The 233,825-nt window shown below is 44.3% G+C and overlaps 1 protein-coding gene across 6 annotated transcripts; it reads right to left on the reverse strand.

Moving 5' to 3' along the window:
• Positions 1–21,513: 21,513 nt before the first annotated feature.
• TIAM1 (TIAM Rac1 associated GEF 1) lies at positions 21,514–178,084 on the reverse strand. Of its 6 annotated transcripts, none has more exons than XM_069871003.1 (28): positions 177,769–178,084; positions 157,022–157,081; positions 111,411–111,589; positions 105,205–106,184; positions 89,661–90,108; positions 87,074–87,246; positions 82,794–83,018; positions 81,176–81,361; positions 78,583–78,729; positions 76,462–76,536; positions 75,294–75,464; positions 69,461–69,565; positions 64,979–65,060; positions 59,739–59,825; positions 55,289–55,513; positions 45,255–45,358; positions 37,328–37,432; positions 36,827–36,895; positions 36,388–36,513; positions 34,869–34,977; positions 32,560–32,739; positions 32,313–32,431; positions 30,905–31,013; positions 29,301–29,359; positions 27,584–27,686; positions 26,862–26,949; positions 25,915–26,087; positions 21,514–23,938 (listed from the first exon to the last, which is right to left on the reverse strand). In XM_069871003.1, exons 4-28 carry the CDS (start codon positions 106,171–106,173, stop codon positions 23,454–23,456), a joined length of 4,722 nt encoding a protein of 1,573 aa, XP_069727104.1. In that variant the 5' UTR covers positions 106,174–106,184; positions 111,411–111,589; positions 157,022–157,081; positions 177,769–178,084; the 3' UTR covers positions 21,514–23,453. The 6 variants fall into 6 exon arrangements, with proteins under 6 accessions (XP_069727104.1, XP_069727088.1, XP_069727097.1 ...); XM_069870987.1 differs by having other exon boundaries at positions 37,328–37,507; XM_069870996.1 differs by having other exon boundaries at positions 45,255–45,361.
• Positions 178,085–233,825: the final 55,741 nt, after the last annotated feature.

Raw genomic sequence — 233,825 nt, forward strand, 5'->3', positions numbered from 1 at the left:
GCACATCTTCTTCAGAAGGACAGATTAGTAAATGGGTTCTCTTCACTTCCGACACTTTCTTCCCCAGGGGGACAGTGCAAGTGAGTCCAACTGGAAAAGAAAGGAAACACCATTCACACATGTATGGTTTATTTGGAAAGAAATTTTCAGGAAGAAAAGATAGTCAATATAGAGAGAAAGAAGTAGGAGTTTCCATCACTCACTTTTGGCTGTAAAATGTGGTTTGCTCCTGCAGGTACCCAGTGTGCTATTCTGTGGTATATTTTCAAATTAACAAAGCATTGTGTTGTGGAAAAATAAATTGGACAGCAAAGATAAGAGTCTTCCCAGCAAACATTTGGGTAACACAAGTCAGTCTGTAGTCAACCTTGGCTGTCTGCCTGGCAGCTGACTCAACTACTGCAGGATTGGAGCACTACTGCTGTAGTCAGATACCCTGTCCTTCTGAAAGAAAAGCTTCTCCATTTCAAATAATTTCTGGAGATCTCATCTTTCAATGCGTTGAAATATGAATGCTCCTTTTGGCCAATATTATTTCCTTGTCATCTACCCACACAAATCTTTTCTTCTCTAGCTCCATCACACCTTCATTATGTCTCAAATTCATTACTTCTTCTGGGCAAAAGGTGACTCTGTAATTTGAATGTGCTGCTTCTGAGACAATACACTTACCGAACAGCATTTGGTTGCTTTGATGCAACACCCTCTCCAGCAGTGATACTGTTCCTCAATGTCTGGTCTATGCTGGTTAAGGAACCAGTGGCAGCAGACCAGCTGGCTTTGTACATGTGCCTCTACTGATGTTGTATACACACAAGGTGGTTGGGGGCCACAGGAAAACTATTCTGCTCTACCTAGTCTCCTTCAAAGGAAGACAAGTTCTAACTGGTTTTAAGCACAAAGAAAAGCAGCAAACACATCTTCTTAATATTTCAAGACTTTAACTTAGATTTGGAAAAAGAAATCAGACAATGACTTTCTCTCTGCTTTCTTTTCTTTTTTTTCATCGTCATTTTTTCTTTCTCTCATCTTTACCTCCCTCTCTTTTACTAATAATTTCATCTCTTTTGTGCTCTTCTCTTGCCTTGTGCTCGTTGGTCCTTGCATTTCACCAACTCCTCCCTCCACCCTGCTCCCAATCAGAGCCCAGGGCTGACAGAAGTGCAGAACTGTGGCAGGAGAGTTCAGTGCAGGGTGAGGTTGACATGGACAGGCTGTGCCCTACATTGCTTAGCACATGTACACAACTCATTGTCTCTTGGACACAAGTGCAAAAGTGTGATGGTTCTTCCTAAACATAAAGCTCCCAGTTTAGTCTGAGGAATGTTGTCTAGAAGGCTACATCCTGGTGAAGAAGGAGCACAACCTGTTTTCATTTCTTGATGCAGATAGAAGTAGCTTGCAGAGAGAGACAAAATAATTGGCTGACTTCTGTATTAGCACGTTTCGTGTGCTGACTCCATAGAAATCCTCTGTATTGCATACATTGTGCTTCTCAGCTGGGTTTTGCAGGTTGTTGTCTACCCTCAGCATTCACTGTTCTCTGCTCCAGCTCCTTGCTTTGCTCTCAGGGCAGCAGCAGTGGCAGAGCAGACTATGGCTGGTATTGGCCGGGGCTGAACGCTTTCCCTACTCACAAACCCTGATTGTAGGCAGATCTGACATGTTTCTGGGTAGATGGCTTCCACCTTTGCAAGCAGGGATCTATGGGAGCACACAGTCTGTGTGGCTAGAACCTTGCTCATCACAAAAAGCCACAGAAACTGTAAAACTTAATGTATTCTTTGTGTACTTCTTTTGAGGACTAATGCCTCTGGGCTATAGACTCTTCATTTTCCTTCATGTTCTCTTTTGCACTCATGGCATTTTATCAGGCTGATAATTCAACTATATAAAAGTCCCCTGATATCAGCATTAGTTTTTGTCAAATCCCTTATCCACTGCGTGAAAACAGACAGGCATTTTGTTGAAACAATAAATCCATTATGTCAACACAATTAATTCTGTTCACTGACTAAAACATTCTGTCAAGGAACAAAAGGCATTAAACTAATATCTTTATCTAGTCGTCAGAAAAAAACAAATTAGTTCAGTGTCTTTGATGTCATTGTGGTTTACGTCTAGGAAAATCCCTCCTATTGAAATAACGTTTTATCATCATTTCATGGAGAGTCAGGACACATGGGCTTTACCAGGGCTCTGCCAAGTGACACAGGGGAAGTTACTGCATTTGCTTGTCCCTGTGTTTCCCTCTGTCTGTCTGGACCAGGACTTCTGCAGAGAACCATCTCTACTTTTGTTCTTGTACCATGACAGTCTGTTCCCTGTGTCAGGGGCCATCATTTCTCTGTAAGTTTATTTTTACAACAGAAAAGGAAAGTACTGGGTTCCCTGTCTGAAGGGAATTATTTCATACAAGGAGACCTCAGGTTTCACTGAAGCCGCTAACAGAAGCACAGAAAAAGGAAGTTCTGCACTGGGGTAATGTTCTTTTCCCCCCCACCTTTCTCCTCAAAAGAGGTGAAGTACATTACGAGATGAGTTTTTAAATCAGTGAAGTAGTCAGTCCTGCCTCTCTGGAGGCTAAAGCATAGTGGTGGTTTCCCTCAGCTCCTCCTGCCACTGTAGCAAATCCTTTACCACCCACAGGTGAGTATGTCAGGACAGCAGCCCTTCTGACCACGGGTACAACCCTTATGCAGAAGTTCAAATTTGTTTCCCCACAGGCTCTGAGCAGCACCTCCAGCACCTCATTTGGCCATGCTGCAATAAAGTCGGAGATTCCTCTGTTCATCCTCAAAGGAAGGCCCTCCTTTAAAGGCGCCTGTTTCACTTTGTGCTAACAGCACTGGACACAAGCATGCAGACCAGCATTGTCTTATTGCTAAATGGAAAGGCTCCTATGGAAAGGATTCTGAATGAGGTCTATCAAATCTGAGATTTATAAAATCAAAGCTAAATCTCTGATCTGCTAGAGAAAACCTATGCATGTCCTGAGTTTCCTTTTCTTCAGTGTTCATCTGGAAATGACCATAGCAGCACTTCTTTTCCTCACAGTGAGAATAAAGATATCTCTTGAGGGCAAAGAGGGTTGTGAAGTGGGTTGTGAAGTGCTATTGCGTGCAGTATTCTGAGTTAGAACTAATCATAAATATAATTTTGGAAGGTAGATACTTCACAGCAGTCACTTGGCAGTCCATTCCAGCTTCCTTATCTACCCTGAAAGTAGCATGACACCATGAGTCTCTCAAGTACTGTAGGTCACACACACAAGACTTCAAACACAGGGCATGGGGTCATATGAGATTCTTCTTAGATACTTGCTTGCTAGGAAGCTATCCTTGCCTTATCTACGGGATTAACACTTACTAGTATATTTAAGAAGTTAATTTTAAAGGAAAAGATAGAATTGAAAAGATGCTTACAATAACTCTTCAAGGAAAATTCTCAAATTACACTTCATCGTATCTAAACCTTCTTCATAATGTATGCCTACCTTCCTTCTTCAATCTTCCTGTAGCTATGTTTTTCTCCTTACACTGTCTAAAAGGCAACAGTGTAGCTCAATGCAATGCAGACAAAATTATGATTAATTTTGTGGTTATCAATAGATTTCTAATTTTTTCCTTCCACTCATGCCTGCCATGATTAAGAAATACCCAGTTTCTTAATTATTTATTAAGAAAACCTTTTTTTTGCCTATTCTGATGGAAGATCATCTGTTTTGTCGATCTGTGATTTGGTCCTCTGCTGGTGTCACACATTTTTTTAGAGTAGCTTGTGAATCACAGTTGTGAGCTGAATTTCTAATGTACTTATGCATATGCTTACCTTTAAGCTGTCAAGTGATCCTTGCAAGATCAATAATGCTGTATGTAAGTACGTGCTTAGGAGCTTTGTTGGACTGAGACCAAAGCTTTAAGAACCTACAAAGCTGAATTCCTGGTAGGTAGGTGCTGCAATCTTTAGATTTGTTATAGTTTTGATTTAACAGCCGAGGCTTTCTCATTTATTAGGTAGCTGCTGCCCCCTGAGCATATTTGTTATGACATTTTTTGAGTAATTATCTCAACATTCCCACAGACCTCACCTGTTGCATCAGCTAAGGTAGTCCACACTCTCAACTTTAAAGGTAATACAGAAGTTATCAGCAGGATCAAATTATGTGATAGCTATTTTGCTAATTTGGGTAAAAATGAGATGCTTTTTCAGTGTGAGACAGATGTTGCCTATACAAACAGGCACAGATACAAATCTAGATCTCTGTAAACAAAACTACTGCCTTTGGGAAATGTTCTGCTCAACATACTTACAAATGCTCATGGGAAGCCATCCTGTTTTACCTCACTGAACTGAGATAATTGGCTAGGGAGTTTCTATCTCCAGTTTCAAACTTTCCTGATATTATCTGGAATGCTTCAATACTCAGTCTCTGAGGTTTTGCTGTGTTTCATAAGCTATGGTTACTGAAATCAGCTGCAAATTCTTATTAAAACATTGCTTGAAATCATTTCACGGTCAAAGCCAATCTGTCTAATGTACTGTCATAATATTTTAGACAGCATCTGTACAGAGGCCTCTTAAAATTAAATAGTCTTAATTGTGTATTTTTCCTCTGTTATGTTTTTCCACTTAGTTGCCCAGTGTGTTAAATCTGCTGTACACAAACTATTTGGTTTTCCTACACAGAAAAATTAAGTTAAAATTTCAAAACAAAACAGTTCCTTTCCAGGCACAGAAACACCTCTTGCTCTGTAGCAAATGAAATATTAGAACATAACACAAAAATGTGCAAATACTTATGGTCTGGTAGGACAGGATGAAAAGGTAACAACACCACATTGTGTTGCTATTAATGTGTGGTACTGAGAGAAGAAATACAGACTCATTAAATCACAGGAGAATTTGGAGGCTGGAAGGGACCTCTGGAGACTGCCTAGTAGACTGCCTAGTCCAAGATGCTGCTCAGAGGAGGGTCATACACAGCAGGTTGTTGAGGGCTGTGTCCAGCTGAATTTTGAATATCTCCAAGGATGGAGAGTCCACAACTTCTCTGCGCAACTAGTTCCAGTGTTGATCAACCTCAAAGTAAAAAAAAAAAAAGATTTTTCCTATTTTCTGAACAGAATACTGTACAGTGGATAAATAGGCAGCTGCAGGCTTTCAGAGAGGGCATCAGAATTGCCCTCAGGCCACCACCAAGTCAGCAAAGTCGTGGCAGTCCCAAGTGCAGTGTCACAAAAGTGCATTGTAGTGAGAGACAACTGAAATTTTAGTGAAGTAAGATGGTGTCAATGTCTTCTTTGACACAGACAAACATAATCACAGTTATTGCCACATTAGTGGATGGCCCTGCCTCAGATTCCCCAGAGCTTTGGCAGATCAGTTCTGGCAAATCTCTTGTCAGTAGCTTAAGGTATTCCCACACCAGTCATCCCCTGCTGTGGGACATCTGCCCCAGAGCAGACAGCCGTGTGTGCTGTCCCACTGCCATACAAGAGGAGAGGCTTAGGAAACCCTCTTTCTTCTGTAGCTTACACTAAGATGGATGGAGGAAGGGGCTGCAGATGAATACTCCTCACTGCTGAATCTGCAGTCGCAAATGCCACTGTGCCCAGGCAGACAGACCAAAGGGGTGACAGCAGTAACATTTTAAAGCCATTTAGCAAATACGACCAGGGATTGCCTGTCAAATTCCATATTTTAAAAGGCATCAGAGATGGAAGACTACATAATGCAGTCTCTGTAAGCCACATGCAGGATAAGAAGGGACAGTGCATTTGTGAAGGGATGTAAGTGAAATAAAACTGAGTCTGAGCTTCATAAGAGGTGCTCAGTTCCTCAATACAAATGTGCAATGTGGGGGCTGAAAAGGAAGGTAGACCAATTGCTTTCTCTGGTTTCTCGTGCTGCCCCTGGTAGTCAGAGGGTCTGGGCATGGAAATATGTTTGGACTCCATAGCCTGGGGATGTGGATGGTGATATGTCAAGCGTGGAGGGGCACAAACAAGGCACCACCAGATGGTATTTTGAGAGGCTATACTTGCATTCATGAAGGCAGTCATTGCTCACTGAAAACTTGTGATTTCCCTACACCCACCAGGCAGTGGGTAAGCATTTTGGGATGGCACATCCGACATGCGTTTGACACAGGACTCCACAGCCTTCCTTCGAACTTTCTAACTTGGACCAAGTGACTAGCAAGTGACAAAAAAATCATCTAAGCCTCCACTTTCCAGGGGTTCCAAAATGCAAATCAGCTGTGATTATGCAGGCCACGTACATAGCAGTTGTCCCACCAGTCTTATGGCAGGTGTTAGGTGGAGCTTGCCACCAGCGCCTCTTACTGAGGACACAGTGAAGGACTGGAAAGAGTACTGCAGACAGTGTTCTGTGCACCTCCTATGAGCCTTTCCGTCATGACCAGAGCAACAAAGACCTTTTTTTTTTGCTCTCCATCCCCACAGCGCGTAGTCAGGCCATCCACACCCTGGCTGCCACCAAAGGGGAGCACATGGTGCTGGGTGCACAGGGAGGGATGGGTCGTGTGAGGACACAAAATCCTCTGCAGGGTGGCAAATGTCTGAAGATGAATGGAAAGCACCAGATGGTTTATCTTTTCACTCTCTTCTCTTGCTCTCCAGCAGCATTTGATCACAACATCTTCTGTGCTAGCACATTTCCTTTGATTACATATCTCCAGGTCCTCTCTGCCCCCTCCTGAACACCACGATGTGCCCACAGGGCATGATGGAACAGAGGTTCAGGAGTTGCTTTCTCCCCATTTCCCAGAGTGAAGGCAGGGGATCTGGGGCTGTGAGTGAGGGAAGGTGGATGAGCAGCTCAGGATCAGTGAGCAAGCCACAGTTACAGGGAAACAAACATGCAAAGCACAACAAAACCATACTCCCCAGGACAGTCAACGTGGTTTCTAAGTATTAGGGAGACAAGCAGGGCTTGTGGGGAGGACCAAGACATTTTGGGGCAGGACAAAACCGGTCTGGAAAGCAGGCATGGAGGAGAAAGAGAAACCCAGGGCAGCAGCACCGGCGTCACTCAGTGGATCAACACATCCCAGCAGGGACTAGCACTGGTTAACTCTGGCAGAAAGCACGGTGCCTCATCATTGAAAAAAGGCTCCAACCATTCTTCTGTGGGCAGAGCCTGAAGGTGATGTGGACACCTAGGGTCCATTACTGAGTCCCAGGAATGCCACACAGTCATGGGAGGAAGGAAGGAAGGAAGGAAGGAAGGAAGGAAGGAAGGAAGGAAGGAAGGAAGGAAGGAAGGAAGGAAGGAAGGAAGGAAGGAAGGAAGGAAGGGAAAGAAAGAAAGGAAGAAAGGAAGAAAGGAAGAAAGGAAGGAAGAAAGGAAGGAAGAAAGGAAGGAAGAAAGGAAGGAAGAAAGGAAGGAAGGAAGAAAGAAAGGAAGGAAGAAAGAAAGGAAGAAAGGAAGAAAGGAAGAAAGGAAGGAAGAAAGGAAGGAAGGAAGGAAGGAAGGAAGGAAGGAAGAAAGAAAGGAAGAAAGGAAGGAAGAAAGGAAGGAAGAAAGGAAGGAAGAAAGGAAGGAAGAAAGGAAGGAAGAAAGGAAGGAAGAAAGGAAGGAAGAAAGGAAGGAAGAAAGAAAGGAAGAAAGGAAGAAAGAAAGGAAGAAAGAAAGGAAGAAAGAAAGGAAGAAAGAAAGGAAGAAAGGAAGGAAGAAAGGAAGAAAGGAAGGAAGGAAGAAAGGAAGAAAGGAAGAAAGGAAGAAAGGAAGAAAGAAAGGAAGAAAGAAAGGAAGAAAGAAAGAAAGAAAGAAAGAAAGAAAGAAAGAAAGAAAGAAAGAAAGAAAGAAAGAAAGAAAGAAAGAAAGAAAGAAAGAAAGAAAGAAAGAAAGAAAGAAAGAAAGAAAGAAAGAAAGAAAGAAAGAAAGAAAGAAAGAAAGAAAGAAAGAAAGAAAGAAAGAAAGAAAGAAAGAAAGAAAGAAAGAAAGAAAGAAAGAAAGAAAGAAAGAAAGAAAGAAAGAAAGAAAGAAAGAAAGAAAGAAAGAGGGTTTTTTTTAACAACTTGTTCATGTTTATCATTTGAAGGCAAGCTTTTCAGAGACAGATGCCTGACATTTGACTATGAAATCTATTGTCACACACCACAGCCGGCAATCAGCAATTGTTCTCTTGAAAATTTTGTAAATGAAAACGGCAAGACTCATTATCCAAACTTAATACTCAGCACAATGTCACAGTGTAGCGAATAGAGTTAGCATTAGAAAATGCTAAAACCAACTAATTTAACACGACAAGCCACATGGAAGTGTAGCATCATGCGCCATAAGCTGTTGGGCTTTGTGCTCAGTATTCCATAGCTCATACAGTGGCACCATTGTAATATTAAGACGTTTTCTCCTTTGTTCCTGTTGTATTAGTAACCCACAGAGCCACGGTGCCACCAGGAGAACTGATGTGGCATCACATCCATTAGCAGGAGAGAGAGATATACAAAGGGTGCAGAACTTACTGTCAAGTAGGTTCATCTGTGCCTCTTTAATAAGCAATTATAGGAAAAAAGTCCAATCCATGTCCCATTTTATCTGAATGTACAATAAGGCTTCACCAGAACTTCAGTCTATTCCTCTCTTGTGAAGCCTCATCTGGAGTACTGTGTCCAGTTCTGGAATCCTCAACATAACAAGGATATGGAGCTGTTGGAAAGGGTTCAGAGGAGGGCTACAAGGATGATACAAGGGCTGGAGCACCTTCCCTATGAAGACAGGCTGAGAGAGTTGGGCTTGTTCAGCCTGGAGAAGAGAGGGCTATGAGGTGACCTTACAGTGACCTTCCAGTACCTGAAAGAGGGTACAGGAAAGCTGGGGAGGGACTGTTTGTAAAGCCTTGTGGTGATAGGATGAGGGGGAACAGGTATAAATTGGAGAGGGGCAGATTTAGATTAGACATTAGGAAGAATTTCTTCACCATGAGGGTGGTGAGACACTGGCACAGGTCACCAAGGGAGGTTGTGGCTGCCCCATCCCTGGAGGTTTTTAAGGCCAGGTTGGACGGGGCCTTGGGTAAACTTAGTTAGTGGGATATCCCTGCCCATGGCATGGGGGTTGGAACTAGGTGATCTTTAAGGTCCATTCCAACCCTAACTATTCTATGATTCTATGATTCTACATCACTGTGGAATGAGCCACATTCATTCAGCAATGCAACTGAGCCGTAGCTGTTTCCTATGTGTCCACCAATAGTTCTTTGCAAGATAGGAAAGTAAAACTAGGATAAGGTAAGACAAATTTAAATTAGTAATTTCCATAAGTACCAAACCAGACAAAATAATCAAATCCCCTTCCACATTGAAAAAAGTTGTGTTTGTTGGAAATATAATCTCACGCCAACTATAATGCATCTCATTTTGTCTTTAAAGGAGAAAAGTAAGTCTGTTTTCTCTCTGCATTGAAGAGACCTGCACACATTTGCTCCCAGAACAGTCCCATGCAGATGAATACCTTCTCACTTAAACAAGATAAATTTATTTATGCTTTCTGTGAAGAAGTTACAGTGGGAAGAACTCTCTATGAGTTGTGAATAGGTCTGAGGAGACTGAGCTACCAGTGTGATTTGATTTTGATTTACTTATTTTTAAATTGAGGCTGACAGGGACATATTGAGCCTGCTCACTTTTAATGGTGTTTTCCAGCTCCTGCCACGATGATGTGACAGCAGTTTTCACAGTGCAATAGGCTAGAGTGTCCCCATCAACAGGATCACCCTTGAGCCACACGGGAATAGCAGCCACCAAGAGAGTGTGAGAACTGGGGAACTGGGCTTAGCTTCAGAGACTCAACTGAAAGCAACTAGTGTAAAACTTCCTCACCACCTTAACCCTCATCACTGCTCCTGGAATGGTTCTTCTGCTGTCACCAAAATAACAGGGAGCCACCAATGGAAATGGCTGTAATGGGTTTTTACTATCCAGCGCCTGAGCACGACAGGTGTTTACATATGCACAAGATTGTTTTGACAGCATTTCTGTTTTGCCCTTACACTGTGCTGTATTAACAGTCCCTTCAGGCTCAAATTCAGTTATATTTGATTATATTAGTGAAGCGACTTTGTCCCTTTTCATGACTAACATTGGTATTTTTCAGAAACACATATTGCATACAACGTCTCAAGGACATTCAGTTAATGGCTTGCAAGTGAGGCTGGCTGTAGTTGCTCAGACAGTGATGAAGGGATTGTAGTAAAAAATTGGTCCCTAAACCCAGATATCGCTAATATATCCTCAAATTCGTGTAACCATTGTTTTTACCTCCAAACAACTCCAGTTCTTTATGAAACCAGAGAGAGGCCAGCTGTAAAAAAAAAATAGATTGTTAAATTTTGGGATGAACCTTCCTCCTTTTTTCCTGATTTCATTGTTTTCAGGACTAGAAAGAAAGAATTGAAGAGAAAGTACAGTCAGTATACTATACCTCCCACAAACAGATCTCTTTTGCCACACCGGTTGTTACTTCGATTAAGGATAACTCAAGGAAATTTGGGAGATGGCAGGACCAGTCAGAGATCAGTATTGCACACTGATGCTGCAGATTTTACACACGGCTGTTGGGGTTACTTGTCCATGTTACGATACTACTCTAAACTTTGGCATAGTTGAGATCAAAGATTTATTATCCTGCAAGTTTCTTCCTCATTCTCCAGTATTAGTCTCTCCATGGATGGGACAACTTTGTGGACTGATGAAGTACTTGGGATAATAGTTTTGTAAAGTGTTAATACCTTTTATTCATGCTAAGCACACTGTTTGCCTACTGCTGCTGTATGTTTTATATCTATTTGTTACTCCAGAGCCATAAGGCAGAATTTCAAACTGTGCAGAGTTTTAAAAAGCAGATATAGGTGTAGAGGTAGGAAACTGCTACCCAGCTGGTACCACAATATGCTATGTTTTTACAGCCCAGTAATAAAACCAACCAGGTGAAAGCAGTAGTTCCCTGCAGATTTTCAGTATCAGAACAAGCAGAGATCTCGCCCTAATACTGCAGACCTCAGCCTAATGCAGGGCTAAAATGTGTGAGAACCTGGCACAGAAAGCAAGAAAATGGATAGCCCTTCTGGAGCAGGTGAGACCCCTTGTCCGCGCAGTTCAGCTCTGTATGGGAGGGGTGTGCATGCTGCCATGCCCCACAGACCTCACTGCAAATCAGAGCAGCACCCCGCAGGTTCAAGCTATTCAGCCTAAATAAAGTTATCCTCCCATGTGCTATCCCACAGCTGGAATTGTAGATTGCAGTATTTTTGTTCCTTTCTCCTGAAATTCTCTCTTCAGTTCCTGATGACACTGTCTCACTGCCCCCCTTCAATCCGTGATTTTGTCTCCACACTGATGTTTATGACCTTCCAACTCCAGCTCTTGCCCCAACATACTGAAACTTCTTGTTGTACCATCTACAGAAATAATGTCATTGCATCTCGCTGCCAAGTGCCCTTCTCTGCATCAGCTCTTGCAGATCCCAGTGGAAATGCACAGACCTGAGACCCACAACTTCAACTTCTCTGTACCACAGTGGGGTCAATCTACTCAAACCCACCTACTGTTTTCAAAACACATTTCCTGTTTAAATATGCAATTTTTATGCTGGCACTCTCAGTTTTATTTTACTTTTAACAACAGCTCTTTCTTTACTTTTTTAAATGGCAAGCAGAGAAGAAGGGTCATGTAAAAATCCTTTAATTACCAATTGCTTGTTTTCTCACATTTTGTGTGGCTTTGAGGGGGCAGAGGATTGGATTTTCTTATCTTTTAAAGTTGCTTTTTTTTACTATCTTTATCTCCTTTTCCTGGAGTATTCTGATGTATAATTCAACTAATCGCCTGCAATTGCAGAGACCTCAAAGAAAGCTGATACTCTTCCTCTAGTCGAGTCTTTTAGTTTCTTACTGGAGATCAAAAGGGCTTTTTTTTTAATGCTGTATTGGGAATCTGTGGGAGACAATGAAGAAGATCCTTCTGAACTGCATTTCTACCAACGCTTCCTTCCACATCACTCTGTCTTCTCCAAGAGTAGGGTTTTTCATTTTTCTCAAAACACTCTAGTATCATGGAGAGCTCTTGAATGCTCTTCATCTGTCATTTTTAAACACAGTGTGGCACTTCTCAAAGCGAACTTCAGTGATGCTAGGCTCTTGCCTTGACCTATCCAGCCACTGCCCACGCTAGGAGGACTCTCAGTACAAATCTATAAAAAGCCTCAGCGTTCGTTCCCATGGAGCCTTACAGATCCTGCAAAAGCAGGAGGTGCAGGGAGGTGGGACATAGATGCTACTTTCAAGATTTACAGGTACAAAATCTGATTTTCTTTTATGAAATATTTGCCTCTCATCTAAAGCATCAACACAGGCCTCATGTTGGTGCTGAGCAGCTGGCCATCTTTGTCAATTTTGCCTGTTAGGAAGAGTTATCTTCAACCTGTCCCTCCTTTCTAAATCCTAGATGTAATCCCTTTGGATAGTTAGTAGAAGACAGTAGACAAGATTGAGGGAGAATCTGCCCTCCTTCACCACGGGAGATGCTTACTGATCAGGAGCATCAGTTCCAGTGTCAGTAGTGATTGAAAAACTACAAAGATACTAAAGCCTCTAATACGTCTTGAGGAGTTAATTACAGGGGTTTAATCTCTGCTGAGAGGAAGTGAATCTGAATCTATCCCCAGAAATTACTTTCTCTACTAGAATGATGTACAACCCAGCTAGTGCCCTGCACTAGGTCGACGGCCACACTGCAACAGTGTGGGACGCCTTGGGTAGTGCAAGCAAAGAATTACAGAATCACAGCATGGTTTGGGTTGGAAGGGACCTTAAAGATCATCCAGTTCCAACCTCCCTGTTATGGGCAGGGACACCTCTCTCTGGATCAACCTGGCCTTGAACACCTCCAGGGATGGGGCATCCACAGCTTCTTCGCCTAACCTGTGCCAGTACCTTACCACCCTCATTGTGAAGAATTTCTTCCTAATGTCTAGTCTAAATCTCCTCTCTTTCAACTTAAAACTGTTACCCCTTGTCCTATCCCTTCACTCACTGATAAAGAGCCCCTCTCCAGCTTTCCTGTAGGCTCCCTTGAGGTACTGGAAGGTCGATATAAGGTCTCCCCGGAGCCTTCTGTTCTCCAGGCTGAACAACAACAACTCTCAGCCCGTCCTCAAATAGGAGGTGCTCCAGCCCTCTGATCATCTTCGTGGCCTCCTCTGGACTTGCTCTAACAGATCCGTGTCCTTCCCATGCTGTGGATTCCCGAACCGGACACAGCACTCCAGATGAGGTCTCACAAGAGAGGAACAGAGGGGCAGAATCGCCTCCCTCAGCCTGCTGGCCACGATGCTTTTGATGCAGCCCAGGACACATTTTGCCTTCTGGGCTGCAGAAGCACGGCCCCAGCTCATGTTCAGCCTCTCATAGAATCATAGAATCATAGAATAACCAGGTTGGAAGGGACCCACCGGATCATCGAGTCCAACCATTCCTATCAAACACTAAACCATGCCCCTCAGCACCTCGTCCACCCGTGCCTTAAACACCTCCAGGGAAGGTGACTCAACCACCTCCCTGGGCAGCCTCTACCAGTGCCCAATGACCCTTTCTGTGAAGAAACACATCCACAAACAAACCCAAGTCCTTCTCTTCAGGATGCTGCCTGACTGCTGCCAGAGCACGAATGCCTTTAGTTTATTTTCATAGACTCGTACAATCATGGAATAGTTTGGGTTGGAAGGGACCTTAAAGATCACCCGGTTCCAACCCCGCTGCCATGGCCAGGGACACCTCCCACCGGACCAGGCTGCTGTTTATTTCTTTTACTGAAGCAGAAATTGTTTTCCAAGGAGCCGGGCAGCCGGGGCTGCTGTGCAGCCAAACGCTGCGCTATTTGCGGGGGAAGAGTGACCCCCGCTGGCCACGGCCCGGAAAGGATCCGGCCTGGGGGGAGGCCAGCACTGAGCTCTGGGGCCCTCCCTGCCCCCTGCCCTGCTCCCCTGCAGAAAAGCCTCCGGCGCCGCTGCTTTTTTGTGCCTCTGTGCGGCCACAGCATCGCCCTGCAGGCCGGCCGGGGCCTGGGGCAGCCGGGGACCCCAGGTTTTACCTCGGTGGGTTAGCGCCAGTCTGCAGAAACATCTCTTTGGCCTCCACGCTTACCTGTAGAGAGTGAGGAGCCCGGCCGCTTGCTAGCAGGGATGCTGCGCTGCCTGAAGGCGCAGACACAGCTGGGGCTCTGGTTCCACCCTGAAGCTGATATTGGAGCCAGACAGTCAGCCTTGATCGCCAGCAGCACACAAGGATGATGTCAAGGGTGATGGAAGACTGGATGTCATCCAGAGGGACCTCCTGGACAAGTTGGAGAAATGGGGCTGTGTGAACCTCATGAGGTTCAACAAGGCCAAGTGCGAGGTCTGACACCTGGGTTGGGACAATTCGCAGTTTCAGTGCAGGATGGGAGACGATGTGATTGAGAGCTGCCCTGCAGAGAAGGACTTGGGGGTGCTGGTCGATGAGAAGCTCGACATGAGCTGGCAGTGTGCGCTCGCAGCCCAGAAGGCCAAACGTGTCCTGGGCTGCATCAAAAGAAGCACAGCCAGCAGGGCGAGGGAGGGGATTCTGTCCCTCTGCTCCTCTTGTGTGAGACCTCATCTGGAGTGCTGTGTCCAGTTCTGGAATCCTCAACATCTGAAGGATATGGAACTGTTGGAATGGATCCAGAGGAGGGCTACGAAGATCATCCGAGGGCTGGAGCACCTCTTCTATGAGAACAGGCTGGGAGAATTGGGATTGTTCAGCCTGGAGAACAGAAGACTCTGGGAAGACCTTAAAGCAACCTTCCAGTGCCTGAAGGGGGGCTACAAGAAAGCTGGAGTGGGACTTTTTACAAAGGCTTGTAGTGACAGGGCAAGGGGGAATGGCTTTAAATTGGACAGGGGAAGATTTAGACTACACATTAGAAAGAAATTCTTCACAATGAGGGCAGTGAGGCACTGGCACAGGTTGCCCAGGGAAGCTGTGGCTGCCCCATCCCTGGGGATGTTCAAGGCCAAGCTGGATGGGGCCTTGAGCAGCCTGGGCTGGTAGGAGGTGTCCCTGTCCCTGGCAGGGGGGTTGGAACTGGATGATCTTTATGGTCCCTTCCAACCCAAACCATTCTATGATTATTTCCTTCTGTAAGCAGGCCCTGGGCTCCTGCTCAGCTTCTCACAAGCTGTCCATCATAGAACACTCATAGCACATTAGGGATACTGAAGGTTTCTAAGCTGAAGTACCAGCCTGGAGGCCCAGGCAGGTGTGCCGCACTGCATGTTGCCTTGGCTGAGCAGGGCAAAGCCGTCAGCATGCCTGGGGGAACCATGCAGAGCTGGCCCTTGCAGCTGAAGGAGAGCCTCGAGGCACACTGAATTTCCATGGATAAAAACCAAGGAGCAATGACTCACACTAGACCGACCCAGCAACTATGCAAAGCAATAGGTGTTTTCTCTAGGAACTGAAAGAAAAGCTGCAGGAACTAGGGCTGTGTGATTAGATTTAAAATGTAATGCCAGAGATTGCTCTGACACTGGCAACAGCTGATCCAGAACACCCCGAGTCTGTGCTGTAGAGCACCTTTAGTCTCCCCTGACTATGTGCTGCCCCATAAAATAGCATGGGGGATCCTAGGGGCCCACAAAGGAGAAGAGCATCTAGTACAAGATAGTATCTACAGCAATTCTTGTAGGTGCAGTAACTCCAAGTGTCTGTCTAGTACTTTTTTAGAAGTGCCACATAACACAGAGCTCTGTGTTGGCCCTCAGGCATGGAGGAGCACTTGGCTTTTTCCTTGCCATGCTTTAAGCACACCAGTCAGGCGCTGAATGGGAGTGCACTCTCCTTTCGGAAACAGTGTAGCACATACTTAGTATTCCACTCATGCCTCTCTGCAGCTTTATGAGTCTCAGTTTCTGGCTTTCATCTGGTTCCTGCAACATTAATTAATATCAGGCCCTCTTGCTCCCTCTTTTTTTTTTTATATGCTATTTCTAATTATTTCTTATTACCTCAGGTTACCTATTTCATTTTAAACAATTTTTCCCCAAGAGCAGATTACTTGGCTGTTGTAACAACGTGCGATTGTGTACAGGTCATCAGCTAATTGCATAGATGTGACATAGGGACTCGGCACACCTCTCCGGCACAGTCTGCTAGAGTCTTTTCTAGCACCCAAAAAGAGTGTTAATATTCGCCTCTCCAAACCATGCAGGAGGAACTGCAGAAATAAGTTTCCCTCTGTCTTCCTCTGTTTCACACAGAGACTGTTGGCTCATGATGGCACGGAATTTTAAAGCCAAAGCAGTGGCGAGGGTTTCAGATCTGGTGCAGTGAAATGCCCAGCAAGCTGGCATACACAAGCCACTTGTCACTTCTTCCATGCATGCTCTTCTAGTTGTGTGCTGCTTTCTGCTTGATGCCCTGACTCTCTTTCTTCATTTCATTTCATTACTTCAAAGACTTCCTGAAGGTTTTGGATTAGTCTGGTAGTATTACAAGTTGAAAATAATCCTACCTTAAGTAGCAAACCTTAATGTCCTGCAAGATACGCCACTGCTATAGGAACAGCTGCATACACCATGCCCTATTTTCATGCCATTTCCTTGCCGTGCCTTTTATAGTCATTCCCTAGAGACACAGAATTCTGCAACATTTAATCACACTAAAAATCCTTGTCAGACTTGCTGGCAATGTATTCAAGATGTTTAATTTCTACTTCCTTTCACAGTCATACCTTTTTATATTTTATTATCTTTTGTTGGGGTAAAAATATCCAGTGGCATTTATGAGTAGGTTTAATGGCTCTTTGAGTACCAGAAAGGGCTCAGTCTGGAAAAAGAGATGACTAATGAAAAATATGACACAGATTTCCAAAGTTATGGATGATGTAGAGAAGTTTAGTAGAGATTGACACTTCAGAGTTTCCTCCAATGTAAAAAGTTAGTGGATGTCCAATGAAACCAGTGGGATCAAAATTTAGAATGAGCAAAAGAATCGGCACATCCCTGCCTGGGTACCAGATCTCTAAAACTCCTTAGCAAAGGATGTCTGGATGCAAAAATCTTACCTAGATTCAAGGACACACTGGACAGCCTCCTGGACCAGAAGTCATCGAAGAGCTACTAAACCCACAGGGTAGGATTCAGCTGCCTTTAGTACCATGTGAGCTGCCCCAGGACTCCCCATCATACTTCAGCTGCCTCTCCAAAAGAGCATAGCTCACCTGAAATGCCTGTGTCCTCCTGCACTCCCAGGCAGGTAGATGTCTTGGATCTCTTAGACGTCTGAAGGAAGCATTACTACTGACTACATGTGTGCAGCTGAAATGACCTTGGGGCCTTCTGATGTACCTTAAGATACTACACGGTGAAACAGCACAATGTGCCTGTGTTTAGGAGCTGGGGTCGTAGTGGACAAAGTATCACAAATGCTTGATTTGTTCTTCTTCTCTGTGACATGTCTATGGGTGCCATTTCGAGGCAGGACATTGGGCATGTCTGTAGGGGAGCCTAGAGGCACACCCTAGCCTCCACCACGCTTCGCAGTCAACTTTTCCCCAGAGAAGCCTCCTTCCAAATGGTTGTGTTTTAGATAGGATGCTGACCCAAACACTTAGCAGGCTGGAGGAGGAGGAGGAGTAGTACCTTTAACTGTGATGTGCGAAAACAGGGTTAAGAGGAGATTTTCTGATTTCAGGTATTTTGTTTCATCTGGGAGAAGACAGGGGAGTAGAAAATATAATTTTGTGTAGCCAAACACAGTTTAGATAAAAGTCCAGTGACATCTTTCATAGCAAGGCCTCAAGGACTAGTGGTGAACAGTCACTTCTGCCATTTACTGTGTCTAATAGACCTGGGGGATCCCAGGAGATGTATCTACATCTGCACCGAACACTTCACACTGAGGGTGAGGAGATCAGGATAAAGTAACTTCTGGCCTCTTCAGTTGTCCCACCCCCACAGTAAATCTGTGCTCCTGACTTGCCTGTGGAAGATTGTCATAAAGCTTTATCTCCTGAGAGTGTGCCTTTTCAGCTTCATTGCAGTATTGATATAAAATTCAAGATAATGTTTTGCAGTTTGTTTCTTACTGGAAAAAAATAACAAAGAAACTGAAACTTCTCCTGTGTGACTGGGTGTGGGGGGGTGTGGAGAAGGAATCATGACATTGTAAGACAATGCAGGTGGGAAGGGCTCTCAGTAAGGTGCCTGGTCCAACCCCCTGCCCTAAGCAGTGCCAGCTCCGAGATCAGACCACGTTGCTCAGGGCTTTCTCCACACAATTCCTGAAACCCCCAAGGATGGAGACTGCACAAGCTCTACAGACAACCTGTTCTTCTTTTAAGTCCACTGAGACGTGCTCCCCCAAGGATGCAGACAGTCAGCATCACCTGTAACATCAATGCCTGGAGGTGACCAGCCACAGAAACCATGGCTTCATTTTGAAGGCCACGTGGCAACTGCTTGTTGCTTACAATTATTCCCTAACTCATCATTAACAGGACGAGAGGGAATGGCCTCAAGCTCTGCCAGGGGAGGTTCAGGCTTGACATCAGTAAAAAAAATTTTCATGGAAAGGGTCATTGGGCACTGGCAGAGGCTGCCCAGGGAGGTGGTTGAGTCACCTTCCCTGGAGGTGTTTAAGGCACGGGTGGACGAGGTGCTGAGGGTCATGGTTTAGTGATTGATAGGAATGGTTGGACTCGATGACCCAGTGGGTCCTTTACAACCTAGTGATTCTATGATTCTATGATCATCATCTCTCCCCCAGTTAGTAAATTGATTGGAAACACAGAATTGAAAGAGGAAAGCAAACTCAATACCATAGCTGTACGTTATGGATGAACAAATTATTCCTGCTGCCCGGGCAGTCCATGTGACTTTTCCGATCACTTCATTACTCTGCCACAAGAAAAGATTCCTTACTACAGCTAATTACTTCTTCACATTAACAAAAGGGAAACATCACACAGATTACTAGCTAAACAGCCTTCTGCTAGCCTGTTGCTGGTACCACAAGCCTGCTGCATGACCTTGTGTATATTTCTCCACCTGCCTCCATCTGTCAAGCTTAAAATGGGAACAATTTATCCAGGCCCTAAGGCTGCTTTAAGGTTTCATTATTGCAAAAAGCCACTTGAGCTCAGGCCCATGTACGATGCAGAAGTACTATGTATTATTGACAGGATGTGGCCAAAGGAAAGAAGAAACAGAAGGAGCAATTTTTCAAAGGATCTCTTTCCCCAAAATAAGGCAGAGCCACAGCAGGCTTCCAAAAATGCCAGACTAGATTAATTCAGTAACACTGACACAGTGACACTCTTCAATCATTGTGCACAATAGCTCCTGCAATTGAAAGGATTTAAAAAGTGAAGTCCACTGTTCAGCAGAAGTATTTCAGCAACTGTTCAAAATAAAATTAAAAGAAAAGGAAAAGAAGTTGCAGAGAACCTGAAGACATCAGGAGGAGGAACACAAGCTGTGGGAAGAGGCAGTGCTTTTGTTGTTTCTATGATTATCAGGCCACATTTAAAATAGCCGTATACAAGGAGCGAGGTAACATACTTGCCGTGTGATCTGCAGAGACGGTAGCCTCAGAAACAGAATATTTCCTGTGTTGTCGTGAAGCTGGTGCAAGCAAAGCAGGTCTGCTAGAGAAGACAACCAAAAAATATCTGACTGGTAAAATTGGGGTTAAAAAGTGCACTTCCTAAATCTCGGTGCCTGTGGGCTCCCTATGTAAGACCACTGCTGTTCTGTTGCAGATAAACCCGCAGGGCTGTGCAAGGCTCTTCTTGCACCACTCGGGAGAACACCTTGCTTTCTAACAAACCAGTTCCCTGCTGTCCCCAAGCCCATCTTTTAAGGCAAATCTGCCAGGATTCATGCATATAACCAAACTGCCTATACATGAGTAATCCTAGTTCCTCTAAAGAAAGGTGGTGGGACTCAGCAAACAAAAAAGCAACACGCACTGTGCTACTTACATTTGGACTAAAACCCAGCACCCCAAAGGCTGGCCCAACTGGCCACAGTGAAACTGGAGAGCTCTTCCAATTCCAGAATTTGCAGCTTCCTCCTTCTCTCTTAAAATATGCACTTAATGTTTCTTGTGACCAGCACAGAAAAAGAAACAGGTATGACTAGTTACGGGTGCAATAAGGAAAACGGCAACTCTCAATTCTCAAAATATGTGCCGAGCCTTACTTGAGGTCTCTTTCCTAAGCTACAGTGCGTGGTAAGTGAGAATACAAGAACTACTCCATAGTATTGCACTTTCCCCCTACCACACCTTCTGTGTAAGGTTCAATATTTGATGGGTGAGCTGCATAATACAAATTTTTAACGCAAGGTGTGTTATTACAGGCTTTGTAAGCAGCTTCCTATACAACCTGAAAGCTGAAGTCAGTTGCCAGAAACATCGCCGTAGCTAATAAGGACTAAACCGTGCAAGAGACGAACACATAAACACATCTAAAGAAAGTTCGTGATGTTTAAAATAGAAGTCCATGCTTGTTCACATTTGTTCTCAGCTGAGCACACAAGCAAGCATTAGCCTGCTTTGCACTCGTGTTTCAGTAAAGGTTGATGCAGTTTCAGGGATTTGGGGAACAGTGTTGCTAGTTACAGACTTGATTATGCTGTTTTCAAGTTAGCAGTCCCACTAACTGGGAAAGCTGTATTTTGTGCCAAGGTGCATGTCAAATGAGGCACACTGGGGGCAGACGCTTGCATCTAGCATTTGATCTTCCTGCCTTTTTCCATCCTCTAACAGCAATGCTCCAGGCTTAGTCCTTCCATTGGGAAAATAAATAAAAACAAGGTTTCAATTGGAGAGAAGGGAAGCCAACAAACTCACCCTAGCCTTTCACACTGAAGCTCAGCACACACTGGCCAAAGTAAACATTATTTACTCCAGAGCTCAGACACCACCCAAAGGGACTGATCTGACAGCAAAGAAGCAAAGAAAAGAGTAACAAAACTGGTGGAGGGGCTGGAAAACAAGTCTTATGAGGAGCAACTGAAGAACTGGGGTCGTTTAGCCTTGAGGAGGCTGAGGGGAGACCTTATTGCTCTCTATAACTACCTGAAAGGAGATTGCAGAGGGTTGGTCTCTTCTGCTAAGAGGTGACACATGATAGGACAAGGGGGAATGGCCTGAAGCTGCATCAGGGGTAGTTTAGATTGGACATTAAGAAAAATTTCTTCACAGAAGGGGGGATCAAGCACTGGCGGAGGCTGCCCAGAGAGGTGGCTAAGTCCCTATCCCTGGGGATGTTTAAAAGGTGGGGAGATAAGGTGCTTGGGGACATGATTTAGTAATGGACAGGTAAGGTTGGAGTAGATGATCTCAAAGGTCTTTTCCAACCTATTGATTCTATGATTCAGCAATCTACTGCAGGATTTGCTTCCTCCTTGCCTCTGCTGAGAAAGGCACCTGTCTTGGAGCACACACAGACGCATACCAGTCTCTTGCATTTTTTCCAGTATTTTATTTCTGACAGGCATTTACAACGTTCCATTCATAGAACTAAAAACATAAAAATAGACCTTCTTTCAGCTTATAAAAGAAATATATAAGAACCTTTGACATAGACATGTCATGACATTATGTACAAGAACAACGGTACCTTCCCAGTACCAGCCTTCCAGTATTTCAGCGCTGACAGTATTCCGCTGGCTACAGCATAGGACAGCTAAAACTTCCGCTTCTCTAATACGCTGGGACACAACTGACAGGTAGATGATATAAAACAATGATGTGATAATACAAAGGGTATAGAAACCTTTCTAAAGCTTTTACGAAAAGAAACCAGGAGATAGCAAAAAGTTAATAGAGAAAGCTTTCATAAGATCAAGTATAGTGCACCAGAAACCAGAAAGGAGGAGGAATGAGGGGGGAATGCTAGCTAGGACACAAAGACAGTGATGTATTTGAGGGGGGAATAATTTTTGTTATGTTTTAAAATATAGTCAGAGTGGATTTTATAAAATATAGTCCTAAAGCTATTATAAAATTTCAGGTTTTCAAAGTACCTACTAATGTGTCAAACATCAATAGATACCCCCAAAAGAAAAAAAAACCATATAATTTTTCTTTTTTCCTATAGGTGAAACTGAAATGGGCAAAACTCTATAAATTTTTTTTTTAAAAAAAAAGTGCTATTTTGTGTTTTGTATTTGGAAGCCTACTTAAAAACCACAATATTTTAGTTACATTTTACCCTGTTATAATGTTTAAATAAAATATTTTAAATGTTGAAGAGGTTTGTTTGTGTAGAATTTGTTCATACTCTATTGCAGTGGAAAAGCTTCTATAAAGGAATTAAAATACACTAGTTTCACCCACAGCAGGAGAGTGGATGAGGTCAGTTATTTGGCCATGAATTCCCTGTCCCATAAGCCCAAACTCTGCCAGAGAGAGTGGACCAAACAGATCTGTGATGTTGCCACGCTGGCTCCAGCGAGGTTACACAATAGATGAGTTTGGTCCGCTACAATTCAGTCATGTAGTTTTATTTTATTATTTTTATTATCTAACTAAACTCCAGTCTTAAACATATATAATAATCCTTTTCCTGAAGAAAGTTATACCTAAATAAGAGTTTCCAGTTCATATTTTAATATAAAATCACCATTCCTAACCCTCGGCAAAAAGCTAGCTTCGTATCCTAGACGTGGAGCTATGCTAATGCTGTAAAACTCCTATCCCTTTGTGCCCTTGCATCTCTGGTAAAATACAAAAAAATATTTCTTCAAGTGTTAAATTTGGATCTCTTAAGAGAGTTTGGCATCTTTAGAATATTATGTAAAACTAGAGCTTCCAACACTGACATTAAATTAGACCAGCCACAGACCAAGAGAACTTAACACAACATAAATCCCAAACCTTTCCTCACGCATTCCTAAAATACATGTATATTCTCTTACATTTAAAGAGGAAAAAGTAATAAGAATACTGCAACTGTACACATTAAAAAGGCAGTTTCCTCATTAAGGAGATGAACCTACAACTGATGTTCAACGGCTATAAAACCTTCTGTTTGTTGTGCTATTGTTTAAGCTAGTTTGCTGCACATAGGTTAAGACATCCAGAGTAATTTGTTTTCCAGTGATGATATTCTCCCCATACTTATTTTCAGCCCCTGATTATTTTAGAATAAATAAAATAGTGTGAAAGCCCTTTGTAACGAAAGACAGGACCTTAAGCTTATTCCGTTCCAGGCTTTGAGCGTTTTACAGTTGCCTAAAGTGTGGCCACATGGCTTCGGATCAATTCAGCTGCCAAAATGGTGTGTGCAAGTGTGCAATCTATCGGGGGGATCTGCCCACCACAGTGTGCGGAGGCGGGAGGGAGGGATGGAGGGTGGGACAGGGAGACCTAACGCATCCAGGCGGGGAAGGGGACCAGTTTAGAGCTCTGTGTTCAGTTTCCTGTTGGGGACAAAGTCTTCACGCCTAACCCAGATGACCTCTTCACCGTGGCCCTCCACGTCACCATTGATGCCGGACAAGGCTGCCTGCTTCTTCAGCTGGGTCATCCTGGAAGCGTGCGTGTCCATGGCCGGGCGCGAGCGGTCTCCCCGGCACGGCTGGCTGCTAGTGATGGAGGCTGCCTGCAGCCGCTCCCGAAGCTCTTGGTCAGCCATGGCGCCTCTCACGGCCTCGCAGTACTCATCATCATCGCTGAGGATGTCTGTTTCCTTGATGTCCTCCTGCTCCTCATACTGAGCAAGGTCAAACTGTTCCTCTACCCAGCGGTCAGTGTCCCCACTGTGCGTGGGCTGCTGAGGCTCTTTTTCAGGGCTGCTCATGTAGACGGCATCTGAGTCAATGGTAAATCTGTTTCGGGCCAGCCGCCGCCTCCTCCTCCCAAGAGACTTGCTTGGGGCTGACACTGCGCACACACAAAGATAAAACCCCATAGGCTTTTTACACACGGTACAACTCTCTTTAAAAAGTTAGTCTTCCAGAGGCCCTTTATTTAACACCGCTAGGCACAAAGCAGACGGACTCCCACAAATGACCTAGTCATTCAGCATCCTCCCTGCAGGCAAGTCACACTTCACTCAGCTCCTCAGCACAGGTTTCTCTCCAGCTGAAAAAGGAGTTTCTGCTACTCAGATCCACAGTTGGGATAATGGCCCACAATTACTGTTCCTCCTAAGTGGTAGGCAAGCAGCCAGCCAGTACAAAGTGCATCTGTTCAGCTCAGCTTCTCACACGCAGTGCCCTCCTGTCAGCACATTGTACAAACCAACTAGCCTTACACCTCCGTAAAGGAAATTGCTTTGTCTGGGTTAGGGGCAATGCTGCAGGTTTCCAAGTAGCTACCTTAGGGCTGAAGATGCTGCAATTGTTGCAATATTTATGTGGAAGCAAGTTACCTGTCCAGGGCTCTGCTACTCCCTTTCCCGCTCCCTCCCTACTGGGGGAAAAAAAAACCACCACTTTGAAACCAGAAAAGCTTTCAGAAGCTCCTTACTCAACATTAGCTGGTCTACAAGCTTCTGCAATTTATTGACCCTAGTACAGAACCACATCTTCCAAGCTGTGGCACCTTCATAAGAGTCTTGTGGCACAAAGCAGGAGATGAATCCTGCAGCTGAAGGACCTGCAGACATTCCAGTGCTTTACGTGCACACACACATAGCTCCATCGCAAGCAGGAGAACTCTGAGATTATAGTTTGTCCCCCTCCACTAAAAAGGACCTTAGCACTTTCGGTGAGTATTTACTAAACCCTAGCAGTTTGGGGGCAGGGATTACATCTTAATATCCCTGAGCCTAGAAACAAGCATTAAAGTACAACAGCTCAGCAGCTGCAAATGTTAACTGTAGCGAGAGGTCTGGACTCTTAAGAGGAGATTTCAATCTCTGTAAAATTCATCACGCAAGCGCACCAATGAGCCAAACTGGAAGAAGGTTTGGCATCTACAGCAGATCAGCCCCCCAGGCTGATTGAAGAAGCACTGTGGCAAAACAGTTGCATTTTGGCCTTCCTTTGACTCCTCTTCCTTACTATTTAAAGTGCCTCTGAGGCAGATGGCTAGCAACGCCCCGAGTGAGAAGCCATGCTGCGAATGCTATTGGTCTGGCCTGCCCATTACAGAAGAGGAACAGAAAGCCTGGTTGTCTACATTGCTGGATCTAATGAGCAGAAAAAAAAAGTAAATAACAGACCAGAACAAAACACGCAGTGGTGCCGTGTACTTTTCAGTTGGAAGCAAGTGTTTCTTCCCTCCATCATCTAGTGTTCTGAAAATGAAAACCTGCTTTTCCCTGGAATTTTCTCATTGCTTTTGCCTGAAGTCAACTGAAAAGGAAAATCCATGGTTTAGGACAGACCATTAGAAAAATTACAGTATCAAGTGCATGCCTCTCAAAATCTGAGAAGTAGAAGCACGTGCCCTCTAGCAAAATAGCTGAAAAGCCTAAGATGGAGGACATCCAAAGCTATCTCTTCAAACTAAGCCACTCACATAGGGGAGCCAATTTTTCTTGTACATTTTAGTTTCAAAGTGCCAGGGTTAGATCAAAAATCTATACATGCTTTTAAGATGTATGCAGTGGGCTTCTGCTTTGTTCAGCTAAAACCCATTTCCAGATTAAAGTGCACAGCCAATCGGTTTTGACAGGAATCCCATGTCTTCCTTCCATGCCAGAAAGACTGCCCTGAAGCTCAGCCTCAAGTGCAAAGCAAGGTAAATAGAGGCAATTTAAGTCTCTCAAGGAGCTGAAGCATGGAAAAACAGCAGCTTTTACATACACAGGAGAGAATGCTAATACTAATATACAAGTAACAGATACCACCACATGCCCTACAACAGTGCTGGGGTTACTGGGATCTTGAAAGTCTGTAGCCCTACAGTACCTGCCCTGTTCATGGCTGGCCTTGCACCTTTTAGAGCACACAATCTTTTTCCACCAAAAGGAACATATTGCTGGGATGAGGGCAAACTTTCGGTTTTAAGAAGCTGTCTTCTGTGTTTATCCCGCAGAATCGAGTGCACTGCCTTCAGAAAGTCCTTCCTGTGTTCTGGTGAACTGAAAAACAGGTGAGAATACAAAAGGCAGTGTTATCTCTTGGGAACTGCTAAAAGCTTGCTGTAAATGCAATAAATAATGACCAGTTCTATAATTTAAGTCAGTGCAAACCAACTGGCACGTGCTTTCCCCAGAGAAGACTCAATTTAATACAGTGCTTTCAAAGTAAAGCTAAATCTATAATCATTGCACTGGACATGCATGGAAACAAATATATTGTTCATGAACAAAACATTTAGCCATTTGCCCCTTTTAAGGTTTCCTTTTCCTACAATATCAAAACTTCTCTTTGTCTTATCAACATCAAGTTGACCTATGGTGGCTAATTATATCTCATTTTGTCTCCTGTAAACACGCACCCAGCAGAAATCCTGCAACTCTCCACTACATAGTACTAGGAATTGGCCTGGTTTCAGCTCTGTCAGACTCTAGTGAATTTGTATACCAAGTTCTTATTTGAACTCTAAAACACGTCAGGGCAACCACCACAACAAATATGGACAAGATTACTTAAGGAAAGGGGAGACACATGAGCAGCTACCTGGCATAAAGATCCAACACTGCAGATTAATTGGATGTAACTCAGTGAACAGAAAATCTTAATATCAAGTATGTGCCTTTATTTTAATACATTTTATAAAATTCTGTCTTCCAGAATTAACTCCTTCTTCCCACTTTCCCTACTGGCCTTTCCCAGACTGCCTTACCGGAAAGGCAGAGGCAAGTTGGGATCCAGTAGTGCACCTGCCATTGAAAATATGGAAATGCACCTACCTACAGCAAAGATGAAACGTCCTTTCTGGCCTCCCTTCAGACTCAGATTTAACGTGGACAATCTCACACACAGAATTGGTCTCTGCATCTAAAGTGAAAAGCAAGCACCATTTCATACAACAGTTTCTCATATTTAGCCTCAGTTACTGTACTTATTCGAAAGTGACTAACAAAGCAACAGACACTTAAACTCGTCAAAGTCTAGTAGTATTTTACATGTACTCAGTCCCATAAAAATACAAAAAACCCCAGCTTTTCAGGTATTCCATGGAGCACTGTCACATTTCACAGCTACCTCCTACATTCTTTCCACTTTCACTTATATAAAGTGGAAAGGGAGCAAACTGCTTAAAATTTGAAATTTTTAACATAATAAGCTTCACGTGAAATCATTACCCACATGAACAAAAATTCACTAGCACTGTTGTCTCACGGCTGCAAGATTGTCTTCTCATCACCAGAGGAACAGAGTGAACCAGAGTCAACAATTTTGACTTGTTTTTCCAGAACCCTGACAAGGTTCAGGAAAGTACTGACAATCTAGAGACACATAACTGGAGCTTCTGCCTCTTCTGTTTCTCCGCAGGGCTATTATAGGTTTTGGGTTCTTCTCTGAGGAACCAGAAACTACATACACATGTACCGGTGACAAATACTGGTCAGTGAACGCCCCTAGACCAAACATTAAGAATCCTGCCAGATTCATGCAGCTGCAACATTACCTGCACTTGCCAACGCTCGAACCTGCAGTGCTTCCAAAGGTATCATGTGGCGAAAGCGGAATGGATCCCAGTCTTCATAAATTGAAGCTCTATGTGATCCTCCCTGGAAGAATTTCAAAATATTGTTAGGAAGCGAGACACCTTGGGACATTCAGACACTAAAATCTCCTGTGCTTTGCACTGAGAATGTCCAGATAGCGTCTTGTTGCAATTCTTGTTTTCCCACTACAACTTCTTAGCAACCTGTGCCACTGAAGTGTCTGACTATGAAGTTCTTACTAAAACATAGACCATTGAGGCCAATGCTGCAGTCTCACCCCCAAGTGCACACACAGACACAAACACACATTAGTTTTGCTTTAGTCACTCTGAAATTATTCTGTGGCCAGCTGACTTTAGAAAACAAACATACAAGCATTTCAGATCACCCTTTGGTTTATGCCATAAGTGGGAAACAAAAAGTTTTCTGTCATACCGTGTTCCCTATTGTAGCAAGGCACAGGTCTGCTGTCAAGCTTAGTTTTACCTTTTAATCCCAGACTCCAGGTAGGATAACTGAATAGAGTGTAGACATGCCTAATTTAGCTCAGAGCAGCCAGCACTTGCTCAGTGGCATGCAACAGCCAGAATTGAAATGAGGGCATTATGCTTCAGTAAGAAAAAGCTGGCAGACATCAGCTGTCATATTCGATTTGTATACGCTAATCAAAGAGCCAAAAGACACCTTCAAGGTGATACCTTCTTTCATGGAAGTCCACTCCACATCATGGAATAGATCAAAGAATCATAGAATATTTTGGGTTGGAAAGGACCTTAAAGATCACCTAGTTCCCACCCCTCTGCCATGCACAGGGACACCTCTCACCAGCCCAGGCTGCCCAAGGCCCCATCCAGCCTGGCCTTGAACACCCCCAGGGATGGGGCAGCCACAGCTTCCCTGGGCAACCTGTGCCAGTGCCTCACCGCCCTCTTCGTGAAGCATTTCTTCCTTATATCAAGTCTAAATCTGCCCCTCTCCAGTTTATACCCATTTCCCCTCATCCTATCACCACAAGCCTGTATGGACAGTCCCTCCCCAGCTTATTTGTAGCCCCTTCAGGTACTGGCAGGTCACTATAAGGTCTCCCCAAAGCCTTCTCTCCTCCAGGCTGAACAAGCCCAACTGTCTCAGCCTGTCCTTGTATGGGAGGTGTTCCAGCCCTCTGATCATCTTTGTAGCCCTCCTCTGGACCCGTTCCAACAGCTCCATATCCTTCTTATGCTGAGGATTCCAGAACTGGACACAGTACTCCAGATGAGGTCTCACAAGAGAGGAACAGAGGGGCAGAATCATCTCCCTTGACCTGCTGGCCACGCTTCTTTTGATGCAGCCCAGGATATGGTTGGCCTTCTGGGCTGCGAGCACACATTGCCAGCTCATGTCGAGCTACTCATTGACCAGCACCTCCCCAAGTCCTTCTCCACAGGACAGCTCTCAACCACATCATCGTGATGTGGCAGGCAACATAAACTACTAGTCCAGCAAAGAGCAGTGGATGAATTAAATGAATTCTTGCAGAGTGTTGCCCCCAGCCTGAACAGCAGGCCACTCAGAGTTACCCAAAACCTCAGTTGTGCGGCTGAGCACTAGATCACACATGCAAAAGCACACTCGAATGGCACTTTTTTAGGGAAAGCAAATGCACACAGCATCACTGAAATAGTCCGTGAAACTTACAAGTTTCTTCTTCTGTTTGGAACCATCCTTGTACACAAGGACCACAGCAGTTTTGAACACTAGAGGAGAAGCAAGAAACAAAAGTCATGTAGTCAGTAAGGGTGGGAATGGGCCTACTCCACACGCAAGCACACAGACCTTTCAGTTCCTCAAAGAACCCTCAGCTGAGTCAGGGAGGGAAGCCAGGACTAAACCTACCAACCTTTTGGCATATTTTTCCAAAAAAAACTGAGCTTAACCACTTTCAGCACACAAAACCAGGTTACTTCAAAGTCACTTAAACTCTTAATTTCCAAGTTACCACTTATCAGCATTACTATTCAAGCAGCAACAGTTCTATATAAAAATTGAGAAAACTTTAATCCCTCTGGCTCAGTTCACCTCAGATGAATAAGCAGCATCCAGCTACAAACAGCCAATAAGCAGATGAGACTACACTTACACAGAATTTGAACCCCCCCAGGTGGGACAGTGGTCTATGCTAATAAAAAAACAGAGTATCATTGGCAGGCAGAGGTGTAATCCAATTCCTGGAATTTGTCTTTAAAGACTCCAGTTTTCCCTGTGATCTTTTACTTCAGGCCTCAGAGGCACCCTTTATTTTAGAATTAAATTGAATGGATGCTTAATTTTGGACAGTTTATGAAACCAATTTAAGGCTTTTTGGAGTAATTAAGAGTTGCTGCACATTCCTAGCAGCTTTCATAAGGCCTCTCAGCTTCAGGGTATGACCTGTTCTTTCTCAGCTTGCAGAAAACCAGTCAATTTTTACATGCTTTTACAGAACAAAGCTGAAAATGTCTTTATTCGTTATCTGTTTGGTATAAGACAAAACCAGAAATTAAAATCACTGTCTTCCCAAGCAGCATTGCCTTCCAGAAACAACAAGGAAAAAGTCCACTGCACGTAAAGAAATTTTGGAACAAATGAAGAAAATCTAGCACACTCTGCATTATTTGATACAATTCTGAAAGTAAAAGACATGATTTAGTCAGTATTAATCAATAATGTGCCTTTTCAAGGTACACTGAACCATACTCCAATGCAGTGGAAAGACCTTGAGATCTATGCCAACAGTAGTTTCAAATTCTAGTTTGGCCACCCAAGATAGAATACTTGAGAGGAAACAGACCACTCCAAAGCAACTCACTGGAAGTCCTGGCTTAGCTTTTAAGCACTTTTTAAAGCTTAGTTATGCATGTCCTTTCTGACAAAAGGCATGGATAAAAAAGGCAAAGCCCCTAGTCTCATCCTGCTCTGTAGGATGTGAAGTACAGTTACTTGGCATCGAGGCTACCAAACTATATTTTTTTCTGAGACAAATCTCTTTCTATATAGCTCTCAATACATAGAATTGGTTATAGGTTTAAGGAACTCTTGCACTACTACAGCAGTCATCTCTAAATTCTTCACTAAATTTAGATCAACAGAGTATATGATCAACAGAGTACATATTCAATAGAATATGGCCCTCACAGCAAAAGCATAAATAGGGTTTTAGGTTTCAGCCAATCTTGTGGAAAACAATGCTTAACTACCTTCAACAAGCATCTGCTAAGACACAGCCTTTTAGGCATCCAAAATAAAATTACTAGGATACAAACCAAATGCTGCCAGCTCAGGTTCCTTCTTCCACTTCCCCAGTGAAGCAGGAGGATTCAGCCATATCACTGTATTATGCAAGAGCAAGTCTCCCATCGAAAGGTCTGCAACCTGCCAACACAAACACATGCACAAAGACACAGTGCATAATCAGTTCAAGAAAGGTTACTTGACTTTTCAGTTCAAGAAAACTTGCTTTAAGAATAATCTTAAACAAACAAATGCCCCGCAAGCAAACTTTTGGAATATTTATAATCAGACGACTGCAAGCATGTGCAAACAGCCTGTGACAGTTGGCAACAGATACATGTTAATCCTTAATTAGTGAGCATAAATTAGGAGAAATCAAACTCGGAGTCCAGCTCTTGTAATTTGGTGGGTACTCAGGGCAAAGCCCAGGTATTTTACTTGGGGTTTTTTTTCTGCTTTGCCCACCTTTCTCCCTGTTAGTTTCTTTCTATTTTCTTTGAACATTCAAGCATTGCCCACATCACCATCTGGTCCTCAATCCCTGCTTCTGCTACCCAGCTTTTACACCCAAAGCTTCCTCAACACTACTTGGTCCCAGACATCTTTTGCCTTGTAGCCCAATGCCTATTATGTTTGTTCTTCATTCTGGCTGTTGGCAAAACCCCATTACCATTACTTCATACAGTCATGTACGAAGCCTCCAGCCTCCACTCACATCACTGCTCCCACTGGCCTTTCAGTATGTTTTTACCTCTTCCCTGAGTCCCCTTCAACCTTACTCTGTTGCTTCCTTACTGCCCAGCACTCTCCTTCCCTGTGCTGCTGCGCTGCAGTCCTACATTTTATCAGCAAATGGAGAGTCCAGGTTTCAGTCTAAAATTTCAAGACATCTTCCACAGATTTCTGAGATGGTCAGCCAGGACTGAACCACACTCGATCTACATATGTCTCCATATGTGTCATATGAGAGACCTAGCCCAAAGCCCTCTCATATATCAAGCCCACTAACACACTTTCTAAAAAGGGAACAGCAATTTCTCTTACACCACACCTCACACTTTGATTCTTTAAAGTGATTAAAGAGCTACGTACTGGCTTGCCTCAGCATGCCAGTCCACTCAGACTAGCAGGGCAAGATGATTCATGTGGGATGAGGAGATCAAAGCTATGGACATCAAAACAGTAAGCTGCAGGTTGGACTGGGATTTTGACTCAAGCACAGCTTTCAAGGTGAATTAACCCACTATTTCTTTACAGTGGTCCCACTCATTGAACTGCACATGGTAAAGCAGTTTTTGAATTGGACTTTGATTTACATGTTTGCACCAGGATTCACAAAAATGACATAGCATGAAAGGTAAACTGTATCAAACATTTAACACATACATTATAGGCACCAAAATAACAGACTTTATCTCTTAAAAATTGATCATCTGTTACCTCCTTTTTCTCCCCTGTTTGTTCTGCTATGAGCTGGTCAAACACTGCCCCATATTCTTCATGGATTTTCTGCATTTCATTAATGTGGCTGGCAACTTTGTTCATTGTTTTTATGGCCACTAGAAGAAAGACAGAGAGGTAGGGGAAGAGACAAAAGGCATTTTTAAGCCTCTGAGAGGAAGAGGGGAGGAGGGGAGTTTCAGATCAGAGGCTAAACAGGGAAAAGCAACGCGGCTTAGCTCCTTACCATCAAGGTGATAATGTTCTTCACTGTCTACGTCAGTCAGAGCAAAGAGCTCCTTCAGTAGGAGAGGGTATTTCAGTATCCGCTGGATGGGTTTGATGAGGTAAGACTCCAACGTGGAGGAGTGCTGCCGTCGGGGATTCTGAGCATCCAGAAATGCCTTGAAAGCAGTGTCTGTCTTGGCTGGAAGATTAAAATAAAGTGATCTGATAAATCAAAAAATCGTAACAGCTGCCTTAATAAAGTGATTTTTCCAGCTTTAAATTCATTTATCCAGAGACATTTTGCAAGGAAGTGCTGATTTATCAGGTCCACAGTATTAGATTTATGCCTTTCAGGTTTTGAGTTACTGACACTTTGCCACAGATATGCTATTTATCATTTAACATCAGACACCCACCTACTGTAACAAAACACGCAGTTTTTAAATTCACAATCCACAGTATTTCTGGTCTTGCAACTATTTTAGAGCAGCATGAATTATTTTAATTATCCATTTCCTTGAAGAAAAGGCTCAAAATGGATATTTCTAAAAAGTCACTACTCATTAGTCTAGTCTGACAGGCACACCTATGATATTGGCGTGTTTGGTTATTGTTACCTTATTAAACCTTAATGTGCAATACTGAACAACAACATCAAGAGCTAGTAAGGAGGCAGGAAGCAATAAACTTGCAAAAGTGCACCGTATTTTGAGAGTACAGGCAGACTGGCTACCTGATTGCTATCATGTTTTCTACCTGACTGCTATCATGTTTTCTACCTGACTGCTACTGAACTTATAAAAATACCATTTTCTCTATTGCTTCCCTTACTAGAACATAAATTTGTACAAGGAGGGAGTAATGGAGAAGATGGCATTTTTAGACACAGAAGTTATTCAGTACAGGAACAATTCCACACAATTGGTTTAATTGGAACCATGTCCCCTTCCAGGGTTGGCCGGGTTTTTGCAGACAGTCAGTTGACTTCAATAAAGCAACTTCATTTTCAAATCCAAAAGCCACCTGCACCTCAGCTGAGGACACCAAAATACAATTGAAATACACTCCCAGGCTTTTGAGGGGATTTATCACGGGAATGAAATTTTAAGTTCTGTTTGTGCTGTAATTCAAGCACAACCATTTCTCATTTACAAACACAGTCAGCAATGAAAAAGCAAACCAAAACAACCCCATCTACCTAATCTACAGTCTTGACATTAAGGTCTAAGGAAACGATGCTGAAAGAAAGCATTGATGTGACTAGCAACCAATTATTTATTCATCTACTCCACAGAGCTGCCAATTATTCTTTGCAGCATGCTAAAGAAGAGTTTACAAGTAGAAATGAAAAAAATGTGCCCAGTAAAAAATATCCCAAACCCAAAACCAAATATGAACCAAGAGTAAAAAAAGATAAATAAACTTTTGACTGTAAAACATTCAGATGTTCTTTTAAAAAATAAGAGCTCCTCCCTTAATGGCATTGCTTCTGCAACTGGAACCATTTGTTTATTTAATGTCTCGGCCAAAAATAAATTGCGTGAAGGACTGCTAACTCTGAGAGATTAACACTTTCACAGGGGAAAAAACATCACTCCAAGGGAAGGCAGCCCATGACTGTTTACAAGCCAGACCACAGTTCATTTATCTCCATCTCAGCAAACCAAGCTCTGCTGGAATTTGCACATGGAAACTTCTCAGGCAAATTGGAATGAAGGTGACAAGAAGAAGAGAGCAGAGAGAGAGCACAGTGAAGTTAAAATATTTAGACAGCTTCCATAAAACATTCTCCCAGGCTGATCCTTTCATAGTAGCTGTCAGCATTCAGGTGCATTAGCCAGAGCTTCAGTGGGAATGCCACTAGCAAACATTCACATCATAAACTCTAGGATCACACAGTGATCCATTAATGCATGCCACATCACCAATTTATGAAATCTTTCTACTCCCCACAAGACTGAAAGGAAACTGAACATGTCAGGGGGGAATAAACTAAGTGTGTGTGTGGGAAACTACGTGTGAGGTTAACAACTTTTTGCAACGAGCTACTCGGGTATCATTACATCAATGTTCCAAGAACACCAATGGCACAGCGTTCTCTGTGAGCCTCTCAGGCCAGATAGACTTGTTTCACTACTGCAAAGGCTCCTGGAGAGCAACCAGATACACGTGTGCCCCCATTCCTTCAACACAACTTGCCCTGCATGGTTTGGGGTGCAGTGGCCCAAGGACATCATCCACAGGGACAACCTGTGCCAGCCCAAACCAACTTGTCGCCACAACATCTCTCTCTCTGCATGCCCAGGTCTGTTTGTACACAGTTCTTACCTTTCACAAGTACTTTGGGTACTTTTGTGTGGCTGGCACAGAAGGCACTGTAGAGCTTGAACCGGTCAGCATAGTAAAGAAAGGATCCACCCAAGGAAAACAACACTTTCTAGGATTTTTAAAAAAAAATTTAAAAAAGGCATTAGGAAAAAAATCACATGAAAACCAGTTATTTGCCCTTCTGCCAGGTCACCTGAAGTTTCCACCAAGCTTTTGCATGGCAGGACACTGCATTTTTAAAGTGTTTTCACACCATCTAGGAAGAAACAGGTGCAGACTTCATGCCAAGATTCAGGCTATGTGATTATTATCATTAGCAAAGTTCCTGTTAGGATGATGTGGAGACACTGCTAACTATAGAGGGAACTAGTTTTACAGCTCCAGAACTGTATTTAAATCCCTGAGCTTAACAGTAATGCTGTAAGTAATGACCAGAGGCCACAGGAAGGACTGGATGTATCTGACTTTGTAATGGATCACGACACTAAGGAGCTGCAAACAAGACTAGTATCCCTCTGCAAAAACACTCCAAGGTCTTCACTCACTTGAAAAGGAGTTTGTGTCAAGGGCCAAACACAATCCTTCCCTAAAATGTCTATGCCACAGTCAAGCATTTGCTCTACTACCCACTTGGGAACAAAACAACATTGGGGGATGCCAGGGGGAATTCAATTCATAGGCAGTAAAATAGTGTCTCTGTGCTCTCCATTGAGGGCACCTTTCCTACAAACCTGAAGCTGTGTTACAGTTAAACGAGGGCAGTGTTCACAATTTATGCATATTTTAAACAAGCACCTGATGGCAAAGTCACACACAAAAAGACAGCTTCTTTCAGTAGTTCTTTCAGGGCTGTATGTTAGCTGAAGAGCAATCCCAGTGGAATTAAGACTATTTATCAAGACATTCTGACCTCTACTAAGGTTGAATGCTCAAAGCAAGAGTAAAATTCTCCAAAGACTAAACACTGTATTAGCAATTTGCCATGTATCCAGTACGTGACCACACTAGAAATAGAACAAAGTTTCTGTTTCCACATTTTCCTGTTGCCTTTTTTCAAATGAAGTTTATGTATCTTTAATCTACATTTCTACCTTTGATGCATATCTGCTGATGGTTGCAAGTACTTGTCATATAGTTCTGCTATGCATCAAAAGCCCAAATACAGAATTCAATCTACAGTTCTGATCTGCAGCCCTAGTGGGTTTCTGAACTACTACAATAGACCTGACAAAGATTTTATGTAACTTTCCATCTCTGGCTTTTCCTGACAGCCTGAGACAAGAAATCTGGCAGAAGGGCAAAAATAGCATCTATAAGCACATGGCGTTACAGATTTCTAGTGCTCTGTACAGCTAAATGTACCCTAAACTACAATTGTACAAGGATGTTTTTCAAACAGTTCCAGTATTAGCTAACAATTAATTTCAAGTATAAGCAGATGCAGGTTTTTACATGAACAGTAACAGCAGTCAGACAAGTAGTGTTAAAGGACTACTCCAAATGTAAAAAATGAAATTACCTTAAATTGCTCAACTTTTTCAAGCTTTTCCAGGTCTGGAACCAGCCTTACTCCATCTTCTAGAGTTTTCAAGAACTCTACCTGGAATGCTACCATTTCAGTCAGATTCCCAAAGAGAACATCCAGCTAATAAGAGAAAAAAACAAGATGCCAAAAATATCACTTCACAGCTAAATCACATTTTCTAGAACTTTAGTAACTCTCAGTCCAGTTGTAATGATCAATGTGATGTCAGGGAAAAAAAAACCCCTACAGACTACATGTTATTGAGCAGTACCTTTATACTCTACTCCTTTGCTCAATCAATTATTTTAAAAGAAAATGGATTCAAAATTTCTCCATTGCCCTTCCTCAAACAAGCAAGTCGAGCTGGGGAGTGAGGGGTGTGGAGGGGTGTGTGTAAGCTACCTAGCAAAAAGATAAGCAAAAGTTAACATACCTCATCTGGTGTAAGGAATGTTTCTTTCTGTAGAGGCTTCAGGTATCTCTCCATTAGACAATTCAAGTCCTAAAAATTCAGAAAAAGGTTACAACCTTGGTTCCACAAATTGCCTTTGAATATTTATTAAGGTGGAGGATCACCATTCACCTAGTCCATTAATTTCTCTCCTTCACACACAAGATATAATAGTTACATTTCACAGAATTTAAGATAGTTAAAGGAAACATTTACACAGGTTTACTTACAAAAGCAACAGGAACTCATTCAGCAGCGTTCCTCTGCACAGCAGCCAAGTAATTTCAAAATGACAGAATAAGAATTTAGAAAGCCTACTTATTTCAGAGGTTTAAGTTACTATTCTAGGGACAGATTGTAAAATTGAATGTAAATTAACAAAGATACATGAATAAAACATAAGTATTAGAGAAGAAACTAATAAAATTTTCCAGAAGGAGGAGAAATATTAGTAGACTGAAACAACGCATTGAGACTCCTTACTTTGACATAGGTGCGTTCTGTCTCAAGAAGTTCACATATAACCTTTCGCAGTTTATCTGCATCAGTGAGTTGTCTCATGGTGGCCAGTTGGGGTCCTGTAAATTCCTGAGGATGAGCACTTGAATCAGAAGGGTTCATTTCATGCAGACTGCGACAGAAAGCAGCGACCTGCTCTGTACTCTTTAAAAACAGGAAGAGGAAAAGACCAACAGTAACATTTTAGGCAAGAGCTATAGGGATGATGGATCTGAGAAGGCTTTGCAGTTCAGGAGTTGCAGCTTAGGGGCTTTTTAACAGGCACCAAAGTTCACAAGTGCATACATAATTTCATATATCTGTCTATCCTATCTCTCAGTGACTGGGACAAGGCAAGGAGAGTGTGGGGAAAGAGATGCACACTTGAAGTTAATTGAAGTACTGTTCAATAACGTACCTGGTTTCAGATAAGCATGACTTTAATTACAATAGGTTCGTCAAGCATTTAAGATTGAAAAACAAACAAACAAAAAGGCCCAAGAATTGGGAACTAAAAACAACTGTGCAGACAAAACACATGCCAGCCCTCTGCCAGTTCCCTAATCTAGTTTGCAAGAGTCCCATGAATAGCTGGTCAACACAGTTAAGGAGACAATGCGGAGACAGAAACCATTTAAGCTGTTTCTTTGGGGAAGGAGAGCAATCTGAGGAACCAAAGTCTCTCATGCTTCAAATACAGACTCTTTGGAAAAGCAACTGTATATTCGTTCTGTGTCTGAAAACACGCTTTGCAGGGCGAATATCTTCCTCATAAATCAGGTTTTCCAGAACTGTTACATCTAGATGGTTTCTTTAATGTTTAATCAGCTGTCTATATAATAAGACAGTTATCCTCTCTTCACCTCCTCACGTTAGATCACCTTCTCGCATCTTTCATTACACTGAAAAGTTTGCAGCAAGTATAGTTTCTGGTGTCAACGATGACAGTCCTAGACTTCTAGGGTTGCCAAAGCAGAGGCATGCCCTGCCTCCATCCCTCTTAGAGACCTGGACAGAGCGTGGGAGGGCAAGAGTTGTTGCATGCTCCTGCTGTGGTATTGGAAGAGGAAAAGGGAAAGGGAAAGGGAGAGGGAAAAGGCGTATCACCACCTTGTAGTTTGAAGCCCTGCCCTGAGAAATCACTTTCACCAGCCAGTAGCAGCAACATCATCCAGAGCCTGCACTACGCCTTACCTTTGTTACGACCCAGTGTGGAAAAGTGCTGCATTTGTTAAGCTGCACAGTCTGCTCACATATAGCTATTTTCCCCTCTCAGTGCACCTACACAGCCATGAAGCCCATGAGGAGCATTAACCACGCTAGCGACAAGTAAGGCATTTCCCTTCATAATACAGTTGCTTTCCCTAAAGGTCCATTTCCAACTAACTTAGCTTCTGGTAATGCCACATGTCACAGAGTTGGATATATTAGTCAAAGTAATTCCTCTTATTTTTCGGCAAGGTTTCACCTACACTCACTGTACTCTTAAGCATATCCAAATCATATCTAAACTCTTAGGTTAAGCTTGCATTAGATCTCTACAGATGTAATCTTGATCCCAGCAGCCTAAATCCACAAACTGCAGTAGGTGAAAGCTTGGCTTCAGCACAGGTAAAAATACCTGCCAAGTTACCTTACCTAGAGAAACAGGACAAAGAACTGACAATTAACAGATGTCAATCTGAGCCTGCAGAGACCCAGGACAGTCAGGGTTTTCTTCATAAACATTTAGCTCTATTAAGACCATTTTTTGAACAAATATTTGAGGAATGCATATCCAGTAACATCTTGCTGTAAGAGCCAAAAGTACAATAAAAAATAGTTACAATATCTAAAGCAAGTATGGAATCAAACTCTAAAAATAAATCAAGTGTTTTAAGCAGTTCCCATCTGATGCCCTGCAGACAGCTCACCATCCTGCGCCTGCACTTGCAACGCGTTGCAGAGAAAGATGGGTCACCCAGAAAGAGAGTGCGAAAAATCCACTTACACCGTGAAACGCCAGCTAAGCACTAACAAGCAGTTGAAAATTGGATAACTGTCATACAGGCATGCTGTCTGCCCCAGAAGGAATAGTTACACCCATATGCCAAAAAGGAAGCGTAGAAGACTCTTTAAAGCCTCATCTCCTATTGTGCACAGTTAAACCACTCACTGACTTCAGCTGTGCCCAGTTCCAGCCAGCAGCATGGCTGAGCTCTGCCTTGCCACTGCCCTGCCCCACATCTTTTATGTATTTCCCAAGCACCATTCACCCGATACTCTTCGGACAGACAAGAAGTCTCAAGCACAATAATGTACACAAACCTGTTTTAGTGCTTGTTCATTGAAAAAAATGTTCATTCCTGAATGTAATCCTTTCTATCTTGTATTTACTTTAAAAAGAAAACAAATCTATTTCTAGACAGAAAATTGATGCATATGGCACCTAGGGAGGTTCGAAACACAACAATCTTGCTGAGAACTCTCCAAATATTAAATAAAACCTCTGTGACATTTTCCTAGAGAAAGTGGATAGACTAGGTAAGGTCTGGAACAGGAACACATCCCTTTATCTTCCAACAGCAGCTCTGTTTGCCAGCTGCCACAATGATAGTGCTGAACCAGGATTTCTCTAGGAGAATTACGGAATCACATTTCAGGTACAATTCTGCAAGCAATCCCAACCAGCAACCTTAAAATGAGATGAAGGGCTGGCACAACCAGGCAGTAAAATGAAGTTTACTCTTTGCAAGTACATTAACCCCTTCTCTGCAGGGGGCTCAGCAGGGGAGCTAAGCTCACACTCTTCCCATGCAGGAAGAGCAAGTCCTTAAACTCATCAAGCAGGTTGATGCTGCCCACAGTGGGAAGTTTTGGCTCCCTACCTTATAGTTGTCAGAGCAATGTGCCATTTCTACCGTATAAAGACGTACAAGTTGCCTGGGCATCAGGCAGATTGCCCCCTGGAACAGCATGCAACACCTCTTTTCCTCCATAGGCAGAAAATTCCAAGCATTATTGATCTCCCAAACAAAACTCAGGCAAATTGCATCCTTTCATGCATTGCCAGGACTGCTAATGACACTGCACAATAACAAAAAGCCTCTACAGGTTATATATGTCACAGCTCACCCCCAAATTTATAACCTAAATATTAAAACAGCATGAAAATTTGTTCAGCTGCTAATTACTTAGACTAGTCACGTTGCATAGTAGATCTGCTCACCAAATACAGCATACGGTACAAAGAGTCGCCAGCTCTCCCAGCGCTTTCATTCTTGAGTTTACGGTTAACTCTCCAAATAGCCGACATCGCTGGAAAGACAGTATTGCCAGAGCTGTCACTTAGCTAGGAGGAAAATCCCAGTTCTCCATATATTCAGCTGATCCGAAAGGCTTTCCCACTCCAGACTGATACTCCGTGCTGGTTACTTGGCACACAGCACAGAAGACAGCTGCATTTTAATAAGCAAGGGCAGTGACCACATTTCCCTAAGCAAAGCCTTCCTGCATGTGTCATTTGCCGCCGGCCTTGTTCGCTCACCACATCAGCTGGAATTAAGAGCTGGCTATGAGTCGAAGCTGAGAACTCAACGCTGCTTATCATACACTCGTTAAGAGGAGAACTTCAGCAGAGAGGCTGAAATGCAGCAAAGCAGAGGTGAAGACAGCCCAGGAATATAAATGTCTGTTGCCTGTGGCAGAGCACAAGCCGATTGGCTACAAATGGCACTGCCGGAGAATATTAAACATCTGAAGGGACAGAGACACAGAATTAAAAGAACTTGAAAAAGCCAGTTATGCTTATTGGAAAACCTACCCCTCAAATCCCTGTTTTAATCCTTTCACATTTATTGCAACACGATGAAGGTTTTGAGACTTAATTCTGGTCTTGAATAATGATGCAGAGAGTAGACGACCTATTTTCTCTAAAAAAGTACCTCTAAATGCTGTAAGCATGTATACACACAGCCCATTACAGCATGCTCCCCTAAGCACAACTGCTGCAAGGTAATTAGCTTTCATTTCAATAGACAGATGTCTTTAATTAGAAACAGGGAGAAATGAGTGTCCTGCAGTATTTTAATTGACGACAGCTTTTAAAGCTCATCCTCAATCAAATTCAAAGGACCATTACAGGAAAAAACATGCACAAAGACTGATCTTGAGATGCAACACAACACCTAGCTTAGCCTTTGGTAAACTGCTACACTAAGCACTCACACATATAATCAGTTCTCAGGGAACCACCTTTGAACCTTAATTTATTCCACAATATTTAAAAGGCCAAAAGAGTCAGCTCACCACAAAGGCAAGTATCCATTTAAGAACTTACACTGGTATGAAATATTCCTGATATTCTGTTGAAATGGAGACTAACAGAGAGGCATTTCCTAGATTTCATAAACGGCCTGAAACCTGAATTCACATGCTGGATGAAAACAAGCCTGAAGAGATGGCAGAGAGCAGGCTTTCCTTTCCCCTACTCTTTTCCCTCCCAGCTCTCTCCACCTCTTGGCTCCCATACAAAATGGGGAGAGAAGGGAAAGTCAGGAGCCTACCCCAGAGCAGAAGCAAGTGGGAGCACAACTTAGGCCACTGCCAGTCACATAGCTTAAAAGAAAAGAGCTGTACCCAGAAAGAGTACCTGTTTGCTACCGTTTACCTAGATTTCAACCCAAGAGACCATCCCTAAGAGGGCTGGTTGACAGAGGAAAGGCATAATAAAATTAGATAGGAAGCAAATCCAGAGAACAACAGCTATCCCACCCCACCACACTGCAGATGCCCAAAGCTACCTCTGAAACAGGTTTCTAGTATTTTATTCAGAATAGTTCTACAGAAAATCCATTTCTGCTTATTATAACAATTCCTTTGACAAGAGTGATGGAGAAGAAAAATCCATGTTATCAGGTCTTTAGGATACACAGAAGATAAGATTTTCAGAAAAGAGAGGAATACTCAGAGCTACTGGTGTGCCCTTCAAACCTTCACCACCATCAACAGCTTGGAGGCTTTTGCAGATTAAGAAACAAATGCACCTCTGCTAAGGAAACACACACCCACGTGCACACATGCTGGCCTGGGGGAAGGGAAAGAGACACTGGGAGGGAGGAGGAGGAGAAGGGAAGACACAATCTAGTACCTCCCGCAAAATACATCCATCTATCACCTACAGAAGAAAGTTACAGGTAAGTCAGAAGGAACCCAAGCCCCGCTTTTGTCAGTATTTCACACAGCTTACCTTCATAAAAAGCCTACCCAGCCTGTGCTACAAAGGCAGATGAAGGAGAGCTGTGGTACTGTGTTCTTCTCCTTTTTCCATGAATTATTAACTCTACCCTAGGATCGCTTTGCTGGCTGGAGAGCTGGGAAGTTTCCTTGGAGAAGCACAGAGCTCTCCTCTGCAGCACTCTGCGAGCATGAGCAGACTGCCAGCACCACTTCAAGGAGCAGCGGTGTTTGCAGGATTAAGCCCTGCCTCAGGATCATGCTATCGCAAGGCAAAAGACAACCCAAACGCTATTTTTGGATCGTCAGCTGTTAATGCTGCATCTGCGTTGAAAGAAGAGGAGCTCTGCATTTAGGTGGGAGGCTCCAACACAGCTAAACTAGATTTCCTCTGCTGCCTAGCAGTGAATGGATAAGAGTGCTCCTGCCCTGCATTCGTCAAGAAGCAAAAAAAAAATAGTCTCCCCTGAACTCTGCTGTCTGATGGAGACAGGGGAACATGCCTCTCCTGGTGATGCAAGAGCAGAGTGTTTCACTTCCCACATACAAAAATAACCATATAAAAGAGTGCTGAGGACACCAGCTTAATCTTCTGCGCCATAATCCTAGGAGCATGGAAAGTTGCGGCAGTGCATGGAGAGGAAAACACCTTTGCTTTTTTGTCTTGCTGTACCAGCCAGGTGGTGACGTGCCATGGAAAAAAACATGTTGCAGACTCCTTACTCCCCACGCAGATTAACTTTTCCAAGCACACAGAAGTTAAAGGGATTAAGAAAACCCTCCCATTGACTGAGGTTTTTTATCTTAGGATTTTTTCTTCATTGCTGTTATATTTAAAAATTAGTACATGATTAGCAAGCTATGACATCTTTCCCTCTATTATATATTGGAATTCTTTATAGGGACTACAAAATAATTCAGAGGGGTCTGCAGCTTTTGTTAGAGAGGAACCACAAGGAAAGCTCACTTAATTCAGACCTCTTCTGTGTGAACACGGATAGTGACATCCATGAGCTTGCCAAATTGAGCACACTGTCTATAAACTATATCGACAAGTGTACCTCTTCTTTTATGGAAGACCATTTCAAGCAGTTTGTCCCATGACAAACAGCAAATTGCCCCACTCCCCTCTACATCACACAAACAAAACAGGACATATTTCTGAATTTTAAAAGAAAACATGTACTGGTGTCAACATTTCATTTGCAGAAAGACAGATACTCATCTCGTTGGAAAGCAAAGCTTGTTAGAGTTACAAGTTACTCTTCCAATATAAGAATATTAAGTATTGGAGCTGCTAACACACATTTCTCAGTTTAACTAAATCTGCTGAGCCACAAGGCTAATTGTGTAATCCTTACGCCTTGCTGCAGGCAATTACAGCTCTGAAAATCCAGGAGGTAAGACACAAAATGGAACCCCACAGCCTGTCATGCAGTTCAGAAATAGAAAGCTACAGAAAACACAGCAAGAACATTTATTCCCCAAGCAGCTATGTTATGCTTGGTGCTCCTCCACAGCTTCAGTGTTTAACAGAAAAGACTCCTTTCACTGCATATGATAAATCCATATATTTACAGTTAAAAATTCCAATGTATCAACAAACCCTTCCACTTTATTCAAGAAGAAATTTTTTGTACTTACAAGAAAAAGCCCCATAATAAAACCTGGAAATAAACTGTAAGAGCAATCTCTCTCTCTGCATGCAAGCTCTGTGTATATTTAATGCATAGGAATGTTTCCTCTTATCTGACTTCCACTGTCCGGCTATCAAAGACAAAACAACAGGCTAGCATGACATAAGAAATCAGGAAACAAGAGGCCAGGGTCTTTTCCTTCCTTTTGCTAAAATAACAAGTAGAATAGCACACGGACTAGCTCAGAGCTAGCTGTAACACATTTTAGTTAAAACATGAGCTGAAAAAAATCACACCGATACATAAGCACAGACTGAGATCTGATACACATTAGATCATGAATTCTGTAGAAAAATAGCTGCAAGCCCTCACCACCATCTATGCAACAAATACCTAAAAGCAATCAGTGCCTTCAAAATAATCTCACTTGATTTTGCCACAAAAGCCACTAATTACCACACCTTATATTGCAGAAAGCTTCACAGAGCTAGAGCAAGTGCAAAATACCAACCACTGTAAAACCCATCCTTTAACAGACACCAATTAACCATCCATTTGCACAACCTCTTAGCTATAATTGGAGAGTTTTGCTTCAATTTAAGGTAGATTGTCTATAATTAGTTTGCATTTAAAAACCAGCATGTGCGCTATGCTATTGATTTAAGGAAATACTGTTAACTCACATTCCTCCTATGCCCAGAAATCAAGAAAGAATAAGAAATCATAACGAATCCACCTCATCTTTTGTTTTAGCTGACCTGCTCTGGCAAAGTAGGTGATAAACCAGCCCATTTAAATCCTACATGGGAGTATTACCACAAGATGCTGAAGATGTGAACCAGCCCTTGAAAATGTGCACAAGTCTTGCTTAAGAGATAGCAATATGCCATAATCAAAGCTGTAATTTGTTCAATTCAATATAATCTGTAAACAACTTAAAAATAAGATGAACATTTTACCAGGAAAGATGCTGTAATTGTGTGCACCTGTGAAGTCAGCACGTCAGCTGAGAGTGTGCTTGTGCTTTCACTCCTTATCACGTGAAAATGAAACTTTCTCACCTTGCTCATCTTATCGGCCTCGTCAGATGACTCCAAGTCTTGCACTTCTGCCTCCTCTGGAGCTGTCTCAACAGAGCTGTCCGGCTCGCCGCAAAGCGAGTGCCCTGCTGAAATTGAGATGTGTGTGAAAACCCAAACACCATCACTTCTAAAAATTCAAAAAGTTGGGTGTAACAGATACACAGTTCCCTTGAAGAGCCAGGTCCCATCCTGTGCACAAGTACATGCCAACAAGGTGTTACACCTGAGGCACTCAATGACCTCCAAGGACTATCTCAGTTTACAGCAGGGGACTGATTTAACTACAGGTGTAAAAATAAACAGGTTACAGCCAGACACATTATTTAGTTGGAAACACAAAAGCCGATTCAGAGATAAAGCTAGAATGCCACATTGAAATTCCTAGGATTATTATTAGTTTCTTGGCTGGCAAGCAATTGCCTACCTTTATACTTCAGTGATTTCACATGGAAACTGCAGTATGGGATGGGCAGGCTGTGCTGAGAAGCAAGCAAGCCTTGTTAGCCTTTCCTCTGAGTTAAGTCAAACATGACAATTTTAAATTGCTTGCAATTTTAACCTAACACACCCACTGCTGAGTTTCCATTTTGATTTTTAGGGAAACAAACTCAGTTTTAGCAGTTTGTAGCAGCCTATTACGTTAACACAAAACTAAATTTCATTTCCATCAGCATGTGGCAACGACTACACAACCCTATGTCCGAGCACCCTTCCGGAGACTATGTCGTTGATATAGCTAATAACTCCGTTGTGGCTTCTTATAAGTTAATGATGAATTACCTGCAAGTGACAAAAGAAAGAGCAGAACTAATCCTAGCCTGAGAGCTCTGTGCACAAATAACTTTTTTTGGCATCTCATTCTCCAACTCAAATAGCTGTAAGAAGCAGTACTAGTCAGTCTTCACAAAAAGATTTCATTCAGCTTCTAGCTATGGCAAATTATAATGACCGATGACAGAACGAACTCTGCCAAGAAACTCCTGTGTTCAACTGAGCTTCAAGCAGCATAAAGAGATGCTTTACAGCAGCTGAGTCTAGATCCTAATTCCTTTTACCTTCTCCCTCCTCGTCCCCATAAGGAAGGGGTTTTTTTTGCAGTGCCACTCCTGGGGCTGGATGAGGAAGGGTGGTTTCTGAGCACACTCCCCTGCCCACATCCTACCACGTGAATAGGACAGTGAATGTCCCACCAAGAATTGTACCTTTGATTCCATTATGTTTATTCTTCAGGTAATACAGAAAAGCATAATCGAAGTTCAGCGGATGCAGCAAAACAAAAAATCTCCCAAGACTCAACTGCTTATATTGAAATTGGGTTTGGTTGTGTTGTTAGCATGTAGCGTTTAAATGTTTTGCTGGAAAGCTGACTAGAAAATTTGGAAACCAGCGGGTTTTTTCACTAACTAGCCCTATGAAAACAAGCAGCCCAACAGCACACTATCATGTTGTTAGCACCCAGTGCTCCAACAGCCATACTCTCCTATTCGTTACTTGATTGGAACATAGACATTTTCAAATATTAACAGTGATTCAGCACATCAGATGCAGCACCATTTCTATGGTAGTCCCAGATGCTGACTCTCATCTTACTTGTTATTTTCCAATTAGACATTTCAATTTAGGTAAGTCACGTATATTTGTCTATAAGAAGCACTTGGCTAGATAGCAGTGCTGCGAGTAAAAAGGCCATCGTGATAACACACATCTGTCATATTGATATATTTCAGTGTGGCCAAAAGGACATAATAGCAAGGATGGGCATTTTAATTCAGACAAAATAGCTGGCTGCTTTCAAAATCGAGATTTGGGAGGAAAAAGTGATCACACACATCTAGTATACTTGTTTACATTTATATTGGACTGAAATATGTTTCATGACACAGAAATTATAATATCTAAGAAATGTTTCCTAAATGAATACGAAAATTATATTTTGCTGCCCCTTCTGTGCAACTGAAAAGGCACTGCTCTTTTTTCAAAGAGTTTTATGTTAACACATAATGTTGGCTCACAAACACATCCTAGGTAAGGTTCTCTACATCAACACTGAGGGCAGAGATCCAAGTCTGGATTCCTCAGTACCCAATTTTCAGCTGCTGTTCTTGCAAGCTTTCATCCACAATTACCAAAAACAATTTGCATGACTGTACAAGATTTCCACTTTGCTGAGTCTGGAAATAACTTGGAAAAATTGGACTTCAGAAATCTGGAAATAAATTCAGAATATATTCAGCATACTGGGATGGAGCTACATTGGACATCAAATGAAATTAAAAGGACATAAAAGTACTTCATAGCTGAGCTTTTGGAAGACATGCCCCTCTTCTGTAAAGCTATGGTTTACCTTTTAGAAAGATGTGTCTCCAGAGGTGGTTTACTAACACAAAATCTATCTGAAGAAGTGTTTTTTCTGCAAGAAATCAGGTTTTCCGAGCCTTGCCTAGATTTTATCAGCTTGGACTATCATCTTTCTGGTCTCTCTATTTAATGTGTGAAAAAAATTCTTAAAATCCTTAAGCTAGCCATTAAAAAATATGAGAAAAAATGTGCTCTGTGTCATAGCTTGTTTTGGGCAGTCTGTGTTTTTTCATTGCAATTAATTTCCTGTTATAAGCTGTATGAAACACATCCTACAGCTGTTTCTCACCCCAAGCCAAGACAAATAATATTTGTGTGGAGGTTTTGGTTTTCGCTTTTAAGCTACCACTTTTTCTTTTCCCATATATTAAAACACCACTTAATCTGTTTCCTGCAGTATAAACACTTCTACCCAGTAGACAGCAATCTTTCACCTACACCTTAATGAGCAGTCACACAGTACATGTGCTCAGGGCATTTTTAATGTCTTAAGCTGCCAAAGCCAGTGTGGACTTTAGCAGGTTTATCTGCTCGTTGTTAAATGTAGGTAATCAGTTCAATAACGCCGCACGTTCCTGCCTCTTGATACCTTCCAGTTACTGTCCTATTTCTGTCAGGTTCATTACATCATTTTATTTTTGCCCTGTAAATCTTTATTTAGCTCTGCAAGGAGCACTGAGGATGATGTGGTCATTTCCTTCTGCAGCACCTGAACGCTGACCAACCTCTACCAGTTGTGAGTGATGATAACTTGACATTAAGGAATTGGAAAGGGAAATCCAAAAAGCAGCAGGAAAAAGGGGTCAAATCCATGTGGCCACCAGTACAAATGGAGGTCACATGAGATCCCAAATTGCCTCAGTGGTGTAATATCCATGACATTATGACAAATGCCTATTAAATAACTCCTACTTATGGCTACAGCTAACAAAATAAAAGGAAGTCTTATATCACTGCAGCAAAGGTGCAGGGGCTTAAAGGCCTGGAGAATCACGTAAAGCTTAAGCACTGTGCCAATACTTGGCTAAAATTTTCCACGGCTGCTGTTTCCAATTTGCTGGGTTGCTGTCACTCGAAATTTTAATGAGTCTTCCATGATACTTGGTACTGCTCTTAAAGCCCCCTTCTCGGTGCCAGATTATTTTTTTTTTTAATGCCGTGGAAATAAATATTCAGAGCCAAGCTCTGTCAGCTGTGGTGCTAAGCTCAGAATCGTGCATCCGACTAACACCAAAAGCAGCAGACAAATTGGAAAACCCTGCATCTTAATGTGTTATTCCCAGATATGTGGAATGGGCAATACTGGATTTAGACCTCCCAGTGGCAGCAAGGGGGAAGGGCTGGAAGGGCAGCCATCTACCAGCCTGTTAAACCCCGAGGGCCAGAAGAAAAGACAGGCTTGGGTGGTTGAAAGCTTTGGTTCATAACTTCAAGGTGCCTCAGTTTCCTAGGCAGGTTGTTACACATCTCAGTGCCCCATGCGACCGAGGCAGGGCTCCGGGACTGCTGCAGCCAGCCAGCGTCAGGCACCACAGGGCTTAGCCTGGTGTCCTTCCTGCCCACCACCCACCTGCCACCACTCACTCCCTGCAAAAGGTGTATTTTGCTCCTCTGTGATTCTTTCACCAACAAAACCCAGTGATACTGGAAGTCTAACACAGTAACTGCTCAACCACGTTCAGCGAGAAACGAGGAGTGTTCTCCACCTGAGCTGAAACCACAGAAGAAATACGGACCAGGCAGAATGTGACTACCTCATCTGAACCCCAACCAAGACACTCAGGTGTCTGCTCCTACGAGAAGTGCTATGAAGGTTTCAGTGGCCAAGTGTTTTCAGTGGCTTATGTTTGATTATAGTCTTAAAAGAGTTATCAACTACGTGGGCAGTTCAACAGCAGCTTCATTCAAGAGAAAGCATCATTTCTAAACGCTGGAGAATGGCTTTGTTAAGACAACGGAGTACCTTTCAAAAGAGAATCTGTCATAAAGGAACAACTTTAATCCAGATTGCTAGGGAACTGTCTCTCACATGAAATTTTTATTTGAGACAAAGTTTCACCTATAAATCTGTAATAAAAAAGGTAAGGATGTATTTTTTCCTTTTTTAAAAAAATTCTGGTTAGCTCTGAAACAATGAAACATAAAAGAAGAAAACATCTTTTTTTACATTTGGATATTATGTATGTCCCATCAGGAAGTCCCACAGAGTTGATAATATCTCCAAAGACCTGTAAAATTCAACTACAACTACCACAGTTACAGTCAACTGAGCAACCAGAGAACAGTATAGGAACAAACTGGGGAATTCTGCCTTTCCTGGAGAGCTACAGATCAAGCCCCATAACTCTCTTTCCCTTTCGACAGAACTCTACTGCTTCTCTTTCCATTTTAACTAGGTAATAAATTGTGCAAGTATAGAAAAATCTATGCTGAAAATCATTCAATGCATTCACTCTTCTCAGGAAAAATGCAGATTCAATGAAACCTTTCCTGAACAAACAGCACCACAGACACTTTTAACCCTCCCCAAGACAAGAGCCTAGTCAAACACTTGTCATATGCTTAAGTAGCCCCGTGGGAATAAACAGGCCTGTTCATAGATGTAAAAATGAAGCATGCACTCAGGGACCTTGGAAAGAAGGGACACTGAGACCAGAAAGAGCAGCCTTTCCTTCTGCAAGTACCATGCTGCATGCCTGGGCTCGCAAAGCCGGCAGGGGGAGCGGCAACACTGTTAAGAACATTAAGATTAGAAATCTGCGAGTAAGGGAGCAAGTATGCTTACTGCAGCTAAATGAGAAGGGTCAGAAACCCAAAGACACAAAGCAAAAACCTATAGCGACTCTGCTTAGTTCATCAGCAGCTCGGGCAGACTTTAGAAAAGCCAAGAATAAGACCTCTGAACACAATTCTGACTGAGGCAACATTCTTCAGCTTTAGCTTTTAGACTTCAGGAAAATAGAACTCGTGAACAGCAGTACTGCACGTCTCTAATTAATTATACACAAGACCCTCAAACTGCTGCTGCAGTAAATGTCCCTGGAATTGTTCAATCAAGCACTGAATGATAACAATATTTTTTAACATGCTACAACAAGTATTAAATTACTCATCTGCCTCAGGCAAATAACCCTGAAGAAATTAAGGTTACTCTTAGTCTCTGCTTGTTCTGAAATTCAAATTACTTAGCCTAAAAGGAGCTGTGACAAGATGATGATGGAATGAATAGTAGTGGCCATTCTTACAGTGCAATAAAAGTTTGTTTCTGTTTTATACCATAGCCTTTAGAGTGTATGTCAACTTCAGCCTCTGGTTCTCCTGCTTTCTGAAGGACAAAATAATAGACTCCTTAAAAATACCTAGCTGCTTCCTATCTAGAAGATTAATATACCTATCCAAAACAGCAGTATGCTTTCTTTATCATTTATATGTTTTATATGGTGATTTATATGGCTCGCAATTATCCCTGCAGAGTCATTCCTCATGCTAGAGGTCTCCAAAATGCAGGAGCATGCAAAGCCTAAACCTCAGAAACTCTACCCCAGGTAAAAAAAAGGTTGTGAATTGTGGGGAGGCCAGAAACAAATACGGATACTGCTCCTCACTCCCGTTCCCACATCCCAAATTCCCTTCTCATAAGAAAATATGTTATTATTTTAAAAAAATGGGAGGGGTCTTTCCAGCTTTCATCCTCTCATTGCTTGAATTGAGTGGAGCAGAACAGGGAGACATAATCCTTATGGAGAGGGGAGACAGCTCTCGCTGATCCTTTTAGGCAATAAGGAAAACATGCTGTGGGGCTCCAGACAGAAGGAGAGCTAGTCCTCCTCAACTAGATTTATGCAGACTACGTAAGCAGGAGAGAAGACTGAAAGCCAGGAAAAACAATAGTATATTAAAAAGAACAAAACTTGTGGCTCTGCAAGCCTGATGCAGTGCAAATTCCTAGGGGAATCATATATATCATACCCAAGATGGTATTTTTCGCATCAATTAGAGATATAAAATGCAGGGTCATTTCAAGAATAACCTATTACATAAACACAATGAAGTAATCACTGCCACAGAGCTGATTTGCAGCTCTAGCTCCAACCTCAGTATATACAAGGTAGTTCCAGATAATGAAACAGCTGTAAGAGACATTGTATTTAACAGAAGCACTGTCAGTCACTTCAGAGAGGTCGACTCCTAGAAGCAGCCCCGCTTTGAGTAATAAGGCATTAGGAGGTCTTTGTTAAAAAAAAAAAAAAAGGTAATACACCATCTTTCTGTTGAAAAGACACCATAAGATTTGCCTCACACAAAAAATCTACCCTTTGCTGTCTTCACAGCTGATGAAGCATTGCTATGAAGAAGATAATGATAGGACATCAATATGATCAGTCAACCAGACCCTCAATTTCTGGAGAAAGATGTGCCTACAGGTGATTTATACCTGCTGGCTTTCTGGCCCAGCAAGCCCCCCTGCTGAAAGGGGGGCTACTCTACTCCAGGGCTGAAGAAAAAATCTGCATGCTATAAATAAAGCATATAACAGAAATCACTGAGCTGATTTGCCTAGCCAGCCAAACTGCCAGTAATCAACAAGGACACAAATAAATAGGTCAGTGGGTATTTCATACTTGACTGCTCTCTACAAGAAGCTGTGGAGCCGATAACAAAAATCTGAGATACAGCCACAATCTCACAAATAAAAGCACGTAGCTCTTTTTAGAATTTCACATGGACCCCATTTTAGGTAACAAAAACCTGCAAAAGCAGAGGGCCAGAAGAAGAAAGGCTTCAGTAAAACATTGTCTTCTATAAACACCTAAATAGAGAGAAATTGATGGGGAAGATCAAAACACCTGCCTCCCAATTGCATGCTTGGGTACTGATCCTTGATTTAACTCCCACCTCAGGCTAAGTCATCCCAAATTAAAGCATTGGCATTGTTTAGCTTTAAACACCATCTTCATGTCGTTCTTCAGAGGCATATTTCACATGACAACTGCAGGAGCTTTCAGAAGCTGCCAGCGACACCTGCACATCTGCTAATAAGCTATTGTGTTGCTTCTATTAGTTAAAGAAGTATTCCTCTCACTTTGAGAAGGAATGAAGGTGATTCCCACTTCAACTTTTGCTTGCGTTTTGAAGGAAAGCAAATGTCAAGAGAGCTCTAGCGCTTATGTTGCCTATCACCTGAAACAGAGAGCAAAGGAGCTGACTATGTCACACCAAAAGTGAAGGGCAGCTGTACCAAGAGAAATCTGAAGGGAAAAAGAAGCCCTGAAGCTTATCACTAGTCCTGGTGAGCTGTTGAAGATGCTTTGACCTATCAAGAGAGTTCACATGCTCAGCACCAGACATGGAAAACCAAGTGGCCGTTCCAGACCACTGAGAGAATCACAAAAACCCAGCTCAGGGGAAGCTTCCAAAGGAGGACAGACATGACTTGAGCTGGGATCAACACAAAGGAATTAGTGTCTACAAAACAGCAGAGGCTGGAGGTCTGACTTTGTTGTGTCATCAGCCACGTCCTATGCCTTTGTTTCACATGGGGTATGCAGAGTTATTGCTGGACAATGTTAAAAGGCAAACGCTTGGCTCTTCAGGCATATTTGGCAAACCATACACTATCTCACCCTCAGCAAAAAAGAAGGATCCCTTTAACACCCTCAAAATAATGATGCAGAGAATAGACAGTGGCAAAGAAACTGCTTGCTGAGACCAGCTGTTGAGATTCCGTGTTATGAAATGTGACTGCTCTGCCTTAGAAATCACTATGCTGCATAAATACATAAGTCCTGGTTCCCTATTCTTCTTCACACTTGGAGCACCCTCACTTCAGTGAAAACCTGGGGTATGAGGACTCAGCACTCTGGGTTTCAGTGAAAAAGCACAGGCAAGCACAAAAGGATGGGGCCCACAATGAGCTGGTATTAAGTAGGAAATAGGGGCATCTTGTGGCCAGCTATAAAAATGTACAAGATGAGGTTGATTTTTCAGCACAAATGCCTAACTGGGAAAACTTCAATGAAAGTTAAAAGGGGAAAAAGTCTTTCTGAAAAATGTTTAATTTTAACTGCCCTTGGGGGTTTATGTGATACCCTACATGAGGATGCTTTTATCAGTCCCCTCAAAGATATTTGCAATACGCTGTTCTTAAGCTTTCTTGTTCACTCTATTCCACTTGCTACCAATATCACATGCCCCAAAGTCAGACCAGCCCTCCCTTTCCCCACTACATTTTCCCATCACCTGAACAATGACATTTTTTGCTAGATCACTTTCAGTAAATATTTTCAGCAAAACCATCAAGAAATGCTGAAAGGCAGGCTGCACCTCCCTGACCCTTTGCAGGCAGAGATGAGTCAGCTTGGTCCTAAGCCCAAGCAAACTGTCTTTCACTGTGGCTCATTTGCTCCAGCTCAGCATCATGCTAATGCACTGACACTGATCTTGGGTTAGCTCCAGCCTCATTCGAGAAGCCCCTACACCAAGTGACTGCAGTGGTTAGATAGACACGTCCTGGGAGAAGGTTGACTTTAAACATGGTGGAAGTGCATTAACAGCTCCCATTGCACTCCAGCTTTTCATTCCAAACGCCCAAAACAAAACCGTTCCAAAAATGCCAAAAAAAATTATTTTGACATTTCTGAAACTTTTACTTTGGGGAGAAAACAAAGAATTTTCACATATTGAGACACCATTTACTTTTGACTGGAAGTCAAAATTTACCTCAGCTCAGAATAGTTTTGATTATCTAGAAACTACTTCTGTTTGTCTACTCCATTCATTTTTCCTACATTTTAAAGTATTCCAAAATGCTAAAGCAAGTGTCCAGCATCCTCTTCTGGTTCTGAGTACCAGAGGCATTTAGAAGCTGGCAAGTAAGACTTGACTAAGCAGGCAAGTAAGAGGACTCACGGTGCAGAAGCTCTCCTGCTATTCCAGTGCAATTCCCAACACTGTTGTCTTACAGAGTTAATGGCTAGCAACCACCAAGCAGGCAGTCCCGCTCCTCTACAGCCATTTCTCTTTTCCCAGCAGCTTGTCCTCAGCCAGTTCAGGAAGCTAAACAATTCCCATTTGCTACGGATTAATTTTCTGCCAGTTCAATTCCCTGAACAGGGCAGCACAGTGGGGAAGAATGCCCCTTCCCACTGCAGTGTGCTGTGGGACCGGTTAGATACATTTGGTTGTAATGTTAATTCCTACCTTTAGGTGTTTTGAACTGTCCTTGTGAGTTATTAATGCATCTCATCAAACACACAGGACTCCTGGCTAATCCTAGAGAGGGTTAATACTTACTCCTTCTTCCTTCCCTGCCATACATATGTCCTGTGGGCAAATCCAGAGGTAAAGGCACATCCTGAGCAGCCCAGAAGTGAGCCATCAGTTCTGTGACTCCCTGGAGGCACAGCTAGATGATGTGACATGCATTTGGTGATGACATACGTTTCACAGCCTGACGATGTACAGTTACCTTTCATTGCTACCGCAGATTATACCTTACAGCTTCCAGAACTCCCTCATATTATCCGCCCAGCACATTCAGACTGCAATTCCTCTCACTCTCACCATGGAAATTACGTGCAGGGATCAATAAGATTACACCAGCATATTGTAAGTGCGAATCCTCCTCCTGGTAATTTGTATATTGAACCCAATACCTTGGTTGCTTCCAGTAAATGTCAGTGTACTGTCACTCAAGTCAGATGGGTTTTCCAAGCGACGTGGCGGTGGCTGCATTAGTTTCTGCCCTTCCTCTATCTCAGGATAGGTGCGCACAGTAAGACACAGAGAAGGCTGAACAAGGGCATCTTTCAGCAAAGCTGAGTCCAGATCCTCAGCAGCTTTCTTGTTGATCTCCACAATTTCATCACCAGCTTTTAGGCCTGCAACATAGAAAGAAACAGGTAAGACACACATAGCAACGTTTCTGTTACCCACAGACACCAAGAAGCTCAGCTGGGCGTTTATGAGGTGTCAGACAGTGTTGTCTAGACACAAAGTCAACATTTACGACTGCAAATGATACTGAAATTTGACAGAATCCTGTGAGATTTGTTGTCAGACTGGTACTCCAGTACTATGCATAAGAGCATGGTGCTCAGGAACTCCCTCACAATGTGTCAGCAACAAGATATCCCCTTTTTCTTCACCTCACTCTGCAAGGGAACAGCTACTGTACAGCATGCCACCCTACACAACATTTTGCTGGTAAAGAAGTATGTACTGAAGGACAGTCAGACTTCTGAGGCAGTGCACACAGGACGGCAGAAGGATGGAGTGGCTGAGCAGTGTTGATTCTTGCTTTTAACTTTCCATACAAGTGAAGGCTTTCATTGGAAATAGTCACCTATCCAAACCCTAGGAGGAGAGAAAACATTTCCCACTCAGCTGGGGCATATGGTATAGACTTCAGCTAGCTTCCTCTCTGGCCCTGTCTGAATTATGTCCTAGCACATAGTTCCTCAAAAGACACATTTGAGCCCTTGTTAAGTTGTCGTGGATTTTTTTCAATCTGATTTCAGGAGCTATTTATAGCACCAGCACCCAAGGGGAAAGGGGATCTGCAGAGGAAACAGCTGATTCTGCTCACTTCAGGGGCAACACAGCAATGTCGACAAAGGATGTGCAGTCCTACGAGGTGGCACAGGAAACCTGACCTTTCCCTCAGCCAGCTGGGCCTGCTTTCTGACTTAACAACAGCAAACCGAACCACGGTTTAATTCCAGATAATCTTTAGGGTCAGCCAGGCAGCAGTACACCAGAGCTCACCAATGCTGACTGCCCCAATCGTTGGGGCTGCTCCTGCCTCTGCAGCTTTTGTCTCCACTTGAGGGTGATGCCAGTGGTCCCCTGTAGGCACAGCTCCAGGAACTGAGATGCTGCAGCATCTCAGTCACCATCCTGATATTTACAGGGATGAATGCTGGAATTTACAGGGTCAAAAGAGCTACTCTGTGGGGATGACCTGCCCTCATGTCATGGGGTCCCCTGGCGGGGCCAGATTGCAGAGAATGAATCTTGCCACCCTTAAGGTCAGATGAAAGGCCTGACTCAATGAGCCTGAGCTGCAAGTCGAGCTCAGCTCCAAGCTCCAGGAGACAAATTACCTACTCACATTTGAGAAAGAAATGTGGTAGGGAGGGGGCTGAAGAGCTTCAGTCTTCTTTAGTAAAATGGAGATTTTTCTAAATGCATATAATTGTGCTCAGAATCTGCAGTGTGGCGTGCAGTTTCAGGGAGAATAAAATGAACTGGATAGAATAGCTACGAAGTAAATGGACCGTAAAATCATATTTGAAATAAGGACAAAACAAAGCAAGTCAAGCATTTCACGTTATTTCGTTTATTCTACTTAGCGATGCCATGTCATAATAGTAGCACATTAATATGCCTGCAACCATAAATATTGTATCTGGGGCTTCATTTACTCTTGTAATCCCTCTTTTGAATCATTTGGGATAAAGCATCATGTCTTTCTCAGTACAATCAAGCACCACAAATTCCAACAATGGCCTAGCAAACACAGACAAACAGAAAAAGATAAATCCTAAAGATTGTTAGGAGAAAATAAAATTTAAGAGATTTCTAACTGGAGAAAAGATTGAAAAAGAAATACTGTCTCTTATCTGGTTAGAGCATATATAGAAAGTGCAGTCAAATGCAAACAAGAACATAAACAACAGGGAGGGAGGAAGAGAGTTTTCTACCCTGCTTTCTGCTAACACTGCGTATCTTGTCACAATATTCTATCAAACACCGTTCATATAGAAGTGGCTTTTTGTATCAATTACAAAAAGCAATGCACCACTGAAAACATGCTTTAGCATTCTAGACCCACAGGAGGCAGTCAGTGTTCATGCATTCATTGAAATTGTTGTTCAAACATTTTATAAAAGAAAAACAAGGAAGCCCTGCTGAAATCTTCCTACCCTCACCCTCATATTCTCTTTGCTCACTACAGGAAGCCCACAGGTATTCATCTCTACAGCTACCTGAAAGGAGGCTGTAGATAGGAGTGTGCTGGCCTCTTCTCCCAAGTGACAGGGGACAGGACAAGGGGAAATGACCTCGAGCTCTGTCAGGGGAGTTTCAGGCTGGACATCAGGAAAAAAAAATTCACGGAAAGGGTCATTGGGCACTGGAACAGGCTGCCCAGGGAGGTGGTTGAGTCACCTTCCCTGGAGGTATTTAAAGGACAGGTGGACGAGGCACTGAGGGGCATCGTTTAGTGATTGATAGGAATGGTTGGACTCGATGATCCAGTGGGTCTTTTCCAACCTAGTGATTCTATGACTTCCCTGTGGCAGTCTGGCAGAGAGGAGCCCCCCCAGCCCCATTCAGGGCTTTTGGTAGAACACCCATCCTGTCAACTAGGAAATCATATGGGGCTGAGGTAGGGTGAGGAGAGATAGGGAAGAGAAAGAGGGTCTTTTCAAGCTTAACAGACATACGCAGCAGCCTCCAGAACCACCTATGTGGTTTTCTCAAGTTAGGGTTATAGGCTCCAGCTGAGTGAAAATCCAGGCTTCTTGCAGCCAAAACTGCTCCCTCTTCCCTGCCCCCTGCTTCTTCCTTCCCAGTTTGTCTGCTTAGTCCTGTCTCTCCACTGTGCCACTTCTTCACTTGCTTCACTGCAACAGAAGCCAACTCCTTTTTCTAGTGGGTCAAAAAACCAGTCACACATTTCTACCACGTCACTTTTCTATCAAGACTGTGAGCTGAATCGACTCAGAGGCGTGTCAAAGTCAGCACAAGGCAAAGGGCTAGAACACTTTGGGTGAGACCAGCCCACATCGCTTTCAGCAACAGTCAACTATTGAATAAGCTCTGCAAGACCATATAATCAGTCAACAAGAAAACTCGAGGTGTTTCTGAGGATTCTGAGTACACTGATGGGTTATGAAGAGATTAGAGTCTTTTCGCTCTTTGCACGTCCCATGTTATACTTCAAAACCTGTTTGGGTTTCAGCTGCCCACCTCCCTGAGCAGCTCATTTGGTGACTGCATGAGCAGCAGCACAAGCACATTGGAAAGAGCAATGAATGAGAAAAGCAGTAAAGGCATGGGGGCATCAGGACTGACTTCAGCTTGGGTAAGCTGCACTAAAACGATATCCTGCACTGCCCTGGGATGAGCCCAGCAGCCTAGTTATCTCTACCGGTTTCTTGTCCAAGCACTGTCATGCTTCCTGCAAAGGCTGGAAGCAAAACTAGAGGCAGTAATCCCAGCCACAGAGAGCGCTACAATGACTTCTACTGTTCCTGTTTATCTTGCAGTGACTGACTTGAGACAGCCCGTGCTCCTCTTTCTAGCTGTAAGAGGCATGATGACTCTGCTGCACACAAGGTCTGACACAAAAAAAAAATGAAACTAACCCTATAGCTCAGAAAACAAGACAAAGAGATGGTTATAGAACTTGTTCTAACCTGTCACAGAGAGGCAAGGCTCAACTCGATCACTTCACTCAGTACAAATGGGTGCATGTTCAAATATAGATGTTTTCTTACTGTCAGTCAGAAAACATCAGTGTGGTCCAGCCCACAACACTTTGTTTGTGAAGCAGTTTTTAGCTAATAACAACACCTCTGTACTTGAGCACCCACCTTATTCGACAGATCTGGCTCTCTGCAATTTCCACTTCTTCCCAAAGATCCAGCCAGTGCTTAAAGGAACCCATTTTTGTTGATGTGTAAACAAAAACGATGGAAACCCTAAACAGCCTTTCAGAAAATGATATGTGGAATTGCTTTGAACATTGGCAGAATCGTATGCAGCTTTGTGTCAATTCAGAAGGAAACTATTTTGAAGGTGATCATAGCTGATTTTCTTAATTTGTTAAATAAAGAGTTACCGGCACAGTTTGGGGTTTTTTTGTGTCAGACCTCATATACAGCAACTCAAAATTAAACGAGGTTGACTGTATAGCACAGCTGATCCCAAAAGCAGAACAGCCATGTATTCATTACCTCCAATTCTTCCCAAAGACCATGATCTCTTTTGGACTGGGACCCTGTTTTGTCATGTTCATAAAGCTCCCATTCCAACAAGCTCATGGTCTATACCAGGATTAAACAAACAATAACAAAAGCACTTCAAAAAGTCTTTTACCTTTCTTGAAAGCTAGGCCAGTCTCTTTGACACTGTTCACATACAGACGACGAATCCCTTCTTCTTCCACAGAGGACAGAGAGAAACCTAGAGAGATAGCCAGCGAGACAGTTAAAAAAAGCCAATCACTTCCAGCATGTCCTGACAACTGCACACATTACAAGTAAGGCTGTGTTGTCCCTGCAGCAAGTCAGGAATTCTTCCCTTCTCTATTCCCATAAACCTTCACAAATGTAAAGTTAAAAACTAAGAATTTCACAAAAATCTGAACTGAATTTTTGAGTTTATATATGTTATCTATAGCTTTACTTGAGGATAACATAGCTGCAAAATGTTGGAATAAATTGCTAATTCTCTTGCCACAAAAGGGTCACTTTAAGAAGTTTTGCTGTTTGCAGGCAAAAGCTGCACAGAGATGTGGTTGTGACCCAAACTGACAAAAGCCAGGAAATGGAAAGCTATGGGTGACATGACATCCTGAACTCAGACAAGGCATAACAGTAGCTGATAAAGCAGAATGGCAAATTCTACTTTTTTAAATTCCTGGACTGGACAAGTTTGTAAAAATGCCACTTCTCCGTCTCCCGTTCTCAGTTGCTCCTGGCACGACATGTTACTTGCTAAGTCTCAGCTCAGTGCACATCTTATAGCTATAGAGACCCATAGATCAGCCTTATAATGGAAGCACTGACACAGCGTTAATTTAAACAGTGCAAATGGTACTGTTACATTTGGTTTTGGTGACTCTCCTGCCATTTGTGTTTGACACTGTGTAAGATAACAATGTGTAAAGGAAATACAATGTGGTAAGTTAAATAGCGTTTATTTACTTACTGTTGAGAGTTATCTAAAGCAGAACATTTGCCTTTCTGAAACTTCATTACTCGCTAAATGGGTGCAGGCAACCATTTTCTCTCTTTTTTTTTTCCAATTAGAAAAACAATTACAAACCTCTGGGGGCAGGCATTTGTCTGGCATGGAATCAGCCACCAGCCAAGAGGAAGCAGATGTGCCGGGAGCCTATTCCAACTTCAGCATCCCCTTCAAGTTGGTGCTTATGGATGAGAAGTTATTTATTTCATCCATCATTTAAAAAAAAAGAAAGGAGGGGGAAGAATGTGGCAGCCTAGAAGTGAGGAGCATATGGCCCTTCGTGACTTACTGAGCTACTTGGAATCTGTATGCGAGCTCCTCAGCTCCTCAAATGAAATTTGTGAAGCTCACTCAACACATCAACTTTGGCAGAGATGTAAACTCTTGACTAAACAAATGAGCAGCTGTGAAAAAAAGTATTGGTTGTCATCCCTGCAAAGCCTACCTGGGAAACCTATAACCAGCACAGTGGAGCAAGTTCAGGACTGCAGTCTGAGTCAGCACAAATTATCAGTTACTAAATAGCATCACCCCTTTGTAACCGAAACACTGTTGTGTAGCAAACTACCACAAAGTTAAAACAAGGCTGAGATGCACCTCAAGTTGTCACTATGGCTAACTGTGAAGAGATTAGCACATCCAAGCAGTCCAAAACTCCCATTCTCCTTCATGAGAAGACCTCTGCCTCCTCCAGTTTGTCAGGGCTAAGGGCAGGTGTAGTTGCTTTTCAATTTGGCTTTCATTCAAAAAAGAACATCCAGGGTAGAATGGGTGTAAGGACCAATTACCCATGTTGTCATAAACTTTAAGAGATGAGAAATAGGCAATTTGCAACAGCCTTGAAATGGCCATCTCGCAAGTATGTTTAATCCCTCTTCAGACACGGTATGTGACCGCACCTCACATACGGATAAACTGTTTTATTTCTGCAGTTGTGACATGGCTGGATGCAGCAAATGCTTTGAGGCAGCATTCCCGTCCCACTGCAGTGCCGGTGCCAATGCTTCACTGCCATGCAGTAAAGCAGAGCAGGGAACTCATCCAGACGGGAAATATCTCAGCCAAGTGTGTGCGTGTGCATGTGTGTGGATATATGTGTATACATATACTTGCATATACAAACATATACGCTTGTATCCAGGCATATATGCATAAACATGCACATGTAGTTTGTATATACACATGTATAGTACACATGTGCAGTTTCCATCTGGCTGAATTCTACAGGTGCTCCACACAAACATGTGTACTAGCACCGCATGGGAGGAAGGGGAGGAGTGGGTGGAAGCGACAGTTGATTGCATAAGCTGGCATCACTGCCAAAAAGATTATTATCAAACTGTGCGTGGACTCTGAAACACAGGTGTGAAGAGATGGGTGGTGACCCAGACAGAACCTTTTCTTCACTGCAAAGTTTCGATGACAGGAGAACAAAAGTCTGCATCTATGACTGCACATGGCCTCACCGACCCAGCACAGTATCTGACCAAATCTGCCTCCAGAAAATTACTTTGGCTCCCTGAGATAGCCAGTTGCTAACAAAAATGCCAGTATGTTCCCAGTAAACACAGGAGCTGGAAGCAATAGGTTCTTACTGCCAGTGCACCCTGATTCCTGCCCACACAACCTGGAGGCTGGTACCAGTGAAAGATGCAAGAACGTGTGTGCCCAGGCCTCAGCAATAGCACCCCATCGACAGATTTAACACTGGCAATGTCTAACACTGGACAGACACTCTAGGAGTGCCTCTTACCACAGGCACGGTGGTGGGAGTGGAAAAACTATGAATAATTCCCAGGTGAGCTTTCTCTGAAATGCTCTGGTCCATCCCCTTTTCATCACTTGAACTCATGGTGTGCTCAGGCATAATGGTGAAGCTGTTCCAAAGCCCTGCTAGTGCCTGAAGGAGCAGTTCTGCACATTCCCCAGCACCGGGAGTTCTTAGCCAGCCCAAAGCAGTTTGCAAAGCCAGCAGACAGCTATTCACTTTTTTTTTACCTTACCTTTCTGCCAGGCTAGTGAGCTGAAATGACCTGTTGCACCCTTAGTGAAGACGTTTCACCACCCTATCTTTGATACCAGGTCTGTTAAATGGAGATAACAGCACCAGGTATACATTGCTAGGATTAATGAATAGCTGCTTCCAAGTTATCTTGAAAATTCAAGGCGATTTACAAGTAGTATTATTGCTATAGCTGGCATACAAGCAACAGCAATAGGCAATGTCACCAATGATTTTCATAATCCCAACCATTTTCAAATTGAAGACTTTTCCAGTTTTTCTGGAGGAATCAGGACACAGGGAACTTGGAAATATTTTTAAAATGGGCAAGAAGTATAAGGCTAGAAAAAAAGCTGCACAGAAAAAAATACGAATAATCAACTGAATAAGAAGTCCTTTAAGTGCTCTAGACATTTAGTTGCAGTATTGGCTCCTGACTCTGTTCCCAACACTTGCTAAAGGGTCTGTGACGGGCAGAGCCTCCAGCGCTGCCCACCTCACTGGGAATCAATCAGACAGCCCTGCTCACACACAGACTTATTCAGGTGAATTGATGCCTGAAGACTGTCCAGTCATGTTATTGACTGAAGTTTTTTTCAAAACAAAATCAGTAATAAGAACCCTTAAGCAACCCTGTTAAAAAGATTCTATGCCAAAATTTTAAAGCCCTGATCTTTGTTTTGCCATAGCTTTTGAATGCATTGGAGCATTCTCTCTGAATTGTAAAAGTATGGAAAAGCGTTGGCAATGCTAAGTCTGTAGAGAGACTAAAAGATCTAAAACGTACTTAAAACATACTTAACATATGAGATGGGAAAGCATCTCAGGAGGAACCCTAGCCTTTCCCAGCAACAAGACAGGATCAACACTTCACTTCTGCTCCTCTGCACACATGTATTTCAGCACATACTTGTCACTATATGAACACATGGTACTGTTTCTATGAGACACACGCAGATTACAGACATTCAGCTGCTATTTAGGGTGAACCTAAACTTTGCCATTTTCTTTCAATGAGAGCAAAGTCAGGTTTTTGGGGGCGCATTTAGCATTCACTCCCTGCAGGGCTGGAGTCACTGAACATATACATCCTACGTCTCACATAGCTGATCTCATTTCACAGAACATGATGGTGCATTTCACGGTCTTTTCTATCTATAACTTAAAAAAAAGGAAGAAAAATAAATAAGCAGGAAATGCCATGATACCCCTAACTCTTGCAGTGCTTTCAGGCACAATATAATTATTGAACCTAGGGCCATCGCTGTGCTGGTTAATATTACTCTCTAAGGCCTTCAATATTCAAACTGCAGTCACTACCACTGCTTTGTAGCAGAGCTCAATATTCAAATGGCCTGCAGCTGTATAGCAAGCAGTTTGGGGACTTAGAATAATTCTAGTCATTAAAACAGAATATTTAGATAAACAGTAAAAAGATGCAGATTGGCTTCCCGCAGGGCAGGTTGCACAAATAACTTTAAAATAGACTACAGAACTGTAATTGCCAGACCATAGGTAAGAGTCACCAGGCTGGAGGCCTGTAACTTGAAATAACTGAAAGCTAAGAAATACAATTACCACCCATGTAAAGATTGGGGATTTTGTTGAGATTACCCAGGGAAGACTTCCCCTGTTTTATCTTTTAAGCACAGATCTGTATCATGTAGCTCCAGGAATCCACATGCCATCCTTAATGGCCAAGTGTGCAGCAGGACCAGGCTCCCTCAGCCTCGGGAGCAGCAGTGCAAGACAAGGATCAGCCCTGTGTGCCCACTGCAGGCAGGGAAAGAGGCCAAGCCGGGACAGCTGCCTAGCTGCAGACCTTAAGATACCTCATACCCACAGCAATGCTCCTGGCAGCATCCCCGCCATCGCACGTGGTGGAAGGGCTGAGAAGGGGGAGAGTCTGACAGCCAGCTAGCAGCAGTAAGCCACGGCGGCAGCTCTCTCCCAAGACAAACCACATAGCCCCCGTGAACATCACTACGCAGACACTGGGGTAAGATGTGACAACTGAAAGAGGATGCTGTTTTCCGTCAGCACTCACTAGCACAACCTCTGTAGGTGATGTTTTCAGAAACTACAAGAACAAGAAAACATTTGTCCTTTCTGCCACCATAGCTCTTATCAAAGAGCTGCACAGCCTACAGCTTGAGCACCAGGAAACAAAGAGTTCAGTGCATTACAAATAAAACCGTCCTGCTTCAGGGTAGGGGAGCTTTCTGCGGATGGCACAGAAATCAGATGCAATTTTCTTAGTGTGTTCAACAGGCCTTTCAAGTATATCACTGAATAGCAAGCAAGAACCTACTCTCACTAGAACTGACTTGGTAGAAAAGTAAAAACAAATCAAGGAAAAACTCACCATAAATATCAGAGGATGCATCAGACTTCTCTATTTGAATGTGCTGTGTAATTTTCTGACAGATTTCTATTTCTTTGTACAGCTGAATAGAAAAAAAACCCACAAAAATATGTTACAACGGAAGGACGCATTATCTGCAATAATTTTTAACAGGTTTTTTTTTTTTAATTACAGGCAGAAGAAATGGATTGTGGTCATTATTTATCAAATATTTTTTCTTCACGTGTGCAAGATGTATTAGTAGTGTCACTCAGCTTTACTGTCAGAAGCTGTTAAAGAGGAGGAAGCAGTGTTTTACTACCACCATCGTAAAGCAAGGATACATCTATTTCACTGAGTCAATACCATTTTGAGTGCACAAGAAACAGAGCTTATATTCCTGATTTTGTATTTTATGTGTAGCCATCATTTAACGTTTTTATACAATTTTGATTTAAGAAATTTCAGGAATTCAATTATTCAATAGTATGAAAATCACAAGGAAGGAACTGATTTCTTAAATACCTTTCGTAATTGCTAGAAGACTTAGTATGAAGCTCTTTCTTAGCACAAATTTCACCTTTAACACATTTATGTTTATTTCAACTCAGAAAAGCCCCCAAGTCTTTGAAATGGTCATTAACATCCTTCCTGGGAGACTAGCATTAATTCACACCTAGGTAATAACCCAGAAGCCTGTGCATGCAGGTGCAATTCACTCTGCCTTTCAGGAGCCAAGCAACCCCTCAGCAGGGCTACACCCCTCTATTACAGCTCATACATTTTGTGCTTTTAAATTATTTACATTCTCCTGTCTTATGTGGCTTCCTATTGTACCCAGGTCCTGCCCCAAGCTCTGTACAAAGGATCTTGCCACCCCGTCTGAGGAAGGGAGATCCCCTTTTTCCTGACAGACTCAGGTATTTAGAGGGTCTCAGCCGTCATCTTTGGGAGTCAGCCCTGACTTACTCCTTTTAAGACAGCCTTGACACCCTAGAAACCTCTGGTTTAGCACAGGCTTGAGGATGGTTTCCCTACAGCACAGGCCAGCACTTCAGTTACAAACCATCCTTTTGTCTTCAGAAAAAAATCATACCCACAGATAAATGAGAGCCCACAGGTAAGTATTAATTTTATTTATATACTCATAGGAGTGTGTAAAAAAGCAATTCATAATAACTAGCATTTTAAAACTAGGTGACATTGGTGTTTGGACTGAAGTATTTAAACAGTTTTTTAAAGAAGAGTAATTCATTAGTAAGGGGTTTCCTTAATAAAAATATAATTTTGTCTCCTGCTTATATAGCACTTACACATGCGTTTAATTGCAAATATTAGGTATTACAGACCATTTATATGCCCATATAAATGGTTGTACATAGTAAAATAAAATGTAAAATTAAATGAAGATGCCATGCTAGCAATATTTCTAAAATGCAGTTTTCAAATAAAGGAATGTATTATTCAGAACGTGAAAAAGAATGAAATGACATTTACAAAAAACTCAGCAAGATTTTGGTAAGGGTTTTAAAAAGAGGAGCAAGAAAAAAAGGAGCAAAAATCACAGTATTTTCTTAACAAAACTTGTGTCTGATTCCTGCAGTCACCTAAACTGTGCGTGCAGGACCAGAACCAAGGAGGACAACACACGTGCTCTTGCAGTGATGTGGGAGCCACACTCTGTCTGCATCCCAATGTGGCTTTATAAGCATGAACCTCTGCCAAATGGGAGGCAAATAACTGGGATGTACAGGCTGCAGCTGAGGTGCCCAAACCAGAGAGCTGGTCTGCCAGCAGCTCTGAGGTGCTGCATACATTTCTGTGCCCCATGGAGCTGCTATCATCCTGACACCAAAGGCAGACAGAATATTTGCGCTAAGGCAGCTCATGCCATGAAGCCGCTGGCATTGCAGCTACCATGGGCTCACGGAGGGAAACTCCTCCATACCAGCACAGCACCCAGGGCTCTGCAGGGAGAAGTCTCTGAGCAATACTGGGAGCATTCCAGGGGGGTTGCTAGGCACCAGGGAGAGCCTAGGGACAGGCTTTCTTCTTGACAGCAGCATTGCCCCTTTGAGCTGCTCCAATCCCTCATAGTGTTTCTCATAGCAGCTTTGGGTTGTTGTTACTTAATTAATAATTAAATGTCAATCAATCAATTAATTAATTAATCAATTGCAATGATAATAACTTTTTCCTCAAGATTTTCTCTTCCTTGCCCTTTTTTCCTCTACCACTTTTGGTCTAGTCCCAGCACCTCTTCCCAGGGCTACCTCTACCTTTTTCAGCAGCCTTCAGTGCCTTCGCCTCAGCCTCATCCTACCACCAAGATTTTCAGGGAGACCTCCGGCCTCCTGCTTCCATCTAAAAGTGCCGTCTTACTCTAAGTAAAAAGTATGGCACATCAAGCTTCAGCCCAAACACTCCAACAGTGAGTTACAATAAAAGATGCTTAAACCTGTAATCGCTGGGTACAGCACCTAATGCTAAATACTCTTCCCCTGAACCCTTAGTAACATTTTTAACACATGATAAACAAAGCTCGTGAATTTTTGAAAGACTGTGTCAAAGCACAAAATGTCACCATTAATGTTTTGGAGAGGAATGGAACATGGATATTTAATCTCCATTTCTTATTTAAATACTTGTAATACAGTCTGCAAGAAAAAGGAGTATCACCCTAAGAAATTATCACAGAATCACAGAATAACCAGGTTGGAAGAGACCCACCGGATCATCGAGTCCAACCGTTCCTATCAAACACTAAATCATATCCCTCAGCACCTCATCCACCCGTGCCTTAAACACCTCCAGGGAAGGTGAATCAACCACCTCCCTGGGCAGCCTCTGCCAGTGCCCAATGACCCTTTCTGTAAAGAATTTTTTCCTAACGTCTAGCCTAAACCTCCCCTGGTGGAGCTTGAGGCCATTCCCTCTTGTCCTGTCCCCTGTCACTTGGAAGAAGAGGCCAGCACCCTCCTCTCTACAACCTCCTTTCAGGTAGTTGTAGAGAGCAATGAGGTCTCCCCTCAGCCTCCTCTTCTCCAGGCTAAACAACCCCAGCTCTCTCAGCCGCTCCTCATAAGGCCTGTTCTCCAGCCCCTTCACCAGCTTTGTTGCTCTTCTCTGGACTCGTTCCAGAGCCTCAACATCCTTCTTGTGGTGAGGGGCCCAGAACTTATGCTTATCTTTTCTGCAGAAATGTATGTATGTAAGGGCATTTTAGTAGGTGGAAGATACCTCAAGTAAGGTGACATCAACAACAGACAATGTTATAAACAGCTCTTTAGGAAACTATAAGAACAGAGGCCTTTAGTTTTATCATATTGCACCAGCATCATTTAAACACTTAAATAAAGTAACTCAAATTTTCTCATGGAACAGGCATACACACATAAGCAAACAAACGTGTGTTGTTTTAACATAACTACATTAGATATAACCATGCTGCACACATTTATATCATAATCTTTCAGCATGTAAATAATCCCGCTGACTACATAGAGTTTTAGTTTAATTTCAGTTTTTCAGAATAAACAATAAGTGATATCTATGTGAATCCTACATCCTCTCACTGTTAGACAAGTTACCAAAGTCCTGTCAGGAAATGAAAGCTAAAGTCTGTCTCCTCTGAGTTTTAATTTTTCCTAACTATATTTCACTTCCCAGTCTTAGTAGTCCCCTACCACCACTTTCTCACTCTTTTTTGTTGTTGTTGCTGTTGACAGTTTTGATGGCACATTCCAAACTCCTTTACTAAATGAACAAAAGCATCCATAAGTGGCAAAGTTTTACTTTTTATAAATAAAAAGCCACCAATGTAAAGGGCTTTAAAATGCTTTACAGCATCGCATGTGTAAAATCATAGCTAAAGCATGACACTAATTCTGTTTGGTCTTTTTTTTAATCTCTCATTTCAAAACTCCTTTGAAGTCTGCTTTTGAGATAAATGATATGAAAACATCCAACTGAAGCAATTAGGAAAGTATATTCTCACCCATAACTCCAGAGCTTTTTAAGTTCAAAGTTTACCTTCCCATTTAGGAAAAAAAAACCTGAATAACCAATCAAAAAAAAAAAACCCAACTAGCTGTGCATTCCCCTCTCTTTAAAAAGCAGACAAGGTGATTCAAACAAGAAATACTCAGATCTAAACACTGTGTCTTTAAAACCACCAAGGACAATATGAACAAGAAAAGGCAGTCTTGAGAGAAGTTAAACATAAATGTACATTACAGTGACTTTCACACATTACCTGTGGCTGTTCCTACTCTCTCTTTTCCACATAGACACATGCATGCACAGACAAATGCTGAACACCAACCTTCCTCAAGATGAAATGTTCGGAGAGATTACTTTAGTGAAGGCCAATTTGCTATGGTCTGCAAAGCGCTATAATTGCAAGTTAAAAAGCATAACTCTTCATATTACAAATGCCAGATAAACACTAATTAATAGTGTCCTACAAAGTGCCATTTAAATTTGCTCAGCAGGTAGCATTACCAGTTCATAGATATCCTCTTCTGGCTTTGGTACATAAAATTGAATCTGATTTTCAATCAGGAATTTAAGACGCAGGTAGTGAGCGGAGTGATCCAGCTGGTGTGTCTGCAAGAAATTGAAAAGAAGCTTTAGAAGAGAAAAGCAACGGCTCACATCACCTCTACTCAGGGAATGGCCTGACAGTCACAGGGAGAAAAGGATGGGGATGACCCAGCATCATCTCTCACAAAAGGCCCACAATCTCCTAACCTGAACAAGAACCTGAACCTTCTCCTTTTCCCCAGGAATAAGGGTTAATTTAACCACTGACCAGGATGTCAAGGGCAATGCTAATACTCTACCCACCCTCTTCAGTTCTCCTTATCTAGCAGCTCTGTCTGCTTCATTCCATGCTATTGCAGAAATAAGCAAACACTATTACAGCAGAAATCTCGGATCATACCTTTGGATACAAAGGGCATTTAAAATCACAAGGAGAAAAATAAATGTTCTGCTAACAGAGAAAAATGTAACAGGAAAAATTTTTTCAGTTTGTTTTGGGTTTTTTAGCATCTTCATAACTTAGCGAGTAAGGAAGACGTGGTAAATTTCAAGCAAGGTTAATATAAAAAAAACCTGTCCTCTGAATTCAAACCAGATCAGGATACATTGGCCTTACATGGCTAAAAGAAGCCAAGAGTTGCATCTTGGATTACATCCCAGTGGAAACAGGTCACACCATTTTAATGAATTAGTTATAATTAGCTGAGGATGCGGCATTTGGTCTGGGAGATGTTAACGACCTTTTCTCAGCATGATGAATAAGCTTGATTTAAGCAGAGGTTAATGCAGTGTGTAATCAAAACATATTAGAATTATGATAAACACAAAGGACGTCATTCAGAAGTTACTTTCAAAGTTAGTAAACTGTTGATTAAAGCTAATGAAAACTCCCAAAGTGATTCACAAATACAGGAGGTGAATTCTCCTCACTGTCACTTTCCCATTATTACATGCTTTTATACATCAGCCTTTTCATCTTATAAAAGCAAATTACCAAAGTTTCCTACATTGTACTAAAAACAATGGCTCATCCGAAAATTCATGCCAGAATGTCCTTCTTGCCTATTTATTATGGTTTTTGAAGGCTCGCTTATACAGTTCAAGCCAAGACGATGATACACTGGAACTCAGCTGACTGATCACACAGCACAGATTATGAGTAATGTACACCAAGTGACCCTGTGGAAAAGATCACACACTGACCTAGCAACCCTTCAGCAAATACTCAGAGAACAGTGAATGTTTTTGAAAGTCTAGGTTTGCTCAGGAATAAAAAACAGCTACCAATACAAATAATAATAAAAAGGAGACTGATCTATTGCTACATTTTACATAGCGCAGCATTCAAATATGTCCAATTCAAAGACCAAATTATCTTTATATGAAACTGAATACTTGAAATGGGATAGCCTCCATAATCCAGACAAATACCTAGTTAATTAAATAAGGAATTTGTAATCTATCAAAGGCCAAAATTAAAAGGACTGAATCCTCAGCCTTTCCCCTGTTTTATTCTTTATTGATAAACACTTTGCTCATTTTCACTAGTTTTCCCTCTTACATGCACACACATACAAGCATCCCAGAAATTAAATGGAAGCAAAATAAGTTTTAATAGTTCAGCAATGATCAATATAAGTCCTACATTAGTTTCTGGTCAGATTAGTTCACTATCCTGAAACACAAACTGAAGAGCCCCTTGCACACTAATTAAACACAAACACACAGAGAAGACATAAACCCACAGACTGCACACATCATGTACAGAGGGAGAAGTCCATGATAAGAAGTCCTCTGGAAGTGTGGAAAACACTTGAGCCATTTACAGCAAAGCAAGTGGGGAAAAAAATTCCAATGCAGAAAAGCTAAGTAGCAGAAAAAAGAGCCAGGCAACCTGTCAGCCTCTTCCTGCCACCACTGAGTATCTTCCCCTTGTCTCCTGTGCCAAAGCTCTCGTACACGTGCTGCATTTCATGCAGCATCAGGCGCAGCCACTGCACAAATGCCAATCAGCCAGATCTATGCTGACAAGCTACCCTTCACTACCTAAAGCCCAGGGTTGGGAGAGAGCCCCTGTCTGCAGCTAGGTGTGTGTGCTGCTTCCAACAGCAACTTCACATGTCCGCTCCTTGCAAAGCAGACCCAAAGGGATGCTTTCCAGCTTTCCCCAGGTCAGCAGAAATCACAGCCTGTTGTTGAGGGGCATTAATTCATCCAGTCTGGGGCTTCAAACCATTGGGCACAGGCCACGAGCCGCCTTAGCTGCACCGGCAGGACAGGGAGCCCAAGCTCAGCCAGCTCAGGCTCCCTAAGGGGACAGGGGCACCCCACCACTACTAGTTCAGAGCCACCCCTTGCCCTGGGGCAAGGGCAGGGTGCACTCACACCTGCCTGCAACCCTCTCTGCCTCCTACACCTTGACACCATCTTAGAAGAGCAGCCATCCCCATGGGCAGTAGCCTGATCTACCACTCTGGTGGTCAATGACAAGTCTCCTGCCTGCTTTGATATGGGCACCACATCAAGCTTGGAGGTTACTGCCAAAGCCTCCATTTTCACACCTATCTTTGCAGGGAGATTCACCTACGAGAAAATCATGCGTGCTGGCCGTTTTAGAGAGCAGGAGGGGGCCAAAAGCAGGATGACCAATGATCCATTGAAGCCCTGAACTGTGCCTGAGCACAGCATCATCTAAAGAGGTCACTGTATAAAATCCACATCAATTTTGAACCACTGATTTCTTCCAAGAAGCACTATCAGCCCGGGGTGGATGTCATTCATCCACTATACTGCAATCTCATCCAAGTCGGGCAAGGAGAGTCATCACCATTAAAGCTGTGAAGGTGCAGCACTCCATTTAGTTAATTAACATTTGTATAGCTGCCGCAAGGCTTTGTCTACCTCGAAATTTTACATTAGTTAAACTGTTTCAAATGGGGCCATGATTTTCTACTGAAGTGAAAGGAAAAGGTCCTCTTAAAGTGGACCTAGTCGGTTGGCCCTAAGAGCCATACCATTAACCCACTTTTTTTGTTGCTGCTCTAGCTGCATCCATATGCAGGAAGGCGGGAACAGGAACAGGGCAGCTTTAATGATATTAATATCCTTTCAAGACCACCCAAAATACCTTTTAGCAAATTAAGCAGCTAACCCAGTTTAAAGCACAATCCAACAGCTTAACCGACATGCTCTTGAAGAAGAATTTACAGCCTGGGGTGTGATTTGATTCAACAGGCTCCACGTGGTGTAGCTGGTCAGCACACAATCCAAACTATTGATCCATTTCAGATCCTTTCTAATTACAGCAAGGGACAGGCATATTCTTTCAGCTTGGTGGGGGAGACCTTCATTAGAGCTGAAATGACAGCACCACAGAAACATGCAAGCCATCCCACCATATTAGTTCAGTTTTGCATTTCTGCAGCCCAAGCATTTTCAGTAGGAAAAGACCAGCTCAAAATCCAAGTAAGACCATGGAGCATCAGGCTTTAGCAACTTCTTGAGACTTTGAGCACAGATCTCGGGGAAATCTGCTTCTTGACCCTCACAGAGGTCTATTTGAAAAATGCAAATCATGAGAAAACAGAACCTTTCTCACTTTGTTCTTTCTTCCCAGTTCAGTCAGAAGACTAAATGCTTGATCTTTGGTGTTATTCTCTCCATGCTGGCTCTGCCTAAATCCATATGGAGTATGTGCATTTCTACTCAATTTTAAGACATACCATTACGAAAATGTTAGTAATATGCATACACACATTCACACTGATCAGTATTATCCATAGAAAACAATTTAATGCATATACACTGACTTCTCCTGCCTCCCAAGTGATTTTATTGTTAAAGCTTAAGAGAAATCTTTGAGAAATCAATTTAAAATATGATTTAAACTCTCCTCCCACCAATCTTGAATCATAAAAGTGTCACAAAGCAGCCTCCAAAACCTAACTCGCTGCATAATAACAAGCAGCAATGTTAGTATAAGAACACATTTTCTACAATTACTTGAGCGCACTCAATGTTCTCCAACAGAATAATCAAGCTCAGTTTAATAGCACAGATAGATTTAACCACATCTACAAACATGAAGAGGTTTATATGAAATGTAGATCTTGAAATGTTTACTATACCAGAACTTGACTGGTTCTCAGATGGCAGATGGCAAACTGATGTGAAATGATGTGGATCAGATATTAAAGGGGGAAAAAATGAGCTGAATGCAAGAGACAGAAGAAAGAGATTGATTATTAAATGCTACAGAAAAAAAGGCATCCATCAGTGTTTTCCAGACTGAAAACTCTTACAGAAAGGAAAGAAACAGAAAACAGCTCTTCAAAAAAACAAACACTCACCCACCTCCCCTTCTCCTCATACACCACCACCCACAACAACCAAACACAGTGAGAGACCAGATTCTCAGCAGGCACCTACTGAAACTGGTAGAGCTACACCAATTTACTCTAGCTAAGGATCTGGCTCACTGAATTAATCACTTGTACCTAAAGGAAAATATAAAACCTAAAAATAAATCATTACTAATAATGTGTCATCCAGCTTTCTTATTATGTCTCCCTTCAAAAATGTCATCTTTTCCTGAATACAATGAAGAGCTTTCACAAGCTGCAGCACTCTTTAATAGTTCACCTGGCAGAGAGACAAGTACACTGCATAATTATTGCAAACAAATGCCTTTCTCTTACCTTCCCTCTCTTTGGAAGCATATGCAACATGTTCTAAAAGTCCCCAAAGTTAAGCTCTTAACAGTAAAAAATGTTTTCTTTTCTTTTGCTGTTGTTGTTGTGTAAAAGAGGACTCACTTTTCAGAACAGCACACGACAGCAGTTGGGTCTAGCTTGCAGTCAGCCAGTTAGCAGAAAACATACATTATGTAGCTGTCAGAACTGAAAGCTTGTATTTAATTTGTCAAAGCTTTCAACTTCTCTGCTGATATGTAACTCTTTTTAATGGCCAAATGTTTCTGATACCTCATCTTGTAAAGAAATCCAGGTGGTTTTTCTTCCACCCCCTACAATCCCAGATAAAAGCTTTCCACTCTCTTCCCTCCTGCCACCTACATGAGGCGAGTCTGACTCCGCAATGCAGACAGCAAACATAGGCACCTTCTCCTACTCCTGCTGCTGCTGTTTTCGTCGTGCCTTCCTCCTCCATACCAGATGGAGAGGAGGAAGTGGCAGGTGGAAGGAAGGAAGGAGGAACAGCACCTGGAAACAGGACAACCTGGCACCTGGAAAAGGGCAAGATCACCCCACTTGCCTGGAGAGGGAGGGAACAGGCCATGGGAGAGCTTAGCAGAGGTTGGGGAACCAGGGTGGTCAGGCAACAACAGGGCAACTGTACTACTACGCTATGGGGCATCCAGTGAAAACAAGCAGACTGGGAGCCAGGATGTTGGCGGGTGGACAGGGAGAGGTTCCTGCACACAGTTTGGTCTCCAGTGAAGGGGGAGTGGGTGGGTGGTACGTGAGAGGTGGCAGCAGAGGCAGAAGCAGGGTGTGAAGGCACTTCAGAGGTTCGTGCACAGCAGTCAGAGTGGAAAAAGCAAAAACTGATTCGCCTTCCTTTCCCTACACCCATGCCAAGCTTAGTTCCAGCTGCAGGAATGTTTTCTTCTTTGGTGCTAGCATGAAAATTTCAGAATAATTCATGTTTTTCATCTACCATGCAATTGATCCCTCAACACAGTGCAGTTTGAGCACTGGCATATGAGAAAGTCACTGAAGTTCAACTGAAAGGGCTCAGGGTTGTAGACACTTCACACGCTTGTAGCCTTTACCTTGCAGATCATTTCCAGCACATCTCGCGTAGTGTCCCCAGGACGGATGACTGTCAGAGCAGGCTGGTTGTTTGGCAGGCAGAACCAAGACGGTGTAAAATACTCGTGGACCCAAATATCACAGTCAGGATTGTGCTGATGGACACTACTCAGTGCCACTTCTTTTTCCCTCTAAATACATAAAATCCATTATGACTCTACCAGCTAAATACAATCTACTTCTTTATCAATAACAAATGTAAGGAACGTCATATGCTGTATAAAAAAATCCCTTTTATAGAGAAGACATTATATTCATCAGCTTAGATTGAAGGCTTGTCTGGACAGGAAACTTTGCAGCTTTACCTGAGCAGTATAAAGTGTGCCTTCCCATGCCACCCACGCAGCTACACTGGCGCAATGTACTTTTCCTGGGATTTCACCCTATGGCTATTTGGAATGCTAGGAATGCAACGACAAACAAAGTGACGAAAAAAGATTTAAAATTAAATGCACTGCGGTTTTGGGTAAACCAATCTAAGGTCAACAAACTTGTCACAGAGGCTACAGATTCCACACCTAGAAATGGCATAATAGTAAATCTTAGCACTTATTTTGAATTTACTGTCTTCTATACATCTGAGTTGCACTCCAAGCTATAAAGCCCCAGGAAGTGATAGAGCTCCAGAATACCTACTTGCTGCAAGTGGGCTCATGCAGCTAAACCATATTCACTACATGAAGAATGTGCCTCTTAGCACTGACTTTATGCTTTTTTTATCTCTGACTTACTCTGGGGAAAGAGAAAGCGGTTGTAATCGTGGCTGGAAATGCAGAAGCCCACAGAAGCACATGAGAACAAAACAGAGAAAAGTCCTGCACTTCACAGTTACATCAACTCTAAATTATGAAAACCCCATATGGCTGCCACAAGGAGCCATCTTCCAGATCCAGTGGCGCCCAGGTCCTTTTCTGGGCAGGCTTTTCTCCGGCGAGCAGTGCTAACACCCCTCTGGGTAAGGCACCTCCTGCTCAAACCCTCCCAGGGCAGCTACAAGCCCTACAGCATAGACAGGGGCTTCTCCTCTCCCGGGGTCTCCGCATCCCTTCTCCTGTCTGAGAGTCAATGTTGCATTTAGGCTGGCTGCAACAGCACAAGAAGAAGGCAGCTGGAGAGCTGGTGTTTTACCTTGCCGTCTGGGACCGTGTCATCAAAGATTCCTTCGAGAGATTTCTTTACTGAATCAACTCCTTCACCAAACACCTGAGGAAAAATAGAACAACTCTGCTTTAAAACATGAACACACCCCTGTGCCATCTGCAGCCAGTGCTAAGGGGAGAACAGCCTATCTAACACCTAGCGTCTGAAAAATATAAACATTCATTTCAAAACACAGAAAGGAAAACCACAGCTTGTTAAAAGGCAAGGAGGAGCTGGTGATGGGCACCATGCTGAAAGATTCAAGGACAGTTCTGTTTAGTAGCCTGTCATCAACTTGGTGGAACTGGACAAATTTTACCTCCTTCTGCTCTGTTTCCCCACCTGTAGAGCCTAGGGAAATTAATGCTTCTCCACCTCTGCTAAGGCTGAGAAATTAGAAGAAGGGCTCCACTTCTGGCTATTTTGTAATAAACAAGCTTCCAAAAAGCACTTAGCAAACATTCAAGTACCTCAAGTCAACATAACCCTTCTCTAACGTAGTAAGACCTGGTAACCCCGTACAGGCAAAATCAAGAGGACTCCAAGCAGGAAGAATGACAAAATGGGAATATTTAAAAGGTCCACCCCAAATCAGCAGAGCATTGCATCAGACTGGCAAACAGGGTTGTTGTTACTGCAGCAGAATCTTAGAATTAAACCTGAAAAGTTTAGTTTTATAGCTCCACATCAGCCAGCTTTATGACCAAGTTGCTGGGTTTGGCTGTTAACTATTTTGTACTTAAAATGAAGCAGGGATCATGCAGGATGGGAGAGGTCACTGCCCTTTAGGGATTTATAGTTTAGTGTTTCAACTCGGCAATACTTCGCAGGGGAAATGAGTTTAGGCACTACATTTAGACTTTCTGCTACTTTCTCAAAACTTTACTTTTTCTTAGACTCTCTTCAGTATGACTTTTCTTTAACCTGGAACAAAATCCCTTTTTACACCTGCGCTTACTGAGGACTGAAGGGGGTAGAAGTGGGGGCAGGTGGGAGAAAGTGTGAATAATGCATTTATCCCCACTGGCAGAAATAAAAAGGATGAGTTAAGGAAAAAACACAGGTCTGAAAACACAGCATAGACAAGGTCCTAGCTCAGGACAAGGGATTGCACTTGATTTGGGGAAGATAAGTACAAGGCAACATGGATGCCACAGTGCCAGCATGAAGAATTGGGAATGCACTCACAGAGGCATCTGCTGCTTCCTGGCAAATCCCTGAGCTTTTGCTCAGCAACTAAACATTAGGTGAACTTTTCAGTCTCACTAAAAACAAGCTAAACAATTTCGCAGCATTCATCCTCTGCTAAACAAAACAAACACCCACTGCTGCTTTATCAGAAGGAAGAAGAAATCACAAGGCACAGAACAACATGTGTCCCATGACTTTCTCCCCTCAAAAACTGAAGGAAGAGAAAGAAAAGCAAAGCTTACATTTCCTGCAATTAGATGAGGTATGGCTCTCAAAAACTGAAAGCTATAATTAAGGATGCTTGGAAAGAATAAGGAGGAAGCACCTTCCTGCCACACTGAAACATGTTTTCTAGAGAAAAATCTGGGCAGTGAATGGGTGGAATCGTTTCAGCTTTAGTTTTTTTAAAAAAAATCTAAGGCAAAACAGGCACTGCCTCTACCAAATGCAAAGCTTTTTGTAACTTTAGGAAGTTTTCTTCAAACTCAGCTACATTTAAAGTAACCTGCAAACTCATGAATTTTAATTTAAAAAAATAAACAAGTCTGCATTTTCTTTTTTTCCTTCCACAGTTGTATCTGTTTTATACTGCTGCTTTGTTACTCCTGAGTTTAAAGTACCTCCAACAAAAGCAGAAGCAGCAGAAACACAACAACAGTCGAAATTCAACCAATTCAGCTAAAGAAGGTGAGAACTCCAAACTTTGTTTGATAGGAGCTACTTATCTGTAATTACAGCCACTGACTTTTTAAGAGGATATGGAATAAGATGACTATACACTGTGAAAGATTAAGCAAGCAAAGTTAAAGCTGGATGTATAAGTGCTTGATGCAAGTGACTCTTGCAGCATGAGCTGCATTCTGCACACTAATAAATAAGCCTTGAATACAATAATATAATGATCCTCCACACACTTACCTGATTAATGCTTGGCCTCCCTTGCTTTTTCTTCGAGGTAGTATCCAGACCCCAAAGAGAAGAAAATCTGCTTCTCCGTTTACTGGCAGATCTGGACATTGCCTGTGTCCTTCTCCTCACTCCAGACTCCCCGGTGCGAGCTGCCACCTGTCAATGCCACATGGTTTTAAAATCAAAAGTCACAGCACCCACACACCGTGGCTTACATTACCTAATAGACAGTGGCTTCAGCTTCAAAAAAAAAGGAAAATACTATGGCAACAATGTGCACTCACAATAGGGACAATGGTGATGCTTCCAGGCTACTTCCTTCTCATGACAATTTAACTCACTTCTTCCAACATCAAACATCAAAATTGAAAACTGACAGTACCACATCCACATTTTTTGGCATTTAATCTGAGATATTTTGTAGCATCCTAATGTTCACAGAGAAAAGCCTCAGCAACAGTGAAGGGTCAGGGTTTTTTTTGAGTTTCAAACCTGAAACCAGGTTTCAAAGCTGGACACACAAAACCTGAGATTTCCAAACTTCTGTTGCTTCCAAACAGTCCAGTCTTTCTCTTTGCCCTTTCCTGTGGAAGCATTCCAGGCATCCTGGATCTGACTCATTACTGCTGCAAGGCCAGATAAAGGATTGCAAATAGGTCAAGGTATTTAAAACCTGCACTTCCTTAAAGATAGCAACATTTGAAGGAATGAGCAAAACACAGGAAGATAAAAGTGAGCTGAAATGACCCTTTGGATTAGAGCCGTGTTAACTGCTTGAGTACTTGAAAAATGGCCTGCAGCAACCCCTTTGGAGCAAAAAAATATTTGGTTTTACTGAAACTAAATATCTGGGGACTGTTTCCCCAAAGAGGAAGCTCTGGTAAAAATTAGCGCAACATTAGTCAGAGATGAAGTGTTTAGGCCAAAATTAAAGCAGATTCCCCACGTGGAGGTGGCCTCAGGAGAGTGACCTCCTCTCCTGAGAAAATGGGAGTGGTAGGAGATGGCAGGTATGAATGGGAACACAAGGCAAAGCTAGACAGACAGACAGACCCACCCTGCCGACTTGGCTGTACTCTTCCTGGAACACCTTTGTACTGGATTCCCACAGTCGAAACTAGCAAAATGTCATTTGGCAACCCCAGCAGGAACACCCGAATCTCTGAGTGATGCCTCAAGCCATGGAGCTGAGAAACTGGTTGTTTGGGTGCAGCAGATACAAAAACCCATATGAAGACAGAACAAAGAGAAGGCTGGCTTGTGTACCCAAGGATCCAACATCATATAAGTAATGGTGATTCTCCTCAGGAAATGTGGAGAAGTTAAGGAAAAAGGAGAATTTAAACGCTGCTGCAAGAATCCCTGTTTCCACAGCCTGGATTTATGCGATGTTTCTTAAACATCTGGGACGTTTGTGCGGAGGCACCTAGGAGACTCAGCACATTCTCTGACTAATGCATTGAGGAACATCTTCAGGAGAGCTACAGATAGCAGCCTTGCTATCACCATGTGGCACCCAGCTCAAGTCTGAGACTCACTGCACCATCTCCGCGCTATTGAGGGCAAAGGAGGACACAGGAGTTTGCTTAAAGAAGAAGAAAGCACATGTCTTTTCCAACACAACATATTCAAAGCATATTTTCTTCACTTGGCTCTCAAGAGACACCAGCATGAAGAGGCAGACTGTTTTTCAAGCTAACACTCAGTGCTTTGACTGATGCAAAAAAATAAGCACAAATGCAAATTACAGCCCGCCACTTAAAAAAAGATAAATCCACCAGCAATTATCAGGATGATGACGCTAATCTTTTTATATATAAAAGAATAAAAATGCCCCTGACTGAATAACAGCTCTGGATTCAATTGAAGAGTACAGCTGACATCTACAAGACAACAGAGGAGCTCAGCTATTTCTGTGAAGCTCCAGAAGTCCAAGATGAAACTACAGCAACTTGATTTAAATTCATTTCAAAAATACCACTTTGCAATGCATTTCCGTTTACTTTAAAGATCCAGGCTGTTACATTATTTAAATTTAAACAACCATTTTAAACATTATTTGCTACACCATAAGCAGCAGAGACAACCATTTCCCCTTCCTTGTGGAGCAACAGGAGTTGAACACTGGAGACAGGATATTACACTAATTGGTCAGGAGCTTCATCCATATGGTAGAAAGCAAGCCATTCCCAAGAAGTTCTAAGCCAACACTTGCTGAGTGCCTTGGAAAGACTCTATTGACTCCACAGGACATTTGGATCAAGCCCGTGTACACGGACATTAGAGATGAGCCTGCTCTTGTAACAGGAAGATCTGTTTATAGAAAGCATTTTTATAGTACAGATCTGGAAATTCAAAATTACATTACAGAATTACAATAACACTGTTAGGAGAAACATGGTTCTTCCACTTCCACGAAGCCAGGGCTTGCAAGCACCTCCTTTCTAATCTATATCCAGGACACACACCCCTTTCAGGAAGCATGCTAAGGTAAGGGCTTACCTCCCAGGCACATACTGCTTGCCGACATGATCTCTACATTGGACACATAAAGCTATTTGCAGGTTGGCAAAGGTGACCCCTGGCCTCTGTTCAAACTTACCAGTGCATGAAACGATGAGACTGAAAAGATTCCAAGACGGCCCATCGCAACTTTGGTTGGACGGCTGGCAAAAGCAAGCAGTCTTTTAGGGTTTGGGAGCTCCCCTCCTTGGAGGCTAGCCAAGTAACAGCGGTACCGAAATAGGTCCATCTGGAACTGTTCAAGGTTTTGCTCCCAAACGAAGATCTGCATACAGCAAAAATTGAGGGGTGAGACACATGAGAAGAAAAGGGGAGAGGAGGAAGGACAGAATGGTAAACACCTTCAGAAAATTCCACTGTTCACAGTAATACATCTCTTTCACAAATGCTAATCTCATTCAGGAAAATTTGATTTCCCTTCTTTCCCACTCTCTGCTACTAATAAAAAAAGTTTTAATTAGATGGAAAACAACTTTTTTTATGTTCATTGCAGAAGTCCTCTCCTGGGACAATCACTCTTTTGATACAATGTTAATTAACAGGATTAAAATTCCATCTTTAATTTTCTTTGTATTTCAGGATTCTCTTCTGAGCAGTCCCTTAAGAGGCTTATTTCATGCATCAAGAGCATCTAAGAAACAAGAAAACCAAACTCCACCAAATCCCACATACAGAGCACCCTGAATCAGCAGCCACAGCAGCAGCATTGCTGTAAGCTTCAATGGAGCTTGCCATACTTGGAAAAACTGTAGTACACTGGGGATAATTAATCTTATCAGTGGAAGAGCACTATCATCAGCCTATATAAGAACTTATTTAAATAATTCAAATTGCTGATAGGAGACAGTTTCAAAGCATTTAGCAAAACTCAGTTACATAAAGAGAGAGATTGCTATGTCCTCTCACTGTGATTGACAGCCTTTGAGCGGAGCCCTTTCCACGGAGGCCAGCATCTCCCTCCTCTCTCACCTCTTCTCATGGGCTTCCAGGGGTATGAAATCTCCCTAGCTTAGCACATTAGGACCTCAGCCAGTCCCTACGTTTTGCATTACAGGTGCATTGAGCAGCCATGGTAAAGAGCTATAAACTAATGAAGCAAGAGCCATATGTTAGTTTCCTAAAATTAGGTGCTGCTGTGCAGTGGAAGAGACATCTGCTCCAGGCTCTCTGCTTCTGAAACGCAACTACATTGTCCACTTGAAGTCAGCAGGAGTGGTCCCAAAGGCCAGCCAGGGCTGCAGCTCTGAGGTCAACACAGGCCTTGCAACAAGTGACAGTGAGGGACAGCTTCTTCATCCCATCTGCAAGGATGAAGAACCAGCTTCTTGCACTCATAAGACAACAGCAACAACAGCCTTGGTTTACGACCAGCTCTTCACTAAGGCATCCTGCTGTCGCGGCCTGATAACCTCTTCGCTCCCTTAAAGCCCTCACTCAACATATAAGCAGCTAGCCAAACCCCTTGGGTGAAGGCCAGGAGAAGACAGTCCATGCTGTACCTTAGTGCACACAGTTTGGAGAAACAGTGCAACTAGGGCAGCTGGAACAGCTCTTCTGCCAGCACACAACCTGCTTCTTCTGCGGACCTCTGCCTGCACACACACACGGCACAGTGAGAGCAGAGAGAGGTACTGCTAATCTAAAGAAGGCCTTAAATATTTGCTAGGGGCTTATTTCACATAAATAAGTGAGACTACTTGATCCAGTATGGTCTTTTTCTTCTTGGAATCCGTTACTGAGGACAGCTGCATTTCACCCATTTTCTTCATTTTCTCATCCATATCAATTTTCTGCTCCAGCTTTTTTATCTCTGTTTTCAGGAGCTTGACGGTGTCCTCTTTGTGATGCTGCCTTGCCACTGCAGTTGCACAAGCCGAATGGATTGCAGTGATCCAGTTCTCCAGTTCAGTCTGGCTAGAGGTCTGAAGAGAAGGAAAGAGGGGGAAAAGAAGTCAGGGTCCTCTTTAAAATTGATTGCAGATTAACAAATGCAATTCCAAGGAGTTTCCTTTCCTTTTGATCTTAAGATTCAAAGCCTTAAATCCACTTACAAGAGAAGTAATAAAAACCCCATCATTCTTAAGCAGGCCATTTTTAAGTCGGCACTAGGCACTCAGCACTCAGAAATACACCAGTATCTGTGCTTTGCAGCTTTCTAGTGTTTCCCAGCAAGGCCTCAGGAATTACCTTCCTTGTCCAATGCAATGCTGCCATAATTTCTAGCTCAACATTTAATGATACTTTCTAAACTCCCAGTTCCCCAGGGCATGGAATGCACTAGTCTTTGCACTTGTCACAGTACAGAGAGTTTTCCTGATGTGCAACAATTAGCAACAAATCAATGGCATAAAACGCTATTACAATTCATTGACAAACAAGCTTTCAACTTCTGAAGGTCTCAAAGCACTCTGAAGACAGCCCTGTTATCATCGACTGTATTTTTTACAGCTCCAGTACTGTCCCTTCCCAAACATGTGACAGTTTGAGAAAACGGAACATCTCCCGCTCCCTGGAATCATTCAAGGCCAGGCTGGATGAGGCTTTGAGCAACCTGATCTGCTGCAAGGTGTCCCTGCCCATGGCAGGAAGGTTGCAACTGGATGATCTTTAAGGTCCCTTTCAACACAAAGCTGTTCTATGATTCTTTAAGATATTAGGCTGGGGCATGGGACACCAGTACATTTTTCTGGAAGAACAGTATTCTGAGAGGCTTTTGACACAGAAAGGATAATATTTCAAAGCGTTCCTTTTCCAGACTTTCAAAATAAAAAGTAAATCTTCTTAGCTTTCTTACTAAACTTCATTCCTTTATACAGTAGGTTGTAAAACAGAATTTACAGCCAACTCAGGGTTGCAGCAGACTTTCTCTGAGTGTCAGCCTTTAGCAGTAATCACACTGGTATTTGGCTTGTGGCTTTAAAAGTAGCAAGGTGCCAAACCACCTTGTTCTAATTAAACTTTCTGATGATACCTGATCTATTAATAGACAGCACCATATGACTTCTGCAGTTGCTAGCATAGATGAAGAAGGTCATCCTCACTGTTCTCCTGGCACTGACAACTACTAGCAATGGATGTGCCTTACTGAAGCCAAGGAGAGATTCCCACAGAAGCCCAATACTGAAAATCATGTATGCACAGGCTGATGCTCCCAAAACTTCTGTGGGACTGAAGCTGGTGAAGCACACATGTCCCAGAAGGACATCACTTTCCTTAGCTCAGGTTACAAGTCCTAAGCAGAGGACAAGGTCTACACAGGAAAGACCAGTCTCTTATTTCCGATTTTATTGTCTTCAGTTGGCATTGTACAAAGTGTACTGCTTAAATTGGAGGCTATTCCTGTTCAGATAGGAGCACTAACAAGCTCTCCTTCATAGATGGGGCTTACAATGTCTTACTGCCACTGCTGAAGACATGTTGTGCTCCCCTTGATGTGGAGCTTTTGCTGAAAACAGAAAAATTATCTGAGAATGCAAGACACTGCTTACAGTCAGATGGTAAAACCTAGTCCCCACTACAGAAGAAAGCACCACTAGACTTACAATGAGATGGCATGTTTTGTTAATTCCTAGTAAAATCATAACAACAAGACGTCATATTTTTCTCTTATTCAATTTTTAAATATTATTTGTATACCATTAGATTCAGTTCTCCTTTTTGTTTCCTGGGGAGAAGGAGGGAAAAGATTTCTGGAAAGGATTTTAGGAGCTTAAGACTCTTCTAGTACACGGGTAGGCAAGGGGAATCACTCATCCTCTCAATGGAAAGGACCACATAAACAAGCTGCAAACATCTGATACATAAGTATGTGGTGTCACATGTTGCTCTGAGCTCCTGGAAAATGCATGTGACATCTGCAAGTAACGGATTTGTGTAGGCATGATAAGAACTGACTGAACACAGAATCATCGTGTAGGAGGTACATGATGTCTCTAGGTGCAATGCAGTGGGAAGTTTCGTTACAAGATGTCCAATATCTGTAAGCATTACAAAGCAACCTTATTTTTCTCCCTAAGTACACAGTCTCCACAAGGCAGGACTAGTCTGTAGGTCTGGGATTTCTTCTCAACAAAATCTCTACTAGAGCACTGCATTATGTGTGGACGGATGTGTATGACATGAGCAGTTAAGTAACACTGCTGAATAGCCTTACACATGCTCCAGCTGCTCTGCACACAGCAGACCAAGCCCTACAGCATAGTCACTCACACATTACTTCCACCACAGCAGCTGGTCTCCCTCCGTTCTCCCCAAACCCATTCCTTCTTTCTCTTCTGCTTCTGCTTTGCTAGCAATACATGGATTCTGTGGCAGAATGGACACATCAAAGGAAAATTTCTGCAAGGCAATATAAATGATTGTTTTTCATTTGAAAAGGCTCATTTTTGCTTCTTCCCACAAAGTTACATGAAAATCAACCATGGCATAATGACACGGGGCTTTTAATGAATAAGGCCTGTGTTGCCACAAAAGAAACGTCCTGAATGTGACCTTTAAAATTTTGCATGCACTGGCATTTTGCATCCACTGGCATTAATTTTACAAGAATGAAGGATTTCCCTTAGAAAACTGCATGGAAAAGATTTTACAGCTCATATCCTTGTATCAAGAGGAGGCGGTGCTTCACAACCTTGCAAGCACATGCTGAGCCCATAAGCACCACATTTACCTCCTGGATGAAGCTCTCCAGGTGGCAAAATACATGTACCTTGCCCAGGAAAGGCATTAAGTAGAAAAGGGCAATGCAGTATTCCAGAATGAGCTGAGGAAAAATTAGACTGAGGTGGCAAAGCAGCCAGTGTGCAAAACCAATTTTTTTTCTAGTATGCAATCAAACACTCAGCCTCTTCAAGATGCAAGCCAGCATCACTTCCTTTGAGTCAGTAAGGCTTTTTTATTTTACACTTATTTTGAGAATCTAGCCCAAGAACAGCTGCAAAGACCTAAGAGACAGTGTACTTTTAAAGATTTCCTCTGGTATACAGAGGGGTGATGACACAAGGCACACCCTACCACAGAGTAGTTACTGGTTTGAGAAGGCAAGAAACTCTGACTACATTGTCACTGGGAAGGGAAATAAACAAGGGATTCCTCTGGTGAAGAAAACTGAATCAAAAGAGGAGGAAATGGCAACACCTCAGCACAGGCTGGCAATTACAAATAAAGGAGTGTCACACCTTGACCTGTGACAACTTGCAATAAGAAAGTGGAATGCCAACCTAAAAATCACTCAGGGAAGCAGTAGTTACCAAAATACAGAAATCTATTTCAATGAGACACATCAAATAATGTATGGTCTTTGATATAAGTACTGGATTGTATAAAAACATACTCTGTGAAATTCAGATATGTCTATTTTCTGATTAAAAAACCTAAACACGCACTTTGTCTCCTCTTGGGCAACAGCAAGATCATGGCTAAGGTCTGTATGAACAAGGGCAACTGGATTCTGCAGCACTACTGGGAGAGCACCTGGAGGTCCAAGTACCCCCATGCACTTCAAGCTCCTCTTGGTCTTGTAAACCCTTTGAATCTCTCCTCAAGGTCCCATCTTTGATAAACGCCTCTTACAAGATGCAGATAGCGTTACAGCACATTCAATGCACTACTGTATGTCCTATATGGTAACTAGCCAGGTCTGTGTGTTATAAACATGCTGTAAAACCATGCAAAATATACAATTTCAACAGGGACATAAGAATATTTCTTAATTCTTACTTTGTTCAAACGATCTACACAAAGGGAGTTTGGTCAGTCAATGAAAACAGCAGATCTCACAGTGATTCGCATGTGGTGGTGGGCCTCTTGAGTGGCATTTACCAAATATATTGTGTCCTTCTAGTGTTGCCAGAGGAAAAACCCAAACCTACCGGAGTCAGCAGGATTTCTCCATTGATTTCAACCAGAGCTTAGATTTCCTCCTTAGTCAGAGACAGCAAAAGAGAACAACTTTGTAAAAGCCTCAAGCTGGACCAACCTGAAAGAGGAAAGCGTCTCCAAGGGAGTTGCTGAGACAGAAGACAAAGTCCTTCTTGGGGTGCTCAGGCACCGCTTGCACTATGCTGTTTTCCACCCAGACAGCGTGCTTTGGGATACTGTTGTGGTCAATGCCAGATCTGCCATCAGTCTCATAAAAAAACAATGTGCATCCTAAAAGAGACAATCATATATTAGCAAACAACACATTGAAATGCAACAGCCACTCTGCAACTATCCAGTACTAATACTTAGGACTATAAACCACTCGTAAAGCTGGGATGAGGGAGGATTTGCCGGGGCCTGTTCAGGTTTTCAGCCCCACAGGGAACAGCCCAGGTTTTAGCCCAAGAAGGTCGTAGTTTCCACATGATGGGGGCACACCTCACACCATGCTCCAGTGGGACATTTTGTTCACCCTAGGATTGCTAAAACAGAGCTGCAGACTCAAGCTGAGAAAGTCACGGGCAGTAAAATCCAGCCCCAAATGAGAAACACCATTATAAGTCCAAAAATACGGGTCCTCCACAGCCATTCTATCCCAGTGAGGGGACCAAAAGTAAGACAGAGGCTTGAGAATGCATCTCCCCTGGCAGTGCTGGACAGCTGTAAGCCAGCCCCACCGAGCAAGCAGTTCCCCAGGCAAACCTCCGTGGCCTTGCCTCAGCCTCCTGCAGCTATTATAGTCCCTGCAAGGAAGAGATGAAGTGATTTCATTACTGGATGCAGATGAGTAACTGGAAGAAGTGGGGACTGGAATGAGCTGTTTTCACTGACAGACTGATGTATAAAAAAACCCACTACCGAACAAACAAAAAAGCATAAACCAAATCCTTATTCCACTATAATGTTTCAGCTCTGACACATGGAGATCTGGCCAAAGCTACGTTTTAGCTGGGGACAGCAAACGATTTGCTTGGTTTAACAAAATAATCTGTATAATTCTCTGATGGGGAGGGGAAAAGGGCACAGCAACCCTGCGATTTGGGAGACACTCCACTCCTGCCCCTAACAGGTCTCCTTCTCTCACTGTCACCTTCCCACATTATTTGCAGCTGTTTTAAACTAAAACCGGCACATAGTTTCTCCACCACTGGAAACAGCCCTCTTGGTGCAGAGGGATGCCCTGTTACCCAGCCTTTCAGAGAAAAATTTGCAGCCAAACAATAGCAGCTGTTAACTTCAAAGCCTCCTTTAAACACAGGGATTATTAAGGCACAGCAACCCAAGAAGCAAACACTTCACTTGAGTCGAAGCTCTTTAAAATAACATTGCCTCCACGCTCATCCTTCCCCTTTTTCCTCCCAGATGGCCCTTTGTTTGCTCGTTCCTCACAGCAAGACCTTCCTGCCACAGGGCCCTCCTCCCAGGAGATCAGGGCTCCCCCCTGCCTCTGAGCCTCGGTTCTCACCTCTTTCATTTCCCCAATCTCTCTAACCACCGCAAGGAAGAGCTGCCACCTAACTTTGCTGTTGGTTTTAAGAGTGGTGCAAATTCAAAACCACCTCTAAATAATGTGCTCTGCAGGCAGGACAGGGATTTAACTCCACTGAGCTTTTCTGTAATCCCACCTACAGCAGGGGACTGTTCCACCTCCCCTGGTTGACGGCAGAGGAGAGCGAGGCCACTCTCAAAACCCTGCAAACAGTGCTTCCTTTTTTGCTGCTGATGCAACCACATGAAGATTAATTAGAGGTCGCTTTAGGAGGCCAGCTCCTGAGTTGCACTGTTCCATTAACATTTATGTGCATTTATAAGCAGTCAGATCCTGAACAAGGCTGGAGCACCCTCCTGGCATGAATGATGCCGTGAAATGATTTATTCCTTCCTTCAGGAACTAAAAAAATTCAGAGAGGAAAAAGCTTTAAGCAACCTAATCTAGTGGAAGGTATCCCTGCCCATGGCAGAGCAGTTGGAACTAGATGATCTTTAAGGTTCCTTCAGACCCAAACCATTCAATGATTCTAATGCCTCAGCGGCCTAGGGGGCCAGCAGGGCGGCCAAGTGCCAGATGGTGCCCATTACGAGACAGGTGATGCAGCCAGAGCAAACGTCTCCCAAGTCACGTTTATGCATGTGAAGCACATCTTGGAGAAGGAGAGGCCAACAGCGCTAAGCACAAGAGGAATGCACACAAAGACAGAGCCCCTTTGGGAACACACACCTGCAGCCAGCACCATCACTAGCTAACTCCCGCTGTCACGCGCCTGTGCCTGCACACAGGTATTTAGTTTGGTAGCAAGCCATACACATGCTTCTTAAAAGAAACACCCAGTCCTCTGAGAAGCCACCCTAGGTGATGCCAGCAGGACTCAAAGCAGGGTATGAACCCCACTTCAGTGCAGCACAGTCACGTGTCTCAGACTAGAAGTGTTCCATAATGTGAGCACATCAACAATCATCAAATAAAACCTCCCTCTGAAAAACATTAAGACCACTTCCTCATACTTGATAATAGTTATACTGAAGTTGCGGGCAGCTTTTGTTTAAGAGTCTATGCTATTGGTTCCTTCATCTGCAGCAATACACAACCAACAGGACACTGTGGATGCCCATCTGAGTAAAACCCTTCCATGCTTGCTCTGTACCTTTCAGGGAAACCCAGTAGTGTTTCCATTTCCTGCGTGTAGCCGACTCCACTTTCTTGTTCTTTTTGTGCACTAGGAAGTTTTTCACTGCCAGAGCACCAGCTTTCCGTACCGTGCCCTGGGCAGCTGTCAGGAGGATGTCAGACTGGCCTGGGGAGCTGAGGGTGCCACTGCTCTGCTCGTCACTGAGGGCAGAGCCAGCCTCCTCCAGGTTCTCACTGTTGGTGGTGCTCATCTCCAGCTCCCGGCGGAAGTTCTCATACACACCCTGGCGAAGCCCATCACCCGTCGAGCTGCTCCCGCTGTCACTGCCAACGAAAGCCCGACTGGCTGTCGGGGAGTAACTTGAATTGGTAGCATTAGAGCGTCTAGAAAGGAGGTCAGTGTCGGTGGCTGCTCCTTCAATCCCGCTGTCAGTGAACTCGCTCCCCTCGCCTGCGTTGACATCCTAGTTGCAAGAGAGAGACAGCATGAGATGAAGAGCCTGGCCAACCCTGGCCTTATGGAGACACCAATAGAACCCGAAACACGCGAGTGGCACCACATTTCTTCACATCACCATTTTGCCTGGCACTGAAAATCCCTCATCTGTTTTTCTTCTGAAGACAAACAACTGGAAGAAAGGGTGAGGTAGGCAGAACTTCCATCACAGTTTAGGAAAGACCACTCACACAGGCACAATTTCAGGTGGTGCCTCTACAGCCTTAGCATTTTGGAACATAAGCCACAACATCATCTGTTTACATTAAGCTAAGTTAACAGTGCTAAAGGTTTTGCAAAAGGAGAACATATGGTAGCAAAAAAACTGGCAGTGTCAAGGAAAGTAGCAATGAACCTACGCATTTTGAAAAGAAAACATTGATATTGTACATTCACACCTACAGTTCAAGATAAATTTTAGACATCCCAAGACTTTCATTTACAAATTATGTAACTTAAAAGGTATATCTTTTTTCCTAAGAAGTTAATGTATTTTGAGATCATTTCTGTTTTGTGTTACTTCACATCGCAAACCCTAACCATGGGCCTGAATTCCATGATGACAGACTGCGAAAATACTGCAATGACAGGAGACCCTCCTGGTCCCCAGGAATTTGCAGCTGAAGGATCAGAGTAGACCAAAATTTGGCCAGCTTGAACAAGACATGAAGCAACAACACTGAATTCAGGTTTTGAAGGCTTAGTGATTCAGCTTGCCCCTTGCAACAAGACTAGTGCCCAAGAGGGTTAACCACTACCATCTCAGCACCCAAAGGCATCAGAGGCAGTTTTTGAAGGAAGATAAATAAAGGCCAAGCCCTGTAAGTGGAGACAAATATCTTATGTAAGATAACTGGGAGGCAGGAGAGCCAGGAAAGAAAATGCAAAGAGGTGAGAAATACGGTCAAAACAACAGGAATTTCAGCCTCTACCTCTCCTGCAAGAGCAGATGGTGCTTGATTTACAAGCTTAAAAAAAAAATGAGGAGACTCTGAGAAGAGGTGGCACAATGCAGTATTTATTTTGAGAGAAAACAAGCTTTTAGATGTTGATTCAAGCACCAATTTCCTATGAAACCAAGAGCAGCTCTGTGGAAACTAAGAAACCCTCCACTGAGCTCTGTTTGATACCTTCCTCTGGTGGAGCAAGAGCTGGATGAGGAAACTGTAGGGGGAGGGGTGTTGCTGTATTTGACTAACTTTTAAGGCATTAATTTGTAACGGATGGGCTCGTGCTTTATAAACGCTACCTCTCAAGGGAGATTTGGGAGTCCATCTGGAAGAATAAGCACTTCCTTTCCCACTCAATGAGCACAGTTATCCTAGTCAGTCTGGTTATTTAATGCAATACATAGTGATAGACAAGCTGCTCTGGACAGGCCAGTACTCCTCTCCTCCCATTGCATGTGAATGAGCTGAGCAGAGCTTCCAGTAAGTGCAGTCATCTACCCGTACAGAGCAGTTTTCACAACCACACATTTTTTTCTGTTGTTCCAATACACTCGGTTTTTTGGAAGCCAATTATCTTCCCGTTTCTTGCAGAACTGCAAAAGAGGGATATCTGCAGAGGGGAAGTGGTACTGCTCAGAAACCGGTGTTTACAAAACACCGCTGTGAGTGAGTTTTTGCACTCCACCAGGAAAAGCTGGATGGTGTGACTTCTGATGACAACACTCCATCTGAGATCCTGTGCGTCAGGCAGCCAAGACTGGCACAGCCACTCAACGCTCACATGCCGGAGGCACAGCTTCTGTGCCAACACAGCTACATCGGAGTAAAACTGGAGCACCAAAGAACTGAACCAAATGCCCTGTGTTCACTGGGATAATCATTCCCAGACAATGATTAGGGTTTGCATTTGGGTTTTGGGCCCATCTTCCTTTGTAACTTTTTTAAAGGGAAAAAGTGTGCCACTCATATAGCATAAACAAATCTGCATCCTGCAGCAAACACTGTGTAACAGTGGCAACAAGAATAATTTGAGATTTTTATTTTAGGTTAATTATTTAAAATATATACAAGCTGTCTCATAATTATTCTATCCGTGCTGTACAACAAGTACTAAGTTAATTCCAAAATTTCAGCTGATGTAACTTTTAGGAAGCATACCACACGCTTTAAGTAGAATCAGTCAGTTTAAAATAATAAAGAGCTACTAAAGCAGACCACCAACTGGAAGGAGAAAGGATCTGTAATTCTGACAGTGTATGCATAAAACTTTTTTGGTGCATTTTACCAGATGGAGTATTTTTTCAAAATCAGAAGTGCACTCGGTGTTCAAGCACAGCGCTGCATTGCAGGATCTCAAGGTTCCTCCTGCCCAGTGTGACACAGCCTTCTCGTATAACCTTCATGAGACACAGCATTAATCACCTCAGTTTCCACATCCAAAAATGAGGATTACACGCCATAGCTGACACACAGGCATAACAGCTTATTATTTTCAAAAAAAGAAAGGTTGGAAAATTCAGAGTGAATGTTACATATGCTCATGAGCTTAAATTGCAGCATATTTTGCAAACATCTTTATAATCATCACCACAAGTGATAGGCTGGATGGGTCAAAAGATCTTTTCAGCATAATGTTGCAGCCCTGCCCCTAATCTCCCTCTCCTCCCTGCACTCCCCTTTCCTCTCCTAAATACCCCATATCAAAGACATCTTGCTAACCAATGCAAGGCCTTTGTTAGGAGGAGGGTCTGAGCATGCAAAGGTCAGAACAGTTCGAAACCTACAGCCTACAATATTTAGTTCATGCTCATGAATTATGAAACGTAGCATTGAGTGAGCTTAGCGCTTTCGGAAGTCTGCTGTATGAGAAGTTCGGTCTCTGGGTTAGTAGGGTTAAGAGCATTCATTGCATAGGTCTCTGACTTCTGAGTTGCTGCTGCAATGTTAGCTTGTTCTCATCAGAGGGTAAGAAAAGCTCTCAAGAAGGAGCCGGCATCTGTTCTGGCCATCTTACAATGCTATAACTCACACACTGAAGTGTATTCAATTAAGAATTCAGCAGAAAGTACAGAGGTTTAGTATTGTACTTCCAGAGAAATGTGCTGAGGCCGAAAGGGTAGCACTCCCAAGCCAAGCAACAAAACACTGCAGAGTCTGACGAACACATCATTTGGGGCACAGAACTACTCCTGCAAATTTTCAAACAAGGACTCTGAAAATTAAGCATCTCAGCTCACATTATGAGCAGCACAGATCCTCACTGACAAGATCGATGTGGATACACGGGTCTCCTAGCTTTGGAGTCCAGCTTCGAAGAAGCTACTGACATAGCCACCATGGGCTACTGTCCCGACGCACAGTGAACGCTGCATAACCTTGATGAGTGCTATTTAAAAATTACTCACGTTTCTTGCTCAGGTTCTCAAAGAGCCCCATGGGCAACAGCAACATCTCTTTCCTCTGAGGAAGACTTATTACTGTCCCAGGTCCATGATGGAATGCTCCACAGAGGCTTGCTAATGAAACAGGCATCTCACTGCTCTACCAGAACGAGTTCCCAGATACTCTTGAGGCCAAGAGTGAACTACAGCAACAGCACAGCCTTCACCGCTCACCCCTCTGACTCCTGCCCAGCAACCCCAAGGCTCTCCACCCGGACGCTGACGGCACATGCCAGGCACACTGTGGGAGCTGGGAGACAGCTGAAGACTGCAGAATGCAAGTTTCTGAAGCCCATAGTTTTGGACATTATGCACACATAAAAGATCACCAGCACATTGCTCTGGACTTGTAACTGCTAGCATCAAGGGACCCCGTTTTACTGCACCAGTTAAAACCCCTATAAGTTTCATTCAGCTCTGTGTAAGATTCAGTACACTGCACTTGGTATTTCTATGATTCCGACTTCATGCTTCTATTTTGCACCTCACCAGAGATCTTGTGCTTTCTATTTGCAGGCTGGAAAATGGCTGTCTCCACAGAGAGGAATATTTTTGCCAGGAGAGACAGACCATCCTAGGAACTAAATGCAAGACTGGAACTAAAATCTGCACTGCCCTGCTTAGCAGGGTGTTTACCTAGCTTCAGGCCTGGGAGGACAAGAGGGATAAGTAAGAGGGAGGTGGAAATGATTACATTGGTCACACCAAGCAGAAAGCATGTAGCAAAGAAAAGAAAGCCTATTTCCCCTAAGACAGACAGGTGGGGGAAGTAGTGGGAATACCAGTTCTCAGCATTTTGCAAACACTGCAGGTCTTAGTCCATAGAGAGAACAAATTGAAAAGCAGGGATTTTACCCCTTTGATTTAACGTTGCTCAATGGAAAGCAGGGAGAAAATCACATAAAGACCACTGGCTGAAGAAGGGAATTAAACAGGCTCTAGCGACTGTGCTGCACTATGAGAGTGCTTTGATAAGTGCTTTGATAAGGAGGTATAAGTAGGAACACAGCTTCCACCAGGATCTGGGATCCCTGCTGCTGCTGAACACGATGGAGGAGTGGCACCATTTCTTACACTGGCAGGGCTACCATATCAGTTGTAAATGCTCAGGGTTTGTGAAAAAAGGGTCAGCAGACAGTAATGGAGGGAAAGAAGAGGGAAAGGTGAATGCCTTGCACCAGAGAGATGCACCACAGAATGAGAAACCAGAGATGGACTGAATGGTGCCATTGTTACCAACATGAATGCAGCAAGCAGGACACGTGCCAGGCAGGACAGCTACAACAGCCCTAATAGCATTTGAGCGTAATGAACTGGAATTATCACAGCCCCATCAAATTCTGAGCACAATTTAACTGATGAACCAATTGTGTAAAGTATTAGTGCAAGTATTAGCAACCCACTTAACAAAATGCTTTTTCCTCACATGAACACTGGGTTTCATGCAAAGCAAGCTACTGGGGAATAAAGCTGTAAGGCAGGCTACAACAAGTTCATGTATTTGGTACTGTAGCTTCTGCATACTCACATGATATTTATACCTCTGCATGTCCACTACAGCCACATTTGTTTAACAATTCTTGCTAGATTTAGAAGATATACTGAAATAATACTTTTACTTCAGCAAAAATGTCTACTTTCAGCTAGCAACGGTCAAGCAAAAAGATTTGGGGAAGGTTCCAAGTGTCTTTGTCCCCTTGTTGAACGCTTTCGGTACTGGCCTCTGCTAGCAAGAGACCATTGGATGCGATAAGCCTTGCCCAACTTGCCAGCTCATTAGTGGACACATTCAGTGCTTGCAATAACGATGTACTTGCCAAACTTCCCACCAACAGCACTGTTACAGACACTATTGAAATAGCTTGATGAATCACTTTCCCCTGCCTGAGCAACAGCAGTGATTCATGGACATTTTGGGCACATGGGGCTGATTTACTAGGAAAACTCTTACTTCCCTAATATAGACAGTTCCTTATGTGGTTAATACTTCTTTCTAAATTAACCATTAGATTAAAAGTAATCACTAGTAAAAGGTGACTGAGTTAGTTTTTTTTCTTGGGTCTCCCTCCAAGATAATGCAAATCCTCTGTTCCCCGCCCTGTTTAGCAACAGAGCAATAAGTTGTTCACATTCAGCAACAGCCTGAAATTGCACATAACCTGTCTGGTTGCTACTTAGGTAAGCACCACAGAATACATTTAAAATGATGGATAAGCAGCCTGACGGCTTGCATGCTTTTATATGCCTGGTGTCTCTTTGAAGCTCCTATGTAGAAAAAGATTGGCCTGCTAAGTATTTTTCCTTTCTTTCCAGTACTGACTCTAACATCATCTGATGGTCAAGATAGTCTGTTAAGATACGACTTGCTCCAAATCAAAATTAAATCCTTTCTTTGGAGTAACCTGAACACCTGGTAATGCATGCAATAAAAGATTTATCTGTCTTGAAAAGAGTAAAAAAGTTCCAAAAAGCAAAGTTAAATCATAAACTGCAATTGAAACCTGCGTGGGAGAACTGATTTTAAACTTGCAATGGAGAAACACAAAAGCAACTCCACAGCTTGTTCTGTCTGGAGTTTTGAAGTCTATTACAAACATACTGATCATATCCGCACAACTCACTGTAAAGCCAGAGGGATTATAATAATGACATGAAGGAGATCTGCCACCACACCAACAAAGCCCCTCAACCAGCTGTTTGGAGTTGATAGAAAAAGAAGGTTTTGGAGATATCTGCAGGCCTGCATAGAACAGGACAGCACTACGTAAGAACTAGCCAGGATGCACTGGGTTTCCAGCAGGCTTTGGAGAACCAAACTGATGGCCACAAACCAACAAGATTCAACTGTGGTTTTCTGTTGGATTGGTTGGGTCTTGTTTACACCTCCTAGGAGGGCTCCTAAGTCCAGTGAGGTACTGTTCCAAGCCAACTGCAATTTGTATGTGGATACCAGACTGAGATGCTAGGGTTTTTACCTTTGGGAATTCAAAGAGATTGGATACTGATAGGTATAAGCAGCTTTGCTTCCTACTTCTGTGCGCTCACCACACTGATGCAACAGTTCTTCAGATGTCTGAAAGGGTTGAAATTAAAAAAGAAAACAAACAAACTGCCTTATATGCATTATTAAAGCTGCTAAGAGTGGTTTAACAAGTAGGTCTTGGCCATTGTTCTCCAAGATCAAATTTATTCTCAACAAAAATGAAACTAGCCCAGACCTCTAGATATTTCTCCTAGCAGTAAGCTTCACTTTTATTATGAAAGGATGAATCATAGTCATTGGTTTCTGGGCAATAATCCCTGGGAAAGTCTTAAGGCATGGATTTCAATGGACTTTGGTTCCCAAATTCCTTTGTGAACTTGTCTTGGTGAATGTTATGCAGTGTAATCTGGCACCTTGGAAAGACATACAAGGTACTAGGTGCCAGGCACCCAGAAGACACTCATTTGTGGGAAGGAGGCGTGCATCCACTTTGCTCCTGTGGAACAGGCAAGCAGTGAACACAAATTTATCAAACATCCATCAACACCCTTTCCTTTGCAGACAACTCTGACTGATATTTATGGCTGTTAGCTCAGTATTACCTTTGGGTCCTTCACTCCATGCTGAGTTAGCTTAGTTAACTGAGTTAGCTGAGTTAACTCCATGACGTTAGCTTAGCGCCTTCAACACAGAGTTTGGGAACATTTTTGGTTCACTGACTTCCTAGACTTTTTCCAGCTATATAGGCTCTTCCAGAAAGATCATCTTGGTAGACCACCACGCTTCCCCAAGAAGCCTGGTATTCTTAGCTGACTTAGATACCTTAAAGGCAAATCATGGACCCAATGGGACTCCTGCAGCAGCCGGTTAAGTACTGTCCTGGAAGACTTGCCAGCTGTGAGACAGAAAATATTGAAAATGAAACTGTCTCATATAAAACTACAGAGAAATAACTGGGACAGCTTTACCCTTCTCTCCAAGGTACTGTGCAGAGCTCTTCACTGACTCAGGACAGTTATGGCACCAGTTTGCAACTCGTTCAGATTCAGGAAGATAGTTTTGCATTCCTAAAAGCTAAAGTATTAGATAAAGGGAAGGGGGAGGATGTTTTGATTTTGCTTTTTAATAACATGAGAGAAATACAAGTCTGTGAGAGAACACATAAAGGACAACAGGGCCCTAAGCACCACCATGGGACATGAGCAAACTACCTCTTCCCTGGATTTAGCATTAACTTTTAAGGGGTGATAGAAGTTATACTATCATGAACGAGAATCAAGCCCTAATCCAGTAAAGCTTCTTGCAGTGTGGTCCCTGCACACAGATCTGTGCAGATCCAGGGTGGTGCCCACTTTCCATCTCCCAGCAGTGGGAGGAAGTCTCAGTTCTTGAGCACGAGTGCTTAATCCCTCTGTTTCCAAATGATATGCTGAGGACCCCCCAAAACTTACCTTGCCTTCATCCCAGTGGACCACCCAGATGAAGGAAGTTTCTAGACAGTCTGAGTTAACCATAAACTAATGCAAGCAGCCTAACTGTGCTAGAGTTAACAAAACAAATGGCAACATGCCTAACATTTACCCTTGAAGTAAAATATAGGGTTAAGTTATTTTTTGTTCGCTCAGTGCCAAAAAAAGGCAATTCTTTTTGAGAAATCTAACAGGAGGGAGAAGTGAGGAAGGGGGAGAGCTGCTAGAACCGCAGTTTGAAATCAAAACAGATCATCTGTGAGGCGCTCACCTGAACAGCCACATAGCTTAAGGGAGCAAGGAAATGTCTGGGATGATGACTAGTCACAGTATCACATGCTGAAGATCTCTGAAAGGAAACGTTTCAATGGAGTACTTCACTGGAAAGGATCACTACTGCAAATTGCATCCATATAATAAACACAGCCCAGCAAACAAGCAGCTGGGGCAACCTGTCTGTGATTTTGAAGTAGAAAATAATTAAAACTACAAACATGCAGCATGTATAGCTTTACAGAGAATACAATTATTGCCAATGTAACAAGCACTTCAGATATAGAAATGAAAAGTCCTACTGTTTGAAAAAAACCATGCCTGAATGGAGCTATATCAGATATCAGGACTGCTAATTTGCTTTCCACTGGCTTCAGACCAAGAGTGAAGGAAGAAAAGCAAATTAAGATCTTCAAAAGAATATCATAATATTTGCCAATGGAGACCAAAACACTCGTTTTCACATGCTCCTTTCTTCAACAATATTGGGGCAGAGTTGTGTTCTCTGAAGGGAGTGATTGCTATTTGCTTTAAAATATCCTGAACAGGCGATAGGCGATCTAGTATCTCATCCATCTGTGAAGGGCAGCCTGGTGACAGAGCAGGGAAGACCTCAGAGCTCAGGTCTGAAGTCCTAGCTTTCCTCCAGGCTCAAACTGAAGTGGCTTCCAGTTAGTCAGCCTATAAACAGCTCATTCGACCTAGGCATTAAATGGGTCTGGTCATTCTGACCCACCGAGAACCACCACACTGGCAGCCAGCAGGACCTGCGATGTGGATTCACAAGCAGCTTGATGCAAGCTTGGGCTGTCACCAAAACGAGTTGTTACTCCTTGCCCCCAAGCCCTTCTCCACCCCCTCCTTTAACTTGGTGTCCTGTGGCTAGTAGTTGAAAACAGAGATGTTTTGGTTTTAACAGATTTGTTTGCCTAGAGGCTTAGCAAAGTGACCAGCTGACCTGTGCTCTCCAGTGGGATTCAGCCCCCTGAGTCACTAGAGCCAAACCATCTGACTCAAGGATCTCCAGCTTTTGGAAATTCTGAGCACAGCATGGGCTATATCGGAGACTTTGGGAACAATCTGTCTGAAAGCCACTACAGGACTTCATGGACAGGAGCTCACATCAGCGAGAAGCACACTGCAGCAGAAAACCAGTAAGATCTTACTGTTAGGCACTTAGTACACTACGTGTCACTTATTACAATTTAATGATACCTGACTTTGTCTTTACTTTTTTCCTCAATTTCATACAGAGTCAAACAACTAAGAATAAAGGTCTAGGTCAATCTGAATGAGAATCATATTTAGGTTGAAAAGAGAAAAATTTTCCAATCTACAAACTGAGATGTACAGAATTATTTTAATAGCAGCAGAAATTCAGCTGCTGAAGATACTCTGCCTGGAAAAGTGATGACCAAGAAGTAAGGCTGTTAAGGTCACAAGTGTTATTTAGTGAGTGAACAGGATGCAGTGGAAGCCAGAAGGAGAAAATTATTTCAGAAAAGAGAATTCATGGGGGACAGAACAACCCAACACTCTTGGATGCATTCCTCACTCAGGAAGACTCAAATCACTAATTTTCTGGGATGGGGAAAAATGTCCTGAAGGAAAGTTCACCCCGTACTCTCCCAGTTTCTTTTCTTCTTTATTTTCCTGAGGACTTTGTATTTGGGGAACAAGGTTCTGGGCTGGATGGTGCTTTCATGACTGACCCAGTGTGGTTCTTTTACATTTTGAGGTTATATTCTCTATGCCACAAAACCATTCATGAAAAAGTTTTATACAGCTCAAAACCAAGTATCAGCTCTTTGGAGTTTTGCCATCCTACAGAACGTAATGAAACACTATAACCTGTTATAAAATTCCCTGAGATAGTAAAAAAATAATATCGACTGGAAAGATATTCTAATTTTAGACTGTTTTTTTCAGGCAATTCTGATCTAATTCCCACAAAACCTTTGGGTTTATCTCCTGCATAGTCTGCAAAATTGTTTTATATAACTTTTTTTTTTTTTTAAGGCTTGAGATCCCAAATTCCTTCAGGCTACCTACAGAAGCCTAAAAATAGTTAAAAACTTGAAAATCATGCAGAAGAGGATTTAATGTGCCAAGGACATAGTCTGGGGCTGATGCTGAAGGAAGCGCAGTTTCCAAGTCAGTCAGGCAGGATGCTTCTTCACTCTTCCCCTGATCAGCTCCCCAACAAATATTGGATGGAAGACATTAAAAAATACCTTTGCTTCCCTTGCAGAGTTGAGCAATATCTTATCGCTGCTCCTTCTCAAAAGTTATACAAAAAACTTGGACAGCACCATTGTAATGTTAACATTAGAACTGAGCTTTTCGGAAGAAACCACCCTTCTTGTTCATGAGTGGCTGACCACGCAGAAATGCTTTGGCCATCATGTCTCCTAGGACTTTATTGCACACAGGAGTCACACCATGCTCTAAGAACTACTTGCAGAACACCATAACTCCCTTAGAAAAGACAGTCCACCCTTAGCTTCAGACTTACTAGGAATGATTCCGAAATATTCCCCACAAAGCAAATACCAGCACTGGAAGCCTGGAAGACTGGAGGTCTCTGGCTTTGATGGCCACTGCCATCACCATCTCAAACATCATGAAAAACAGAGGGGAAGGAGTGGGACCTGCAGGGCCAGAGGCAGCAGCAGCAGCAGGTAGGGCTGGCTCATGCCAATCTGCAGCAGACATTCATGAAAAGACACGCTGCTGGCACCACAGCCTGGCATGCAGATTTTGCCATACAACCAGAACATCTTCTGTATGTACAAAATGTCTTCAATTGACTCCTTCTGTATCAGAGTTTAAAATGTCAAAAGAGGTTCACACCCTACACAAAGCTCTATCCCTTCTTTCGGTAGTCTTGAGAAAAGAGCAGTCAGAAATTATCTGCAGAGGAGGAACATGGAATAAGGAGGCGGCAAGACAAGACTGGAATTGGCATAAAACTGTATTCCTAATCCCTTCCTGAAACTTCAGTTAGGGCTCATAACATCAGGGGAGCATGAGGTTACATTTGTCTCGGAGGAGGAGGGAATCTCCTGCAGGCAGATGTGTAGCTGCAAGCAGGACACAACAGGGCCATCTGGATCTCAACACGCAGATTGCAGGATCCTGGGGATCTCACAACTCACAGTCAGAACAAGCCGTATCCAACCAGAGCTTGTCTCCCTTCAAGCATAAATGGGTAAAAATGTCAGCCAATTAAGTTTTCTCCACCTACATCACATCAGCTCCAAAAGTCAAACAGGATCCCAGCAGAGCTCTCCAGGAAGTCTCACCTCAGCAGATCTGAACCCCTAATGTTAAAATGTTACAAAAAACAGAACTGCTGTGTGGGTGCCCCAAAGCCACCCTGTGAGTATTAATCACTTGTGCATACTGAACATAATTTTCTCTCCAGTATTAAAAAGCTCTCCTTCTCAATCAGAGGAAAGTGACTCCCACAGTTCAATTTAAGGTTTAAATTTGGAAGGGAGAGATTTTATTTTCTTTTTTTTCATTTAATTTCATTTAAATCACGTACTTTTCAAGAACCCCTGATAAAGCATTATAATAAAACACATACGGCTGTGATTCCAGTATCTCCTTTCTGTGATACATTCAAGGATGCATTTCCCCAGTGGCAGTGGTCAGCACACCACAAAAATTACAGCTGCCGACAACTTCTAATAAATTTAGCCTTTATAAAAAATAAGATGATCTACATAGAGTTGAACATGCATGTAACTGTGGCTGGATTCAAGAATCAAACAGAAGAGCACAACCCCATTACCATGATCTCAGCCTTATCCTGTGCTCATACTCTTCTTCTTTCAAGGACCCCTCTGGGAATTAAACTAGTCAAAAGTTATCTACAAGCATCCATCAGGATTTCTAGCACCAGGGCAAGCAAGACTGAAAATCATGCAAATATACCAGCCACAACTTCCTAAATTCTGAAAAAAAAACAGGCTGGCAAATACAAACCTAAATTCTTGTGAGGATAAGCAACAGTGATCTGAGCAGAAATCTCACTCCTGGCTATGAGGGTTAGTGAGGTGATTTTGAAAAAGGGAACTACCTCTGCACTGTTGAATAACACAGGGACAGTAACAGATCACTGGCCTGGAAGTTAGGAGGAAAAACTGTGGCAAACACCATATTATACTTGGCCCTGGGTCAGCTTTATGCAGTGCTTCTGTGGCCCTAAGAAATAAATATTATTTTGTGGGATCAGGTTGGGGGTAGGCAGTTCAAAAGGCTGGAAAAAAATATGAAAGTTTTGCCTCAGTCCACTAAATTGTTTTTATAGCATGAAACGTTTTACAGCATGGGGGCTGGGGACACACATGGCAGGCTCTGGGGCAATGCTCAAGGTGGTCACCAAGAGTATGAAGCCCACTGAGAAAGTGTTGAAAGACAGGGGAAGGCAGAGAGAAACAAAATTCCACAAACTGTGACCAAGTACCATCTGTCACAGGCCAAGGAGCACAGTAACAGCAAAGGAGTAAGGCCATCAGCTCTGCACCTCAGCCTCCACCATCTCAGGTATGGTAAACACCACTCTTCATCACCAGGGGTGTGAAGACGAGCAAAATGAAGAGACATTGTTGAACTGGGGACATGGTATGGAGACAGACTGGTAGTTTCCCTCCCGTCACCTCATCCAAAGCTACCTCATCAGGTTCACCAAGGAACTGGTCCTTTTACTTTGTGTGTAAATTTGTTCTTCTTTTTTGCTCTAGCTATCAAGCACATAATGACAGTCATCTCCCTAAGCTTGCTAAAGGTAGGCTTAGGCTAACATGACTTCATTGCCAAAAACGATCTTATATTTACTGTATGCTGCTAGGATTAAAGACTTGGAAGGAAATTTGACCTTTCCAAAGCTTTAATTTTCTTGAATTTTCACATGGTAATAACCACTGCTGAGACTCCATATAGCCACCATCTCCAAGCTCAGGAGATACATCTAGTGAAACCAGCCCCACAAAGTATAGCTGAGGCCTCGCAGAATGCTACACAAATTTGTGACTTTCACTAAGTGCCTCAGAGGAAACTTCTTAATGCCAAGATAGGCACCAAGAGGAAAAACACGCTTCGCTGTTCATCCGCGACATCACCCTCTTTTTCTTAAATACACTTGAAAGAGTGCTGGAGGCATGTGTTGCACCTTACAATCTTCATGAGAGCTGTTACATTCAAAGCTACCAAAAAAACATCCTTTTTTTTGGTTGTTGTTGTTCTCTTGCGTTTTATCCTGCACTGCCTTGATGGAGCACCAAATTGTTTCTGCACTCGCACCATAGAAATACCTCCAAAAATTAAGAGCTGAATTTGAAGCACAAAGCTTCTGCTGTGGAACGCTGCAGCATCTGTTTTAGCATGTCATTTTTATATTTAGAAACAGTGCATCTCTACAGATCAAGCACAGCCGGTAAGTCACTCAGCAACCCCTTCCCATCACTCTCACAAGTCGGTGCCAGCCAACGGAGGGAGACACGCTCCTCTTGCCCTCCAACAGCCCTCCACACTTCCACAGCCCTGCACTTTCACTCCAGCATGCTACGTGCCTGACTCACACTGCCCAGCCTGGTATCTCTAATGCTGGTGTCCTGCCAGTGGCGCAGCCCCCAGCAGCAGGTCACGAGCATGCTGGCCTCCGATCTTGATGCAATGTGCTGCTTTTCTCTTTTTTCTTGGTCACGTGGCGTGCTGTGTGTACACTGCATGGCATATGTAGGAGAAACCATGCAATAAAATCAGGGGAGCCGCTGAAGCATGCAGTCTGGAGCACAGCTCTGACCCGCATCGTCAGACTGTTTCATCTGTGTCCCCCAGCCACGTTTCTGAGCCAGCGCCCAAAGCTAGAAAACAATGCACGTAAAAATCGCCACAGCCAGCCTGTTCCATTAAGCATCTGGATCACTGCTCTGAAAAGGTCCAGCAAGCCAGCCAAATGAACTTAAACAGAGCACAATACAGCCACGAGTATGCCATGCACGGCTTGTACTGGTGGGCAGGATTTGTAGCTCCTTTTTACCCATCTCTAAGAGTAGTCTGGCACTTAACTGTATGGCAAATTGCTGTTTGTGGCGTAAGGTGGTGCTGTGTAACTCTATCAGGCAGAACATAGCCAAGAAAAGCAAAGCAAAACATAATAAAGATCCAAGAGCAGCCATCGAAGCAAAGGTCTCAGAACTGGTGTTTGGAGTGCAGGAGCGGCATCAGATAGAAGAGCCTATCTTGGCTTTGTGCTGACTCTTACAATGTTGAAGGGTACAATGTCCCCCCTAGCTAGGAGAAGCAACATCTTCTCCATACACCTACAGGCCCCATCATTCTTCAGTTTACAGCAGGTGACCACCACAGGCTGCAGGACTGGCAGTCCCCTGCAAGGGGACAGCACTGTTTCTGGATGATGTTTGCACAGACGTGAATGCCAGCTAACTAGACGAGTGAAATTTCAGCCTTGTGAGTGTTCATGACAGAGGGGAGAGGAACTACTTGCAGGTTTCTTCTTTGCTTCCAGTCACAAGAGCTGAGGAGTGCTCACACATGTGTGGAGGGCGACAGGGCAGGGAGGGCAGAGAGGGAAGACAACCAACACGCGCAAGCTCCACCAGCGCAGTGATCAGTTTTGGCAGCTGCCCTGGGAAAAAAGGCACTGTCAACACTGCAAAACGTGCTGGAAAATCTTTAGCTAGCAAATGCAGATCTAACTTTTCCAGAGGCATTCAAGAGCGGAAAAGGCCCAGAGCTGCAGACAAGGAAGGGAGCAGTGATGGGATCAAGCCCGCTCCCATCAGCTCTCTCCTGGACATCACCCTTTTCTGGAAAGGGAGTGTTGAAGGAAAACAGAGCCTGGGAGAATCTGGAATAGCTTTATCAGCTTAGCAAATGCCACACGCTTCCATTTTAAGTAGAAGAAAACTGCCTTACCTGAGTAGTTTTTGCCCTTCGGCCTTGCATGCTGTTACTATGGCTAATTTGTGGGTTGGTGGCCCCTTCAGACAGGCAGTGGGATTTCCTACAGGGCAGTGTATTGTAATTACTGTAGGAAGGTGCATCCTCAGCAGTAATTGATGACATCTTATGGCTCCCTATATCTGGGATGTCGGACACTAAATTCCGGCAGTACCCTCCAAAGGCGTTTCGTGGGCCTCCGTTGACAGTAGCACTCGGGGTTTTGGGGGAATACAAGTCACTCATGGAGTTGGCACGCTGGCAGGCCACCAGTGGCTGGGGGCTGCCACTGGCCTCTGTCCCCTGGGTATTCTCGGTGTCCTTCTCCTCGGCCAAGCCCAGGATTTCCTCATTGCTTGTTAAATGTTCCTGGCTGAGGTCAGAAAGTGAAAATTCCAAGCTGTCCTCGCGCCAGATGTCAGCCGATTTGGAGCGCTTCTTTTTGAAGCTGGCCGTCTCCATGAAACTCGTCCCATTGGCCGCATAGCGATGTGACCTTCCATTGCCCTCTGCCAGGAACGGTGGCTCATCCCCGTAAAGTCTGCTCTCCTCTGAGTCAGGCATGCTCTGGACAGAGGCGGCCGTGAGGACGGTGCTGCTGTCCACGCTGGGGGTGACGGAAGAATCAGTGTGGTAGGAAACGGGCCGCAGGCCCATGTCCATGCGGTCCACCCAGATGGGGCTTCCAAAGTCTTCTAGGTTGGCCTCCTGGGCAAAGGGCTCCAGGCCGTTCTCCGCCAGGGACTGAGGAATGCTCGGTGTGCTGCTAGAGCGGGTGCTCACTTCTGAGTTACGGTGGATAATTTTTCCAGAAGAAGCATGCCGCGTCCGGCGAGAGGCTTTGTTGGAGAGACGAAGTGAGCGGGAAGTGTGCTTGCGGCCCAGGCTGGTGTGTTTGTCTCCGTAGAAGGCGTGCTCTACGCTCTGGCTCTCCGCGTTTCCCATGGCTTCACAGTCTGTAAGGGGAAAGAGCAAGAACTGTTAAAGGCAGGAACCAAACACACAGGCGAGAAGACACATGGATACCCCAGAAAACCCAAAAAAGCTTTTTTATTTTTTTAATGAACCTGTCTCAAAACCTACACCACAGCTTCCCCAGGGTCTCGCAGGACGTGCTTTAACAGCGGCAACTAATCCCACAGAATTAATTAAGGGAGCCAGCAACTGTACCAGCAAACTTATAAATACAACTCAGTTAAAGCAGTACACAGGAAAAAGACAGACCGTAACTATGCTGGTGTAAATGGAGAGTGGAGAATAGGGAAGGATTGAACCTTAAAGCTTCATCCAAACTGAAGCCAGTTTACCACCAAAGTGCACTGGCAATCGCTGCTCTGCACATATTCATTTGACTCCTAGTATTACCTAATCCTTCGCAATTCCAGCCAACACTTCAAACTCAAAAAATCAACAGCTATTGTTTACTGCATGTAAAGATGCCAAAAAGAAGATGGACATATGCCCTTATCTGATATTTCATTTTTTTGTTTGCTAGGAACCGTGAGCTGAAGCACCACATAGCAAAGTACAAATTCATCTGTTCAGCAGAGAGTTAATGATAGGTTTGATTTCTGGAACAAAAAAAACAGTGCAACATGAAGCAGGTACAGAGAGCCCCACACAAGAAAGCCATAGTATGAAAAATAAATTAGCATGAGTGACTCACGCTATACAAAAATAACCTTTCCTTCCCACTCACTCTAAGCAGATAGCTAGATCTAAGTGCTTTGATCTAGCAAATAGAAAAGCGAGCTGGAACACAGGGACTGGGTTTCTGTCCCCATCTCTGTACCTAGCCTCCTGCATTATTCAGTTGCTCACGTCCTGCCATGAAACAGTTTTCCCATCCAGAAGACAGGAGTGATGATCCGGATTCAACCTTGCAAAACACATTGAAGTCTGTTATCTCACTCAACAAATGTCAGAAATATTTTATCAGTAATATTGACTCCTTCTGGCCAAAGAGGAAGATGAAGAGCAAGAAAAGTAAATGTTAAAGTATACGGCCACTCAAAATTAAACAGGAGATCCTGAATTACACTCAAGACAATTATATTTACACAAAGAGTCCATAAGTCTTGAACAGAAATTAGGAGGCAAAACTTGCTGGCTTTGAGGTATTTCTATTAGTCTTGGTTAAAAAAAAAATGCCGCCCTGACAGTAAAATAATCAGGAATTTTTCATTTCTTGGGGTAATTTCCTCTCCTTTAGCAGGGTGTGCTGATGGGTATTAAGCCAGATGCTGACAGAATGAAACTTATAGTGTGTTTTCCCTCGCTGTCTAAAGACACACTATTCCTCCTTTACAGAACTACATTATCCCTACATAAATTACACAGAAAGTGAGGAATCAATTGCACTAAGCACAGACATGGCAGTTCTGCTGTAAATTGCCCTGGATGCATGTGGTGGGACTGAACTTGTGCACTGACACTTGCGACCACAGTCAGAGGACTGTGCTTCTCTACTCTTCTCCTCAGCTAAGAAGGTCATGTCTGAGGCTAAAAATCTGTTCAGTGCTGGAACTATGGGCACATCCAGAAATATCTGGACATTTCTGTATCTAAAACAAATATAACTGCACGTCAAGTAAACCATACCAGGAAATATCCTTCATCTACTGAAATTAACGGCTGAACTCCCATGGACTGTCAAGAGACTTGGTTATCACGCATTGTTTAGAAAAATAAATGCACTGAACAGAGGGTAGGATTTAATCTAAAAAAAATTACAGCATTATAAATCCCTAGATAGGGTTTATTATTCTTTAAAAGCTACAGCCCTTTGATATGGGCTGGACTGAAAAACAAACGTCAGCTAGTTTTCACTTCTAAAACATTTTATAGAACAAAACCTGCATTTTGTCTTCCACACTGATGTCTAAAACCAGATCTCAACGTTCCCCGTCTTGCAAAATAAACCCTCTTGGGGTAGTGCTTTTAACTGCTTTGATTTTGAGATTCTTGCTAACTACGTTTTCATTTGACTGGATTTCCACTGTCTGCAAAACCGATCAGAGCATGCAGCCATTTATACCCAGTCTCCAGCCATGCAGCCATCATTTCAACATCTACCTAAGGACAAAAAGCAGTTTTAAAACCCTCTTGAAACCCTGAATGATTGAAGAGTGGCTCTTTACCTTCAGGAACAGAGCTGACGGCAAAGCACACTTGCTGATGAAAATGCTGAGCAGCATGGATACAGAAAGCTGTCCTGTGCCACCACCTTGATGCAGTCTTCCTGCACACCAGGCAAAATTACACCCAGTCAAAAAGTAACAGAACCCCAAATGACTTGGAACTAACATCACAAGAGGTTCTCTCCTGGAAGGAGGAAAGACTTTTCCCTGCAGACAGCAGCGGGAATGTTTACTGAGTGATTTCACACAATGAGAAGTATCTGCTAGATATTGGAAAGAAGTGTCAGACTTCAAAGTAAAGAGCTGTCCCTTTTTAATTCCGTGGATTGGCACTGTAGGTGAGGAGCTATTTGCAAATTCCAAAGATGTCTATCTATGCCTAAACCCAGGAAGAGGCCTTACCCTAATCCCACTGATTTTCCCCACTTTACACTGCAGGTTCACAGGAATGCTGCGCGGTGGGTGCAAGAGGGCCATAGGCAGACATGGTGCAGCTGAGCCAGCCACAGCAACACGAGACAGTGCCATCCCTGTGGTTTGTCACCGTCCTCCGGCAGAGGCCATCTCCCCTGGGGGATACAGGACACGACTGGCTGAGCCTCAAAATGGGGACAGTCAATCCTGCTGGGTCAAGCAGAAGGTGACTGTGGGAAGCCTGAGAACAACGGCTCCCCCTGGAAGGAACCCCCATCCCACCTTCTCACCCCCATTTTTGCCTCCCATCTGCATTCCTGGATGAGCATTTCCACCCATTACCCTGAATCAATTAAGGTGTTCATGCAGCAAGGCCACTAAAATGGCTGAAAAAATCCAGGGGAAAAAAAAAGAATGCTTTATTAGTTTATTTTTGTTGAGAAAATGAGTTGAACTGGCACATGCCAGAGGCAGCACACGGTGCCCGTTTGGGGTCACAGCAGAGTGAGGATAAAGCAGCACAGCTGGAGGGCAACGTGGGAGCCAGGGAAGAGGGGACAGTGAGTGGCACCTCCCCCTGCTTTTTGGCAGCAGTGAGCTGTTAGGTCAGCTCAGGCAGATGTGGAAAGGCAGCCCCAAAACATGTGAAACTGCGCAGATGCCGGAATCCTCAGCTAGCAGGAGCAGACACTGGGCAGGGGAAGGGAGCCCCAGCCTCCCCCTCCCAAGGGCAGCAGCAGACACCCTGGGGCAGAAATGTCTTAAACTGCTCCAGCTACAACTGCCAGATGCTGCCTGTCTACAGCTTAACTGAATTTAGCACACTCAATGAAAAAAATCTGTATCAAATTAAGAAAATGAGTAATGTTAATGGGAGTTGCACACAAATACTGGTAGGACAAAGGCTCCCCTTGTTAACTCACCCGCCAAATCCAAAGGTGACCATTAAAGACCTATCAAGGTACCACCAGGATACAACATAAATCAAGTGTGACATGTCATGATGCTTTAAACAGGTCTGTCTCACTTCACCAAGGACTGCGACGTGTCAAAAATCTGTTCTGAATTATTCTCCAAAGCTAGCAAAGATTTGTGCACACAGTCAATGCACTGCAAGCAGAACTAGTTGGAATTTTTTCAGCAGAACATGTTGGTTCATGAAAACCCAATTTTTTTGTGGGAATAAACAGCTTTAATGAAAGGCTCCTCTGCTCCAAGAGGAAGAGATTTGAAAACCGAAGCAGGGACACAGGCTTGTCTCCTGGAAGAGGCACGAGCTCAGTGACTCAGTTGCTTGCTGATGACAAGGAAGATCTAGATTCTTATCAGCAGTCCAAGTCAAGCAAATGAGGGGTGGCAACTTGTTCCACCACATCCTCAAGAGGCAGCCTGACCATCAAGCTATCAGCTGCTCTGGGAAAGGGGTCTCTTTCTTCTCTGGTTCAGAGCAGCAAAAATGTCAAAATTGTGTAAGTCCAGGGGCCAGGAAAGTCACCTTTTAGCCAGCTTGCACATCGAGAGACAGTACAGGGATTTGAGTTGTTTCATTTTTAAAAAAGATAACTTAACATTGATATGAACATTAGGATATTAGCAGGGAGAATACAAATTCTGCGGGAAAGCTTTGGAAAATACAGTCTTCCCTATATCAGCTACCCTAGACAAGCAGCCTGACCTCTAGATGAACTGCTGAGATATTGCTGGATGAGTCTTACATGAAATGGTTACATATAGAGATGATCACATTTTAGACGAACACTGATGAAAGCTCCCTCAGAGAGTACCATTTTCTTTGAAAACAGTAATTTTCCGTTCTCTTCCCGCTTACCCCAAAATTAAATATTTCTTAATGTAATTAGGAAACCTAAACACTCATTTCAATTAAACCTAAGTTACTAACTCTCAAACTTGCAAAAAGTTGGGCCGTTACATTCCAGAAGAATATCTGAAATATATTAACTTTCAACCAAATTTGAAGCACCTCGCAAGACAACAGATTGCAAATTTAAAATTAGATTCTAGTGGGAGGCCCTGGTGACAAATCTGTATTTTTCTCCTGGAGCAGTGCTTGAAGGCTTTGAGAACCAGAACAATGATTGAATCCAGAGCAAGCAGTGAGCCTACAGAAATAAACTTTTGCTAAAATCTGCCAGCCAACAACAAAGATTTTTACTGAACTCACAAGAACCACATAGAAAAATGTACAAGACTAATAACCAAGTGTGAACATACACGTTTTATTGTAATTAAAACGTGCCTTTTCAAAAGGGTAAGAGAGAGGCTGAAATTCCACAGTAAGCCTTTGAGTTTCTCGGAAACTCCAGCAGCATATTTAATTGTTTTCAAATCAGAACCTTTTAACCAGACGTTTCTTTTTTTGTAAGTCACTCTCGCATATGTTAAAGTATGGGATGGACTCCAAAAAGGCCCTGCAGGCAATTCAAATAAGAGGAGGAGAGAGGGAGGAAGGGATGTCATCAGTAGCTGCTTGATAGCCATTCAAACGCCTTTGTATTGCTAAACGGGTGTCACCATAAACCGCATGCATCTTATCCACTCTTTCCCCTCCCTCGAACAATTACTCAACACAGCAAAAGCCTAAAGAAAAATATACGGACACACATGTACCTTCCGAAGCAGTACTGGTATCCAGCGCAACCTTCCCCAAGAGAGATGTGGCATTTAGAGGTATAGAATTGCAAATGATACCAAAATGAACAGTTACTGGGACTGCAGAAGCTCTCAGCACCTGCCACTCAGCGACTCCATTACTCTCACGTCAGAGTCTATGACTATATGCCAAAAACCTGGGGAGAAAGAAGGGAGACAAAAAAAAAATCAGACAAAGGGTTAGCAGGAACGGCTACACACGAGGACATCTTCTGTGCAGCCCTGTTATCATTACTTACCTAAGAAACACAATGCAATACAGCATGCAAATACTGTGCTTAAATTTGAATGATGAAATCTGATGATGGTAGAATAAATGAAAATCCCAGTCAAGCAGTGTCAGCCCAAAATACAGAACATGGAGAGTTCCTCTTCCCATCATCTCGTGCAGTATAAATCCCCACAGACATCATCATGACCTTGCTGAGGACAGTCTGTTGCAGGCAGGACTGGAAAACCTCCGGTCCAAAATCACACATGCATCTGAGGACGATCACCAAGAAAGGCACCTTCCAATAAACAAATATTTAACTTCTGGCAGCACGGAGGACCCGACTGCCCAGGGAACAGGCCCAAAACTGGAAGACCTCAGAGGATATTTCTTTGCACAGACTGTCTAATTTACAAAAAGGGCGGTTATCCAAGTCGAGATTTCATTAACATTTTTCAAGGGTGAAACAGACACATAGGGCAGAGCATTTGCATGCATTTTTGCGCACAGTGAAAGGACTGTTGGGTTAATTGCATTCACTAAGGCATAGATACAAGAGACCAGTCTGCACTTATTTAGACCCAAGTTGTAAGAATAGTCCTCAAGTTACACACGTGTGCACTCGTGTGGGTACTTTCTTGGAGAAGAGGAGGCTGAGGGGAGACCTCATTGCTCTCTATAACTACCTGAAAGGAGGTTGTAGAGAGGAGGGTGCTTGGCCTCTTCTCCCAAGTGACGGGGGACAGGACAAGAGGGAATGGCCTCAAGCTCCACCAGGGGAGATTTAGGCTGGACATTAGGAAAAAATTCTTCACAGAAAGGGTCATTGGACACTGGAACAGGCTGCCCAGGGAGGTGGTTGAGTCACCTTCCCTGGAGGTGTTTAAGGCATGGGTGGACGAGGCGCTGAGGGGCATGGTTTAGTGTTTGATAGGAATGGTTGGACTCGATGATCCGGTGGATCTCTTCCAACCTGGTTATTCTATGATTCTATGATTCTATGATTCTATGATAAATCCCAGACCATTCTTGACCTCCCTTGCAAGTGCACCAGCTCAAGCTCCAGCCCTGTGAGATACCAAGAACCACAAACTCACTAGAAGGTTGGGTGCACTGCCCAAGCCAAGCTCTCAAGTTACCCAGCTCTTCCTCCCACCCAAACACCAGCAGTGAAACGCCAACTCAACAGTGCACACAGGGTTTTGAGAGTTATAAACTTTTTCAAAAGTCTCAAGGAAGAAAAACCTTCTAAGACATTACTGATGGCCTTCATGTTACTAGCACTGCTTGGTGGGGAAATTGTAGTCCTCGCGTCTGGATGGATTCTCAAAAAAGATGAGAGTCACCAGCTCCTTCCTAAATTAAAAATATTCTCATGCTCTTTCCCCCCTCTCTGCTCCCCGTCTCCCCTCTTCCCCCAAGCTATTGGTTGAGATCTGAAAAGCAGTTCATGAATTGCTCAGGAGCTGGCAGAAATTAATAAAATGAAGCTCATTTATATTGAAATGGACTCATTACCATGCCAGCTGCCAATAATTTGCAAGACGAGAATCTTGCTGACAAACAAGGTCCTACAGGCAAGAGGCTTCCCACCTGCATCCACCACACAATGAGCAACCATGTAATGTTCATCCCTTACCTCCAAAGAAAATGTCATTGCAACTATCTTTTTTTCAGACCTCCCTGCTGCCGCCCCAGAAAGCTTGTCCAAAAGACGAAAGAAACAGACACAGCCGAGCACTATCAAATTTTCCATCCTGAAGCAGCTGTTGAGGAGTTTGTAACTCACTCAGAAAGATCTGCTTTGGGTTGAAGCAAACTCCGGTCACTTCTGTGAGAAAGCAACTACAATGTCACCCACTCCACACATTGCCTGTGCTCCTCTGCCAAAACTCATCCTCCTCTTACACTTATTTATTAAAATGGTGGAAAGACCCAAAGTAGATGTTTACAACTGGATACTGGATTATCCAAAAACTCATTACGCTCCGATACATCTGTAGGGCTGGCAACGTCTCTTGCCACAAACAGATGAGTACTGTGCACACATGGTTTCTTCAGAAGAGAAGGATTTATGATTACACACAATTTTTTTCCTGAAAAGCTTTGTTCCTATTGACTTTCACAACTCGGAGAGTCTTTCCCATATGAAACCAAGTCATACTTTTCAAGGAGAACATCAGTTTTTCATACCTCTCTTTGTCTTCGATTAATATGCAAAGGAACAGTCCTCATTGTCATGCTTCCCAACTCATTCCAACAGCCCAGGCTCTGCTGCAGCAGAAATTCTGGATGTCTGCAGTGCTGAAGCCGCCTCAGACAAGGACTTCCCTCCAACAAGGTCTTGGCAAAAGCAGATGCCTGTGCTCCTCCATCAGGAGGAAAGGCAGAAGCAAACACGAGCACAGACCCCTTCCCCTCACAGGACACATTTACACCTGTGGACACTTGCCCTCTCAGTGGAGCCTGATCAAGGGGGAAGCTGACTACACCTTCAGACCACTGGTAACTCACCAGTTAACTGTTCTCACGGTAGAGGGGCAGTTGTAAAAAGTCACACATGGAACAGTTCATCTAATAAAAATTTTTAAACTTCTGTGCTCAAGACAAAATACTCAGTCTTTGAGCAGACTCCTGCAAGCATGCATACACATACACGTATACATATACATCTGTGAGACATGTATGCGTGCATGTATGCCAAAGTCTACATACATCAACGTTATTCCACTTGTTCTTTGAAGATTTGGAAGTAGCACAGCTGTATTTATTTCATAGCCACAAAAGAGTGCCTTGAAAAATCAGGCCAAGGAGTTCCCACAGGGCTCATCACACAGTAACTTAAGTCAATCCAAATGGAAGAAGCTTGCAGCAAACCACCATGAATGGATTAAATGAATACATAGTAGGGAAGTAGAATATATTAAAGGAATACCTTGTTATTCATCACATCTGCTATCGTGATTCTAGGTACAGCAAAGAAAGGTTTGACTTTCATGCGCTGGGAGGAGTTTGCAAGGCCAAGACATCAGGGGAAAAAAAAAAGCACACCTGTTTTCTTTTTGTTTGTGGACAGTTGACATGAACATTAATGGATGAAAAATGTAGAAGCTGTAGTTTTCTAAAAGCCTCCTTTTGAAAGCAGAACCAGCAAGGCGAAATCTGTATGCAAGTATATCCTCTAGTCCAGTGAACTTGAAAAGATGGCTAAACAGACAATAGCTCTTTTTCAATCCTATTTTTACTTTTTTATTTTATGATGCATCGTTTTTTTCAGATTCCAAACGCAACTGCAGATGTGAGATCAGTTGGTCATTAAGCAAATCCTCATTCAGCTTTGAGAAGCCCTCAGTAATTTCACCATAAACCATCAAGATATATATATATAGACAGAAGGCAGTAGCCATTTCATACAGAAACTATTTCATATTAATCAGTGGCTTTGGGCTGTATTCCCCACCCATAATCCCAGCTCCATGCCACTGTAACTCCAGTGTTCGATCCTGTCTCCTGAAATGGAGATTTAGGACCTTTATTTATAACTGGAGGCCACATTTTGTTAGCCTTTATCACCTCTAGTTAATACGAATTGCTGCCAAAATCAATCTATCAAATCACCTACCCTGAGAGGGTAAATGCTCTAGTATGCTCCAGGGTCCTGGTGCCCTGACAACTCTGGCTGTCCCCATCCCACGCCCTTGGGCTGCCCTCCACAAAATGGAACACTAACCCTCAAGACATGCATGGATGGATGGATGGATGGATGGATGGATGGATGGACGGATGCTGCTCTATGCCCAGATCTTTGTCTGAGAGGGCTTTTCATGACAGGGCTGGGTGCACACATGGGTTCAGAAATGTAATTGAGAAATGCTACAAGCTTCCCTGTTCTCCATGTAGTTACTGAAACTAGGTATAACACTGAGCTCTGAGACCAACTCTAGTGGACTGCAGAACCTGGCTGGCTTTCCAAGCAGTGAAAAATAAATGATAAACATGTTCCTTTTGTGTTTTCTTTCTATGACATATAAAAAGTGATGGAAAAATTTCATTCATGAGGAAAACAAATTTTAAACTAACCACAGATTATACCACCTGTCAAGGAGAATGGCTGCTCCTGAAAGCAGAGTCTGACAACAATGATCATCCAGACAAGGCTGGAGGGACCATCCACAGATCTGCAAGAACTGGCCAGCAGAGCTGGAATTGCAAAACCTCATTGCAACCACCACTCTATCACACAACCTTCGTGTCTGTCACGGTTAGGAGAACAACGCTGGGTGATCACTCCAGATGAAGAGGAGGGGAAAGAAAAATAAACCCATGCTCACTTTGTGGAGAACTCAAAGGAAAGATGTGGGAAGCCTTGTTCCTCCAGCTGTAGCACCACACCCATGAGAATTTCTAAGGGAGGGAAGAAAGGAGAAAAAATAAGAGGGAGGGAGTAAGGTCTGCCAGGAAACCTAAAACCTTCATATAGCCAACAGTCAATCACCCCCAAATAACAGCTAAAGAAAGCAAACCCAGAAGCGTGGCACTGGCAAAGCACCGTGGGCCCTTGGTAATAAATTAATGGAAAAGAATAGCAGTTACCCCAAGGGAAAGCCCCCTTTTCAGGGTTTCTATATTTATACAAGGAGATATGAAAAAATGACACGGTTGTGGGTTTGGGTTTATTTATTTATTTATTTCATTTTTACAGGTATCTGAACATGTTTTAAGTCCTTCTCCTTCCCCTCCCTTTTATTCTTAATGGTGGGAAAATCCCCCTTTCTTCCCTAGGGGAAATCTGCAAGGTTTTACACGTTTGCAGAAAAGGGGCAAAGCAGGGCAAGGATTCTAATTTCAGATCATTAGACATAGGCAAATCTATGGGAAGCCATGAAGGCAACTCCCTGGAGCCTGTGGGGCAGACAAACAGCAGCTTGCGTGCTGCATCCTGGGAAGCAGAGGGGTTTTATAACCCATTCCAGGGAGCTGCAGCCAGCGTTAAGCCACAGGGGAGCTGCAGGGAAGAAGCAGCCCACTTGGCCTCCGCAGAGGACGAGAATGAGAAAGGTAGCTACAAGGACTGCATGTGCATTTATGTTACTTAAAAAAATAAAAAGAATGCCCAAAATGCAGCTGAAATAAAAATAAGGTGTGGTTTGTTTATCAGGTTTTGGTTTTTAGGATATACATTATTGTTATTACACTTTGCTTGAAAAGAGCTTTCTGCTTGTGCCAAATGAGCAGAGAACTGATACACAATGAAGACAGGAAGTGTTAAATGCACTTAAAAACCCCTTTTATTTAGAAGTAACATTAAGGTGTTCAGGACAGGAGGCAGAGCCCAGGACAGATACATCAGAGCGCTTCCTGTGCAACTGAAGAGGCGAGGTGGCTGGAGAAGGGAGGAAGGAGAAGCGGAGTGGGACAGGGCAGGCTGTGGATAGGCAGAAGCACCCAGCACCATGGGCTCCGGCAATAAAAATTGAAATCCTCAGCTTGAGTGACCAAGGAGCCACTGCAGGCAAGATGTGAAAGATTAAAAAGTTGTGGAAAAAAATTATGGCATATAATTGGGGGAGGGGGAATTGTAGAGGAAGTGTTTAATGTATATCCTCATTTAAGCACAGAGGTAAGTAATCTGATTTTCAAGCAATGCCAGAGACCTCACACAGATCATTAAGATGGTGCCTGAGATATGAAGACAAGTAGCTAATTTTAGGTACCCTGACTTAAGTACCAGGGAGGGATTCCAGAGGTCTGTGGAATTAAACTCAGGCAAACGCTCTATTAGAGTAGTTTTCACAATTTGGCTGCGCTCTCTCTGATGGACAAAAGCATTATAAGGTACACAACATAATTAGTAAAAGGGACATCTCACTAACAACTTCCGTGATGAGGCCACAAGAGAAGCATAATAAGGAAAAGTCTTGAAGCAGAGGATGTCCCTGTAAGTTTGCAGCATGCCTTGAGGAAGTTTTAGTACTCGTATTTCACTCTGTGAGCTCCTACTTTTAAATCAGTACCTCACAAGGTTCAGCCTTCCCTGAAAACGCTCGCCAGGGCTGCTGTGCCAGGCTAGGATAGAGGAGCCAGCAGCTGCAGCCCTGAGCTAGTAGAGCTGAGCTTGACTCGTGCCTCCAGCCTGCCTCTTGTGCCACCCAGAGCAAGCCAAGGAGGCTCCCCGTAGCTCCTTTCTTCTCTAGGAAGCATGAATACAGCACTCTCATCCACTGCAGACAGACCCAAGGTGGCCATATCCCCAATTTAAAATGGCACTGGGTGACCGCAAGGAGGAAAGCCAACCTTTTAACCAGCAGAAAGCACACATTAAACATCCCATGCTTCCTGAAAATAAGAAAGCTTGTTGCCTGATCTGTCAGCAATGCCACATTCGGATTGCTCTGGCAAGAGATGTTAGTGGGACAGGGTAAGGTGGATATGCTTGAGACAAGCAGTTCACCCTGGACAAAAAAGAGAATTACAATAGGAATACCGGCCTCAGCCTGCATTAAGCACTCAGCAAGAACTGCTGGAGAGGACGGGAAAAACAAACAGGAACCCCAGGTGAAGATACAGCCATGCTTCACAAACCCAACGCTGGGAATTGTAACCACTGTTTATTCAGAACCCGAGAGGAGAGGCAAGCAAGCGTATGACCAAATGGCTGCTGTTTTCACCTAGTGTGATTATACCAACCACAACAGAGCAGGTTTCTCAGCCTGGCATTACCATAGTGTAAACCCTTGCCATTTCTCCAGCACAGAGGAAAAAAAGAAAACATTCATGCAAAACTCAGCTGGTCTGTACCAGCTTGCCACTGTCAAACGTAAATTAAGCACTTAGATTTTGTCTTGCACGTCCTGACAGAACCTGATCTCTCAAACACCATCACAGAGATATATCCACACCGCAGTGAAGTTTATCTGGGTTTACTGGTTTTAGTCACAACTTGTACATCGCAACTCCTGACACAGCTCCTGATGACAGCTCTTTCCCCCGCAGGAGGAACACACAACACCAAAGGCCACACATTGAGTGTTGTTTCTTTAATTAAGAGGGGGCAAAGCCCATTAGGGATGGTAATCCCAGGGGAAGACATCCTCAGGGCTCAAGGGGTGATCCCCCACCCTGGGAAGAGTCAGGCAGGGAGCACATAACCCTGCTATGGAGCAGGAAAATGGACTGATCAGCAAATGTTTTTCAGAGGAAAAGCCAAAACTATCAAAAGTCAGGCTAAGGCAGCTTTGTGATGGAAAGCTGAAAACCATCAGCTCTGAGCATGGCCTCAAAATAGAATTAATGCTTTCCCTGTGTTTTCAGTAAGGGCATGGGGGAACAAGGCATGTGAATCACATCTGAGGTATCTGAGGAGCAAAATTTGAACAATTTAACATGTGCCAGTCAGCAGGAGTTTTGAATTTGCATCCCAAAACTATGAGAGAAGCAGTGCAAGCAACCACACGGATTTGGACAAGAATTTTTCTATTAAAACCTGTGGATCAGGATCCTGCCTGGGCCTGGAGAATAAGTGTTCCCAGGCTATGACATACCCATCTGCCTGGCCTCAACGGCACGTGAGGCTGAAAAACACGTCTCAGAGACGGAACAGGGAATGACATGGGAAGAAATGAAAAACTGAATAAAATGCAATATGGAATGTGGCATGCAACTCTGATCCCTTTCTCCAACAAGATGACCCATTTTCCAGGGGAGGAAAGAAGGGCAGAAGATATCTTTCCAGGAAACCACTGGTTAAGATGAAGATGATGAAAACTGGCGTAGGAATTATGATATGCATAACAAACGTTGCAAAGAGTTGTGCTGAAAGGAGAATTATCTGGCTCCAGGGACTAGTTTTTTCAATGTTTCCAATGATGACGAAAGAAAAAAATGTACCAGTGACTTGTGCTGATGACACAAAGCTAGAAAAAGTCACCCTACAGAGGAGACCTTTTGTCTCATATTGATCCCAGAGGATCATAAGCTCCCGATGTGATAAAAGTGACAAAAAAGCAAATGTAATCAAAAAATGCACCAAGCAAGCCTTACCGAACACAAAGAGGAGTAAACGTTGCCACAGACAGCACTGACCTCATCTGAACAACATGCGCAGTCCTTGTGGCAAAGGTTAATACAGGCCAGACTACCTTTAAGAAATGCAAGGTAGACACAATGGAGGAGAGAGCTTCACTCTGAGAGGAGAAAACAACAGGACTGTCTCATGTGGCAAAACAAGAGGCTGTGAAAGGACACGATTTATGTTCACGGGCAGAAAAGGGTAGGTTAAAAAAAAATCATAAATTCAGATAGGTGTATTCATAGTAATTTCATCCTGACAAAACAAGCATGGCAAGGTTAAAACAGACTGTGCCTTCCTCCTGCTTCAAGCAGGGAGACTTGCCTAAAAGCAACCAGACCCCAGTACTGCATGGGATCTCTGAGGACAAGCAAGGTGCACAGCAGGCAGGTCCCCACTGTCCCAGCATCACTCGTGCTGGTCCCAGGGAGCTGAAGGAGCAAGTCAGGGTGACCTCTCTCTCAGACATTTTTCAATGGACAAGGACTGAAGACTGTACATGTTTTCCACAATAGTTTTTCTTGGACAGATCAAACTTTGCCTCTAGAATAACAACTTTGCAGTCAAATGGGACACGACTGTAGCAGAGAGGCAGCTTTGTGAACTAGCAACCCCAGTGGATCCAGTTGGTTTGCTGAAGAGATGATTACTGCCCTGGATTTCATGAACTGATCAACCTTGGTGGGATTCTTGGACTGCAGTTGCATCAAGGGAGAGAGCTCGATCTTTCAATAGATGTGAAACTCGAGTTGTTCCTGAGCAACATGAAAAAAGTAATGTTTGCTGGACTAATCCTCCATAGTTTGGCAGGCACAGTAGTTGGTTCAAGTTCTCCCCTGGCTTTGCAAACTGTGGTCAATAAAGTCAAAATGTTGCTGCTGGCACACATAAGCTACCTGCAATCCATGCAAAGCCAGCACTGCCAGATGGCCAGAGGTGGGGTTTGTACCTTTGAGCTCCCAACATCCTACAGAGCAGACTGCCAAAAAAGAGCTTCAGTTTTCTTCCCCTTTTGAAAAGTATTCCAAAAGCATTACCAGAGAAGGAGCGAGGAGATGTGTTCCAAATCCTAGATGGGAATTTTCCAGCACCAGGCTCTCACTTCCTCTTAGTGCCTCAATATTCAGACACTATAATAAACTAATAGATAAACTAAGTACAACTATTCTAAGAACATCCAATAATGTAGTAACTCAAGAAATTCTCCTGCGAAGGTACCTCTTACAGGAGAGATGGAAAATGGAGATTTTAAGGTCACCAGACAGAGGACTTCCATGTGGACCTCCCTGGTTTTGGAGGAGTGACAACCTTTTGGGTGTAGGATGGAAAGGAGCATGTGGGTGCCTGCACATGTGCAAGGGTGAGTGTAGGGAAGCGACTCTTTCTCTATTTTATTAGTCTATCTGGAAAATTAAGTTTTCAGTTGAAAATATTGAGTGAGTTTAAGAAAAATCTGTAGTTGTAGTGATCGCTAAGAGCCTCAGATCCTGACGCACATCTGCCTAATCCTGCCTGGGAGCTTCAACAACACAGTATCACTTGACTGTGACCCTCTGCAGCTTGTAACTGGCTCCAGTTTCTTAGCTGTCCTAAACTCATAAACCACATTTCAGTGAATAAACCATTCACCAGGAAAGAAAAATTGATTGCCTAGCTCAAAGTGAAACATTAATGGAAAGTCACCCCGTAGAGCTATTTTATTTATTAGAGAGAGCGCTACAGATGCTGCCCAGCTAAAGCAGAACTAGAGTGTTGGTGGAAAACTGCTTACTGTTAGCTCTGGTTCAAGGCTTTTTTTATAAAAGAAGGTCACTAATAAAATGTTCTGCCTTAATATTTATAGGAAGAATATTTTTCTTACCTGTAGCAGTTACTGCGGAGTATAGTCACATAAATGAAACATTATACAGTGCTAAAGTATTAAGTGAGTTTTTTTAGGAATTCTAAAGTATGCATTAGAAATGCAAACTTCCCACGAAACAATAGCTGTACTTCTTCAAAAATGTCAGCTCGGTGAAAAATCAGGCACACTATCGAACAAAAACACAGTAAACCTACGTAGCACTTGATATTTTCAGCAGTAGTGTCGTTCTATCATTGCAAGGCTTTACATTGGTATGTGGCCCAAAATAGATCTAGAAGAAAATAACCAGTTTCCTCTTTAGATTTAAAGAGTGATAGATGATTTTAGTAGCTGAGAAAGCTAATGATATTTTCTGTGGCATCACTCCCAGCCCAAATGAAAACAAAAATTGCAGTAAATGTACACATCGTGTATTTGCGGGCACACTGACTGTATTCACCTATGCCCACGCTACAAGTGAATTATTCAGCCCACTTCAGCTTAAGACAGTTCCTGAATTCACATTAATGGCATCTGTCTGAGAAAGGGAGCAATCTCTAAGCTGCAGGCAAGTCCATGCTTTCCCAGTAATTTCCCAGCAGTGTTTTTGTTCATATTGCACACAGCCTACACTGTGATTTTTACTCAAATGGGTGTTAGAAAGAATACCAGGGAGCCTTGAAAGCCAAGTTTCCCCTCTCCTGTGCCAAAGCCACCCAGAGGAGTCAATCCTCAGTGCCTTCCAGTCCAACAGCAACTACAATCTCATGGTAATGCCACCCCTATCCTACAGACCTGGAGCAGAAGGAGTCGCTTATTTTTTTTGCAGCAAGCAGGTATACTTAAAAGATAAATAGGCTATGGCCACTTTAAAAGTTAATTTTAAAGGAAACCCCTTAAAAAGATATACCAAAAGAGAGAAATGAAGGACGTCTTTACAAATGAGCTAAACAGACTTCTTGGTTTTGCAGTGCTGCACCAGCTTTTGCACCTCTTTTTGGAAGACATTATTCTTTGTGCTAGTTCAGAGGTCTCTACCGCTGAAATTTTCCAATTGTTAGTACAGTCTGCCATACAGATTCTCTGGCAATCTCTGGACATTTTGCCATCAGAGACAGTCTTCCCATCTTAAAAGATCACCTTGTCACCCAGCATTGATAGGCTGCACAGCCCTTCAAGTCACCCACAAGGGAAATAAAAATATTTCAAATGCAGTTCCCGCCTCCTCTTGTTTACTTGGGGTTTTTCCCACCACTTTCCAGACACACCTAGATGAAAAGAGGATGGGGGGAAGGGAAGCCAATATTTTGCACTTTATCATTTACCATTTTCACAGAATCATAGAATGGTTTGGGTTGCAAGGGACCTTAAAAGATGATCTAGTTCCACTCCCCCTGCCATGGGCAGGGACACCTCCCACTTTATTAGGCTGCCCAAGGCCTCATCCAACCTGGCCTTGAACACACCTCCAGGGATGGGGCAGCCACAGCTTCCCTGGGCAACCTGTGCCAGTGCCTCACCCCACCTCATGGTGAAGAAATTCTTCATAATGTCTAGGCTAAATCTGCCCCTCTCCAGTTTATACCCGTTCCCCCTCGCCCTATCACTACAAGCCCTTGTGAACAGTCCCTCCCCAGCTTTCCTGCAGCCCCTTCAGGCACTGGAAAGCTGCTGTAAGGTCTCCTCAGAGCCTTCTCTTCTCCAGGCTGAACAAGCCCAACTCTCTCAGCCTGTCCTCATAGAAGAGGAGCTTAATCTTAAGATTAAAGCCAGATCTACCTTACAAATCTTTGCCAGCACGGCTATGTCAGTCACAAACTTGACAGAGCATGACCTCTGATTATGCTTGTAGAGGCCACTGCAATGCAGGTATAAGAGCAAAACTGTCACATGGCTGCTAGTAACACTTTTTCCAAATAAAAACAAGCTTAGAACAAGCTCTTCCAGCAGAAACGCTTTTTTGCCGGCGTGAGCACCAGCCGCATGAAGAAGGCTTTGTACCAATGCACCACAGCAGCTACGGGCTGTGTTAACACCTATCCGGCCTTGCTGCTTCCCTGCTCTCTACGATCAAGGCCTTTCCTCATCCCTCCACTAGCCCTGCTGCTCTCAGCTTGCTAGGAGGGGAATGTCACTTGTTTCTCCGGCAGTTCTTGCACAAAACCTGGGCTGCTGTGAGCAGCCTCCTGTGATTGCAACACACAGCAACACAGAGGCTCTCCGTTCCGTAGCACTGGTTGTTCTGTAGTGGCTGATCGCTGCCCGTCTTCAAGGCTGCTGGCTTCTGGCTGTGCCGAAGGTGGGCAGAAACCTCAGGTCTGTCAGAGGAAGAAAAAGTGTCTCCCTCCACAGTGCTGACACCATCCTTTTCTTCAAAAGGGAGCTGTTGAGCTTATGAATATCGGTCTCACTCGGAACAAGTTGCCACATGAGCGATCCAACAAGAAAAGCAGAAAGCAGCAGCAGCTCTCTTAAACACCTTGCCCGAAAGCCTTAGTGAAATCAGTGGAAAATTAATTCAACAGGCTTTGGATCAGGACTCTGAAGAAGTAATGAGGTTTGAAGAGTCACACACAAACCCAAAAAAAAGCTTAGCCTGGATTCTGACATTTCTGAATTACAATGGCAAATCCTTTGCCTCATGCATGTACTTTCACACCGAAATGGAAAAGGCAAAAGGGAGCAAAGAACAGGGGAAAAAAAAAAAATTCTCAGAGAAACAAGGCATTCTTTCTGTGGCCTTTCCAAAAACCATTCCTTAGTGGTCATTTTTAGCACCTTTTTCTTCAGTTTGCAGTCCCTTCACCAGCCAGGCTGTGTCTGTGCCTCTAAAGCCAGCTCCACTCACTCCTCTCCCAAGAGCTGTCCCACAGAATTTAGCTGTGAGGAAGACTCCTTCTCCTCTTCCTCTTTCTCCTCCTCTTCTCCCTGCTCTGGCTCAAGAGACCAAATGGTTCAAGAGACTCAACAGCCCCAGTGAGGAAGAGGAAGATGCAAAGGCAGTGGCTGGCAGTACTTCCACTGTCCTCAGCTGTCAGCTCCCGGCACTGCCCTAGGCAGCAGTCCCAGGGCAGCACCTCTCACTTTCTCATTTGAAAAAAAAAAAAAAATGTGCTTCAAAGGAAACTCGCAGTAAGCATTTTGAAACCAGCTTTGTTAACATCTTATACATAATTTTTTTTTAAATTCCTGAAATTCCCACAGCAGCTACGTTCAGGCAGCATACCCGAAAATACTCCTCTTCCTCTGAAAAAAGTGTTATTGCTTTAAGCTTTTGTGAGCAAAATGAAGGCAGCACAGGCTAGGAAAAACAAATCACCTCTCCTTTCAGCCCATCATACACACTGTACCATCCACTATACTGTCCTCCCAGTGACAACTGTAAGGTTGCAATTAGCCACCAGTACTTACATAGTGTGGCAAACATTAAGTCCATTAACTGTGACATTTTTTGTGGGATTTCTGTCAATTCATTTGTTCCAGAGGCTTATATTTATAAAAGATACAGAAACCTGATGGGCTTCCTTTGTTCTCAGTGTTTCAGACAGATTCACCCACTTCCAGGGTTCTTTTGGGGTTTAATTGTTAGATTAATAATTGTGTTCACTGGCAGGAAATCCCTTTTAAAGATAACAAAACATCTGAAGAGTAACTTAATGTTAAAACCAAGAATGATGCTTCTCCAAGCATCAACAAAACCCACTGCACCAATTAACATGTGGGATATCGTTTCATCTGACCACGTACCAGCACAGCAGGTCACAAAGGAGAAGTGATTTATTCCAGCTGTGTCTGCAACGGCTTTGAAATGAAACAAATAAAGTACAACAGCAACAACTGGAAACGTGGTTTGAGGCCAGTTTCCACCACTGTATCTGCTGTGAGCTCTGATATACCCTGAAAAGTTAGATGGATTTCACCGGATGGAGGAACACAGGGAAGAAGGTGGGTTTTGGTGGAGACTTCTTTCCTTGGGATGGGGTGGTGGGGCGGGGAAGGAGTCCCAAGCACTGTCAGCCTGATAGTTAAGGGGTCAAGAGAAAGCACTTTGATGAGAGAGGGGCTCAGACCCCTGGCACGGGGACAGGGACGGTCACTGGCGCTGCTCACGCGTACCAGGGCTGCCTGTGAGCCACAGGCGGAGGTGAAGAAGCAAACTGCCCTCCAACCACCTTACCCTTCTCCATCTCAAAACAGAGACCATGCAGCAGCCCCCACGGGAAAGGACTGCAAACAAAAGAAGCCAGACACAAGGTTTGGCACGTCTTATCTACACCCAGCTGTGGGAAAGGAGAGAGGCACTCGATTATCACTTCTCACACAGGTTTTAACATGCCTGAACATACTCCCTGTCTCTTAAAAAAAAAAAAAACACTACCCATGAAAAACAATATATAATCACTTTTGCAGAGCACCTTTCCACGCTAGCTTGCAGAGTCTGCCCCGCCATGTACTTTTCCCAGCGCACCTTCACTTGCGAAACATTTTACATAATGGGGCACCTTGAACTTTTCAAGGGAAACAACTTCCCATGGCCCCACCAGCAAATTAGGCAGAGGCCTTTGCTGACAGCTCCCATACTGAAGAGGAGAAATGCCCCAGTGAAATCTGAATGTGGAAGTGAAATGAAAAAAAAAAAAAGACGTTTGTTTACAGGGGAGATGCAGGAAGCTCTGGACAAACATGCATCCAAGTGCATCTAGAGCTGCTTAGTCTGAGGTTTTGGTCAAACTACTCTCGTGGCACCTGGAGGAAGCACACATCCAATCATTTTCCAGCATCTACTGAAGTTCTGAAAAAACCTAGACAGCTCTAACCGATACTGCAACATGGAGATGAATAGACGGGGAAAAATCTTCCCAGGAATAATTTAGTTGTAGGCAGGCACAAAGTGACACCGACTCTCTGTCAAGTAATACCTGCACATCTCTTGGAGCCATTTATAAAAGCTTAATTTGAAGCATGAAGCACTGAGAAATACCCAGAGCATGAGGAAAGGCAGCTAACGAGATCTGGAATATTGGGCTGGGAGGGGGAAGGAAAGTGATTGGAATTAATCTTCCTAACAAGCAAAAAGGCTTGGAAAACTTCAGCATGGTTTTGTGTAGGGATTTATATGCGCTCTCAGGAGCTCAGCGAGGTTAATAAACTGCTCTTCTTACAACGCCACACGTAAATACATACTTTTAGGGCATAGGCCAACTTTATAAGTTTATGCTCAATAGTTCCATTTTGATCTTCCTACTTAAAACCCGACTTCCAACCACGTTTTGAAAAGGAAACGAGTCCTATGCTTGTCTTAACAAGTGGGCAACACCTGCTCTGGCACTTTTGGTTTCACTGTATTGTTTGGGGTTTGGGTTTTGTTTTTTAAAGCCCAACCTAACAGGCTTAGGGGAAAAAAAGGCCCATAACCGGTTTTGGGAACAATAGAGAATAATATTTTATTCACTTGTTCCTTTGTTTTCAGGAAACCTATCCTGACATTTCTCCATCAATACATCGTGAAAAATGCAGAAAATGCAAACACAGGCAGAATGGTGCTTCAAAGGGAAAAGGCACGGCCCCACTTTGGCTCCCAGTTTCTTCTGACCAAGCCTATATTCTGAGATATCAGATATTTCTGTATCATCAAGAGAACCTTTTACTGGAACTTTTAACAAGCAGAGAAAACACAGCAGCATCCCACCTGCCAAGTGTAATTTGCTTATGCAAGATTTCCAGAATGTATCTTTTTTTCCCTCACAGAAATCTGATATTCATTTGCAAGGAAGATATTTAAATGGCATAATGCAAGACCTGAACAAAGCTTGACACTGCTCTAATGGAAGTTGACCCTCACCGGACTCAAGGGATGTTTTTATATGAACACTCGACTGAAGTTAAGCATTGTCCCGCAGTGCTACACCAAAGTAATTATTTCAGATACCACCCTGACAAGTAACTTTATTAAAAGAAACAAGATTAAAAAATTATGCAGAATTCTAGACAGAATTAGCCCATAATTCAAGTGAGCAGACTGAAGCGCGGATCAATGAGAAGCAAGGATTGCTAGCATGCCTGTCGGCAACGAAGCCACCCCCGGGCTAGCATTTTTTCCAGGGAACTTTCAGTTGAAGATTAATGGAGACAATGAGGACAGCTTTCAGTTTAACCTGTCAGCCAGGGACTTCGGACTAAATTGAACTATGAATTGTTGATCCCATAACAATGCCACTTAGAATTTTTCTTCCACTGTATATCGCTTAAAGAGCTATCCATCAAAATTAAACAGAATTATTTTTTTTTGTCAGCTGTGAGTGATTTTGCCCAATTAATTCATTAATGGGGTTTGAGGGAAATATTCAGAAGAATGCCACATGGTGTGAACAGATAAATAAGATGTGGAACTGTATGTATTTTCTAACTTAGCCAGTATTTAAGGCAAGCATTAAATAACAAGACTGAACAACAGCGAACATAGTACTGACCTAAAATTAAAACAATGAAATGTTGTTAATTTTGTTGATTCCTTTGCCGCACCAAGCGTTACAGGTTGATAAATTCCTACAAAAAGGATATAATTCACAAGAACCACTCTTGCACTACTTGGGAGACTGCAAGTGACAATTTAAGACACTAAAGCCAGCCTCGGCCATGGCACAGGACTAATATCTCAAGCTCATGTGTCCAAACACCTCGGCAGCCCGACCGGTGGGTTTTGAACTGTGGTCTCTGCAGCAGCCCATGGGAATCCACAGGAGGGGAGGAGGAGAGCACCGCCACAGCTGCTACGCAGCACACAGTTTACTGACTTCTTCTAAGGGATTTATGCCTGTGCTGGAACAGCTATAGGGATGTACTAACCAGAAGATGTTGAAAGCCATTGCGCAAATGTACAGACTATGGTGTACTGGAATGGGTTTGAATTTGCATATAGAGGAGGATAAATCAGGATAAATCACATCGGATATCCTGACAGCTAACCACAAATTTTAATTTAGCTGACGTGATACCAAACACGACATCCTGGGTTAGACTGACCACAAAGTTGCGACTGATGTCACACAAACTAACTTGTTGGTTCAGATGAGGCTTAAATACATTTACATGTTGCTAGTTAGACCAGCCTTAAGTAAAACCTCAAAATTCTACCAATATTTTCCAAATCTATTTAGATGAAGCAGCACTGATGCAACAGGCATCCAGCCTTTCCATGGAGATTACAGTGCTTTCCATGAAAGAAACTCAAAAGAAATTCTATATCCCAAGTCAGTAAACAGAATTACATTTAGTAATAGAAGAGTAATAATTCCACTTTTAATAAGGGAAAATGGCAGAAACAGTTAAAAACTAATAATCATTATGGAAATGTAGCTGAAATGTTTGTTGATTTTAAATTAAAATGGCTTGTGTTGGACCAACAGAGTTGTATTTAGAATATTTTCAACACTCTCTTACTAAAAATGCGCTTAAATTTATTGCATTTTTTATTGAAAGAATAACCTACAAGACTCAGAAGAAAAACCTAGTACAGCTTTATGGATTACTGTGCTGCAAGGTAGAACACTGTAGTGCTAGCTCCATCAAGAAGAATTAAAAGAACGTCATCACACAGTTCAAGTGAAGTTCAAAATAACTACTACTACAAAATTTTACCAATACACAGATAATACAGCATTTTTTCCTTCCTCCTCACTCTTACATTTTGTGATTTCATTGCATCGTCTTAATCTTTTCACCCATTAGCAAGGGATCATAAATATCAACAGGAGGGCTGGTTAGGGTGCGGCGGCTAAAACCATCCATCCCTATGGGTGTACCCACATGCGCTTCTTCAAATTTAACTTGGGTGTACAAGCTGAGCAATATAACTTTAATGCCCTATTTCACCATCACTGCTGCAGGGGTGGTGACTTCCAATAGGGGACCAGTACGGGTGACTTCGGGCAGTCAGTGACTCAGTGCCAGTTTAATTTGCTATTACAGAAGCCAACACCCTTAGCTACCTTTTCTTCAGCACTTTCAGGACCAAGCGCTCCACACACGGCTGCTGTCCCAGATGGATCTTATAGCCCTGTGGTTACTCTGCTGCACACCCGAAACCCTTCTCAGCTAGTGGGAGCTTCAGCAGCACAAAGAAACCTAAACTCTGGTCCCCATACAATTTCCTTGGCAACAAAATGAAAAAAAAAACTTAAGTTCTAACATGAATTTGCAGTGACAGATACAGTGACATAACTGTACAGGTGATCTCTGCTGCTGTAGCTGCATCTCCTTTGCACAGAACATCAAGTCTTCTGGTGTTCTCAGTACAAACAGCACAGGGAGGCACGGGAAACCTCACCATAACCAGGGAAACTCTCACCTGGGGGGCCTACAGACCTCTGGGCATTTCCAGCAGGATGCAGCACTGGCATAGCCCTCTGACCATCCTCATGCCTTCAGGAGCTGGCTGTTCAAATCCAACAGCCCAGTCCAATGTTTACACATCCCTGACGACAGCCCAAAGGAAACAGCTATATGCATCAGTCTGTGACAAGCTGGAAGCATGAATGGTCATTTAGTCAAACAAAACCCTCAATTTCTATATGAAATCATGATAACCTGGCCCAGGCACATGATTTAGCCTCACACTCTTAGGGATCAAGCTCTTCACATACATTTACGTCTAATCCTTTGAGCGCTATTACAATGTCATAATGAAAATAAAATCATGGCTTTCAAGTGTAGCTATTGAGATAATCACATTCAGCCAGAACCAATCATAAAGCCCCAGTCTTTAAATCCATGATTTACAGTGAAACAGCCAATGTTAACAGGTAGCACTTTCAGATCACATTTTGTACTGCTGAATAAATTTGACAATGTTACACAATGTTGTCCCAGCGGGTAGACCTATTTTCTGTTATTAGACTGATGAAATGGCCTGCAGTACTTACATTGAGCATGTTTGTGTTCCTGTTATTTTCTTCACACTCAGCATCGTTGCTTATTTTCACGTGTTCGGCAAGAGAATGATCAGAGCACACCCATGGGGGATGTTTTTCCAAGATGGGCATCTGCCTTTAGAGATGAGGCCCCTTCTTTTTCTGACTTTTTAAGTTCTAAAGGATTGTTTGATTGCAAGCCAAGAATTGCAGCACCCAGGCTTTCTGACAGTTTTATTAGTTTGTTCAGTTGTGAAGCTTAAGCAAATGCTGTATCTTATAGCAAAGGTAATAGATTAGGGCTCCACTCTCAAACTTAATTCCATGGATTCACAGGCAAGTATCTTACATCTCCCTGCATCTCAAATCTCATTTTACATATGGAGAAATTGCTTTCCTATATCACTGAAATAAAATCAGAATAAATGCATTTATATAGGCAAGGTGCTCAAGCAGGTGACAAATATCTAGTTAGACAGAAGGGAGTGTGCTCAACACCACATAATTTCATTAGAGCATAAAAAACTGCAATGTCACTTTGCTTCACAAAAGCCTTTGTAAAATGAAACAAAATGAATCATATGCACCTCTGTAACAGACAACAGGAATTAGTCTGATATACCAACTTGTAGGACTCATTCAATTACTCTTAGACAATATTGCAATAAATTGTAGGTCAGGCATGGTGGACTATGAATCCCTGGCCTCCCACATTCATCTATTAGGTTTAAAAAGGGAGGTTGGGCAAAGATAATCCTCTTACTGTTCTGTCAATTTTACTAGCAGAGACTCTAGAAGTTAAAATTGTTCCAGCTTTAGCAATAAAAAATTACTTGCATTTGCCAACATCCCAAGCCTCTGCCTCTCAAGAGCTCTGGCTGGAGCTCCCTTTGAGTGGGGAGCTGAAGAGCAGAGAGGTTGGACAGGTGTCTGTACAAATCTATTAATTTCTGAGACCTGAGAATTTAGCCAAAAAACTTACAGCACCAAGTCTGGGTACCTTCTGTTGCAAAGACAGCAGCAAAAACCAAATGGCGCCAGGAGGGCATGAAGTTGCCATCTCTCCCTTCTGTAGCAAATTCTGAGTAACATTACAACATGAGTAACATCTTTTTGTAGATTGCAGTGAAGCAAGAAATTTTATTGCCATTTAAAGAATGAATCAGTAGCTCTGGGAAGAACATAACCTTCTAAAAGCCTTTATCTTATAAAGGGGCTGGAACTGGATGATCTCTAAGGTCCCTTCCAACCCAAACCATTCTATGATTCTGTGATTCTATGATAACTTTAAATACCTGCTGAAAATGGTTTAACCCTTAATTCTTTCTCATCAGTATTACGTGCTGCCAAAACCTGTCCTTGGCTGGATTTGTTTTCTTCCTCTAAATAACCCAGGACCAATCAAATCACAGAAAAGTCAGTGGAAGCAACAGGTGCACAGAGGTTTCAAAAATCTGATGCCACTCCCTTAAGTGATTCATTTTGGGGTTCAATGAGCAAAAGTGCATTAAACTTTAAAGGGATTCCTGTACAGAAATAGCTCTCCACAGCTGCCTGTTCTCAGTAAATTTAAAGCGAGATGTACACTCTGATGAGCAGGTTCAAGATTGCTCTTAAAAGCTGCCTATCTGTGCCTCGCCTATAATCTTTTTTTAAATTACAGGCAAACTAAGGATGTACAGCTGTGCTTCTCCTAAACCCGCTGTGCTGAGGAAAATGTCAGTTGGATGGGGGGGTATCCAGCCATCTCAAGCAACATAGGCTGGGGAACCATTTCAAATATAGATCAACCCACAAGCTTGGGTTAAGCATGGCAAAGTTGGAGCAGCCTCTGGTAGCAAGCAGGATTGGGCCCCCTAACCGCAGAAAACCCTGGAGATCAGACTAGGATCCCATCCCAGTGCAAGGGTGCATGCATTTACAGGGGCTGGCAAGCAGGTCTACATCCTGGAAATGTGGTCAGCTGAACTGTAAACTGACTCCAAAGGCAATTCCTCAGACTTACTGTTCCTCTTGTAGACAACTCTGAGGGTAAAATGCACTGGAAATGTACAAACTATAGTCAATAAATACCAGAAAACTCTGTAAGTGTTCCTTGAATCCACCAAATCTGTGCGTGTGAGGAGCCTTTTTCCTTTACTAATGCACTAAGTAACTGTGCCCGAACTGTGTGCAAGTCATCAGTGGCAGGAACTGATCAGCTACTCCTGTCACCAGACTACACTCCGTGCTACAGGCAGACCCCTTTCACCTCTTCAGGAAATCAACACAGAAACCAATTTAAAAGTAAAGCTTTTGGTGAAGGAAAGGAATCCAGCAAAGCCCTGAATGCAGATCACTAAACTGAAGGGTTACTTGCATAACCTCATTCAGTACATTTAAGTTAGTGATATGCGCTCATCTCATGAGCACAAAGCTCCACCTCCCCAAAAAACACTGCAGCTAAAAAGTGAGCCCCCAGCTCTTCAGTTAACAACAGCCTCCACTGGCACCTCCCAAACGAAAGCCGGTCTCCAAGGAAAAAGATCCCATCCCTGGCTAGCAACTTCATAGCTGTTTGCTAACTCTGCACCAACCACATACTACAATGTGCTCAGCCTTTTATTACTGTGCCATTTCTACAGCTCTATACATTTTAGTATACAGGATGTTATTTTTTTCTCTTAATAGATTTATTTGCAGTTTTGCCTGCCTGACCACTCCCTGTCTGGGCTCCTTCAATTAATCTCTAAAGATTTCAGCCTTTTTTCTCCCTGCACATTTCATAGAATCATAGAATCATAGAATAACCAGGTTGGAAGAGACCCACCGGATCATCGAGTCCAACCATTCCGAGTCCAACCATTTGTATTCGGCATCACACAAACATTTGTTAGACCACTGTTTACTTTCACAAGACACATTTCTCCAATGTGCTACGTTGGTGAACTACGCAAAACCAGCATACTCCTGACAGTCCTCCTGTACATTTTGCAAGTTGTTATATCTGTGTTTTATACACACAAGGAACACGTTCTCTTGAAATATTTTTCTTCTTAGATACCATCCACCCCAATCACCTCCTGAGAAGTGGTCATGGACCCTGCTGTATTTATACCACAGTCACATCTGAAAGATCCAGCGTGGACTGAAACTGGAGCTCTCAGCTGCTTTACAGTCACACAAGGATATATGATCCTTTGTCCAGGAGCTCGCACAAAGCTGTAACTGTTTTCTGTATCATTGTAGACTCAGACTTGTCAATTATTTCATTGTTATTTACTTGGTGCTAGCAGTGGAAGCTATATCACACCTCATGCAAGGGGTTAGTCCCAGCTCCCATTTCACATGGTATCTAATATTTTGGGGGCACCAGTCCACATCATTCAACAACAGAGACCAGGTTGTCAGCGTGCGTAAAATGGTTTAACCTCCTCTTTTCCATGAGGACTAACCAACACACACCCGGCGAGATTCCAGGCCCTAGAGCATTGGCCAATATGCCCAGTTCAGAGACCAACTCCTATTTCCACCTCTCTTGCCTCCAGCCCCATCTCACCCCAAATTCTTGCCTTGCCCCGCAGTCTGTTCGCTGCCAGCTTCTCCCTGCCCCCAGAAAAGGAGATTGCAATGAAGACAGCTCTAAGATCCTCAGAAACACAAGATTTCTTTGTTAGCAGCAAAGCTCAATGAGCCTGAAGAAGGCTGTAGGTAGGCCTACCTCACAAAGCCTGTATTTCCAAATAATCTTGCCCCTTTCTCCCAGAGATGCAGCCCCAGCACCCCCAGCCCTGCAGATGTTTTTACTCTCAAAGTCACGCTCCCAAAAAAGCTTTGACTTCTTTCTTTTCACTTCCCCAGAAGCATGAATCAAAAGCTGACTGTGGTAGGTGCCAGTTTTCTCATGCTCCCAGACAGCCGCGTTCTGCTTATTCCCCTCATTATTTAGTGTTATTCGGAGATACAGACTCCAGCTGTTTGAGGAGCCATGAGGATGTGCAACTTTGCCCTCCTCTGGCCTCAACTCCCTGCTGCAAAAAGGCTGGAGGCCACATCTCAGCAGAAAGGCACCAGCTGTCCCCTAGCCTGTGCTGCCAGCCGCTACGGCACTGAAAGACAAGGGGTTCCCAGGGACACTGCCAATGGGTCCAAAGTCTTCAGGGAGCTCTGGATATTTATACAGGTCTACCAAGTCCAAGTGGCCCAAAACAATTGACTGCATCTACTTCCTCCCTCAAAAAATGTCCTGTTCCTTTTAATTTCCCTTAAAATAAACCCAAATCATAAATTCCAAACTTGAATATACGCTCAGGTAATCGTGCAAAGCATAAAGACCAGTTTTAAACAGTAAACAGAAGCTGAAATGTCATGCATCCATTCATATGCCTCCAGGAATGACAGCTTGAAGGAACCTAACAAACAGTATGACTTTCCAAGTTTAAAAAAAAAAAAATAACAAAACAGCCTGGTAAATTGCAGTGATTTTTCATGCCATAACAAAGTACACACATAAAAAGAGTCCTTCCCAGAAAAAGATTACCAAGAAATCATCCAGATGTTACTAAAGCATTAAGATTAATTTGCTTTAAAAAAAAATAAAAGCAGCAAGGAAATTACTCCCACTGGTGTTTTTGTCATAAGATTCACCCTGCAACTTCTAACTGAATTGGATTCTGTATTCTGCCTCAAGTCTGCCATCAAGGCTATGTGCATTTCTGGTGTTTGCTGTCTATGCTCGTGCCTCTTACAGCAGCACCTTCTGAACTCACTCAAGGATGCCATAAAAGTTAACAAAAAGGCAATTTTCCTCCCACTTAAGGAAAAAAAATAAAAAAAGATTTTCATTGTTGCAGTTTTGCAGAGAAAACAAAAAAAGCTCCTTTGCAAAAAAACCCACCCCCATATTAGTCATTTTTAACCAAAACAACCTTTGGCATGTATAACACATCACTTACAGTGAAACTCATCAGATGCTTGGCAAAGGTTTTCAGTAACCACTTAAATTCACTGCATAAACCTGCAGCGATCACTTAATTACGTGTGTGTCCCGTCTCCCCCCATCCCCCTGCCGCTTTCCCGGGAAATGGAAACCTGGGAGTAGTTAATGCTTCAGGTCCCATAGCACTTGGTCGGCAAGTTTTCTCCAGCAACCCATGGGCTGCAGCCACACCACGTTGTGCCACAACATCCCTCTGGCTGCAGCGAGGCCCCGCACATGTGTAACCTTACAAGGAGAGAAGCAACTTGCAAAGGGAGGCGAGCAGCAGACATCCTCTGGTTTGGGTCTTCCACGTTTTGCCAGCATTCATGCAAAACCTCAGAAGCTGGGCACAGGCGAGGACGTGGCTGATCCCTTTGGAGTCGAGACTTCAGCGTCAAGACACTGCTTTCCCATGGCTGGGATAACCAAAAACTCGTTCTCTCAGACGCTTGCTGCAGGCACAGAGCTGGCGAGCTGCGTTTTTTGAAACTCACGTTGATCACCCACATTCACTAATTTCAGGTTTGGAAGTTTGTAGTACACAGTTAATGTCTTTCAACACACTGGATTTGGTGCATCGGTTAATGTGCAAGGAGCGGGCCTATCAAGCAGCACTGTTCAAGTGAATTTTATTTTATAGTAGCCATTAATCACTCCTTCTGCACAACCCAGACCTTGATCAGAATCCCTCCTCCCCTGACCAGGATTTGATCCCCTTTCCTGCCTGGGCACAGAGAGGCAGCTTCACCCAGCCGCTTCCCACCTCCCTTCCCGGTGGTGGCCTTGCACAATGGGAGTCTTTGTCTCCATTTCAGTGTCTAAGGGCCTGGAGCACACTCTGGATTTACCTTCCCCGCCCAGGTTAATGCAAACGAGTAACAAAGCAATTTTCAGTTGGGAAGCAGAGAGCAGAAGGCTGATTTGTTTTCCTTCTGACTTGAGAATTAAAGAAACTCGGTTGCAGGACCACAGCGTGCTGTTTGCTCACCTGCGAAAGTCAAAACATTAGGTTTTCAGTTTGCTACAGCAGTTTTTAACACGAGCTGTGAAGCCCCTGCTCACCAAAACCCCAACTGCTACAAGGATAGTTTCAGCAGCCACATGGCATCACAGTCTATGGAAGGAGAGACCGGCATAAACGGCTCTGTGCATCCTCCAAAAATGGTGGAGGCAGGAATTAATGCAAAATCTACACGCTTTCCTTTTTCCCCTCCCACCTCTGCTATTTTATAGGCTTTCAAGCACCACTTTGCAGCTTCTGACAAAGCCCTACAGACAAGGTCTGGCAACTCCCCCAACTCATCCATCTGCACCAGACTCACTGGTGCCCTGTGCTGTCTACTTCAGAGAGCGTTATCTTCAGAGAGGTCACCCAGAGCGCCCAGGACAACAGCCCCGATACCTTCGACACTACAGGAAAGAGACATTTCCCTACACATACAGGAGGCTTTAGCTCCATGGAGCAAGAGGCCAGAACAGCAGAACCACCTCACCTCTGCCAGGCAGCTGCTGTGGTCCTAAGCCCCTGCCTGTCCTATTGGCAGCTGCGCATCCTTCTACGGGTACCCTCATAAGCTGAAACGCATCTATGCAGCAACACTAAGACAAAACAAAAAGACAAAAGATACTAAGACAAAAAAAAAAAAGACAAAAAACCCCAAACCTGTTTCATAAAGACAATGCTATTCAAGTGATGTTTCTGTGCTCATAATTCAATATAAAATCCCCTCGACAAGTGAGGTGCACTAGTCATATGAAACCAAGTCCACCAGTTCCAAATTGCTTGAAAGGCATATTAGTAATAAAAATGCAGAGCAACTTTCCCCCCCCCAAAAAAATGTTTCTGCCTCTTCAGAAACAACCACAACTGTTCCCATCACAATAGCTGCCCACCAGCACCACCTCTACCCCCTTAACTCTGTGGAAGAGCATGCCTACCGTGACTCTTACACATTCCTATGTCCACAAGTAACCCATATGCCTGATCTTTTGACAGACTCAAACTGCTCCTCAGATGTTGCCGCTTGCTAACACTCATGCCATTACAGCAGTGTGTATGTATGCAAGGTGATTTGCAGTCAGGCCCAAGGTCCTTTCCAACCTAGTGATTCTATGATTAGCTGTAATTGGGGTACACCAATGGCAATGCAAGGTGATGTGATTTATCTTATACCACTCTTGGTGAAGCTGCATTACAGCACATTTGCTGTGCTCCTAAACAGCACGCACACAGTTCCTGCAGCCCAGCTAATGGAGTTAGCTTACTAAACTCCATTAACATCACTGTGAGTTTGAGCTCTTAATTACTCAATAATCTAGACCTACTCTAGACAATATTAGAAAATGCAGGAGTTAAAGCACTGCCGGTCTTCCATGAGGGAACCACTAGCCTGCCACCACTGAGGCAGCAAGGGAGAGCAGGAGCTGCTGTGGGTGCCAGCAGTGGCAAGATCCTCCTGAGCCTCCTGCATGGGCTGCATTTGAGCTAAGTCAAGGGCTTCAGAGACCCTTCACAGGACCAGAGTTACACGGGACCCCTCAGCCTGCAGGTACCCAGATGCATACGCTGCCGACTGGGCACCCCGACACACTGCTGGCCACTGCTGGGATCGTTTATTTGCTTTGCTTTATGAGGACTGTTTAAGCTACCTGAGAACATCGCATTCCAACTCTTATTGAAAGCGTAATTGGAAGTCTGAAAAAGCAATTACATTAAAAGCACTCTGCAGTGAATCAACTAACTACCCATTTGCCCATGAGCCTCTCACCAGCCGCAGCGCTGGCCGATGGGGCTGTATTTCCAGGATGTGCACGCGGAGCTGAGCACAGAGGGAGGCTTCACGCATGGGAACAACACAACAGCTTCCCCCTGAAAGGAAGACGTGCTTGTGAGTTATTACAAGTGCTCCCTTTTCCTCAAGTCCTTTGACACCATCCCACCGAGAAAGCAAACAAGCAGCAGGGAGCAAGTCTGCTGAGCCAGGGAAAAAGGATGTTTGTGTTTGTTTATAATTCAAATAAAATTTGAGATGTTGCAACCAATAAGAAGGAGAACTACATTCTGGTTCTAGAAATCCCTAAATCTTATGCGACCTATGCCTTGCAAGGAACAATAAAAACATAAATATCTACATGTTAACTTCCCTTTTTTCCCCTGCTTCTGCACTGTTTGCAGCACAGTTGGGCTAATCCCATTTCCACTGCTCTGTATTCTGACCTCCTTAAGCAACCCCATGCTACGATGTTAAAACATTCTAATCTATAAATAATGTATTCCCCTCATCCAGCAATGGATTACTGGGCCATAAAACTCACTGGAACATACTGCACAGTTGCTAGTTTAACAAAATAACACCGACAAAGACATATCAGTAGAGAGCTGTCCTCTTTCTTCACAAATTCTTTTAAAGATTTGAGGCCACCGTTACTTTTGCATTGGATCTTTCTTTTTTAATAAATTGTTTAGGAGCTGGGATTTTACTCCAGTGATCTGTTTTTTCTCCTCACCAAATATGATTTTTTTTGGGGGGGGGGGGCGTGAGTGCTATTAATCCTCACAGCACAGCAAAACACCAGCATCAGCTAACTAATGAGAGCCAAAGAGAAGGGGAAGTGATAAAGGGCTCACTGCTGCTCATAGAACCTTGAAACACATGGGGAGGCCAAGCTTTACAGCCAAGCCAGTTTGTTGCCCCAAGTGGGGAGCTCACATTTCTGCCCCTGCATCCTCCTGCCCTGGTTTCTGGCTGGAGGATGCTCGGGCTTTCACTGGACCCCATGCTGGGCCAGTCCAGGTCACTGATCCTGTAAGAAATGATCCATATTTATCCTTGGCTTCAATTTCAAACAGCCATTACCTACAACTCAAGCCATAATGTATAAAATCATTTAAATATAAGTGAGTCTGTTCCAAAGACCAATGTCTAATAGGCTTGCTCCCACTTCTGTGATGGTGCAAAATCAATGCCTCTCCCCACCACCAATGCCAGCAGGAATCCCACCAGTGACTTTCCAGAGCAAAAGCATAAAGCTCAAGCAAATGCTTAAATGATGCAAATTTGCAGTTTGAGGTTTTCTGACAGGCATTCTAGAAAAATAAAGTGTTTCTGACTCAAAACAAGTTGGAATATTCTGAAAAACAGAAGTGCACCCTTTAAAGAGCAAGTTCCCCCAAGGAGCATAACCAGGTATGCCACACTTTGGCACTTGATTCCTTAGCTCTATTTGCCATGATTAACACAGCAATTTTCCACACATTTTTCATAATGCACAGATCACTTTTAACTCCAAAAGGATTGAGGAAAAACAAGCAACCCACCGACACTCACAAAACCTGCTTCCTTCATTCCACCGCACTAATCACATATGAAAATTTAAATCACACCCGCAATATGAAAACGCCATCAAAGGAATTAATAGCTGCCTTGACAATGGGTTTCTGGTGTATTAAATGAAATGATTAAAGCACTAACATTTCCAACAGCTACAGTGTGACTTAATTCCCCCCAAAAGGTAGGCGTTCTACATTGCCTCTGAATGGGAGGATTACTCATGGCCAATGGGTTACAGGGCAGCTCTGAATCAGGTCTGAACCTTGCCTGTCGGAAAGCAAGCCCATGCCTCTCAGGAAGCAGGAGCCTTATCTGACATTTCTACAGCAGCCCTGAAGACAGAAAGTTGGGATGGCAAGCTGGGAGAGGATGGCAAGCCAGCCCCTCAACGGCAGCCGGCTACTGGGGGAAGATCAGGGCTCAGAGACAACGCTGCCCACTTGGTTATTAGCCCTGGTGCTTAGTCACACTAATTGCAGGGCCAGGGCTCTGTACTCACATTTCCTGTCACCAACCCAAGAATTAGGCAATTTAGATGTAAAGATAGTAACCTGCATATAACATAAATTGGTAAGCAATCGCAGAAGTAACTAGGAGAAAAATTATCAACCTGATACAGAAGTTTTCCAGCCTCTGCTTCTGCAGCTGTATCAGATCTTCAGCAAGTGCCAGACCCCACCAAACCCATCCTTCCCACTCATTGAAAAAGCATAGCAGCATTGCCCTTCACAATGCTTCAGCTTTCCCTACCTCTCAGAAACACCTAAGAGAGCTCAATTCAAGTTGAAACCTTTCACAAGGCTCATTTTCAACAATTAAAGAGCATGGCAACCTGTAATTACTGAAAATAAAGCCAGGCAGCTGCAGAAGGGAAGCATCTTTAATAAGTAACACGATACTACATTTTCTCTCTTAAGGAACTTGGCTATTAAGTCCCAAGCTCCCATTCAATCAGTCTGAGCTCTCAGTGTATGCAACGAATCCAGTAAGCTTCTGCTACCTGCAAGCAGCACAAACCCTGGAAAAGCAAACGACGCTTGGCAACCTGATTAAATACAACTCAGAGAAAGCAACACCTCCATCCACACTGGGGAAAGACAGAAGTCAGGAGAGGAAAGCCTTACAGGGCTTCCTGGACACACAGCATCTTAGAAAACACGACTATGCTACATCCGGCAAACATGTTTTCCCAGCTTTAGCTGAACTTCTGTTGCTCTTGTTCCACTAGCCCAGCACAGACAATGCAAGCAACAGTTAACATCATTCGTGAAGTAGCTTACCGCTCATCATTAACAGCACAAACATCTCTGTGTGTTGTATTTCCCAAGTCCCAGCTGCCTGTAACAGAAAGGAGGAAGCGCCAGTGTTTCATTCCCCTGCTGCTTCAGAGTGGGTGTAACTCTAAGTTTCATGCTAAGATGAGATGGGTCAATTGGGTGTGTTTGAAGGGTTGGGTTTTTGCCAGCCCTCCTTTCCTCCCTTCCTCCCTCCCTCTTCTGATTAATTCCTCCCATCACAGGCTTCAGATGAGCTGCCACTCAGTGCCGCTGGCTGCCGAAATCTGAATTCCTGCGGACACCCCTCCAGGGCAACTTTAACTCACCAGCCTGACACGCTGCAAGAAAAGCCAAGAACTAAAACACCCAGTCACCTCACAGAGGTGAACTGCACGTCAGCTACACATGAACCAGCCGTGTGGTCCCCTTCCTCATGCTGCTGAACTGCATCACCCTTGGCATTTAATTGTATTTTCAGGGAGCAATTCACTAGCAAGACAAAGTAAAACACTGCTGACCTACTCTGAGCCTTTTGCTACTGCCCTCAACTCCCCTACATCCCAGATGATCTCTCCCTGGATACGTATCTGGATGGTGCTTCTGGAAGAGGACGTGCATTCAAAACACACAGGCAATTGCCTCCCACTAAGCTGTCCACAGGTGCAAAAGTGTTTTCAGGATCAGGAACTACAGGGATTTAAAAATTACTCATGGATTTGGTTTTACTTAATTCACTACTTCCACATAACTGTCTCTGGATTAGGATTTGAGCATCGTCCTCAAAACTGGGTTGTTTAGTCGTTGCTATAAATAAGAAATACCAATACAAAACCTAAACCAGCTGTGCTTATCCCCCAACTCCTCCTACCTTGACTCTGCACTCATTATTGGAGAAGCAAAACAGATATTCTCAGAATGAAGTAGACAACGCTGCAAATATATTTTACAAACATAAATCAAATTAATTAGCAAATTAGCATTTACAACTCGGCATGATACTTCAAAAATATAAAGTATTAAGTGACAACCACATCCTTGCATTTCTGTCCTCTGTAGCCTATCAATGACCACAAATTGGGAAAAGGACAAAATCATCAGGAAAAGAAAAAAGAAATAAAATTGCAAAAGGTATATGCAGGAGCTCGGTTCTCCCACAGGGCCACATGCATAGTTGTGCGACTGCAGTGATTGGCTGTAGTGGGGCTGTGGGTGCTGGAGGAGAGGATGGGAGAAGATGACTGACTTGGGACAGTCAAGAGAAGTGATTTGATGTAGCACAATCATTCTTACATTTTCCATTATCAGAAACAGGCACGCAAACCAAGTTTCCTGGTATAGCAGTCGGTTTTAGCCCACTTCAAACAACAGGTTTGGGTCAACTTTACATCCAAGTACTTATGGCATCAGATGTTCCCAATATATCTGCCCACACTTAGGAAGCACCAGGTGTTCCCCCATGACTTCAGGCACTCCTGGTAAGTGCTGGAGTCCTCCATCTCCACAGCACGAAAGGGCTGAAGGAGCGATGGGACTAGACACAAGGTCTGGACTAGGAAGCACTGAAACAATTTATCCTTAGCACCAAATGAACATAGCCAACAGTTCCTATTTGTGAGCCAGGCAGAGGAAACAAACGGGAGAAAGCCCAAGGGAGCGGACCTTCATCCAGAAGTTCCTGGTGCTGATAACTAGCAAACTCCAAGCAGGCAAGCAGGTTTGGTGAGCTGTGAGTGACTCAGAAGGTGACAGGGACTGCTGCTACCTGCCTTCAGGTTCACTCAGGCACGGCCAACACTCACCATCTTCAACCCATTCGAACAGTCCAACAGGCAAAGCTGTGTTCAGAGCTCTGACGCCACCGGCTCTTAATCGCTCCCATCTAAACAGCTTCACCATTACTCGGAAACCGATGTGTATGTATACACAGGCATGCAAGCACACAAGCTCCCATAGATACAAAGCAATTATGCTCCAGTCCTAAAGGAGGAACGTATATGCTTACTACAGCAGATTAAAAGTGATTGTCTAGAGTTTTTTTCAGCTTAACAGGACTAAAGGAGGCACACCTTTTTGCTGCCAGCACTGGGTCCATTTGCATTCTATCACAGCAGTTTGGGCCATCTTTTCCTGCTGGTGCATTGCTACCTCTAGTAAATCCTTGGCATGGCCAGGACTCCTAGGAAAATATGAACTACATGTGCTCCCTCTCTATAAGAGCTGCTTTCAGAAAGCTTAACACAATAAAGTCATAAATCAGCAAGTCCCAAGTCAGTCTGACACCGGTGGATTTTAAATCAGTGCAGGTGGATAAAAGAAAAGCAGTGATTTCCCCTTCCTATCACGACCTGTAGCACTGGAACAAGACACAGCAAGTAATAGATAGCAAGACTGATGTATGGGGGGAGATACACAGAAGAATTACAGATGCAATCACGTAGCTAAGATCTGGGGTTCCTGTAAATACAGCACTTGATCTGGTTGATCTGGTTGTGGCCGCAGTCCTCAGGAGGGGCTGGAGTGAGACCAAGGGAAGCCTTCTCCTCAGCCACCTACCAGCCAACTTGCCCTCCTCCAAAACTTTGCAGAGAAAAGTGGTGACAGGCCTTCAGGGAAGTCTGGCTGGGGCAAGCAGGCCACCAGGGTCCAGGCTCCAGAGAGCAGGTGGCTACAGACACACAGGGAAGGTGTGGAGTGGCCAGCTGACAACAGCCTCGCCAAGAGCCCTCCCGGGAAGCACTGCGGCTTGTCAGCTCACGCCTGCCTGCTGCAGGAGAACAGGCATTTCCAGGCTCTGGCCCAGTCACCCCAGCTCAGCTGACGCATTTGGATACACGCCTTTTGATGTGGGCTTCCTCTGAAGGCGTGTGAGCCAACTTATATAAATCTTAATGCTCTCCTGCATTTGCTAAGCCATTAGCAAAGACCTACCAAAACCTGTTTTCAGACAGCCTAGCATTTTCTGCCTGAAACAGGCTGGAGACAACCACACCAGCCACTGAGCTGGCTGACTGTAGGGAACGTCGCCTCCAGGAGCTCGAAGAAGTGGCAACTGGCTAACCCCTCTGGCTGGAAGAGTGCACACGTTTTCCCTCCCCTTCGCAGTGTAGCAAAGATGATACCACCATCATGGTGATAGCATGGTGGTTTCAAAGATGACGTCCAGCAACAGCAGGACAAATCCCAGCAACCCTACAAGGAGTCCGCAGGCTCTTCAAAATATCCAGCTGAGGTGCGGAGACTCTGCCACAGAGCCTAGACAAGAAAGATCCCCTCAGCACAGCACCATCCGCTGCAGGACAGCACCTCCTTGGTGGTGAAAGGAGGGGAGAGGACTCCCATCAGACACAAGCCAAGTCTGCATCCAGCTTAAAGGTATATTTATCAACACTAATTAACATTCCGGGCTTCTCACACCCTGGCACACCTGCTAATTAGCACAAGAGTTAATATAATTTTAACAATGAATTATCACTTTGGGCAGAAAAATGGTTGGGAATCACTTCGGTACAGTGACTCACCCTGAGCACAGTAGCAAGGTGAGATATGAAAAGCATCATCCATGCTTGCACACGGCTACACAGACTGTATCTCTTTAATTAGAGCTTACTTTACAAAGCCAAGGTTCTTCAAAAATTCATGATTGTATCTGTCTTATTTTCCACCTGCACAAACAGATGGCCTTGGAGAAGCGTCCTGTCTCCATCCTTCAGACAAGCGGAGCTGCTCAGGTCTTTCTTCAAGTGCTTATAGCATGGTGGAGTTTCTAATAGTCCCAGCCACCATAATTATCACCTGCTTTGGTTAAATACCGTTCAGGACACTACTTAGGGCCCAGAGGGCAATTATCTGCCAGGAACAACCCCAGGGGAACACCAAGGTGATGCCCAACACCAGTTTCAGTGCTACTCCAACTGTCCCAAAACCACAGACCAAGCTGGTGGTGCAGGCAGGCACCTCCATGCACATTACTCTGACATTATGTTCCTTTTTCACATAACACTAAACTGCAGCCTATAAACACAGCCTGAGCTTCAAAGTTCAAATCAACTCTTGCACATCACTGCGGATGACGTGGCCAAGCCATGCACTGGCTTTCACCCTGGTAACCCCTCTCCCCTGGGAGCAACACTCACACTTGTGCCTGTGCAGCCTCATGCATCTGGCAGGAAGGACCATGACTGAGAATACTGCTAAAGCAAAGGGTTGTCTCAGTGCAGGCAGGGCCACAGTTTGGCTCAAGCCATCTTATATTCAAACATAAATGAGGAAGAACGTCAATTTAGGCTGCATTTCTTTTTTAAGCCTCACCTTTCAAACTGTACCTCTGCGATGTAGAAGCTCACAAGAGGGCACTGGTGGAAAACCATCACACTACCATCAGAATCACTTCTGCCTCATCAAACTGAAGTTTAACGCTGCCTGCCTTCACTTTGTCCAATAAAAACCTGTGAACCAGCCCTTGGCAATTAAAGAATGTTAACACCATGAAAAATTACACTAGATTGAATGTATCCATATTCCCTGTTATCAGAAAGATTTCCCAGCATCATGTTTCTGTTTGGGATTAGGAAGGGAACTGTAAAAGGCAGGTATTGTTCAGCCACAAACAGTTCCCTTTCAGCCTCTACAAAAGTAAGCTAATGAACTACAAGGTTTTTTTTTTTTCCTTTGGAGAGGTCAGCAGATATATCAGCTCATGGGAAAACTGATCCTCATTGTTACACTGCACTGCACGGGTAGTTGAAAAAAGGTTTCTAATGAGCTACAGGGAGTGGATGCTGGCAGTGAGCCAGCACCTTTGCCTGCGAAAGGAAGACGAACCACCCCTGGAGCAAGTACAAGTTAAAATTTAAGGCTTGCATTTCATCGCGCTGCTTGCTCCTAGCAGCCCTCGCACCAGCTTTGCAGTGCGTACTGGGGGCACGTTACTTGCAGACACTCCATGCGCGTAACTTCACACACAAAGGTAGGACTCCTCCTCTTCATTGGGACCATCCAGGTGCGTGCAGGTAAAATACAGGATTGAAATCTATAGAAAAAGCCTGCTTCTTGTCATCTAGCCTTAAGAAAACACTCACAATGGTGAAGCTTTTCTGGACACACACACAAACACACACACACGCTTGTACCTGGAACTGCTACGAGCTTCTGCACCTCTCCAGCACCAGGATGTTTCTTCAGGGTCATCTGGCTGCAGACAGTGGTGCAAACCCTTGCTACCCCTGATCAGGGGAGCGGGTACTGCTGCAGCCGGGTGTTGCACAAGCCTTGCAGCAGCGCCCACGAGCCCATTTGGTCCTTACCGCAACTACCATGTGGTGCAATGATAAGCCAGAGTGTAACGAAAGTTGTTTCCTTTTTCAATGAGAGGGCCCAAGGAAGAACGTCTTATTCAAGACCTCTAATCCAAACACCTCCTGTCATTTCTTTGAAAGAAACTAGGCAGTAGCTGCTGTCATTTTCATGCTGCATTCTAACACGCTTCTACCACAGCCCTGCCAAAAGTTTTCATTTCATTGGAAAAATCAGCTCAGAATGAAAGTGACAAGCTGTACACTGGTGATGATGCTGTCAAATGATGGATAACGTAGGTTTACATTAGTTGTCAAATTTTTTCAACACTAAAAATAGGTATCACACGCTTTTGGATTCACCGCATTGAGGTATTAAATATACAGGATATTCACACCTTCAAAATAGCCGAAAGCCACTCAAAGCCAGATAAAAGGAGCAATGTGTGATGTACAGCAAAGGCCTCTGAGCATTGTTTATTTTGAGAAGAAGAAGCAACACAGTGCCATATGAAATCTCATAACAACGCTGGCCAAAGCAATGACAAGATGCTGTACAGAACATGAAATACAACAGTACAATATGGGATGCAAACACAAGTAAAGGAATAAAGAAAGGGGAAAAAAAAGCTTAAAAGTAGAAGAGAGAGAACCCTGCATCCTGCTACCCTAGCTCTTGGTCCAGAACCTACTTTTCCTCCTGCCATCCCTCACCTGTTCCAGCCCAGCAAGAAAGAGCTCAAATCTATGAGGCTGAGGAAGGTTGAGAAAGCCCACAAAAAGCAGAAGGTTTGCTGGAGGGCTGACATTACCATTCAAGGGATGACTTCTGCCCAGGCAGTGACCCACTGACGGCCACCAGGAGGTCACCAAAGGGAACGTTGTTTTTATGGGTACGATGGCATGGGGGTGGGGGGATGAGGAGAAGGGAGACCATTTACAAACCAAATCCAGCTTGCTTATTGCCTCTGAGTCACTGAGATGACTAGCACAGGCAGAGTTGTCCCCATAATAGGCCAATATTTATAGCAGAAAGAAAATGAAGCATAATAAGGAATTACTAATTGGATGTTACCATAACACTACATAGAATTGAAGCAGCACTCCAATGTGCTTTATAAATAATTAGCAAATTAACTTTCATAATACCCCTGTGAGGCAAGTATTATTCCCATCTTCTGCACAGCCAAGCGGACTGCGAGCAGTTTGCTCATGGCCACAGCCCTTGTGCAGAGGCAGGATTACAACTGATGCCCTGGTCTCTTGTCACTAACATCTGAGCCGGGCACGGCCTGCTTACCCCAAGTGAAAGAAAACCTGACCCAAAACATACTCATGTTAGGTTACATACATTCCAGCTTACACTGCTGTCTATGTTTTTATGCCAACAATGAGAAGACAGAAGATACCTGTCCCAGCATAAAGCCCAGCAGTAAAGAAAAAAGCACAGTGACACAGTTGGCTTAAGGAATTACTAATTGGATGTTATCATATCATTGTGTAGAACTGAAGCAGAACTCCAATGTGCTTGATAAATAATTAGCAAATTAACTTTCACAATACCCCCGTGAGGCCAAAGTCTATGCTGCTGCCTTAAGGAGAAACCTCACCCTACAGCCATATGCTCCCCTCACAGCTCATAGCAGGTCAGTGTCTTGCTGGTTATGGGGACACCTTGGGGTGAAAACTGGCCTCAGTGGAAAAAACGCAGAGTTTGGGCAGATGGATCTCCTACGCTGGCCAAACACGCGGCTGCCTGAGCACGAGGGTGGGACATCAAAGAGATGGTGGGAGCCTGCTGGTTACATCTCCTGTACCATCAGAGCATAAGCTACGCTGCTCCTCCCTCCTAGATTTCTGCTTGGGCCAAGCAGACACTCCTTGGGTATCATCCTAGCCCTGCGCATCTCCATGTGTTGTCCTGGGCTGCATTTTCCAATTCCTTGACACCAGGATGAAATGCACTCAAAGCCATGAATTCATGGGCTGAATTCAGGGCTGACAGAGCAGCGGACGCCACGTTACTTGGCACAGGCACAACTCCCTTCACCCTAGGGATAAATTCCAGCTTACATCAGCACAAGACCAAGACTCAGCCTCTTCCCTTACTCTTGGGAGGAGTGTGACAGATGACACGCCAAAGCCCAAAGTTTGTTCAATGGCTCAGTGCCCCCTGGCTCTCCCCAAAGGAGGCATCTTCTCACAGCTTATGGAGAAACCTCTTTATAGGCACAGAGATGGGCGAAGCCGAGCAACAGAGGCTAGACAGGCCACAGACAGACCCCTACCATCCCCATCCATTCCTCCCACCCTGCCCACAGAGACTGCAGCCCACAGCTCTGTCATCCCTCCCCCAGAGCTAGAGGGGCACTGCTAGCTGGAACTATGCTGCCCACTCCCTTCGGCACTTACCTGCCTGTTGGGTGGAGGAAGGCTGACCACAAGAACATGCAAATGAGTCCCTTGGGCTCCTCATCTGTCGGAGGCAGGAACTCTCTCCATGCCCAGCAGATCCAAAGGGAACAACCCCGAACGACTGCCCCTTTCCAGATGTGGCAATCTGAGCATGCAGCTTCAAACACGGACTCTAAATGTCTGCTGACTCCACCGGCACAACAGAAAACACCCTTCTAGTAACTCTTCTGTCCAGGCAGTGCCTCCCAGTACATCCAACTCTCACCTTTCACCAGAGCAAGTGAGCCACCACAAGTGTCCTTGCTCCCTCCCACCCACAGTTAATTGAAGGAGAAGACTACAGCAGTATCAATGCCGTCCGCACACACCCCCTCACATCACTGCCACCTCCACCCTCATGGTGCAGTGGTGATTGACACATCCAAAGCCATGCCACCTCCTCAACAGCTCACTGCCTAGCGGTGGGAATGGTCAAGCCAGGGAAGGGATCAACCCCTCCAACAGGACAGGCAGGAGAACCAAGAGTCATAGAGGCAGATGCATGCACTCTGCTTTTCCAAACTTCCGACAAACGCATGCAGCAAAATCGAGGATGCTTTTGCACACCTGCACGCACAGCCCAAAGCAGGCTTTAGGAATAAGACTGGCCCAGAAAGCTTGGCCTGCAAGCCCTCCTGCTGCCTTCCCATTACCAGCCACACTGCAGACCAAACCACTGGGCAGATCCAGGATAAAGGCATAAGTTCCCATTAGCTGGTCCTCCCCAAGAAGTACTCCAAGACCCTCACAAAAAGAAACAGTATACGATAAACTGTTGCCATGGCTTTCCACCAGATGCATGTTAAGAAAGAAGGCAGACCTGCTTCTATTTTAGACATACTGCATAAAAATAAAAGATGCTGGTTGACTGCACGTGTTCTTCATTTTAGAAAACAAGCTCCATTTTACTTCTCTTTTTTTCCAAATCTATAGAGCCAGACAGTAAACAAATTCCCTTCAATGTCACCTCAGTGAAAAGAATCTGCAACTTGGTTTCAACCTCCCTAGACCAGAGCTCAACATGGGAATCACACTCTCTCTCCCAAGGGCCCCAGACCTGACACCCCTCACTCAAAGTCCTCTGGCACCCCTCTGGCACCCCTCTGACACCCCCTGGCCCAAAGTCCTCTGACATGAGCAGAGATCTTGACTTCAGGTTCTGCCCAGAGGGCTACTGACTTTCACAGGACAATCCACGATTATTAACAGCTGGCAGACATGGCTAGCCCAACAGACTTGCCATCCCCCTGAGTTCTCACAGAGACTGAAGGAGATACAGCTGTATAGCTTATCTCTTAGTGTCTTCCCTTTTTCTGCTTTTTCATTAACTTGTTCTAGCTACTTTATAAGTCTTTTTCCCTTTAAAAAACCCACATCAAGTTATTCTATTGAAGGATGGACAGAATTTCATCAGAAAGTGCATGCCATTTTTTCTGCTTTTTCTCATTCACTGCTAGGACACAACATCTCATATAACTATATTACTGTCTACTTGTTTGCCAGTGCTGTGCTCCTCAAAACAAACAAGTCTTTACTTTCAAGGCACAGTTTATGTCCATCTACAGGTCCTGTCAGGCATCCATATTGGTGGTGCCCATGCCAAGTTTGGGTACATCATGCTATAGTGGTCATGAAGTTAATCACTGACAGTTTTGTCTGGATATACAGAGATCTTCACTATGAAGACGCTCAAAATGAGAAGTGAAGTAGGATCACATTTTCCAGAGAGACTGTGCAGCCTCCCTCCTTGGAGGTTTTCAAGACCTGCCTGGAAAAGAGCCCTGAGCAGCCTGGTCGGGTCCTAGAGCAGGCCCTGTTTTGGGCAGGGGATAGGAGCAGAGACCCTCATATGTCCCTTCTCAGTTCAGTTGTTCAGTTGTTCAGTTCTGGGCCCCTCACCACAAGAAGGATGTTGAGGCTCTGGAGCGAGTCCAGAGAAGAGCAACAAAGCTGGTGAAGGGACTGGAGAACAAGTCTTACGAGGAGCGGCTGAGAGAGCTGGGGTTGTTTAGCCTGGAGAAGAGGAGGCTGAGGGGAGACCTCATTGCTCTCTATAACTACCTGAAAGGAGGTTGTAGAGAGGAGGGTGCTGGCCTCTTCTCCCAAGTGACAGGGGACAGGACAAGGGGGAATGGCCTCAAGCTCCGCCAAGGGAGATTTAGGCTGGACATTAGGAAAAAATTCTTCACAGAAAGGGTCATTGGACACTGGAACAGGCTGCCCAGGGAGGTGGTTGAGTCACCTTCCCTGGAGGTGTTTAAGGCACGGGTAGACGAGGTGCTAAGGGGCATGGTTTAGTGTTTGATAGGAATGGTTGGACTCGATGATCCGGTGGGTCTCTTCCAACCTGGTTATTCTGTGATTCTGTGATTCTCACCCAAGAGACCCATTGATCCTAGTCCCTGGGGCATCCTCCCAAACAGTCATCAATCAAATGCCCACAACCATGCCTGGCAGAGAGGGCAAAACTCCATATCAAGAGGAGACAAGCCTTTCATCATTGTTGGGTCCACCCAGCTACGCTGCCTTGAAGCTTCCTCACAGCTCGTGAAGGGCTTGACCCAGTCAAACCACGCTAATGACAGTGACAGCTAGATCCTCCTCCAGCCACACTGGCTGCCTAACATGCCTACCAGCCCAGCTCTAGGGCCAGTCACAGCATCCCCAACCTGTTTCAGTTCAATAGAGTGAAAACACACTTAAGCAAACAAGTCTCTGCTAGACTGGATGATAGCGAGTGCTGAAATGGCATAGGCACTCATGAAAACGGTGTCACCAGCAAATCTGAAAGCCACTGACTTTCAACAGAGGTTTGTTGTAGTACAAACAAGTGGCAGCAGGATGGAAACCTCCCGCGAGTCCCTAGCAGTCTGCAGAGCACGTCTCTATCTACTTGGAAGCCAAAAGCAAAGTGTGTTAGAGGCATGCCAAGGTGGGATAGTACTGAAAATGCCACTGGTGCATTTGGCTTTGAAAAGCATCAAAGTTACAGGAAATTGCTCAAACTCCCTTTATTAAGAAAACAAGAAACTGAGAAGCATGACCAGGAAAGGCTATTAAAAGTTGGCTCTATTTCATGGTTAGCAGGCAAGGAAAGGAGGTGCAGAGCAACATCAGGAGGAAAGCACAAAGCAACTGGAAGCGTCTTCTCTGACTTGGAGTCTCAAGTCTGGCTTTCTTTTGATACCAATATATTTAAAATCTTGTTCCAAACTCCTATTTGGAAGAAGGTCACAGCTTGTTACGGACAAAGCAGGCAAAGAATATAAGGTTTGTGATACTGAACCCACTTTGGAGTATCTGCAAACTGGTGGCAACACTGTCAGACATCGGTATATGTTCACGGTGTTACATGTTCACCTTCGGAAGACCCACATTAAAGTCTGACCTGAGCCTGCAGGTTCTAATGCCACTGCCACTTGACTTTGCCTTTGTACTTGCACAAACGTGTTTTGAATGCTCAGAGATGTGTAATTTCTCTGAGCGATCCCTAAGACTAAGAGTTCATATACAGATTAACTGCTTAAGCAAGCTCAAGGGTAGAAAACTGGTCTCTTTTACAGCCAAAAGTCTCATACTCTAAAAATCATAACTGCTCTAGAACTGTTGATTCATTTTCCTCATTTGTACTTTTTTCCCCCCGTTTTAAAATCCTGCCTGTTCCTTTTATTTCTTGTGAGGCTTTTCAGTATTTGTCTGTTACTAGAACGTTAAAGCCTGATTTGTGATTAAACACAACATTTGGGAGGCAGACTCCAATGCTGCCGGCTGTCACTGTCCCAACCATAAGAAGCTCTGGGAGGTATCAGTGTGTCAGGGAAGATCATTCTCTGTATAAATCTGTGTGACCAAAGTTATTTCTGCCCCTATTACAGGCCTTATGAGGAGCGGCTGAGAGAGCTGGGGTTGTTTAGCCTGGAGAAGAGGAGGCTGAGGGGTGACCTCATTGCTCTCTACAACTACCTGAAAGGACGTTGTAGAGAGGAGGGTGCTGGCCTCTTCTCCCAAGTGACAGGGGACAGGACAAGAGGGAATGGCTTCAAGCTCCGCCAGGGGAGGTTTAGGCTAGACGTTAGGAAAAAATTCTTTACAGAAAGGGTCATTGGGCACTGGAACAGGCTGCCCCGGGAGGTGGTTGAGTCACCTTCCCTGGAGGCGTTTAAGGCACGGGTGGACGAGGTGCTGAGGGATATGGTTTAGTGTTTGGTAGGAACGGTTGGACTCGGTGATCCGGTGGGTCTCTTCCAACCTGGTTATTCTGTGATTCTGTGATTCTATTCCACCACCACTCTCCCAAAAAATCCCTGTGATTAATACACGGTAGGATAACTGCATAGTGAATAGTGGCGAGTATGTATTAAAGCAGCAATAAATAGGACAATGGCAGGGTGAACATGGAAATATGTTGCAGAGCAGTAAAATAGTTCTGTTTCATCAGCTGCATTAAGTGCACAAAAGTAGTAATCAGAGATTGTATGCTTAAGTATGCCAAGAATGCTGCACTCAGTAACTTGAAGAAATTACTTTTATAACTTGGCCCATTTCCTCCACTGTAGCCACACTCAGCAGATAAGGGGACTCTTCAAGCTTAAATGACCACGTTCCACATTTCATGGTTCTGCAAAAAACAGCTAAGCTATCTGGAGGCCAGCACAGAGGTTGTAAGCATCGATCTTCTTGCCCACTTCAGTGACACAGCTGGCCACAAGAAAAGGGAGCCTTCTACATCAACCATGGATAAAAGTTTTCCAGGAGAGACCCCTGCAAAAGCAGAATAAAAAGCACAGGTCTCCCGTAGTCTTCCCATCCTGCAGCAAAACTGACCCAGAGCCTCACCACAGAGATGCCTCCTCTTCTTGAATCTCCATCCCACCCTTAGTATGGAACTCTGGCTAGTCCTTCAAGCAGGTATCTCCTGGGACATCTTGCAGGACACAAGTGAAGAAGCTCTAAAATCCACAGCAAAAAAGCACAACCCCATAGCTGGCAAGAAAGGATTAATCAAGGATGCCCATCTGTCCCCAGGTTTTGGAATGAAGGACATTAATGACTTGGTTTCCTGAGGCCATGTGAGAGCTAAGCAGGTTCCAAGACACCCCGCCTCAAGAATGACACAGTTTGATGATGCAGAAGGGCAGAGAGAAAGGGTAGAGAGAAAAAGCGGAGAGCCACAGCTGCCCATGGCCTAGAACAGGGAAAAGGAGGGGCAGACCTTGGAGTGGTTGCATATTTATGCAGTAACAACAACACTTGAGAAATTATTCGTTGCAGGCAGCATATAGACGCACAGTTCAGAAGCAGGATGCACTAAATCACTCTCAGAGACACCAGTGTCAGAAGCTGGGTGCTGCAAGTAGAGGATGCAAGTGCTGCAGAACAAGTAGCAGCCCCTTACAAGCAGGAGCCCTCTCCATGGCAGCTCAGTGCCGAGACCTCCAGGCGGTACCAGGAGAATCGGGAATGACTGGTCTAAACTACATTGTGGAGAGGTCCAAGCTTTGTAAATGTTTCCTTATACTGTTTCAATCAGTCTTCAGCAGAATCCCAGCACTGGGATAAAACGTTCCAATGCACTGGCAAAGAGAGAAGGCACACAGTGGTAGGAACCAAGTCTCTATGTTGAAAAGTCTGAGGATCATCGCTGTCAAACTAAGGAAAAAGTGGCTCTGCACAAGAGGAAATCCTATTGAAGCTGTGCTCCCTAGGCTATCCATGATCTCCACTTCTCCCTTTTGCTCTCACTAAGCAAGGTGCAGGAAAACCTTTCAGGCAGCTTCAGAAACTGTCCACCACTCCTCAGCAAAAGACTTAGCCACAGGACTGACTCATGAAAAATTCCCTTAATTTTAACCAGAGCTCTGGTACCTGCTTAAGGCTGATCATCATGCTTCTAGGTTTTGCTACGTGTTTACTTCAACAGGCACCGAAAGCTGGGAAGACTGCTGCCAACTAGTGCTCTGGTGTAGGTGAGCAGTCAGAGGTTCTGTGAGATAACCAGCATGCCAAAAGAGGTGAAAGGTGATAGGGTGGATACAGCCACCTACGATTCATCACACCCAAACTTCATTAACTAAAATAAAGATGTGCAATAGCCTCAGCACAACTTCAAGTCAGCTAGAGGAGGGCTTGAAGTAAGTAGAGGACAGCAAGATCTCTGATGCAATTTTATTAAAGATAGTGACTCCAGGCTGGGCTTTCAGTCAAAATCAGTGTATTCAGGTGCTGCTATGGCTGTAATTTCACATGTCATCTGAGCCATCCCTTCCCCACCAAGAGGGGAGGGATATGCACTGCTGTCCAATAGCACATCCTGCCCCCCATGCCTGCCCCTTCTTGCCCGACTTAAACTACTCCACATCAAGGCTCTCACATCCTGCCCACATATTTCCACAGCCAGCCAGCCCACCACCCCTCTTCTAGCACCCCACCTCACAAAACACAACTGACCAAAAAGCCACATTTTTATTTTATAACCATTTTGGTTCCCTGAAACATGCTTACTGTGCCACGATGAAGGCACCTGTGCCACTGCAAAGAGGGGAGCAGGAACACATGGCCATGATTAAAAGGATATCTCCAGCTTAGAGCCATGTTTCCATCACTCGGCAGTGAAGCACAACAAAGAAATGGGGCCAGCTTACAACTAAGTGGGTGAAGGCTGTGCAGTTTATATACTGTAACACACAGTTTATCTACTGGACCAGTACCTTGGTCTCATTCACAGCCACCCTGGTGATGCATCTGTGTGACAGGGAGGATGCTAAAAGCTGGAAATGCCAAAGACTTGTTCTTGCCCTTACAAAACCCAAGCTGTATACAAGCATGAAAACACCACACACGATATTCCCCTTTCAAGAAACACACACAAAAAAAGGAATTAACTTTCGGGTTTGCTGTGAAAGGTGCAACAGCCTTCAAAACAGCAGCCCTTTTGACATTAAACAATACTTGGTATGGTGAGATGGGACAGAAGGGAAGAGAAAATGAAGACAAAACCTTTCACATTTTTGTCATATTTTTAAGGTGCGATGTAAGTGTACATCCTCAATAAAAGTCTGTGCATCTCTTCGTAACGTAAATGTCAGCCTGGTACTGGATTGGAACCTCGGGATTACTGCACTGGCAGAATTAACATATTAGACATAAAACCCATAACATTTCATTATCCATTGTAAACGTCATGTGCTTTCACTCTAGGGAAACTGGAAATATCACCCGATTTCACTATCATTTTCAGTTAACTGACTGTTCTGCCACATATTACCATACTGGGGAATTCAGTTTGATGATATATCAGTCTTCTAGTTTCATTTCTTCTTTCTCTACAATGCAGACTTTTTTTTTAATCAATTGATTTATTCTGGTTTTGTCTCTGTGAAGGTAACACACAACAAAACCACACAGTTGAAAAAAACTTAGCCTGCAACAAACATAACTGATCATATTTGTCACACTGAACACATATCAGAAAAAAACTATCTTGATGTCTGAAATAAGGGTAGAAGGCAACATGGAGGTAAGAAAACCTCAGACTTCAGCTCATTTATAAGCACACTAAGGTCTCCGGTCAACAGCGAGGCATAAAAGAACAGAATCTGTTCCCTTCTGCAGTTTAAACTCCCTGTGCTTTTCCTTCCCACTATTAGGCTGGCTGCAAATTCAAAGATTTGCATAAACCACAGATTTTGTCTGTCTCTCTGAAAGGTCAAAAATTAGAAGCAGCACCAACAAACACACATGACAAATAGGCCAGCTGGCAGCAATTTGGAGTGACCACATGGAGGAAGTGTGGAGAAGAATGAGGGCAGGAGAGAAGCCCTTAAAAGCCTGGGTCATGCATACACTGCAAGTTAAAGGATGCCTTAGGGGAATTGTTTTATTTAATCAGTTTTGTGTCTTTGCAAAGATTAGTGACCAACTATCCAGATTTAGTGCTGTCATGTTTCTATAAACATTTCCGATTATACTTTCTTTGATAAAACATGCAGCTGCTGACATGATTTTTCATACAAACGTTTCACTATGTATTACACTGAGCATTTCAAAAAATGCCTTAACATTTTTATTTCCAAGAGACCACTCATTCTCCTCTGCAGGCTATGTAGCGTTGCCCCACAACAGAGAAATGAAAGGACAAGTAAGCAGAGCAGAAGGAGGGTAGGCAGGAGCTGCAAACAGATACAACAGTAGAAATCTTTACCAAAACCACTCCGGTCATTACTCACATGAGGGTGTTACAGAAGTACATAGGAAGGTAGAGAAACATTTGTTGTCCCACGTAGCTTCTGGAATGGAAGAGAAAGATTAACAGGTCAACTTCAAACATCAAGCCAGATGCACACAGCTGGTGTTAATCTGCATGACCCTCATTACCTGCAAAAGATCTCTGCAAAACTATGGCAGCCAAAGAGCTGGCCACATTTTTATTACTAACATCACCTCGACCTATTAATGCCGGGGGGGAAATAATTCAAATCCAAATTGCTTCTCACTGTTTGTTGTTCTTTATATTTTTTCCAGAGCCACAAAACCCAATTAAGCAGTTTCCTTTTGGTTTGCAGTCAGTCAGCTCCAGGCACTCAGGGCTGCAGTATCTAGGGCTGCCAGTCCTGCAGGGAACATTTTGTTGTTTAAAAGCAACTCTTTCCCTCTTTTCACTGGCCTTGGGTTTAGCTAATTGTACCATTTCTATTGATCTTGAATTTTATAGAAAGCTTGGCTCCTGATTGCATGCTGTCAGCAAAATTACACCAAATTTGGTTTAACCTGGCTCTCACGAAACAACAGTAGACAGGAAGCACTGACATAGGTTTAAAGTAGTAAAACTGAACGGATTTAAAAAGTAAATCTCTAGAACGTCTGTCCAACTAAAGTAGTAAAAGGTCACTTATCCCCAGCGTATATCATCACTGCACGCTGTTCAGAGATTGGAAATGTGGGTTGATTGACGACTCTCTGAGCACCATCCAACTGAGATTTTCTATGGCCCTTCTTCCTGACCAACTGTCTTCACATCACCTCAAAACACTGGTCGTGGGAGGGAAGGTTTGCTGATGGCTCGTTATTTAAAATGGTTGTTTTCCCACAACAAGAAAGTGGGAAGAGGAGAGCTTCCCATTGCCATTCCACCCTCCCCAACACACTGAGCCCTTTAAAAACCCTCACAGGCTCCAAGTGCTGTAGATGATGTAACATCATCAGACATCTGCCAAATAAATAAGCAAGCTCCAACGTGCCTCCCTCCAAACCTGCAAAGCGATTTCCATCCCAGTACTGGAACTCTTATCAGGGTTTAATACTCTATTCAATATATCCCCTTCCACAAAGAAAATCTGTGCCTGCTGCTACAGGAACACACTTAATCCCTGGTAAGCAGATGTCAGCTTCCGAAGCTGAGAAAATGACTTTGTTCTTTAGGATCAGGAAATTTAGAATGCAAGAAGTTGAAACACCCTGATGAATCTGGTAACTTAAACCCTGAGAGGAAGCACCTGCTTTCTGAATAGACACCCAATTAAACGCCCGTCACTGTTTCATGCATCCATAATTCAACGTGAACAATCTTTTGCTAGTTGACAATGTATCAGCTACAGTCAAAAAGCAACACGGATGAATAAGAGAAGAGGGAGCTGCTGACAGCAAAAAGCCCAAATCCTGCAGCATTGCCCCACACAACAGCTCCAAGATGAAAATTTCCTTAAGCCAAGGTTGCTTTGCAAGGATTCACCAAACACCACACAAGCTCCACCAGCCACCCTGGAGGGATGCCAGGTCACCCCAGCAGTAGATCTGGAGCCCAGATCCACATTTCAGATGTACAGATAGACCTCCCCTCTCCCAGCAACGCACTCACAGAAATAAATGCATTTCCCTTCACTATATTAGTTAAAGTTAGGCTGCAATATGCTGCAGGTAAAATAAGGCATCTTCCCATTTATTCACATCAGCAGTGGCAGGGATGGGAAGGGAAAAACCAAAACAAAAAAACAAGAAGTGGATTTTGCACCCAAAAGTAAATAAAAATAAAAGCCAAGAAGCCATGGAATGGTCAGCCTGCTTGCAGGATTAGCAACCACCACAACAAAAAGCAAGAAATGGTAGCAATCCCCTTAGCTGAACTAGAAATAAAGCAGGCAGGGTTCCCAGTGTAGCCTGCTTGTCCCCAAGCTGCCCACGGGGAAAGGCAGTGAGCCTGGAGCAGAGAGGCTGGAGCAGGACCCTTCCCTCATCAGGCATTAGGCAGCAGCTTCAAATATTCAACCCAGATCCATCGGCTAAGAGATGCTCCTGCCAGTCACTGGGCCAAGACAAAGTCATTCAGTCAACTACCAAAACGCCTCATTTACCTTGTGTGAGTTGTCACTTTCTCTCAGCACAGCCAGGTTTTCAAGAAAGAAAAACTTCCCTGCAAACAGGCAGAAACTCAGCTAAAACCAGGGTACTCACACACACCTTGTGGAGCAATGAGAGCTTGGCAGGAGAGAGACTGTGTCTATAGGGTGTTCAGGCAGGACCAGCAGTAGATCAGCAACCTTTCTGGGAAATTTTATTTGCGTTCTCACGTATGCACAAAGGATATCAGCTTGGATGTCTTAGAACACGCTGGCGTGAATCCCAATGACAGGCAGAACTGTCGCTCCGCTATGATTAAAATCTGCTTCGATACCCAGGGCTGGGCCAGGTACTTCCCCCATTTCCCACTGCTTCCAGAGGGGTGTGGAAAGCCCTGAGGAGAGGCTGCACTGGCCTCGATCCAGCGCTCAGGTTGGCAGCAGCTTTGGAGAGTTTCATTCGCCACCTGCTCAGTGCAGACCAGCTCCTCGGGCACGCTCACACCAAACACTGGCAGCCCACGGGGAGTACCTGGGCAAAATCCTTCTTCCAGCCCACTAAATCCTTACCTTTGTATTTTGACTACCTGGACTCTTCTCAATTGGATCTCCAGCCTTCTCAGGGATCCATTTTGTCTTGTCTGCAAAGGCCTTCTCTTCTCTTCTCTTCTCTTCTCTTCTCTTCTCTTCTCTTCTCTTCTCTTCTCTTCTCTTCTCTTCTCTTCTCTTCTCTTCTCTTCTCTTCTCTTCTCTTCTCTTCTCTTCTCTTCTCTTCTCTTCTCTTCTCTTCTCTTCTCTTCTCTTCTCTTCTCTTCTCTTCTCTTCTCTTCTCTTCTCTTCTCTTCTCTTCTCTTCTCTTCTCTTCTCTTCTCTTCTCTTCTCTTCTCTTCTCTTTCGCTGCTCTAGGAGCTCATAGTGAAACCCAAGCATCCCCAACAACTACTGTAAATCCTCAGCCCTTTTGCCTGATTTAAGAACGGCTGCCACAGTACGGTATCACCATACTGTACTTGAAAACAAATACCTCCAATTCAACAATCCTGCTACATACACTCCTAGCTTTTGTACAGGAGAGATTTAGCTCTTAGCTCTCCATTGCTTTATCTCTTTCAGTGTTTGCCAGTGCAGAAATTATCTCAGGCTACAGACAGGTCACATCCAAATGCTTCTCCTATCTTGCTGCAAATCTGGAAAGAAAAAAGCCAACCGTCACGTAGCTCGCACTACTCTGTCAAGCTTCCCAGCTCAGCTTTTAATAGCCACCTCTCTGAAGTGTAGTGGAAAGAGCCAGTTATGCCATCTCCCTAGTGCCCTGTCTCTAAGCGATGCTATCAAAAAGACAACTTGTGCAATCAAAGGGTCTGCTCAGTCTCCTCCTGCGGGGCACAGGGCAAAGGGAACCTGTGTCACATTCATAAGGATCAGAGTCACTTTCAGCCTGACGGCAGTACGACTTTAACAAGCTAAAGGGCAAAAAGTCCATCTAGAGCAGAGCAGTCAGAAGGGGAGCTCCCAAGAGCAGAGATGGGAAAAGAACAAAATGAGAGGAAAAAAAGAAACAATGACACATGCACAGACGGAAAAAACACCTTCCATATTTCAGTGACTTACCCTAAAACTTGGGAGTAGGATGGTAGTGTAAAACCGCACCAGCACAACACGCTGCTGGCAGGAGGAAATCATCCCATTCTGTTCTTTTCTGGCTCTAATCCCCCCAGCCTGCATGAACGTTCCTACCTTGTGAGCACTACCAGCTGCCCATGGCCTTTCCCAGCCCCAGCACTATTCATGCCAACTCACTGCTTTTTGTCAGCAAACTGAGCCACCACCAAGCTGCCTCCATGTCTCAGCAACACACCCACCTCTTGCGTTAAAAAAAAATTTACGTTTCATTTATTCCAAAACACTTTTCTTGCAGGCCTGTCCTCCATGATATAAGTATACATTCTTGAATCATCATCTCCTACACCTAATACTGAAACCCTATTTTAAGGCTGTTTCGCCATTCACCTGCCAAGGATATCCTCTCTTTTTCCATTTGGTATCCCCTTTGGTGCTCTTGCCCAAGACCTGTCTCTTACCTCATCCCATTTTTAACTCATATCATAACTCCAACACATTCTTGACAACTCATAGCTTAGTCACTATTAGCAAATCTAAACCCCAGCCACGCAGCATTTCCCATCAAGACAGCTCTATCTCCATGAGAACATCAGCCTGGCTTTCTAAATACGCAGCTCTCAGCAGGTCTGATGCTGCAACCCAGGGACAGCCCACAGAGCAGACAGTGCTCTCGAGAAACTTGCCCTTCATGTACAACTATTAACGTAACAGTGGCACTTAGAGATGCTTTTGACTCAACTTGCAGCAGCTCCACCTAAGGAGCACTAACTAGAACGTACCCTAAGAGGAAAGATTAAGACAAATGGGATCCACAAGGTGGCTTTGTCTGCACTGATCACCCCATTAACTAAATATTGACAGTAATAATAAAACGGAAGGGCAAGAGATGCTGCTCACAGAACACTCTCGCTATTAGTTCAAACTAAGACCATGAAAGGGACAGCGTGACAGAGCTGCACATTCCCACTGGCTCCTGCATGCCACTCAAGGACCCACGTGTCAGTCAAATTAAGCTGCCCAAAACCGCATCTGATGAAACCAGGTCATTTCTCAGCCACGTGGCCTGGGAGTGCTGGGACTGACACAAGCAAGGCAGTAGGAACATGGGGCTCAGAAACAGAAGGGGTGGGATAATACCGTCCCATTTAACAGCAATTCAGTCCTGGAGCATTAAAAAGCATTAAAAAAAATAAAACCAAACACAAATCACCCAAATGCTCAAGAAATGTTATTTTTTTTTTTTCTGAAAAGCAAGCCAAGGGCAACAGGGAGCGGGCTGTAGTTGGCCCCAGCCATGCTCCCACAACACCACCAACACTGCTCAAACAGTTTCTTCTGTGTTTTTCCCAACCAGCCTCTAAGACAAATTGCTGGTTTGGCTTCAGCACCTGTGGGGAACATCCCATCTTGCCTGCGAGCAAAGCATCCCACCCTGCAAAGAGCTATGTTCATAAATTAAGCCAGAGCTTCACTAATGACATTGTCCTATGAAAATTTAGAAGGGGAAAAATAAAGGGTTACAAGGTGCCTAGGAATAATCCTAGCCTATTCTGCTGAGCTTTATCTTCTCTCCACCCTTGCAGCATCATAAACTCCTTTAACCGTGCTGTCACACTCTCCCTTTGCAGCCAGACCCCAAGGCGTGCCTTTTGTAGCCCCTCACCCTTGACCCACCACTTCCAACATCCGTTTCTCATCGTCTTCCTCTCCCTCTCCTATCTGGCACATTCCCACTAGCCCACAAACCCAGCCTTTGTTTTTTCTTCCAAGCAGCACTGATCCTCGTGCCCTCTCCCCACCCCTGCTCCCCTCAGTCACACGGGGCAGTTAACTGCACTGTGGTATTCAAAAATTATGAAGTTTAGAAACATAAAAGTCTCGGGGAGGGGATGTGGAGGGGGAGAAACCCAGCCGTTGGGTGTATGCTGAGTGGTTGTACTTAAAACACAGCTTACACCTGAATCCAGACACCAGTGACTGCGGATACAGTCCTTTTCCCCTTGTCTGGCTGCCGGCCACGTGCCACTGTTATGTCCACGTTCCCCATTCGACACCTCTCCAAGGCATCACCTCTTTGTCATCCGCTTCACCCATCAGCCAGCTTCACCCCACGCTGCCTGCCGCCCTTGAGGCTCCCACCAACCACCACTCTTCCCGATGTCATTCCTCCAGCAGCCACACGCCTGCATAGCCCCAGCTCCAAGAGGACCTCCAGGCAGTTCTGCAGCCAACACAACAGCAGCAGCAGCTATAAACCCTTTTGCCAGATCCCTGCCTTATTACCACACTGAAACGGTGTCTCCTCCGGCCAGCACCGGTGTTACCGCAGGCACGCCGCGCATGCCAAGCTAAGCACGTGTTTCCAGTGCAGAAGTAACACCCGGGGACAGAGCAGACTGTCATCAAATAAGGTCAGAAGAAAGAAGCTGAACATCTTAAGACATACACTGCCACTTGAACTGAAGCGTCGTCAGGCCTCAGGAAGAAAGTCCGTGACATGCCATGATTGTTGTCATGCAGAAGACCAGACTGGATTGGGATCTTCACCTTCCATTTCAGTTCTGCAAGTGATTCTCCAGAGCAAGAGCAGCCCATGCAGAAATGCCTGTCAGCTCAAAAAGCTCATCTGTGCTCACAGCACCATGAACTCACTTTCACAGGTACCTCTGGCTGACCCCCTCTCAAAGGAGATTGCCAAGGATCGCCAAAGAGCTACAGGTGCAGGTGACCACCACCACTGTTCTGTCCTCAAGTTTCTGTGAATGCAGGTATCAAAGAGGGCAACCTCCTCTATGCTTGCATTTCCAGCTTTGCCTTCAAATAAGCTTCTCTGATATTACTGCTTCTCTTTCATTACTGCTCTTTTTGCCTCCTGGTCCTGTCCATGGCTCTGGACTTCTATTACACTGTTTGCTACCTTGCCAACACTACCTTGTCTGTGCCTATCCAGCCTTTCTCTTCCTTCAAGCTACCTCTCTGCATCAGTTTCTCCAAAATCACCTTCTTCCAGTTCATCTGATTGCTTTCTTCCTGCTAGGGCTGCGAGATCTGAATTTAGTCTGAAAGGGATGTGCTCAGTCCTGTGCAGTGTGGCAAATAAATCCTCTCGAAAGTTGTGCAACAGCGTCAAACAAGGCAGCAATATGCATGATGTTCCTCCATTAGATCAGTGTTTATACACATACACACACACGAAAAAATGCTTGTAAATGCTTTCTGAGAGAGAGGAGGGACCAGAGGGCTCTTCTAACCTACACAATTCTACAGTTCTGTCATCTTTTTGCAAGCAAAATAATAAAGACTACAAGTGGAAACAGAACTGCTCACTTGACAGCAAACAGCAGAGGTCTTCTCCCAGCTCTACTGCAGCATCACAGCATGACCTTTGCTATGACATTTCAATTCTCAAAAAAAACCCCAAAATTACAATTCCTTTCCATTACAGCCAATATAACATCAAAGGTCTTCATTTGCAACGCACCTAGTAACCTACCAATGAAACCTGTAGACAAATGTGACTAAGCTTAAGACTGAGGAATGTCACAGAATCACTAGGTTAGAAAAGACCTCCAGGATCATCGAGTCCAACCATTCCTATCAACCACTAAACCATGTCCCTGAGCACCTTATCCACCCGTCTTTTAAATACCTCCAGGGATGGTGACTCCACCACTTCCCTGGGCAGCCTCTGCCATTACAATATAAATTTACTACTATTATTCTATCACCTGGAAAATAAAATTGTAAGTACAAACCAACAGTAAAAGACCTTACATCTCAGAAAATATTTCATACTTTCCCCTTCATTCAGTCCTCACTGATAGGTAAGAAAAGTTTACTGGAGACAGACACATGGGCTGGAAGCTCAGCCCTTCAGCTTCATCACGGCACAGAGCCACAGAATCAGGATCAGCTGCAGCTACCAGGTCCACCAGCATCACAGCAGTACCTAGTACCACAGCTGCCTCTTCGGCACCAGGAAGACAGAGGTGTCATTACCAAACAGAGCTGGCAAACTAAATTCAGGAACCTCTCTTGGCACTAGCTGAAACTGCGTAAGGACAAGGAGCTCTGAAGTTCTCTTTCCTGGTAGAGTATTGGAGTCCGTGTCCAGTTTTAGGCCCAAAGATGGTTGTGCTTTCCACCCACATTTTCCAAAGGGGCAATTTCACCCCTAGAAAGTGGGGAGCTCTTCAGTTAGCACCAGAAAGAGGAAGATGATGTTTGGTTTGATAATGCAACCGTCAGTGGGATTTCGAAATGTCACTCCCACACCTAGCAGATGCAGTTGGCTCATTCCTCATTTTAGAAAAATGTACTGAAGTTCCTTTTGTAACTGTTGAAAAATGTTTCACAAGGCTGGAGATTTATTTGGAAGAAAAAACAACCCAACCTCTAATTCTCTTTCATTTGAAAGGCATTTTAATTAATTCTTCAGAACATATTTAAACTGTTCTGTCTTTTTTAAAGACACTTTGCAGTCACAAGCCATCTCCTTAAGTAAAACCCACATGGCACAGAACTGAACTAAAAATGCCCAAAATTAACACAAAAGAGCAAGCTGCTGTTTCAAGAAGGTGGATCCTCCACCTGTCATCATTGTTGGCCCTGACTTTCCCAAAACATACATCTGTGAATAACTCTGGAAGGACGACCAAGAAAAATGTTTGTATAACGGAGCTTGAAAATGTAACTTGTTTTTAAACAAGCATGTAAGACAAATCACAACTGGAACAACCATATAACAAACAAATGAGAGAAGATACCAAAAACCTGTGGGAGAAAGACGACATGAGTTCAAATCAGTTTTGGTATCTTATCTTACAAGTGAGCTCACCTAAAATTTGAGTACCAAGACTAATCTATTACATGTGCTGGATTTTTTGTTCAATCCATATAGAAATTGCCCCTTAAACACCACAAATCCATGTGCACTCTTCGCATCTTCTTTATCCCTTCAGACTTCTTCCTTCTCCTCTTTGGACTAATGCACCTGGAAGAAACCACCCTACAGAACAGCCTCAAATCTACTTTGTCTTGAATCCAGAATATATGAAAATGTGTACGTGGAAAGAAAATTTATTCCCAAATAAACATTTCAGTCAGAAATATATCTTTGATTTGTATCTGGTGGCAACTAAATCTCCTCTCCCTGCAAGTCCTGACATTGAACTTCATAGAAATTGGATGAGGCTGATGGGAAAACTGCCGTGACATTTTCTAAGGGCCCAGATGTATATGTCCATATGCTGGTCCTTAACTAAACCAGCCAAATGTATTGAATTTCTCTCTTAAGACTGGAACAATCTTATTTACCCTCTGTTGTATCATGCAAATTTTAAAAGTAGACTCAATTGAGTTTGCTATTTGTCCTAAAACTAAGACAATGATCGCTTTATCATCAGCACTAAATTTAGCTTGTTCTTAAAACTCATCCTAGTTCTCTAAGTTGCTCTTCTGTTTTCACAGGGGAGTTGGGTTGAATTTTCTTCTTTGAGCAAACTAGCTATATACAGATATGCCAGCCCGTGAAACAGTAGCCAACATTTGGTAGAGAAAGGAAGACAAACATACCCTGTACCAAATTCTGTGCAGTTGTTATCCTCTATTACACAAACACTTGGCAGGTTTCCACTGTAAAATTTATGCACTAAAATTGGCTCTCACAATTGCAATCAATTGCAACAATCAAGTGTAAGTAATTAAAAAAAAATAGGATAGGCATGGAAAATAACATTACAGCACTGCAGTGGTTCCTCTATTTATTTGTAATTATGTCTAATACAGTCTTTCTATCTCCCATTCTTAAGGCTGCAAGCGCACAACACACAAGCAGAGTAATTTCTCAACAAGAAGTTTCCTTCTGCAGTACCCCAGAACACTTCCTTGTCATTTCACTTTTGGCACTCTTCCCATCTTGGGGAAGGAGGCTGGGAAGGGACCCTACAAATTCTCCAGTGCCATAGATGCCCGTTTCCATCTCCTTATACCCCAGCTTTATCCAGCACCTCTCAGGCTTTTCAGGAGAAAGACCTGGGGGTGTTGGTTGACAGCCATGAGCCAGCAGTGTGCCCAGGTGGCCAAGAAGGCCAATGGCATCTTGGCTTGTATCAGAAACGGCGTGACCAGCAGGTCCAGGGAGGTTATTCTCCCTCTGTACTCGGCACTGGTGAGTCCGCTCCTTGAATCCTGTGTTCAGTTCTGGGCCCCTCACCACAAGAAGGATGTTGAGGCTCTGGAACGAGTCCAGAGAAGAGCAACGAGGCTGGTGAAGGGGCTGGAGAACAGGCCTTATGAGGAACGGCTGAGAGAGCTGGGGTTGTTTAGCCTGGAGAAGAGGAGGCTGAGGGGTGACCTCATTGCTCTCTACAACTACCTGAAAGGAGGTTGTGGAGAGGAGGGAGCTGGCCTCTTCTCCCAAGTGACGGGGGACAGGACAAGAGGGAATGGCCTCAAGCTCCACCAGGGGAGGTTTAGGCTGGACATTAGGAAAAAAAATTTCACAGAAAGGGTCATTGGACACTGGAACAGGCTGCCCAGGGAGGTGGTTGATTCACCTTCCCTGGAGGTGTTTAAGGCACGGGTAGACGAGGTGCTAAGGGGAATAACAGGAATGGTTGGACTTGATGATCCAATGGGTCTCTTCCAACCTGGTTATTCTATGATTCTATGATCTATGATATACACATACATTCAAAGAATCATAGAATGGTTTGGGTTGGAAGGGACTTTAAAGATCATCCAGTTCCAACTCCCTGCCATGGGCAGGGACACCTCCCACCAGACCAGGCTGCCCAAAGCCCCATCCAACCTGGCCTTGGACACCTCCAGGAATGGGGCAGCCACAGCTTCCCTGGGCAACCTGTGCCAGTGCCTCACCAGCCTCGTGGTGAAGAAATTCCTCCTTCTGTCTATTCTAAATCTGCCCCTCTCCAGTTTATACCCATTGCCCCTCATCCTATTGTTACAAGCCTTTGTGAACAGACCCTCCCCAGCTTTCCTGCAGCCCCTTCAGGTACTAGAACCCTCTTCAGGTACATTCACCCTCTTTTCCTTGCCTCCATTTCTGCAGACAAGCAGTCTGGGCACTGCTGCCCTCTCTGCCCTTTCTCACCCAGGACCTATCCGCATAGTGCTAAGGGAGAAGACGTTGCAGCTTCACAGGACTCCCCTAGGGACAATCCAGTCCTGTCTCTGTAGATTGTTCCCAGGGTTGAATTCTATCTCAAGCGCTGGCTGTTGAGTTGCAGAGCACAGAGTCTTTCCAGGAAAGGCAGGGAGGGACAGGTCGCCAGAGCAATCCTAGGGCTGCCTGTCACCATAACAACTTGTAGAGCAGGAAAGTGCACATCATCACTTTGAAAACATGAGCATTAATATCTTGCTACAAGTGTGTGGAAGGGTTAAGGGTTAAAAGCCATCCAAACAACAGTGAAGCCTCAGGAATACTCCTCAAAAAGATTTTCATGACTGTGATTGACTTTATGACAACTACACAGTGACTTGGCAGATAGACTTTTTTTCTTAATCATCCTCTTTGACGCAGATGGTACATACTGCGTATGGTGTGGTGCCAGAGAAGAACTCAAAGTTACAGGCAGCTTAGTGCAGACTTTTCCCCCTTGAAACAACCACTCATGAAACTAGTAATAAGTGTTATATTGTTTGGAACGAAAAGCAGATATTGTATATAAACTTTTGGAAACTAAACACATATGGCAAGAATACAGAACACTCTAGAAAATGCCAATCATGAAAAAAAAAACCTTTCTGTGTAATTCAGCCTAAATATTATATCTGATTGTCTCTTCTCTCCCACGTGCATACAAGCAAATCAATTCCCAGCACCTCACTTTACTCTGAGCAGTCCTCCACCTTCTATACTAGGAGTCTTATGTAACTTCTGCCCCGCAAGGACCTATATCTTGCATGTCATCACACATCCAAACAGCATTATGAGCCACTGTTTTAATTCACTTCTGGGTTTTGGTCTGTTTTATTTTTTAACCAGTCACAGCTGTATTACAGGAATACAGATCAATAAATAAGCACATGGTATTAAAGGAACACTTGAATTTTAGAGTGGAGTAAGAAAAGCTTGCATGGTACAGCTTGATCAAATCAGAATCAAAGCCCTCCGGTACTGCACATTTGTCTCCCTCCCTCAGTTCCTAACAACAGATGCTCTTCCGACCCAGACCTATCACACTGAAGAAAAATGAGCATAAACTCATCATTCTTTGTATCATCTAAAAGCTACTTACAGTGGTAAACGTAAAAGCTAATCCCTTTTGGACACAACAGAGAGCCCACCAACACAACTTTAAGAATTTTCCATGCACGTCACCTGGCTTTGGTCCAAACCCATAATGTCATTTCTCATAGACATTCTTTTGCACCATGAAATCCATGTTCTCAATTCATATCAGACCCAGCCAAACAGGCCTCCCAGCAAAGCATCCAGCTGACTCTTCAGCAAAGCCTACTATAAAAAAAAGCATATGGTGTGATCAAAAATGGGTTTAGAAGCTGATATCTAGCACATCTTGCCTTTATTTTATATTTTCATTGAACACACCTGTTGTTCTCATTCAAGATGAGGGCCAAAGCACTTTAAACAGCCAAATTACTTTGTGGGCTATTTTCTTTAGTGCACAAGCAAGCCCAAGCAATAGAAACCAACTCTCCAAAATGCCACTGATCCCCAGAGACAGTGCAGGGCAAAACTGATCAGTACACTCTGTGACTGCATGAAAAGCTTCACACTTGGAATTTCAGCACAGCGTATTTTGCGATTGCTTCCCCCGCCCCCTCTGAAATGCACATTGCAATGGGTTCTACCATCAAACTCAAATCAATTCAGCTTCTTTAGTTCACAGACAGAGACATACCTGCAGGTTCAAGGTGCAACGCCCCTCCACCTCTCCTGGCAAACCAGCCAGCATCAAAAGGACGTGACTGTCAAAAGCAATACAGGAAAAAAAAAAAAGCTACAACCAAAATTTTTAATAAAAAAGTCTTCCAGTTGAAGGATAAAATTCTGTTTGCAAAGGAGAAGCGAAATCCCAGGAGACCCATCCATGCTGTGGCCATTCACCTGAGCAGATCAGACATGTCTTGGGAAGAAGAAAGGAAACTGAACCCAGGCTCCCACTTCCCAGTCAAGTCCCCTGATCACTGCCAAGGCAATGCTCACTATTCAAACTCAGAGTGGCTTCTTTACTCCCTTCTCTGATTCAAATTCAATTTTAAACCCCAAAATAATGAGAACATTTCTGAAATCTTCAAGTTTTATAGGACAGCATTCACATTTTCTATGCAACTGCAATTAAAAGTTATGCATAAAACACAGGAGGGTGTCAAGTAATTTAAAATTCCTCATTTTGTGTCTGCATTAAGAGGAAAAAAAAGGTTTTAAAAATATATGAGCTGTAAGGGATAGTCTTAAATATAGCAAAAAAGGAGATGGCTTGAGGGAAGGATTTGGAGGAGAACTGAAGCTGATAATCAGCAAAGGGGAATATAACAACATGCCAGACTGTAGAACGCCCTCCAAAAGCAATAATCATTTCAAAACATATTGCCACAGCAGAAGATGATCAGCAGCTGAACCCATCTCTGGAAGTTCTTGGGCTCCTGCAGTGCTATGGAAATGGCAATGATATCCCAAATACTGGCATTTTCTTAGATTGGAAGGACAGGGAAAAGAAAATGCTGCGCTCCAAAAGAGGCTTAAAAAAATCCTGTGTTGACTAGCACAAAAAACAAACAGTAGCAGAGACTAATATATCCACATTCCCAGAAGGGAAAGATCTTGTTAAGTGGCCATCTCATTCCTCAGCCAAGCTGGTCCAGGTAGCAGAGGCAAAAAGTCCAAGAGCAGCCACTTAAATAGATAACTTCAAACTTGGCATGACCAACCCAGGCACTACAAGTCTTTCAAGATAGGTGCTCACTGAGCAGATGACTGTTCAGATAACAAGCTGTAAACAAAATCATACACATGGATACACAGAAGAAATACTTTGGCTTCAAAGGCATTTTCTTCAGCATGTAAACATTGCAGGAATTTCTCTCGTGTCTCAAATAGCATTACCCTGTGCACAAAGTCAAGACCACTCAACAGCACAGTTTATTTTTGCCCAACCATTGGAAACAAAACGACAGCCGTTAACTGCTCAGAGACAGCAGTACAGCATCCTGAGGTTCAGAGATGCTCTGCAATGATTGGGATAAGCTATTTTTGGAAATCTATCTGGTTGCTAGGGCAAATTCTTGTAATGATACACACCATCCACCAAGCAGAATCTGGTTTGCAAGTCAAAAGAGGAAGAAAAATTAAGATGAGAGATGACTAACTGAGGTAACATGAGAAACCAAATGAAATGCCATGCTATACAGAAACACGGTTAGGGCTCCCATCAAGACTCAGCTGAACTCCTACATGAAACATGCCTGGTTGTTTTGAGCCAACGGAGCCTAGATCACAGGCTTGAAAGAAATTTCAAAAGGTTATACAAGGCATTCTGCTGCCCCCAGGGCAGGATTAACTAATTCTAAACAGTACCTTATGCAGGGCATGCTACTACTGAATCGTAAGTATTTGTTTGTACAACTTTCTCCTATCGGCATTATTTGTCTTTTACACAAGGGAGTAAATGAGGCAGGCAGAAATAAAGCACTTTGCCCTCAATTGCACACTAATCCTCCTGCAAAATTAGGCAGTCATTCCAGATGCTCAAAACCCCATAAAATAACTGATGGATTTGGGTTTTTAGGAGCTGTACTCAGGATATCTTCTCATTTTCAAAATTACTGGAGACCCGGTTCACATCAACCTGTTACATACATGGATAGTCTTATGTATTTTATAAAAGACCATGACAGGTTTTCTATCCAAATTCTAAGCTTTCAGCTCAAGAAATGTCTTTTGAAAGTTAACAGGGCAAAGATGGTAAGGAGAGAACAAAGGAAGGAGGGAAGCAGGTTATAAACTATTTTCCATTTTCTCCATGAAGAGTGAAGAATGAAACTTGCATGCTAATGTTCAAAAACACCACATTTGGATGATGCAAACTGGAAAAGGTTGTGTAATTTATACTTTACTGCCATACCTTCCAGTCAGTTTTGTGCCGAACTCATCTGAGATTATAAGAAAGCATTCAGATCAAGCTTAGGAAACTGCCATACTCTTCTTCGTAGCTGAGCACTTTGCATGCCAGAAGAAATCCTGTGTAATTAAAATAAGATCTCCCTTACAACTGAGAGCAGAGAATATTTAATTAGGCTTTAAACTGTTGAAGAGAGGCTTATATAATAATCTCACTTAGGCTTCACAGTCAAATGAAAAGCGCCTACCAAGACTTAGTCAAACTTAAGGGTCCCTCACTGGTAACTTCCAGCACAGCCTGGCATTATAACCAAATTAACATACTCTTTTCCTCCATTTTAACTTTGGGAATAAAAAGGTTCAAATTTAGGAGAGACATAAATGCTGCAAAGACCACAAACTCAATGGAATTCCTAAAAGCACCAGACTTACATATTACAGCACTAATTTTTAGGAGCCATGCTAGCAGCAGAATGATCACCAAAACTGAACCCAAAACCTCAGCCACGGATGATGGACAAACATCTAGCAGGGCAGACACCTCTACCACAGCCTTGGGCACATTTCATAGGCCTCTGGTCAGCAGGGGCTGCAGCTCTTCACTGGAACAACCACGAACCAGGCAATGCACAAGATACCAATTTTTTCTTCTGTGCCAACATACAGCATCCCCAGCCCCCTACTTTTACAATGTTTTTAGATGAAGGTCTACCTAACTTATGTACTTTTGGGCTGAAGATTCCTCACATACATGTGTGCGACACAGTAATCCCTGCAAAGATCGTTCCTGCCCATAAGGTGGCACAGCCATAGCAGAAGGTATAGATGCTGGACTCCCAGGGAAAGGCCAGCACACCAAACCAGGCAGCAAGCCCTCCCCATTTCTACTGAACATGCAGAGCTCCAATGCTGCCCAGAACCGAAGCAGCAGCCCTCCTTTTGCCCCTCCACTCAAGAAACAAATCTGCTCTTACTTGACGGAGCATTTGGGCAAGTAAAGATAAGGACCAAGCTGAAATAATCAGAGAAAATGCAGCTGCCTTGGAACTTTTATCAACTGTAGCATCAAACACAAGGTTTTGTGCTCTTCCAGCTGCTTCCCAAACATATCTCCAAATAGGATTGTTTTATGAGTGGCATTTTCCTAGCCAGTCACAAAAATCTGGCAATTCTCCATATACACAGTGCATTCTGCTGTATGGGCTCCAGCCAAGTCGCCTGCACCACCTGGATACAAAGCTCAAGAATAAGGGGCTCCTGAGTTTCTGCAGTGATCCAAAGATGCTACTCAGGCCCTGTAGGGACCAGACTGTGCACAGTACACATGTGCAGCAATTTAAGACACGGTCTTGTCCACTTTAGGTACTATTAAAGAGGCTAATGCTTCTGAATAACTCAGTTTTGAAAGACAGGGCTTAAATACCATTGAAACCTAAGATCATAAAGAGAAAAGCATGTGCACATGCTCCTAAGAAACCAAACAGCTTTTCAAAACAGAATTTCTCCAACATACTCCTAAAGCAAGCTTTTTTACCTAGTCCGTCGCCAACTGAAGCGCAGGAAAAAGACTTCAACAAATTTGTCAATACTTCCCTTCTACACAGGTAAAAACATTTTCACAAAGTAATTGAGTTAACTTCCTAATCTGGTAAGATGCCATTATGCATAATATAATTTACAATATATACGCACATGCGATATTTCTTTATGAACATATACATGTACCACAACATAGAGCTTCTTACAACAACTTCAGGAGAGTTTGGTCTGGAGAGTTTGATGACCTACCTCAGGGAAGTACTACAGAGAATGCTAAAGGGGAAGATATTCTCTGATCCAGGTGAAACTCATTGCAGTCAGGAGACCCATCCTATTGACAAAGATCAGACAGGGAATGAGAAGATCCAGCTTTTATGTCCTGCAGTATCATTTCCTTAAGGGCAGCCCCACTATGCCTCCCAAAGCCTCTGCTGCTCCTTCAGGTGTCATCCTTGCTGGTAGGATGGCAGCTTCTTTGTGGAAAGGGCTCAACTTTGCTACGGGTGTGAGCACTCACCTGCATTAGGGTCCTCATCTCCCTTCAAAGGGCCCCACAGGCAGATAAGCTGGCTTCTCTTCTCTGCTGCCCGCTGAACAGAATGTGGGTTAATAAATATTGGGAGGGAATCTGTCTGTAGCCTCAGTAGACTGCATAAATGGTTAAAATTTTCCTAGACCAGCAGGGAGCTCGAGGGGGGGACACAAAATGCACAGCTGCACAAATTTAAGATTAGGAAAGGAGGATGGAAGCTACCAGGAGGTCTGAAATATTTTCTGTGAGATACGTACACAGGCTCAGCCAGTCTCCTGACAAGTCCTCTGATTTTAAAAGGCGCTTTAATCTGCCTTAGATCTATATAAACAAAGATCATAGAAACAATTGTATATAGCAGCCTGGGAAAGAGGAATCCTGGTATCATCTTTCACTTTGTAGCTTCACATTGGAGAGGAGGGAGGAGAAGGAAAGGGGGAAGTAAAGTAACCACGCTCACCATCACGGCTCGACGTGAAGAGGCCTGTCTCTTCTGCTACTTCGGGTCATCAGGATAATTAAATCCTTTATAACAGGCACTGATCCGCATCAGACAGTGTGTATAACCGCAAGCCAACTTCCATAAGTTGCACAAAAGAGCTGCTGCATAGCGCAAAACAGCCTCTGTGCCTTGCTTGGCACTTTCAGGACAGACTGACACCACTACTTCGGCAGCACCACACCTCACCGATTGCCCAGGCTGACAGGCAGCCCACATCGACTACGGCGCACTGCACAGGGACGTCTGGTGCCATTTGGGAAGTAAGGCAGTACCCCAGTGTCTGAGGTACAGCCTGCCTTGTACCACCTGGGGGACCCCGGCGTTCGACCACAGCTCGGACGCTGCACGTATTTCTGGAGGAATTGTGGAGCTGATGGAAGGGTCATTCTGAGTCACTGCACTTGTTTCCACCCCTCCTCCCCCAGCTACAGAGTTTCTAAATTAATCTGGGTCTTTAGGCTTGTTGGCTTTTATTGCCATTTCTTAAAAAAAAAGCCCAGCTTTCATGCTACAAACTACAGGGCTGAAATCCCCAGACAACTTTAAGTGCTTTTTACAATTCGCCTTTGCCCTTTATCCATCCAAGTGGACTCCCTTAAGTGTCTCCTAAAAACCTAAGATAGGAAATGCGCTTAGTTTCTTCCTCATTTTCCCCTCCCTGCAATGTTTTAATCAAAACGCACCAGCCAGCTACATCCAGCAGACGAAGTGGATGGGAGCAGCACCACTTCATCCAGATTGCGTAAGTACCATCAGCAGGGTGCAGCCTGAACCAACAACCCCCCACCCCGTTCCCCAAATCCTGACCTCTGCTACTCGGGGGTTTCTGACTTGCAGGTGTCAAAGGGCAAGAAATCCCGCTTCTGTGCAACAACACATTGTTAAAGGGAAAATTCCTTGGGTTTTGGTTTTGGGTTTTTTTTCCTAAATCCTTGACAAGGAGATCTGTGTGTGTATGGCCCACAGCAAAAATAACCTTACATGTACTGAAATCAAACAAGAATTTACTGACCAGCTCTCATGCACTGCAGGGACCAAGCCAAAGCCTAGAAACAATATAACACCTTTTCTATTTAATTTTTTGTTAAGTACGGGGGGGGGGAAGTTACTAAAAACATGTTTAACTAATAACTGGAAACTTTCTGTTAAACTAATCAGAGCGCTATACTTGGGTAGGAGTGTGCTACAGCTTCCCAGGACGCAGTAACCATCCAAACATAACCCACCATCGGCTCCTGGCAGGATCAGCTGCTCGGCTGCAACAGCGTGCATCTGTTAGTGCTGGCAATTTACAACTGGAAAGTATTAGGAAGGGTTGATTAATTGCTACAATATGAAATTTCCATGCTTTCATTTTACATTAGCAGCTTTGCAGTTAGCAAACACCCAAGGGAAAACCAGAAAGGGAGGAGGAGGAAGGGAAAGAGCAGAAGAGAAAGCAGCCCCTCTCAGACGTGTCCAGGGCCAGGAGCAACCTCGGAGGATGCTCCCTTTCAGCAGCGCTTCAGCTTTCATCAGGAACAAACAAGGCCTCTACACTTCCAAGCTGCGCCAAAAGTGCCACGGGTGGGAGCTGACACAACATTCTCCAGACAGCCCCAGCGCTCCTCTCCACCACAGGGGAAGGCTGGCAGGGCAGGCATCCCAGAGGCACACAGCGCTGTGGACAGACCACAACGGCTTCAAGATGGATGGAGACAACATCATCCATCCTTCTTCCCCACTTCCTTCCTTTTCTTCCCCCCACAAAAAGCAGGGGTGAGGGCTTACGCCCCGGCACCATGCACAGGGACCAGCTGCCTTAAAGTGAGGACAACCAAGAGCCACCTTCGCCTCCCCAGAACACAGAAGTGGGCACAAGCACATGGATCTGAATGGGCACTGAGGCCAGGGACAGCCACAGGAAAATCCCAAATACTTTGTCAGAGGTCAAGCTCACCACTGCCCCAAGGCACAAGGACACATTGCACGGACACTGCTGTCACAGGCTGCCTGCCGAGATGCTCAGGGTCCAACTTGTTAGCATAGGGGCAATTTCTCATTCTGCCAAAGTGAGAAGTAGGAAACCCCACTATGTCTTGCTCCTCGGATGGAGCTAAGGAAGACAACAGCTTTGTTGTCACCTCCCTTGCATTCCTTTCTCTCCCCTCCACACGCAGGCGGTAGGCTTATTTGAAACGTTCTTTGCGACACCAACTCAGACAAACAAAAGAACAAAAACTCTCACCCCCTCCCTCTGGAGGAGAGAAGAAAATTGAGAGTTCAGTCTGCCACTCTGCTGCTAGCTGGCGCTGCCACTGCCACTGCCACGTGTGTCACCAAGCGCCGGGTAATTTCACATGCCATATGTGCAGCAATCAGAAAGCAGCGAGAGCACTGGGCTGGCGCAGCCGCTGCCTGCAAATCAGCAGTGCTACTGGGAGGGAGAAGCAGCAAAACAATGTCCACAAGCAACCTGCCACATACCGTCTTTCCAAGGTGACATAATGCCCCTAGACATGCTCCCAGTCCAATGTGAATGGTGTGTGGACATAGGACACACTTCAGCATCACCCGGCTGCACATGCAGCACCACTGGCAGCAATAAACTTAAAACAAGGCACCAACCCCTGCCACCATGCGACCCACAGGCAGGAATTTGAGGGGCCAGCATGTCATGCAGCGACGGGCAGGGTCAGGGCTGCAGATCAAAGGGCACTGCACACATGGCTGAGCCCAGCAGCTCTGCCCCATCCCCCCAGACAACAGTCATACTCCTGGGATCTCTGTCCAAGACTGCGAAACCACCAGCACATTTCCAGGATTGTCACTGACAGGACCCACACCAGGCAGGAGAGCAGGGTGCAGGCAGAACAGCCCTCAGCAGGGACTGGTGATGCACACACTGAGTGCAAGAGATGAGCATCCTCTTGTCTGGGAGGAGAACCCCCACCCCCTGCAAGAAGCTCCACTGGTGGTAATGCAGCGTTGCTAAGCTTCAAGCATCAAACCCCAAAGGTTTAATTCACATCTGAGGATTCCCAGGGCTTTTATTTGTTCATTTGTTTTTAACAGCTGCTGGGTCCATGTGACAAATTTTAAGCGTGGAATACTCAACTCCTCATAATTAAAGAGGCACAGAAACAGGGAAGACGCACATGATGGCACAACAGATACACACACTTACACTGCAAAAACCTAAGAGGTAGAACAGCCAAAAATTCTTGTCTCAAAAGTAATAAACCTTTATTTTTTCTCTTTCTTGAAAACACCTCAGTCATTGAAGAAAGGAAAAGAAAAGAAAAAAAAAAGAATGAAGTTTTAAAAACACGGTCTGGCACATCACTTATACTCACCTTGGGAAGGTCTCTTATTTTTCAAAGGTCTATCAGCTTCTATGTGAATACAGCAGCTCTGGAAAGAGAGATTTTGACAGTTCTATCTGCAGAGAGACAACTTGAAAGCAGCAGGGCTGTTTTCCTCTGTGTAGTCCCGTTAAGAGATTTTGGCCTTCACGGTTCCTGCAGTTGGCTTCTCCTTAGCAGAAGGGTCCGTAGAGGTCTTCTCTCTGGGAAGCTGGGCTTCAGCAGTCAGGGGTACAGGGCTTATGCACCAAATGGCTGTGCCCTGGGTCGAGCTTCCCCGTCAGGTACCAGCACGGTCCCCTGTGCAAAAAGCAAACACAGAGTTGACAAGTGCAGCCTTCAGCTGCGATACGGCATTTCATCTGTATTTTATGTAACCATTTATGACTCTTATTCAATTATGAAGGAGAGCTTACCATGGAAACTGCAAGGAGGTATTTTGTTTAGGATACAGAACACACTTTTTAAGTAAGAGCTGTTCATCTCTAATATGCAAACATCTGAACTGCATTGAAGGTTTTACATTTAGATGCCTTTCCCAGAAGATGGCACATCCTGCTTGGACACCTATGCCCTGCACGGCACACTTTAAAACAAAGATTTGTAAAATTTTTCCTCCCGAAAGCTAAAAAGCAAGGTGAAACAAAGCAATGGACCAGCCACTGTAGGGTTTGGCGGGAAATGCCACTTTCTACTGAGGCCCCATGGGACTGTAGCAGCTTAGCAGGCTGCCAGCCCACATCAGTCCCCCAAACTGCTAAGCCTCAGGGACCAGTCCCAATCCTGTACAGCCCACAGTCAGTCGGTAAGTGACCTACTAATCCAATTAGGCAGCAACACAGGCTGTCTAAAGAAATAAAACAAAAGGGAACTAGGAAGGGAAAAGTAACAGGAAAGGAATTATGCCTAAAGCAAAGCGCATCCTCATTACTTTAATCAGCAGCTGCAAGCAGGAGCTTAGCCGGGTGCCTAGTGCCTGGGAGAGGGGGACACAAATCTACTGAAAGCCCAGCCCATACCCCAGCCCGGGCTCCCTCTTCCCCCATCACCAAAAGAGCTGCTTGATGGAAGACCAGGCAATGAAGAGACAGTCCTTTCTAGCCAGCCTGGTGGGTAAAGCTTGGCATGATTTCTTCAATCTGTTCTAGCTATTTAAAGTGCTTCTCTGGCTTTTGTTGTACCATGTTCAGCCATTGCCAGGTATTCTGAGTGCGTTGTCCTGAAAACCACGTGGCTGCAAAGGGACAGGGGAGGGAGGGACAGCGAGATTATTTCTTCTGAACATGACTGGGTGGCAAAGGCTGCTCCCACTGAGCGCTCATCGGACTGCCCATCCCTGAATGCCCAACCCACTAGATGTCCAACTCCAAAAAGTATCTCATGCTTTTCAGAGGATGCCCCGCATCTAGCACAAATATGAATGAGCACGCGAGGAACCATCCGTTCAGCTTTAAACGTTCCAATCCATGGGGCATGGTTTAGTGTTTGATAGGAATGGTTGGACTCGATGATCTGGTGGGTCTCTTCCAACCTGGTGATTCTATGATTCTATGATTCTAATCCCTGGGAAGAGAAGGGAAACGCAATTTTGCAAGGCACTGTGAAAAATACCATGACTCCAAAAAGGGGTTTTCTGGTTAAAACAAATGTTTAAACTGCCAGTGGTTTTCATGCACCTTAGAAATAAGCACAGCCAAAGTTTTCAAAAACACATTTTAAGCAACTTCCTAGCTGAGGTCTGGCTTCTGCTGGGCTGTAAAATCATTACAAACTCAAATATAGAGCAAGAGGCCTCAGCCACTGATGGATTTGTTTGTGGGTGTGAAAGCTGAAAAGCATGAAAACTATCACATCAGCTTCCATGCTGGAGGCCCAAACAGCTGCATTATCTGGGGTTTTGGAAAACAACGAAATGAAAGAAAAAACTCCTTATAAATGCCATCGCTCTGAAAAATTAGCATTTTTAATATAAAAGTAAACATAAGGCTTGTTTTATATGACGATAACTATCAGCATGTTGGAGTTTTTTTATGGTTTCTCCGTTATCACAACAAAAGCAAGCTGAGCATCTTGGCTGAACTGTAGGAGTTAAAAATGCGTAACATCGGGTCTTCTTAGAGACAATTTTGCAAACAAGCAGTGACAAGGAAGCACTTCTCCTACCACCGATTTTTTTTCTGAATAACTTTAACAGCATTTTAAGTCTGCAGAGTGATCCAGTGATTTTATCAAGACGGTCCTCCAATCCAAGATCCAAGTTTGAAAGGAAGATAGGTTAAGGAGCTGGGCATCTATCTCTGACTTAGAAAGATCCTTCTCCTCAATATTATCATAAAGTACACACTTTTGCTCTGTATCCTGTGACACGACACTGTGCAGCATCATCTATCAATGAAGCACTGCCTCTTGGTAGCCATTCATCATGCTAGCAAAACCCTGGCTGAGAGTGGCCAGGCCCTGATTTGAGACAGTCACTCTTGTGCTGGTCAAACTCCTATTGCAGGGGCTACTCTGCATCAGAGAAGATCTGGGGGCAGCCCAATTGCCCTCCCTGGCCAAGGCCAGACACCGAGCAGGTGAAGCCCCTTTCTGTCTAGCCACGGACATGTTTTCCACCCCAAGGGCAGCACACAGGTTCACCCAAACTGCCAGGCATGTTCATGTAACAGGCTACACGGGTCTAGGGAACAACTGATTTCACAGCAAACAAAATATTTTTCTGCCCTCTCCATGGACAATTAGCAATGCAAGCCTGAAACGTCAAAACCTGGCTCTTAATTACCAAAGTTAGCACTTAATGACTCCAATTATATTTCCACTGATTTCTGAAAATTAGATTCTCCACTACACTTGCTGTGTTTAAATTAGTTTCTTACCTCATTTGCAGTAATTATACTTTGACAAACCAAATTAAAATACAGTCAAGATTTCTAAAATCCTACTTAAACATAGTGGGGATTTAAGAACGAAATATTTCTTAAGCTGACTGCCATCCACAGTTTTCATTGCCCTCCCTTCAGGGCACAGGAACGCAGAGGGCTGAAAGACTAGAGAGATGCAAAGGGCAGCATTGGTTCCCTTCCAACCCAAACTATTCTACGATTCTGTGATTCTGTGACAGTATTTTGATAAAATGCTGTAGAAACAGTGTTTTAGTAGTCGCAAGCCAGTTTTTAGTTCTGGGATAGAAACTCGCTGTCTTAGCCTCTTGCATCACTGAAATTAGCTTCTCCTTTTATCCTAAAGATCAATGAAAGTTACTTTTCTCAGGCTCACCATCACCAGTACAGCAGAGGACTCCAGCAATGAGGAGATTCAGATGTGAATTCATCGGGAGGAAATGTTTCTTGCTTACGACCAATAGCTCTCTATCTAACCTGCATACTGAGATCCCAGTATCTAAACCTACAATCAAAATATGCCTATGGGATAAGCACAGCTTCTACAGGTTGCAGCTGCACCCATTTGGGGAAACTTACCCTTTATTAGGGAATTATTTCCAAGTTCCTGTTCTTAACTAGTATTAGAACTGGAAAAGGACGGAAAAGCAAGCAGCGTATTTCAAGAAACTAAGCAAACAATGAAAAGCATGCATGAAAACATAGTATTTTAGGGAAAGCCTCTACATGTCATATGATACAGAAAGAGCAGTGACTTCTCCAAAGAAGATACCCTTCCACACATTTTTCTCTTGACAGAGGAAGGAAAAAAGCACTAACCTAATCCCTTTGCTGATCTCAAAACTAAAGCACCTGAAGCCCATACACGTACATTGCAGCAGCCTGGCAACAGCCACAGGGGTTGTCGAGCATCCACAGCAACTATAGCACAGCCAAGGTGCTATATAGCACCTGCCCACTGCAGGCAACATCGCAGCCCTGACAATACGGTCCTAGGAGCGCATCTTAGCACCAGTGTACAAATTAATCCTAATCTCTGCAGGACCAGAGATGTTTCGGGAGCCAGCTACCTGGCGCTACACCTCAAAGGACAAGCGGGCATCGCCGTGGCTGGGAGGTTAGGGCACTGAGCAACTGAGCCAGCCTCAAAGATAGCTGACAGTAAGCTAAAAAGTCTCAGGTTTCTGAGGGACCACAACTGCCCCAAAAGGAGCGATGGCAACAAGTCTGAAGCAGTCTGGATCAATGTGGTATCCCATCCTCTAGTCCCTTATGGAAAAGGCATAAGTCATCACAACCCCCCAGCAGCTCACTACAACTAGAGTCAAGTATAAAGCAACCTGCCCGCACGTGCTCAATGCATAAGTGTTAAGAGGCAAGATGATACAGATTTACAAGCTCACATTTTCAGTTTGGTATACAGATATAATAAGCCTCTGTCACAGCTACTTCTTGCAACAATACCTTTTCATTACATTTCTTTCTGCTTTATTTTTATTCTCATCTTTCACGGATAACCATTACTCAGCAGCAGTTGTTGGATTTTATGTTCATACATGGTTTAAAGAGGTGGTTGTTTAATGTTCCCTGTATGTAAATAACTACATGCTATTTCAGTCCCTGCTGTGCAAGTGAAGAAATTATTAGATTATAAATCTCAAACACAGCAATATGTCAAGTTGGTTTTCATGTACAAATCTATTAGAGCTTACTGTCGATTACATTTTCTATCTTCCTTTTTATCCACAAATTTCCATTGCTTTTAATGAGTACATTGAACAACCAGCAACAGGCAAAATAGCCAAAAAAGCAGGACTCCGGGGGAGGAGGCAGTAGCCTGGGTACAGTCCTCTCAGAGGCGTCCCTCTGCCTGGAGGCAGGGCTTTCACCACCACCCAGGAAAAGCCAAACTGGATGTGGCAATGCCAAGGGACCCACATGCTGAGGATGCCTGGGGAACCTCTCACAGCACAGCAGAGAGCAAGGAGCTGGCTTCACCATCAGCAAGAAGCAACCACAGGACAACACATGAAAACAACAGTGCAGCATGGTAAGAGCCAGGAGGAGCAAACACTATCAATTGAAAGGATTCTGCTTTTTGTGGCATAACCTTAGTACTGTGACTAGAAACGAACATGCGTTTTTCAATGTAATTTTTCATCTTTTTAATACAGCTGATAGCATTCATTTCAAATCAAAGCTCCCATGCCAAGCACATTAAAACCATTTTTACTTTTCAAGTGAACACCATGAGAGCCAGAATCAACATTAACATAACCACTGAGGCTTCCAGCTTGGTCAGTATCAGAAACCAGCACATAGAATAATCTTTTGAACCTTCCAAGGTGGAGAAACGATCTTGAAGTAAATACAGAGGAAATACATAATTCATTGTTCAGTCGACCTCCCTTCCTTCCAAGTCAAGACAAACTGCAAAAAACACTCTTGCTCCCTGCTGCCCCCAGCTCCAATGCTACCAGGCCTTTAAGTGAAAAGGAAAAAAGGCAGAAGGCTCATGTCGGCTATCAAGCAAGCATCCTACAGCCGCAGGTAAATGGGCAGCAGACCTTTCATCACAAGCATCCCCAGACAGCCCATGCTGCAAGACACAAAGTGCTTGTTTAACAAAAGCCAGAGCCTGGACTGCAGAAGATGGAAAGCTCTAATAAACTCTGATGTACCACTGAAAGCAAGCAGGAAACACGGCAAGCAGCTGCAGCAGCATCCGATTTCATTCCAATAAAGAGGGAGTTTGTTGGGTTAAAACTCCTGTCTCATATTAGGAGAGCGAGCATGCAACTGGCTGCCGTGCACGGGCGTGGGACAATGAGCAGTGGTTGCTGCCAACTCGATTCAACAGCAAAATTGTCCAAGTTTATTGGTACTACCACAAACAGGCACAAGCGCTCTCCAGGCAAACACCTGCCTTGGGGTAGGTGGGTGTAGAAATCAATCTCTGGTGAAAAACAAATAAAACCAGGGAAAAATTTGAAAGGCAAAATTAAGACACTAATTATGAAGCCAGGAAGGAATGAAAAATCTTTGGCTCGTGGAAGAGGGCAGTAGACAGCCTGACACTGGATATCAATTCAATCTATACAAATGTAGTCCAAGCTATCAAGTTCGGGCATAGCCTTTCTGTAGTTAGGAGACATCATAGTGACTGCAAGAGCTACGGGATTCAAGAGATTCTCCAAATCACCAATGCAGTACAAGGCCGGGAGGTACCCCAAACCTCCTCAGGTTTGCCTCCTTCCATCCCCATCCCACACCCACACTCCCTCAGTACGCTAATGAGGAATCACCGCCCAAATCCAGTCCCTGGTTTCTGCTGACCTAAAGTTATCCTGCAGCTCTAAAAACAGACAATGGATCTCATTTCCTACCCTAGCAGACTCTGTTGTGTGGCATTGCTCTGCATATTAATGATCCTTAATGACATCTAGAAAGCATCTGCAAAGTCTCAAGTATGGATTTTACCATTTAGACCCATGTTTGGCAGACAGAAGCCATAAAGAGCTCATGATAGTAAAATATATTTAAAGATTAAAACCAAGAAAGAAAAGCATTAGTTAAAATATCCTCTTACTCTTGTGGAAAGGGACATTATGATGATTACTCTCCTTGACCAGCAGCGGCAGGTGAGTAAGAAGATGAGTAATACTAGCCTGAAAGGGATCTTTTAAAAATAAGTATGTTTTGTTTTATTTTAAGTTGGCAGGAAATAAGCCTATTCAGTGGAACCAGGAAAAAAAAGGTCAAGGGAGTGAAGGAAAAGAGCTGCCCACTTGCCCATGACACTGTCAGCTTTGGACAGTGATGGAAGATTAGTCCTTAAGAACATAAATCACCTGTAGTCAGGTCTCCTGTATTTCAGCACTTTCCTTGACTGCTGAAGAGGGACTGTCAGCTGATCCTCATTTCTCAAGTTTGGGATGATGACTGGGAGGGATAAGGCTGAAAAGAAGGGTTAATTAAACAAAGAAGCAAGTAGGAAAGAGCCTTTAGAAATTGATTAGACAATTAAAGTAAATGACTTGGCAAAACAGCCTTGATTTCATTGCCAGAGTTATAAAAACATCTAGAAGATGGAGTGTTGTTTTAATGATTGATATTCTCACTGTATGTTCCTGCAGAAATGATAAGTACTGGGACATTTATTGGTGTAAACGAAATCACAACTCAGCCACATCCTCTCCTATACTGTGAAAGAAGAAAAAGCTGCCAAAGATCTCTTAATCCAGAAACCAAAGCACCACCAAGGACTTAGGAAAACAATAATGTTGCCAAAACAGAGCTCAGAAAAATATATTCACCAAGCTGATGTGGCATTTGTTGTTTGCCTGCTTGGAGGAACGGTGCATCAGCATTCAGGTAGGTGACCAAAATCAAAAACCCACCTTCCCTCTGCATTTCTGCTCTATAGCTAGATTCCACATTTTCCACTCTCCCGTATGGATCTATTACTGTTTGTTTGGGAAGTCACATGACTAGGGAAAGGCCCACAGCCTCAGGAAAAAAAATATATATGTAAAACATAGATCATGCCTATGTTACTCATCCAGTGGTTATTTAATGCCTCTTTATAATATACCAGTAAAGAAAAGAGGCTTCAGTCCTATTTCATAACACCAAAGTCTTGAATCATCATGTTCATGAGGTCATAACTACAACTGGTATAAATGTACTTACCACCACCATAAATCCCAGCATTGTAACAGTGAAATATTACAGCCGTCAGAGCAGCAATGTTGCAGACTGCCCTGCATTTTTAACCTCTATTGTAAGTAATTGTTAATCACTGACCCATTCTCCAGCAGCCCTCAGCAGAGGCGGGTTGCTATCTGACCCGTTTTTGCTCCAGATACTTCTTAAAGCTAGTTTAGAAATGGCCAAAAGTCAAAGTAGTGAGTATTGAGACCCTTGCAAAAAGATCTGAGGTAGAGATGTAAGCATTGGAAGCAAGATTAACCTGCAGCTCTATGGAAGGCATAGTAACATTCAGTGCCACTTTGCTGCGTATGTAAACCTCTTAAAGCCTTTCTGCAGCCCTGACACAGCTGGCGCACCTTGTGACCCGCAATATCAATTCCCTCCTGCTTATGAACAAATTTCTATGCAATTGCCAGCATGAGAAGATAGAGACAAGGAGCCAGACCTCCCAGCACAACTTACATTCGCCCTGCTGGAGAGTCACACTCACATCTCAGAGGTGTAGCGGCTGCAGTCTGGCACAGCCAAGAGCAGACACCCCACCATGCCCACCTACCAGCCCCAGAGGGGTGGCAAGTCCAAACACTCACAGCTCACAGAGCCCTCAGACAACAGGCAACATCCTCCAGACCAGCGTTTGCAGGCACCCGAAGGACCACACTGAACAATAACAGCCTTCAGAAACACAGACAGGGTTTTATTAGGGAAAACCAAGCTGGTCTTTGAAAGCTAATGGGAATATAATTACTCTCCCAGCCAGGAGTGCAGGGACTTCCTATAGAGCGATGATTAGAAATAATCAGGTAGAATTAATCAAGTAGAGGGCAAAAATTGTTCAGCCTGTGTTTCTATGTCCGTGTCGCCCTGCAGCCTCCCCTCTCCAGGTCCCCCATCAGATGGACACAAGCCCTGCTGGCGCCCGACCACAGGTCTGATGAGCGGCACACCAGGCAGCTAAACCATTTCACATAGAGGACTCTGAACGCTGCCCTATCTCTATTTTTTCCCTTCTCTTTTTTCTCCTTTTATTTTTTTTTCTTATTTTATTATTGAAAAAACAGAATAAAAAAGATGAGCAACATTTACTGTGTTATGTCATCTCAGAGAAACACGTCCTTCTCATCTTAGTATTTTACTCATGTATCAGCATCTCATTAACAACCGCTACGGAATGTCATTATTAGTTACAGGAAACTTAATTTTTGTTCTATAGAAATCAGTGGTTAGAATGCTATAGATTTAAACAGAAGCAAGACTGAGCGACCACATTGTCAAGAAGGAAATGGAAAAGTTTGTAGTGTGTAGTGTAACTAGTGTATCAGTTTAATACATTTATGCAAACATGCTTTTTTTTCTTCAAAACATCAAGAAAACTGAAAGAAGAGCCTAGCTCAACAAGTACTGAGGTATTACAAACAGATACAAAATAAGTAAAGTCTTCCAGCTTGTGCCTCTTTTACTCTCAGGAGTCTTGTTTTTGTCAAAAGCAGCCAGGGCTACAACAACAATGTTTTAGGAGTAACAAAGATGGGTTAAAGAACAATGTCAGCTATATTTTTTAAAGGAGATAAAGATTTGGGTAACCAGATGATTGCCAAGGATAATGCATGCCAAAAAGCAAAGGTATGAGGATCAAGAGGTCAACAGAGTAAACAGAGAGACCCTGAGTAAAGTACTCACCCAATGGAGCTGGTGAGCATTGCCCAGTGGGGCTCTGGCCCGACACACAACAGGGCAGGGGACAGAAATGGGCCCCCCCTCGCCAAGTCTTCCCCCTGACCAGCATCCTCCGTCCTCCTGGATGGGTCAAGGCAATGGGGAGTCAGAGGAGAAAGTGCCATGACCTGGCCTCACCTTCACCATAGGTGAATTTTCACCCCACTCCGAGCACCAGCAGAAGCCTACAGGCAGAGATGTGTAGTACGTCAACCTATGCCACCACGGGCACCTACACACTCCACAAATACCTGGCATTTGTTTCACCTAGCCTCTCTTTTATACCCTTGTGAAAGAAATGCTCTGAAATTATTACCCTGGAAAACAAATGATTAAGCATGAAGAATTCATATAAAAGGGAGGGGGGGAGGGCTATGAGTAATGCTTCTGTTTAGACTATCTTTTACTACTTTGTCATAAAGGACTTAAAACCTTAACCCAGCTCACTTTCGGGGCTGTGCACAGTACCCAAGCGAGCTGTTTATCACACTCAGTGATGCTAAAGCAGTTATGCAGCATAAAGCTTTGTCACTACCTTGTCAGTCACTCCAAGCAACACGATACCATCACCTCCAGCTGACCCCTGGAAGTTCAGTATTGTTTCATGAAAAAATACTAAAGCTTGTTGATGGCAATCTGCCCTCCAGACAGACAGTCCTTACGCAACACCCAACCTGCATCCAAAGCCAAAGCATCACCCAGCGGGATTGCTAACTGGAGATAAATACCCACAGTGAACGGGAAGGGAGCGAGCCAGAAACACAAAATTGGTGACTTCAGGAAGGCTGCTGGGATTAAACAATAACATTTCTACCAGTTCTTCAGAGGAAGAGCTAAAGACAACCCAGAGTAGGAAGCTTTGCCAAATAAAACTGCTAGGAGCTGGATTGCTCACTGTTCGCTTTTGCAAGCAAAGCTTCTAGGAAAAGAAAACAAACCCCTTTCAGCCCTAGAACTGTGTGGAGTACAAAACCTGGGCTCAACTCTGTACCCTGCCTGTTCCTGAGAATAAAAAGGATCAGGTAGGGAGAGTAGCATAGCGCAATATGTGCGTGCACACAGGCATCAAACAGGCGCCACTGCTCAGGAGCCAGAAGACAGAAGGCAGAAGTCATTTCAGGGCCATCAGCCTCTGCAAAACGATAACAACATAAAAAAGGAACTGTACAGAGCTTCAAAAGGCAGCGTCTTGGAGGAAGAGAGTTATTTGAGTAGCACGTGATAAATGTTGCAGCTGTTTAACAATTGATGCCTGCAGGCATCAAGCAAAAGGCCTGGTGCCAAAAGCAGAAGTGACTGCTGAGATCACTGGAAGTTTTGCCTGCATGGAGACTTGAGGATCAAGCCTAAACTTTTCAATGAACTCCCATGATCCCTAAAGAAAGCAGGAAAAAAAAAAAAAAGGCACAAAAAGAGACAACTGGGCTGATCTGTACAGTGCCCTACTCCACTGGATGGGAAGCAAATCTGACCATGCATAAAATATGACAATATGCATTTGGAACCAAATTCCTACTTCAACAGAACTATTAAAACCAACCATCAAGGGGAGCCTCAATCTACTCAACACAAGAGTAAGCATCAGGCAATTGAGTCTGCTGTGGGGAGCCTTGTAGCAGCAGAGGAAGCATGCAGGAGCACTCACAAGTGAGAGTGGAAAATGGAAAGGAATGCACAGACCATTTCTATACAGCAGCAGAGGTGCATGCTACTATTGGTGTCTCGGGCCGATCAAAACCTGTGCTGTTGCCAGATATAACAACTTCTTCCATGTGCACCCTGTGTGCTAGACCCTGTCTTCAGTCTTGGATGCTCCTCCACTCACACAGCTCAGGGTGTACAGGTGGAAGTGAACCCTTCATGAAAATCAACCCTACCAAGAGTGGTTTCAAGCAGACTGGCTCCCTGAACACCCCACTATATGATTGCTAACATTTTCCAAGCTTGTTCTCTCCTTTGTGCCAGCCTCTCCAGGATGCCAGGGGATGGAAATCCTCCCCTTTCTCCTCTCACCCGATGCTGCAGGGATGCACACAGGGCAGAATGCAGCCAAGATGGTGCAGCCTCTCCTGTGCTGGATCCCTTCTGGTAAAGCAGCCTCACATTTCCAGACAGCCCTTAATCCATCACCCTTCAGCTCTAAAATTCATACAAACTATTTTATTCATAATTAATTAAGGTCTCTAAATGTGGAAATTAAATTACCATTTACAGTGTAAAGGGATATAGCAGAGGAAAACCTAGATAGCGGCAACAGCTCTCTCTCCTCCACGAATCAGGAGAACATGTGGGGGTGGGGGCAATCTGGCAGTAGCTTTAAGTCGTAATACAGATTTCTGCATCTTTGAAAAGCTACTCAGGCCCAGTTACCTGATGTGCCAAATTAACCCCAAAACTCAGGTGCCGCTCAGCTGTACTCCCAATAATCCTTAGGACTCTCGTATTAGGAGCACATTTGCAGGACAGCTAGAAACCTGGTGTTTCTTTTATGATTTGGCTCCTCTGCTGGAAAACAAGCTGTTTGAAGCACAAGAGAGCCGCTCCTCGTCATGTGTACTTAGACTCACCTTTCCATTCAAATCAGACTGCAGCAAAAGACAGAATATACAGAGAAACAGATGGCCCTGCACTGAACACAAGGCATAATTAACTTCAGGGGCTGAGAGTCAGGGAGGGAGATAGGATGAGTAAGCTGCAGATCAATGCCTCCATTGAGTCCAGCCTTGTATTTACAGCAGAGCCCTGCTGCAAATACTGTAACATATACTACAGTTGTGTCAGTTTTCTCATTAACTCAGAAGGGGAAGATTCTGGCAGGTTTATTTGTTTCTTGCTTCAATGGCAAAGCACCATTTGCATCAGTGATGGCGATGATGACGACAGCTTCAAAGACAACTTTCCCTTATCTCTGACAGCCCACCGATGAAGTTAGTGATGGAATCCATTATAGACGTACAAGGATCTTTCTCCCTTACATTCAGCTACCACTGAGATGATGGTAGGAAGATGGTCTGTATACAGTTCCTCAAAGACACCAGGAGACAGACGTGTCCCAAGACATTGGCGTACTCAGCCAGGAAGCCAGATTGCAGAAAGGGTAATAGCCGTGTTGAAATTAAGCAAAGAAGAAAAGGTTAATATACGTGACCTTTCTGATTCTGCACAGCCAAAAATATCAATGCATAAACTACAGGAAAGTTTCAGGGTGAGATTCCACCCCCTTGACCACCCTCATGTCTCGCTCAAGTCAGCGGGGGCTGAGTTGATGCCTATGCTAACAGTACACACTTTTCCTTACAGAGGGAACAGGGGAAGGCTCCTCACAGTACCCCACAGGAGCCTTTCAGGATCAGTTCTTCATTTGGCAAGACAAAAACCACGAAGTCAAGTAACAGCAGAGGCATGTTTGTTGCTGAAAAAGCAGGCTCTGAAAAGATAGAAAATGTGGATAGCAAGAACAAGAAGAACTGCTCCGTCTGGTCTCTCTTCCTCATGCACCCATCTCCATGAACCTGCTGTCTTTGTGAATCCAACCAACTGGTAAGTCCCCTTCTGCCGCTGACGCACAAAGGATGCAAAACTCAATTAAGGAACCCTGTCTCGCAGGCTGTCGTAGTTCATGCCTTTAGGCCTGTAGGACCCCAGGTGAATTCCTGATGGATAGCTGCTCTATAAACACAGTTCAAAGGCTAGAGTTTCCAAAACGCCTACAGACATCCATGCAGAGGTATAAAATTGATGCCAAAAGAAATGCAGTCGTGGAATAGTCAGGTTTTTTTTAACCTGCAGCTTGTTTCTTGCAACATATCCATTAGGCAGAACGAAAACATAAGTAACTTTTTCCATTTCAGTTCAGGCTATTCCACATTGCATGGTTTAAGTCATCTAAAGGCCAAGGCATGTGTTTGGCTTTACATATTTATAGATAGACTATATTTATACACCATGAGCATAAGGGTTAAGCAGATGCCCAGATCTCAACAGGACTGTGGTTAGTATTTCAGTGCCATACCCAAAGGAGCTTATCTCTTCATCTCCAGCATGAAGTGGCTCCAGCAAGCTGGGTGATCATAGTGGAGCTGAGTGAAGCTCTTGGCTTTCAGCTGGAATGAACTACGTAATTTTACACAAGAGATGGCTCAAATTGATGTCAGCATTGAGACGCAATAAAATAAGGAGATGAGCATGAAAAGTGAACTGCTGAGATGTACCTCAAAAGGCGTACTGCATATAACATCACTGCAACATCAAGGAAAGCCTAAAAGCCCCACAAAGGCAGCTCTATTATTATTTTCTTTATAAAGGGCAGATTGAGATCAGATACTAGGAAGAAAATTTTTACTGCAAGTGTGGTGAGGCACTGACACAGATTGCCCACGGAAGTTGCAGATGTCCCTTCCCTGGAAGTATTCAAGGCCAGGTTGGACAAGGCTCTGGCAACCTGATCCAGCAAGAGGTGTCCCTGCCCATAGCAGGGAGGTTGGGACTAGATGATCTTTAAAAAGGTCCCTTCCAACTCAAACCACTCTGCGATTCGTAGAGTTTCTTCTTGAAACCCTCAAGAGTTGCAGCCATGTCCCAGGTGCCCACATTGCATAAGCACAGACCCCAGCCCCTGTGTCCAGAGAGCCGCTGTAGGCAGGTGCTGTCCCTGTCCCTAGCCACACAGGCAGGTCCTCACAGCAGCGGGGCCAGGGCATGCCTCCCATGCAGTCCTCTTGCAGGGACTGCGTTAGCTCCTTCCTTAGCCTCTTCCTCAGCCAAGGACACCAAGCCAGCCAAGCTGCTGGGACATTTGCCTGCCCAGGGTATCTGCCCGCTCCCAGGAGGCAGCAGGGAAGAAAGGAGATGTTTCCATACTCCCTTGCCAACACAGCTCTTTCTAAAAAAAACCACTGTTTGGTGAAGGCCAGTTTAAATCAGACCCCACTCCTGCAAAACACATCCTCACCTCCCATTCCTGGTTCACAAACCCAACAACCTAATGAGACAACTTACAAACACAGCCACACATGGATGTGCCATGCAGTTCTCAGACCAGCAGTAGTAAGTGACACTACAAGTAACAAGTGACATGCAGAACACCTGGATTTTGTTTGCATATCTGTTTTTCATTTAATTCCAGATCATCCCAACCACACGGGCTCCCATTCGCTCATGGACCCACTGAGCTGCCTGTATGGTCTGAATGCAGCAATATTGCTGCTATCCTAAATTCTGCCCTGAGCTTTGGGTCAGGGGTCCCAGTAGGAAGGGGGCTACAGCAGAGCCACCTCCCTTCCAAGTCAGAAAGCCAAAATCCACCATTTCCAAGCAGGGCGTACACAAACTGCTCAACCACAGCAGACAGAAAAAAAGCAGCTTCCCGGTCAGTACCACTTTTCTTAGCAACAGGACCAGAAGCAGCAAAAACACCTTCTGCAAACCACCTTCACCAAACCAACAGCACATTACACTTCATAAACACCACTCTTCACCTGGGGATCAAGCACTTTTCTTCCTAATGAGCCTTTCCAAACCAGAGCGGACAATGACCACAAAACTACTACAAAGAATAATACTGGAAATCACCAGTTAGGTACAGTATACAATAAAAAGCTTCAAAGAAGAAAAAGAACTTCGATAAAGACACTACTTATTTTTACCCAGCTACAGACAGTAGTTATTTAAAGGAAAACAATTTGCTGGAAAACACATTTGTTTTAATTATATAACTCTGACTTCACACAAACTCAAGCTACGGAAAACACCATACCTAAGCTTTTAAAATGGCAAGTGTTGAGCTAAAGAGAATATGCTACAGTAATTAATGATTCTTTGCAGTCTAAAAGGTATTTACCATTTGGTTTTGCCCACGGGAAATAAACGTTCTCGCAGAGCAATATAAAACAATGTTCCAGAGTAAAATCTGCCTCTGCCCTGTCCTCATTACTTCCTGGAAAAAAGCCTGTGCTTGCACGTAAACAGAAAGAAGTGGGTAACCTCATAAAGGCAGAGATACTGCCTCTTCTCTCTTTCCTAGTCCGAATCCCACCTTGCTCCAGGAGCATCCAGGAGCACTGCCCCTTGCTCCCAGTGTGAGTGCTGCCTGGCAGCCTTCATGCCAGGGCACTCAGGGGGTGGCTGGGGCAGCAGCAATACTGTGGCTGGTCCAGCCGATGCAGCCTATCATGCACATACCCGGGCTGCCTTGGATAGCTTTTGGACACTCAGCGTGGGTCCATTTTTCCCTCTGAGGGTAGTGAGGCACTGGAATAGGTTGTCCAGCGAAGTTGTGGATGCCCCATCCTTGGAGGTGTTCAAGGCCAGCTTGGATGAGGCTTTGAGCAACCTGATCTAGTAGAAGGTGCCCCTGCCCATAGCAGGGTCTTGGAACTAGATTATCTCTAAGGTCCCTTCCAAACCAAACTGTTCTATGATTCCAAGCATAAAAACTTTTTATTTCAGCTGCATCTTTATATAGTTGAAGCATCCTAAATTGCCTGAGATTATCAGTGCAAACATCAAACATACAGAGCTGTATCAAACTCATGAGCAGCTGGCCTAGTCAGGTCTCTAAAAGCAATGCCAGCACTGGCAGAGTAAGTTGCTAACCGAACTTAAAGTACCAGAATCCAAAGGGAACTGGATGCAAAGAAAAATTAGATAGATACACAGAAGAAGAAGAAACCTCAGTAAGTAATTAAAAAGAAAAGAATAAGAAGCCTGTTCGCATCAGAAGAGAAATCATCATCCAGGCTGTTTCTTGTCCATTATCTTTTTAGTAGTACTACCAATTCAAGTCAAATACCATGTAGAAAACTCATACTTTCAGACTTTTGAAGCAAATCTTCTTTCATAAAAAGGAAAACCAACCTGATCGCAATTCATTGGCAGTGGAAAAAGAAAAGAATTCCCTCTTGCACACAGCAAAGTCCGTAGCAAACTCTATAAATACTGTAAACCAGTTTCAACAATACATCTGATTTGAAAGGAGCTCAGAAGCCAAGGTTTAAAACAAGTCATTAAAGTCAAAAACTCTCCCAGTGAAAAGAAGGCTGGGAAACAGAAGTCAGGCTTGCGATTTTTACTTTTTTTTTTCCCTCCCCATTTGGTGACATTGTTATATCAAAAGCTTGATCTAAATCCCAAAGTGGAAAATACCAGTAGAGGTCTTGTTTAAGCCACAGAAGATGACTATTGGACCCTTCCATCAGGTGGCAGACCCAGTTATGAGCCAGGCTGCTTCCAGCTAAGAAGCCAAAAGCTTCTTCTGTCAGTGAGATGCTCACCCAAGTAAGTCCCTTTTGCTTTAGGACTTAGGAGTTAGCACCAATCTCCTTGCTCACAGCATGGGAATTCAAGAGTTACAAGGACAACCTTGGCCAAAGAAAGGAGAGAAATATCAACTCATAAAGCCACGAAAGAGATGCAAAACAGAACAACAACAACTACCCACCAAAGATGTGTCCTGCTATTTCTGCACAAACTGTTTTTATAAAGAAAATGGGAAAAAGGAAACTGCTGCTTAAAATATTCTTTGCAGATTACACAGTGGCTGTTTAAAAAAGAAAAAAAAGATAAAGATCCATTAATTCTTTGCTAAAAGGAAACATCCTGAATAAAAGTCCTAGGGAGAAAAAGAAATAAACTCATTACACAATTGCATACCATTTACTTAAGACCGCTGCGATGAATGCACACAAGTAGGCAAGGTTTCCCCTGAACTTCGGAGTGTTCACCTCTCCTGCTCATAACACTAAGTAAAATAAATAAATAAAATTTAATACTGTATGCATGACTAACTCCTGACTTAAAATATTTATGAAATATTATTACCATTACCCCCTGGCGTGGGTCATTCGCAGTGCGAATAAATTCACATGCACAGCACAAGCAGCAAGGACTAGTAAGAAAGAGCAATAGAAATGTTATTTTGCTACTTGTATCATTCATAACTGCTGGCAGGTCCCAAAGCTACTGATCATCAAAGAAGGGTTCAAACAGTCACAACGGGTTGGTTTGACTGCGGGTTTCCGACAAAAGTCTGCTCCTAAATGTAACCCCGTATTAAAGCATCCACACAATTAAAGCATCAGCACGATTAAAACGAGCTGAAACAATCCTGTTACAGCTAGGCTTGCTAGTTTCTCACACAGACAAGCTTAAATTCATACTTAATTAGCTATTTTAAGGAAGCTCAGTAGCCTCTTTCCAAGACCAGCTTTCCAGAACTGAAGGGACCACCAGCTGTACTTCCAAAAGGCAGCATGAGAAAAAAAAACACAAACCATTTCCTTCCGTAGAAGAGATCCCGCTGAGACCTCAGGGCACGCAGATGCTTCTCTGCACCAAACCCCTCTAAAGCCATGGGGCCATGCAAACCTGCACCAGCTGCAGGCAAGGCAAGAGGCTGCCTTTAGGCGCCTGTGCCCTTGCTGGGGCTGGCTGCCGCGCAGCAGCCGCATTCCAGGTATCAATAGAAGTTTCACTCACCTTGGCAGATAAAAAAAGCACCCAGGATAAGCAGCTGACTCTCTTACTCTCATTACACAACATAAGAGAGTGATCTTGCAGCCCCTGTCAGGGTCATTACTTAGTACCACAAGCAGTGAAACTGAACCACGGGGCAGCAGCATCTTGTGATCCTCAAAAGCTCATGGTCAGACTTCAGTTTATATTATTCATTAGTGTTTCCTTTATGAGACTGGGGCTATTTTATGTGAAATGCTTAAGCACAGTGGGCCTTCGAGTTCCCAGCCTGACACCACTTTAACACAGATAAGTACTGAGAGTATGCCAGGTTATATTTACCTCCAAAAAAAACAGCTAAAGAGAGTACTTGAACAAAAGTAGCAGTAGGTTTAGGCATCTGGAGTGGAAGCAGGTATTACAACTCAAGTACAAAGCGCACTGTAAGTGGCAGTGGGACTCTGATAAGACTGCGAGATTAAAACAGACCCAAACATCAGAACAAACCTTTTAGGAATCTGAAAGGAGAAACCCAGGGTCTGACAATCACTTTGACATCTCTGCAGGTTTAGCTGTATATATGGATGGATAGGTATCAGTGTTCAAATTCCCTTGAGGACTTCTACCAGTTTTATCTTATTCTGTAAAAAGTCATACAATACGACTTTCCTTTTTTTGAAAGTTTTCTGTGCAACAACGGCTACAGGTACTTCAGTCTCCTCTGGCAGTGCCGCGCACTTTCAGCCCCTGAAATGCAGAATGTTTTTAAGTTAAATGAGAATGGGAAATCCAACACTTTAATCTTGGCTAGGAGAAACAGTATTTCAAATACAGAAAACATTGGCATGGATTAACAAAGGACAAATTGATTCAATCTCCTCAAACACTTAGGAAGGTAGAAATGATCTTATTCTACCAACTACTACAGAAGAGATTTTAAAGGAAAGCATCCACTGATGAGTGACACTGCTATATCTAACTTGCAGACAAGATTTAAGGCTAGATTAAGGTTTTTTTAGCAAGCCAGAGGAATTCCATCAGTATCTACTGTCCTACCGACTTACATGAAGCCAGGACTTGTTTTATGGCACCACACAAAGTGACCTCAGTTTTGAGCTTGTATTAGCTACGAACAGCACGTCCCACCGAAGCAATAAAGTCTAGAGACACAGCCAAATCTTCCATCTCAATACGCCACCAAGTCAAACCAGTAACAATTATCATCCCAGTCTTGAAATATTCCATAGCACAATGCAAGAAATATGCTCCACTTGCTCTGGAAGACAGATAAGATGCCAGCACTTCTTAATTCCTTCAGAAACACAGCCACCTTCAATGCCTCAAAAAAGAGACCTTTCCAGCAGCATTTAGCTGTCACCACTTGGTGAGACAGAAGAAACATCTGTTTTCTTCAACAGGCGTTTAAAGATTGAGAGGGAATGGAGCATCCACCAAGAATCCCTGGAAGGAAAGCAATTAGGCAGCAGAGTACAGTTTGGAGGGAAGAGAGCACCTCCTGCAAAGACAGGATGGGAAGTAGCATAGTAGTGAATAACAACAAAAACATCCTCCCCCCAACATCACCTGTCCTGTACGTGTTGGTGCTTTCTTGTTATGGTGTCAGCCAGCACAACTGGAAAGCAGCAAGTTGGAGCACCCCACAGCCTTGCCAAAGCCCAGCGTACGTACGTGGTGCTGCACCCATGCCCCCAGGACGCTCCCAGGCATCCCCTATGCTTAATCCACAAGATGGGAAGATGAGAAGCAAGTGACATTTCTCAACACATTATCTTCAAATTTCATGCTGGTTAAATAAAATTCATCAGGCAAGCATTTAGTGGCCATTTACTTGCCACAGTCAACTGCAGGAATGAAGAAAACAACAACCCACACACATACACAATTGCCTCTCCTTTCCTGGTATCTTCCTATCTTGTGTGGCTTGTGACACCATGAAGCAAAGGGGCTAGACTTTCATGGGGAAAGAAGGAAGTACAGTACCTGCCCCTGAATTACAAACAGGTTCAGATACCTCTTCTTAGTTTCATATACAATCCCTCCCACACTCTCAAGGACTTGGGGAAAGAAGGAAGGATGCACTGAGAGAAGATTGTACATTAGCATCAAACATTTCAATGGTATAAATATTTCTGTGTAACATTTATTACAGAGAAGATTATGACTGACATACATGCATGAAAACAGACAACAGGCCTCACCAAACACAGCATGCAACATCGGTGGCAGAGGACAACTCAGGACTCCAGAACACTTTGGTGAGGGGAGGTCTTCTACAGCATCACATATGCACCGCTCTAATGTTGACAGGTCCAAGACCACAGCAAATGAAGGAGGAGGAGGGAGAGAGAGGGAAACAGAAAGCTGGCACACAGAAAGGTGATGAAATACTCCCCTCTGATATTATGCAGGCTAAGATTGCACTTGAATAAAAACCTAGGTAACATGAAGTGAAGATTAAGTTTACGGACATGCTAGAAATGAAAAGAAATGCTTCAGACTCGCTCATCACTCTGAGACAACTTGTTCTTTCTACCCACAATGAGGAGAAATCCAGAGTTGCCTGTCCAAGCTGGGTGAAGACACTTCCAACTTCCCAAGAGTATTTTCATGATCACTTTAGAAACAAAGGTCTTCTCAACACCTGAAAACCTGACTAACAATACATTTAAAGCTAACAGTAAAGTAATGGCGATTAAATTATTCCTCTTCGCAAAGACCAAAGCAGGCCTAGAAACAAAACAAATTGAGGACAGATTTTTTCCCTGTCTCAGAAATATATGCATGCCCATATTGTGACCTGCTGGTGCTGGCTGATTTTCTTCATGCAGTTCAGTCTTACCAATCTTATTTTTCTCCCATTGTTTGTCACTTGCTGTAACTGTAAAACTGAGGTATCATTCTTCTCTTACTAACGCCTCTAGACTATACCCAGTCCTCTCTTATTGCAGATTCAGCTCCAAGAGGTTTTTGGCACAACTCTCTAAAGGAGGTATTTTCAACACTGAGGCACAACTGACAGCAGAGACCAAGAAAATAATTTAGTGACATGAAAAGAGATGCTTAGCTTAGCAGATCAGCTAATGAGCACACTAGTGCTGGAAAAAGCATATGAAGATTTCAGGCAGGGCAACACTGTCAGGCAACTTTCAAAATGCTTGATGACTCTTACCGCTTGCTTGAAAATCCTTGAAAAGTACAAAGTATAAGGCAATTTCCAGCTTCTGCTTGAGAGAAGGTGTGCATCCTTTTAAAGACAGCCACCAGACCTAAAGAGATACTTCCATCTGTTACAGACATTATGATGAATCCTCATTTCCATCATTTTTTCCCCTCACACCAACACAGAACATGCTCTTAGCAGCTATGAAAGGTAGCATCCTTGCAACTGAAAACCATATCTGTGTACAAACAGGGTCGCTCAATACAGATGCCTTCAGAAGATCCCCCTAGCAAGAACACCATGAGACTCCTCATGTTTGCAGCTGGATGCTGAAATACTGCTTCAAATGAACCTTCTTCGTTCAAGAGAGGAACTGAAACCCAGCTGGAGGTTTTCCAGCCCCAAAACCTAAATATTATCGGTGGCCCAGAGGAAAGCAGGATATATGCATCCCCTTCTATATGCAAGTGCAGAGGATACTGGAGCAGAGGAGGCATGAAGCAAGAAACCCACACATTCCTTCTGTCAAGAAGGATTTGGGCAGATCTGAGAGAGCTATCAGTAATGAGTGAAAGCCCCTGAAGACGTGTTGGACTCTGCTGACACAAACAAGCCTGCTCTTGGCCTGCGGGCTGCATAGCTCAGAGACCACATATCCCTCTGACCTCCCACCCCTCACCCAGCTCTGCCTGCACCAGCAGCCCTAGTTTGCTGTCAGTCCTTTTTTTCTGCCCAGTTGGCAGGGTCATGACATGTCATGCTGGAGCGGATTTGTATGCTCCCTCGAGCTGCCTCCTTCCCCTTCACACAGGCCTGATGATCCACCTGGACCCATGCTGTTACCTCACCTGATATTACACAGATACGCCTGCTTCGCATTGCTGGCCACAGCTCCCCAGCACAAAACCAAAGCCTCCGGAGCTCCCCCCGGGGATGCTGCTTTTGCTGGCTGTCACGGAACATGGCTCTTCAGTTGTGCGAGTCACTGAGCAGGATCCCCAGCCCGAGACACTCGCACTATGCTGCTGCTCACTCCCTCTTGTACTTGCCAAGAGGCACCATGCATGAGCTCTTCCTTCTCCTGTCCATCAAAAGAAGGAATAAATTACCTCCCAGCGGACTAGGATTCAGTTGTTCACCGACTCCAGAGACCTCGAGCATCTGCAGCAGGCAAATCTCCCAAGGGATTTCATGTACTGCCATTCCCAATCCTGCTACATGATGATCCCCATTAGGGTGCCCCCACCTCCTCCACAGGCCTCAGTTAGGGTTTCAGCTGGCGTGGACCCTCAGGGCACTCTCCATTGGCAGCAAAACTGGGCATTCACTACTGCTGCTGACCCTTACGGCGTGCCAACAGAGCAAAGCTTAAACCGTTGTAGAGAAATGCTCTTTTCTGTTCCCGGTACAGAGCTCCACCGATATTCTTTATTTTTTCCCCACTCAAGGATGGAGGAAACAGGTCAGGCTGAAGGACAACCTCCCACACTTCCAGCATAAGGTGGCAAACGGAGCAAACCAAAGCATCAGTTCTTCCCCTCTCCTCCCATATTGCAAGATGATCTCTGCAGAAAAATCATGAGTTTGCTTCTACAGATGCACCAAGCTGAAAGTTTTGGTTTTGAGCATAGGATTCAGTCATCTTTGCTGCCGCTGCCCCTCCTGCTCCCACTGCAGGATAAAAGGAGGCAACAGGCAAAGTGCTGACAAAATAAGTCATTCAACTTGTAAGACTACACCATTCAAATGGAACAATTCCAGGCAAAGAGAGAGTAGATATTACCCCAGCAAGCCCATATTTCATGTCTGAGCCCCAAGAAACAGAAGGCCAGATACAGAAAACAAATTAGAGAGGCCAAGGCCAGAAACAGCCACAGCAGTTCAACAACAGGTAAGCAAGCATGCAAGCCAGTAAGAGTACAAGCTCACCCACCTAGCTAGCTTTTCAGGTGTCCAGCAGGAGGAAAAGTACCTGCAGAGGACTTGCTTTTCTTCCCAGCAGCGATCTGTGCTCATCCTGACACACCCACTCTACACAGACCCATGCAAAATCTGGGAAAACAGGAGAAGCCCTCCAGTATTCCGGGATCCCACCAGCAGATCACAACCATGTGCCCCAGGAGGCTTCACAGGACTTAACCAAAAACTTAGTTCTCTTTAAAAATGTCAGCAGAACCACAGAGCACTAGGGGTCAGATGGGGCATAGATAAGGGCCTCCATGGGGTAGAGGCTAAGGAGAAGAGACCTCTCCTGCCACAAAAATGCAGACAGCTTATCTGTTGTACCCTGGGGGGTCCCTTCTGAAGGCTGTTTTTTCTTCTTTCCCAGGAAGGAAAAGGAGAGAAGAGTGACTTTTCACACTTAGTTAAAAAAAAAAAAAAAAAAAAAAAAGAAGAAAAAAGGGAGAGAGACCTAGTCTCTGCTGGCCAAACCTACAAGCACTTTTTCCACCCCCACTTTGATTCATCACATTCTCCAGATGTGCTCTCACTGTCCCCTAGTCTTTCACCCTCTGGACAAGGCCATAGGTGGAACACATCAGGGCAGACTCCATCCAGCAATGCGGAGAGGAGGCAAGGGAAGGGGACGACGTGTGGGATCCCTCAGCTAAGTCAAGCATTTGGCTTCACAACTGCATCTCACACCAAACGGGTATGTTTTCCTTCTTGGCTTAATTCAAGGATGCCCATATTCACAGCTTTTGTTTTAACAAGATCCACTTTGTTAAAAACAGAGTGTTTTCTAATTTAACACAGATGGAAAACAAGGTACACCAAGGGATGGTTTTGTCATTTCAGAAGATCTTATTCATATATTATAAACCACAATTTCCAAGAAATTCACCTACCACACACATGCACCCCAGCTGCCACTAATTGCACTTGCTCAGGGCAATTTTTACCAGAGGCCTCCCATAGCAGCCTTCCCATGTTTGCCAGATTTTGCTCACTGTCCTTCAATCCCTCCAGTTTTCCGCAGCTGGCAGGAACCAGGCTTGCTTACACACAAGACAGAGTTACTGCCTGCCAGCAGACAAACAAATACAGAAAAATATTGGGTTTCCTCAGTAAACCACCGGTCTTTGTCTGAAATCTTAACACTTCATGAGCATTTTGTAATTTTTTTTTCATGCTCAGCTTCTTCCTACAAGCTTGGAGCGCCTACAGACCCTCTGTTTGGAGACTTGTCCCACACCTCCCAGTCAATCTATTTGTAGGGGGCAAGCAGACAGATGAAGCCCAGCTCTTCTTCTGAGTAATGCCATGGGAGAACTCAGCAAGAAACATCTACAGCCATCAGACCTTAAGGCAGCACAAGTTAACCACAGATGGCCCAAGCAAGATGAAGTGAGTAATGTAATTAGTGAACCGCTAAGTACCTCCACGGTCACATGCTTCAGCGACGGTCTTCAGAAGGCTGTGAATGGCCCACTGCAGCTCTGCCCAAGCTTTTAACATCCAAAGTTAAGTCATCCTTGACCCGAGGCACAAAAAACCACCACCCACACCACGGATTTAGTCATCAACTGAACTGATGACTGCTGGTCAATACCATGCAAGCCTTTCCTTGACCCATCACAAGCCTCACACGTAACGTACACTCAAATACAGATGATATACACAATGATGGTACTGCCAAATTTCAAGTTCACATTATCCAGAGAGAAATGCACGCAGTCATCACAAAAACTGGTGCAGACCATCAGAAATCAAGTGAGAGAGGAGAATCAGCATTTGGGTACCTGTAAACTGGAGAACACAGTCTCTGATGCCTTGGACAAGGACATGGAACCCCATACGCCAGAGCATACACAGTGAGGCGTGGCTGCCTCATCGCGGATGCTCCAGCATAAGGGATTTCATGTCAACGTCACCACAAGCTGCTATGCAGACATTTAACCCAAGTACCACTCCTCACACAACTAGCTGAAACAAAAAACAAAGGTAGTAGTGAAGTAAACCTACACTTGTGTCTAAACCATAATTTTTTCCTCACTCTTAGGCTGTGGCTGCACTGGAGACGGATAGCAGCAGCCAGGTGAGCTCCATGGCCATGTCACTCAGGGCCACCTTTGGGACTTGTACCACCCAAAGGTCTCACCGCCACTGCCACTCACAGGAAGAGCAAAATAACATATTGCTTGGCTCCCTCTGGAAAAAAAAGCTATTAAGTACAAAGACACTGATGCTGGCCTGTGAAATCCCCAAATTGCTCAGTGCTGGAAGCTGGGAGAGCACTTTGGAGAAGTGTCACTGGCATCTGCCCTGGTCTTAGACTCATCCCTAGGACAGAAGGGTCTGGCACTGTTTAGGAGCCCTCCACAGATACACGTCACGGAAGAAAAAAAATAAAACATAATGTGAGACGGTATTCACAAGACCCCATGGGAAGAGGAGGCTGCACAAAGAACCACTTCATTCATCCAGTTTGAGCCTGTCTTCAACTCATACCCCAACAGGTATTTCCAGACACTCACAAGTGACCAAACGAAAATTGCTTTATCATTCTCACCAGCTTCTTAAGCCTTCCCGTGGTGCAAAAAGAACAATTCCCTGAAACCACGTTTTGCCAACAAACAATTCCCACATGCAGAAGAAAAGTAAAAATTTCAGACCAATTCAAAGTTGAAAGCTAACTAATTTTAATTGGGGAAGCAAGGATGAACAAATGAATTGCCAACAAATAATTGTCCAAAGTGATACAACACACGTACCTCCTCTCACACCTCCACATGAGCAAACACTTTTAGAGAGGACACATGCCTTGTGTCTACACACATTAGGAGGGCTCCGGCAGAATAATTACAATTAATCCATTACTTAATCTCCTAATCACTTCTGAGCAAACAACACTCCCAGACATTTGTTAATGCCACATTCATATTTATACCATCCTACTCATGAAAATTTAACCAAGAAAATAAACGGAAAAATGCCTGGCTGACACCAATTACCTCATTCAAAGCTACAAGCAAGAAAGACTCATAACCAAAGGAGCAACTCGACATCCCTGGTGCAGGCACAGAGAGTTCCCCCACGCCAGGAGGCTCATCGCCAAGCTGCTTGTGCCAGCTGCAGCAGCCGCTCTCTGTTTCCAGCTGCTCGGGCTGGGTTTTAAGTGGCTTGTGGTCCATGAGCTGCATTGGTAACTGGATACACAGAGTATCCCTGCAATTCCCCTCTTACTCAATATATTCCACCTAGCATACATATTGCAGATTTAAACACGCAGTGAACAAGTTTAACTGCCCCATGGGATGTGAGAACTAGGTGTTACTAGGGAAGTCTGAGAGCAGACAAGAGTAAGAACAGAAATTTAGCAGTCTTTGCGACACTTGAGTTCTGTGTCTTGCTTGGTAGGTTTAGAAAAGACCTCTAACATCAACTTTTTTTTTTGGTTTATCACCAGAGGAAAGAGAATATTCCAGCATGGGAGACCTGAAGCTAAAATTAAAACCCTATCATTTGGGTTCAGTAGCAGTTGGTATAATTCAGATCCCGGCCACAATGAGAGGTCTCAAACATTATCAACTGTCAACAATTATTACTGGCTAGGCACACAAACCAGCTTTGTTCTGAACTGGAAGCCACCACTGCAAGCAGCAGTAATTGCTACCAAATGCAAAACGCATTTTAAAAAAACAGCTTTTTGATGCAAAACACTTTCCAAAGAGGAATACAGGAATGGACAGAAGTGTCTTAATATCTCCACTCACATCTTTAAAACACAAAGAGTAAAATCCAAGACTGTCTACCCAGCCAAGGAGAGGGCTAGCAAAGAAAAGAGATGAACACACATTTAACGAAACACCATGTTCATTAGTTACTGAACTTCCATTACCAGGGAAAGCTACACGTATAAGAGGTAAAATGCAAAACAGTTTCTTATGAAATTGCATACATTTCCACACTAATCCTCAGCCAGTTCGTCGCAACAGATATTAAAAACCAAATCATTTAATACTAATTGCTCACCTATATTTTCACAGAGGGAACTTTGCACTTCAGCAAACCTCGAAAAATAGGAAAAACAGCTGTTTGTACAAAAGCAATTTACTTGTCTGGTCTTTTTATATCTGTTTAGCTGTGCACTTTTATATTCATTTAGCTATATACTTAATTATTTTGGCAGATAATTGTGTCAGCTCAAGTTTCCTTCCTCACAACTACCCTTCTGCAAACTGACAGCACGAAGCAATCACATTTTCATAACCTCGCAGCCTATAGCAACAGAATAAACAAAGTTTACTGAGTCATGGGGCAAAATCCCAAACCCACTGACTTCATTAGCAGACCTGCCATTAAATTAATACAACCCGTGTGACTTTCCCAGGAGACACTGATGACCAAGTGAGGAAATGTATTCCACTAGTAACAAGCAAACCTAGCAGGATTTATATTCCATTTTTCTTCAACACAACACATACCTTTTTAACATATGCCATACAGATAGCACAGAGTAAATGGAAGCTACGTTTGTCCTCCTCTGGGGCCGGTGTGCAACAGGTTTCTCACCATCACATGCTGAGTCTTAAAAAAGGTGTTCTCTTGGAATCATAGAATCACTTGGTTGGAAAAGACCTTTGAGATCATCAAGCCAAGCTGTACCTGTCCATTACTAAGCCACACACCTCAGCACCTCATCTTCCCATCTTTTAAACACTTCCAGGGATGGTGACTCCACCATCTCCCTAGGCAGCCTCTGCCAGTGCCCAAGAGCCCTTCTGGGTGAATAAATTTTTCCTGTCGTCTAATCTGAACCTCCCTTGGCGCAGGTTAAGGCCATTCCCTCTTGTCCTATCACTTGTTACATGGGAGAAGAGACCAACATCCACCTCACTAGACCCTCCTTTCAGGCAGTTGTAGACAGCAATAAGGTCTCCCCTCAGCCTCATTTTCTCTAGGCTAAACAACACCAGGTCCCTCAGACGCGTCTCTTCCTGCACTCCATATAACCACATTATATTTCAACACACATACCCACCAATAAACAGGTCTTGACAATTTTTTTTTACACAGGTCCATTAATGTCTACGAGCAAAATAAGACAAATAGCTGTAAAAAAAAAGTGACTTAATGCTGACAATCTGTCTTCCTAGTTAGTTTTATGTCGAAATACTGCCAAAATGGCTCTCCAAAATGCTATGTAACTTGGACCTGCATAGCCCAAATCAATCAGTGACAAGCACGTGTCAGTACCAGTCAGGCTCTGGGGAGGCTTTAGTTAGGGGCTAAACAACAAACAGAACATCTGCTGAGCCTCAACTACTGCCGAGGTTTCTTCCTGCCTCCAAAATCAATGCAAGGAGCTTGTGTTTCACATGTCCCAGCTCCCAGAGACGTAAGAGATGCACATCACCACCAGACACTGCCAGGCTGAAAACCTTTGGTGCTTCTGGAAGGAGACAGATCAGGCGCTAGAGACAGTAACGATGGCAGAGATGCTTTTGGAGCTCTTTATCTTCAGTTGTATCTGAGCAGCCAAGTGACTAAAGCAGAACTAGTAATACGGTGGGGATGCGGCAGCTTCAACTCAAAATGCTTCTTGCATCACCCAGTTTCTGCAGCTTCTCCACTGTTTTGCATTTTTTTCTCCCTCACTTGGTGTTGGCTAATACTGCAGGGAAGCCAAGTCTCTTTAGGGAAGAAGCTTAACCTTTTTTTGCTCTCAAATTGGAACAAGCTAAGCGCCACTAGCTGCCATGCTGCTTTGTCATCATAAAAGAACCCCAGATGTCTGCCTCCCGGCACCCCATCAAACCCTCTGGATCAAAACCCACTGTCATCTCTTAAAAGCATAATGATAAAAGAACATGATACCAAGTGGAAAAAGTAACTGGAGTCAGCCCTCGGTGATTTTTGGGTTGTTTTTTTTATTTTTACTGTGGCTCTCCGGATCACCTGTCACGCAGTCAGCAGAGAACAGTTTTAAAAGTTCTTCTGCAATCGTGTCACACGGGCATGTACCCAAATTCTAGGGAAGGCCCATGATCAAGGAACAATCTTCTACACATGGAGGCCTCCTGCAAGTATTGCAGGTGCAGATGGAAATGCAGACAGGGTATGAATTAAGGCTTTCATAAAAGTTCCAAACAGCACCAAAACTGCGCAGGAAGTCGTCGGGTGGTTAGGAAGCAACACTCTTCAAGGTTTTAAGACATGCTTTAATAAGCAAACTGAGCTGAGGAGCTGATGCCGTGAAGAAGAGCCCAGCTGGAGCACTGTCTGCAACACGGAGGGAGATGCCTTTTGCCCACGGCTTCACTGGTGACTAACGGCAGCAAGGCACAGGGAGACTGGTGGCAGAGAGGACAGCAGTGGGACTGAGCAGTGGGGCACAGCACAGAGAGCCTGGCCTGTTCACAAGGCCATTCATCATGAAAGAATGACTGGCAGCACGATGGCCAGCTTTCAGAGTTCAGGGGGTTTCCACAGCCTGGGAGATCAAAGCAGTGCTGGAGCGGGAGGAGGTGGCAAACAAGAGAGAGAAGAGCCTGTTTGGAGATCAGGATGACAAGAGCTGAAGTTGGAGAGGAAGCAGCAGGAATTCTGCCTAGGGTTAACGAGGAAACTCACATCTCCCTCCAAACCATGCCAAGGGATAAAGACAGGCACATGTTTTGCTTTAGAAGAAGCAAAGGGAACTAACAGTGATGGACAGGGCAAGAGATAATTCGAGACAATAAAAATCAGCTGCTATGATAATGAATGGGTCCAGCAGTAACTGGATCCAAGAAGGAACTGCCCTGGGTTGCTGAAAGCCTGGTACCTGACTGAGCATTGTTTATCAGAGAAGGTGGAAAGCCAGACTGTTCCTTGATCATGGGCCCTCCCTAGAGTTTGGGTACGTTAATGTGATGGTAAATGCAGAGGGTCAGCCCAGTTACTGCACCAAAAAAAATAAAAAGGGGGTGGGGACAGGCAGGGCATGTCAAAATGCAAAGAGGAACTCCCACAACATCCTAGGTTTTCTTCCTATTTTCCTCTGTGAATGAAAATAGACAAGATACACACAATCAAGGTTTTCGTGTTCTTGTAGAGTAGTGCCAGCATAGGGAGAAATCATGGGCAAAGTATAAGGCTACAGCTTTCTGGTATGAGGTTTTAAATCCCTAGATGTAACATGTTTTGAGTGAGAGATGAGAAATGTTTCCCAGCTGTGGTTTAACTTTAGCCTAGAGATATGCAGCCACTCTATAAAGGTAGTTCCTAAGAGTATTTTTCACAACAAAGGGACAGGAAACTCCAGTCATCTGAAAGTGCTATTGTCAGCCAGTCTGAGATGAAATGGCACAGCACTGACTGATAACAATGTCGGATGAGATGGGTCTCATACAGAAAAAAAGAATTCTCTCCTTAGGTAGTTGGTTTGGGTTGCTGTTCTCCGCAGGCAGCTGTGGAGCATGTATGGCTTTACACGGAGAAAGCAGAAGAGTTGTTCCTCTTTGATAAGACATTTTGGAAAGAAAATTATCAGAAAGGACTTTTCCTGGATAGGGAAGCACTCCAACCTCCCCAGCAAGGGGCACTTCTGCCCCCACCAGCACAAAGATTTTGCATGAGCCCTCACATGAGCCCACAGCAGCGAGAACAGCGATGGCAGACGGCGAACGTGACAGCTCCTGGTCCCTAAACTTTTTCCAACAGCACTCTTCACACCAGCACTAACTGTAGCCACCCCTAAGCAGCTGCTCCTGGCATCACCAAGATGAGCGTGGACTTTCTGGATCAGCCACCCACTACCCCACAAGCCCTGACACCGCTGTTGCAGGATGGCATCAAGCTTGGCCCAAAGGACCCTGGCATCTTCCCGTGCCATGCCAGGAAAGAAAGGCTGCAGGTAATGTGTGGTCAAATCCAACCTTGGAAGTTGCCTCAGACCTTCTGCAGTCAACTTTGTCTTCACAAGACACCCACCAACAGCGCAATCAAGCTACTGCACAGCACAGACCTACTTTACATCAACATCTTTGCCATCATTCTGTGAAAGGAAGGTCGGTCCTGCCCTCCAGCAAGTCATACAATTAGGCAAAGTAAACGAGTTGTCAATAAACCCTTGATTGTTCAATGAGACGTTGCTAATGGGAAAGCAAATGTACACTGCCAGAATCCATGACATGATAGCGACAATTTTCAAGTTATGCTTGATGTTTCTGTGATGAAGCTATTTTCAGTTGCTTTGAATCTCCTTTGGAAAAGTCAGTCTTTGAATAAAAAAAAAAAAAAAGTCGTGATTATTCTGAGCTCAGATGCACGCATTTAATCAGCGCAGGTGTTTAAATTATTTATCCACGAGGAGGAAAACTGTACTAATCTTAGGAACAGAGCATATGAAGGGGAAAAACAATTAGACATAAAGACATTCTCAATAACATGAAAGAGTAGAGAATTTGGTCATGCACAAGGTAACTGTAACCAAGGCTGTTCCAAGTATTTATGCTACTGCAGCCCGGCCTGCAAAATTCAAAATACAGAGATTTGCTGCTATTAGATGAAATGTTTCCCGACCATAAAGAAAAAATGATTGTTTTCAACTAGCACAAAGCCTCAGTCAAAAGTTGGTACTTTCCCTAGTTTGAAAGAGCAGAACTTTTTTTAATGCTTTTCCAAAACCAGAAAAGCATCTGAGGAAAACCAGAATACTTCATGAACTATTCTTTCGTAAGTAAGTGTGACATCCAGTGCTCTGGACCAGACTGTTTCTCCTCATCACTTAGGCATGGACAACAATCTGTTGTCTTTCTTCTTTCATCGTAACCTTCTCCTCCTCTATCTCGCTTTCCAAAGCCAAAGGTCTACCCTAGCTGCAAGGGGAACCTCCTAGGTGGAAGATACATAGGATGGGAACGACATCCCAGCCTTCTGCAGCCTTGTCAGATCTCTCGTCTGGCAATGGTTACCACAGAAGCAGCTGGTCAGGCACTACAGCTGCAGGTCCCCAGGACAACTGGTTAAGAATACAAGACCTTTCCACCACCCTTACTTACCGCCCGTTCTTTCAAGGGAAGAAATTCTTAAAACAAACCTGCTTTAATGTTAATGGATTAGGTGTCTTGTTCCAACTCTCAAATGCCTAGTTCCTCAGAAGACTTGGCTTTATACACTGCAATTAATGGAGGTCAAGAAAGAGGTGTATTTATACTGAGTGCTGGAGAAAAGTAAAACTAGGTGTGCTGCTGCCAAGATAGATGCATTTATGCAACGCTGAACCCCAGCATTGGAACATTCACCTTGAAAGACTTAGCCAATTAAGTTGATAGGATGGCACACACTGTCATTTTCTGAGCATGCAGGAAAATAAACAGGCAGTTCTTATTCCGGCAAAGAATCTGGCACTTCTCCCAGCTTGTTACCAGCTTTCTCTGCCTCACCACCCGGCATGCAACATCGCCTGCCACGGAGGTGGGTTACGGCTACTGAGCAACAGTCTGCTCCCATGTGAACAAGCTAAAGTGCTTTCTCAGTCTGTGCCATATCGCAAAGACTGGGCTGACTACAGAAAAAACAAAATCTCTACCTTTGAGCAAAGAGACCCAGTGAGAAGTTCAAGGTATTTTAACTCACTTCAAGCCATTGCCAGCTGCTGTTTCAATCATTTTGTTTCTATAATCTGGGCAGTGCACCAAAGATCACAGGGTCTGGGTTTAGGTTTCATTTAAAAAATATCTCATAGCAGAAGACTCATTCCTCCATTTTATTAAGCAAGAACAGCATTGGCTGCTGACAATGCTATTATAGGCGGTAACATCAATAGAACATTATATATATATAAAATACATATATAAAAAGAAAAACATTGAGCTGGAAGGTTACTAACAAAAACAGAAAGGAAAACCCCCGAGACATTCTCTTTGTAATTCCTTTTACACACAAGCCAACACTTAAAGCCTCCTGGCTGACATTCCCCAGGTAACCTACAAACCATTTTATAGCATCATTGCTCAAACCAATCACAGTAACCAGTAAGGCAGTTTGTAAGGGAATGACATGCCTATTATTGACAGAATTTGTCACAGGGCACAGAGAAAACCTACAATGCAGACACGTCAATGTTTTGGAAAGTAATATTGGCACAAATTGAGTTACAATGGGAAAGCGACCTGCTTTGATGCCTCTGGCATTACTGCTCAGAGGATTAGTGCCTGCAAAACACTGCAAGAGGGACCTGCAAGAAGCAGGCACCAAATGAGAGGGGAAAGGCAAGGAAATCATCATCATCATCAGACCAAGCTGCAGTACCATGGCCTGCCCACCTGCTCCCAGGTACAGGAGATCCTGAGTCTTCTCCCCTCTCAGGATCGATTTTTCAGCCATAGGAATCCTTCATTTGACGTTTGCTTTCAGCCAACATCAGCTTTTTTACTCAGCTTTGCCAGACTGCACTTTTGTCATTAGTTCTGGTTAGAGATACAGATGAGATGGCACTCTCATCTCGTTCCTTTTTTTTTTTTTTAAACTAAAGTGGTTTATGCTGTAACTAAGGGTAATTACTTTGGGGGCTGAAATTTCTCATTCTTGTTCTCATCACAGAGGTATATATCTCAAGAAGATCTGCTTGGTCATTTAAGGTTTTTAAACATGTTCTCAGATAAGCACAAGCTGCATTTTTAACAGTAGCTAAAATTACAGAATTTAAGAAAGGAAAATTTGATGTAAGGTTTTGTGCTTTCGTTAACAGTCATCCAAGATACAAAGCTCCAGTTGCTCTGGAAACTGTAACTTGGACACAACCATGTAGATACATCAACCCTCTGGCTATAAATGAAAATTCTTTATACACGCTGCGCATTCGTGTGACAAACAGTTTTAGAAACAAGCGTTGCATCCTGATCTTCATATAGGAAGGGCATGTCCTGCAGACCTCCACACAGGCCATAGTTCTCTGTCCGTATTTCCTTTAAGTCTCAAGAGAACTGACTAGGCAAGAGCCAAGAGAGGATGTGGACCTACCACCAAGACAACAACCCTTCATGTAAAGGCAAGACAGTAAACACAGGTGGGTATTTGATGGATATGCCAGGGATTCAAAGCAGGGCTCTTTCTTCCTGTGTTTGTGTGGTGCCTATCACTCCACAGAGGCAACTAAAAACAAGCGTTGGTATCAAAAGGATGACTTAGAAAATAAGGGAAAATGTTGGACGGGCTGGGATTTGGTACACAGAGCCCTCAGCTGCTGACCCAAGGGAAGCCTGGAGCTGGGAATGGAGCAAGACGACAGCCATCAGGAGAAGGAAAGATGCTCAAAAGCAGAGTAAGAAGAATGAGAGTGGGGTGTTTGTGGAGGAAGATTGGACAGAGCACACCAGAAGCCAGATACATTTGTGGGGTTTTTTTTAAAAAAGGGGAAATACTACGTATGTAAAGGACAGCCTGAGTGCTGGTTGCTGTGGAAACTATAACTTTGAATTCAGTGGCTAGAACCTAGCATTGCTATTTATACTGTGCTCCTCACCACAGCATGAGAACTTTATCTGAGAAACAGAGAGCTCTGGTACCAGACAAACCTGTTCCCTCCACCTCGCTACACACAGTGATCCTTTCCAATCATGCCTCACAAAGATTTCTGCCGTGTTCTTGGCCACTGAATGACTAGAGGGCACAGCCACCTCTGACAGAAAAAAAAATCCTATCACCGCTGTGCTTCCTCTTCCAAGCAAGACCAGATGACAGATATCAGGTAGGATTCACCAAATTCTACTTCAGACAAGAGCAACCAGACGCAAAAAAAAAAGCCATCTAAAGCAGCAGTATATCTTATTTCCCTTAAGGCAAATCACAGTCAGCATTGCATGAGATCACGGAGAGCCTGATCCCAGAGTCAGTTGCCATTAAAGATGATGAAGGTTTGTTTAAGGACTCCAGAATATTGCCTTTAATATATAGGAAAGCATAACTGGATCACTAATGCAATTACAACAATAACAAAAAGGTTACAGATTAAACTCCTGTTGGGGCAAACCCTTTAGAAAGAAATAAATTTTTAATTGCTCTGCTGTTTAAGAAGGAAACGGCTTTTTCCCCCATGGGATTTGTGACTGCGGTGTAGCAAGTGTTCCCGCAGCCTAAGTGGGAGCAGGACTAATCTGCCTGTAACCAAAGCAGAGGTGAGCCAAGTCTCCACGGGTATGTCACATTCCTCTTCCACCTCCAGCATTCCAGGGCCTGGGAGAGAAGAAACAATCCCATTCCCCACCCACTCCTAAATCTTGTTTTCCCTCAAGTAGTATGGAGGTTCTAGTAGCATGTTCCGTGCCGCTACCAAGCATACACTGTGACTACCACAGGGGCGATGACCAGGTTTTAAGACACTTCCCAGGAGCTGTGCACACATCGAACCCCAAACCAAAGAGCTCTCTATAACTACCTGAAAGGAGGTTGTAGAGAGGAGGGTGCTGGCCTCTTCTCCCAAGTGACGGGGGACAGGACAAGAGGGAATGGCCTCAAGCTCCACCAGGGGAGATTTAGGCTGGACATTAGGAAAAAATTCTTCACAGAAAGGATCATTGGGCACTGGCAGAGGCTGCCCAGGGAGGTGGTTGATTCACCTTCCCTAGAGGTGTTTAAGGCACAGGTGGACGAGGTGCTAAGGGGCATGGTTTAGTGTTTGATAGGAATGGTTGGAGTCGATGATCCGGTGGGTCTCTTCCAACCTGATTATTCTATGATTCTATGATTCTATGATAACAGGGCAATTAAGGCAAAAGCTGAGAGAGAAAACCAAAGTGCTTTCCAAAGTCACTCCCACATTCAAAATCCCACAGGACTGTCCCGTCTGTGCGGACTCAAAGGGAAGCAGCAAGGACAATCATTCTGCGCAATCCAATAAACCACGCTCTGCCTGAACAAGGCAGCTTTTGCCAGGGGAATGGCAGCCGGGGGTTGTGCAGGGAAAGGAGCGAGGACTCGGCAGAGGGGCTCTGAGTGCTGCCAAACCAGGGGGGTGGAGGATGTTGATCTCTGCAGGATTGGGCCCTTCCAGCTAAAGTGAAGGAGGTCTCGTTTGCCCTTGTTCAATAATTTATACGGCAGCACTGAAGTGTCATCGAAATTGAGAGAAGCGTTTTAATAATACAGGAAGGGGAAAAGATGCTCTAATCACAGATTAGGCACCCAAGTAATCACTCCATAGATCTCAGCCTTCTCCAATTTATTCCAATACATTTTTTAATCAGGATTTCATACACAGCAGAATGATTAACAAGTCACGAGCACTACCTATTTCCTAGCTGTAGCTGGCTCTCACTACCCCAAAGTCCTCCGGCTGCCGCTGAGGGAGGGAGGTGGGAACGAAGGACTGAGGAGGAACAGAAAGTCGATTTTGAGGCAGTACTGATCCGCACGCTGGAATTACACTCCTGCAACTCTTGTGAGACCGTGTTTGTGCCAGCACTTCCCGCCAGCATTCAGCTGTCCCCAACTTCAGCAAGGGCAGTGCGGGCAGGCGGTGCCAGCCCCACGCAGCCCAAAGCGACCCCCTTACCTGCCCCACGCTCACTAGGGGAGCGCTCCCTAAGGGACACCCTGGCTGCCACCGTGCCCGCTGCCGCTCCCCGACAGCAGCAGCCCCCGGCGGAGAAGGGGCACGGGGACAGCACCGGGCAGCACCGGCTACTGCGGGGACATTTCAAACGTGGGAGCAGCGCTCCCCGAGCTGGGGGACCGCAGCCCCGGGCATCCCGGCGTGGGGAGCGACCAAGCGGGTTCTGGTGAAGCGGGACAGCGAGACCCTGGCCCTCAGGGCAGGCGCTGAGGCTCCGAGCTGCCAGCGCGCACCGCCGGGAGCGGGGATGCGGGACGAGGGTAGCGGGGTGACGGGAATGGGGAGCAGGGATGCAGGGAGCAGAATGAGGGGAGCAGATGAAGGGAGCGGGGATGCGGGGCGAGGGGAGCGGGGTGACGGGAATGGGGAGCAGGGATGCAGGGAGCGGGGAGCAGAATGAGGGGAGCAGATGAAGGGAGCAGGGATGCGGGGTGAGGGGAGCAGGGAGCAGGGATTCGGGGAGCAGGGTGAGGGGAGTGGGGAGCAGGGACGTGGGGAGAACGGATGCGGCGAGCAGGGATGCGGGGCGAGGGGATGCAGGCAGTAGGGATGTGGGGAGCGGGGATGCGGGTAGCGAGGAGCACGGAGCAGAGATGCGGGACGATGGGATGCGGGGAGCAGGGATGTGGGGCGAGGGGATTGGGGATGTGGGGAGCGGGGATGCGGGTAAGCGAGGAGCACGGAGCAGAGATGCGGGGCGAGGGGATACGGGGAGCAGGGATGCAGGGAGCGGGAAGGCGGGGATGCAGTGATGCGAGTCGAGGGGATGCGAGACGAGGGGAGTGGGGATGCGGGGATGAGGGGAGCGGGGATGAAGGGAGCGAGGGTGCGGGGATGCGGGGATGTGGGACGAGGGGATGCGGGCGAGGGGAGAGGGCACGGAGGGCAAGGGGATGCGGGGCGAGGGGAGAGAGGATGCGGGGAGCGGCGGACGGGGATGAGGGGCGCGGGGACGGAGGGCACGGGGATGCGGGGGACCGGGTTGCGGGGATGCCGGGCGCAGGGGACGGGGATGAGGGGATGAAGAGCGCGGGGATGCGGGGGACGGGGATGCAGGAGGAGGAGGGCACCGGGGACGCCGGAGCGGGGGACGCGACCCGCCGGCCACTCACCTGGCGCGGGCGCTGCGGCCGCCGCCCGCCCCGCGCGCTGCTCCGCGCGGCTCAGCGCGCGCCGCCACCCGCCGGCGCCGCTGCCATGTTGTTCCCGCGGGCGCCGCGAGGCGCGAGGGGCGGGGCGGGCGGGGGCGCGCGCGCGGGAGGTGGAGGAGGGGGGGAGAGCGGGGGCGGGGGGGGGGGTCGGCGATTGGCTGCGCGGCGCGTCCGTGGCGGTCGGGGGGAGGCGGGGGGGGTCGTCGAGGCGGGGAGGCAAAACCGACGTGCGCGGGCGGAGCGGAGCCGCGGGGCGCGCGGGGGCAGCGGGGACACAGACACACACACACGGACACACAATGGCCCGGGCGGCGCGCGCGCGCGCGCGTGCGGGGAGGGGGGCGTGGCCGCCGCGTGCGGACCGCGCGCCGCGGAGCCCGCGACAAAGGCGGCCAATGGGGAGGCGCGCGCCGGGGGCTGCCCCGCCAATGGGGGCCTCGCGCGCCGCCCGGGAGGCACCTGGGAGCCCGTCCGGCCCAGAGCCCCACGACACGGGCGCGGGCAGCTCCCTCCGAACCGGGGTGCTCAGAGCCCCGTCCAGCCGGGCCTGGAGCACCTCCAGCGAGGGGGCAGCCACAGCTTCCCTGGGCAACCTGAGCCAGTGCCTCACCACTCTCATAGTGAAGAAATTCTTCCTTATATCAAGCCTAAATCTGCCCCTCTCCAGTTTAAAGCCATCCTCCCTCGTCCTGTCAGTCCATGCTTTTGGAAAAAGTCCCACCCCAGCTTTCCTGCAGCCCCTTCAGGCACTGGAAGGTCCCTATAACGTCTCCTCAGAGCCTTCTCCAGGCTGAACAAGCCCAACTGTCTCAGCCTGTCCTCATACAGGAGATGCTCCAGCCCTCTAATCATCTTTGTAGCCTCCTCTGGACTCATTCTAACAGCTCCATATCCTTCTTATGTCGAGAACTCCAGAACTGGACACAGCACTCCAGATGAGGTCTCACACGAGAGGAGCAGAGGGGCAGAATCCCCTCCCTCACCCTGCTGGCCACGCTGCTTTAGATGCAGCCCAGGACACGGTTGGCCTTCTGGGCTGCGAGTGCACATCACTGGCTGACATCGAGCTTCTTATCAATGAGCACTCCGAAGTCCTTCCCTCCAGGTCCTCAGAAGTATCCTGACTGCTGCAAAGACATTAAGAGCCAGGAGCAGAAGCTGCCTGACCACCTCCATAGTTGTTTTGACTTTGAAGCAGTCGGGAGCCATGAGTGGAAGCTGCCTGGCTACCTTGGCAGTCAGGCAGCTTCCAGTCATGCTTCCCAACCCCCTCAAAGTCCTCTGGAGCAGCACTGAGCTTTCCCCATCTCTTTGTCCTGCACATTCACCACCAGATGTTAACAAGGAGCTCAGGGGCACCACCCCCACCCCGGTCCTGCTGGCCACGCTGTGTCTGACCCGAGCCAGGATGCCACTGGCCCCTCGGCCACCTGGGCCACCGCTGGCCCATGCTCAGCCACTGCCACCTGCACCCCCAGGTCCTTCTCTGCCTTCCCAGCTGCTCTCCCCCAGGCCTGTAGCGCTGATCGGGGTTGTTGTGTCTTGAGTGCAGAATTTGGCACCTCATCTTGTTGAACCTCAGCCCATTGGCCTCAGCCCATCGGTCCAGCCTGTTCATACCATCTGCAGAGCCTCCCTTCTCTCAATCTTTGTGTTCCTCCTTCCAGGTGCCATCCCATGCCATGTTTCCCTTCCTTTTCTGCTGTTTACCAGAGCACCTCAAGTAGTGGTGGCTATCTCCACCAAACAAGGTGGAACAGCTTTTTCCCTGTGCCAGCCTGCTCCTGTGCTATTTCTGCAGATAAACATTTCAAGGGAATTTAAGTCAATGCTTTAGCTGTGCATCACACACACAGATTCTATTCAGTGGGATGCCAGGAAGCCAGAGAGCACCTTGTCACAAGGATTGCCCCAGCTGCCAAAGCTTTGGGTTTTTTTAAGTAATGACTCAGCTCAAATGCAGATAAGTACATTTTAAAATGCATTAATAAATAAACATGAGCTGTGTTTTGACTAAAAGTATTGTACAAAACCTGCCAAAAGTGCACAAGTTGATTTTTAAACATGAAAAGGTGGAAGCACCTCCCCATCAACTTTGAAAGTCAAGATGGGGAAGTCCATATCAATTGTCACTGTCATCTTGATACTTGGACGTGTATTGAATAAAGAATATTTATATTTAAACTCTGTACATTTGTTCTGCCTTTAAAAATCAAATACAAACCCTCAACTCTCTACTCATGAGCCACTATTTTGCTTACAAATAAAATCCAAATATAAAACATCAGTTTTTTTCCTCAAGCCATTGATTAATGGCAGGTTTTAAATGGCATTACCACACCAAGCACTCTTAAGTCAAACAATTTAATCAGCAAGATTAAATGCAGGTCCTTTCCTGACATTGATTTTTAGGTAAAATTCCCCACTCATTCAGCCAGGAGGTCTTACTAAAATTTGATAACATGCTACAGCCCAGATTAGGAAAGTTCAGCTAATTAAGGTGCCATTCAGAACAATTGTACAAACCCAAGCAAGTGACAGCTACCCCAGCCATGCATTTTGCTTTATAGTTCACAATCAATCAGCAGTGTAACTTAAAACTAGATCTTCAAAGTGTCCACTAGCTTATAAACAAATGTATCTCGTGAGACTGCGGATCGCTCATCAAAATCTCTGTGTACCTAAGAGTACACACTCAGTGGTGTACAGGAGTCCAACACCAGAGGGGTACTGTCACCTCCCGCCACCACAGTGCATGATGCTGGCACGGTCATGCTTAAACACCGCTGCGATTTTCAGCAGCTGCCCCAGAACAGGGGCAAACTGAAAGTATCAAGGATATTGACTTACAGGTGACATCGACCATTAAACTCAGCCAGGGAATATCTCTGTTTCCGTGGAAAGCTCCAGGTGCCTGAGGGAAGAGGGAACTGCCCCTGCCCACACCACCTCCTGCATCCCATTCCAGTCTACACGTGCTCATGTCAGCACCAGGTGGGGAATGAAACAGGCCAGAGGCAGAAACTCCTGCAGGGACTGCTTTTCCCTGCCATGGAGCAGGATCAGGCACACATCAAATAACAGTGCAGGAGAACCATCCCCCACTCCTCAATGCTGCTACACCCCTCCCCTGCTGTGGCCCCACACATGCCAGATGTGGCTTCTGCCAGCGGGTGCATGTGGGCAGGCGGCTGCATTGCAGCAGACCTGACTGCGCAGCTGGGTCTTATGCCAGCTAATATAGGCATATTTTTAAGTAATCCCACTTCATTAGCTACTTTTCCAGGGCCACAACATATAATGTGTGAAATCCATTAGTCATCTGACAGTTCTAGTTATTCTGCGTGTCAAGACCCATCTCTTCATTTATATATCCAGACTGCTACGGCAAGCCGGTGTGCTAGTTGTACCCCTCCACCTACTCAGTGCTAATTTAAGAGTTGTTATTTTTGGCTTGCAGTGATTGTGTGCATAAAAAGTTCAGTTTCCTCAAAAAAAAAATTAAAAGGAAGCAGAACACGGGGCTGAGCAGAGAACTCCTCTTGCTAAACACCATTTGCCCAGGATTAGCAAACCTTGCTTTCAGGTAGCATAGCGGAAGTAAAGCATCCTCCCAGGAAGACTCTGTCCAAGTTTATGAATGACTGAGTTGCAAAAAACAGCTGGTAGAAGAGGCATCCAGGAATAGCTCACTCAGAAAAAACAGCTTGGTGATTCACAATGAACAGAGTATAACTTATTGCAACAGTGGTAATTACGTGACTGAAAATCTGAAATAGCATTTGCTTATCAAAAAATTTGTATGGATGAAGAAAGATCAAAAGCAAAGTTCTGTCTCTACTCCAGACATTCCCTATTTGTTTCTAAAATCAATTATCTGTATATAAAACATTTTTCTCTTGCATTTTTCTCTAATGCACGTTTTGATAGTTCTCCACACAAAGGAATGTTTTTACTTCTGAGTAGTGCCCCTTTGTACCTGAGAGACGGGAATGGCAGAGGACATTTCAAGTCAAAAAATTGAAAAAGGGGTTAAACAAATCAGGGAAATCGTTCTTTGAAAAACAGTTGTAGACTATCACCAGTACATCCTTTCAAGGCTGTGCTGTTGCATGCATGTAAGCTGACATTTTATGTCCTGCACACAGTTAGCAGAAGGATTCCTTACCACAGAAGTCCTACCCAGGCCATCAAAATTGGATTGAACCAGGACTTGTTCTGTACTGATGAACTTCATGCCTTCTGCTTTTCCCATTATTTTTGCCTGTAGCTTAAAAAAGATGTTCACTACAGACCAGAAGTTGTTGACTTCTTTTTCATTTGAAAACAGGAACAACAATGTAATAGTGGAGGCTTCTTTCTGGCTTTTAAGTAAAAGTAACTCCAGCTGGTTCCAAGACCCTGAAATCCATGCATACCAAGTAACTTACTCTGCTTAGCGTCCCTCTTAGCAGGGACAATCTGCTTCCATGAGTGTTAAATACCCATTAACACTTATAGTCCCTTGAAGAAGCTCTCCCAGGTCTCTACGTGCTTCAAAAGTTAAAATAATGCCTGGTTATTGAGACAGTATTTGTATGGATAATTTTCAGGCTGCAGCAAAGCTAGCAATAGGATCACATCCTGGCACATCCAGGATTATGTAAAGGAGGAGATGCATTTGATGATTTATCATCTACCTTAGCCTCTGCTTTGAAAAATGCCATTATCTGTGTTCACTGCCAGTTGCAAGTGAGGTGGTATGTAAAACCACAGAGTACTTTGGATAATGGCAAAGTCTGAACTTTCCCAGGGGTATGATTGCTCATGCCATAAGGACACACATGGGGAAGGCAATAGCCCTTGCTTCCAATCCCTGTTTTGTTGTCGGTTTATGGTATTAAAGGGTATCTTTCAATGTCATTGCTAATTTATGGATAAAGAATGCATTACTGAAAAGCCTATATGACAATGAGAAAAAAGGAACCATCACTGAAAATATTTGTCTCTTGTTGGATTAGCTTAACCCACACATGTAAACCTAAGCAAAATCCGTGTTATTGCATTAGCCTCTTACTACTGGAAACCTGGCCGCAGCCCTGATGTAGGTCACAGACTGAAAATCATTTACTATCCTTAACTAAATCCCAAAGGGGACATTTGCCCTTGCGACCACCTCACTAAAACCCCAGGAGGCTTTGGTCCCAGCCCTGTGTATCTGGCTTTTGCCTTTGTGAAAAGAACCACAAGGAACCGATGGAGGTCGGCAGAGAAGACAGGGGTGACACACTTTGTGGCAGCATTTTCCTCTTCTGCTTTTCCATCTGCAAGCACAGTAACACAGAGGTGTGGGATAAACCAGTAAGACATCCACGTCTCAAGTGCATGAGTGATAGTTTCACAGGGGGCACTAGTACTGCCTGAAATATCAATGATGTGCTTTAAGAGGGTAGAAGTAATGAGAAATTTGAAGGCCAGATGCAAGGGGAGTGCCTACATGAAAGATATCCCTGGTAAAAGACAGAGGAAGAAAGACAGCCTGCCAGACAGACAGCAGGCTTTGCCATCAGAAGACACAGGATTAGACCACAGATTTCTGTGGCACCTCTCAGCACAATCTCACTTCTTCTCTTGGGATGCAGCTTGACACTACATACAAACCACCCTTAACAGCCAATGACCATGTGAAGGGGTAGCATTGATCCCTCTCCCTTATTACTTGCATAATCTGACCCTGGTGCGAGCAAGATCAGCCACCCAAAAATTAACTCTCCAAAATCAAAACATCAGCTCTTTCTTGGTCTAGTTCCCTGAGCAGGCTGGAAGGATGAACAGACAAGTGCTAGTACCAGCAAAAAAGGAAAGGAACACCTTCCTCTAGCAGATAGCTGTTATACTAGTTCAACTATAATGTAAAGAGTACAGAAAGCAGCAGCATGAACAGTGATGTCAATGCAACAAAAAGAGATGATGGAGGTAGGACAGGGTGGGAAAGTAGAGAGGAACCAGAAGGCACTCAAGACAAAAAGCATAGTCTAAGTCCACAAATCAGGTGTTTGCAGGGAGAGGCAGTTTGGTTTGGTGTTGGGCGTTCGTTTTTTTTCACTAGATCCATCCAGCGGCTTTTAGGCACACAAACCCTTCCTCATTTCTGCTACAGATCCAGTAATCTTCATATTAAGAACAGATTAAGATGTGTTGTTCTGGATTTAGTTGAATTACGTCCATCAGTTGGACAATTTGAGAACAAGTTCAGTGAAGTGAAGCGCAGTGATAAAAAAGTCATAAACAAGTTTGTGAAGTGCTCACAAGGGAGAGGTGGTAGGACGGGTAGGTAAATACCGCTTGTGGGGTATACTGAGGCGTTAGTAAGAAGGGAGCATCTACAATACATCTTAAAAATCAGTATCTTCCTTGTAGCTGGGATGTCTGATGAGCCAGTAGTTTCATTAATTCCAGATTCACCTTCTGAAGGTGTTTTCTGTGTCCCTCCGAGTGTCTGTTTTATGCAAAATGCTCCCTTAACCTCCTCCTGCTTTTCATTTTGCAGCTTCTGTCTCTATCATAGAATCATAGAATCATAGAATAACCAGGTTGGAAGAGACCCACCGGATCATCGAGTCCAACCATTCCTATCAAACACTAAACCATGCCCCTTAGCACCTCTATGGGCTGTTTATGGGAGTTAAATCTGGTGATTAATGGTTGCCTGATTCCCCCATATTATTTCTTCACAGGCAGTAGTGCACTGAGTGGCGTGGACATCCTTCAGGTGCGAGCACATGCATGCTGCGTCCCTGACTGATTTGGTGCTTGGGGATGTGCGATGGCAAGTTTTGGAGCAGGTGCCATGCAGTAATCCTCTTTAAGGGGAGAAAAGAGCTCGTCTGAGTAATTCAGGGGAGCTGCTGATGTTCTGCAGGTATTATGTCTAAGAAATACCTGTATGAGTAATAAGAATGGATTTTAAGAAGTAATTTTATCTCGAAAATGGTATTACTCAGCTTACAAGTATGTGGACTCCCACAGAAGTAGCTTTCAGTGCTTTTGATGGCTTGCTCTGTAGCATCATCTGGTGGTAGCAGCAGGGAAAATGTATCCCACCAGAAGCTCTCCTTTCTGTATCTTCCATTACTGTAGTGCTCCCTATCCTCCCTGCCTCTTTTTCGTCTCCCCACTACTCCTTCTTCTCCTTTAGGTAAGTTATTTCTCCTACAGTGCCTGTAGCCATAGGAAAAACTTGAGGAGGACTCTTCCAGCAACTCTGAAAGACTGCTGGTCCCACAAGTGGCATTGTGTGAAACTTGCCCCTTGGTAGAGGGTCAAGCAGAGGCCAACGTATCATCCAAGCCCTTTGGAGAGCTGCAGAGGATTTAAACAGCCCACAGACTACACATAGTCCTCAGGGGAGGCCATGTATCTCACCACTACTATCTGCAGAGCAGATACGGTGCATGTAAAACTTAAATGAACGTTGGCTTGTGCTACAGGGCTGAATTTCCCCTTACAGCCGGAGCAGCAGATCAATAAGGTGTCTCACCCTTGCTCCCCTGCACAAAGAGAGCGGTTGTTGCTGCAGGCCTGGGGCTCCCACACCAGCTGAGCATGGTAAGGGGCGAGCAAGCAGCAACCAGCCATGCAGAGTCAGGATGCTGCCTGTCAGTGCTTCAGACGTGGGAGAAGCTGGGCACACCTCAGCCCTGGCTGTGCATAGAGATTATTTCAACCTGTTTACTCCCCAGCCTGTGTTCCGCAGCAGCAGGGCGCTCGCCTGTTCATCACAACTCTGTAACTTGTTTTCCAGATTGCTGAAGTTGACTCCGAGCAGCATGGAGATTTGCAGGTCTCCCACAACAACTTCTATGGATGTAGCTTTGTAGCCCACTGGACTTGCCTGCTGTCCTGTCTCCTGAAAAGCCTCACCCAACCTCCAAGCCTTCTGTCCCCAATGATATCAAATCAATTTGCCTTTTTGAAGCAAACTTACAGCACAGGCAGATTTATGGAGAATTAATCATACTTCACCTGTAATGTGTCAGGACCATGAAACAGAGAAGCACAAAGCTGCTTATGAAAGGATGAGGAGAGAGCACCCCCTGCCTCTTTTGTTTAAATCACTAGCCTGGAGCTTTTCTTCCTCAAATATTAATGTTTTCCTGATTACCTGCTCCTTAAGAGAAGGTGATTATGCCTGGAGACTCTGAATAATTCATTTAAAATATTAAAGCCAGAGAGAAGTGAACTATGACTTAACAGAGCGTTAGAGCACGGCCTGCCCATGCCATCCTTGCCCTGGTGACGAATGCAGTGGGAAGTAGTCCCAGCATCCTAGTCCTTTGGAGGTGGCAGTACAGAGAGCAAAAACAGTAGTCAGAGTTGCTACAGACCATCTTCATCTACAGACATGTGTGAAGGTGTGGAGTGGGGAAGGAAGGCAGGAATTGCAGGGCTGGCAAGAGGGGGGGGCAGCTGAATGAGCTTTCTTTTGCTTTAACTGTATTTTTAAGCCATGCTTAGCAGCATCGCTTCTGTAGGCACCCACCAATGGGGTCACTGCCTTTCCTCAATATAAACAAATCAAGCAGACAGTGTAAACCTGCATCATTTTTACTCCTGCTCTCTGTGGTGCCATAAGCATTGCTAGTATAATACCTCATGGTTTTTTTTCATGGCAGTTTGCAAGGTCGACCAAGAACACAGATTCACCTACTGTAATTTAAGACACAGCTTAACAAGTGGTTGGGCACATCAGACATCACATAGTTTGAGCAGCTGGCCCACACATCCGCACCTACAGTTCTTTTGGAAGGACGTGGTCTTGAAAGTGATGTGATATACACCTAAGATGTGCTAGGAGGTGAAGGACGAGGTAAGAGAAGAGACAACTCCTTCCATATGTCTGACCCAACTTGGTGACTCTTGGCCTTTGCAGGAAACCACTGGGTTTGTTCTCTATTGCTAACTCAGCTTTGAATGTGCTGGCAGGAAGAAAGAAGAGATAACTATAGAATCAGAGTAATAGAATGGTTTGGATTGGAAGGAGCCTTTACAGGTTATCTAGTCCAACCCCCAGGCAGTAAGCAGGGGCATCCTCAAGCAGACCAGGTTGCTTAGAACTCCATCCAACCTGACCTTGAATGTTTCCAGGGAAGGGGCCTCCACTGCCTCCCTGGGCAACCTGTTTCAGTGTTTCACCACCTCCATTATAAAAAAAAAGTCTTCTTTATATTCAGTCTATGCCTACCCTCCCTTAGTTTAAAACCATTCTTCCATGTCCTGTCACAACAGACTTGCTCAAAAGTCTGTCCCTATCTTTCCTATAGGCCCCCTTTAAGTACTGGAAAGCTACTACAAGGTCTTCCCACAGCCTCCTCTTCTCCAGGCTGATCAACCACCATTTTCCCAGCCTGTCATCATAGGAGAGGTGCTCCAGCCCTCAGATCATTTTCATGTCCCTCCTCTGGACCCACTCCAACAGCTCCATGTCCTTCCTGTGAGTGAGGAAGAACTGGCTGGGGTGAGAGCATACCCATCCATCTTGCCCTCGCCTGCTGTGATTAATACTAGATCTCACCTCAGAGGGGACCAGAGGGTGTTAGGTGTTGCTGAACACTTGTGCCTATTGATTTGTGCTTATTAGCTCCATTATTTCTATTTACACAAGCACATTTTCTGTCCTCCCATAACTCAACCCTGTCAGGCTAATGCAGGCAATAAGTCACTCTACCCTCTGATTCCAGCAAATGGGTTCTCCATGATGGACACTTGTTCTCTACCTACCTGGACAGACTGCAGCCTGTGTCTCTGCTAGAAGTGGAGGGAGCAAAATGGCTCTGTGCCAAGCATAGTGCATATGACCAGCCATAAGTTCTCCTCTCGCAGCGTTTGGCTGAGCAAGGGAGAGGGGGAGGAAAAAAACCTTGAAGGCTCCTTGTGATATCCAGCCCCAGTAATGTTAACGGGTGCCAGCACTGCATCTGCACCCTTTCATTACAAAATCCTGTTATGGGATTAGCTCGTCTTGGCATTTTGCTCTCATTTTTCAAGCAGGGTGAATCGTTTAGTGGTCTGCATAATTGGGAAATGGTACGTTGGAGGATCCAGGTGTTAACTGGATTGGTATTCCCATCTCATGCATACAAGAGGACTTTTGTTACATGGGGTTGCTACATTCCCCACTTCTCTCTGTCCTGGTGTGGCCTTATGTGTTGCCAAAGAGCATCCTGCCATTTTTGCTGAACCTGTTGACATATACATGATACTTCAGTACTAGAAAACTCACAAAATATGTCTGTGCCATTCACGTTAAAATCCATTTTCCCCAGACAGACCATGTGAGCATGACAGACTGCTTCCATGTTCTGCAATGGATGGGTTTCCCTGCCCTCAAGCAAGTCCTTATGCCCCTTGTTTTCGTTACAGTCTGATGTAAGATGCCATATAAAGATGTCCTCTGTGTCTCCAGGGGAATTAGAGCAATCATTTGTATATATGTGAAGGCTTTCTGTTATCTTTTCAGACTAGGTGTTTTCAACCCTTGCACGACAGATTCTCTCATCCATAAAACTATCAGGTATCCTCCCCAGGCATTATGGGAAAAGGAAGGAAGTATTTTTTCCCAGTTTATATTGTCACACAGCCAAAGATTCATCAAGGCTTTCAAATTTCAAACCTAATTTTAAACAGGCAGATTTATTTTTGTCGAGCTGATAAGCCTACATAATTTCTTCCCTTTGATTCCTCAGACCCCGCACCCACAAATCTTAACATTATCAAGCATATCCAACAGACAATTAGGTCTTATCCAAGTCCTGCTTTTGCTGGATGGTATGAAGCTGGAAGCTGTATAAAATGGGATTAGACATGAAGCATGTCGGCTGGGTAAAGGGATGTACTAGGAGGAGGGCAATAAGGAGCCTACCACAACAGTTCTTGTTTAATAGAGTAAGGACCGTCTTCTCAAAATATTCCTTTTAAGTCTCATTCATTTTAATTGAAATGGACTGATATATGCACCAACAATGAATTAAGCGTGACCTATAAAATCTTTCCTAGCTCAGCTGGGCTTCGGTTTCTCACTCCCTAGATCTTATTGCCTTGCAGAGAGGTGCAGGGGTTCCCCACAGAGGACTTCCTCAGAAGAGCTAAATACTTCCCAGGGCCTGACACCAGCAACTTGCACAGTGCTGATTCTACTGAGCAAGGCTCTCCTGAACCCAGCACTGGGTTGTAAGTGCCCAAAAGCTGGGATGAAACGGGTTGCAGAAAGGCAGTGGCCATTTCAGAAAAGCTGGTGGCTGGTCTGCAGCTTATGAGGCGCAGCTGGAATTTCTTCTCTTGCCTCTGTGCTTCCAAAAGAAGGATGCAGGTGACAATATTTACATAAGAGAGGGCAGGGGCAGTTGTGTGTATGTATAAGATAACCAACATGGCTGGTTATCTTACTTCTTTTTCTGGCTACTACAAATTTTCCAGTGTTTCAGCAAATGAAGAGTAGAAGTACAGCGGAAGGTAGCATCTATCAAACGAAACTCAGACCACTAATGCCATCCAGTGGCTGGCGCACACTAACACACTTGCCATCGCTAATAAAACCTGCATTGATTAGAACAAACATTAACTCGAAATTCTTCCCCCACACAGTTTACAAACTTTCAACACAGCAGCTTTTTTGCACTCAGTCCCATCAGTGCTCAGTCTTATACTGAAAAAATGTAAGAAAACACATATATGTTGTATCTATCTTGTTTTAAGCACGCTTTTCCTCTCCTACAACTGATTCCTTTAGAAAGTATCGTGTAGAGCTTAGTCTCTGTGAAGTAATCCCCATAGATGTCATACATGCTGCTCAGTTTGTACCTGATCTATCCTCATGTCCTTGATGCAGTAAGATGTTCTGCCCTTGTACAGCGAACACTTTCAGCCAAGAGCCATGGGGGAAATGTATTAGAGCTAATTTGGGAGACAGAGAAAAATGTGCTTTGTTTTATTTATTCCTGCAACGCTGTGTTACATAGTCACATGCTGTTGCCCCAGCATAGCTCATATAGCCCCTATAAAACAGGTAGGCATGACAGGAACTCTCAGTGTCGGCTGGGAGAAGGCAAGGAGAAAGCTGCAGTTGCAACAGGTTGTATTAGAGAGATTAGCCTGGCACCTACTGTTACATCCTCCAAAAACACAATTAGCCAATTGCCACCACAGTCAAAATATGGCCATCTGCATCTTGCTGTGGTCTGCTCCTTTCCCACATCTTCTGAGAGAGAGCAGGGGGAGCTGTAGGATCACAAAACCTGACCAGGACACGTTTGTGCACCGGCTCAGGCACTTGTGTAGTGGACTCACAACAAGCTCCTGCTTTCAGGGTGAGGGAAGGAAGCAGAAAGGTGCTGTGGGGAATTCTCTCTCTGCTTTCAGATAGAAAACATTCCATTTTTTTCATGCCCCACAGGGTTGAGGAGCCCTGACCTCGGCTGCTTTGACAGCCAGGCTGCTGTCTGCACTCAGAGGAGGAGTTTGGTGTTGTTGAGGTGAAAGCGATGAGAAAACTCTGTAAAGAAGCAAGGTGGTGGCTTGAAACTGAGGGTCCCACAGTCAAACCAAAGCAGGGATGGTATCTGGGGAGATAAGGGGCATAACTCACTGAGCAGCATAGACATGATCCTTCTTGTGGGCTGAGACTGTGCTCTATGTGCGGACCTGAAGAAGTAGGCTCAAAAGCTCCCTCACAGGCAGACAGTATCCTGAGCATGCTGGATAATCATGGTCCTGAGCATCCAGATAACATCTACTGGGCTAGCAATAAACCATCTTCAGGCTCTCAGCTACCCAGAGCCAGGTAGAACAGGGATACATGACCAGAAAGCCCTGCATAGGTGGTCTCTCCACAGAGAGATCAGCTGTAACCAAGACCGTGAAATGGATATAGATCTAAAATGCACCTCTAGAAATCACGGATGTTGTGCACATAGCTGATGCAGCTGAGGTTGTTGTGCAAAATTGCCTCTGCCATGAGGCCCCACAGCATAGTGGAGCGAATCCCACCATGGGGATAGTGATTGCTTCTCCCACAGATGGCAGGAAGAAAACAAGTATTCCCTGCAGTGACCCAGGAGCAGCTTCTCTAATGGCTGTTTCTCCTGAATGCAGTCTTGATGCTCAGGATATCACAAAAGTCAACAGCTCCTGGGGAAACGTGGCAGCAGACAGTTTTGCATGCTTCCCGATGGCAGTTCCTTTAAGGTACTCACCAGCTCTTAGCTGTGCTAACCGCAGTCGGTGGGTGCCAGGCACTGCCACAAGGCAGGACTGCCAGAGGCTGATGCCCGCCCATGGCTGAAATGAGAGAGGGGGCCCAGAGAGAATGAAAACTGAATATCCAGAGCGAATGCTGTGGAAGTGGCAATCCACATCCTGAAGCAAATGGCCTCCTGTCGACCATCACCCCTCTGTAGGATAGCATGTTTCTACAAGGTGTGTTGCTGGTGCGTGCACAGATCCCAACACCGCAGCTGGCACTCACCAGTGGCAATAGGGACTTGCTGTAAAAAAGGCAGGAGAATGACTTGGTAGGAGCTGGCTGGCCCAATATTTCACCAGAGGATTGCCAACTGAGTCTGCGATGAATGCTTACGGTGGTAGTTTGGGTCTGCAGCAGCATCTGGCACTCCATGGAGGGGGGGCTGCATTGCACCTGCCCATGCTGAGCCGCTCATTCAGCCTACCCTGAGCAAAGGTTGCTGTTGTGCCTCAGACATCCCAGCATAATCACATGTGGAGTCACTCCTTAACCACATTAAGTCAGAGTGATCCCATCTGGCAAATCCTAGCTATTGGAAGTCTGCGAATTAGCTTGGATCATAGTGACAAGACAAGATTAGGGAATAACTACACATGAAGTCATGGAGCGGTGTTTCTCTCCAGCAGCTGGGTGCCATAACCTCATCCTCCTCTGCAGTCGCAAGCAGACTGGCATAGTCGAACGGTTTGCAGGCATGTGATGCCGCAGGCTGTCTGCCAGGGACCGTCAGGAGGTTTAAATTACTCCAGTTCTGGAAAGGTACGAGGGCTGTCCTGCTGGGCGCACGTGTCCATCGGAGTCCGTGGTGCTGGCAAGCTGGAGAGTGTGCCGACAGGGCTGAATGCGGTTCAGTGCAGACGCAGGTTTCAGTGGATGCTGCGGCCTATTCCAGAGTAGCAAAAATGTTTGGCCCTGGCAGAGAACTACAGGCAGGTTTTAAAAGTCTCTTGACACTTACAAGTGAATGTGAAAGGGGCTATTTTCATTTGTCCACCAAAACCTACAGTCACAGTGCCTGAGTCTTGACTGGGAACTTGCATTATCTACTCTGGCCACATTTTATGAAGGCATTCCAGATCACACAAACCCAGAGGGGCAGTGGCTTTCAGCATGCACACTGAGTGCAAAGTCTGCAGGCTTTCTCCTGTGCTGCACTTCGCCCTTTTGGCAAGGCTGGAGATGCCTGCTCACCCACATAAAAAATGTCCTAACAGATGCCGAGAGGTCACATAAATACTAATTATGCAGTACTGGGGAAAATGTATTACAATACCTGGCTATTGCATTCCGCAGCTGCATTCCCACTTATTAATTGCTATATTAAAACAGCACCCAGAAGCCTTTATTTCACCAACAGCTGTACAAACCCAGGGTGAGTTCTACTTATTGCTCATGAAAGAACTCATCTGCTCCCCAACCACACTGTGTATCTGAGAGAAGAAATCATGTATTTAAAAATCAAACCACATCCTTGTTATTCTAGACACTCACCTAGATGTATTCTGTTGGGCAGTCTTGATTTCCCACTGCAGAAATAGGATAGTTTACCCTGTTGTATCACATATGTATTTTCTAATTGCTTATTAATTAGCATTTTCACTGTGGTTTTGTACTGAGTGAAACAACTGCATCTCCAGAATTACCCAACACAGCTGAGTTAAGCAAAGGAAAAATACAAACCACCTCATCCCTTGGTGTACTGACACCTGCTATACTACTAAACTGTAAATGTGGTAAATATTGAAGAGGGAATGCAGAACAGTTTGTGTCAGGGGCTGCTGAAAAGTGTATCCAAATGAAACTGCACACGAAGTTACCTCTCGCATATGCTTCTGTGGGCTGGGATTTGCCAAGCAACTTATAGATCAATAGATCAAGACATTTACAGTAGTTACAGCTATAAAGACTTCTACAAATAAAACCCTAGCTAAAAATCTAAGAATAAGCTTTATCTACGCTGTTGAATGGTTGAATGGTTGAATTGTTGAATGTTGTTGAATGGTTGGACTCGATGATCTGGTGGGTCTCTTCCAACCTGGTTATTCTTTGATTCTATGATTCTATGATTCTGTGAATGAAATCCTTAGTAAATCATTATATAATATATGTATATATATAGTGTATGGAAACATATATGTTTTCTTTGGACTTTATTGACTTTTATCCTAGTTGATATTTTAAATATACTTTTCTAATATATATTTATACACACACAAATGCATTTATTGGTTGCATTCATTTAGGTGCCTTTTAGAGGACAAAATAACATTCCTGAATGCATGAATATCCTGACAATCTCTAATTTAAAAAAAAATTTCCTTCAGATGAGCTTTCTGGACAATGTTCTGTCTTTGACCAGCCTCAAAAGTAGCATTTTCACTTTTTCACGATAAAAACTTTAACCGCCAGCAACCCAAGTAGTTCTGTAGTCCTGGTTCTTCCTCCCCGCAGAAGCAGTCTCGCCAGACACCACATCTGAACACACGCGCACCCGTTTTCTTCCTGATAGTGCATATGCCTGATAAGCACTGGCTGCGATGCCGAAGCTGGAGCACCTCCTGCTCCTCTGCTCCTGGGCTTGGGGCTGGCTGCGAGTGTGGCGTCAAGCCAAGGAGCTCTGCCTGCGCAGCATCAAGAGATGCATGTTTGCTAAAAACAGGGTGAAGGACTCACAGGACTGTTCTGCCTTACGCTGGCCACGCTGACCGCCCTGGGCTCCCATGAGAGCAGAAACCCAGACCCTCTGGGTCTTATTTTTGTTCAAGTGAATCCAGCTGCAGCACACAACCCCAGGCCTTGCCCATGACGATTGCAGGACAATGAGGCCTCAGATTATTGTTTTCACTACCTTAACCAAAATATTCTTTTGAATTTTTCATAAATAATTCAAGCCCAGTAAAAAAAAAAAAATAATTTAGTCAATACTTTAAAAGCCATTAGAAACTTCAGCTGTTTTCCCACAATAGTTTGATTGCAGTCATCACTTTGGGCTATAGCTTTAGCTATCATAAAGCCCTCAGCAAATTATTTTTCCTGCAAACACCCAGAGAATCCACAGGATCCACGTGCGCATCCATCCCATCTTGTGTATGACAATCCCGCCAGTCACTGTTAGCTGCTTTGTGCTCCCAGTTTCAGCGTGTCAGCTGTTTCTAAGGGGAAACTCTGCTGAGGGCTGCTGGGCATGCAGGAGCTGCAGCCCTCAAGCTTTGAGCAGGGTGCTGCAGGGTCAGCTCTGCTTGGCAGGAACTCCTCACTTTCTCAGGATTTTTTTAGCCAAAGGTCACGCAATCTTTTGAGCATAAACAAAGGTCAATGGATTCTCTCATAAGCTACTTCCAGTATTTCAGGGAGATGAAAGCAAACAATATCATAGTCTTGCTAATATAATTTTTAAATTGTCAGCATTTTAGCACAGAGCGGGGACCTGCTAGGAACCTGGTCTGAAATCCCCATGGCGTCGGGCACCACCATGAGAAACCCCTCCTGCAGCTTCTGCTGCCCAGTTCCTTCAGAGCGTGCCCATACTGGGGTGCATGGGCAAGAGGGGGTGCTAAGCATCAATTCTGCACTGCTTTCACTGACCACCCGCTGCTGACTTCCCCACGTGGTTCAGCTGGGGATCCTCACAATCCATTGAATTCACTGCAAATACACACTGAAATAACATGCATGGGGTTCGCATGATATTAAACGTCCAGCCCTTTGTGAATGTTAACAAGCAAAAAAAAAACAACCCCATTCAGTGGAGAGACCTTGAACAGCACCAGTGCCCTAGATGGGTTGTAGAAACTTCCGCCTGCGAGCCCCATGCTGGGTACAAAGGTCTTCAACAATATTTACACAACCTCTCCTTTGAGTCTCATGTTTCAAGTTTACTCAGCTTGTCAAGCAATGGAGGATGAGGGACTTGTAGCAGACAGATTAGCTTAATTTAGTATTAAAAGTGAATGCTATTATTAATCTCGTATGTTCCATGTAAAGGCTTGCCAGCTGACGCTACCTTAATTACATGAATACTTTGGTTATCAGCACCACTACCCCTTAATTGGAACAGGAGGCTTTCCACCAGGGAGCTACAGTCACTAACTTTCAAGTAAGATAATGCTTAGTAAATTCCACAGCATTTTTCATTTTCAAAATGCTATATAAACATAAAGTGAGTTAATTACCTCTCCCAGCATCCCTTAGAGGCAGGGAAGTGTCAGTACCCATGTGTAATCGAATGGGAAGACTGTAATGATGCATGATCACTCGCCCAGGACAACGCAAAGGCTCAGGGTTTGATTTGGTTTCTCAGCGTACGTACCTAGTGCTCTTTGGGATATCAGAGCACCTTCAGGGATGCACAGGGGCTGGCAGGTAGGGAGCAGCAACTCCAGGTCCCCTTCTGTAGCAGCTAGAGGCCAGAGGAGACAGCCTGGAGTATCTCAGATGGTGCTGTACGGCGATGTGTAAACAGCTGAGTCCAGTGACGGAGCAAGCATTATGTAGTAGGAGATTCCAGCAGCTAAACTTCAGGATCCCAAAGGAAAAAAACAAAGCAACCCACAAGCCTTTTCCAGACCTTTCAATAATCTGCATGTGGTGCAGCACTCCTTACTGAGCAAGCCTGGACTAACATGCGTATATTGTGTCCTCTGTGCATTAGGTGACTCCCAAATGCAGCCAGTCTTCTATGGTGCTGCAGCACAAGGTCACACTAATATTGGAAATGCAGCTTCCACTTTCCCACAGGGAAGATGACAAGATGACAAGAACGTGAAACCTGTCCATTGCAGCGCTGGGGAGCTACTGCTCATGACCTTCATGTGACATGGGTAACTCAGCTGCTGAGCTGGAAAAATGGGTTGAGAATTGCCAAAGATCTGCTCCAGGAGCATGAGGGACTGCTCTGATCCAGTCCCGCTATGATTCTGTCACTAGAGCACAAGGTTGTGGAGGAGACAGTCATCTGCTTTCCTGCATGGCGGGACGAGAACTTGCTGGAAGAGTACACCTGTATTTGTCTCACCAGTGGTGTCCTCTCCAGAGCCAATGACATACCAGGCCCTTACAAAGGATCGTTATTCAAATTTCATGTTGTTTCCGTGTACTTTTCTTCATGTAAGAGAAT

The sequence above is a fragment of the Phaenicophaeus curvirostris genome, chromosome 1 (assembly GCF_032191515.1).
Source record: "Phaenicophaeus curvirostris isolate KB17595 chromosome 1, BPBGC_Pcur_1.0, whole genome shotgun sequence".
Lineage (NCBI taxonomy): Eukaryota > Metazoa > Chordata > Aves > Cuculiformes > Cuculidae > Phaenicophaeus > Phaenicophaeus curvirostris.

Coding starts and splice junctions, on each gene's coding strand:
- TIAM1 (XM_069870978.1), bottom strand. CDS start 106,173: ATGGGAAACGCGGAGAGCCAGAGCGTAGAGCACGCCTTCTACGGAGAC. Junction 59,826..64,978: donor TGCATCCTCTGATATTTATG/GTGAGTTTTTCC, acceptor CTATCTCTCTAG/GTTTCTCTCTGTCCTCTGTG. Junction 26,088..26,861: donor ACGTTTCATCTTTGCTGTAG/GTAGGTGCATTT, acceptor CCTGTTTTTCAG/TTCACCAGAACACAGGAAGG.